The sequence below is a fragment of the Ambystoma mexicanum genome, chromosome 3q, assembly GCF_040938575.1.
Source record: "Ambystoma mexicanum isolate Mex_15411 chromosome 3q, UKY_AmexF1_1, whole genome shotgun sequence".
Taxonomy (NCBI): Eukaryota; Metazoa; Chordata; class Amphibia; order Caudata; family Ambystomatidae; genus Ambystoma; species Ambystoma mexicanum.
The window spans coordinates 830032849-830321206 of record NC_090926.1 but is presented as its reverse complement, the minus strand read 5'-3'; positions in this window follow the sequence as shown (position 1 = coordinate 830321206).

Here is a 288358-nt window from a genome sequence, read left to right as displayed (position 1 = left end):
AGCTTTACAAAAGCCAAGTTAAAAAGCCAATTCTTCCAAAGTCAAGAATGAACTCGAAACCTCTAGAGAGTATCAAGCCATAGCACAAAGGCACTTGGGGAATAACATGAGCGCTACTTGAAGAGAACGTAACAAACAGCCAAAACAGAGAAAGATAGTAATACAGGAAAAGAGACTATGAGGTGTTTGTGAGAACAGAGACTGTGAGAAAGATCTTAAGAACTTGAGAGAATAACTTTAAGAGGATTACCTGAATTATCCAGTGGCGGTACCTGAAATAGTTATAAGCCGAGGTCGACAAAAGAGTTAAAGACGTATCCTTTTATCTCTAAACCAAGAGAAGTAAAGTTAATAAAAAGTGTGTTTGAAATAGAATAACTTCTACTTCCGGCCTCAGTGTCATTATTACAGAACTTGCAAAGTGCCGTCTTACAGTGATATAGTCCAGATTAAATTACTGTTTGGTGTGCAAAAAAGTTGAAACAAAATGTAGTGGTCCAATTAAAGATCCGGTGTGATTATTTGGAATGGATGATGGTGGAGTTTGAGTAGCATAGCAGACATTATTGCCATACATAATATTGACTTCCTAGCCATCACAGAATCATGGCTCCATGCGGCAGTGGGCCCGCCCCTTGCCCTAGTTCTGCCAGACAACTACACTACCCGTAGAATGGACAGACCCTCGGCGAAAGGAGGAGGCTTTGCCATCATAGTAAAAAACACCTTTAACACAAGAGAGCTACCAAACACCTCTCTCCACTCAGGGGAATTACTCTCAGTAAAAAATTACATTATTGCCTTCTGCCACCTTTAATATCCACTTGATCTACAGACCCCTGGGGCCTGTAGATATTTCTTTGGCTGGGGCCTCCCTCTGGAACAGCCTCCCTGCCTCCCTGAAACTTGAGGAGAATCATCTCCGGTTCTGGCAGCACCTCAAAACCTTTCTCTTTGCTTCTGGTTTTTCTCCTCCTCTCCCCTGCTAACCTCCTGGCTGAAACTGAAACTGCCCTGGTTACCTCGCCATCCTCTGATTCCGGGCCTAGATCCCTCTCACGCCAGTCACATACACCTGCACTGCCTTCCTGGCAACCCCCACACTTGGGGACTGTTTTCTGTATCCTACAGTCCCACTACCAGCACTTGACACCTGATGTCTGCAATTACCCTTGCACTTGCCACCTGCTGGCCGTACTTGTACTTATTGTTATTTATTTTTTATCCCATGTACTGCACTGTCCCCCTCCCCCTTTATCCCTGCACGTTCCCCCTTCCCTCTTCCCATGTACTTGCGTGATCTGAATGACACCTGGCCTAGTGGATCGTTGTCTGTCTTCCCTCTGTACCCCCTCCCTTGCCTCGTCGCGCCTTGAAACACTTGTGTACAAGTGCGTTATAAATGCCATATCATATCATGCTCTCTTTTGAGAATGATGTAGCCCACATCCTTTCCACTAAAACTAAGCCTAATTCCCAGACCATTATCCCGGGTGACTTCAACTTAGGTTTCAGCGACCCACTAGACAAACAAGCACTCTCCCTAGCCAACACCATGTCAGCACTTGGCTTCTCACGCCGAATCCAAAATCCCACACATGCTAAAGGTCGCACCCTTGACTGGCTTGCGGACCTTAACTGCCAGTCTACCATCACCCCGAATTCCGCCTGCCCCTGGTCTGACCACCAACTCATTTCAACAAAAAAGGAGGTGGGGGAAAACAATCTTTATACTGTTCGACCAAACTGGCCCCCCGACTTAGGTAATCCTATAAGCAACATACATCAGGTTTGGAGAACAGTGAATAAGTCACAGGTGGGAGGGTTAACTACTACTGCAGAAGGCCAAAATAAAAGAAAACAACAGGCTTTAATGTTGATTGCTCAATATGTTAGGTGATGCAACTGTTTAGATTCACGACTGAGCCATACACAATAAACAGAATATTGGCATATACATTTTATTATTATACATTTTACAATACTTAGTACTCACTAGTTAAAAAATCACAACTAGGCACCTTCAAACTATCTTACAATTCATCAAAAGGTTGCAATGAAAATTGTAAACAAAAAGAAAATGTGCAGACTTTATAATTAGTCTGTGGAGCTCAAAGTAGCTCAAGATTCACGCATCACGCTAGCTCACTGGTACAAGTAGCTCATATTAGGAAAGGTAAGTTTTATCAAAAAGATCTACGTGGTAAAGCACCATTGCTCATCCCGCTCATTCAAGGGGCCCTCGGTAAAGATTTCTCACTTACAGAGGCAAATTCGATATTGTCACCCTAATCTAATGCTATCTATTACGTAAACACTTTTGAACTTGTCGCAGAACAAACACGCAAACAAAACAACCCACAGATTGCCATTATTACACTAGGTCTACTTTCCTAGATGGGTTGCATGCACCACCTCATCATGTTTAACATTGCAACTAAGCTTGGCCCTACCAACCTCCCACAGCTGGCCCTGGCTGTCTTTTCAAGAAACAACCAAAACATTACGAGCAACAATCTACTACCCTCGCTACAATCTATTTTAGCACCTCAAGACAATGATTAGAATAATCCTACTATCATGGTAAAACAGTATAATAAAACTGTTCTCGCAGCCATAGAAAAATTAGCACCTCTATCCATGCGCAAAGCTAAACCACACGTACACCATGCACACGTAAAGACATGGTTTACACCTTCCTTAAAAGTCTTAAGAAACTCGAAGAGAAAAGCCGAATCTAATTGGAAAAAATGTCAAAATGTACTAAATGAAGCAGAATTCGCCAAAGCTACCCCTGAGTACATACAAGATGTCCTTCTTACAAAAAGTACCTTATACAATGAAAGAATCACAAAGGCTAACTCAAAAACAAAGGAACTCTTTGCCCTTCTCAGAGAATTAGAATCTCGTGCACCCCCAGTAGAAGGTTGCAACAAGGATGCAAGTTGGTGCTCTGACATCCAGAAAGCCATTTCTGACAAAATCACATTACTTCAGTCTAAAATTGAAGCAAAAAAAAACCTTAGTCCAATCCTCCTCACCTGCTAATAAGATCTCTACCAACTACAGTCTCCAATACAGAAGTCCTCAAAATTATCACTAGCCTTAAAACCCAAAGGTGCCAAGGCAACCCATGCCCTGCAGCGGTCATGAAAGACTGTGCTCCTCAACCTACCCCTTTCATCACAAGCCTTATCAATGCCTCGTTTGAGAACAACTGTGTCCCAACCAATCCCAAAAATGCCTGGGTGCTACCATTACTAAAAAAAAAACAATGCTTGACCCAAACATTCCTAATAATTATTGTCCAATCACGACAGTGTCCTTCCTGCATAAAAGTCTAGACAGGGTAGCATACTTACAAATTCAAAACTACCTAGGCACTAATAACCTCCTCGGATTATGACAGACTGGATTCTGCCCGAGACATGGGACAGAAACAGCTCTCTTGGATTTAAAAATCCAAATGGACGAGCTAAAAGACAATGAGAAACTAGCACTGCTACTCCCCCTCAACCTCTCTGCCTCATTTCATCTTGTGGACTATAACATTCTGTGCAAACACCTAGCCTCAGCAGCACATTTCTCCCCGAATGCCACTCAATGGAAACAATCTTTCTTGACAGACAGAACAATGAGGGTTTTCTCACCCAAAGCGAACGCACTTACAACAGCTGTCACATGTGGAGTACCCCAAGGTTTGTGCGTCTCCCCTACGTTATACAATATCTTTACGAAACCTCCATTTGACCGATTGGACAAATTGGGCCTCATTACGACCCAGGCGGTAAGTTACCGCCTGGGTCGTACCTTTACCACCATGGCGTAAACTATGTTTACGCCATGGTGGTTGGCGGACTTACCGCCCCATTCCGACCTTGGCGGGGCGGTAAGTCCCCATTTACCCATTTACCCTTCCCCATTCCCATTTTGCCCCATAGGGCATAATGGGAGTGGGGAAGGCGTTAATTACGCCAACGTAAATTACGGTGGCGTAATTAACTCCATGGTCCCTTAGCGCCATGGATCTTAACGGCTGCAAAAAGCAGCCGTTAAGATCTCCGTGGCGCTAAGGGACCTCGTACTCAGGCGGTAAGGGTCGGCGCTGTTTACGGCACCGTAAACCCCTTACCGCCTGAGTTGTAATGAGGCCCATTGTGTGTCACCTACACTAACTATGTAGATGACACCGAAATCCTCATTCCCATCACTGGAGACCATGCCACCGATTCTGCCCCCCTATATGTCATCTATCTAACTATACAAGTCTGGATGGCTCACCATGGTCCGTGCCTGAACGATGAAATGATGGAGTTGCTCCTCGTATGATCACAACTCCGACTCTCCAAACTAAATGACGCCTTCAAAACATTTAACATCGACGGTAACACAATTAAAGTATCCAATGGTTTTTACCTGGGCTCGTCATTCACTCTAACGAAACAAGTAAATGCTACTGCATCTGCAACAGCATACACTTGCAGACTCATTATGGCCTGCAGACCATTCTTGTTATCGGACAGTTGCATTACTCTAGCTAGAGCTCTCATTCTGACTATATTGGATTACTGCAATGCACTTTATGCGGGCACTAAAATGCACAATGTCAGAAAACTACAGGTTCTTCAAATCAACTCTTTAAGAGCCGCCCTTAACATTCCCAGAACTACACACATCTCTACAACCAGACAGAATGCACACTAGCTGCTGGTGCAAGAACGGATTATGTTAAAAACACTCACACGGACACACAAATGCCTACACCAGTTGGCCCCCACATACTTGGCAGACAAAATATCTAGATCCCAATTCCGCAGGCCGACTAGAGCAGCCTGCATGCGCCTACTTGCCACGCCTAGATACAAACTCCAAAAATCAGGTGGCAGCAGCTTCCCTACAATAGCCAGCAAACAATGGGACGCCATGTCAGTCACTCCGAGAGGGGACCTTCTGCAAACAATTAAAAACCCACCTTTTACTCAGGGCTGGGGTAACTAAGCCTTCTACTCAAAACTATGTAAACAATTGCGTAGTCACAAGCTTAAATGGGAAATTCCTATGAAACGTGTTAATCTCTATTACCCTGTAAACTTCGGGACTGTTAGCATTCCAAACCCATCTACCATCTTATGACTATGTAAATAACGGTGTTCCGCCTTGCCCATTCGGGGCATCGTATGTAACCATGTACATTTAAAAAAAAAATAATTTTATTGGTTTTTAACAAAGAAAAAACTTTTAAAATAACAATACACTGTACAAAACAATACAACACAACACGACACACATCTCCTTCCTACGCAGAACCTCCAGTCACTGCTTATTTGGCCTTTCTAGTCGTGATCTCCACATGATGCATAGCAGTTCATTTAACCCGGTTCCAATTTGAACCGATTCTCTATTTCAGATAGCAGAACAGTTAATGGAATTACCAATTTCATGTCCATTCCACCATGCATTTTTAGTCACCAATCATCTGCACACAGACACGGGTGATTTATTGACCAGGAGCCCAAATGTATTGTCCTCACCTCTCTCAATGCATTGCAAAACAGAATCAAGTGTTTAAATGTTTCCTTATCTTTTTTGCACAGTCTACACACACTGTCTTTATGCACATTCTCTGGCCATGTGCAAAGCCGTTCTTTAGTCTTAAATGCGTTCAGCCGAAACAACATAAAGAACCTACTTGTATCCGAGTCAGGTAGCCGGGCAATGTACTGCTGGATGTTATTAAAGCCCCTTGCTTCAGCCGGTACATCTACCATCGCCTTTGAGGCCGCTCTCTGGCTCGACGTCAAGTCCCAATCAGCTCGCCAGATCTTAAGCCTTGCCGCCGTAGGGTTCCCATGTAGTTGATCTGGATTGATGTCTTACTCTGTCAGCAAGTTTTCGCAGCGTTTTACCCACAATGCAGGGATGTCATGTCCAGTTGCTGTTACATTATGAAATAGATCAAATTGAGTAATTTGCTCTCTCACTCTGGTTTTTCGGAATAAGGACAGTAGCTTCCAAATTATTCTTGCATGCATTGAAATCAAAGAGAGTTTGTATCTCATACAGGATGTTGAGATTCCCTTCGGCAGACCCAAGACTTTCGACCAGTAGATGTTCTCAAGGGTAGGCCACAAGTCATGGGAACATCCAAGTGCATTTACGGCCCCGTATGTTAATACAGGTATTAACTTCTGTTGGTAAAAAGTCAGTGCCGGTTTAGAGAAAATTTGCCAAATGTTCTGTTTAGCACACGTGCCTGGCATGCGAGTTGTTTGCATTTCCTTTTAATTTCTATGATCCACAGACCGTCATATATACTTGCATTTAATACCATTCCTAGCTATTTTACACAACTCAAGACGTTCAAAGGTTCTTGTGTCAAATGCCAAGTGAATGTCTTTTTGCCAATACTGTTTTTGTGGTTTACAAATTTTTAAACACAAGAATCTCAGATTTTTTTGTGTTGATCTTCAGATGGTTGGAATTCACATATTCTTTTACAGCTTCAAGTTTTTGTTGTAATCCAATCGGTGTCACATCCATCAAAATCAAATCATCTGCATTTTACAACTAACTGAGATGGGCTTTGCGTAGTTTCGGTGGAAACGATTTCACTGCATCAATACTGTCACCAATGTCAGATATGCAAAGGCAAGAAATTGCTGCAGCTAAGGGACAGCCCTGTTACACACCCTTGAATGTTTTAATCTCAGCAGACAATGCCCCGGACTGATCTAACCGTATTTGAATCGAAGATCCAGTATGGAGCTCACAAATGGCAGCCAACAGATCTTCTGGACAGCCCCACCCCTGTATCTATCTCCATAACAACTCGCGGTCAATGGTGTCAAATGCATAAGACAGATCAATAAAAGCCAAATAAACTTGTGTATGTGTTCTCAGGGCATCCATTTTGATTAGATTTAAAATCAACAGATTTAGAGAGCAACCTACATTTTTAACAAAACCTGATTGCCTCTTGTCCACTCGCTGGGATTTTGAAGCCCACTCGACTAGTTTATGCTGTAATAGAGTAGCGTACATTTTTCCCATTACATAAAGTAACACTACAGGCCGATAATTTTTTGGACTAGTGCAATCGCCCTTCTTAAATATAGGCACTATCACAGCTGTTTTCCAGGATCTCGGGGTTTGTTGTTAAAGCCATCAGGGCCAGGTGCTCTGGAATTATTTGCCTTTTGAATGATCGTCTCAATGTCTTCTTTTGCAAAAGAAAGTACCCACCCATTATTCTTTTTCTCCAAAGGTACGGCTGGTTCATTATTGGATTTGTAGAGCTCTGAGAAATGCAAGATCCACTCCGCCTCAGACACCAGACAGGTTTGAAGAGCCCTTTGGGGTGCTTGAGTGTTATTAATTAGGCTACACATGTCTTGTGTGTTTTTATTGCTAAGGCTCTCCATCATTTTCTCTGCATCTTTTTGCAGCATTTGATGATGTTTAGGTTTCTTGTTTGTAGTTCCAGATATCGGTTTTGAGGAATCTCAGCTCTCATCGTACGATTCCGTTTCAATATGTCCATGCTGAAACTATGTTTATGATTGAAGTTCAAGTGTCTTAAACCTGTGTTTTTCGTCTTAAATTGGAATAACAGATCGTCGTATTCAACAGATTTGGCTCTTAGCCCGAACTGTGAAAAAATCTGAGAAACTTCAGCTAAATCAAGTCTGAGACGGATTCTATTGGCTTGCACCAACACCTTATAGGGCCAGGGATCTTTTGACTGCGATTTAGCTACAAAGAGCTCCAGGTGTAGCATATCATGGTCAATGTACTGTGTTTGTAGTACTTCCAAAGATTTCACTTTTACATGAAGCCTCTCATAAACAAACATATAATCGATCGTTGATGTTTGTTCAGCATGCCGCAATGTAGGTGCCGGTGGTATGTCTCCATGAAAACAGCCGTTCAGCATATAGATCTTTCTAGCTTCCATATAAATTACTGTACCGCCATGTAAATAACTAATAATTTAAGTAACCTGATTTTGTACTTTTGTAACCTGATTTTGTACTTTTGCAACTAAGATGATACATGTACTGCCAACATGTAAGAAAAGCACCCAGATGTCCAAGTGTTAGGCGCACTATACAAATAACACATACAAAAATAAATAAATAAATAAATAGCTCAATTAAAGGGGTTGTAGTTCAATGTTTGGGTCTATTTGAAAGGAGGACAATTTGTTGTGTTTACTAGACTGGTTGTGGAATGCATGGAATGTAGTCAGCTATCACAGAGGTTGTTCTACAAGGATAGAGAGTGAAAGAGAGAAAGAAAGAGAGGAGGAGAGCTGTGGTCCTCTACAGAAGTATCTTGATTTACATGGAATAATAACAACAAAGAATAAATATACTCACTGCCCCCTTGGCTTATTTGAAGGAATGGAACACATAAAGTAACATAATCATTGTCATTAATTTAGTGCATACATGTATAGTACTGCTGTCCACTGTCGACAGACACACTAGTACCTAAAATGTGCATTGGCACACTTTTAGAAAAAGGAGTATCAAAGAAGAGAAGCCAAAATAATATCAAACCGACACATAAACTCCACATTGCATGTCACCAGAGGGTTCCTCTGGAGAGATGAGATGCAAGAAAGGAATATCCACATGGCTAATGGTCACATCCAGGGGGATATTCCAGCTAAAGCCTCCTGGAAAAGAGTAGAACAACAAATCCGTGATTACTTATTTGAATCTGAGACCCTGTTTGAGCACCTACTAGAACTTTCATTTGAGCCATTAGACAAGAGTGATCGTGAGACCCTTACAACATCATTTGGCAACTGGTCCTATGAAGTACAGAACTTTAGATCCATATGTCCATCCGGAGAAAAATAGACTTAGCATTCCCTAAAGAAAAGGTATTAACAAACAAGAGAGTTGCAAGCTGGAGGCCTTCAAAGAAGTGAATGGGAACCAAACAAAGTATGGTTTCAAGAAGGATCATGTTTTTGACATTGGAGTCAAGAAGAAAAAAAAAGGCTCTGATGTGTAAGTTGACTATAGCCAGAAAAGAGGGCTGTGACCAGACCGTTATAAAAAAACCTGAAACTACGATATAACAAATGGGTGAAAAATCATAATTGGCTTCTACATCAAAGGGACGCAGACGGGATGCTACGACAAATTGGTACCAAAAACCCCTCAGGAATCTGGAAGATTTAAAATAATCTGAATACGCCACAAAACTCTTTGATGGCTAACAGAGTACCAGCAGAAAACTGGAAGAAGCATTGTGAAGCTCTCTTCAAGTCTAACAAAGAAGCAAGGGAAGAACCTTTTCCATTTAACACTGTCTGGTCATTCTCTATGGAAAAAACAGATATCAAAGCTCTGATCTTGTCAGCAAGCAATTCGGGGGCCCCAGGACCTGACGGTTTGGCAAATTGCAATTTGAAGGAGGATCCAGACGGTTGGACGGAGGTGAGGTATAAGCTGTTTGAGGATATCTAAAGAACAAATATGATACCTGCTTCATGGAGTACTTCGATCGTAGTACCCATATTCGATATGCGATAATTCTGACCCATCCAACTATAGACCTATCGCCCTTCTTGATATAATGGGTAAGATCTTTGGCACTCTGATCCTGAGAGCTATTAACAAATGGAGGTACACAACTGGTCAATATGAAGAATCTCAAGCCGGGTTTGAGAAGGCTATAGGGACAGCGCTAAAGCTCTTCCTGATCAACTACATCAAAGCCACCATTAAATTGAATCCAACGAAGAGGGTATACTTGGCATCAATAGATCTTGCCCAACCCTTTGATGTAATTGAAAGACCCAAACTATGGGAAAAGTTAAAAGAATTGAATAGCCCGACAGCCATACGAGAAGCCCTTATGAATCTGCATGCAAATACTAGTATGCGGGTCAGGTAGGACAGAGAAGGAAACTACACCAACCCTATACTAACTACAAAAGGATTGAAACAGGGATGTAGATTGGCTCTGATTATTTTCAACCAGTTTATATTGGACTTGCCCTTGGCATTTGAAAAAATTAGATAATGTCCCCCTAGATTTGCAGGCACTGCTGTGGGTCATCTACTATATGCATATGATCTAATTTCGCTTGACCAAACAAAAGTGGGACTGCAACAACAGCTGGATGCTGTCTCAAAGTACTTGGACGAAAATGATTTAAAGGTCAATGTTTCTAAGTCAAATATTCTGACCTTGGTCGCGAAAATTGCACTAAAAATCCAGGAAGAAAAAGGTGGTTCTTTAAGGGTGAAGTTATCCCTGAAGTTACGAGTCTTGTTTATTTAGGGATCTTGCTTAGCAACAGTAAAGCAGAGGCCCCACAGGAGCATAGATTAAGATCCAAGATGAGAAGTCTCGCTTGGCAGGGAAGAATTATCGCCAGAAAATATTGCAACTTCACACTACAACCAGTAACTTTTGCCACACGAAGATTCTTCCCATTATAACCTACGGTCCAGAAACCACCTTTCTACTCTCAAAGGAGTTTGGCCTAAGTTAGAGGGGTTGTACTGGTGAAAGATACTGGCTCTTCCTTCGTGTACTCCCATTCACCTTATACTTAAAGAGTTGGGTTTGAACTTTTTACTTGCAATTGTACAATGGAAAACACTTGCATTTTTCCAGAAATGTCTTTTAGATAACTTCAAGAGAGGTTTCAAATGATTGAACCAAGCATTATGTTATGAATCAGAACATAACTTAAAGACCTGGAAAAATGATTGTTTGAACATTCTAGCTGAATTCAGTACCTCAGTAGATGTTCTAAAGAATAACCCAGCCAAAATTAAATAAAACCTTTTAGACTCAGATTGGATCTACACAAAAGAAAATGTAAGTTCACTAAGGTTGTACGGACAGAAAGTCTCTAAGAGAAAGAGGTAACCCTCAACTATACCTGAAAAAATGTTGTTGAAGATTACGGAGAACTGAATATATGAGACTCTGGATGAACCTAATGCCCACAAAAGAAGTTATGGGAGCCAGGAAACCTAAAGGTCTGAGAGACTACACTTGCAGGTGTTGCAGAGAGCAAAAGGAGACCCTGCGCCACCTAATTATCCTTGGCCCTCGTCTGAACAATTAGAAAAACAGATGGATGGGCAGACATCTTGGGAAATTTGTAACAAGACCATCAGATCACCGGTGGTCTGCTATTCTACAAGGAGAAAGCACTGCGTTGGTTCTGTATGTGCTTGGCTTTTTAAAATAAGTTTTCTCCATGACCGATTAGGTGGCAGAGCCCACTCGGATAAGCTCAACATCTTAGTAGCCTTTTCCTCTCTGCTCTGAATAATCGGGGGCCACCTTTGTGACCTGCTTGCTATAATTTATTTTACACTATGACCTTTTGGAGCTTTTCAAAGTGGAGTGAGGAAGATAATGATGTTTTATTTTTTATATTTGAGTGTATCAATTGAAGCTCCGTTTTCTTTTATATTTTTTCTTTTATTCTTTTTGTTACATTTGTATAGTTTAAGATTTTTAATTTTAAAACCAAATGCTTAATAAAACAAAAAGTATCACGTGCTTCAAGCGAGCAGGGTAGTGGATTCGCATATGGAGACCCTTTTAAAATCTAATTTGGCACCAACGGAACAGCTTCGGACAATGCAGTTGTCTATTTTGCACATCTTACTCTATAACATAGCCTATACATTAAGGCAATGTAATGGGATGAGTCTTACAGGTTCTACCAAAACTAAATCCCTTTTCGCTGCAGTTTGGTTCTCTTTTAAAAGATACTGCACCAGCTAAAGCATGGGCCTCTTCAAAGGCATCCTGTAAATCGGAGACTATCTAGCAAGCTGTACATTATAGTAAAGTACTACCCTACCAAATATGGGTAGCATGGTATAAAGAGCACTGAAGTCATTGCTCATTTCTGATGTTGGCCATTACTCTAAGCCTCACTGACCCCTGTAACCCCCTCACACAAAGGCCTCACTTAGACAAAGGGTGCAGGCATGCCTCCATGCAGTGCCCACCCGGTCTGCCTCTGGACAGATGGCAGTGTCCTCATGTGCTGCTACCTTTTCCTGGGACTCAGGGCGCATTCAGCAGTATTCTCTCGTTTGCCACACCTGGTAGATGTGAACAGGTATTCTTCCTCATCTTTTCTCCGTCTCCTTCATGACCTCGGGCTGCCTCAGGCCACGCCCCTCCAGCTCTTGCTGCTCTTTCTCTCTCCTTTCCTGTTTACGGCCTAGGGGTCTGCAACCTTTGGCTCTCCAGATGTTGTGGACTACAATTCCCATCAGTCCTAGCCAGCATAGCTAATGGTGAGGGATCATGGAATGTGTAGTCCAAAACATCTGGATAGCCAAAGGTTGCAGACCCCTGTCAGGATTTCTTTCTTGCGTTAGCCCACCGAAGGCAGTCCACTGTTCTAGTCACCTGAGGGGTGACCTGTACATCCAAGGTTCTGGGTGCCCCCTGTGCAGCCTGGTACAATCCTATTGCAGCAGAGTTATTACTGTATTACAGCAATAAGCACATACAATAAAATAAAAATAAACAGTGTTTTGACAACGACACGTGTGTTTATCTCGCTTCCTCACAGGTGTTAGGTGTGTAACCCACGATTTTCACTGAGAAAACATAATCTAGGTTGAGGTGCTTGTATTAAAAAATCAGTTACTCCTCTAGATTACCAGCACTCCATGTTTTGCATACCTTTGCTATAATTAGGAAACCAGAAATCCAACTGTTTTCACGCATGCTAGTTTTGTCAAGTCAAAATACTTTGTTTCCAGGGCAAATCGAAAAAAAGTGCCAGTGCAAAAATTGTACAAGGCATAAGAACTTGAAAGCACAATGCAATCAATCAGCATTTTATCCACAGCAAACAGAAGGAACATTGGATAAAACACGATTTAAAATGATAAGAAACATTTGAAGTATGCTTGGCGAAATAGGATGGGCAACTAGCAATAAACCAGTGCTGAGTGGTTAGACCTTGACCGCCATACTTTTGATAAAAAAAACTAGATACAATATGAAATATGTTGAGATACAGAAAACTAGAGCATCACAAAGATAGGTTATTTCAAGAGGCAGGGTGGGGTCCACGTGCTCCATATTAGTGAGTGTTTGAGGCACTCCAGGAGAACGTGTATAGCAGTTTCCTTACGTTGACGCTTAATGGGCAATATTTAGAGGAGTTTTGTCCTCAGTTTAGGAGGCACATCCATGACTGTGTAGCTTGTACCCACATTTTATATCTTTGTGGACTGGTATCACGAGTATTGTTTGATGAGGTTCTTAATCTCTTTTGAAACACGTGCAGCATTTTATGGATATGCCATGTAGAAAGAAGGCCGACGACGGTGTTGAAACGCTTGTGTATAGGTGCGTTATAAATGCCATACCACGTCATAACGGCTGTTTCAGTCTTACCGACTTCATATGTACCTCTTAGAAATCTCGTTAGGTTTCTAGAGAGGTGCAGTTATCCATACTGCTTTGCAGAGGAAGACTCAGTACAACGATAGTATATACAAATAAACCAAACACAACTAGAGTCATGGTGTAAGTGGAGTTCTGTAACAATGAAGACACATATTAAGCAGCCCTTTATACGAATTATTGATTTTATGACAACAAAGTGATAGACACATTTCTTAATGGGCGAAAATGAACACACAAAAAATAAACTGAAAACAAAGATTTGCTATATCACATACCCTCAGAGCCTGATTTTGTTTTACTTCACTTTCTTACTGTTTTTGTGTAACACTCGAAAAGTGTGATCGCTAGATTCAGAAGGATATTTTTTTTCATGAAGTCAGAGTTGTGCGGTACAGCATTAAAGGATTAACAGACTCTTTTAGTGTACGAAACAGTGCACCAACAGTTGCAGTGTTCATGTGGGTGTTCTGTAATAGCGGAATGATTCTCACTACACAACGTTTTGGATGAGAGAGTACACACAATTATAAGATGACCTCAATATGCACAGCAATGTCATCTGTACAAAAACACAGTAAGCGTGCCTTTTTTCAAGGGAAATACAATTGCAGTCAGGCACAGTCCATGCCGTGCACATGCACATTGTGGTTTTCCTAATGTTCTGTCTATAAATACCCAAAGATGTTTGAGCATATCCGAAAAATGACGTTTCTTATAAAGACCATATTCTGAATATTTGGATAGATATTTTTATATCTCAAAAGTTGTTCTATTGTGGCAATATGCCCCTCGACTGCGGGCCATTACCACATCAGGTAATGCCCCCGGGGCCCATAGTTACAGGCCTAAGGATAGTGAGGGCCTTAACAAAGGCCCTGGGCATTACCTATGCGGTAGTGGGCCACAGTATAGGGGCATATTGCTATTAGTACCCCAGCCCGTAAAACCAGGGTACTAATGTTTTTTCCTGGCTGCGAGATGCATTGCGTTTTGCTGCTGAAAACAAAAGTAAAAAAAGTATTTTAAAAAAATGGCCGCTGCATTTCCTCTTAGTCCATTTCTCGTAGTCCATTTTCTCTTTTCACGGCAGCCTTACTAAACAACGAAAATGGCCGCCTTGTAAGGGGTGAAGGGACTACACCTAGTCCCTCCTCCTTTTCCATGGCGGCCATTCACATACATTAAAAAAAAGTAAACATAAAAAATGTCCACCATGTAACAGGGAGAAGGGACTTACGTGTGGTCCATTCTACCTTTCCAGGGTGCCCTGAAAAAAAAAAAAAGAATAAGAAGATCGTCACGAGGGACGCACGAGGGACATGCAAAGACGTGAGAGGGCCAGTGGTCAAAGTGAGCAGGAGTGGTCGGGAGCGGCGCTCCTGTACTTTTTTAAATTACCTTTTACAGCTCCTATACTTTTATTTTAAAAAGAAACCGTTCCGGAATGGTTTCGTCTTAAAATAAAAGTTTAGGAAGAAGTTGAAACTTGCACTTTCAGTGCACTGAACTGAACGTTCCCTTAAATAGCAGGTTCAAGTGTTTGTGGGGAGTGGGTGACAAGAACAATGAATCATATCTTTAATGCACTAGGAATCAAGTAATGAACACAGAAAGAATGCAGCAAAGGACAGAATACTTTGGGGTTGGTTTGGAACAGATAGCACTATGGTTAGGGGTTCCCCCTGCAACACCCCTCAACTCACCATTAGGCAATTTAAGTAGATGTGAGGAGAGAGCAGGTATTCAGGAATAATGCAGACCAAACAAAATATCACTCCCACCTTCCCCCTTTAAACACAAGAGAAAAACGAATTAGACTTTTCAACTGTCAGCATGGCTTTGAAATTGGCTGAGCAAAAACACAAAATATGTTTAAAAATGCTTAAATTCTTATACATTCCTTTGGGAGCCATTTTGCACAGATGCAAGCAAGCAAAAGCAATGATTTAATCAAAAAGAAAACAATTGGAATCTCAAAGTGGGAAATAATTTAAAGCTATTCACATGTCTAAAACATTTGCTAAAGGTGAATTTGTGGCAAACTTTTACTTATGCGATTTTTGATATAACGGGTCAACCGCACTGTTTCACACTGTGGTTTTGAGTTGTGAATGTAACTGAAGATGTTAGGTACATCTCAAAAACTGAGGGAGTTATGGAGGTTTTAGTGAGAGGTGTTTTTTGAAAATAAAGACACAAATTTGAACAAGGACTTCAGTTTAGAATCAGAAAAGATGGCTTATGCTTTTACTCAAGGCTAGAGTGTTCATGCTAGGCATCCAAGTCAGGACAAAGTAAGCTCTGAGACTGATTCATGACTTCAGTAACAGATCCTCATCACCTTCCCCGGCGGCACCAGTCCAAAGACTCAAAGTGAGATTTATGGATCAGAGTTACACAAATAAAGATGACTATGAAAATGGCACTTTAGCAACTAGACAGAATCGGATAACACTAATGATTTTAACACTGTTACTGGTTATGAAAGTAGGATAGTTCAGAGATTAGAGTGGAAAAAGATAATGCACGGTATACAATAGTTCTCTAGCGTCCTATTAATACTCACAATCCACTGGTATTTAAGATTTTTGGACAGTCACAGTTCTGGTCAATGTATTAGTTCTATCAAGGAAAGACACCACATCAGGCGTGCGACTGGATCAGCTAGGCCGGCCACCGGATCTGCACAGGATCTGCCCTTTTTGTTTCTGGGTAGTTCAAATCAGCGGAATTGCGAGTTCCTCAGGCAAGCTTTATGGTAGCAAGCCAGATAGTTTCAGGATGCTAGTTTCAGGATGCTTTCTCACACCACATCGCTTCACTGGGTTGTAAGAATATAAGTTTGAGGATTGAGGCCTTGCTGGTTCAGCTACTGCTTGGCCTGGTCCTTGGCATCTGGATCTGGGAGGATGTTGAATGCTGGATCAGAGTGCTTCGCTGGAATCAGAAGAGTGAGTCCCTATGTGTTGTCAGCTGTCTCTATTTATCCTTTCAAATGACAACACAAAAATGGGTGTATAGGCCAGCTTAACTAAACTCGCCCCTGTGGACCGGGATTGGATCAGAGCCTCATCTCCGCCTTGCATTCGAGTAATTGGATCCAAGACAGATGTCACATTTATGGTTTGGCTTTTACAATCCCTAGAAACCTCCCGTAGCCACTATTATCAAAATCGAATTTTGTCCTAAATACATATTTCTACATTTGTAACCTCTGTGAAATTTACATACAAGGATTCCACATTTTATGGAGTATCTGTTCATCAAAATCCCGCAGCTGAGGGATCTTGTTTTGCCTTTCTGCAGCATTTTGTCAATTTCTGCATGAAAACATTTTCCAAACGTTCTCCAAATTTCCACAAATGTGTATGTTTACCATAGGGATGTGTGTGTAAAGTTTAACAATTCTAGCATTAATAAAGTTCCCATAAAACCACATATATTGCCATTCCTGTTCCGACTATGCTACACAGCTCCATCACATCTTGAAAAGTAGTGCCAAAAAATAGGCTAACAAATCTACCCTTTTTAGATTTTTCACCATTTCTGATAACAAGTTAGGAGTCTCTAAAAATGTGTTTATTACATGTTCTTAGCAGCAATTGGTCTGCCTTTTGTCTCTCCCTGGAGCTCAAGGAGTAGTCCCCACCTTTGGGAACCTTCTGCAAGCCAAGTTTAGGACCTCTTCACACGTCCATTTCCTGGCCTGGAAAATCTGCCATTGTTCAGTCTCTGGCTGCAGACAAAAGTCTTTCTTACCCCACAATTATCATATGTCAGTGAGTATTCGCTGAGAAGAAGGCCCTCCCCTTGGGCTGTTTTTCCACTTCTTGCAGCCCAGCCAGGCCAATTTATTCTTAGTTTCCTCACTTACAATCCAGCAGAAAACAAACTTGTTGCATCAGATGACCTAAATAAATTACATTCTTAGATTTAAACCTGTGGAATCAAAAATAACTGAGACCTGTGTTTCTTTAATCAACAATCCTTTTATTTTTGCTAATCATGCAGGCTTTTAGTTTAGATAACTTTAAAGTCTAATCAGGAGAGCCCAGTGTGCTGCACTCAGATTTTTGACAGGAACTGTCATTCACAGGTATCCCAGAGTACTGCACACAGATTTTTGACAGGAAATGTATTTCACAGGCAATCCAATTTTGCTGGAAAATGTTTTGCTTTTAACCTTTCAGGACTTTGTACTTTCACAATGCTTCCTTAGGTTAGATGAATTTTAGCGCCAAGCCAGATTTTGAATGTTGAGAAATGTTATGTACAGGCATTTTGGATGTTTAGCAGCAAAGTAAATGTCATTATAGGCACATTTTGGAGTTTTACTTGCAAAGTGCTGCTGCTCTGCTCCCTCTGCACTCTATGTTTGCTTGTCATGGAGCCCACTGCCACTTTTCTGCGGCGTGTGCTCTATTCCACCACACATGCACCATGGTTGTGCAGCCATCTTTTTGTGTGTTAAAAACACGGTTTTGGAGGTTTTGGCGCCACAAGAGTTTTCAGGCAATTTTTGCTGTTTCTTGCACCATAGATAGCAGAGTGATGCCGCATAGTATGCAGAGTGGGTCAATACATCCCACAACTCCCCCCTCACAACTTCATTTTTACTTCCAGTCGGGAGGGAGTCGGGCGATTGGGATGTTCTTTCCTGTCCATGTGGAGAGATTCAGTTGCTTCTCCCGTCAGTGATTGAGGCGACACACTCTTCTCGCAGGACTCGGTTGGGATGGGATGATACTCCGGATTCCTTGGGTTTTTCCTGCCGGTCGCTGTCTGGTCCTCCTTGGTGATTCTTGGGATGATTCTTAGTTCAAATGCTAGAAAACAGAACATAGCATGGTTATGGAAATGTTCCGACTACTGTGACCACACATCTTCGGGGGATGTCAGCAGTGGGAAAGACACTTGCATTCCTAAACAATTAGCCATATTCCGCATCGATTATTCAGTGATCATTTACGCATTATCTTAGGTGTAATCAATTAATATTTCATAATTTTCCTAGGTGTCCGGAATATCCCCCTCTTGGTTTCTGGTAAGCCCTTCTATCTGCCACAAAGTATGCCTGGGGTGGCAACTCTTGAGCTGGTTTATGTGGACCCACTTGTCTTCCCCCTCTGTCAGACTGTCCTTGGGATGCAGATTCTGTAGGCGACTGGTGAGATTCTGTCCACAATTCAAAAGGACCCCGCCAAGTTGGGAGGAATTTTGGCTTGGTTCCTTTGGAAATTGAACAAGTAGACCCAGCATCCGACTTGATATTCCTTTTTAGTTGTCTTAAGGTCATAGCGTGTCTTCATACTGTCTGCAGATCTGAGTATAGGCAAACGCATGTTGAAGGTGTTTTCTCAGATTCAAAACATACTCATGAGTTGTGGAGGCATTTATCAAGGTCTGCTCTTGAGTTCTGTAGAGCAGATGCTGGGGTAGCACTATCCTTTGAAGTGGGAGAATGGAAGACCAGGCTCCCGTCCTTCACCTCTCGCGCTTGGCCTAGAGGGTCACGGCCCAGACACCTGCCGCGAGAAGAGTTTGTCCATTTACCAGACGACCAGGTACCCTGGTACAGGAACATACGGATGTGTCCATCTGCCTGCCCAACAGCCCGCACTGGCCATGCCGACACCTGCGGTTCGGATCAGCTAGACTAAAATCCACACGTCGTTAGAGATGCCATGACGACCTAGACAACGGGAAGCACTTCTGTACAAGTATACACACTGAACATTTCCACACCAATCTACACGAAGAACATACTCAGTGCTCTGACGTAGGCGACAGGCATATTCACGGACGTGCATCTTTATTATTTTTACATAGGCTTTCAGAATGCAGAAACGCAAGACGCATCATGAACTCATCTATAACGCTTGCTCACGCTTCTCTTGAAACCCATTACCACCATAGAGGTATAATGGAAACACGATACTGGTCATGGAAATATATGCTATTATAACCTAAAAGCACCTATGCACCAAACGGACTAATTATGCACCAGGCCCAAGTAGGCCTCAACCAAGAGCTCCCGTGGACATTAACAAAGCACGAGTCAGGTTGCTGATCCTGCAGAAAGAGCCCGGTGGAGCAACCAGCCAAGGTCGTAATGTTGCAAACTCACATTCCAAGAACAAATCATCAAAGGCACGATGTTGCAACCTCGCACTCCGCGCCCCAACGATAAAGTCACGCCGGCAAATTAAACCAGACGCCCAGTAGAAAAAGCAATATTAATTGTGCAGAATTTTGCCTCTTTCACGGTCCCTCCCCACGTGACCAATCCGAATCTGACGAGATGCCAAAGCCCAGGAGAAAAAAGGCGTCTGGGTCCCTCGCTACGAGACACAGGCCGATACACTTGAAAGGCTCAATGGACATCTGCTACAGTGGGAGCGGTCAGCCTTCCACCTATGAATAAATCCTCACATTGTCTGCACGTACCCATATTGAAACATTGTTGCAATCACAGGTACACCGAGAGCTGGGAACAACGGTGGTCCCAGGCTGGGAAGCTCACGGGTGCACCAATCAGAACATGGGGCTCTTATCTCAGACGTCAGTAATATTAGCCAATCCTCAGGAGTCTTCATGTAACAATTCTTATGTATCTAATTGTAGGGACAACCCAGATATACCACCTGACTACACCTTGTCCACTAATATCATTCTCTATATGTGTACTATACTAACCCTACCACTCGAGCAACCAATTAAGAGTGGCGATAGGTTTTTTGTTAACTTTCTGAAGTGACGCAAGTAGCGCGTCATAATGCAGTAAAAAGGGCCTGCGAGCCCCACGATTGTGTGTGTGTCAGGACGAACGCGTACGCTCCTTGACCCATCCCTGCCGTTTTGTATAAATAAACAGCAGAGTCACCTTGCTCCTTGTGTGTGTCTCATACTCTATCTCATCTGGGATATACGGGAGGAGTTGGGGCCTCCCTGCCCGGAGGTCTGCGGACGGCCCGGCCGACCCCGGCAGAATTTCCCCGCGACAAGTTGGAGGCACTGCTGAGATCTGTTTAAGATCGACTTTTATTTTTAATTTTTCCAGGCACTCCCGTTGCGAGGAGGCCCGGCGGCGCGGCCCCCTCTGCCGTTGCCCCCTTCTGAGGACTACAGGACCATCGCGGAGCTGCGAGAGGACCGGACAGCGCAATCCGGATATTGGCCCTCGGGAGCCGGTTGAGAAGTATCCCGCCCGCGGTCGGCGAGTGTCCAGACGTGGTCCAGACGAGGGGAGGTGGCGAGCCGCTTGGAGGGGTGCACGCAGTCGAGCGGCCCTGCATCGAGAGAACTTGGTGAGCATGACACGCACAACAAGCAATGCGAAATTGTGAGGGAGGGGGAGGAAGTAAATAAGGGAGGAGGGAGGTGTTGTACAGATGCGCGGCGAAGGTTTAACAACTTAGTGTTGCTAATGGAATGAATGGTAGCGAAACGAGTGCGAGAGCAATCGGCTACGTCACGGGAAAGAGGGGGGCGGAGCACGAAAACATCACATGCGGCCGCTCGTAAGACACTGATTGGCCTAAGTCGCGACTACGTGTGAGGGTGGGTGTGTGTGGTTTCCTACGATTTGACATTTATTGATCAATGAGTAGATGAGGTTCCCTATTGTTCGAGCAAGAAACTAGATAGGTAGATGACGTTTCCCTGTGGGCGGTAGCTAGTTACATAGTTGCCCAAAACAGAAGATAATTGGCTGGTTAAGCCCTCCTGTTGAGGGGCGTATCACACGCGAGGCGACGCAGCGTGCGCAGTCCGGTTATATTATTGATGAGATTACCTTGTTCCAGGAGAGACAGGAAGACAGCTGTAGGGTTAGCGGGGTAGATTGCAAGTGTATTTTGAACTTAAAGAACATAACAAGAATGTACCAGTAGCTCGAAGAAATCGGTGACGTCACCAGTAGGGATTTAATAGGATATCGCGAGCACAAGGAACTTTGGGTTTGAGAGTGGTGGGGAAGAGAAACATGATAAAGGAGCTGATACGGAGATAAACTATAAACCAGTGGATCGAAAGAGGAGAAGGGGAAAGGGGCGTGGCTGCGCACGGAGAACGCCGGCCACGGCAAGTGTAAAAGGGGGAGGAGAACGGAGAAACAGGACGACTGTATAAGATCGTCGTAAGGGGTACGCAGCCGCAGGGGGCTGCGTGCGCTTCGGCCGCAGGGGGCCGTAGGGGAAGGAATATAATATAACATCATATTTATTATTATTGCATAATTTGTCAAAGGATTGTCGTAAGTCCCCACACTTGCGGGGCGAGGTAAGCAATACAAGGTTGTATATTGTAAACTGCTAGTAAGGGGAAGGGTAACAAGGGGAGTGCCACTATGTCATACGGGAGAGGGTCGGGAGGGTGGGGGAACACCCTCACTACCCCACTACAACACATATGCACCACACTGCCACCACATAGGGAGAAGTTAATTAAGTACAGCATAGAGTGGACCCAGGGGACAGACAACAAAATGTTAACACCATGGCCGCCTAATGGTAGTTTCGATCCATATGCCCAACATTCACTACTAAACCATCTGCACAATACATACAAGGGGAAGAAGTTGGCAAACCATGTGGAGGTGTTTAACTTATGGAGGATGTTCCAGGGGTCTCGACCAGGACCAAATGGAATGTTCACTATGGGGGAAACACCGGAAGAAAAGGAGATTAAGAAAGAAGGAACGGATGGGGAAAAGGAGTGCGAAAGCACAAAGAATACGGGGAACGGAAGACAGGGAGGAGAAAAGATTGATAAATCAGACGGCATAAAAAAGGAAAAGACCAATGAGATACCCATAACACCGGGAGTGAAAACAGAGGGAGGAGGGTTGTACCCTTTAAGAGAATTAGGAGAAATAGAAGGACAGTTCAGGGCGGCTGAAGGATACTCAAACCCGGCATACAGCCCTCCACCATATGTGGCTCATGGGAAGATACCAATGGGGGAAGGGAGGATTAGAGAAGAGCAGACTGTAGAGATAGGAAACGATGAGTGGGTAGCTGCACAGATATTATTGAAATTACGAGGCTCACTAACTGGAGAAGAAAGGGAGGCGGTAAAGAGAACAAACGAGGATAGTGCCAGAGAGAGTGAAATGAGGGGAGAGGAGCTACTACGGCAGAAGGAAGAGATTTTGGAGGAAAGATTAGCAAAACTAAGGGATGAGCAGAATGAACTGATCAAACAACTTGAGAGGGAGGAAAGAGAGAGAGTGAGGAAAAGGAAAGAAGGTAAGGACGAATTGGAAAAATTAAGGGAACGAAGTGAGGAGCAAAAGAGAGAAGCTGAAAGGGTAAAAGCAGCAGCAGATAGGGTATCAAGAGTAGTGTTGAGAGAGAAGGAGAAGGAAGAAGAAGAAAAGGAGAAGGAAATGGAAATATGGAGGAGGAGGATAATATCAGAGACAGCTAAGAAATATGAAGAGGGGAAGGTAATAGAGAGTATAGTAGAAAGAGAAAGGGTGAAATGGGAAAGGAAGAAAGAGGATGAAAGGATATTGGAACAGATGAGCAACGAAGTAATGGAGGAATTGAAAAGGAAAAGGGAGGAAAATAGTAGGGAAATGGAGGAGAGAAGTGAAGGAGGAAGAGAAGGGAGGAGTAGGGAGAGTGAAGGATGGGGAGATGTATATAAAAGTAGGGAGGTAGCAACAACATCAGCACTAGGGGGAACAGTTGGTAACAACAAAAGGGGAGAAAGAGACCTAATAGACTTAAAAACAGTAACAATAAAAGGAAAAAAGGCAGAGTGGGGGGTGCCATTTATGAATGATTTTTGCAGTGAGGAGGAAGGAGGAGTGGAGAAGGATGGAAGAAAGAGTGAAAGGGAAAGCTTAGATAAACTATACCTCACTAGAACAAACATAGATTCGCCCTGGATGAGTAGAAGATGGGAGGAGCTGGAGAGAAGTAAGGAGGAAGTGAAAAGAATAGGGGAAACACAAACCAATGAAACCACGCCACCCACATCCCCATCACGCCCTCCCACGTCACACCCTACATGTTCAACCACCGCACGCTCTCTGCACAGAATAAAGCTCGCGCCCTTCATGAACGAACTTACACCTTATGCATGTCGGCTTAGGGACCTCCCTAGTCGCAGGCAAGACAGACAAATAAACATACCCATATTGAACACAGGAAATGATGAAAAAAGGGGAAAGGAAGAAGAGGGAGGTAGGAGCAGAGGTAGTAAGGAAGAATTTGAAGTAGTAAAAGAAATGGGGGAAGAGGAGGGGTGTGAAGACTCAATATTATGGAGCGTAAGGGGTGACAAAAGACAGAATTTAATGCCACTGCTGGAGAGAGGAGGGGTTAGACCACAGTATGTACCTTGGAAACATACGGATAAGGAAAATATAAAATGTAGGCTCCCATCACTAAGTGGAGGTGCGGGTAAGTGGATATATGAAATGGAAAAACACACCGCAGGACAGAAACTAGCAGTAGGAGATGTGAAGGGCCTGTTAATATCAATATTAGGGGATAGAGCGGATGACATTTGGAAAAGAGCGGGATTCCATGGGGTAACAATAACGAACACATCGCATGATGGGGCACCATTTGCAAACTGCAGACATGCGCTATGGCAGGCACTGAGAGTGCAGTACCCAGACACATCAGACATAGGAGCCATTACTTCCCGTAAGATGGGTGAAAATGAGGATCCTGTTGATTATATCCAGGATATTCAAGAGAAGTGGCGCATGGAAACTAGAGAACAATGGGACAAAACACCAGCCATATTTTATCATATACTAGTACAAGGGCTCCCAGAAGGAGTTCAGAAACAACTAAAGAAAGTAGTGGGGATGGAAGCAAAACCATGGCCAGAAATACAACTGACTATAGTGCATCACTGCAGGACATGGCAAGGAAAAATGAAACAAAAGGAGGAGGACAGGAAAACAGAAGAGGCCAAATTAGTACAGAAAAAACTTACTAAATACACAATGGAAGGGGCACTAATAACTATGCCCACACCAATGGCCCAAAGCCCAACGCAAGTAGTGGCTGCACAAGATCGCGCTCAAATAGCGCCTCCACAAGGTGTAATACAGCAAGTGCCGCCTCTGCAATTACACGCACCAAACATGGGAGGAGGGTACCCAATGCAAGGAACTGGGTATTATAGTTATAACAGAGGGAGAGGAGGGTTTATGAGGGGGAGAGGATATGGATATAATACCCAACAACAGGCTGGGGGACTTAGAAATTACTACCCCACAGGGCAACCCGTATACCAGGACAACACAGGGAGCTTCCCATGGCAAAGCAGGGAACCACCCGTGTGTTGGAGCTGCGGACTATTAGGACACATGTCACGTACATGTAGGGTCAGGCCAGGAACACCAGCATGGAATGAACAAGCACAACCTAGGACCTCACAAGAACAGCAGGGCATACAACAACAGCAGATGTCACAACAAGGGAGTGACCAACAACAACAAACACAACAGCCACAAACCTATTCACTGCCACAACAACAAATAACACAGCAACTGACGCCGCCACAACAACAAGTGGCGTTAATACAACCACCACCCCAAACTCAACAAACACAATTGGGTGGGGTGACGGTGTTGGGACACAACCCTTACACAGGGAATGGCCAATCATTGTACCCCCAATAGGTCAGCCCACAGACGGCCTTGGTGTGTCCCATCCTGTCAGTAACACCTAATAGTGCGGAGGAACCACGCATAGAGGTAACGATAGGTGACAAAAAATTATCATTCCTTGTTGACACCGGGGCAACCCGGTCTTGCATAAGGGAAGGTAAATTTAAGATGTCAGGCGAAGCCATGAACACCCAAGGATTTTCTGGGGCTAAGGGGTTGGTTCCATTTACTGATAACGTTCCCTTATCTATTGGAGATTATGATCTGTCAGTACCACTTTTGTATTATAGTGCCTCACCAGTAAATATACTGGGGAGAGACATAATGAACAGGTTGAATATGACAATCTCCTTTACAGAGGATGGCATAATTTGCTCTACTCCAGGGATTAACATGCTCGCAGCACGACAGATTTTGCAAGCATACTGTGGACAGATAGCGATTAGGGCGGAGCCAGTAGATGGCGAGCTATTCCAGTATGGCACAGACATGGCATATGCATGGATGCCAGGGATAGAAGGGAAAATATGGAGGAGGCCAGCAGCCTATCTGTTCCGACCAGAAACACCAGTTAATGAACTGGAAGGGAAGGTGTTTGTAATGGACATTGAGAGCATTATTGCAACAGCTGATTATGTTGCTGTGCACGCCCAAGATAAAGAAGGGAGAGCATGGAGGGCAGTGATAGCACTAGCAGAAGGATGTAGGCTGACCCAGGTGTCAGATGAAGAGCTGTTTTCAGAAGAAAAGGAGGAAGGTGAAATGGTGTTCATGATGAGTGTAGAAATATGGCTAAGAGTGGCTCACAAACAAGTAGCACAGAAAATTGCAATGGCACTTGAGGCACCCGCAGGCACCCCAGTCCCATTTTTTAAGGAAGATATGTCAAAGGTGCCCAAATCATTATGGACTGTTAGCCCTTATGACGTGGGATGTATAAAAAGCATAGGGGGTGTAAGGATAAAATTGAAAAAAGGTGCCATACTACCAAGAGTGAAACAGTACCCATTGTCAAAAGAGGCAGATGAGGGCATATATGAAACCATAACGGCCCTTATAAACAATGGCATATTGGTCCCCTCAGAATCACCATGTAACACAGCTGTGTACCCGGTGCGCAAGGCTAAAGGGGGGTCTTGGCGCTTCATACAGGACCTCAGACCCTTGAACAACATAGTAGAAGCAGAGTATCCAGTAACAGCAAACCCGGCCACAATATTGTGTGGCATTCCAGCAGAGGCATCACGATTTACAGTGATTGACCTTAAAAATGCTTTTTTCTCAATACCATTACACCCAGACTCACAAGATTTGACAAGCTTCACTTACCGAAATACAAAGTGGAAACATACCAGATTACCACAGGGGTATTGTGAATCACCCTCAATTTTCAATAGAGTAATACAGATGGATTTGGGTAACGTTGAGGTGGAAAGCACAGTGTTACAGTATGTGGATGACATAATAATTTGCAGTACAAACGAAAGGAAATGTAGAGAGGACTCCTTAAAAATGTTGACGATACTGGCTGAAAAGGGGTACAAGGTAGACATGGAAAAGATACAATACTGTCAGGAACAGGTACTTTACATTGGCCAACTGATATCCCAGCATGGAAGAAGGATTGCACCACAGAGAGCACAGGCCATCTCAAGCACTCCCGTGCCACAGACTGTGAGAGAACTGCAGCAATTTCTGGGGCTGTGCAACTACTGTAGAGCATGGGTATTTGATTACAGCTCATACATAGGACCACTGCTTGAGGGTTTGAAGGAAGCAAATAAAGGGGAGAAAAAGTTGGGGTGGACTATGGAAATGAGGGAGGCATTTGACGAATTGAAAGACGCGATATCAACTGCTCCAGTACTGGCATCCCCAGACTATGAGCGGCGCTTTTTTATATTTTCACATTGCGACTCAGCAGTGATGAAAGCAGTGTTGGCCCAAAAAACTAGCATGGGCTATAAACCAGTAGCATTTTACAGCGGTCACTTAGACCCTGTAATGTTAGGCCACTTCCCTTGTGAACAAGGTCTTGCTGCAGCTGCTTTTGCAGTAGAAAAAGCATCAGCAATAACTATGGGGTGTCCAACTACACTGTTTGTGGAACATGCACTATTTGCGATATTGAATAAACCTAAGTCCACACTAACTACACAGAGGGCATCAGGTTATGAGATTATTTTGTCTAAAGCTGAACTAGCAATTGTTAGATGTAGCACGGTTAACCCTGCAAGATTCCTAGCAGAAGTAATTGAAGAGGGAGATTACGCCAACGACTGCACCCAAATAACTAAGATGTACTCATGTACTAGGAAAGTTGAAGAAAACGCACTAGAGGGAGGTGAGCTTTTGTTTATTGATGGGTCATCAACTATTGATCAAGGAGATGGGATACGAAGGACTGGGGCAGCAGTAGTAAAAATGATGGAGGCGCCGGTGTGTGTGGCTATGAAGTGTGTACAATTACCACAGCATTACTCTGCTCAAGCGGCGGAACTGGTTGCACTAATATTGGCATTAAAGGAAAGTTTTAATAAAAGAGTAACTATATATTCCGACAGTGCATATGTTACATCCACTGTCCACTCAGGGCTATCAAAATGGAGAAGAAGAGGGTTTAGGAGAGCTGATGGCACTCCAGTACAACATGCCCTCTTGTTGGCTGAACTAATTGAAGTAATAAACGACCCCCAAGAACTAGCCCTAGTCAAATGCACCGCACACACCAATGGAGAAGACTACGTCTCAAAAGGAAATGCAGCAGCAGACGCACATGCGAAATATGCTGCATATTTTGGTGAGATATGGAACCCCACAGACTCACAGAGAGGGAGAGGGAGGGGAATAGCTAGGGAGATGTTAACAAGAGAAGGGTACACCCATCTCCCAGCCACACAGATTATGGAGCTACAAGCGGCTGCACCAATGGCCGAAAAAGAAGTATGGGTGAAAAGAGGATGTACAATGTCACCAACCGACGCACTATGGCGCCAGGGTGGCACTGGGAAAGTTGTAATACCGTTGGCACTGTTAAATACCACCCTGAGCCAATTACATCACCCTGCCCATACAGGCAAGGAAATAATCGCAGCACGAATTAGAGAAGATTGGTTTTGTCCCGAGTTAACCTCTCATGTGTCAAATTTTATCAGCAATTGCCTCACATGTCAACAGTTTACGGCCGGTCATACTTTAAAAGTGATAAGAGGTACCATACCCCGGCCAGAAGGACCTTTTCGGCACCTTCACATTGACTATGTTGATATGATCAACATATGTCAAGGTAATAGGTATATGATTGTAGTAGTATGCCCATTTTCTAGGTGGATTGAAGCAGGGCCCTGTTCACACCCTGATGCGTTTAGAGCAGCCAAATTCATAGTAAGGGAGGTCTTCCCCAGGTGGGGAGTGTGCGAGGTGTTAAGATCAGACAACGGCCCACATTTCGCAAACGAAATGTTCCAACATATCACATCCCTGCTGAACATTAAACACAAATTTGCATGTGCATACCACCCACAGGCTAATGGTGTATGTGAACGCCTGAATGGCTTATTGAAGGAGGCAATTGCTAAAATACAACAAACAACAAAGAAAAGTTGGTTGTATTGCCTTCCGTTAGCATTGTTTGAACTTAGAAATAGGCCAGGGTCCGACCACCACCTCACCCCTCACGAAGTGGTTACTGGACGTCAAATGCGCCTTCCCCTAACACCAACGTCAAGGGCATTCACCGACCACGAAAGTTCAGCGAGTGTGTTAGGTGATGAAATGTATCAATATGTGTCTTCTTTGATTACTAGTGTCGTGTTTGTGTCTCAACAGCTCGAGCGCACACGGGGCGGGTCTACCAGCAATCAAGAAAAAGACGAAAGTACAGAATTGGGAAAGGAGAACTCGTGCAAACTTGCCAAAGGTGACCACGTACTACTTCGCAATTTCAATAGAAAGTGGAACGAGAAGAGGTTCACTGGCCCCCATCTGGTGGAGGACGTATCAACAAGAGCAGTAAAACTAAAGGATAAGCGTGCCTGGAACCACCTACATGACGTAAAGATCTACAAACTGCAGACCCGCCCCAGCGCCAACGACAGGTCCATTGGAAGGACAGCAACAACATCCCCGACAGCGGAAGAAAGTTTCATCACAGACAACGACCCAATTGTTCCCTCGGAGACGATAACTGACGAAGAAAGGGGTGATCCCCATACTGCCCACCCTATGGTCACACGCTCAAAGAGTAAAAATACTTCCGCCATCTGAGCACAAACCCCCCCCCATTGACTGCTAAGTACAGTTGTAACTAAAACTGAAGGACATTGCTTGCACCAATACACATGTAAACACGTGAATGTTCTCTTTTTTCTCTCGCACATACAGGAACTGCGTGATATTGTATTGTTAAGAAAAGCTAATTAACAAGTTCAGTGTACAGGCGTAGATGGTGCTGCCAGACGATAACTACCCAGAAGAATTGTCACACCAATTTGTATACGAAATAAAAAGGCCAACATACCTAAAAAGGAGAAGGGTACGTGTCTACTACACAGCCTTCCTCCTGGCCATAGAAAATTACATGCCCCACCTCCGCCCATACTTGCCGGTCCTAAGAGACCGATCACTTAGAGTAGCGTGGGAGCAGCTCTTCGCCTGGGCACTGAATGACTACTTGATAGGGAGAGCTTAAAGGAAACAAAACTAACATTTAATAACGAGCACTTTTGAGAATTTTTAGGCGGGCAACTTTAACGTCACAAGAATACGCTGCCAGGACTGCAGCAAGGTAAGAGCAAAATGCCGGTGAGATTAGCATATGTAATAAAAATAATAGGGATTTTTATGATCACCGGGTTCTTGGCTGCCTCTGTCTGGCAGTACAGCTATGCTATCAATTTTATTGCTGCACCCAAACCTAATATACCCCCGTTCCCTGCTGCAACAGGTGTTACGTCAGGTGGTAATAGTAACATTGCACCCAAGCAAAATAGAGTTAAACGCAGCACATACTCAGACAATAAAGGTATTGATAATTATGTACAAGATTCAGCACACGTCACAAACAACATATGGTACCAGCACATGACCCGCATTGGTAAGCAGACAACTGAGGATAGCTGTTACGTTTGCTCATTAATACCATACGCCATGAGCGCTTCACAAACATTTGTTGCCACTGAAATAGATGAAAAGACAGCACAGTGCATAATATATTTGGCCCTGTTCCAAACGAAAGGAAGATTTCAAGGAACAGTAGTGCACATGACATGGAAAACACGAGACTCATACCCATATGAAAACAACTTCCTCAAGACCTATCTGAGTTATCACAAGACCAGTTTACATGCTGAAGCATTCAAATACATAACAAGTGGCCCTGCAAAAGGAGAAACAAAGAAGGTAACACTGCAGTATCTACCATGTGATTGGTACGCCACTGAAGTTCCGGGTAAACAAGGATGCTGGGAGAGGCCGCTACTGACGATAACAGGAAAGGTGTATCTGGACAACAGCTGGGAGATAGGAGTAATTGGCAGCAACATGGTAACAAAAGAAACTATCTCAACCATCGAGACACACAATCATCGATGTTGGACGACGTGGATCAAGTACGTACCAATGCTCACGTGGGTAGAAGAAGATGAAGACCCCATAACAATACTACCATTGACTGCGCCCAAAGTATGCTACCAGCATAAAGGAGAGGTGGACGTAGGATATAACACCAATTGTGCAAGCGTGATGGAGTTACCTGAGGGGGGAGCGGGAACAGCAGTAATAATGGACCATTATTGGGCCTGTGGAGAAAAGGCATATCATACACTGCCTCCCCTGTGGAATGGTGTGTGCACAATGGTACACGTCAATGTACCATCACTAGTGGTACCTAAGAAGCATGTCAATGTGGCGAAATTTCCTAAAATGGATGAAGGGGATAAGAGAAGAAAGAGATCTGCACCACTTCAGAAGGAGCAAGAGAACAAGACCAACAGCGAGGATACTGTCCTAAATAGGAGAAAACGACAAGGAGAGCCACTGACAGGAAATTACCTGTGGGGAAGGTCGGAAACGGAACTAACATCAATACCGCCAGAACACAGACTATTCAGCAGAGCAGCAATGTTCTTCTCCTCAATAATACATCCGGGACTGCAGGCATACGCAAACGCAAAATGGCTCCAAATAACCAGATGGGAACTAATGATGACCATCAATTCAACAGTAAATGGGTTCAACGCAATTAAAGAGGAGCTGCGAGCTGTAAGGATGGTAGCACTCCAGAACAGATATGTATTGGACCTTCTCACAGCAATGGAAGGAGGAGTTTGTGCAAAAATAGGACAATCTTGCTGCACGTTCATACCTGCCAACGATGCTGACAATGGTACACTGACAGAAGCAGTCTCACAATTGGCCCAGATGCACTCCAAAATGATGGATGAAAGTAACGGTGTAGACAAGGATAAGAGCTGGTTTTCACTATTATGGTCATGGATGCCATCTTGGCTGTCTGATGGACTGAAAATAATAGTGGGGTGTACTATTTTGGCTGGAGCTACTCTGATCATAATTAGATTTTGGAAGGCCCGGAAGGCACGCACGACTGACGAGTTGCTGGAAATGGTGGGAATGCACCCCTTAATGCCAGCAGATGACGGCCAGCATACAGGGGTGATAATACAAGAGAGGGAGAAGTTGCGCACCCAAATCATCACCAACCATCTAGACCCACCATCAGTGAAGATCGAGAACCCAAGGAACCCCAGGAGCTACATAGGAAGATGGGTATACTGTACTCCTGGAGGAACATGTGAATATATGTATTGGTCATTTGAAGATCATGTAAACCATTATGGACATCTCGGAGGGATAACTAAGATATGGAGGGTAAGAGGAGATAACGAGAAGGATATGTTTGTGGTCGACAAGTCGACCAGAGGGGGGACTGAAGTGGGAGAATGGAAGACCAGGCTCCCGTCCTTCACCTCTCGCGCTTGGCCTAGAGGGTCACGGCCCAGACACCCGCCGCGAGAAGAGTTTGTCCATTTACCAGACGACCAGGTACCCTGGTACAGGAACATACGGATGTGTCCATCTGCCTGCCCAACAGCCCGCACTGGCCATGCCGACACCTGCGGTTCGGATCAGCTAGACTAAAATCCACACGTCGTTAGAGATGCCATGACGACCTAGACAACGGGAAGCACTTCTGTACAAGTATACACACTGAACATTTCCACACCAATCTACACGAAGAACATACTCAGTGCTCTGACGTAGGCGACAGGCATATTCACGGACGTGCATCTTTATTATTTTTACATAGGCTTTCAGAATGCAGAAACGCAAGACGCATCATGAACTCATCTATAACGCTTGCTCACGCTTCTCTTGAAACCCATTACCACCATAGAGGTATAATGGAAACACGATACTGGTCATGGAAATATATGCTATTATAACCTAAAAGCACCTATGCACCAAACGGACTAATTATGCACCAGGCCCAAGTAGGCCTCAACCAAGAGCTCCCGTGGACATTAACAAAGCACGAGTCAGGTTGCTGATCCTGCAGAAAGAGCCCGGTGGAGCAACCAGCCAAGGTCGTAATGTTGCAAACTCACATTCCAAGAACAAATCATCAAAGGCACGATGTTGCAACCTCGCACTCCGCGCCCCAACGATAAAGTCACGCCGGCAAATTAAACCAGACGCGCAGTAGAAAAAGCAATATTAATTGTGCAGAATTCTGCCTCTTTCACGGTCCCTCCCCACGTGACCAATCCGAATCTGACGAGATGCCAAAGCCCAGGAGAAAAAAGGCGTCTGGGTCCCTCGCTACGAGACACAGGCCGATACACTTGAAAGGCTCAATGGACATCTGCTACAGTGGGAGCGGTCAGCCTTCCACCTATGAATAAATCCTCACATTGTCTGCACGTACCCATATTGAAACATTGTTGCAATCACAGGTACACCGAGAGCTGGGAACAACGGTGGTCCCAGGCTGGGAAGCTCACGGGTGCACCAATCAGAACATGGGGCTCTTATCTCAGACGTCAGTAATATTAGCCAATCCTCAGGAGTCTTCATGTAACAATTATTATGTATCTAATTGTAGGGACAACCCAGATATACCACCTGACTACACCTTGTCCACTAATATCATTCTCTATATGTGTACTATACTAACCCTACCACTCGAGCAACCAATTAAGAGTGGCGATAGGTTTTTTGTTAACTTTCTGAAGAGACGCAAGTAGCGCGTCATAATGCAGTAAAAAGGGCCTGCGAGCCCCACGATTGTGTGTGTGTCAGGACGAACGCGTACGCTCCTTGACCCATCCCTGCCGTTTTGTATAAATAAACAGCAGAGTCACCTTGCTCCTTGTGTGTGTCTCATACTCTATCTCATCTGGGATATACGGGAGGAGTTGGGGCCTCCCTGCCCGGAGGTCTGCGGACGGCCCGGCCGACCCCGGCAGAATTTCCCCCCGACACCTTCGTCCAGTCATCAGCTCAAATTGAGACATTTTTGTTGCAGAAGAAGGGGCAGATCTGATGGCCATCAGGACAAGGGGTAATCAAATGTCCCAACTTGGCCCTGAATCTGCCACAAACTTTTTTAATATGCTCACAATAGTTTTATTGTACCTCTCAACTCCACTACTAGATGGCCGCCGATAGGCAATGTGTAGTTTCCTTTTGACCCCAAGTATCTTCTTTTTCATCACTTCGCTAGTGAAGTGGCTACCTCGGTTTGAGTCAATCCTTTGGGGTAGTCCAAAACGCGAGAAGATCAGATTTATCATCAGAGCAGCTGCTGTTTCTGCCTTGCAGTTTGTGGCTGGGAGACATTCCACCCATTTAGTAAACAAGCATGTTACGGTCAACATGTACTTGTTCCCCCTAGAGGAGCGAATCACGGGCCCGGTAAAAGTGACTTGCAAATCTGACCAAGACAGTGTCATCCCCCTCTTTTGGAGGGGGGCACGGTGTGTGAGTGATGTTGGCTGAAATTGTGCACACACAAGACACCCCTTCAAGTATTGGTCGAGGTGCTGTCCCATGTGTGGCCAATATGTAACCTCTCGTAAGATTTCTAATGTTGTATGAAACCCCCGATGACCGGCTGTGGCCACAACATGGGCATGACTTAGCATCAGGCTTCAGAAGGAGATAGGGATCACCCACTGGTCATGGCCAGATATGGATCTCCTCAACAACAAACCGTCTTGGATTCGGAACATTTCTGGACATTTCATCAACACCTGGAGGTCCTCTTTCCCAATGTAATCGGCCTCCGTCAGGGGAAAGTTCTCAATGTGTTGATAAAACTTAACAATTAATGGATCCCCTTTTTGAGCTATAATCAAATCAGCATCTGGAGTTTCCTTACTCCATTGGGCAGTTGAGAGTTCATTGTGAGCATTTGTCTGGGACCTAGTGATAGCAGTGACCAGGATTTCCCCCAATAGGGACTAGATCTCAAGTAGATCCCCTTGGATGTCTCTGTTTTTGGCCAGCTAGCAAAACTGGCAATAAAATGCATGTCCTACGCTGATGACCTGATCATAGTGGACAAAACTCCCTTCTGTCTTCAGAAACCTTTGGTAGCCGTTGCTTCCAATGCTGGAAAAAAACATGATTTGATTATTAATATTAACAAATAATGCATTTTAAAAAGAGGGCTATGACACCCTATGGTTATACTTAGAGCATCAAGGGAGTCAGCTGTCTCTGGTAAAATACATCTCCCAATGAAGGTATTGGTAAGGATAGAATGAAAGCTAGCCAATTTGCCAGATGCGAAAAATCATATATGAAATACTGTTTGTTCACTATTTGCCCTCTTTTGATTTTTATGAATTAAAACTCATTCCAGCACTTCTTTATGGTATGGAGGTGCAACCGCAAGTAAGATCACTGGACTAGGATCTCATAGAGGGTCTTAGATGAAAAAAAACATTAGGACTTCCCCTTGGTGTTCCCATATCGGTAGTAAGGTGCAAATTAGGCTTGTCATCTATGAAGTGCTGGTATAAGTGGAAGGTATTCTTTTTGTTTTATAATACATTGACAGCAACACCAAATACCTTGTATGATGACTTGAAAAAAGTATGTTGGTGAGTCTATCGAAAGCACTTACTGGTTTTAAAAGCTTTGGAGATGTTATTCCGGGTGAAGTGTATTCTGACAGTGTGAAGTTGATTACCTTCTTCCCGCTTAGTAAAATAATTATGTTTGAATATGTTTGGATTGCCACTGTTGATAGGATGCATGGGTATGCATTATATCAAAGCCAGTCAATGGTGGATAAACCAGTAGGTGTAATTCCAAACTATTTAAGAACATTTAAAAATAGGTATTGGCGATATCTGTTTTTTCATTTTGTGTAAATATTATTCCAATATCGGAATTCCTGGCGAAAAGATCCACTCAAGATGATGGCACACATCGGATTTGTAATGTCTGTAAAATTGAGGGAAATAGCCAATCAATGTAATGTATTACAAGAATTAAGAGTTAGAATGTTTGATTATTTTCTATCACATGCAGATTGGTTGAATAAGGAATATTTTTGGAATCAAATTTCTAGTGGTCAGGAGACTGCAGTAACAATAAGGCTAATTCAATTCTCAGATGAAATTAAATTGGTGAATTTAAAATAGTAATTGTATAGCAATTTTATAGCAATATTAATATGAAATGTATTATGATTTATGGTTAATATATTAGAACATTTTGATATCAATCTGATTTTCTTATATTTGAATTGAATTTTATGATTGTATTGAAAATGTTATATTTCTCTTGATTGTTGTTATGTTTATGTTCAGGGGTCACATCTGCTCGCTTGACAGGTCATAGTTTTTCAAGCCACATCAATTTGATATTACACCTGTGTCAACCCTGTGAGCCCAGTTCATCTCTGGAAAAGTTATGTGCATTTCTCTCAGGCAGGCAGGACTGTAGCCTGGGGAATGCTCACCTTGTTGTTTTTTTTTTGTAAGAGTAGGTAACACCCTCCCCAGAATGGCAGCTTGCTGGGAACAGGAATCAAAGTGCACACCCATCCACACACGGCTTGGCCTCACACTAGGGTGCTGAATATCTAAAGAAGGGAATGGGACCAGGTTTGGGTAACCAGGGGGAGCTCTATACATCTGCAAAATGGTTCCATCATCGTGTTTCTCTCTCCCTCTCTCTTTTCCTCCTGCCCCCACCACTTCCTGTAGTACAAAGCACTTTTGTTGTGATATCGAAGGCAATGTCCAATTGTTCCTAGAACAAGGATTGAACCCTTAAATCAGGCTAGCTTTAGTCCAATCACCTGGGATCTTTTGCCTTTAAAAGAAGGGGTCTCTCTGCACTTCTTTAAATCTTTAATTGGACTCTAGCCCTCATGAAGTTTTCATTGGACCCTGTTAGGAGAGCAGCCCTTTTCTAAGTCCTCTAGGTGTGATATGAAGACAAGTGTTTTATGAAAGAAGCAGGCTCTGTCCACTAACCATGCCCAGGGACCATGGAGCTGAAACTGCTACTCAACCAAGACCTTAAACTCACCCAGTCACACTGCTGCAGAACCTCACCATGCTGAAGGACCACTGGATGGTGTGTGCCATCCTCCCCTATGTTTGGAAGCACTGATCTTGTCTCTGAGACCCTGGAGTGGAACACACCGCTCCTGAAAGCTAAGACAGTCTTCTGCCATTTCACTGTCAAACTGCTGCAAACTGTGATTCAAGTGTGTGCGACCAAGTTTGGACTGCCAGGAACCTTGGGAACTGCCGTTGTCACTCATCGCTTTTCGAAGCACAGCCCGCCCATTTGAAAAAGTTTGCCACCTCAACGCCCCAGCTGTATCTCATTGTTGCCCCTGCTGAAACAAAGGAAGTGCCATTGCATCGGTATCCGGTCATTGCATCGACAACCAATGCATCAACAGCCAAACCATCTAAAAAAAGCATCTAAAAAAAACACCTAATTCATTTGTTTAGATGGTAAATGGTTTAGTTTAATAAAAATCAGTTTTAAAGGTTAAAAAAAGGGGATTGGGGGGAACCCCATTAAAAAAACAAAAATGTAAAAAAATGCATTAGATGATTTTTTTTAGATGGTATGGCATTAGATGCTTTGGCTGTTGATGGAATAACTATAAACCTATTGCATCTGTATTGCTTGAACCACTGCTCGCACCACTGGCCTCCCTCTTCATCACTGCTCGAGTCAACGAATGAACCGCAGCTGGTGTTATTCCTGAACCACATACCTCAAGCTGGATCGAACTACATCACCTGTACATCCTGTCATCAGCCTATCCACCGTTGAACCTCGACTGTCGAACCAAACATGGTGACCTTCATGATCTGCATCACTCAAACCAATCTGAGCCACAGCATTCTTGGGGTTTGACCCCCTTAAACCACTGCTCGATACTGGAGGACCGCGACTGCTGCATTTTGAGCTGACTTGTACTACTGAACAGTGCTGAAAAGCCGGGTTCACCTTTGTCAAAATGCCAAGATACTGCAAAAGGTATTACTGCTTATTCACTTATTCAGGTCCATTTTGTGCCCTAGAGACTGGCTTTGCCACCTTAATCCAACATAACGATGCACAGACCTCACAGTACTGCGCTATTGTTAAATGATGGCAGACCAAATGCAGGATACCCACACTCTGTATGTACAGCATTCCGTTCTTCTCACGCTAGGTCCGCTCTTTAAACAGATAAACAATGAAATCCCTTTTTACAACACAAGAACAGATCCTTTTGAACATTGTGGTTTTGTTGCCTTTTCTCCTCGTTTCATTACCTAGAGTGCTGCATCTGCTATCTTGCTTATTCTGTGTTCTTTATACAGGGGTGGGTTTATTGTATTGTAGGTTTTTAATGTTATTTTTGCACAATGGTGTGTTTGATTAAAGTATATATCACTGGTCTAACGGGCCAGAGTACTAATGGCAATAAGCTCCTCGAATGTGGGCCACTACTGCATAAAGTAATGCCCCCGGGGCCTTTGTTAAGGCCTGATTTGAAATGACAATTCATTGTATACAGGACTACTGGTTTTTTGAAGGAACTGGTTTTAGAGATTTTAGAGATTTTTTTTTACATACAATGTTAATATTTCTTAATGAACAATGGTTGTACTTTTAGTGATATATGTGTTACCATATCCTTTTATGGCTGACAAGCTGAAATAAAGTATGATGACAATGAAATGCAGCCTGGGCAAAAGTTTGTCTTACTCTCCCTCTTTACTTTTCTCTCGCTGTCACTTTTTCCATCTTTCTCCAGCTCTCTCTCTCTCTCTCTCTCCCTCTCTCGCTCTCTCTCTGCTCCCCACTCTCCATGTTGTATTAGGTGTGAAGCCTCTGTGCTCCAGTTGTTTTTGTCTTTGCATTATGATACATGATCTTTTTGAACCAACATGATGTCAGTGTCAGAAGCTGCTCTGTGACAAGTGCAGCTTTATGCCTGCAACTCCAATTTCCAGTCGGCATAATCTAAAGCCAACGTGCTAGCGGAGACAATCGCATGAAATCAGTGGTCCGGCTCGATCCGGCCAATTTAGCAGTGCTCCCATCCACCGATCCTGATTGTGACCCTTGTCTTGAGGTTCCTAATGCCCTTGAGGCTGAAAAATTAGAAACTCAGGTGAGGCGAGGGGAGGCTGGGTTCCTGGAGGCTGCGTAGTACAGCACTCATCTGCTGCTCGGTGTACATTGAAGCATTGTTTGCCTGTTTGTCTGCTTGCCTGCCCAGAACGTGAACCTAGTCTGGCTTGATGTTGTAAACCCGAGGCACATGATGAGTGGCACCTAGGGGCATTCGTCAATATAGAGGTTCTGGCATTCCCGTCTTAGTTGTGGTGGCATTGTGGTGGCACTGTGACAGCACAGCAGTAGTGAAGTAAGTCTCCATATTCAGCACATTTAATTTAATCCAGGTCTGCAGGGGGTATAGTACTTGTGTTTGGGCTATTCTCTCTTTGCTGGCTACCTGGTTAGCTGCTACCTTATCTGGATTGCAGTGTTCTGTGGTGAGTACATTCTGCACCCCATGCTTACATGACAATGGTATCTAAACGTAAACAAGCACAGAAGATGAAATCGAAGAAAGGTCACACACCTGACAATAAGGGAGCTAATCAACTGGCTCCCCTCAAACCCTGTAAAACAAGTGGATTTACGCAGTCAATGATAAGATGGGCACTTCATAGTCAGAAGAATCAATCTTGCAACTTGAATGAGGCATTGCCGGAGGCATTGTCGAATACCCCCCATTGGAAGTTTACCCAGGGGTTGCAGTACTAACATGGATACTGTCTCCGGCCGCTTAGCCAAATCAGGCTCTGATTCCACTCCTGTGATTTATTAAGGACGTTACAGTCAAGGATACCACCAAGGGCAGAGCAAGGTTAGCTCTGCACCCCAGGATAATCAAAACATTGATAACTCCATGATAGATCACTCAGCAACTATGCAGCCCATTGGTGATGAACCTACAGCTGGTAACACTGATAAAGAAGGCAGCCTGAATATTGCCGTACCATCTAACAGAGCTATCCATGAGGCTTTAGAACTGTTGATTGACTGCTTATATGCTGAAGACTGCCACGAGGGTGTCTTAATGAGAGAATTTATTCCAGCCCCTTCGAATCTCCTTGCTATCCCAGATCCTGTTGAAGTTCCAGGTGAGAACATGTTATCAAAGGAGGTGGAATATAAGAACCCAACGTACCACAATTCACCTCAAACGGCTCGCCCCCCACCTTTCATCTTGGAGTTATCTGAGAAAATCTGTCCACAGAGCATAGTGAGGCAGCACCTTACATAATATCTCTATATGTTCAACCCCGCAGCTTTCTGAGTGCTCTACAAAAGGGGATGTTAGTATGCACTGCAGCAAGTGGGAAATTATGTCTCTGTATTGTTCTCACCGATCTCTGTTCATGGGGTAACCTCAAGACATCTGTAAAGGGTAATAGCGGCAATTAATGCACAGTCGCTTGCAAGAAATAACGATCTGGCTTAACTGTACAAGTGCATCAATATTGTGGAATGGCAGATTTTGTGGCTGCCAATCAGACAATCAGATCATCAAATAGCACCACGAAGGACAATGGATAAAGATTGCCAAACGGTTGCACAGGGAACAGTCATTATCGGTGCCTTTTGCAATAACCTTCTGAACAAGGCAGAAATAAATAAGCCGAAGGTTGGCTCTCTTTAAGAGACACAAAGGCCACCTGGACAGCCATGCTCTCTGTAGTGAGTCCAAGGAAAGTATTTCCGAGCTGTCAACCTGTCAGTCTGTGCCCCCGACAGCAGGAGTAAAAGAAACGGCACCTTACGTCTATGTCCTGCTCGTGCCTTTACCAGGACTCTGTAGCCTGTTTCGGAGCCCTCTACTATACTCATATGTGGAGGCCCTTCTACTGGATGGAGCCATCTCATGGTACTTCTCGTTTAATCTTAGATCAATTGTGTCCTACTAGAACATCATCTGGAAGTATGAAAATGCATGGCACACAGGAGAACTTGCAAGCTGGTGAAGCCAGTCTTCTTCGCCAGTAGCAAGGGGTCATTAATGCGATCCAAGCCCATTGTGGGCTGGTGCCAGCTGAATGTAATTTGCACTTTTAAAGGTTGGACACATGGCAATAAGAACACGCATAAAGGACTTCTGATAAAAGCAATGGCTGAAATCTTGGGGGTGGATGACCTTTCTTTTCGGATGTTTACTGCTTGTTGCATACTTTCAGACTGTATGTACTGCAGGGGCTGTAGTCTTCTATTTGGTTTTGAAAATACATATATCAGACAGTGCGTATTTAATTGCCAAGAACCACTTGCCGATAGACGATACAAGTTCACTCATATTCGAATTTTAACATATGCTTCCAGAACGACTCTTGACTGGAATCCAGCGTCACTCTGTCTGTGTCCTTTTGCCAGGCCAGTCTAGGCGCTCTTAAAGGTTCAAAATGTAGTAGGTATAGGCAATACGAATGGGTGCATCCGCGTGCTGCTTATCAACATGTCTCCTGTGTAACCCCACAGCACTTAGAACGTAAGGGATGAGGGAAATTGTTCTCACATCACAACTGCGGCCCCTGCAGGCCTCTTATAAAGATTGTAAACTGGAATGTTGCTGACGTAAAAAATACATTGGATGATGTTGATTGGATACAGTGCCTTAGCAAGTGTGATATGATCTGTCTATAGGAAACATGGTTGGCAGACGTGATGTGCCTAAAAAATATTTTCCCAATTTTAACACTTATGCTGTAAAAAGTGGAACAATCAAAAATGGGGAGCCTGGCCACAAAATGTCTTATAACTCGTTCCTAGCTGGCTGCATTTCTGAAAACCCTCTTTTGCATGCAATATTAATCTGTGGGAATAAATATCCCAATAATCAGAATTTAACAGTGATACATGTTTATGTACCTCCTAAATGTAAGCAGATTGGTAATCTTAAGGAGGAGTTTTTTCATCACATTGATTTACAGGGCACTGCCTTAGAAAATGTGTTTCTGATTGGTGAATGTAATACAAAGTTTGGACAGAACCGGGGAACAATGCAAGATAACCTCAGGGTAGGTAGGGCAAGTCTGCGGAATACCAATGGGATATATAAGTGGAGTTTGCCAGGCTATGGGTTGGTTAATGGACCTACTTATGGACACATATGTGTTTGTGGAACTGAATGGTAGATTAATGGGTGATGTACCACCAAAGCCAACTTATAAGGCAGGCTCGAGGAAAACTATTATTGATTATTGCATGGTGCCTGTTTCTCATTCTGCAAAGGATTCAAAATATATTATAGGGTGGAGAGTGACTATAATCCACTGGTTGTTGAATGGGTGTCAGCACGTCCCCCAGATACAAGTATTGTCCTAGTGAGGATATGATTCAGGTACTCCCAATGCAGAGAACTGAGAGCTTGGATATGCCATCTCTTCTCCAATATAGAGCTATTAGTATAATCAGAGAGATACTTTTAGAAGCTCTGGACCAGCATGAGGTGATTGCGCTCATTGAACTTTTACCCCATATTTTGTCTTACGGAATGTCTAGTTGGCCATCAAGAGCTGATGCCTTCTGCTTCGATGGAGAATGCAGACACACTAAATGGGCAATCTATCAAGCGTCACAGCGGTCTTTAATGTCTGCAGGTCATCTTTATTCCCTCAAAAAATCCTATAAGAACCTCTTCAAATATAAGGAGTGCCAATTCATATAGGCCCAATAGGATCTCTTCGGAAGAACAGTCCGGGGAAACCAATCAGACATTATTTTGGAGGCTAGTGGCTAAGGGGTTCAGATAGTTAATGAAGGAGAAGCGGCACTAGTTACCCCAGAATGCTGGATCTCTCATTTTATAGAATTTTTTTTTTACCCAGATGGTGAGGTATCACCCCCGCATTTTCTTTTTTAAACTTGATTTTTTAATGCTTGACAATACATCGGAAAAACCAGAAGTATACAATGCTTGACAGTCATAGATCTCACGACTACAGTTGGAGTATAAGGTGAGTCGGGTATCATATGTAAAGCGGTAATCACTGTATCAGTTCAATTAGAGACATGGGTGGGAGCAGATGATACAGAGGAGAACATTTGTTGAGGGGGAGGCAACATAGGAACGGAACAGAGACCAGACATTCTTTGGCTTGGACTGTATTGGTTGCTGACCAGACCAGGCTTCTCGGTGTCCGAGGCCAGTTCACGGCCCTGAGCCATTGTGCATGTGTTGGCACTCCTGGGTGGAGCCCATGTAGCAAGATACAGCGTACTGCGAGTACCATGCAAAGCACCAACAGTTTTTTAGAGTCTCGCCCAACCCAAGAAAGTCATGAAAAAGGCACAGCAGGGGAGACGGGGTAACAGCAATATCAAGAATCTCAGATACAGTAGTACAGATTTCCTCCCAGATCTGGGTCAAGTGTTCGCAAGAGCAAATCATATGAAAGTATGTTTGCGCTTTCAGACCCACACTGTGGGCATCTAGAGGAGTGGTCTTGTGAAATGCGGTGTGACCTGATTGGAGTGTAGTGGAACCTATGAAGTACTTTAAATTGAATCAACTTAAAGCGAGAATTAAATGACACATCATGAGTACGTGCACACAAATACGATTCTAGCACTGGACTGACATCTCCACCCCCAGATCTTCTGCCCAAGAATGTTTGAGTTTATCAAACCGAGGAGTGGCTTTGTCTTGCAATGTAGCATATAGTCTAGATACTGCATTCTTGGTGAGGGACTGTTTGTGATGACACCTGCTGCAATACCTACGCGCCCCGTTAAATTAAATTAAAAGGGTTTGTCCATGAGAGTTGAGGTGATGTTAAAGACCTTGCGTCGCACCAGGTTTAGCTACTAGCCACAGGACGCTCGTACATACGGAGGACTTCTTTGTATCAGGTGGGATTCATCCCTGTGAACTTCAGCACCTTTATGCATTATGCAGTGACTTATGAGCTATCTATATAGCCTGGATTCGATAAAGGCAGCTCTGCCGAAACACGTGTCATCCACAAAGGCTCTAACATCACAAAAATAAACAGGAATTGATTAATCATCACTACTTGCCATTCCATTATTTTTCGGCGCACTATCAAGGGATAGCTCAACACAACCATTATATATAGTCTAGATACCTTCCCTTTGGTGGAGTTGACGTTCAAAATTTCAGCTAGTATAGAGTCATCAAGGGGTATAGTAGGGAAATAAGGGGATCTTAGCTTAAGAAATCTTCGGAGACCAGAGTATTGGAGCCAAACGGAGGGTACCCGCCATAAGGCCTCCGGCAGGTCCGGCCACTCAAGGAAGTTGCTTTGATCAAAGATGTCCTGAATAGTTTCATAACCCGCTGCAGCCCAGTAACGTACTATAGACAAGGGAATAGAGGGAGCATCTGGGAGGAAGTTCCAGAGAGGCAAGTTGCCATGAAAGAGAAAAGAGAGTCCAGTTAATTTCCATATTTTGAAGAATGCCAGGGAAGTGCTGCCGACAGGGTCCTGTGAGTCATGCCCAATGTTTAGGGGGAGAGAACCAAGGATCTAATGTCACGTCCCTGGACTGCTCGGTGTTTAAGTCTGACATGTGGGGGAGGGTCAGCGGTGTCGAACCAGTACAACGGGAACTGGGCTTGGGCGACCATCCAATATCTGGGAAAATCGGGGGCACCAAAACCACCGCTTCCCATAGGAGTAGTCAATGTGCCTAATTTAAGTCGGACTGTGCCAGAGTGCCATAGAAATGTGTAGACTGTGCTGGTCAGTGCTCGGAAAAAACCATTGCCGTGCCACAGAGGTAAGTAGAGGAAACAATATAAAAGTTGAGGAAGCACAATCATCTTCAGAACACTGACTCTGCCCGTGAGGAAAATTGGAAGCCTCGACCAGCCCAGACATTTCCTAGTAAGTCCTAGTCTGGATTGTGACTATGTGAATCCCATAAGGTCAGGTGGGGAACAGTGATTTCATTAAGTGGCAATAGAGTCAATTTAGTGCTGTTTACCCTGAGACCAGAGATTTGTCGAAAGTGAACAACGTCTTCTAGAATAGGGGCAAGGTTTTCAGCTGGGGAGCGAATATAGAGTAGGGCATCGTTAGCATATGAGAAAATAATGTCTGATTGACCCGCCAATCAACCTCCTTCATGCATGGACCTGACGCATCATATCTGCAAATGGTTCTATAACTATGGCAAAGATTAAGGGGGAGAAAGGGCAGCCCTGTCTCGTGCCTCTGGCTACCCGGAAAAGGGCTGAGCATATGTCTTCAGTACAGACTCTGGCCATCGGATCAGAGTGAAGCAGCTTACCCAGGGTTCCAATGGGGTCCAAAGTTGCATTTCTCTAGGACTGGCCCGAGGTAATTCCCGAGGTAATTTTACGAGACAGAATCGAAGGCCTTTTGCATATCTAGGGTAGCAGCCAATGCTTGGATATTTGGATCAACTCGACTAATTATATTGAATAGTCATCTCAAATTAAGGGAAGTGGAGCGGGCAGGGATCAATCCCGCTTGGTCTGGATGAATAATATGAGACATATAGGGGGCCAATCGCAAGGCCAGTATTTTAGAATACATTTTAACATATCAATTGATGAGAGAGAGGGGCGGTATGAACGGCATTGAGTGGGGGATTTGCCCGGTTTCAGCAACACCAATATTATTGCTTCACGTAGCGAAAGAGGTAGTGTGCCCACCTCACAGGCCTCCTCTCATAAGGCTAGCAACTGAGGAACCAGGCGGGATTTATATTACTTGTAAAATTCGACTGGGAGGCCATCCGATCCTGAGGCCTTGCCCGACGCCAGCAAGTCGATGGCCTTCGATATCTCTTCAGTCTTTATTGGCTCATCCAGGCAGCCACTGGTCTCATCCGAGAGAACGGAGAGGGGAAGACCGTCTAAGTATGCATCAACCTTAGATGTAGGGACGCAATCTACATTCGAATAAAGGGATTCATAGAATGAGTGAAATTCCGTGTTAATGTCCTGTGGCGATAGGGCTAAGGTGCCGTCAGGTCTCTCTATAGCCGGGAGGTTTGGAGATTCGGTTTCATGGCGGATTAATCTAGCCAATACACTGCCAGGCCACTCACCCTCCCCGTATCTCTGAGCAAAATGGGGGCTGTCAATAAATTTCCTCTCATGCTCAGCATGTTCCCGAAATGAATCCAGTTCCGTACTGATATTAGCCAACATTTCAGGGGTCTGCATTAGGGCGTTTTGAGACTCTAGGGAGGAAAGTGCTGTTTCACTCTTTTGGATATCTCTCCGAATTACACCAAGTATCCCATTCTTTTTGGAAATAGCTATGCTTCTAATATAGGCCTTAAAAGATTCCCAAAGGGTGGCTTGTGTTTGGACAGAGCCCGTATTTAGAGCAAAGTAGTCATCTATGGCGGTCTCTAGTTCAGCCTTGAAAGCTGTATCAAGGCGGGAGTGCAGTTTCATTTTCCATGTTCATGTTTTTCAGTAATCTGGACCCTAGCTTAGGGATCTGGTCACAGGGTAGTGATCAGAGTGAGTTGTTGGGAAAATTGACATATGAGTGACATTGAAATAAGTATATCTGAGACTAACCATCTATCAATCCTTGAGTGAGAGTCATGTACTGAGGAGGAAAAGGAATATGTAGGGGAATCAGGATATATAATTCTCCAAGCGTCAGAGACCGCTATCTGGGGCTGAATTTCAAGGATAGTCTTGGCCGCTTTGGAGAATTGGTGGGACTTGGAGCCTGATCTGTCGAAACTCACATAAAGTATGATATTAAAATCACCCCCCAAGAGGATCTGCACAAGTGGGAAGCCAGTGAGGAGAGAAGCCAGGTGCATGTAAAATTAAAATTCAGGGTCGTCTAGTTGGGACCGTATATGTTTAGAAACACAACCTCTGTGTTCTGGAAAATTCCATAAAGTAAAACATATCTGCCCACAGGGTCTACATGAGATACCTTGTGTTGAAAGTTTATGCTCTTGTGAATAAGGATCATGATCCCACGGTTTTGGGTAGAGTAGCCCATGTAGTACCTCTGGGATCCCCACACCATAGCAAATATTTTGCAGCTCTCGGCCCTAGCGTGTGTCTCTTGTAAAAAGAGAATTATTGTGCCAAGACATTCTGCATATAGTTGCAGACACCTCATTTTTCCGTAATTACCTAAGATTCCAACTCATGCACACGAGATTGTTATCAGCCATTGAGGTAGGTAAAGAACATGATTGTTGTCAGATGTTTCATTGATTGCCCATGAGCAGGAGTCCAAGTCCAGCGGTCCCGCATCTCATCAGACTGAACCAACCATAGCGCAACCTTGCACTCTACAACTTCCATGCATGTCAAGCATTTTTGAACATGACTCCCTACCCCTCCCACTCCCACCCACACCCCTCTCCCAACCAGAGGAATGAAACCCCACATTACAATCAACAAAACCCAAACCATTGGCATCAACGCCTGGAGGCCTGCTTTCTGGCCTGGTGGCAATGCTCCAAACCGTGGGCAACTTAAAGATTTTCATTGCACATAATACAAGTGATAATTGAAACAGGTAGATTAACTTAACGAAGGAAAATTGTTACAGCTGGACAAAAATGAGCAATCGGTGCAGGTCAGATTCAAAGGGCCCCCCTGTAACAGAGCCTGGCGACAGCTGGATCAGGCACAAACCATTCAACCAGATACTTTTTAAGAACATAGTGGCGTAGGCAGGAGTTATCAACCAGGGAAGTGTTCATCAATACATTTGGAGGCTTCCTCAGGTATCGTAAAGAAGAAAATCCGATTAGAATGTTCAATTCTGAGCTTGGCAGATCTTCTCTGTCATCGAATTTTGGATATTCGGACCCACAGCAAGGCTTCACCGGGAGGTTCAGTCGTGGCAGAGGTCCTCTTCTGTTAGCTTCTCTTCGGTTCTCTCGATCCAGTGGCGACTCTGCCTTCTCAGTCCCAGAGACCTGCTTATTATGCAGTTTTCCCCCATTCACACAGCCTGGCTGTCAATCACAGAGCAGGGTGGCTGTCCTGGCGGGACAGTCACCTAGCCAATCAAACAGGAGTGTGACTTGGGTTACCAAGGGAACCCATGGCAGGGGTCCTAAAACCCCTCCCTCACATCCTGCCTACCCAGACTTTCAGGCGCCTAAGGAGGGCTTCTGTGCATAAGCATGCCAAAGGTCAGCGAACAAAGGGACCAAACCTGGTTTGGCGCGCAGATTAAAACATGAGAAAGACCTTTACAAAAAGAAATGGCGAATAAACCCAGCCAGAACCGTGTAAAAATGTATATGGTCCGGCAGGTTTAAATTCAAGGCTACCGAGATTGGCTAAAACAATGCCAATGCTAAATAAAATAACCGCAGTAGAAAAAATAGGGTAGATACCACTTCCACCAGCCAAGTCTTAATGAAAAGGGAACACAACAATGTTCCATGAGAGAAAGAAACAAAGGGATAACTATTAACTCTTTCCAGTACTCTATGTAAGATAGTTTGTACTGGGTCTGTGGCTTTAAAAAGACTAATAAAGTCAATGGCAACTTTACAAGTTCAGGGAGACAGTAGTCAGTCCCAGAAAATTGAGTCTTAGTTGGGAAGTCTAAAAAGACAACCCTGTGTCACTGCACTGAAGGGGCTGTGTAAAACACAGTAAAAAAAGATGATGCCTATGGAGTAGGTGAGGCTCCACAGTCTATGAACACAAAAATGTTAAACACACACAGCAAAACACATGTAAGAGTGGGAAAAAAGGCTCACACTCTTACCAGGTGAAAAATAAAATCCTAGAAATCCAGCAAAGCTACTGAGGGACTCAATAAGTAAGGGAAATTAGTCATTCTGGAGAATTCTCCCTAACACTCGCCCCCTCCCAGACTAAGGGACAGAAGGATTTAATCCACTCCTGGATGACTCTCTTCACTCTAGTCGGTCAAAAACATCCTAGAGAGACCATCAGCATTTTGGTGGTGACATCCTGCTCTGTGCTCAATGGTGAAATCCAACCCTTGCAAGCAGATTGACCATCTTAGAAGTTTTGGGTTTTCCCTTTCATTTGCATTAACCATCTCACATTCACGCTCTGTGGTTGCCCATCTTGTTTCTAGTTCCTTCAGTTTCCTACTGATGAAGCAAAAGGGGTGCTCCCTACCTTTCTCATCATCCAGTGACTAAGGACTGCACCTATACCTGTATTGGATGCATCTGTCTGCACAATAAAAGGTTGGTGATAATCAGGAGCTCTTTGGGCTGGAGCTTGACAAAGGGCTTTCTTCAGGATTTCAAAGGCTTGAGTGCACTCCTCATTCCATCTAACCTTTTAGGGAATTTTGGAGAGGAGATTACATTCAACGGATAATGGTCCCATAGTTCTCTATGAAATTCCTGTAGTACCCAGTGAGACCTAGGAAGGCTCTCACTTGGGTTTGAGTAGTAGGGGTGGCCCAGTTTTGTACAGCTTTGACTTTGCTAGGTAATGGCCTTATTTCACCTCCTCCTACGTCATGACCAAGGTAGACCACTTTGCTCTGACCAATTTGACATTTGCTTGCCTTTATGGTCAGATGGGCCCGCTCAAGAGCCTGCAAAACATATCCTAAGTCATCAACATGTTCTTTCCAAGTAGGGCTGAACACTGCAATGCCATCCAAGTATGCCATGCAGAAGTCCTCCATCCCATTCAGAACTTGATTGACCATCCTTTGGAATGTAGCAGGTGCATTCTTTAATCCAAAAGACATAACCTGAAACTGGTAGAGGCCTGCTGGGGTTGAGAATGCAGTGTTCTCCTTGGCATGGTCTGCCAGGTTATTTGCCAATATCCTGACGTTAGATCAAATGTACTGAGGTATTTGGCTGAACCAAGTCTATCCACCAATTCATCTGTCTTTGACAAAGGGTGGGCATCAGTCTTAGTGACTGCATTTAGAGCTCTATAGTCCACGCAGAATCTCAACTACTTGGATCCTGCCTTTGGTACTAGAACAACTGGACTAGACCATGGACTTGTAGAGGGCTCTATAACCCCAAGATCAAGCATCTTGTTGACCTCTCCTTTGATATGGGATCTCACATGTTCTGACATTCTGTGCCCTCTGCTTTTCACAGGTAGACAGTCACCAGTGCGAATATCATGCTGGCCCAAGGGGTCAAGCCTGGTGAAAGTGAAAACAGGGCGGCAAACTTATTTAACAGAACTTTGCACTCCTCCTGTTGTTCAGATGTCACTTGAGAAGAGAGATTGACTCCTTCTATGTTCCCCTCTAAAGGTTGGCCCCTGGGCAGGTCAGGTAGAGGTTAACTCTCCTCCTCCTCTTGAGCTGAAGCTAGAAGCAAAGCTCCTACTTCTGGTCTCGAGACATATGCCTTCAAACGGTTGGTGTGAAAGACTCTGGGAGCCTCCTTAGGTCTGCCTAAGTCCACCAAATAGTTCACCTCTCCAAGTTTGCCCACAACTTTGAAGGGTCCTATCCATTTGTCCAGCAAGACCCTCTGCCTTGTTGGCATTATAACTAATACAAGCTGGTCTTGAGTAAACTCAAAAATGCTGGCCTTCTGGTCATGCCAATGTTTGACCAGAGCCTGACCTGCTTTTAAGTTATCACTAGCTTCTGCCATTATATGTGACATTCTCCTCCGGAGAACTATCACATAGTCAGTCACTCTGACTGACTTGGGGGAAGTAGCACTCTCCAACCCCTCCTTCATCAGGGCCAATGGACCTCTGACTGGATGGGCATAGAGAAGTTAGAAGGGACTGTAACCAACTCCCTCCTGAGGGACTTCTCTGTAAGCAAAGAGAAGGCATGGCAGAAGAAGGTCCCACTTCCTTTTAAGGGGTTCCTCTAAAGCACCTATCATGCTCTTCATAGTAAGGTTAGACATCTCTACCAGTCCATTTGTCTGTGGATGGTAGGCTGTAGAGAACTTGTAAGTGACACCACAGTTTTTCCACATGGCTTGCATGTAGTGGGACATAAAATTGAATCCCCTGTCGGATATGACTTACTTAGGAAACCCTACTCTGGTAAAAATACCAAGTAGAGCCTTAGCCACAGCCTGAGCCGTAACAGTCCTCATAGGTATTGCTTCAGCGTACATAGTAGCATGATCTCCTACAACCAGGATAAACCTGGTTCCTGAAGATGTGGGAGGGTCAAGGGGACCAACAATGTCGATGGCCACCCTCTCAAAGGGAACTCCCACCACTGGGAGAGGCACCAGGGGTGCCACATTCATGGCTCCACTCTTGCCAGAGGTTTGGCAAGTGTGACAGCTCCTACAGAATTTGTCAACTTCTGAACCCATCTTAGGCCAGTAGAAGTATAAGGAGAGCCTTACCTTGCCTTGATCTTTTTGAAACTCAAATGACCAGCCAAAGGAATCTCATGGGCCAACCGTAGGAACTGGAGTCTGTTTGCTAGGGGCATTACAATTGTTTTGCAGTTGCCAGGGATAGACTCAGTTGGGTCACTGTATAAGAGGCCATCTTCTCAGCTCAAACTATGCTTTTCAACTTCTTGCCCATCAAGTTGAGAAGCAGCCTGTTGTCGAAGACCTTCGAGAGTAGGACACTCTATTTGCCCTTTGCTGAAGTCTGTACTGTTGGGTCCACCTTCTGCCAATAAAGACTGCAGCTCAGTATGGTCAACAGGGTCAAGATCTCCAAACAAAACAGTGTCTTCCTCCAATCTGACTCTTCAGAAACTGGATCAACCACACAGGGTTATACCTCACACTCTGCCTCAGCAGGTGGAGGAGTCATAAGTGTGACCTTGGACAATCTTGGGGATGTCCTTGTTGGTAGCACAGGGGTGCCATCTGTCTTCTTCTTGGAGGTCTTGGGTTTCCCCTTTGCCTCTTTCATTCCAGAAATAGCAGTGAGCAACTCCTGTGGAGTGGGAGTGATAGTATCCTCTATTATTTCCTCGCAGAGCCTCTCAAGGTCCGCTCCCTTGCAGGCCCAGGGAGCTCCTGTTTCCTTTTACTGGGAGGCCTGGGATACTTGACACAACTCCAAGAGTTTTCAGGTCATTATCCAACAGGACTCTCCCAGGCACTTCTCTCTGCACACTAACAGGTATGTTGACAGTCATATCATTACACTGGATGAGAGCTGGTAACTGGGGAAGCATTTGCACAGGGCCTCCAGCTAACTTGGTGAGGCGTTTGGGTGCCTTAGCAATATCCTACACCTTGAAAAATGATTCATCCACCACAGTTATGCTGTCGCCAGTGTCTCTGATGGCAGGAGTCTCCTGGGCATTCACAAGAACACTAGCTTTATAATACTCTTTAGTATTATCTGGGATGGAATTATAGACATCTAAAATCTGTTGTTCCCACAAGCCCAGGGACACTAAAGAAACACTAGCTGAGACTCTCATGGGTTCATCAGCCAGTAGGTGAAAGTTTACACTTGCCATATGTACTTCTTCCTTTGGGGAGAAGGCTAAGGAGACAGTGTGGACCCCTGAACATTTGCCCTTACATCTGTAATCCCCTTTCACATGGTCAGTTGACCCACAAACGTAACATTTCCCAAATGTCTTGATGAATGGGGGTTTGTTCTGGCCTCCATCTGGTTTGGATCCAGATGGTGCACTAGCATGATTCGGTTTCCCACGTGGTTTACCCTTATGTTGCTGTTTGTGGCCCTCTTCTGGATTGGAGGTGTTTGAATTCTCCTTGTTATCTTTCTTTGACTGCTTTCCGTCATCCTTCTTCTGAGTTGCCCCAGAATCTTTGTGAGTAGCCCTGTTGGCAACCCACAAGTCAGCAGCCTTAGCTAACTTCTTTGGATCTATCTCCTTCGAATCAGCCAAGTGCTGTTTGAGCTTCAGAGAGCAGGCATCATAAATTGACTTCAACATAACAAGATTTCTCATACCTTCCTAAGTGTTTACTCTGTAGCCTTTAACCCAACCATCTAATTTTTTCAAACAGTCACATGACCAGGTAGCCCAGGGAGTGCCATCATGCTTTTTGAGGGTCCTAATCCTCTTAACGTACTGGTAAGGGGACTTCCCAAATCTAGCAATTAAAGCTAGCTTCACACACTCATAATGCATCCTATTCACCTCCCCCAACTCCATCACAACAAGGAAGCAACTGATTCCCGGTAATGTCTTGAATCCCATGGTTATAATCAAACATTGCCAACCAATCCAACATAGCAAGCTTAACCACATACATATCTACAATTTCTTTAGGCATACAGGTGCTCTTAGGACTGGAAGACCTAGAAGACTCTGGGAGAGAAGCATTTTCAATAGACAACTTTTTAATTCCTAAGGCATGGTTCATCCCCATTTCTCTGAGCTCAAGTTCTTGATGCTTTTGTTCAGTTTGAGCATTCAAACGTTTAGATTACAATTCAAGCCTCATCTTTTCTAGAGCAATGGATTCAGGACTGAGTGTAGGACCTCTAGAGGTCCCAGTGGACAAGGGTTGAGGTTCCCGAGCAGGTAAAGGAGCAGTGAGGCCTACATTGTGGGACACACCTGTTTCATTTAACTCATCAATAATAGACACATTATCATCCTCATCATTTTCCACATTTGCTGAGCGGTTAGGTATTTCAGACCCACTTTCCAGACTTTGTTTCTCTAACAACCTTTCAATCAATTCAGACATTTTGCCTTTAACAGAGAGATTCCTTTCTCTACACAGATTTTTCAGATAATCTACAGTGTAACTAAGGATGGTCTCCTGACGGTAGCTTTCCATATCAGACATGATTAAGATTGTCTTTTTGTGATGTTTAGCCTTGTGGTTAGTTGATCCAAGCTAATAGCAGCACTCTAAGTGTAATCACTATACTTGATCCTCACTGATGTACACCAGTGTCAGGCAGAATTATATGCAGTATCCTTTGGGAACACCACCCACAATTAGGACTACAAGTGACAGTACAAATTCACCTTTGGTACAAGCTGTACTACACAGTGAAGTGGTAGCGATGGCTGAGCAGCCGGACTTATCTCAAGAGTAAAGTGAGCAGTATCAATAGTTACACAAAGGACAGCAATTACTATGATTCAAATAAACGCTGACTCAAGGTTTCTGAGTAAAAGAATATACATTTATTTACACATCAGTTATTAAACATTTCACTATTATCAAGCAGTTGAAAAATCACGTTTCTAATACATTACACCACACCCAATAGATTCTGGACAATTTAGGATCGAAATGAAGTGTGAGCAAAATGGCACTCCAGTAATAAAAAGGGAGGGAAAGACAAAGTTAGACAGAAGTTGAGCAGCACCAACAAGTAAGTCAGCAGGGCAATCTAGAAAAGGGAACTGCAGTGAGGAAATCAAATCAAGAGGCCAGGGCCAAAGTCAATGGAGCAAAGTCTTTGCAGAGGATCACACAGTTCAGGGTAGTTCACGGTTAAATCTTTGCCAAGAGTTCAGAACAAAGTTGGTCAGATGAAATGTTACTTTAAAGAATAGAGAAGGACATGCCCTCGGATTGGCAAAAGATTTCGCACACTTTAACCACGGCTGGATGAAACAAACAACCGTTTTAGCACAGTACCTTTAGAGCAGAAGAATGCTTTAGCTGAGGCAGATGTTCCTGGCAGGTCCTGCAGGCTCACGGTTCCTGAAGCGACTGTCGGACTGACAAGAAGGAGGAAGACTGGAGGGTCCTGCACTGGCCAGGGAAGAAACCAGCAGTGGAGCAAAACAACAAATAAAAGGTGCGATCCTTAAAACGTAAGCAGGGTCTGTTCCTCCTGGCTATCCGGTTCACTGTAGCTCTGCACAGCAAATTCGACCGGAGGAGGGAGGCCTGGCTAGTAGTTTGGCAAACTGGTTGTTCCCACCAGCTCAACGGGAGAAGATTCCTTGCAGATCTTCCCTGTCGTCGAAGTTTGGAGATTCGGACCCGCAGCAGGGCTTCACCGGGAGGTTCAGTCGTGGCAGATGTCCTCTTCTGTTAGCTTCTCTTTGGTTCTCTCGATCCAGTGGCACTCTGCCTTCTCAGTCCCAGACACCTGCTTTCTATGCAGTTTTCCCACATTCACACAGCCTGGCTGTCAATCACACAGCAGGGTGGCAGGCGGGACAGTCACTTAGCCAATCAAACAGGAATGCAACTTGGGTTACCAAGGGAACCCATGGCAGGGGTCCTACAACCCCTCCCTCACATCCTGCCTACCCAGACATACATGTGCCTAAGGAGGGCTTCTGTTCAGAAGCCTGCCAAAGGTCGGCTAACAAAGGGACCAAACCTGGTTTGGCATGCAGATTAAAACATGAGAAAGACCTTTACAAAAAGAAATGGCGAATAAACCCAGCCAGAACCGTATAAAAATGTATATGGTCTGGCGGGTTTAAATTCGAGGCTACCAAGATTGCCTAAAACAATGCCAATGCTAAATAAAATAACCGCAGTAGAAAAAATAGGGTAGATACCACTTCCACCAGCCAAGTCTTAATGAAAACGGAACACAACAATGTTCCATGAGAGAAAGAAAAAAAGGGATAAGTATTAACCCTTTCCAGTACTCTATGTAAGATAGTTTGTACTGGGTCTGTGGCTTTAAAAAGACTAATACAGTCAATGGCAACTTTACATGTTCAGGGAGACAGTAGTCAGTCCCAGAAAATGGAGTCTTAGTTGGGAAGTCTAAAATGGCAACCCTCTGTCACTGCACTGAAGGTGCTGTGTAACACACAGTAAGAAAAGATGATGCCTATGGAGTAGGTGAGGCTCCACAGCCTATGAACACAAAAATGTTAAACTAACACAGCAAAACTCATGTAAGATTGGGAAAACAGACTCACCCTCTTACCAGGTGAAAACATAAATCCTAGAAATCCAGCAAAGCTGCTGAGGGACTCAGTAGGTAAGGGAAACGAGCCATTCTGGAGAATTCTCCGTAACACTAGGTAATATAAGACCCTTGCTATGATGGGTCATGGGGGCGCGCCAGGTTTCGGTTTTGAAAATTGTGGCCATAGTTTAGGGGAGTCCAACAATGTAAGAAGGGTGCGTTCAATGAAGTCTTCAATGGGTCCCTCGATTCTGTCCTCAGGAATCCCAATAATGCGCAGGTTGTTGCGTCTATAACGCGATTCAAGATCCTCCATTTTGTTTTTGGTACCCTCCAGTACTTGTCTGGACAGTGTGGAGACCTCTGCTCGGATGGCAACCAGGTCATCCGCTGCAGCGCCCACCCTCGTTTCAACCTCTGCAACCTGGCCGTCAGTTTTCTCCATGTGGGCATTAATGGATGAAATGGTTCCGTTGATATCATCCGGCTTGGAGTGCAGTGTGGTGAACCCTCGCCCATGAATTCCATCATCTTTTGTGACTCTGCAGGACTCTGTGATGTGTTTAGTTCCGGCTCTGCAGCAATGTTGGCTGGCCTAGGTGGGGCTTTCGCAAACATATTGATGGAACTCTGTTTTTTGCTGGTTCCTTTAGTCATGGCCACAGTGGGGCTGTCCTTTGGTAACTGGTCAGTGCAAGAGGATCGTGGATTCACCACTAGGCTAGCCTCTTGTCTAAACCAGGCGGAGTGCCTGTTCACGTGAGTGTTTGAGTGTATGCGTTGAGAGGTCAGCGGACATTAGTTGTTATGGTTGAAGACAGCTAGGTTATGGTGTGGAATTGTGAACACGGCACTGTAGTATATTCCAATTGGTAATTCAGCCAAGAATTCAAGCACAGTAGTTACTCAGGACACAGACCAAGGGCATCATGGCACTGGAGCTACAGAGGTAAGGTCAACCAGGTTGCCAGAGGATTTAAAAATGAAGGTTTTTTAAAGCTCTATGGAAAGGCAGGTGGCCCTCAATGGTGCGTAAAGAGAGAGGAAGAATATTCCAAGCCTCCGCTGCCGCCACCGAAAAGGCATGAACACCCAGCCGTGCAACCCCAGGCCCAGGGGGCTGAATGATCTTCAAATCTTGCGAACAAAGTGACCTGGCGGGCATGTAGATGCAGAACTTTGCTTGAAGGAATATTGCTCCAGCTTTATAGAAAACTTTGTGAACCAGACACAAGAATTTGAATTTTTTTTTATACGTTGCTCAACAGGGAGCCAGTTAAGTTGGCGCAGAAACTGTCATTTCAGCACCAAAAGGAGGATGAAGAACTGCTCTAGCTGCCATATTCTGCAGTAGCTGAAGATTATTTGGAATGATATAAAATCTCAAATCTCATTAAACCGAACAGGGGTTGCAGTGGTGTCCCCCTGTCCCTGTGTTCATTATACTGGTTTCAGGGATAGCAGGGGTGTTCCCTGCTTCCAATGCGAGGATTGTGGCACCAGAAAACAAAAAGAAAGGAAAAAAGGGACCTTGCAATGGAGGTCCCTACCCACATTAGTGGAAGAAGACTTACATTGCATGGGGACAGTGAGGAGGCAAAGGTAAGTAGGGAGCAGGGGTCGCAGGTCGGTGAAAGCAGTACAGTGCTTTCCATGTGGTCACAGTGCGCCGCCGTTTTCAAATTCAATATGATTGGGTATAACGGGATGCACAATGATCACACAGATCCCCGTTAGTCTTTGTCATTCCGAAATGCATTCATGGCCCAATTCCAGCAGCCTTTCTTTTTACTCCTAATGGCAGAACCAAGCATCCTGCCTTACACAGAAATGCCCCTTCCAAACTAACCTCATCTTTAACCCGTTGAAGGTCACCCAACCTGTCTTCACTGGTCTACCCTGCCCAATTATTCAAAACCCAATCCTTCACAGCCTTAAGTTCAACATCCACATGTTCTCATTACATCCAGTCCTGCTCACTAATCACCTTCTCAGCATCCTCCCTTGCCTGCTCACTACCATCACTACTTGCTGCCCTGGACAAAAAATATGCCAAAATGTTTTATTACTAGGAATATTCTCCAAAATAAACTGATGACCCTGCGATGATGTTACCCACCTAACTATCCTCCTTGAAACCCAATCCAGTCACATGGAAATGTATACCCCTACGTGTAGCTTATGATCTGGGAACACTTCGCACATCACACTCAATGTTTTTTTTTGTATCACCAAGTAACGTTTCTCAGCTCCTCACAATACTTGTGACGCAAATGCCATAACTCTCTCCAAACTACCTTGCCCTTGTAGCAGAACTGTAAGCCAGATCAGTTTCACTTACATCTGTCATGACATACGTATCACACCTTGTATCAAAATTACTCAATGCAGGGTCAGTCACTGTAGTCTTTCTCACTTCATCAAACTCATTCTGACATTCTTTTGACCATAGAAACGGAACACCCTTTTTACACACCCTAATGTGCGCAGGGCAGTCTGCAAATCTCCTTACAAATTGCATAGTACTGAGCCACACCCAGAAATGACATGATCGTCTGCTTATCTTTCAGAGGGTCCAGCCCTAATATGGCCAACACTAACTCATCCTTCAAGCCCCATCTTTTTAAGCCTGGGTCCTAAATAATCAGTTTTCTTTATGCAGAGTGTGTCTAACACTGAGGAACACCTACAACGCATGAGCCAAACTCTTATCATGCCTCTTATCGTGCTCTTCCACATTGTTCCCCGTAACAAGTATGTCATCCTGAAAAAACAGCACCCCTTGAATCTCTTTCAATATACTGTGCATAGCCCTCTGAAAGAACAATGCTGCTGACACAAGTACAAACAGCATCCACCTGAGCCCGTGCGTGCCCTTGTGCATAACAAATGAGGTTGCATTACCGTCTGAAGATATACTGAACTAAATCCAGTGTGCTAAAGACTTTAGCCCCACATCCTTGCTAACAAACTCTCCAATATTAGGTAAACACAATTTTCCTACCACAACACATCTTTTCACAGCCCTAATATATACACACAAACATTGGCGTTCCTCAAAACTACCACTGGCGAAACCCACTCTGATGCCTCCACAACTTCAATTATTCTTTCGCACTGCAGCCATTTGATTTCTTTTGACACTCTGGGCATGAGTCACAGAGCATTTTCCAGTGGGATTGCACCATTATAAAATGCTTCTGTGAATCAGGCCCTTCCGCTCTTAATGTTAATGGAACACTCCTTACTCTTACCACCACAGGCAAAGCACCTGCCTTCACCTTGATCTTGCAGTGAAATCTTTTAAGGCAGCCCAGACTTTCCTTGAATACTTTACCAAACCCTTCCTCAGGCATGACCTTGGAATTGTCAATGGTTGCCACATGCCCCGGATCAATTAGTATTCCCATTACAGTCTGTTTGTACGATCCCAACAAACTTCCCTCTTTCTTGGAAATAAAAACTTGAGATTTAGTTCTCGTACCCTCACACTGCAACTCAGCCACAAAGAAACACACAATCTCAATCCGCAGCTCCCTGTATGCACTGGCCTTCACATTAGGAGAACAAAGACCCATCCCACTAAAACACCTCAACCACACCTTAACATTTATCATGGTATAATTTCACCCTGCATCCGTGAGCATGTTTATTCCTACTCACAGCAATGACAACATGCAGTTTGTCACCTTTGCTACCTCTCAACCCTACTTGGCTCAATGACCAACACACACATTTACTTTCAGAACCAATGTTGTCACGCACGCAACCTCTTCCTCTTCTATATTGATTTTCTTAATACCTCTGTGTGAAATCTGTTCACAGCACTTTAGAAGTGTCATCTCCTGCCACAGTTAAGACATTCTGCCTTAAACCATGGGAAGCTACCATTGTTTGCAAAGTGGAACCTGCTCCCACACCGAAAACATGTCTCAATTTTGATACCCACACATTGCTTATGACCATCAGAGCTTCTAGTATCATTGACCCTGTTGTCCATATATGTATTCCCCACTTTCTTGTGTTGTATGGGAGCCCTGTGTACGGCTTTAGAACCATTTTTCTTTTTATCACTGACAGCAACTGATACTCCATCTCCAATCCCAAACATGTCCTCTTTCTTCTCGAACTCTCTCACACACACGCTATTATTTGCTCGATTTGCTTTAGCAATATCGAATACTTCATCCAAGCTCGGATCACCTTTTATCCAGATCTCTCATATATTGATTCTTTTTACCTTTTACAATAATTGTTCTCTTAACCTTTCGTTATAAGTTGCACAAAGTTACACTTGTTAGCTAAGTTCTTCAGGCCTGTACTAAAGTATTATATTGGCTCTCTTCTCCTGTGATCCCTTATACCAAAGAAATATCTTTCTAATATAATACTAAATTCTTTTCTCAAAATGTTTGTCCATTTTACAGAACATTTTTTCATAAGCATATGGAAAGTTTCCAGTCACACATTCATCTGTCCCATTGCCACCTCCACTCAATTCTAATTCAGGTAAGTTTTAAAGAATTTGCTGACACACAAATCCCAGGCAATGCATTAACAGTGCCCTATGCCACTCTTTACTTTAAGAAGAACTGTGTATTGCCAAGACATAGGGCGTCGTTATGAGTATGCCGGTTTAACGGCAGTAATACCGGTTCGTCAGTGTTACCATTACTGGTGGGTTGACTGGCGGAAGTACTGCTGTATCATGACCATGCATGGACACATGCACTACCCCGCCATTAACGGTAATACAGCCAAACCAGTATTACAGGCAACAACCCATATTTGCCGGTAACACCGCCAATTAAAACAGCAGTATCACCGATACCAGCGACACATCTGCTGATATCATCATTGCTGGTAGCAATGGTAACACCATTGCCGGTAATACTGTCAGTGGAAATAATGCTGCTGCCAGAACAGGAAGTGCTGCAGTGGCCATGTTTAAAAACTCTATCCATTCGGAATCCCCCATTTCCTTTTGCCATTCAGTACCAATACCAATGGCACCATGAGGGCACAACAGAAAAAGGCACACCTCCTCGAACTGCGGTTACAGAAGACAAAGTTTACTGAGCCAGAGCTCTCTGCACTTGCTGATGCAGTCATGGAGAATTGGCTTTCCATCCACAGCCTAATTGTTTTATTATTGTTGCTGCAACACTGCAGATGGTTCCTTGAGCAGATGGACATACACATTGCAATTCTGGTTACACAGCGTATGTGAATACATTTGCTTTGCATTTCTGTCATTATGGTGTTTGGAATTGTTCATTTATGGCTTTGCAATATTTGTGTTATTCTGCAGGCGTCACAGTACAATTTTGTTCTATAGTTTGAGTCAGTCTTTGTATTCTTCATATTCTTTGTCATTTTGGTGTGTCGAATTTTTCATGGATTTTTCATTTTGCTTTCTTGTGATATTTTTGCTTGTGTTCTATCATAATTTTGCTCTACATTCTGAGTCGGTCTTTGTATCATTTGTATTATTTACATTGTCTGGAGCAATGTAGATTGAATTGAGAATTTACCTTGGACCTCCATAGTGCGTTCATAGTAATTATCTAAATGTAGATTTGAAGCTGATTTATAAGATTAAAGATTTACAAGATTAAAGGTAAACAACACTGAGTCCACTCTTGTTGTTCACACAGGTACAATTATATTGACTGTGATGAAGGAGGCCATATACAGGAGGCGTTGCAGAAACTAGTAGTTTCTTTGTGTCAAGAGCCTGAACGTCGGCAGCACATCCTTGAATATCTCTACAGTCTCTACAGTCTTAAAAGAGCCAGAATGTTTACAGACGTTTTATATGTATTATACTTGGTGGTGGTTTAAAATGTGTACAGATTGGTGACAAAAGATGTATTGAGCTACGTAGCACATCATGAAATGTGAAGACCTTTAAATAATTATGTAGATTAAATGTAGTCGGCTACACTGACTGTGTTCAGATTTCCACGTCTGTGCGATTATATGAGATATAGCGACCTATCTATAGGCACTGTGATCAATTGTGATTGTTTGTTCTACCATTTTTCCCTAGAGTATCATTTCTTGAGCAGAGGAGCTATTTGGGTGCAGACAGCGCAAGACCTCTACATAGAGAAAGACACAATTTGGGTTGAGATCATGTCAAGTGTGCCAGCAGTGGGCACTGTACCCTGCACTGTCAGGTGCTGCCATAAGTTGTAGGATGATTTAAAGGCGAGGGTGCACAGCCTTCAATCCAGATACAGGAGGGAGAGTGCTGCCACAGGTGGTGGCATGGTCGAACCCCTCAAACCCATGCCATTGGAGGAGATGGTCAGCTCCATCTTCCACAGGGAAGACGTTGAGGGGATTGGCAGTGCAGAGGCCAGAGCTGCATCCCACGGTGATGCAGGTGAATCCATCTGACCCCATGTACATGTGAGTGCTGTGACCATTAGCATGCGTCCCCCAGCATTAACATAATACATGGGCCAGGGAATGGGTCACCACATGGTCATCACAGCAAATGCACATTGAGGACACTCATGTGCCAGAGGAGGCAAGAAAACATAGCCATGTACATGCACTGTAGGTGAAACTTGCATGCCAAATTAAGGACACGTTAGAAGCACCAATGTGCGCCATGTAAGTCCATAACGCCAAGTGATGCCACACCACTCACACAACATGCCGCCTTGGCAGGCCAACAGACAGTGAGCACAAGCATGCACTGTGCACACACTCAGCAGACAATACCACCATGTATATTGGCAACACCCATTGCACCAATACCAACCATGCCAATCATGTGAAATGTGAGTCCCTGGAACACACACAATGTTGTATGAGTGTCCTGCAAGCCCACAAACAAATACACAAGATGGCTGACAACATGTAATTCTATTTACAACAGGAACACAGTCTATGGACAGCAACAAGTCAGTACCCTCCACTGCAGGCACATCCGCTGCCACCACCCCAGTAAAGGTCAGACCCCTTGCCAGTGGGGGCAAGTAGCAAAGGAGGGCTACAAGACCATCACCATCAAGACCTCCTGCACCTCCATCTCCAGCCAACACTACAGTGGAAACACCAGTTACCAGTGAGGGTGACACTATCGCTACAGTGATGCACAGTGCCCCCCCACCAGCCAGGTAGTTGACACAGCTGTCATTGCAGCCACCACTACCATGCCACAGACACCACCTGTTATGGCACACACTTATGCCATCCAAGCAATGGTGCACAGCCATCAGGTTTCCAGCACACCCTCATATCCAGCACGTGCATTACAGCCACTGGCATATAGTGAGGAAGAAGTGAAGGAGGATGAGGAACAAATCGGGCGAGGCTGGATGTTATTGAGTGCCAACCAAGGACACACTTGTGGGCTAGCAGCTGCATGAAATGCAGGCCATGCATTACTGTAGCGATGTACATGCAGGATTGCCCAGTCACTCAGCCACCACCGCCATGGTCGCACTGGCACAGAGAATGCAGGAGCATACAGAGTCATCCTCAGCCTCTGCTGAGTCACTCAACCAAGCCATCCAACTCACCCTGCAGTTCATGCGGGCCCAGTAGTCAGAGCCCTCAACAGAGGTAACCCAAGGTGCTGCTCACAGCACCGCCTTACTGTCAAGGAGCTGGTGAAGAGCCCCATGGCAAAGATGCAGAGAAGGGACAGTTGGACACTGCCAGGGTGTTTTTGAGGGTGGGTTTTTGTGGAGGGGTCGTTACACATTGTATGTTCTGACATATGTTTTAACTTAAAGCAATGCTAGGACATTCCTTAATGTGTGTGAGAATTGACAAAGGTACAAGGCAAGTGCTATGAGATGGTGTTCAGAATAAATTGTCTATCAGTTCCTGGTGAGCCAGGCCCCCTACCTGGCCTCTACCCACTCAGTGCGTGTGTGCACAGCACTCACAGGCACTGTGCCCTCCTCCTCAGGGGTGGCATGTCCTCATCTGAGGGAAGGGGAATGTTGTGCCATATGCAGATGTTGTGCCAAATTGCACATGAAAGGGCAATCTGTCCCACCCTATCAGGATTTTACATAAGGGCCCCTCCAGAGTGGTGTAAACAGTAGATGCAAGCCTTCAGCAGGTGAAAGGTGTGATCGACACACACCCCAGTCAGCACATGTGACTAGTTGTATGTGACCTCCTGTGGCGTCTGTGGATTCCTCAGTGAAGTCATTAGCCACGGAAGCTGGGGGTATCTAGAGTCACCTGCAAGGGCTAGGGACATATGTGTCAATCATAATTATCTGTGGATACATTGCCTGCAACAGCATATCGATACACAGTCTGTGCATGCATGTCACATGTTGTGTAACACAACACAATTACACAATCCAGTTCTTGCATGTGGATTCAACTACTCAGGGGGCGTGTGTAGTCTGTCATGGTACGCCTTGCACACTGCTCATAGTGAACACTTGTTGCTTTCATGGACTGTGATTGACAGGCAGCATGCCATGGTGAATGGGTAGGGTTACATGTGCAGGCTGTCTGTGTGGAGTCCATTATGGATTCATATACATGGTGACCTGAGTACATGACATGTCAACTGCCAGCGTTAGGTCCCTAAAATGAACTTTAGCAGAATGTCATTCCAGTTATGCTAGTGGTCTTCACACCTTTACATGACAGACACCCCATGAGCTCGAATGGTGTTTGTGGGCCATGCACCTAGTCATTTGCCACCCCAGGCTATTCAGAATTTCAGGGAGTTGTTTGGGCTACTTCTCCCTTTGTGTGACATTGTACTGTTTGGTTTTACTTTGATTTTACAGTAATATTGGTCATTGATAATTTTGCAAACTGTCCTCTTTGCCCTTTTTCTCAGGCGCTTTGGACCCCTGGACTTATTTTGGCCATGCCTCAGTGGGCCAGCTCCCTGTTTCCAGCCTATAGACTTTGTGGGATGCATTGTGGTACCTGCAGTCCATTGTGTGTAGCGTGCCCTGTTGAGGTGAAATGGCTTGGCCATGTCCTACTCCTGTGGGCTGCAGTCTATCATGTGTGAGCAGGTCCTGCATGGACAGGGCCTTTTCAGGGTATCAGCAGCACCTGAAATACTGGCAATGGTATTGCTGCTGAATCGTTATTCACGGGAATGGTAAATGGGGTGGTAAACTAAATTATTGCCACTTTTACTGTATACCAGCATACTCGTAATTAACCCCAAACTCCAGGAAGTCCTCTTTCCAGGTATTCCACTTCACTGTTGGACCCCTGGTGAAGATAGGAACTGTGGAGGTAAGATCCCCATTACAAGTCACTGTCTCCATCAGTTGCAAATGCCTGTTTTCGGTTAGTGAGAGTGTTAACAATAGTACAGCTTCCTTGAACCAGCTGAAGCCCACCCTAAACCCAGACGCAGTACTGGTAGGCTGCATCCCACTCCCAACACAGTGGCAGTAAATTCAGGCTGTGTCTGATTCAAGTTGCATCTTTAAAGAGCACATGGATCCCTGTATTACCGTTTCCCTTACTCTAGTCGTAATCACCCCAGCTAGAGTAAGGGCTCTGACCTTAAATGAGGGCAACACTCAGTTTAGCTAAGGTCTAGCGCTCTGTTATGTGACAGGGAAGCTATGTGCCACTGATTTAGAAGCCAGAGGACATCTCCCCTTGTCTTATCTTCAGTGTCGATTCGTGCTTTCGCTAAAATGATTTACAATTGGGTTTGAGGGGCTAAAAGTGTATTTCCCTTCCCAACTCACTCTCACGTCTCTATTTATGAAACATCCCTCAAACCGGACATACTAAGTGGTTCTGCAACATGTCCACGACCGGTCCTGTGGCTCCTAGTGCCTATAGATAGGGATAGAGAGTTGACAAAACAAAAGGAGTTCAGGTAAAGAGGCAGAATCCATCACAAAAACACATGGGCCTTATTACAAGTATGGTGGTAAGGCAACAACGGCACCGGTATCACTACCGGCACCATTGCTACTGGACCACCATATTAGGAGACTGCTTGAGCGTTCCCTTGCAGCCACCATGTCTTACCTGGTGGCCGTACCGGCACCCGTGAGCAGAACATCATGGTAGCACCGGTACCATTATTAACGGTACCAGTGTCTCTACCCTCCCCATTCCCATTGAGCCCTATTGGGCTCAAATGGGATGGGGATGTACCGGGCCCGGCACCCGCGAAAGGGCAATTGCCGGGTCCGGCTGGGCTAGAATAGCCCGGTAATTGCCCATTTGCGGATGCCGGACCCGGATGCAAGTTTGGAGGTAGCCTTGCGGGTAAACCGGCAAGGCTACCTCTAACCTCGTAATGATTCATGGAACGTTTTCCTATGGAATTGTGCCATTATAAATCACTTCAATGAATCATGCCCATTGTAGTTAGTTAGCATTTCATCGTACAAATGTATCAGAGTCAGTAATGACCAACGTTGTATAAAAAAGCATTTATTAACATATACAAAAATTAACATATAAAAACCCTAATCACATTCTCACTAGGACAACACATTTATCTTCCAATTTCACATTGAATACAAACACATGTGTTTGATATGTAACAAGTCATATATCTGTAATCAAAAGCAATCTACATCCATGCAATTATCATGAGGCATAAATCATATTTCCATTGACAAACAAACCTTATCCTTTCTGCTTAAGAAAATTCAGAGTAAAAATACACTGCAAAGGCTTAGCTCAATAAAATAATTATTGGATTTCAATACATGTCATCACAATGTACAGTGCAAAGTACAACTTCACTGCCTCAATTATAAAAAAAGGCCAGAATTGGAGCACATTATTCAGTCAAGCAAACCCATAGCAAAATGACTCTAAGGTGCACCTTAAAAGCATGCAGCTTAAAAGCATGCACCCCCAGTCATATCTGACAGGATCTCAGCATAACACCATCACAGGAAGTCTGCCAGCAATTGTATAGTTGCTAGCATGGTCTTCCAGCTTGAAAATCCCCTACTATAAAAATGCTGTCATTCGGTGAGCAGAACTTCAGTTTGTGATGTACATAAACAATATGATCTATAGCTCCTCTTTAGCATCTTGCTAATTCTGATACTGTATTATCAGAGTTTAGCTATTTGCTCTGAAGCATCTTGCTAATTTATACATTTTTAGCAATCTGCTCTGGAGCAGCTTGCCGAAATATGTATGTAGAACCTAAGTCGAGGACACATTTGGCCTCATTACAAATCCGGTGGTAGCCATGCCGGTAACACCGACAGGCTGGCGCCAGAGTTGTGATTTATTCTGGCGCCTGGCTCCGCGGAAACACCTGTTACGCTCACCTGGTACCCACAGGGGCGTCGGTCGGATCCGGACGGCTGCGGTCTCCACCAACGTGATGCGTAGTGCAGAGATGACTGACTGGACTGGCCCTCATAATCTTGTCTGCTTGACCCGTACAAGTATTCTCCTGTAAGTGGAGAGATGGATTTAGCCAACCATGGAGTCAAGTGATGGCACCCCCCACAGTCCTCCCAACTAATCACCTCCGAAGTACCCTCTCAGCAATCTCACCTTATATTCTTGAAAGATGAGCTCTCCATCCTTCATGGATTGCAGGGGCGCGTTGATGCCAGTTACTTCACTGGTTTGAAGGCGTGGGAGAGTTCCGGAGAGTATTGACTCTGAGGTTCCTGGTAAGGTCTAGTAAGTATCAAGTTCATAGAGTTCAATATGTCCGATGTGTCACTCTTGTGCCCCCTTCCTTCCTTGTCTTGCAGCTGAGATCATGAGAAGATGCTCTCGTGGCAGCTGGTGGCGCTCAGGTAAGAGTCTGTATTACCCAACGCTGTCCGGTAAATGTTGCACGTGTTTAACGTGTTGTTTTCTCTCTCTTTGCAGGTGCGGCACATGAAGATGTGGAGAGTTATAGAATCATGCCTCCGGTGATAAATCAGGTAAGTCTATGGTGATAAGAGTTATGTTTGTTGGTTTTCTCGGCTCACCTTGTTCTTTTCTTTTGTCCCCCAGGTGCCGAGTTCGGCGAAGAAATGATGGAGGCAGCGCCGAATCGAAAGATGCTGCGAGGACTGGTGAGTATGGCGCGGCGCTGCAGCTGGAGATGAGACGCGTACAGAAATGGTGTTCTTTCCAGGTCTGGAGACGAGATGGATCCGGAATCAGGAGAGGAATTCGAAAATAGTGTGTTTTCTAACCTTGTCCTTTTCTTTCCTCTTTGTTTTAGGAGCTCCAGATTCGAGGCGGGCGTGGCAGAAGACTGGATGCAGACTGCAGGCACGGTGAGCATTACGCTGCTGGATGCAGAATAACGTGAAGCGTGTGCTGTTGTTCGGGCGTGGTTTAAATAGCCTCCAAAGTAGTTCCAGGTAAGAAGTTCCCTAGAACCATGCCCGAGTAAAAAATAGTCCCTGTAATAAAATAGTCCCATCCAGGCCTCACGTTGGCTTGGACTCACTAGCAGCATGGCCTGCATCAGGTAAGTAAAGTCAGGACTGATTTCTATGATGAGCCTGGCACCTAGGGTGCCAGGACTGAACCCAAACAGCCCCCATCCGGGGCTGTGGGGTTTTTAATAAGTATTTGGATGCCTGCTCCCGGAGCTGATGGGCTTCGGGGTAGGCATCATGACAACACCAAGGGATTATGACCCTGGTGTTTCTGGAAGGCAGGCGCCAGAAAAATGTAAATCCCCATTCCCATTTGGGTCCCATTGGATTCAATGGGAACCGGGATGACGTAAGCACCGGCACCTATAATAACGGTGCCAGTGCTTCCCGGAAAGTCTGCGGGTGGGTGCCATCCTGCCGGCCAGGTCAGACCTGGCAGGCGGGACGGCAGCCGCCCACAGACTCGGAGTGTGCCGGTCCGGTATCAATGGTGCAAGTAGGCTTACCTGCACCATTGTTACCAGACCGGCATGCTCGTAATGAGGCCCATTGTTTTGTACTAGCTTAAGCACATCGTCGCTTCTCCCTTAACATGGAAAATGAAATAGAATCGCCTTCACAGTCTATAGGATGTATGCATTTGGGGTTCATGCTGTGTCCTGCTCAAAACTACATATAAAGATATGGGTGCATGCATGCATGTATGAATGAATAAGCTATTTTAAATGGCTAAGCTCATTTCTTGCTGTGTATCTACATTTTGCAATGCAAGGCTAATGCAGGCCTCTAGGAGCATAGAGCACTCTGAGTACACTTTGTGATGCTTTATAGTACAACTATTGTATAGACTGCCCTTTCTTCAAGGTGCTACATTCAAGTCAATATTGTTGTACTATTATGAGGGGAATTCTGACATGAAATGGTATCTTATGTGTTGCTCCTAGCCCGAAAGCCAGAATGGGTGAAATCCCATGACATTAGGAGACAACACAGCAAAACGTCTTCCAATGTATAAAGTTCCTTTTCTTTAACAATGAGCTTCTCCGAGAAGCATCTGCATCTCGGAGCACCCAGTCACAGCAACACTCAGTGAATCTCCATTCCATGCTACAACGCTAACTGCAAGCCCGGTGCAGGTATGATTCCGGTAGGCCACTGAACGTTCACCGCTGTTTGCATTGGATCTCTGCTGCTGCTACCAACAGGGCTGCAACCAGAAGGGGCAGACTGAAAGTGGTAAGTGTAGATCCTAAGTCCTGGGATCAGTGTAGATGCTAATTCACCAACAGCGACTGTGCATTCTTACGGCGTCCACCAAGTCTATGAACACTCTTGCACAGCATGGTACACCGCACTCCTGCTCTGCACGCATGGGTCAGAATCCCATCCTCGTCGCCAAAAATGTAATGATACATGGCACTTTGGGGTAGCATTTGATTCCACAAATTGATTCCAGTCACCGTGATGTGAGAGGGCAGGAGCCCAGTCCTTCTGCACACTGCCGGAGCAGTTCATTATCCTATCTCTCTGCCGGTGAGAAGACGGGCCTGCTGGGTCACTTATAGCAATTAGCTGCGTCTTGAAAGCATTTTCCGAAATTCTGGTCACACCCCGCAATATTGCCCCGGTGCTAGGCATGGAAACGGCTACTTTGCTTAAAGCCCTACCCTAAGAATACAGCATTGATCAGTTCTTTAAGTCCACCCACCTGGCTGAATTTGAATCTTCTATATTACCTTCAACCCCTTACAAAATGGCGGATTCATTCAATCCAGAAGAAAGGGTCTTTGGTCCAACCCGCCTCCAAGATGCTGCATGCTGATTGCCCCAGCCACCTTATTTTGGCCCAATCACAGCACCGGCAGGCGTAAGCCGGTCCATCACCTCGAAGACCCTACTCTCAAAGGCTGCTGCCTGTGCCTATATTTGAAATTGATTCCACTCACTGTGATGTGAGAGGGCAGGAGCCCAGTCCTTCTGCGCTCTGCAGGAGCAGTGCGTGATCCTATCTCCCCGCTCGTAAACCAACAAGCCTGCTCGGCCACAATTTGCTGTGGCTTGAAAGCATTTTCCAAAATTGTGGTTGCACCCCGCAATATTGACCTGGTGCTAAGGCACAAAAAACGCTACTTCGCTTAAAATCCTAGCCTAAGAATACAGGATTGATCTGTTCTTTAATTCTGCCCACCTGCCTGAATTCGAATCTCCCATATTACCTGAAAACCCTTACAAAATGGCGGATTTGTTCAATCCAGAAGAGAAGGCCTTCGGTCCGACCTGCTTCTGAGATGCTGCATGCTGATTGGCCCAGCCACCTTATTTTGGCCCATTCACAGCACTGGCAGGTGTAAGCCGGGCCATCGCCTCGAAGGCCCAGCTCTCTAAGGCCCCTGCCTGTGCCTGGCTGTGCCGACAGTGCTGCAGCTGCCACTACATTTTTGCGAGGAGGAACCTTTGCAGCTTCAACTTTACGGCACTCCTCAGGTCCCTGCAGATTCCCCTAACCTTGCATCCAAGTCTTCACAAGCATGGAACATTTGAACTTCTGCAAGTTCACTTACGGAAAGAGACAGTGAGTGCAACATTAGTGAGTGCAAGTGCTAACTTAACAAGTTTGTTAATCGCTGCTTATATTTGACCATATTGTCTACCCTGTTCTTTCCTGTATTCAATGAGAATAATTACGACCCACCTACCGAGAATAGTAATCATTTATGGCATTGTGCCTTAGGCTGTTAATCTGTTTACTAGGGTTAAAACAGTCACACAATTTGTTTGTTTTTGTTTATTGCTGCTCTACGCCATGAGATATTGCGCGCACCAGCATTACCAATAACATTGCCCTTTGCAGTGGCAGCACATTCAACCTAAATCTTGCTGTGAGGAATAGCATGATGCACAATATGAGCTTTACACCTCTATTATTGCTGGCTCACCACTGGGCTGCGGTACCCTAGCGCTGCCCACCCAATGTTAACGTGATATTATTATGCAATGCTGCCCGCGATATGGTATTACCCGCATTTCCATAGGCAGTCGTAATACTATGCAATGTTAGCTGTATCAGCTGTATCAGTATATTACCTATGCTTTGATATGTATCCTCGATTACAGCCTCAACTGTACCGACAGTGTGCTAATACACTGCAAATACAGCTTGCAACACCAACGAGGGTCTTGCAGAGATACTAGCCACTAACCTAAATAACTCACACTATTACAATAGCCCCATCCAGGTGATCTTACTCCTGGGGGAGGCAGCAGTAGGAGATGGAGAGCCCAAGCTTCAAACCTTATGCTAGTACCCACCGACATCACTACACGGCTAATACCCATATTGTATCACTAACCATGTCTACATCACTGCCACCAACACATTCCGTAATGCCCACTAAATTGTTCCCTGCACTTCAGTATGCCAATACCACAACTAACATAAAACAAGCAACTATACTGAATACCCATTTCCCTCTAACTCCCAACCAATGGATTCTGCAATATGCCACTCGGCGTAAACCTAATCAACCATGCCCAGTAAATAGACTAGGATCTCAACTAAATAATGGGCAGTTACAACTGACCTATTGCATAATAAGATCAAGTACACTCCCACTATGGCAAAAAGGGACGACCACAACACTTACAAAGAGAGCAGTAACTCACCTATTCCCACTAGTAATTCTCTACTTACAGACACTCCCAACCTGGATGTCCCATTAATCAAGGGTGCACTTATTAATGCAAGATTTCCACAGGCAAATGTGTTAGACATTGCAGACCTTATCGTGACAAACAACTCTTAGCAATTTCTGAAACCTGGCTCCACACAGCAGCAGGACCAGCTCTCGTTAGCCAAACCTAAAAATTACACCATTCTCAGATGGGACAGAAAAGCCTCCAGAGGCAGAGGAGTAGCATTCATTGCAAAAATCAGATTGGTTTAAGAGAACTCCCAAACCAATGGTTCCCTTCAGGAGAACTTCTGTCCATCCAATTACCTCTTACAGCCTCCCGTACTCTGACAATCCACCTTATGTATAGACCTCCAGGCCCAATATCCTCCTTTGAGGAAGCTATCACACAATTCCTCACATGGAACAACAAACCAGGCTCCCAAATTGTGCTGCTGGGAAATTTAAATCTAGGCCTCAACGATGCAAACAATGATAATGCCTTAGCCTTAGCTAACACTATTGGGCTTTTCACACTGCATCACCAACCCTACTCATAGTAAAGGTAGAACTCTGGGTTGGCTAGCAGACCTAAATTGTGACACTAGGATTCTTTCTAACACACCTTGCGCCTGGTCCGACCAACACGTTATCCCCTTCACCATTCAGGACAACCCTCTCCTAGACTCTGGCGTTATACAAGCACCATCAGCACATACTAGAAATAAACACAACATTACAGTTGAGAGATTACTGCCATTATTACACCCCAACTACACTAGAATGGACCCATCGTCACTGGTAGAGTTGTACAATCACACCCTACTTCAGTCTGTAGATAAAGTAGCACCTCTAAAAATGTGCAAAGCTAAGCCTCTTGCACACTTAAACATGTGGCTCACGTCCAACCTTAAAACTACATGTAGTACCAAAAGAAAAGTAGAAGCAAACTTGAAAAAAGAAAACTGGTCATGAACAAAGAGAAGGTCACTACTGCCTCCAACAACTATAAAGTTGCCATTCTCCAAACCAAATGTGACACTTACAACAATAGAATTACGATTGCCAATTCTGGTACCAATGAGTTGTTTACCATCCATTGAGAACTAAAATCTCCTGTACCTCCTCAAGCATCTTGTACTAAAGACTTGAACTGGTGTACAAACATTCAAAAAGTGCGGCTGTACAAAACCTCACTTCTACAAATGAAAATCGAAGCACAAAGCGTAGCTTGCCATTTTATTTGTCTGATAAATATAGATTGAATAGGACTGCCGCCAGGTTGCAGCCTTGCTTGACACCAATTGCCGTTGGAATAGGCTCGGTCAGGCGACCTTTACTTGATATACGTACTCTAAAAGACGTGTTGTGATGTAGCAACGCAATGAGTGCTACTAAGGAAAGCGGGAATTTAAGTTTTATCATTTTATCCCAAAGTCCACTGCGAATTACGCAGTCAAATGCGGAGGATAAGTCTAAAGACGCTATAAAAATCGGTCCATGGTGAGGGCCGTGCGCTTCTGCATTTAAATGCATCAGAATCGTGGCATTTAGTTGTGTCCCCATATTTTTTCGAAAGCCCGTCTGGACTTTGTTTAAAATGCGATTTTAAATCAAACCATGAAGTAGAGTCTATGGCTGATTCCAGAGGAGACATGGAGCTTTTGTTCGATGCCCTAAGTAATTTCCATATATCTCGAATATTATGCTTACAGATCAGGCGTACCATGTTTTGGTTACGTATTAGATGAAACGAGGTTCGGGCAGCTTTTATACTATTTTTATGTTTTCGTACAAGAAGTTTTTCAGCTGCCAAGAAGCTAATACAATCGCTAGAACAAAACTTTTGCTTAAGGGTTCTTAATTCGCTATTTCTTTCGGATTTTAGTTTAGGAAGTATATTTGCTAAAAGGAAGGTCGAGGAGTTAGGGTTTGGCTGTAACTGATGACCTTGAATCATCTGCAGATTCCACTCGAAAACAGCCTGAGAGAGTTTATCCTCGAGATAGGAATCAGGCCACCAATCCCGATTGACTAAGAATGTCAATCGTCGGCAAGTTGACGTATTCCAGCGAATTCACAAAAGCTGTCGATCACTCTGAACTAAGGCCAGTGCCTGCATCCTGTCAAAGGATTTAGTTTCTACAATCATAGTACCCGAGAGTATGGCATGGTCGCCATAAGATGGAAAGTGGGAATTGATAAGAGAAATGATACCAGAGAGATATTGGGAGGCAACTATGTAATCAATGGAAGAGCATGAGTTTCCTCTACGCCAAGTGAGAAAGGCCTGAGGGCGCTGAGGTTGAATCACCACAAGATCCCAGCAAGAAAACAACTGTGTCCATTTTACACCATTTGCATGGGCAGTTTTAAAGTGGTATGAAGATTCATGTGGCGGGGGCACATTTAAAGAAAAAATTTGCATTAAAGTCACCACAGATCAGGACTTCTGCAGAGGGATAATTATAGAATATTTCCATTAACGCTTAATTTAAGATATGAATGGCTTCTTCAATACCAAGGGTAGTGGGATTCCAATAAATGGATATCAGGACCACTTTTTTCGGCCCTAAATTGTTAATGTCAATATCAATCAATAAAATCAATTGATTGGACACATTGGAATTTATTACAAAGGAGAGGTCATTGTTGAGTAAAATAGAATTCCCCCCGACTGGACGACCAGACCAAGGCTGAGCCGCGGCATTATGAACGGCAGTAAACCTATCAAGATGAAATTCATTACAACACATGGTTTCTTGCAACAAAAAAAATAGATGGAAGGTCATTCCTACTCCTATTTGCGAACCATGTTAAAAGATTATTAAATCTGCAACAGTTCCAAAACTGAATAATGAGCTTGTTGCATTATGAGGTCGTCGTAGTAGAGGGGTTCGTAATTGCTAGATTTGAGGGGACTTTTGCCAAAGCCAAGATCCCCAAGATACCATTCAATGCAGAGGGGTAAGAGAGGCCAGTTGCACTAATATTTTTTCATTCTCCAATGGAGCAGGAACAGAATTATTTGCAGCAGTACAATTTTTTAGAATCGAAGGAGGTGTGAATTCCAAAAATTGTATTGCCTTTTCAAAGGATAAAAATGCTTGTAATTCAAGTCCCAGAAAGAGCAAATCAGTTTTGTACTCCCAAATTAATTTTGCAATGATAGGCGATATTACTTTGCACAGCATGCGATTATTGTTAATAAAAGGTAACTTTACCCACTCTATATCTTGCGAAATTAAATTGCGCAAAGAAGGAATTTTGTAAAGAGTGTTCATCAAAAATGTGCGATTGATAGGAACCACACCGTTAATTTCTTGGTTGCTGGACCATCCAATTAGAGTTTGCGTTTCATCAGGGATTTCATTAAATGACAGTAAGTATCGGTTAATAATGATAAGAGGGGCAGAAGGTGCGTCTGTGGAAGTGGACTCCACATGCATGTTTTTTGATTCCACGATGCAAGGTGCAACAGGTACTTGAACAGACGCTACAGGAGGGAAGATGTTCAAAGAGTCGACAGCTTGTTCTACTGGTTCAACTCTTGGTAAATTAGAAACATGTGACACTTTGCCTAGGGATGGCACCTGAGGTGCTATATTCTGCACGATGGATACTTGGGGTTCTAGCCAAAGTGGCGCAGACAGAGGATGATGAATCAATGCCTGAACAACCACAGGAGCTAGGCCCTCAGATCCAGGTACCCCTTTGTTTGAATTACTAGTAGCACCACAACATGATGATTTTTTATTTTTGACAAGAGGAAAAAATGTATTCAAGTTAGCTTGTATTAAGACACTGGAGGTGTAATGCCTTCACAACCAGCAGCTGTTCCAGCAATGATTTGATCTTCACGTACATTCTCATCAATAGGTTTGAGAGAAGAAGAACACATACCTTTCTTCGCTCTTTTTTGTGCTTTTTTAGACGATTTCAATTGAAGTGCCATTAAACTCTCTTTGTTCAATTGACTAGAATTGAACTGAAAATCTTTATTTCCCATTTGAGATATATTCAGCCTTGCATCTACGTTATCACGGTTTTTGGCTGAGCAATGTAAGGAGGCAGCTGCATTGCTAACATTAGAGATAGAGGCACCATTCCTCTTGGATTTGTTTCTCCGTTTCAATGCTCTCTGATAGGATTTTTTCATTCTACGCGATGGATGGTAAATATTTTTAGACATGTCGATTGATTCTAAGGAGGTGGACTCCTCAAGTAGATTTGTGATTGCTGATGGACTATCAGGAGAGGGCTCCACAGAAGCAGAAGCCGGAGCAGTTGTATTATTTTGGAGAAGTTCGGCCGAAAACAACTGTGATTGAAACAGAATCTGTTCAATTTGTAAAATTCTCTCATGTTGAAGTTTCGACACTTCTACTACGTCAATCACTGGAGGATTTGATATTGAGGTCTCCAGTGAGTTGGGTTTAGCAATGGCATTAGCAAATGATGTTGGTATGCCATTTAGCAGAAATGTGGCTTTGCAATGTTTGAGTGCTTTGCAATGTCAAAGCCTGCATAGAAAAATTAGCGGGCAGACTCCTCTTTACAAGCTCAGCTGTTCGTTCTGGACAGGTTATATGAAAATTGTGACAAGCTTCCTGAGCTAACATGAACCCTAACCCTTCGATTTTAGAGAGTTCGATAGAGTTAGTTAAGATTGCGTCTTTTAGTAGCACATGAGTAAATTCATGTCATTTATCGAGTAAGTTTTGAATGCGAGTGAGGACCGTAAAAGAATGTAGTTCTTGCTCTAACAGATGGGAAGAGTTTTCATTAGGGGGAATTGGAGACAATGGCGAATGAGGAGAGAGCGGGACAGATATAAGCTCCTGTGGCACATGTTTATTAGAAGAATCATGAAATAAAGGATCATCTAACTGTAGTTTCATTTGGGAATGAGATTCAGGAGTAGGCGAGCTTCCCATTTTGCTAGGCGCAAAAAGATCCCTCGAGTGGTTTCTAGATATTGTAGGATGATTGATCGGAGCTAAAGTGGGAAAGGATGTCGGATGAAAGTACACTTGTTCCCGCAGTCCACAGGACGTGACCACAGGGGTAGAAGGACCTAACGAGAGGCTAATTCGCCTCTCTAGGGCAGCAATTACACCCGGTGCAAGCATAGAGGTGTCAGAGATAGGGATGTGAACATTGTCATTCGCCTCCAAGACAGCGTCTGACTTGATGTCCATGTCGTTGGCAGTTTGTAATGTAAAGGGTATATTCTCTTTTACCTCTGATGCGGAAGCAGCCCGCTCTGTGTCCGTGTGTTGATCATTAGGAATCTGAAGAGACACCTGCTCTACAGAATTGGACAAGGGAGCTCCTTGTATGGAAACAGATAGAAAAGATTGCTGACCTGTTGCTATAGCATATGGCCCTTCCATTTTCACTTTTGGGAACATCTTGTGCCCAGGATTTTTAACAGATTCCCTCAGACGCTTACCGTTCCTTAGAGTCAGTCGAGTGGAATCCATAAAGTTAAGCTCCAGTAGTTATAAAGAATCAGAAAGAATAACGTCTCAACAATAAATTGTCTACAGGTGGCCTGTGGCGTTTTAAATCATGCAAAAGAATGCCTGAATATAACTACAAGTGCTGCTTACGGCGTCAAAATCAGGCTAATGATAAACTAAACAGGTTTTACCAAAAAGCCACAGATCTTACCAAAAAGAAAGCCAGACACCACGCACTGCGCACTGCAAACAGCAAACAGTCCTTTGCAGTGGTTCGCGGTGCGCAGCGCGGGTGCACTGGAGCAGGGTGATTTTATGGTAACAGGAAGGGCGTTACACAGTGAGTGGGAAGCGTGACCAAATCCAAAACACCTTCAAGAAAATGCAAGAGAAAATAAATATTAGAAATTGCTTAAGTAACGTTCACCGTCCATTTTTCATTGTATGTCGTTCATTGTCCATTACGCATCAAGCCTCAAGAGGAGAGGAGGAGACACTCTTTAATTCACCTGTTTCCTGCTCTGACGCAGGTCAGGCACCAAGCGGTGTTGCTCCGAAAGACTTCCTCCTCGATCAGCACGGCAGCTCGGAAGAATAGAGTGCCAAAGTCCATGAAGCCAAATCAACAAGAAAGGCGGACAGCTACGACGGACTCCTCGAGACAAGTCCACAGCACAGCAAACAGTCCTTTGCAGTCCTTTGCAAAGCTTGCCATTTGATACCCAATTCCCAGAGCCAATGGACTCCTCGACTAAGCCATTCACTCCATTTGAGTTTCCACCTGTCTCTGTAGTGGAAGTAAAAAAAATAATCGCTAGTCTCACTCTCAATCCGTCCAGATGTCAAGGTGACATATGCCCATCTATAGTCATTAAAGAGGGGGTGGAGGAGCTTGCTCCATTCATCACCTCCTCAATAAATACCTCCTTTGAAACTAGCACTGTCTAAAAATGCTTGGGTCTTACTGCTACTCAAAAAAACTACCCTTGACCCTAACATCCCTACTAATTATCGGCCTATAACAACTGTACCATTGTTACTCAAAATGTTGGACAGGGCGGCATAACCAAAATTCAAAACCATTTAGAATCCATTAATCTCCTGGGCCTTTGCCAATCAGGCTTTAGACCTGGTCACGGTACTGAATCAGCTCTTATAGATTTAAAAATCCAAATGGATGTACTAAAAGTTAAAGGTAATCAAGGACTCCTCCTCCTACTTGACCTATCAGCGGCCTTTGACTTGGTCAACCATAAAGTCCTCTGCACACATCTAACCTCTGTGGCCCACTTTCCCTCTGAAGCCTCTCTATGGACGCAGTCCTTCCTCTCCAACAGAACAATGAGGGTATTCATACTGACAGCATCTGCTGAGCCTGCCCAAGTCTCTTGTGGAGTACCACAGGCTCTTGTGATTTCCCACACATTGTGCAACATTTTTACAAAAGCCATTTTTTGACCACTTGGATGACTTGGGTGTCACCTACACAAGCTATGCGGATGGCAGCCACATCCACAATCCCATCACAGGCTCCTACAACGTGGACTCCAAACTACTTAATGAAATATGCCAAACTATACCGGTGTGGATGGCTATCTATGGCCTCTGTCTTAATGACAATGAAACTGAGTTACTCCTTGCAGAATCGACTAAACAAGCTTGATGACCAATTTAAATCCTTTAATATTGACAGCATCTCTATTAAAGGCTCCAAAGAAGTGAAAACTTTAGGCATATATCTTGACTCAACCCTCACACTAACAAGAGAAGTTAATGCAACAGACTCAGCGACGGCCTACACATTTAGACTTATAATGCCTGCAGACCTTCCCTGTCTCCTGACAGTTGCATTACCGTGGCTAGAGCCCTCATATTATCGAGACTACACTACAGGTGTTACAAAATAATGCATTAAGAGCGGCACTCAATATCCCGAGAGCCTACCACATTACCTCAGTAAGACGAAATGTCCACTGGCTTCGAGTTCAGGATAGAATCGTCCTTCAAAACACTATCACTAACACATTAGTCAAACACAGCCCCAAAATATCCTGTGAACAAATTCACAAGAAATCAATCTAACAGACCTACTAGGTCCACACATGTTCATCTTCTAAAGATTCCTAGATTTAAGCTACAAAAAGCAGGGGGCATCAGCTTCCCGGTACTAGCCGCTAAACTTTGGAATTCCATGCCCATATCTCTAAGAGCAGCACCGTCCTTCTGGACTTTTAGAACAAATTTGAAAACCTGGATCTTTGCACATGAGCGGTAATGTCACTTCTTGACGCACAATTGTATCCTTTTTGTCTTGAAATGTCTCCTGATATTTGTACCACCATTGCAATGAACTGTCACTACTTTGTAACATTACTGAATCTTAAGGAATGGGCCCTGATACCCTTGGGTTAGGTGCGCTCTACAAATGAACAAATACATACATACATAAATAAATAAATTTGTATCTCTTTATTGTACATAGACAGAATTAGTGCAATGGTATGAGGCCCCCTTCGGGAACATTCTATCTTGCACTCTTCCAACAGTAACTGCTTCTCACTCACCAAAGAAACAGTTCTGAACCAACATTCTGGAACAGAACCAACACAGCAGATCAACCATATACATATTTGGCCACGCCATGCTGAATTGGTAATCATGGTACCCAGGTCCAAATATATATAGGTATACATATAACACACCTCCTCCCTTATATGCATCAGGACAAGACAAAAACCCATAACACAGTTCGTATTTGAAAGTTGGATAGTTTGTTATTTGCATTGGAGGGAGCGAAGCCTGAAAGCCTGAAAGAAAGACTCCAGCACTTACCTTAAGTCATTAGGTAGGAGATGCACTTAGGCTGGCTTACGAGTCTCCCAGGGTGCTCCTGCCAGGAACAATCCCCCATTCTGGAAAGTATGGCATGGGTCCTGGCATCTTAGTTGATACGATAACAACAATGGTGTATACCACTATATTGAATAAGCAAGCTATTCTCTCTGGTGTGATGGAAGGTAAATGTATTGCGCTAGTGTTGGCTCGTTACCGATGTTGTATTGATCTCACTGCTGCGATACCGATACAAATCTGTTGAATAGATGCAATACGTCATGAGTAGCACTTTATGGAATGCATATTATAACTATCTTGTGTGAGTTGAGTTTGTATATGTGGGGAACGTTTTAATGTCAATACATGTGAGTAGTTGCTGGATTATTGTTTTAAACCAATTGTTGTATTTGATTGTTATGAGAATGTTATAGATGAATGAGATATATGTATGATTTGTATGAATGATTGTATTTATTTTCAAATTTGTTTATTGGCATTTTCGTTATAGTTACATATTTCAAGGTGACCGATTGGCCAGCGACATTCAGCCTTTGTGGTCAAACAACAAACTTTACATAACCTGAACATAAACAATAGAAACATTAACTATCTCCGATTCAAGGGTGAGTGATGACTGATGAGGTTGTAAGCGGGGAGGAAGCGGCCGGGCAACATGGGCACGGGTATGGGCTTTCCGAGAATGTTAATGCTGGAGGGGCTTGGTTTCGAATGTCTTAGGCAATCATTCAGGTCCTGTGCTAGGGCCGGTAGGTGGTTCAGGGGGGCTTATCATCCGAGGAGTGAAACAGTCTAGACATGGTGTCTTTCCAAGCAGCAAGGGCCATGCTTGACTCGTCCGTAGATCTAGCCACGCTGTCCTCCCAAGCTCTTGTTTCGGCAGTCGCCCATCTTTCGAATTCTTTGCGCCATGCCCTTTGATTTGGTCCTGCCGGCCGTTTCCATGCCATGGCGATAGTTCTTTTGGCTGTTATGCATAGCAAGTCCATCAGCTTAACCGCATACTTGAGTTTGGCCAGTCTGGGGTAGCAGCCTAGGAGGCATTCTGCTGGGGTCCATTTATATCTGGTGACTTCTGCCTCTTCGCAGGTTTTTTTTACCGTCAACCAGAGGCTACGGGTTTTGGTACAGTTCCATAACATATGGATTAAGTCTGCTCCCTCTATCCCACACCAGGTGCACTGTGTCTGGGCGGTTTTGTTGAACTTAGCGATTCTGCTCGGGGTTAAGTAGGTACGATAGAGTACATTTAACTGGATTAGCCGAAATCTCTGGTTTCTAGAGACCTCTTTCGGGAAGGACAGCGCTCTGCTCCACTCCTCTTCGGACAGCTCCAGTCCCATGTCTGATTCCCAGCGGGTCTTTAGTATATCACTGCAGGGATTGGGGATGTCAACAAGGAGTTTATATATCTGAGATATTGCTTTCCCCTCTTCACTCAGGGTGTACATCAAGGCCAAGAGGGGAGTGTTCTCTGGTTCTTCTGGCCAGGTGTCCCATTTTATGCGTGCTATCTTGCGGATCTTTTGATACCACAGGAATTGGCCAGCGTGAATGCCCTCTTCCTCCTGCAACTCAGCGAACTCCCTGAATGTGCCTCCGGAGTATAGATCACCCCAGGTGTACACTCCTTTTTCCTCCCAGTGCCTAATGGTGTGGAGGGTGGTGACAGATTTGTCGAGTCCCGAGAGTATTGGCACTTCTTGGAAGTATGGTTGCTTCAGGTGTAACACCGTCTTGGTTCTGCACCATATTTTCCTGCCTAGGATTGTTAGAAAAGGCTGATCGTGTAGCAGAGTTTGAGGGGCCCAGAGCAATTCCCTCAGGTGAATTGAGGAGATCATGGCCTGCAGGAGGGGGTTCTCCGAAGTGGTCCCGTCTGCTAGCCATTTGGTTACATGGCTTAGCTGAGCTGCAAGGTAGTATTTCTCTAGACTAGGTAACTGGATCCCTCCTTGGCTGTGCGGTAATACTAAGGTAGACAGTGCCACCCGATGTCTGCCCTTACCCCATAGAAACTCCTTAATTATTGTGTCGAGAAGCCGAAAGAAGGGCTTGGTGATATAGAAGTGCACATTCTGGAACCCATATAGGAATCTAGGGAGAATGATCATCTTGGTTATTGAGGCCCTGCCCAGCATGGATAATGGAAGCTTAGACCAGAAACTTATGGATTTGCGCAATTTGGGTATCGCAGCCATCGTGTTTCGTGTATGCATTTGTTCTGGGGTGTGCATTATCTGGATCCCAAGGTAACGGAAAGATTCGGTCTCCCACTTTATGCCCACTGAGGGAAGCTCTTCTGCAGATTTATTTTTCAGGGATGCTAATGGAAACATGCAGGATTTCGTTTTGCTAAATTGTATGCCCGAGACTTTGGCGTAGTTATCAAGGACCTCCAGTATTGTCGGGACATTGAGATGAGGGTCGTTAACATATATTAGGACATCGTCTGCATATAGTGAAACAATATGGTCAGTCCCGCCCAGCCTAATTCCTGCATCGAAAAATTGCTGCCTAAGGAAGATTGCAATGGGTTCTAGACCCAGGATGTAGAGCATGGGAGAGAGTGGGCAGCCCTGCCTAGTGCCCCTGCGAATTTCCCATGTGTCTGATACATATCTCCCGGATTTTATCCTGGCCCTAGGTTCAGTATATAGGATCACTACCCATCTGATAAATCGTTGACCGAGCCCAAAACCTTCCAGGACCGCTATCAGCCACTCCCAATAAATGGAATCAAATGCTTTAATAGCATCCAGGGAGAGTAGTGCGAGTTGTTTTCCGCTTGTATTGGTTTCAGCTATAATGTGCTGTAGCCTGCGTAAGTTTAGGGACGTGTTACGTCCAGGTATAAAGCCGTTTTGGTCTTCATGTACTATGTCACCAATCACTTTGGACAGACGTCTCGCTAGTATTGTCGTCAGTATTTTCACATCATAATTAAGCATGGCGAGCGGGCGGTAGGAGTCGCATTTATCGGAGGGTTTATTGGGTTTGAGCATCGGGACCAGTAAGGTTTCCCTCATACTGTCAGGTAGGATACCAGTTTCGAATGTCTCAGAAAAGACCTGGTGTAACAGGGGCGTCAGGGTGGGTTCGTATTCCTTGTAGAATTCTGGGGGGAGTCCATCGCATCCTGGGGTCTTACAAGTAGCGAGGGACCTAATAGCTTCTGTTATGTCTTCCGGTGTGATGTCGGAGTCTAGGGCTTCGGACTGCATTGGTGACAATTTGGGTAGGCCAATTTCCTCTAGGGTGTCCAATATCTGGTCCTGTGGGACCTTGTGTGTGTGGGAGTATAATTGTGCATAGAATCGTTGGAAGGTATTGTTTATGTCTTGTTGGGTCCTGTGTTCTATGCCTTGTTCGTCTTGTAGTGCTGTAGTAGTATGCCTAGGGTGTTCTTTTTTGCAGAGCCACGCTAGTAGCCTACCTGGTCTATCGGCCTCTGCATGTGCTCTATTAGTTCTGACGCTAAAGTCGAACTTAGCCAACCTGTCCCATGCCCTGGAGCAGTCCTCCCTAAGAGAACTCAGTTCTTCCTCCCTTCCCAACGTGCCAGTAGGGGTGGACTCTAGTTGTTGGACTGTCAACTCTTTCTGGTTCAGTTCCTCCCGTAGTAGTTTCCTGATGCCTCCTGCTTTTGCAATTGTTTCTCCCCGTATTACCACCTTTAGGGCATCCCATAGCGTACCTATTTGGTCCACACTGCCTGTGTTTACCGCTATATAGTTTTCTAAGGACTCCTGGAGCTCATCCCTGAAGGTCGGGTCTTTCAGAGCCTCAGCAGGCATTCTCCACATTGGGATGGGCGGTCTAGGGCTGTTGTGTTGCCAGTCTAATAGGAGTGGGGAGTGGTCGGAGATGGTCCTTCCTAAGTATTGTGCGTTAGCCGTCTGAGGCGTGTGTTCTCTACTTATGAAAAAATAATCTAACCTCGTGTGTAGTTTGTGTGGGGATGAGTAATATGAGTATGTCCTTTCGTTTGGGTGGAGGTCCCGCCAAGCATCTATCAGATCGAATTCGTTGAGCGTTGCATTTAGGGATGAGGTGGCAGCGGGGAAGCCGCTTGCCGGTGGATAAGACCTATCTAGTTCGGGATTGTGAACGCAATTAAAATCACCACCCCACAAAAAGAGACCATCCCGATACTGTGACATCTGGGCGCTAAGTGTTTTTAAGTGAGCTGGGATATTATTGTTGGGGAAGTATGAGTTTACTATACATATTTCTCTTTGTTCCACTGTTCCCCATATGATCAGATATCTACCTTCAGGGTCCCTCACCAACCTGCGTAGGAGAAACGGTACCTGGGGGTTGAACCAGATGAACACCCCTCTGGCGAATTTGGAGTAGGGGGCTCCGTAGCCTTGTCCCCCCCAGTGTTCTCTGAGCTTCTCATCCGCCTCAGCGGTGCAGTGAGTCTCCTGTAGGAGAGCAATGTCCACTCTCTTCCTCTGTAGGTAGGATTTTATCCTGTTCCTGCGGGGGTAGGTGCCCAGGCCCCTTACATTCCAGGTCAATAGTCTAATGTGTGTGGCCATCTTGTTTCCGTAAAACAACAAGAGAGCCCCCACTTCCACCCGTGAAGCAGATGATGGCGACCGGCATCGCCGGTTCGGCACTGTTTAGTGCGGTCCTGCCCATCCCGGCCCTCCAGCCAGTTCCCCCACCCGTCAGTTGTACTTTTGCCTTCGGAGATCTATCAACATTAACAACCTCCTTCCCGTAGGATGGATCAACAGAAAAGAACAACAGTAAACTGCCCCCAGCAGTTGTTATGAACTCACAACGCTCGGGGGCTCCCGGGCCTTCCGGTCCTCTCCAGGTCTTCCAGCCCGGGTGATGTGTAGGTATTTTACCTGCACCGCTTCGGTTGGGGTGGGTCGTCAGTGTTTTTGCACAAGAGCCTCCGAGCTCCTGCCCGATTGCGTCGCCTTCTTGGTGTGGCGATGCGATTTATTCCGAAATAGTAACCGTAGTTGATGTGTCCTTCAGCTTCTCGCGTGATCTTTGTCGTTGCCCTGGTGTTTATTGTTTCTCGCTGTACCCTCCGCATCTTCAGCCAGATTGTTGTGCTCAAGCCATAGATTTGCCGCCGCTGGGGTTTCAAGGAAGATTGCCTTCCCGTTGTGGAGCACTTTGAGTCTCGCTGGATATAGCAGCATATATTTAAGGTTGAGTTTCCTTAGAGTGGCCTTCACTGGTATAAAAGAGTTTCTCGCCCGTTGTACTACTGGGGTGTAATCAGGATACATGACTATTGACGCCGCGCCTCTTTTGATCTCTCCGCCTTCTCTCGAGAACCTCAGAATGGCCTCCCGATCCCTGAAATTTAGGATTTTAGCTATTATGGGTCTCGGATGTGAGCCGGGGGGAGGTCGCTTTTGAAGGGATCGGTGAGCTCGCTCCACAGAGAAACCCTGGGTGAGTTTGCCAGCCCCGATTTCCTGCAGGAACAGCGTTTCAATGTATTCGGTGGGGTCGGGGCCCTCTGAATCCTCCGGTATCCCCAGTATTCGGACATTGTAGCGGCGGGCTCGGCCCTCCGCATCCTCTGAGCGCGTTTCTAGCCGGGCTACTGTGGATTCCAGCTCTTTGACTTTCGCCCTGAGTTCCTGTGTGGTCTCCGTTGTTTCCCGCAAAGAGTCTTCAGCAGTGACCATTCTGTCGGTTAGGTTTCGCGCGTCTTGTCTCATCAGTTGAATGTCTGATTTTATTTCGCCGATCTTGTCTTCCATGGATGTTCGCAGTGCTGCTATCGCTTGTAGGATTTGGGAGTCTCTAGGATCTGTTGCCTGAGTCGGAGATCCTTGAACAGCGCTCATCTCCTGTGGAATCTGTTGTTTTGGTCGGACTGAGGTGAAGGCATCCATTGTGACAAGTTTGGGTTTGTGCTTTGGAGGTGGCATTCCTTCTAGAGAGGGCTTTGATGAGGTGCTATATGATGTTTGCTTCAGGTTCGTCCACCAGGGCTCTTAGGAGAGTGTTCCGAGAGGTATGCGCAGTGTCCTCGCTGCCTGCAGTGGCAGCGTATCTGTTGAGTCGTTTATGCAACTGATGCCCTCGCTTCTCGTTGTTGTTGGGCCAGACCGTGTTCACATGTTTTAGGGCAGGTTCGCACAGTGTTATGACCCCTCTCAATGGCCTGGTTCTCGCGGTGTTACTTTTATCGGGACCACTGGTTGTCGGGAATATGGGGCCGTCGTGGTTCGGTGAGCTTGTGGCCCTGTGGCTCCTCAGGTCGTTTTCAGTGAGGGAGGGTGCCAGTCATTGGTTTGTTGTGGACGCTGTCTTCCTGCATGCAGCAAGGTGCTCCCTTTCACTCGTCTCGTTGCTTTAGGTTAATGATCAGGTGGTTGCCAGCGGGTCGTTCCTCCTCTTGGGGGTTGCGGGGGTTATGGTGCTTTGCTAGTTTCCCCAGCCATGGGTGTGTCCCTGGGCAGAAGGTGGGGGAGTGTCCGCTGGGGCGAGGCCGCTCCCGGTCGCCGGTGCGGGACGTTCCTTATGCTGGGGCCCGGCACCTCAGCGTTGTGTGTAGCTATCAGTCCGCGTTATACGGCTGGGCCGTGTGATGGCCCTCACCGCGGGGCTCACAGGGCCTCGTTGTGGCCTGGGTGCTTCTTTGGTGTCTTGAGTGGCCCGTATCATGTGCGCAGGCCAAGTGGTAGTCGCCCGCAGGGCCCCCACCTGTCGGGTCCAAAGAAGGGCTGGAAGGCCCAGTCTGCCCCTCCGCGCGGTGTTCCTCGTCTGTTTAGGGGCCCGTGTCGGCCCGGGCCACCCGCCCCGGCCTTCACCTCCTCTCTTGCAGCAGCGGTGTGTGGCGGTGTGCGCCCCGCGGCGGTCTCAGCGCAGGGATGAGAGGTGCAGTGGTCCGCTCACCGTCTGTGGCACAGATGACCAGTAGATCATCACCATCCGGAGCCTCAGGTGCCGCCTCCTTCAGTTCCCGGGCTCTCCTCGTCTGCGGGCTTCGGACGAAGTCGCGGCCGCCATTTTGGATTCTCGGGGACCGAAGCGCGGAGGTCGCGTTTTCGGTTTTGCCGGCTCCGTTTTCGTTCGGATTTTTTCTCGGGCGAAGCAGGCTCGGATGAGACAGCTGGAGGTATGCTTATTTCCGTCCTCGGTTCGGGCTGGGAGTTCCTGCGAGGATCGGTCTCAGGATCAGGGCAGGAGCTCAGGAGAAGTACGTCCTCAGTCCATGAATCTAGACCACGCCATGAATGATTGTATATATGTGAAAGGTTTAAATGTGAAAACCAAATCACAATGAAAAAAAGAGAAAACTATGTTGCTGGTTGAAGGGGAGCATTATACTCCATGGAGAGGCGGTTGGCCATATGGTGAAAGAAGCAGAAAAGGGGTGCCCATCAGGGGAGGTTGCTGAATCATAAGTAAGTACTGGGCTGAGGAATTTCAGGATTAGGAGTAATCAAGATTACCAGTAAGTAATCAGATCGTTTCCCTCTCACCAGCAAACAACAGACTGTTCTTGACTTTTGTGGACAGCCATTGAGTAGACTACCGTTTAAAGTTCCACGCACGTAGCATTGTATTTAGCAGTGTGCGTCAGTCCAGTGTTAAGCAAATACTCGGATGCATTTGTATTATTATGCAGTCAGCTTGTGACTCTAGTTCATTTACTCTTGCACTGAAGTATGCATGCACATTCGTGGTATCTAGTAAAATTAGCCTTTCGTTTTCAACATCAACCAGCTGCTTTTATAGCGTTATTATATGTTTGTTTTTAATCTTGTGTTTGCGTCTTGTTGCTGTATGTTTTCTTCCCAATGTATTTCCTGTTATGTTTTACCCTTGGGCGTCGACATAAACACAGAGCACCTTACATTTACTTTCATTGTTAGTTCAATATGTTTTGTGTGGCATATTATGGGTATTCTTTGTAGAGTTATCTGCTGCGAAATCTCAAACCTGATTTTCTTTTCGGTTGTTTTAAGTCTCACAATTTAGCACAGCAACGTTATCACAATTCTGAACAAAATGAAGGTTAATTTTACAACGATTTGAAGAAAAAAAATACATGTTGTGGATTTGGAAATGCATTCTCTGCTGTGTTTTATTAGTAACATATCTATTAATCAAAACCAGAAAAAGGGCTCCATAATCATAGAACGAAATTCTAAATTTCTACAAATGAGAACCGTGGAAGAAGCCTTGCCTAGCCGTGGGCTCTCTTGCTCTCCAGTGCTCTAGGAATACAGGAGGAATGAGACCACAGAAACGCTGATGGGATGCCTGATTTTCCCTATTGGTAACTCGTCCAATGTGAAAACGTCCCCTTTTTCAATCTTCAGCAAAACAGGCACGACTTGGAACAAGAGCTGAATATTAACACATATGACACAACATGCAGCACAACAGCTCAAGTGCTCGCAGAATGAGCCAACATTTGCAGACAGTCTGCACAAATGTGTGCTCGGCAGGATGGCTTAAAATAAACTCGGCCATCTAGCAAAAGTGTTGTATTCTTTTTTTTAAAAAACATCTATTTATCAGCATGTCAACAAATACAAATCACATAAATATAATACAAGAGGTTTTTTTAGATTTTAGCAGAAGCATAAACACATTGTTTAACTACATTCCAATAAGTATATAATGCAAAGCAAACATTACAATCCAACTTAGCCACACTAAATCACTTTCAGTGTATGTAAACAACAACAGTCTAAAAAAATATAACCACCCCTCCTATCAGAAGACATACATAGACACAAGACTCCACGTAGACCAACACCAAACCAATACACTAAGAAAGAGAGCAAAGAAGAAAGATAATAAACAATAGAAAGAAAAGAGAAAGAGGGAAGAGGAGAGAGAAGAAAAGAGGAAAGAAAAAAAAAAAAAAACAATTCCCACTCCTCAATATCATCCATACCTTAGATATTTAGCCATATAAGGCATTGAATGCCCCCCACATTGAAATGTATTCCTCCTCCTTCTCTCTCGCTTCGAATGACATTTTATCATAAGCAGACAGGGTCTGCAACTCCATTAACCAGTCCTCCACTGATGGCTTCTTCCTGGTTTTCCAAACTCGAAGAATCAGTCGCATCGCAACTAACAAAGCTTTATCAATCCAACTGTTATATTTCATAGAATAAAAACATCTACCACTATGTAGAAGAAGGATTATATTAACTGCTGATCTCTGCAAAATTACTTTTAGCGTCAATTCAACTCTATCAATCACTTCATTCCAAAAGCTACGAACTCTCGGACAACTCCAAAAAAGGTGTACCAATGTACCCCTGTCTGTCCCACACCCCCAGCATAAATCATATGTCTGTAAGTTCAATGTATACATCTTAACCGGCGTCCAGTATACTCTTCCTATTTTTTTCTGTCTGATCATACGTAGATTTAAGTCCGCTCCTAGACTGACACCTACTCTTAATATGATATGATATGATATGATATGGTATTTGTAACGCGTGTTTCAAGGCGCGACGAGGCAGGGAGGGGGAACAAAGGGAAGACAGACAATGATCCTACTAGGCCAGGTGTCATTCAGATCGCACAAGTGCATGGGTAGAGGGGAAGGGAAAAGTGCAAGGGGAAAGGGAGAGGGGAAAGTGCAGCACAGGGGTAGTAGAATAACAATATAAATAATAAGGGCCAGCTGGTGACAAGTGCAAGGTAAATGCAGACAAGTGCTGGGAAGGGGGGGCTGTAGGGATACAGAGACAGTCCCGCAGTTCAGGGGTTGCCATGTAGGCAGGACCGAGATCGGTGAGAGTGGCCCAATTGCAGATTCAGTGCAATATATCTCTCCAATCCCTATCCGTAAAGTCCATATTCATATCCACTGATCATATCTCTCTCAATTTTTCCCAAGCTTCCACATGCCCAATTTCCAATTGCATAAAGTTCATATATGTATGAGCAGTATACTTGTGTCCCAAAAGTAGCTGTATTCTAACATCAGCCCTGCCACTATGAAAAGACCTGCAATGCCACGTTTTGACCTACAATAAGATTATTCTCACTCTTTCGTAAATCAGTGGTGGCTGGTTTTCTGACCCCTACCAAAGAGTTCTCAAAAGTCTCTTCTATCACAGGCCCTGGTAGTTCCAACAAACACATGTGGTTGTAGACCCCCATGAGTGGAAGATATTCCATAGGACAGGGTATTTGATCCATGCCCATTTTCAGGAGAGGGGCTCCTGCACTCCTTAGCAACTTTGTAAAACCTGGGATTATACCCTACGGTAACTCAGGATAATCAAGAAATGGACCCTTTGCTCACTGGGTCTTAGCGAGGCTTAGCTTCACCTCACTGATGAGGCGCGACTAGGCCGAAACACGTGTCTGGGGTTGTTGATGGTACCCTTGTTCAGAGGATATTTGCCTAGCATTTCGGTGCTGGACTGCCCTTGTGGATGGGACAAAGACTGATATGCAAATGGGTATTTCGCCTCTGTATGGCTGCATGAGCTGGTGTTTATTTTCTCGCCGGCCTATTCTTCCCTGTTCTATTGATATACAGGTGTATTTAGGACCCTCCCTGGAATGCAGAGAAAGATTCAATTTGCTCTGGGTTTCACAAAAAGGCGGCAACAAATATAGGTCAGAAAACAAGCCATCCATAATTACCCTGTTCAGTTGCCATGTAACCACCAAATGCTTAGGACTTTGCAGTGAGTGAGGTAAAATGGAAAACATACTTTTTATAAATTATAATTGATTATAATTGTTCTTTTATAACATGCTAATTACCCAAATTTGGTTTCTAAGTGTGGGACCAGGATTCAAACCTGTGTTGCGCTGCTTTGTCTTGATTCCAAGTCAAATGTTTTGCCCCTGAGCTATCCCCCCTCACCGGGGCATTCCTTGTACCCAGATGGGGTCACCCCGCGGGATCCCACTGGTCTTGTCCCCTAGGGAGGTTATTGCATAGCAGATTCACCTCTCTAGTCCAAAAAGGGGCGGCTCCCTTATGGGGAGAAGTAACAACACTCAGAGGAACGTAAATTCCTGCAGCTTCATGTGCAGTGCCATAGGTGATCTGGATCTAACATGCCTATTTCTCCTCAAAAGATTTCAGCTCTTATATCCATACCTGAATGAGTTGAACAGGGAATCAAATTTGCAAAAGGAATTTGTTTTTTGTAAGTATACTGACACTGCCCTATGGATGCACAGCAAGTGAAGAGGATGTTCTTCAACTCCTTCTTTGACTCAATTTGCACTTTTAAGAATAGAATAATTTGTGGGACAACTATTGGGAATGCAGTCCATTCCAAAGTCCCCCAGTTGTGATGTGAAGATAGAAGGGTTTCAAGGTAGAGGAAAACTCTGGCCCCTAGTCATCCCCAGGGAATATTGAGGGTGAATTGTATTTGGACCAAATCCTGAACTCTGCCAACTGCCCTGGCACCAGGGTCCTCCCTGGAAGGGAAGGATCCTGCAGGTTCCAGTTACATTCCTTGTGAGCGGAGAGAAAAAAGACTCATCCCAGAGTCTCTAGATTGGGAACCGCAGTACTCTGAGAAGCCCAAAGAAGCTCAACTCCTGTTTTCTACACTTTGAATCAGCCTCAACTGGGTTTGACTCGGTTAGATGAATTTGAACCATGCAGTATCCATGGGCTGATTTGCACACATTCATTGAATTCCAAACTGCTGCTTGTATCTGTCGATTCATTTTGACAATGCATTGCGCTTATTGCCAATTTGGCTCGAACAGAAGCTCACAACTGCAGAAGTCTTCAAACGGCTGGGTCTTTGAACCACACATTGCAACACCAGGATCATTCCATTGAACCAACCTGGTCCTTAACTGTAACCGCTGGAAACACTGTTTCACTTGCCAATTATATCCACTGGTGCCCATAGTCTCATACCAATTTGACCATTGATCCAACTTTGTGGACTCACTGTTCTGACACTGCATCGAACCACACAGACTTTTAATTCAAACCCGGATTCACACAGACACGCCACCTACATCATGGAAAAATAACCAGACTAATACCTGTCTCATTCTTCAAGAACAGCACAGTCTGATGCTGCCACACCACCAACAACCAAACAAGGCTGATCTGCATGATCAGGCAGAGAAAAACTCTCAGTGGGAAGCTCATCAGATGTTCATGTGATACTGGAAGAATGGTCTCCTATACAGTGGACCTAAGAATTCAGAGGGAGGGGCTAGCCAGAGGTTTGTTGTGCCCCAATGTCACAAGAGGTTCCACCCGGACCTGGCTTATGGCATTCCTTTGGCAGATTACTTAGGGGTGACCAAGACAGCTGCCCATTTTTACTTGCCTAAAATGGGTGTGCAATTAAAAGAGCTTATAAGGTCCTGTCATACTTGCCAAGCATCCGGTAAGTCTACTGGGTCAACGGAGGCCCCCGTAATTCCACTACCAGTAATTGGCTGTTTTTTATAGAGAATAGCCAACACATGTTGGGTCCTTTGGATCCTCAGACCACCTCAGGGGACCAGTGCATCCTTGTCATTCTGCTACTCATGGACTTGGACATGAGAAAGAAACACCTTCCATAGATCTGAACAAAAAAGCGCCCAAATTAATTCCAGGTTCTGCATTGGCCATACATCAGACATCTTGATACTGATTAACTATCCACATTTCCTCAACACAAGAAACACATGATGCATGTGTTTCATTACTTGTTGTTTTGCAGGGGCATGTGACAAACAGTTGTCTAGGCATTGAGGCACCTGAATTCAATGGGCATGGATGCATTTTACCAGAGGGATTAGAGACTATGTGATTGTGTGAGAAGTTGATGCTAGATCAAAGTGAAATGCAGTAAATTGTAAATGAAGGGCCATAATCTGAAAACCTGGGAATATCTGGTGTAGTGGCAGAATTGGGACATAAAGTTATTCATCTTCCATACCCATGACATACACCTAGTTGCCTGGCATGACCGTTGCAATAATGATTGTTAAGTACTTGCCTATAAAGAATTGATAACTGTAATTGAACATGTATTTGTTGAGTCATTGAAATCGCAACCACGACTATTATTGAGTACATGGCAGGCCTGTCTCATGAGAATGAGACAGAGTCACTGCAATGTTTTTCAGGAGCGACAGGGTATCCATTAACATTGTCTGACTTTGTTCAGTGTCTCTGGGGACATGTGCTAAATGGGCTATCATCTAAAGGAACAGAGGATAATACCATAGTTTAAACACAACACATGATGTCCACTACCCAAATACATGAAATGCAGGCCTGAAATGGCAGGAGAATATATTAAAAATGGTATCCCACTTGCACCTTCACCCCTCACTTTGGGGTGGTTGGTGAGGTTTTAGAAGTGGGGCATCAGTGTGAGGCCTTGGGGACTCTTGTCAACACCATTCTGCCTCTTGGCCTGCAATGAAAGAACTGTTGGGCTGGCTGAACTGGACAGGACATACATGAAACCTCAGGAAAGAGATCTATGCCTTCCCAAAAAAGATGCAGCATCTTTCCTGTGATCAAATGCCTTTTGGGGAAATCACCCATTTGTTGACCAGAGAACTTGCCATCAAGTAAAGAAAGGTGCAGGAGACCATTTTCCCTAGCAACCTATGTTTTCCTGGGATATATGCATAGAACCTGTCATCCCATAATTGCTTACATTGTAACTGCTGCTATATCATGCAGACCATCAAAGATAACATGAGATAACCCAATACAGTTGCCAAAGAGAGAGCACAGACTTCTCTGAATTGTGAATGAACAGTATAGGGTTTTATTTGCCCAAGTGGAATAATTACCAGCTGCAAAAATCATTTTAAACGCAGAATATGTTCTTTCTGTAAAATGTGCCAACAGGCACCGATTCTTCCAATGAATTTGCTTGAGGACCTGCTAGCATGGTATAGAAATTTCCACCAAGACTTCTAATGGAAACTCTCACCTGCACATACATTACATATTTTCGACTGTTCTTTACATCCAGGACCAAACTCTGCATGATTTGTTTTGACTGGTAGGACAAGAGGAGAACTCCTGAGACCATCATTGAGTCCAAAGCTGCCACTATTTATGCACAACTAGCAATTGTACTTGTGCTTCGCACAGTAATTCATACTGCAGTCCTAGTTTGAAGTTTATTTAATGAAATCAACCAATGCTTCTTTCTAGACAATATTGCTAGTCTTTCCTGTAGGAGCTAGTGTGAACAAATTGTCTTTGTTTTCAACTATAGAGCTAGCAACATAAAGCTGACCATGAGAAAAACATGACTCCTGTAAATTGGTTCCAGCTATTTTGAGTTGGAGCATTGAGATTGTGCAGCAACATTATTGGCATTCCCATCTACAGCCGATGCACTAGCGACCTCATAATAAGTGCTAGTGTGTAGGGATGAAATGTGTAAGCTTTAAGTGCAGTACCCGTACGTGTACGGCTGAAATATATAAGCTCCGTACTATTGAGATGGGGTACATTCAATTTCCGTCGGAAAGTTTTTGTAATGTTCAGGAGAGATTTGCCAGGATGTGACAGACAATGTCATTGCGGACGCTGTTGAAGAGACATGCAGCGTTTCCTGTCACTCGCATCACTACAAAAGCACCGTATTGTTTCCCCTGCATGACTTCAAAAGTGAGTGCTGCTAATGTCAGCTAGAATGCTGATACTGAAGAAAATGTAGAAACAATGAACTGCTGAAGTTTTCATGAACTGCTGAACTTTAGGAACAATGAACGTAGAACTGATGCAGAACTACGGTGTGAAGATGCATATGTTAGGAATAAGCATTGCGGACCGATTGAAAAGAAAATCTGAAAAATTATATTTAATATTTGTTACATTATCTACACCATGGAACCTACCCATATGCAACATTTCGGATTTGCAGCATGTTGGAAAGTATGCTGAAAATTTCGAGCACACACACACACATATCCAGCAATTTAATTTTATATATATATAGAGAGATTATTATTATTATTATTTATTTTTTGTTTCATTTCACATGCCTGTAGGCCTCAGCATGCACACGAATATATTAATAGTGTTCTTCTGCGAGGCAGACAGATGAACATGCAGATAAGGGCAGAAGGGAGCACAAATATGTGGCTCAGCCTGCTGATGTATTCCTGGCCATCAGGACACCAAAACAGCTTAATTAACAAAATCTAGGTGTAGCTGGGTTTCACAAATGGTAAAAGAGCAAGCAGCCTTTTAATGAATGATAGATTACTCTGAAGAAACAATATCAAGGCTAACCTTGAGGCCACCAGAGATAAGGAAACATAGGTGGGGAATATATTCAGTCTGGGCCTTATGGAATTGGGGTCAGGGTTTATGTGTAGATTTGTTTTGGCTTCTTGAGATGCTGTCTCCCACATGCAGTTTCCTCTAACTATTCCCTCTTTCTATTAGGACTGGAACAAGGAGGTTAGGTAGATTGGTTTTCTACAGAAAATGTGGAAAACATGGTAAATGTTCCCCCTTTATATAGATCTTATTACACTATGAAGAATTCTAGTATTGTCAGTCTAGCTCCTTTCATTACCACACTCATAAATTCATCATTCAGCTCTGGGATCATCCCTGACAACCTAAAGGATGCCTGGGTCATCCCCTTCTCAAAAAACCCACCTTGGATGCTAACATACCCACTAACTACAGACCCATTACCACAGTCCCCTTCCTCTTAAAAATTATTGATCGTGCAGCATACTTGCAGGTCCGGAAACTAATAATCTCCTGGAACTGAGACAATCAGGTTTCCGCCATCGGTGTGGTACGGAAACTTCCCTCTTAGATCTTAAAACTCAGATCGAAGACCTAAAAGATAAGGGCAAGCTTGCCCTATTACTCCTTTTAGATCTTTCTGCAGCCTTCGATTTAGTAAATCACCAAATCCTCTGCCGTCACCTTAAAAGTGTCTTTTCCCCGTCTGCCACTGCTGATCCCGCGTAAGTCACCTGCAGGGTTCCACAAGGATCATTTGTTTCCCCCACACTTTATAATGTGTTTACAAAACCACTATTTGACATTCTGGACTATCTGGGTGTCACATATACCAATTACACGGATGACACCCAGATACTCATCCCTATCACAGGTGACCACAAAACTGACACTCTAGCCATCAACTCCTTTTACCTAGTCATCCAGGATTGGATGGTGCAGCATGAACTGTGTTTGAACGATGAAAAGATGGAGATTCTCATCCTAGGCTCTCACCAAAGACTTAGCAAGTTAGACCCGTCCTTCAAATCCTTCATAATTGAATGCAATACCATCAAAGTGGCCAAAGACACAAAAACACTTGGTATCTATCGCAACGCCACCCTATCACTCTCTAGACAAATTGACGCTGTCTTCTCTGCTGTATCATATACATGCAAGCCTCTCCATCCCCCGCTTCACCTCCAGAGATCAGGCGGGGGCAGCTTCCCAGTCATGGCTGCGAAACTATGGAACTCTTTACCCAATCCACTCAGAGGGGAATCGTCCTTCCTGGCCTTCAAGAGCAAAGCCAAAGCCTGGCTATCAGCCCAAGACCAGCCTGATTCCTAGCGCCCACTGTCACTCCGCTACACCTGCGCCAACCTGCTAGTTGCACCTCCAGATTGTTAATATGTATAGTACCTGTATTTTATCCTAAAATGCACTATTAACCTAAATTGCCTTTATACCCTTCAGTATGTATTATGTTGTATGTACCCTGTATCATGCCTGTAACATAAATGATGTGCCCGGGCCTGGTGCGCTATACAAATAAATAAAATACAAAATACACATTTTTATCACCTAGTCATTCTTATAAATTCACATGTGTTCTCTAGACTAACTCATGCTCAACCTTTGCTATCACTTTTTTCTATACTGTTCTCCATTTCTTTCCTGCATTCCCCCTATGTCCACTATGCTTTCCTCTCTGCTCTTCTTGTGTTCCCATTCTTGCAATTTACATCATCTTTCCTATCCTCCCCTCTTTTCTGGCAACCATCCATCTGTTTTCATTAGTGTGTGGAACATCTATTCCCTTTGCAATAATTCCCTTGATGTTCTTGATCGCTACATAATACTAAATCTGCACTTAATTTGCATTACAAAGACATGGGGCCTCATTACTGGACTGGCGGTAACATTGCGGTAACATTGCCGGTACACTCACCAGACCTGTAATAATTTACCAGTGCCTACTTCCCGGTGCCACCGGGCTATTACATGTCCGGTGGCCGGGAAGTCAGGAGCCCGTACATTTGTTAATCCCCATTCCATAGAGTCTTAAGGGACTCTATGGGAGTGGGAACACGTGAGCACCAGCAACGTTACCAACGGTGTTGGTGCTTCCTTGACAAGTCTGACTACCGGGCCACTGCGCCTGGCATTGTCATACCTGCTGAGCACAGCGGCTCCGGCAGGCAGACTTGTAGTTTGCCAGTCCGGAAACAAGGTTGCCAGTGAGTTTACCGGCAACCTTGTTTCATAACCGGCAGGGTCATAATGAGGCCCATGGATTCCCCCTCAACTGCTATTACCCTTTCCTCTCTTTCTCTTGTACTCGATTCTCTCACACCTCCTGTGTTTACAGCATGGCAGTGTGGTAGGTGACCTGCATCATGTTCTCGTGTCTCCTTCCCCTTTGCCCACTAACCTCCCTTTTTTTACATGTTTGAATTTCCCTTGGCCTCCTTCTGCAAGCCTTTTTACCTTGTTTTTCCTATCAAATATAGACCCCTATGACTTCTTTCTTCATTCTGTAAAGACCCAACTTCCTCCCCCCACTCCTCCTTAACTCCCCTTTCTTTCTTCTTTGTGATGTTAATCTTCACCTAAATCTACCCACATTTCTTCTATCTTCCGCTCCATTCTTGACTCTCATCATCTTATTTAATGTGCTGTTTCTGCTCCCAATGCTTTTGGCTTCTCGTTGATTACATCTTTTCTTCTTTTCTTTCCCCACTGTTTCCATTATTTCTTCTGTCTCTATCTATTGCCCCTGCAACCACTTCCTTCTATTGCCATGATTTACATTATTAAATGCCACAAAATGTGCTCATCTCTATCCTTATTTCTTCCTTCTTTCCCCAACTTTTCTCTTCTCTCCCTTGGTCATGCTGGCACCTTATTCGACTCTGGACTTCTTTCCAGTCTATGATTGACTCTAAAAAACACATACCATCCTGTCATTCCCTCCCAGAAGCATCACTCTATACTGCTCTTCTCGATCTCTGCACTTAACTTCGCATTGTAGAAAGACAATGGAAAAACACTCTTTTTCCTCTGATCTTGTTACTCTCTTCCCTCTATTCTTTTTATGATTGTTCCCTGCTTGTTATTAAAAGGCATTCTTTTTTTGCCATCACTCTTTCTCATTCTTCGGGCCCTAAGAGCTAGTTTCAATGCTTCTCCTTTGCCTGATTCCCTCACTATCATCTCCTATATCTTCCTCTGATTTTTATAACAGCTTCACCTCTTCAGTCTCCCTTTTATGCTCCTTCTTCCCTTTCTCTAGAATGTGCTTCAGCATGTGGCCTACTCACAGGTATCTTCCTTCTTAGACCAGCACACGCCTCAACCCCTTTTTCAATCAGGCTACTGAAACGTCTCTCAAATTCCCTGCCTTCTGACTGTCACACTAAACTATCATCTATACGGCTTTCACTTGACTTGTTGACTGTTTTGACACTGTGGATATTGCAATCTCCTGTCCTCACTTTTTTACCTTGGGTTTTCTGGCTCTGTCCTGCATTGGTTTTGCACCTTTTCTTACAACTGTGCCTAATCTGTCTCTTGCGGTGGCAAACATTCTCCTTCTCTCTTTCTTTACTGTGGCAGCCCTCAGGTCTCTGCGTTTGGCCCTCTTCTCTACTCTCTTCAAATCCATCTTTCAACTGGTATTGCCACTTTGATCTCTTCTGCCATTTCTAGCCTGACAATTTTCTTATCTTTTTTCATTGTCCATTTTGGACTCCCATCACGCAATTCTGTGTAACATCCTACTCGCTATCCAGGGCTATCTTTGCCATTCTTGATGTCTGAACAGAATCTTGGTGTCACTTTTGATTCTACAATTTTTTTCTCATTCCATTTCTGTAATACGGCGTACACTATCCACCATAATATGTAAAGTATTGCTAAAGCTCACTCCTTACTTTCCATTAATGCCACTAATCTTCTTGTCTTATCTCCTATGTTCTCCCCTCTGATCTGTCTGTAACACTTGTGTTTGTCTTCTTTTCTTACTCCCTCGATGTTCCTCCATCACTCCCTATTTCCTCTTAATCTCTCAGTTCTCCTTCCACTTATGCCTCCTCTTCCATTTTCTATGTGTTGTCTATAAATGTACTCACATCCCCTCTCTGCCTTATCTTTCCCCTCTCATTTCCATATACACCTACTTAATTACCAGTCACACTTCCTTCTCTCATACAGATTCTTCCCTATGGTGAATCCCATTGCCACTATTTCCCCCTCCTTGCTCTCTAATTCTGGAAGCAACTGCCTCTTACTGTCCAGTACTTCCTTTCCCGTGACATTTTCTGTACATGTCTGAAATCTCACTTTGTCTCAATCCTATCTAATCTTTAACATCTGTCCTCTTTGATCACTAGCTGTATATTGACTAATCAGAACTTTGCATAGTTCTCATGTATTGTGCAGTGCTTTGGCTAGAGCTGTATATAAATTCCAATAAATAAAATACACATACTTCTTTGATTAGTCATCTCGGAAACATATCAGTTCACTGGGAACATAAACTATCTCATAACGTGTCTGTGGCTGTTGTGTGTTCACTACCTCATTTCCCGGTGCCGACATTCGCAAAAGACTCACATCAGCACAAGGTCCTTGTTCACACGAACTGTGCTTTCTCTGCTGCCACTGTTTGTGCACATTTGCTAAGTTTACCTTAATTTAAATGTATTAGGCTCTAAAAACTATTTCAAATAGATCTGCATATGTAAAGAATGTAATTTTTGTAAATGCTATTACTTTTAGTCCTCCTTTTAATGTTGTGACCCTGTATTTTTAACTGTATTAGTAGTCGAGAGGGCTTTCCCTCTAAAGTCTATTTCCCGACGTGCTTGTGGCCGCCGCATGTTCGTTACCTCATTTCCCTGCGGCGACGGGCACAAAAGACTTGCGTTCTTTTTTGTGGCTGTTCGAGCAGTTTGACGGTCAGCACAGTATCCTGCATGACCTGCACCTCCGTTTTCCTTCTAATCTTAAATCGAATAGGTTGGCCTGCCTATATTATACACCTGGTTTAATGGTATTTAAATGTGTTTATTTATATTTCTGTTGCTGAAGTTTCACTCCATTGAAGTCTCAATATACAAAATATAAACTCCTGCATATTAATAAATAGCATTGCTCTTTCAGCCTACACCTCCTAATAAACTTATATACCTGTGTATCTATAATACCAGAGATGCCTCTGATCTTCCACACACTATGACATCTTATAATAAACGTTTGTTTATACGTGCTGCACTGGTCAGTACTAGATATGCTATTATTGAGTCCTTAAAACTTGATATGCTTTTAATAACTGAAACATGGTTTACCACTAGCTCCACACACAATTTCATTTGCTGGTAGCTGAACATGTCCATATTTAATGAAGGGGGGTTTGGCATTATTCCATTATTGCCAAGTCTTCTTTGAAATTGACTACCCCCGCACTTTGAATTGGTACAATACTCCCAAATTTCTACATACACTCTCGCTCTATACCCAAAAGATTCTTATCATATAGTCCTTTGTCATAGACCCCCCCGGTTCTACTGCCACATTTCTAGATCATTTTGAAGCTTTTTTCTGCAAGCACACATGCATAATTCTAAGGTGATTAGCCATGGAGGTTTAGTGCGATATCCCCAAGGATCCAGATTGTACTAAACTCAATGAAACTAGAGTCTCATGATCTTTCGCTGCTTACAGTCTCTTTTTCCCATACAGGTGGCCATTGCCTAGACTTAGTAACGTCTAAGGGTAAAACCATACTCCATCTGGAAAATATCCCAGTCGTATGGTCTGATCATTTTGTTGTAACTTTTTCCATCCTGATAGATCATGTAGGCTCTCACAAAGTTTCCTAAATTATTGCCATGCTTTCAGGTAGTGAAAAGGACCTCAACACAATTACTAGGGCCAAATGATCCATGGGATTTCTCCCACTTCCTCCTTATTTGAACTGTACAAATTTGTATCGGCCCAATACGGGTAACCAATGGCATACTGAGTCATTAAAGACCCTCAAGATGTAATAATGCAAAAAGGAAAATACCTGGTTAAAGTCCAGAGATCCTAACTACCGCCAGGCTGTAAAAATAGCACTGAAAATATACACAAAATTCATTTTATCCGCTAAATCCTTGTTCCTTCAGAAGCAGAATGATCTCACTGATAATAGACCTAAACAAATGTTTAACAGACATAAAAATCTAGAAAATCTGTCATGAAATTCCTGCAGTCTTTCCCCCTTGCCCAAGCTGATTAATATATTGTAATGATTTCTTCATAAATTAATTATCAAGCTTCTATGTCATATATTGACTCTGTAACATCTCCTGTAGAAATGTCATCTACTTTTAATTTTACACCTGTCACTTCAGAGAACATTTGTAAACAGAATCTCAAATTGACAGTGACCAATCATAATTATGATCCAATCCCATCCTGTTTAACTAGACAACATGGCCCCCTTTTAAGCAATTATGTTACTGCTGTATTTTAAGTCTCTCTAGCTCAATCTTGCATGCCACCTGACCTAGAAATATCCTACCTAACTCCCTTACTCAAAAAGCCATTTCTCAATCAAAATCAGTGGTCCAACTACCAAACAATTGGAGGCCTGTTATGGGTCTCTAAAATTCTTGAGAAGGTGATATTGCTACAACTTCAAAACATTCTTGAAGATCAAGCAATTCTTGATTCATTTCAATCAGGGTACAGGCCTGCCCATGGCACTGAAAACACTCTTGTGACAGTCTGGGACAGTTCTCTGAGGGCTGCTGACAAAGGGGACTTCACCATGCTAGTCATGCATAATATATCAGCAGCTTTCGACACTGTTGATTTTGACATCCTTATCTCAAGGCTTACTAAAATTGCATAGGTATCCGAGGAAGCCTTGAAAATGTTGTATCTAATTTTGATCAAATCCGATCTAAAAAGTCAAAATGGAAGCCAGTTATTCTGATTCCCGGCCTGTGCTGTGTGGTGCACCACAGTGGTCCTTCCTTTTCCCACCATATTTATATTTGGCTGCTATTGAATATTTAAGTTTTCACTCTTACACTGACGACAATCAGATCTGTACTAGACCAAAAATCCCCACCGGAAGCAATACATTGAGTGTTAGCCCTTCTAAAACTGAGTTTATTGTGTTCGGCTCTAAAAATCATCTGACCCGTGTCCCTTGTCCACTTCCCTTTGGAGGAGTTCCAACAATTTCTGCTTAACAATCCTGGTTGCATTTGGCAGGCAAACTTAAATTGCAATTTGCATGTCAGTGAGACTGGCAAGTCTGTCTATTTCCAACTCAAACTCCTGAAGCCTTTTTTGCCTCTTATTATTGAAAAAGCTCGGCCATTTGTTGTTGAGACTCTTGTCAATCCTGAACTGGATTACTGTAATGCCCTTCTTATGGGCATTCCAATTAGTTATTTGCATCGCCTTAATGTTGCCCAGCAAGCAGCGACTTCTGTATAGTCTCCCTAGGTCTGCTTCTGTTTCCCAGCTTTGCAGAAGCCTCCATAGGCTCCAAGTACAGCAAAGGTTCTTATTTAAGACCCTTTGTCTGGTTTTATAAGTGTCTTCATGATTGTAGTAGGATCAGGAAAACATTCAGCATTGTCATAAAAAGTGCTGTTGTACTTGCAATTCTGAAATGTGTATGGCTTTCCTATTTTTTTAGGAAGAATGGGTTGTTGTTCCATAAGGTTGTGCTGTTGACTGTTTGAGATTGACCAATATAACTATTGTTGGGATGTATGTACAGCGTCCCAGCCGGCCAAATTGTTAAGGCTCATAAAAACCTATTAGTGTGGACCACAGTTTGAACAGGAGTAGTTTGACGCAGCAGAATGCGCACACATCACTTCTTAGTTTTGACACATATTAGATAACCATATATAGCAACACAGAAGGAGCAATACATATTTTAATGTTGCATTTAAAGAGGTTGTAGATAGGTGTTAGGGAAAATTCTCGAGAATGGCTAATTTCCCTTACCTACTGAGTCCCTCAGCAGCTTTGCTGGATTTCTAGGATTTTATTTTTTTCCACCTGGTTAGAGTGTGAGCCTTTTTTCCCACTCTTACATGTGTTGTGCTGTGTGTGTTTAACATTTTCTTGTGTTCATAGACTGTGGAGCCTCACCTACTCCATCGGCACCATCTTTTTACTGTGTGTTACACAGCACCTTCAGTGCAGTGACACAGGGTTGTTTTTTTCAGACTTCCCAACTCCGACTCCATTTTCTGGGACTGACTACTGTCTCCCAGAACATGTAAAGTTTCCATTGACTTTATTAGTTTTTTTAAACTCACACACCCAGTACAAACTATCTTACATAGAGTTCTGGAAAGGGTTAATACTTATCCCTTTTTGTGTGTTTTTCATGGAACATTGTTTCGTTCCCATTTCACTAAGATTTGGCTGGTGGCAGTGCTAACTACCCTATTTTTCCTACCGAGGTTATATTAAATAGCCTTGGTATTGTTTTAGTCTATCTTAGTAGCCACAAACTTAAACCCGCCGGACCATGCACGTTTTTATACGATTCAGGCTGGGTTTATTTACCATTTCTTTTTGTAAAAGTCTTTCTTGTGTTTTACTCTGCATGCCAAACCAGGTTCGATTGCTTTGTTCGCCGACCTTTGGCAGGCTTCTGCACAGAAGCCCTCCTTACGTACCTAAATGTCTGAGGGGGACTGGATGTGAGGGAGGGGTTTGGAGACCCATTTCACACTCTGGTATGATTGGCTGAGGTGACTGTCCCAGCGGGACAGCCACCCTGCTGTGTGATTGACAGCCAGGCTGTATGAATGGGGGAAAACTGCATAAAAAGCAGGTCTCTGGGACTGAGAAGGCAGAGTCACCACTGGATCGAGAGAACCGACAAGAAGCTGACAGAAGAGGACCTCTACCAAGACTGAAGCCCTGCTGCGGGTCCGAATCTCCAAACTTCAATGACAGGGAAGATCTGCAAGGAATCTTCTCCCCTTGAGCTGGTGGATGAACAGACCCTGCTTGGGTTTTAAGGAGCGCACCTTTTATTCATCGCTTTGCTCTCCTGGTGGTTTCTTTGCTGCGCAGTGCAGGGCCCTCCAGTATTCCTCCGTCTTGTCATTCCGACAGTGGCTTCAGGAACCGTGAGCCTGCAGGACCTGCCAGGAATGTCCGCCTCAGCTATAGCATTCTTCTGCTCTAAAGGTACTGTGCTAACCCAGTTGTTTGTTTCGTCCAGCCACGGTGAAAGTGCGTAAAATCTTTCACCAACCCGAGGGCTTGTCCTTCTTTATTCTTTAAAGTAACTTTTAGTCCGACCAATTTCATTCTGAACTCTTGGCAAAGACTTAACCACGAACTACCCTGAAATGTGTGATCCTCTGCAAAGACTTTGGTCCATTGACTTTGGCCCTGGCCTCTTGATTTGATTTCCTCACTGTAGTTCATTTTTCTAGATTGCCCTGTCTACTTACTTGTTGGTGCTGCTCAACTTTGGTCTAACTTTGTCTTTCCCTCCATTTTTATTACTGGATTTCCATTTTGCTCACACTTCATTTTGAGCCTAACTTGTCCAGAATCTATTGGATGTGGTGTAGTGTATTTGGATCGTGATTTTTCAACTGCTTAATAATAGTGAAATATTTAACAACTGATGTGTAAATAAATGTCTGTTCTTTTACTCAGAAACCTTGAGTCAGTGTTTGTTTGAATCATAGTAATTGCTGTCCTTTCTGGAACTATTGATACTGCTCACTTTACTGTTGAAAGAAGTCTGGCTGCTCAGCCATCGCTACCACTTTACTGTGTAGTACAGGCTTGTACCAGAGGTGAATTTGCACTGTCACTTGTAGTCCGAATTGTGTGTGGTGTTCCCATAGGGTACTGCATATATTCCTGCCTAATATGCAGTGACACAGGGTTGTCTTTTTCAGACTTCCCACTTTAAACTCCATTTTCTGTGACTAACCACTGTCTGCCAGAACATGTAAAGTTGCCATTGACTTTATTAGCCTTTTTAAAAATTCACAGACCCAGTACAAACTATCTTACATAGAGTACTGGAAAGAGTTAATAGTTATCCATTTGTGTCTGCCTCTCATGGAACATTATTTCGTTCCCCTATCTTTAAGATTTGGCTAGTGGCAGTGGTATTTACCATATTATTCCTACCGCTGTCTATGAAGATAGCCCTGGTACTGTTTTAGGCTATGTTAGTAGCCTCTACTAAATACACTGGTTCCCATTTACTTTTATTTGGTTCCAGCTGAGTTTATTTACCATTTCTTTTTCTAACAGTCTTTCTCGTGTTTTACTCTGCGCGACAAACCAGGTTTGGTTCCTTTGTTCGCCATTCTTTGGAGGGCTTCTGCACAGAAGCTCTCCTTAGGCGCCTGAGAGTCTAGGTAGACATGATGTGAGGGAGGATTTTTAGGCCCCCTGCACAGGGTCTCCTTGGAGAGTCAAGTTGCACTCTAGTTTGATTGCTAGGTGACTGTCCTAACAGGACAGCCACCCTGCTGTGTGATTGCCAACCAGGATGTGTGAATGGGGGAAAACTGCATAAAAAGCAGGTCTCTGGGACTTGGAAGGCAGAGTCGCCACTGGATTGAGAAAACTGGAGAGAAGCTGAAGGAAGAGGACTGCTGCAACTACTGAACCTCCCAGTGAAGCCTTGCTGCGGGTCCGAATCACCTAAACTTGGACGACAGAGAAGATCTGCAAGGAATCTTCTTCACTTGAGCTGGTGGGACCAACCAGTTCACCAAACTTCAAGCAAGGCCTCCCTCCCCTGGTCAAATTTGCTGTGCACCGGTGCAGTGAACCGGATAGCCAGGAGGACCAGACCCTGTTTGGGTTTTAAGGAGCACACCTTTTGTATGTTTCTTTGCTCTGCTGCTGGTTTCTTTCCTGGGCAGTGCAGGACCCTCCAGTCTTCTTCCTTCGTGTCAGTCCGACAGTCACTTCAGGAACTGTAAGCCTGCAGGCCCTGCCAGGAACTTCTCCCTCAGCTACAGCATTCTTCTTCTTCTAAGGTACTGTTCAAACCCGGTTGTTCTTTCCGTCCGACCATGGTGAAAGTGTTTTAAATCTTTCGCCAATCCAAGTGCTTGTCCTTCTCTACTCTTTTAAGTTACTTTTCTTCCGACCAACTTCGTTTCAAACTCTTGGCAAAGACTTAACCGCAAACTACTCTGAACTGTGTGATCCTCTGCAAAGACTCTGAACCATTAACATTGGCCGAGGCCTATTGATTTGAATCCTCATTGTAGTAAACCTTTTCTAGATTGCCCTGCCTACTTACTTGATGGTGCAGCTTAATTTTGTATAACCTTGTCTTTCCCTCCCTTTTTAAATTGTTTGAGTGACATTTTGCTCACACTTCATTTTGAGCTTAACTTGTCCAGAATTGATTGGGTGATGTGTAGTATATTAAGACTGTGATTTTTCTGCTGCTTGATAATAGTGAATTGTTTTATAACTGATGGTGTAAATAAATGTGTATTCTTTTACTCAGAAACCTTGAGTCAGTGTTTGTTTGAACCATAGCAATTGCTGTCATTTGTGTAACTTCTGATACTGCTACCTTTACTCTTGAGATAAGTCTGGCTGCTCAGCCTTCGCTACAACTTTACTGTGTAATACAGGCTTGTACCAAAGGTGAATTTGTACTTGCACCTGTAGTCTTAATTGTTTGTGGTGTTCCCAAAGGGTACTGCATATGATTCTGCCTAACAATAGAGCAGTGTTTAGGCCCCTGGTTAGTAGTTGTATACAAAATTATGTTTGTCCGTGAGGTGCGAGAAAAGAGCTGAAGTAGCTGGAAGATGGAGTCAGAAAGGTAGTGTGGTAGGAACACGGTCAGTGTGTGACATGGCAGCACCTGACATATTTGATTTTAAGGCCTAGTACACAATGAACAGAATAGAACGCAGGCCTTAATGTGGAGCTGCTGCTCCATTTAGCTCAGTTCCAAGACAAATCCCTTTTTCCGCCCCCCGAGAGAGAAGCCGAGGTCAGAGGCACCTGAGATGCACGAAAAAACGCTAATTGTATTCGGCTGCAGGCCTGAGCATGGTGGACATTGAATGTTAACTGTGGGAAGAACAGGTAGGGATGCGCCCTTTGAAGGACAAATTCATGAGAATAGGGAATGAGGTTTTGGGATGCCAAGAGGCCAGGCAAAGATTTAGAGCACTACTGACCTCCTCAATGAGTGGTCATTCCATTTGAATTACAGGTAGGTGCACAACCAAATCAAATACATCCCTGAAACTCAGCCTCAATAGTTGTGCCCTGGTCACATAATTACCAGGCACCTGCGGTTTGAAGGAGATAAGAGGGAAGCAGTGACTGAAATGTTCTGTCATTTGAGATAGGAGGAGCAGAGGTGATGCCAATAAATTTAGTACAAATTCGGGGGTGCAGCTTGTGTCCACTATAATGAGAAGGCCTATTGTCTTAGCAAAGCAGAGTTGGGCTTGCCAGTTCACTTTGATTGTGTCTGGATCAGAGGGGTGCACATCACGTGGCGGTCACTATTTTTAGTAACTAATGGCATATTGTGATTCAATAGTGACGATGTAGTGGGTCACATGTTTAGGGGGATGGGTTTAGATAAGATGTAGCCAATGAGTTTAGGGACTATAAGAGGTATTAGCATGTTCTAAAGGTGGTATCCAATGAGGGTGGTGGGATAACATTCTAACCTATATATTTTGATTTTGCGCTTGTCCTGTGACAAGCACTGTGTCAGTTTGGTTCTACGAGACCTTCTGAGACCTTTTGGCATGTAATAAACCTTGTTTTCCCTTGCAAATTGGTGCAGTGATCTTTTGGTCTCTTGGATTATTTGTATTGTTTGGGTTTTGGGTTCTTAATCTCTTTACAAATTGGTAACACCAACGTGATCCTAGACTCTCTGTGAGGTTGGGGTGTCGTGGCCGCACAATCTTGGGTGTGGCACCCATCTACAGTGACCAGAATCCCTGTAGATGGCTTGAAGGGTCTTGCAGGTGCTGTGTTGCCAAAAGGCCTACCTGCTACTTGGAGCGGGGTGAAGCGCCCAGTTCTGCAGGCCGTTCACGGGACCCTGTATCAGAGTTGCTCTGGGGAACACATAAATGTAAGAGCACCTTTGCGGGAGAAAATAACAAGAGGAGAGTGTGAGTGGAGTGAGTTGATTTGGAGTGTGTGGACTGTATAAGACCACTTTTACAATCCACACACTCCACCACTGCCAAGAGGAAAGGTGATGTCATGATAATAAAGAGTGAGAAAAAGAGAAGCGAGAGGAAACGGGATTTCCTCCATTGTGGAGGAAAGGCAGTGCTACAAGCAGAGGTCCAGAGTATGAAGGACCTGGAATCCTTTCTCTCTGCAAAAGGGAGAATGAGGAGGGTAAATTCCCTCATCCCGAGGAAAGGGGGAAGATGAAGCGTCTAAACCGTGGTGAAAATAAGTGTGATTTTGTTTTGTAGATCCAGTGTATAAGGGATCTGGCATCCTTTTGTCTGGCATAAGGGGACTTAAGGATGAAAATGCCCTTGTCTTGAAGAGGAGACTGAGGAAGGGTCTAAACCAAATATAATTATGTTTTATTGATTTATGATTTCATGGGATTTTGGAATTGTTTTAGTGTGCAGTGGTGGTTTTTGAATTGTGTTAAAAAAGGTGTGGTGTAATAAGTGTGTTGGGTGTGGGGCTAAGAGAAAGAGGAGGGGCATGGGGAGAGTGGTGCAGCTGGATCGGTGTTCAGGAAACTTGTTATGAGTGTAGAATTAGATGTAATAATGTGTTACCTTACCCCACTTGAATACATGTGTATTGCACTCCTGCTATACCTGGAGAAAATAATGAAGTACCACAGCGGATGGTTCGTTGATATGAGAGGAGGGATGTACGAACCCTGCCCCGAATATGAAACAAATTAAGAAGAGGTTCTGGGCCATATGTATACCTATTTAGTGCAAAATATAAGGGTAAGAAGTTGAAGAATGGAAAGGGTAATCCTGAGATTTGGAAGATGTCCCTCGGGACCCTACAAGGGGAAAAATTGTAATACTAGCACCCTGTGTTACCCTTGTACCTTGTGTAACCCTCGCGTCCTTTTATATACCTGCAACCCCACAGCCCTGCCACCCCATAGGCGTGTTACCCTATGCAAGCAGCCGCTGGGTATACTAACCCAGAGTATGTGCCCAATGCTGCCCTGTGACAGAGAGCTCCCAGCACCTATGACAATGTCCCACAGCCCTCTGCAGTAAATGCCACATGTGACCCATTAGTGATGGAGACAGAGAACATGGCACAGAGAGATTTAGAAACAATGCTCTGAAGGACAGAGACAGAGCTTGCATGAGTAATGCAAGGACAGAGACAGCTTGCACGAGTAATGCAACGGCGGGGAGAAGAGGAAACAGCGCCAATAGATACTAATGAGAGGAGAGTGGCTGATGTTTTATTTCAAATTGATAGTACCCCCATTAGGGAAGTACATGTTGAAATGAAGGACGATGGCGGTAAGAATGAGAGGGGTAGTGAGGAACTGCTACGTGTGGACAGTTTAGATTATGAATCAATCAGATCAGATGTAGATGGAGGGGTAGCAGACAAAGAGGAATGAGGAGCAGACAAGGAAGAGGGAGATGAGATGCCACCCAGGGTGACATCAAGAGTAGAAAGTTTGTGGGGTCCAAGACTGAGAGCACAACCAGGCCACATGGCGGTGGTGAAGGGGAAGAGAGGGGGAAGAAAGTTATTGGCTAAGCAAGTAAAACACAGTGATCGCTCGTGGGCAAGTGTGTAAATACACTTGAAAAACAGGTGGCATGCATTACATTAGCGGTAGGAGATAGAAAAAGCTTGTTTGCTGCATTGTTAGGAGATCAAGTGGATGATATTTGGAAAAAAGTGGGTTACCCAGGGTTACGAATGGGTGATAACACCATGATGGAGCACATTTTAATGATTGTCAGGTTAAAGTGTGAGCTGCCTTAAGGCCAGCCTATCCCGACACACTGGACATACATTCAATTATGGCACGAACTATGAAAGAAAACAAAGATGTGGCCCAAAATGTACTCCACATATAGGAAATGTGGAGGGCAGAGACAGGGGAACCATTGGATATGACTATAGCAATATTCTTTCACATGTTAAGGAAAGGACTTCCAAAAGAGGTTCTGAAAGATTTGAATACGATAGTGGAGATCGAGGCTAAGGGATGGGCAGAGATTCAGGCAATTGTAGTACATCATTGCAGGCGACAGCAGGAGAAAGCAAAGGAAGTGTTGGATAACGCACAAAAGGCTGAAGCGAAGTTAGTACAGAAGAAATTAGTGAAGGTGAGCATAGAAGGAGCCCACCTGCAGGGCATGTAGAGCCAAGAATGGCACCTTTGGAAATGAGAATAGTACTGGAGTGGACAGAAGGATATCAATGCTATCCACATAACCAAGGTTGTCATGGAGGTTATCAGGGAAGTTATCCATGAGGGGGAGGAAGATGTCAGGGAGAACGAGGGCGTAGAGGAGGAAGATTTGGAGGGATGAGGCTGACATTTGGTGGACCAGGACCGTGTTGGTCATGTGGGAGAATGGGACATTTCTCACAAGAGTGTAGGAGCAGGCAAGCATATGTGTGTGATCACAGTGCATATCCCAGCAGACCAGCGACCCTGATTACATATCAACAGCAGTGTGGAATGATGCCTCCAAGCACCCCGTATGGCACAGCCCTCTCGCCGATGCCCCAGCAAGGGAAACAGCCCCAATATCAAAATCAGCCACCCTTACCACAGCAGGAGAAATCCCTACCGCTGAATAGCATACCAGTGTATGTGCAGCAACAATCACAATCTCCAGCATCACAGCTATGGGACCAACATGCTTATCGTGTGGCACAGTGATGTGGTATCACGGGGTGATGCTGTTGTTTGGTAACCGCTTCTGATACCCAGGGTTGAATATATATACAGATTAGGACATTCCACAGAGTTCCCTGATGAGCCCAGTGCTGTCATTCACTGCTGGCCCGGAAGAGAAACCCCTGATAGGTGTGAAGATAGGCAAAACATTATTTGTTTTCATGGTTGGCACAGGTGCAACAACATCAAGTATAAACGAAGGGTGCTTCCCCTTATTGGGAAAATAAATGGACACCAGGGGTTGTCTGAAGCAATATAATTGTTTCCATTTACAGAAGATTTACTGATCAAGGTAGGCAATAAAGAGGTGTTAGCTCCGCTATTGTTTTAATCTGCATCACCAGTGAACTTGTTAGGCAGGAACCTGCAAAGTAATTTAAATATGGCCATCTCATTTATGGAAGGAGAGGAGGGGTGGTGTGCAATAAACTAGGAATTTGTTATGCTAGGGTCCTGGCAATAACATTAGCATTGTACAGTGTTGGCGCTACTAGAGGAATACCTTTGCACGCAGATTTGCTTACATATGGAGCAACCATGTTGTTGAGTTGGGTTCCGGTCATTAGAAACAAACCATCTATGCATCTGCCCTGAACAAGACACGCAAGGCACCTCCAGAACATCCCAGTGCCTAGAGTTGCAGGTTGCCACTGTTTCTACAATATGTGATGCCAAAACAGTAAGCCCTGCTGGGCTATTTCGCTATTTGCAGTAGCATTAGCTCCATTTGGAAATGGCCACCACCCTCCTCACCTGAACCTGTGCTCCACTGTTGGCAAACTATCTTATGCTTCTTCAATGTAAAAAATATTTCTGGTTGATTCTTGTGTACAATATAAATCCCTCAACACGTGTTTCCCTATCTTTGTCTGGAGGTTCATTAGGAGGTTATAATAACTTGATCTAAATAATAAACAAACAGAGAATGACTTTAGCTTAGTCATACTATATGTGCGAATTGGATACATAAATAATGGATATACAGGTTTCATGCACAGCTTCAAATGTGGTTTTATACTCATGTCAAATGTCTGTTTCACAATAGCTTAGTCTATGCCAATTAATTGTCTAAATTAAGAGAATATTAACCATTCAGTTTTCTCTATATATTCTTATTAGGTGAGGAGTGTAAAGGTAAAAAGTGGATGCATGAAGCTGAAAATGGTTAGGTTGACACATTATAAACATGAATGCATAGAGAAATGACAGACATTAAGGTTGCATCATCACAAATAATGGCTCATCTCCGTATTAAAGTTGAGTGCCAGCATTACCAGCCTACCTACGAGATTCCACTCAAACACTGGAGATTTTACATCAGTTAAAATGGTGCCCCAATTATCTTCTAGCCACGTTTGATGTTAAAGCATTCTACACATCGATACAGCATCGATTAGCTCTTCAAACCATTGATTACACTTTTCTCAACCACTTAGCATCACACAGTCAACATGTTTACATGATCAAAGATTTCTTGCATTTCACGTTAGCACATAACCAGTTTTTGTTTAACAATCAATATTATTTACAGACGAAAGGAGTAGCCATGGGTGCGAAATATGCCCCTTCTTTGGCTAACTTATTCATGGGTTTTTTTGAGGACAAACACATATACACAGACCACCCATATAAACAGAATCTCATAGTATGGAGACGCTACATAGATGACGTCCTGGTCATTTGGAATGGGACGTCTTCGTCCTTTGTTGGTTTTTCTGAATATCTTAATCGTAATAATTTTGGCATAGAATTTTCTGGACATGTGAGCTCTCAGTCTATGGAATTCCTTGATCTTCAGATAAACATTGTGAATGGTGAACTACAAACTCAAACCTTTCGGAAACCCACCGCAGTTAATGCTATGTTGCATGCCTCCAGCTGCCATAAAAAATCTGTCATTTCTAACATCCCATTTGGAGAATTTTATCGTGCGAGACGTAATTGCAGTACTGACATGGCTTTTCAACATGAGTGTCGCATGATTAGGCGGAGGTTCTATGAACGTGGATATAGTAGTCAATGCATTAAGCTAGGGTTTAATCGTATCAACACATTCACTCAGGATCAGACGTTGGTTACGAATACAGAATCTACCAGACCAAGTCTGGAGTATGTACAGTTCATAACGAAATATTCAGAAGACCATTGTATGCTTTATCGCCTGTTAAGCAAACATTGGCATTTGTTGAGACTTGACCCAGAGCTTCTGCCTTATGTCTCGGCTACAACCAAACTCATCTTTACTCGTAATAAAACATTGCGCAACAAACTCTGCCCTTCGTTTTTACAACCAAAGCCTACTCATGCACAGCCTCTGACTTGGCTTCAACCCAAACCTGTTGGTTTTTTCAAATGTGGTCTATGCAATTTTTGCCAATATGCTCTTATTCAAAATACATTTAGTTGCCACCATGGTTTGTCAATTCACATTTCTGATTTTATTAATTGTAAATCGAAATTTGTGGTGTATGCTATTTTATGCGTATGCCGCAAAGTATATGTTGGTTCTACTATAAGAGAACTGCGAGTTCACATTCGAGAACATTTTGCACACCTGAAGAGTCAAGATCCGAAGCTGCCTCTTGCACTTCATTGGCAACAGAATCATCAAATGGATTCAGTAAAAGATCTTAAGTTCATTGGGCTCATTCAAGCGCATTCCCACCCAAGAGGCGGGGACCGTCAATTACTTTTACGCCAGCTTGAGGCACGCACCATCGCCAAACTTTGTTGTACCAGTCTTGGTCTCAACACGGACACGGAACTAAATGTATTTTTGTAATGCTTTACATAAATGCTGGTGCACATTTCCTATACTTGCAGTAACTGCATTTTCATTATTCCCTGTTTGTTTTTATGTATTCACTTTTAGTCAAATTTAAACAACCCAGATCGTCAGGAATCGCTGCCAGTTTCTAATTGCTCATCCGTCCACTGCTGTCATTGAATATTCCAGAGATTTTTGATTTTTTCAATTTTTTTTTTTTTTTTTTAATTTCAATTAAAATATTTTTATTATTTCTATTTGCATGCACACTGCCATTACAGCTTATTATGCATTAGACTTTTATTTAATATTTATTAGTTGTGCTAACAGATGTAGACATTCTCTAGGGCACATATAAAATGCAAGCGCTTGCCTTATTTAATACAAGGACTACCATTACAACAATTCCATGCACTAAATTTAACCACATGACTGAGTCATGTGACACATTTTTAGGTTCTTTTCTCTAAACACATGGAAGGAATGAACTGCACAACACTGATTTCGTGAAGCGTTTGGACTTTGGCCACAGTGGGGAACCAGCCCCTGAACTCACAGGTATGGACTTGACAGTACCTTCAGAGTATCTCACTGTTAGAACGATTTTCACAAATATTCATGTTATTTGACCCATCTGCGGAATTGGGTTTTGATGCATTGTCTTTCCTTGGCAGTTGCAACGTTTGAACAAACTCCCATGTTCTGGGAATGTACCACACTGTATCAGTAACAGAGACTGCTTCAGGTATTGCTGTCCATTATTTTTACGCATTTGGATTTTTTTGACAACCCATTCAAGTCATAAGTCGATCTCTTGTCAAGGCAACTCATGCCTTGGGCTTCTTTGTTTATGTATTTTTCAGTTATTTGCCGCTTATTTTCTTGAGGAGAATCAACTACTTTAGAATTGGCCCATATATCTGCCCCCCCAGGAGGGCTTTGGGTTTTCCAACGCAGTTTGAATAACATACGGTAAAACATTTATTCATTCTAACATTTATATCACACACGGGTGACAATGTAACAATACATTTTACCACCATGAGGCGCATGAGGGATGAGCATTTTGATCCTTGGCACAATAGTTTGTTACCTTTGCACTATGCGTGTACATGGGATTAACTAATTGTAAAAATGTACCAGTTGTTTATTCATTTAGGATTCAGGCTTATGATGTTCCTTTTTTATTTTTTTTTATTTTTTTTTTTTCTTCTCTCTTTTTTATATATTATTTTGTTCTCATCATATGGACATTCACATATTGGCACTTCGACCGCGATTTTTGGTTCGACAATATATGGTAATAAATCAAATGTTTTTTATTTACTCCTTATTTACTTGGAATATGTTTCACATTGAAATGGTTGCTTTGCTCTTTGACATGATGTAATGTTCATATGGGCTTTTTTCTTTCTTGTTTGCATTTCTCTTCTTTAACCCTGGCCTCCTCTTCTTCCTCTGCTGGTTAATTTTGTTTAAATTTCAAATGTTCTTATCTTTATGGCATGATTACATAATATATTGCTGTATTTGAATGCATATGAATCATACTAACACCACAATCTTGCCTTGAAAAGGACCCGTTGTTCTGGGTCGAAACACGTGTCGGCAGTCTTGTTTTTGCATTATTTCATAAAATCTGTTTCAACAGCGTATTTTGACTGAAGAATCTACTTGCTTTGGACTCTTTGTTTCACCGTATCTGTTGTCCAGTTACACACTCAATTTGAATAGGACATTTACCATTTGCTCAGGGCTGCACAATCATTTAGAGGTGACAATTTCAAGTGTTAGTTTAAATAATGTCCTTATCTATATAGAGCTCCAGATCTAGGAAGCTGATTCTTGTAGTGTTGTCTTGTAATGTGAATTTAAGATTGTAAATATTGTTGTTCAAATAGTAGAAATGATCTTTAAGAGATTCTTGATTGCCATTCCAGAAGATTAATATGTTGTCAATATAATGACCCCAGTAGACAATTTGGTTTACAGTTGTAAAGGATGGGTGTTGCCAAGCAAATTCCAGTTCAAAGTGTCCCATGTATAAGTTGGCATGGGGGGCAAATATTGCAGCGATGGCACTGCCCTGCTACTGTCAGCAAATTTGGTTGTCAAATATGAAGATGTTATTATTGATTGCAAAGTTTAACATTTCTGTAATCATAAAGCTCTGTTGATAGTAGGATATTGATCTGGATTTGACAAAATGAATGGTTTCAATTCCCTTGTTGTGAAGAATGCTAGTGTAAAGTGAGATGACATCTTGAGTAACTAGTCTGTAATTTGGTTCCCAGGTTATGGATTCAAGTTGTTGAATGACTTGTTTGGTGTCTTGGATATAAGATGCCAGACCTGAAGCAAGCGGTTGCAAATGTTGATCTATGTATTGAGAAATTGGTTCAGTTGGAGATCCTATACCGTTTGTAATGGGTCTGCAGGTTGGAAAGGTTTGAAAGTGTTTATGACATTTCGGAATGAAGTAGATGGTTGCCAGTATTGGGAAAGGAATATGCATGAAATTATGTTCATCCTCCGATAGTAACCCTTGATCCAGCCAGTGGATACTCATTGTATGCCATTCTTGTACTAATGATTTCAGGGGGTTAGTGTTGAGCTTTTCATAGCAGTGTATGTCACTTAGGTGTTGTAATGGTGATGCAACATAGTTTTCTGTCTTCATGATCACAATGTTCCCCCCTTTCACTGCAACTTTCGTGATTACTGAAGTGTTCTTGCTGAATGCTTGTAATGCTGATCTTTCTTTATATGATAAGTTGTGATGAATTGTTGGTTTCTTACCCAAAATATACATTTCTCTTAGATCCTGTGTTGCTGCTTTGCTTTTGTGTAGGTCAATCACATTTTCTGTAGCTAGATGGGGGATAAAATGTGACTTTGGTTTTAGCAAAGTTTCTTCAGACAACCCTATATCCATTCAATTCCACAACTTCAGTACCACACCTGTAGATCCTTGTCATGGAAGTAATGGCTCGACTGGATCCCAGTGAGGACAGGAAATCTAACCTAGCAATGGACATATAGAACTGTGCTTGAGTTACAGATTTCATGGGCATCAGATCTTCTCATCACATCCCAGGACAGAAGACACCATATCATTTGCCTGCAGGTCACCATGTGTATGAAATATTTTGACAGCAGAATCTAATAGAGGAGTTAATCTCTGGGAGAATGTAAGGGAGGGTGTGGCACATTGGCTCACTCCTCATGGTTTACAAGTGAACTTTGTGACAATTGATGATGGGTCTCATGATGTACCTGCTCCAAGGGTATGCAAAACCAAGTGTAGGCCCTGGTTTGACCTTGATCTCCATAGTGTGGAAGCCACTTCCTAAGTCAGTACCCACCACTAGAAGACCTTGTGTGATCCAGAAGCTCGGCTCCTACCTTTATCCACTGCTATATTGCAATAATATGGTATGTAAACTGCTGTCACACCACCAGCTCGCATACAAATAAATCAAAACTGCAATGACGACTCAATTCAAAATTCAACCCTCCAATGGTTAGGTTATGTAAGCAGATAAGGTCAGATAAGGGGCTAAGGTAGCAGTTGAATATTAGGGGAATAGGGAGCCCCCATGAGACACCCCATTGGAGACAGGCCTAGGAGCAGAGGAGTATGGGGCAACCAATGGTGATTTGTGAATGGTTACTGGGGAAAGAGGAGATCCATTTGAATGTAGAGTCCCTAATGCCTAGAGAGTGGAGTCTGTCTGTAAGAATGCTGTGGTCGATAGTGTCAAAGGCTGCAGATAGGTCAAGGAGGATAAGTGCAGCACAGCCTTCTTAGTCAGTGGGTTTTTTCAGGGCTTCCAAATTGTAGACAAGGGATGTTTCAGTTCCTCAGAGGGGTCTGAATTCTAACATGGTCGAGCAGGGAATTAGATTCAGTAAAGTGGCAGGGCTGTGAGTATGCCATGCAGTTAATGAGTTTGACAATGGAGCGGTTGTTTGATAGTGGGCAGAAGTTGGAAGGAAGGAGGGGGTCAAGGGAGATTTTATTTAGTGAGGGTTTGACGTGCATGGTCTTGAATGCGGCTGGAAAAATGGGGTCAGTGAATTGTTAATTGTCGATCTTCAGATGCTGCCTGCACAGGTTGAGGAGAGTATGTTCTTTAGGAGGAAGGGGGAGCATGAGTTTCCTGGGAATCCAGAAGCGCGGCTAATGGCTAGTAGCTTGAGCAATTCTGGATTTGAGATGGCAGAGAAGGAAGAGAGGAGAGGTCATGCAGGGGGGACGAGAGATGAGTCAGGAGAGGGAGGAGATATGAAGGGGGAACGCTGCTAGCTTATTACGAATGGTGTGGTTTCTTTCAATAGTTGTAAAAGTGGTCGCACAGGGCATCGCAGAGTATTTGGGAGAGGGCCAAGTGGGGAAGTAGCAGAGTGGGGATTTGAACTCTGCAATGATCTGGTGGGGTTCCCTGCTTGTTTTATGGGTGTTGGCACTTAAGTTTTCATAGGAGGATCTTTTGGCTTTCCTAATTTCTGCCCTATAGGCCTTGATCTGATTCTGCCTGGCATAAGTGGCTCTGTTCTGGGGGAGGGTTTGGCACACCATTTGTGCTCCAGGAAGTGGTTAAGAGTTTTGAAGGAAGATGTGAACCACTTAGGGCTAGGGCCTTGTCTGTATGTAGCATATCTGGTCCGTCTGAGGGTGAGAAGGAAGAGTGCATTGGAGAACTGTTAAATAGAGGGTAGTCCTCCTTGAGATAGAGGTATGGAAGAGAGAATGCAGTGAGTTAGCAAAGTCAGGGTTTTCATGACCTTGTTCCACAGGAGGATGGTTTGGTGCTGGTGAGGTGGAGGGGGGGCCGTCCTAAGTGAGAAAAAGAAGTCTGTGCGACAGTCCATATTAGTGGTCAGACAAGGAGTGTGGAGATTAGGTTGGTGGAGCTGAATATTACAACCAGGGTGTGTCCTGTTATATGAGTGGGGCTTCAGATTTGTTGGGTCATGCTCAGTGCTTCCCTGATGTCAATGAGTAGACAGGTCATAGGGTTGGTAAGGGTATCAAACCAAATGTTGAAATCCCCTAGCATGGTGAGGGAGGGGTGAGAGATCGGGATGGCCATTATTAAGTCACTAAGGGTGTCTGTGAAGTTTCTTTCGTAGCTCAGAGGTCTGCAAACAAGTGGGAAGCTGTGAGTGAAGGAGGGAGTGATTTGCATTTTAACTAACAAAGATGTCCATTCTGTGTTGCAGGGTTGTTTCTCGGAATGTAAGGCTGTGAGGTGTGGTTTGTGGAGGATGGCTAACCCCCTTGCTCTTTGGGTTTTGTTCTGCATGAGCAGGGAGTAGCCAGAGCGGGATGCTTTGTGCGCGATGGGTTGGAAGTTGGAGAACGAGGTTTCTATGATGAATAGGATGTCTGGGCTTTCAGAGGATTAAAGGTTGAATATGTTGTACCAGTTTTTGGCGACTGATCTGGCATTAACTTGACAGAGAGAGTGGGTAGGGTGGGTGGGTTGGTTGGGCCTCAGAGAGTAGGGAGGAGGAGGATCAGCGGAGGGAGAGAGTGCATGACGGGTAGGCTAACTCCTAGGTGGAATTCCAGTTAGGTGGGTCAGAGTCAGAGTGCAATGGGTGGGGGAAAGGGAAAGAGAGGGCAGAGAGGGGGGTATAGAGGGTAGGAGAGGGCGTGAGGGAAGGGGGACTGTTTCTCTGTAAGGGGTTGGACTGGATGCCAGTGGTGTTCAGATTGAGTGGGAAGATTGTTCGTGAAGGATGCTTACTTGGAGGGAGTCAGGAGTGGAGGGAGGGGGGACTATCCGTGGCGGGATGAAGAGTACCCTACAGTAGGTTACTGTGGCTGAGGGGATGGTGGAGTGGCTGGTGAAGTGGTGGGGCATGGTTGTCAGGAGGAGAGAAAGGTTAAGTTGATGCAGAGTGGTGGATGGAGCTGGGCGTTGGTGTACAGAGGGGAGTTGGGTGGGCTGAGAGGAGGCACAGCTGGGAGAGTTGGCAGGGGAGGTGAAGAGAGAATTAACTGGGTTGGGAGAGGGATGGAATGCCCTGATGGTATAGGAAGAGGTGCAGATTGACAGAAGTAATTTTGTCACAAGAAGCCTCTTCTGTCCTTTTCTGTAATTGTTTGTCGAACATAGTTGTATGTATAAATAACAGTCTCTCACCTAATACTGATCAAATGAAAGTGAGGGTTCTTGGGGTCAAGTATGCAGTGACATCTTTTGGCCTACACACATGTGAGCATGCCTCAAACTGAATTCTGTACTTAAAGGTTTGGGACTCAAATATGATTGTGAGCTCATATTCGAAGCCCACATCAATTAAGTGATTTCCTCTTGCTTCACGCAGCATGTGTTTTGCTAGCTGCAGAACTAATTCAGTCTCATCTGGACTATGTCAACTCTCTATTGGTTGGTGTGACATACTACAGTATATTGGTGAAAATGCCAGCCTATGGTGGTTTTGCCTTCAGTGTTTTGAAGGGTGTGAGGGTATTAGAGTCATATGTGTGAGTTTTGGTGGGGCTGCCGAGGGGGGTATTTGCCAGGCAGCATTAACTGTGGTTAGGGAAGGGTAGGGTGTGCGAATGAGGGGGCAGGGAAGGAGGGTGTATGAGGTAGAGAGAGGTTGTGCTGGGAAGGTTAGGGGCAATGACTGTGAGGGGTGTGTGGGATGATGAGACCTGATGAGTTGGAGGGTTGATAGAGGGGGAGCCCCACTCGAAGCTGGCTATGAGGGAAAAGAGTGGGAGAAAGGAGGGGAGGAGGGCAGGGATATTGGCTCTCTGTGTTCTGAAGGCTAGAGTCATGACTAGGGGCTTTAGGTCCTGTGTGTCTAGTAAGGCCAACTAGAGCGACAGAGATAGCACGGGTTCAAAGTGGGTGAAGGCAGGGACAAAGGCTGGGGATGATTTCAGAGAGGTGTGTGTCGGTGTGATGTAGGCAGTTGCGATGCTGTAATTATACTTGAATGCCACTAAAGTCTAAGACAATTACAATATGCAGATTGCAACTAGATCTAAAACATAAGCTACACTTAAATTGCAACTAGATTCGGATCATATGTTCCACTCAAATTGCAAATAGATTCAGAATATTATGTTATACTTAGAATTGAATCTAGATTCAAAACATTAGCTACTCACGATTGCAACTAGATTCAAAGCATGTCTTACATTCAGATTGCAACTAGATTCAAAGCATAAACTGTGCTCAGAATTGCAACTAGGTTAAAACACATTTGCTACAGGTAGTATTGTAGGCCAGTTCAGAGTATATTGGTTTACTCAAGAAGTACCTGGGGCGGTACAGAGGCCGTACTAAGTGGGTATCTAGGGTCCATGAGTGCACCATATGTTAAATGTCAACTCTTGTTTACTGTGCTAATTTAATAAGACATTTGCTGCTCAAATTAGAAATTCAAGGAATGGCACACCCTATTTGTCAACAAGCCACTGCATGCCTAAATCACCTAGATAATGTGAATCCAACAGAGCTGAATTAGAAAAACTATTAACTCTCTGCCTGAACTGGATAATAATTTTAAAACGCAATATTCAAATAGACTAAGGTATAGTTATTGGAGCAATGGGAACATTTTTTGATTTACAATTTATCCAAATTAAAATAAATCCAATTCGTCCTTATCAAGTTTTACACATTTGAAGAAATGATTACAATTCCTTGCATTATAGCACATCTACTTCATTTCTGTATGCGGGGTACAATTATGTTGGTGTCTTGGATATGCTGTAACATTTCACAAGTCACAAGGTCTAAATCTCGACCATACACTTGTATACCTTGGCAATACAGTATTTAAAGAAGATATGAGTTATTTCACAGTTTTACATATTCATGCAGTCACAAGTCTACTTTTACTGATTTTCAATGTAAAGTCAAAGCTCATATCCCCTGAATACTCTCTTGAATATAACAGACTTATTACATTATACACTCCACACTTGTAGTTGAACTCTGTACCTGAAAAAAAAAAATCTTCAAAAAGAAAAGTAGTAAACAATGAAATTCCATAGTCTTCCCTTCCCTCAAAAAAAAAAAAATCACACAGACCTTAAACCATCACATTCTGCATAAATGTATCTTTTGACATTTCCGAACATTACGTGAGTCAATTGTTATGCAAATGGAGCAATCAATTTGCTGTTCCAATTGTCACCTCTTGTAAACAATTTTTACTTGCATGACTCAGAAAATTCCAAAAGCAATTCTGATACAATTTACTCCGTATCAGGCGGAAAGACAGGTAATGAAACGATTGTGCAAGAATTGTAAAATGCCCCACAAATATAAAAGCAGATCCCAAAGAATTCTCATGTTCTAGAGAGATATCACTTCACTTTAAATTACATCCTGTAGATGCACTTGGAAACAAGAATGCAGTCTCTGCAACCATGTTTTACAAGACCATGTCCCAATGAAAAATGTGTGTACGTACATATACCAAATTGTGATAGTATACCATTTCAACAACTTCTAAATAATTCTAATAATAGCATATTCTTTCATCCATACAAATAGATACATATGGCCGATATGTCGTACACATGCTTATAAGATACAGCGCTGATGGAACAAAAAACAACTGTAAACTCACCAACTTCATGTATGGGCAAGCCGTTCTTGGTAGAAAAAACATTCACCACAGTAGGCATAATATACCAAACAGGTGCCACAAGGTCAGGCCACTATACTTCACATGTAAAAACAGACAAGTGGATAGTTTGAATGTAACAACAGTTGTGTTACTCAAAAACCAACTTTACAGGCAAACCTAAGGAATGCCCACTTAATATTCCTTAACTAAATTGTATATGAAATACATATACTGCCCACATCCTGCTCACCCTTATTGGATGTTTGCAGATTCATAACATCCAGGTCTCGGGAGCCAGAAGGCGATGCTGGCCACCTCCCAAGGCCCACTAATATGGCCAAGCGTGAAGTTCCCTGTCTGGCCGTGTGGCTCCTCTAGCCACGTTCAGGAGTACCTTCATCCTGCAATTATCACAGTGACAATGAGCCTTGCTGCTGAAACACTGAACGGTCCTGCCTTATTACCACTCAAGGTAAGCCAATATTGACTTTTGCTAACAGCCCATAGCAATGACCAGAAGTTACAAATTTATCAGAATTAGCTATTTAAAACTGCTAAAATGGATCAAGTGTGCCGTTTAAAAATCTGCTTTGCTTGCACCATCTGATAGCATTGCATCTGCTATGGAGGACTGCCTGACTCCTGCTAACCCTGATTGGATGTTTGCAGATTCACAACATCCAGGCCCCAGGAGCCGGGAGGCAACGCTATCCATCTGCCAAGGCCCACTCGTAAGGTCAAACGTGAAGTTCCCTGCCTGGCCGTGTCCGGCCATAGTGGGTCATTGGAGGGACACCCACGAAAGGTACAGTCTGTCACCTCCTTTAGATTTTGCAATTATGATTACTGAAGCCCTTATACTTCTGCCACATCACACAATCAGACCCACTTCATGCCTCCTGCCCTGTGTCTATTCTGCCACCAGGATGCTCTGCTGCCAGCTTCCTTCACTTGCACCCACAATGCAGTTCTCGACACCCAAAATCCTACTGGGCAGACATAGCCGCTGTTCTCTTTCTGTGCGGCCTCTGACCCTCACTTTAGGTGTGTGCTGCCCAGGAAACTGCTTCCATTGATGTGCTTCTATTTCAATGTCAAACCATGTTTCAATGTTGTACACAACAGTAGCCTGCCTATGACCAGTAACACCCCTATCTCCTGCACCTCCACACGCGCAAACACTACCTTACAGATTCAATACAAACAGAGCAATCTGCTACTTAACTCCTCCAACAAAAGTACAGCTAGACCATGCCTAGTTCCTCACAGACTTGCTTACCTCTCTGGATGCACACTCCCATACACTTGGACCTATACCTCCAACAAACATGCCAATCATATCCTCTATGACTCCTCACCCTGCCTGAGCCTCGCAACATTTTAGATACTAGCTGCATGCACTGCCACTGGCCAGATGATACATGCAGCTGCACCCTTTATGTAGAATTCCCTGAAGACCTCAAGTAGCTCCCGGGATCTATATTCATCATAATCCCCTGACCATGCTCCAGCAATATCACACCACACCACACAGCTGACCTGAGACTTCCACCAGCCAATACCTCACAGCAGCCACCTGCAAGCACCTACACAGCAGCTGTGACAGTGACGCACATGACAAACCCCATCTGCATCACTACAGCGCACTCTACCCTCACACTACCTTGCTCACTCTCACTTACACAACCCACCACAACTCTTAAAGCTGCCATGGTGAACACCAGATCCATTCCCGTTCACCCCCTAGACATTTCATTTTTTTTTCCATTTATTTGCATTTTTTATAGAGCGCTCACACAGCCTGCGGGCATCGAGGCACTGTTACAGGAATTCTTTGTTTTTAGTTGTGTAGTTGTTTGTTTTAGTTGCGTATTTATAACGCGCTTAAATACACAGAGGTTTCTAAGCGCAGACCCGGGGATCGAACCTGTGTTGCTTTGTGTCCTCTTGCTTCCAAGGCGAGCACGTTGCAGCTGAGCTATCCTCTGTTCTAATAGCTGGCCTCATACAAAACAATGACCTCGATCTGTTAGCTACAGATGAGATTGTGTTGTGAGACTGTAGTGAACCCGATGGAGGGAGGTTGATATGTGAGAAGGGTCTGAGCCCGGAAGAGGGGGAGCTAGGGGTGAAAAACCATCACCCAACGACATGTGAATAAGACAACTGAACTATTTTGAATATATCAGGCCCTCAGAAGCAAGAGATTTAAACACTGAAGGTCCCAATATCGCAAGGAGCTTTTTGTGGATGTGAGCCCGGAAGAGGGGGATCCCACAGTGAGAAATCATCACCCAGCAAGCATATGGAAAGGAACTCTTTGTTTGTTATTTTGGGTACATCAGGTCCTTGGAGGCAAGAGACTTTTTGTAGAAAAGAGACTTAACCACCGAAGGCCCTGATAGCTGAGAGCAGAACTGTTGTCTCATGCTGGGAAAGCTCAGGCATGTGCTGTGCTCTGGGAATCCCACCTTGTCCTGTGCTCAAAATGTGGGGAAGGTGAGACCCTGGCTACCACATCCTGACTTATCATTTGTTAGCATTTCTTTTCTTTCTTGTGAGCATTATCCCACACTCTTTTGTATTCAGTGTAAGGATTGACAATAGTTTTTCTTTTCTTAGTATTGTAAAGGCTCACTCCCCGATTTACACATGCAAGTTAATAAAAATGCAACAGCCCCCAGTGGGGAATGAGATTAGGAGAACAGGTTTCAAGATTTAGTAAGTTTATATAAAGTTGGCATCCAGAGAACTCTGCTGCCTCGAGAGCTCTCTGGCAAACATTGCAGTTACACAAAATTATAAATAGAAACAGCGTCATAGATGACACAACTAACATAGGGTGCTACAACAATGCAGGATTGTCTGGAAGGCGAAGACACATATATCTGTGTAGGCGCTGCTTCTTCTGGATTGGTTACCCAGATGGTGGGATGGTGAGCATCATGAGATCCAGCTGCATGTGTCCGGGAGGGGTGAGAGTTAGGTCACGGCGAGATAGAGTTGACACTAACTAAGCTGGCATGAGAAACTGCCATTCTACATATAATAAACAACATCCATTAGTATATATTTGAATAAATCTAGAAAACCTATAAATTGCATGCATGAGGTTACAACATCTTTCATTGGGACTTTCATGGGGTCCAAGGTGTAGAGGGCTTGTCCTTTGTGATAACCTAGGGGCGATTGGGCGGTTCTTAGTACATCAAGGCAAGCGTGGGGTGTAATGACATATGTTAGTTTTAGGGCACAATATACTATGACAGATGTCTGGGTTTATTGGGGGCACTATGAGGTGGGCTGCACAGCAGGGTCACACTTCTCAACTTAATACAATATATATATTCTGATACATTTTTGCTTTGAATGTACATTGTGTAGCACCAACCAGGTCATTTGTTTCTACACTCTAATGTGGTGAGCTACATGCTACCCCTTTTTAGTTTAGAAAACTTGATCCAGCTAAAGGCAGACGCCCCACCTGATCAACACAATGTCCACCAAACCTTTTGTATTTCTGTGAAGGGTTTTTTCCCTTAGTTTGGATGCTTGTTTGGTGAAGCAGTTTAAATACCCCGTTCTCCTACCTCTCTTAGTGTTAGTTGGTCACACTTCTGGTACATCAAGAGAATACCTTAGGCAGGCACAGGGTTACATTGCCAGTAATTTTCCAACACCAGGGGCAAGGGAGCAGGGGCAGGTTTGTGGTGATGGATGAGCTACAAGGCATGGTTCGAGCCGGTTCAGAAACAGGACAGTGATCACAGAGAATGAGTTAGATGATACATTATGTTATTTGTTTCAATTATGCCCGGCACATCCGTGAGAAAGGGAGTTGTGAAGCTTTCAGACAGGGAGAAAATGGTGGGGGCGCTGCAGAGGGGAGAGAAGCCTTTTCGTACTATCGAAGTGAGGCCTAGTCCAAAGATGGAGTCGAGTGAACACAAAATGGAAGCCAAGTGTATCCCAATATAATCCCACTAATGCTAATGTTAGCATACGGGCAATGGAGGCGTCCCCCGCTATTGCACGAGCATGTGTTCCATAAAGTGCAGAATGTGCGAAGGGGGACCAAACGACCCCTCATACCCACACATTCCCCCCTTTCGTTACATCTAAAGTAACAAACTAATCCTTCCGGTTATTATCGTTTCGATAGTACTCTGCTTCTTGCACTGCTTCATCCCATGCAGTTGTCCCTTTAATTGGCATCCATGCCCTGCAAACACTTGTAAGCTTTACCTTGCTTGGCGTAGTTATCAGGTGTGCAGGTCATATATATTCCCCCATCCCCATCCAGGTCCACCCACACCTCCCTGTACCATTGTAATTCACGTGGCTCTTTGATGGTCGTATGGTACCCCCGGAGCACCAGGCCAGGCCCCGCACCCCCGGTAGCAGGCATCATGCCCCTGGGTAAAAGCCCAGCGGCCCCTTTAGGGGCTCTTTGGACTCTGTCCTGGCACCTTTGGCGCCAGGCTCATGTTGGACATCAGTCTCATAAAGGAAAGTGTTTGGTGCACTTACCTGATGCAGACCATGCTGCATACTCACCTGATGCAGACCATGCTGCAAGAAGACCCAAGCCAAATGAGGCTTAGGAGGGACTATTTTACTGAAGGGACTATTTTGTTACTTGGGTGGGGCTGTGGAAGAATACTTACCTAGGACTTCTTCCAAGGCTATTTAAGCCACGCCCGGACAGCTACACGTGCTTCGCGTTGTTCTGCATCCCAGCAGCTGAACGCTCACCGTGTCTGCTCCTGCACCTGGACTCCAGCCACGCCCGCCTCGAACCGGGAACACCTGTAAGGAAAGAAGAGAAGAGAAAGGTGAAAACCAAGAACTTATTCAAACTTCTTACCTGCATCCGGAATCTTCACGGCAGCATTCTTGAAGAACGACTTCCATTTAAAATCATTGCGTTGCTCGCTGCAGCACCGCGCTTCACTCACCTGTCCTCGAGACATCTCCCGGCTCCATCGCGGCTGTCAGCACTGGTCGCCACATCTCTGCACCTAGGGGAAAGAAGAAGAGACAAAAGGTGAGCAGAGGGAACACAGGTGGAAAGCCGAATTCCCAGCCATAATACTTACCGGCTTTTCTTGGTGAACCATTCCACATTTCGGGTCGGAGTCGCTTCGTTGGCAGGTACCGCACCCCGGCCCCTATGGGGAAAGGACAAAAGACATTACTGGGGAATTATGAAGACATTTAGAGGGGTCGCCCTCTTCACTAACTCACCTGATTTTACCATCGGCAATTTAACCCCTCAACGCATCGCCTTCGCTCTTCACCTGAAATAAAGGACAGATCACAGGTTAGGAAGACAACATAAAAAGAGGCTCACACATGAACTTTTGAATCTTCATACGGCGTATCGCTCAGAAAAGTCAAGTGGATTTTGCCAGCGCCATTCTGAAAACCAGTGAAGTAACTGGACGAACGCGCGCCCCTGCACCAGAAGCAGGATGGAGAGTTCATCCTTCCAAACCATAAGGTGAGCTTAAACCGGGGGTTTTGGAGGAAGTCAGAGAAGAACGAAGGGGGAAAGGGGGGAGCAAGCACACTATTCTGCAGACAGTTAATCCCCTTTCTCATCTGCAGAAGGATATTCCTACGGGCCAGACAAGCAAGATTTGGGGGTCCTGTTCAATCGGTGGTCCGAGTTCTGCACATCATGCTTGAAGAGGCCACAGCAACCCAGACTAGACCAGCGCCTCCGTGGGAGCCAGGTGAGCGTTACAGGTATAAATTGTCCATCTTGTCCCCATGCTGATGATATACTGCTGTTAGGGGATTCTTGGGGGGGATTTGACTCTCCTGTTTGTATTTGAGAATCTTTAACATTTGTTACCATTGTCGGTTTGCCCATTGTTACCATCATCATTGCTGAACTAGGCATTGATTTTTCACAACATCGAATGCCAACCCGGCACACACAGAAAAATAGCAGAACAAAAACGATGAACGGGACACACATTTTCATTTTCACACTGAGCCAGGACGGTATCCAATTGAAGATGTCATCAAACCAGTAGCACGGCTCTATTCCTCCTTCCTTCCACATTCTCTCCCCCAAACTATGCATGGCCAAGATGACGTGGGAGAGGGTCCCATTGTCTACGTCTTCAGAAGATACGAATGTGCAGCAGGCACTCCCAATTTTTTGGCAAACACCACCGTCCATTGCTGTGAGGAGGTCCAGGACATACCGGTTCTGCATTGTCATTAAGCGCAAGGAGCGAAGTTCCACTTTTATAACATTTACCCTTCTTCAATGTCATTGGCCAGTTGGATCAGCTCCCAGCACACTATTTTCAGCCATTTGCCGTTTGTTCGCGCCTGAAGTCCTGGCAATAGGAGGGAGGCAAAAAATGATTCAGCCGAGTTGAAAAGCTTGTATTTATCTGGAATCTCAGCCAAGATGTCTGATGACGTGCTGGAGATATAGTTGGAGGACCGTCGTATGTGAGAAACCCTGTCTTGTAATTCGTTTTCAGACAGGATGTCGTATGTGGAAGGCTCTGTTGTTGTTGGCTGGGGTGCTGCCGATATGTCAGCCGAATTTTCCCCCCTTGGATATGGCTTTCTGGAATCACCATTAGCGCTGAATGCAGTGTGGGCAGGGCACATGTACCCCTCCATAATGGAGGGAGATGCAGGTATGCTTGCTTGCTACATACCCAATACGTATCCATGCTGCTGTGCCTTTTTTCATGTCTGGATAATGATCGTCCTGTTGCATTTTTTGTTTGTGCCCATCCACAGTGGAAACAAAGTTCATGTTTAATTTCTTTCTGTGTCTTGATGGGTTTCTCGAGGGCTGTAACCCATGTGAGCTTTGCGATGTGTTGGGACCAGACCGGAATGCATGTCTCTTTAACCCATTGAAAGTTCTCTTCAGTAAGTCCTCTCAACGCCTCTGCTTTGCACGTGATTGTCTCATCCTGCCATTTGTTTTCTGTGAACCGTGTCCCTCTGATAACAACAAAAAAAAATTCTTTGATGCAAATGACTCCTTGCGGCTTACTTGTGCAGGTTTTTTCATTCTGCAGCATTTGTATTGTAACTGTGTGTGACTGGAAGGTACCTCGAATCCTAAACAATACGAGATGAACTAAACACTGGGCATCCGACAAGGGCACTTCTTGAGGTATAAGGACTTTAGGTGTGCCGGAGGCATGAGGAATAAGGGAGCAGACATAACAGCTCTCATTCATTGCGTGTTTAGCTGTTGCACTCATGTCCGAGTACCATTAGTTTGATTGATCCAGGTGGCGGGGGTCTTCAATCTCATCTAATCCCAGGCCACGGTATGCGTCATAGCTTTTCCCTCCCGCCCCCCTTTTCCACCTCCACCTCCCCCCTTCACTATTATATATCATTTTCACTCTCCGGTAATTTATGGGAAAGACAGCTGCCCAAGTTGCATCACTAGCGGCTTGCCAAAACTGTGGTACTGGAGGGACTTGGGTACTTGGGGTAGCAGGGTTAAAGTGCATTACAGTGTCATGTGAGGTAGGTTCTGTGGTTGCATGTGCATTTGTGTATGCCAGGTCAGGCTCCACGAACCAGGAATAATCACCATCATATTTTTTAGTTTCATTTATCTTTGTCGAAACCCATAGCAGCAAGTGAAAAAACAGGGGTTTTGACAGTTCGAATTTTATATAACGTGGTGAGATTATCATTTCCAGAGCCATTATGCTTAAAAATTGTTTTGACTCCAGCCCATATGAGGCTTGCGCTTTCCCATATCAGGTTTACCCCACTCCCCCCCTCTTTCATATCCCCAATTATGAAAGTAAATGTCCAGTACAGGCCAACAAAAAATAACATCACGGAAAATACTATTGCTGCAAATGCTAATCCACATTCGTAATTATACCATTTATTTATTTTATTATCTACTCTTTCACTATCTATATTGAATCCTTGTTAGTGAGGGCCCTCCTCTCTGTCATATTTCCACCTGAAGGGGGCAATATAAAGGGGTTAAACTCATTTGCAAAACAATTTTTATACTTCTCTACATTTTATTTCCACACATTATCGCAGAATATCTTATTTTTCAGCTATTCATTTTTTCTTTCATTTTTATTAAACTTCATGAATGTTCTTTGAAAAGATAACCTTAGTTAGAACCAGTAGTAAGTGACAGAGGGATGGAGGAGAGAGAGAGAGAAAGAGAGAGAGAGTGAGAGAGAGAGAGAGAGAGAGACAGAGAGATAGAGAAGCATGCTGTAAACTTTTTAATGCACTTCTTTACACGTTATTTCATCACACACATTTCTTTGTTGCACACTTGATAGATCTCTTTACTTATTTTATTTCATGCTTTATACCTCTTTTTTAACCACTTGGAATTTCTTGGCTCTGTTGTTGCTCACTCTGAGGAGTTGTACTATTGTGTGCTCTTCTCACATCTGAGAGATCCACCCAATATTTCTACCCCTTAACCTTTACTGCAGTGGACGTGCATTATACAACTTCGTAAGGGCCATGGAATCGTGGGGAGTTCCATCTCCGTACGAAACTATGCACATACACATGTTCTCCGGGTATTAACTGTCCCATGGGACTGTTTTGTGCAGGTGTGGTTGCATCTGTTTCATTATTCCGTGTGAATGCAGGTGCTATTTGCCTTCTATACTCCGTACTGCACGTGTCAGCTGTGTAAGGTATTCCTTAAATTCCACCCCTAGCACTGTGGCAGCTCTGTGAGCATTGGATGCTCGTCTTACTGGTGACAATGGCGTATGTATGTACCGTCAAGTCACTATTTTGTGTGGGCTCAAATGATGGTCCTTACTTCGTTGTGTTCTGAGTTGAAACATTGCTAGGGGGAGGCAATACACTCAGTTCTTTTTAAGGGTGTTATACAACTTGGACGATTTGCTTTTCAGCAGGCCGTTGATTTTTTCTACCACCTGTTAGCCTGTGGGAGATAAATCGAACATAATTTGTGCTTAACACCTAACAAGGTTGTCACCTCCTTGAAGAGATCGTTCACAAAATGGGTGCCGTTATCTGATCTGATCACTTCACATATACCCCACAGCGAGAAATCCTCTCATACTAAAAACTTTGCTGCGCACTTTGCATCTTGGTGCGGACATGGCCCAGCTTCCACCCACTGTGAGAAGGGACAAACTGATACAATGGGATATCCTGCCCCATTACACCTTTCTCCCATGTCTGCATAGTGTATGTGGAGCTCTCTAAAAGGCCCCACAGGATGTGGTAGTGTTCCTCGTAGAGTTCTGAGAGTCATTCCTGAATTATATGTCTGACATGTAGTGCATTCAATTGTTAATTTGGATAGATGTTCTTGCAAATTGGGGACGAACCATTCTTCCTGTATCTCTGCTGCAATGTTTTGTTTTGTTACATGTGTTGGGAAGTGGAGCGGTTGAAATGCTATCCTTAACAACTCTACTGGCATCACTACCTTCCCTGTCAGTTCTTGCCGCCATATTAAATCTGTTGGTGATTGTTTACATCCTCGTTTTTCCCATAATTCCTGTTCTTCTAATGGTGCACATTTTTGCAATTCTATAATTTGTAGAATGGGTGTGCAGTTGTATTCTTCCTCCTGTACTTCTGAACTTGTTTTTACAATGAACTCTAGTGGTTGGGGGACTTTGAAGTATGCTGCTTATTCTGCGGCAGCATCCGCTGCCGCGTTCCTGAGCGAGATCGCGTCTGTGTTATTGGTGTGTGCTTGGCACTTTAGCAATGCAACCACTGACGGATCTGCTAGTGCTTCAATCTGGTTATTTAATAATGCTGCATGCTGTAATGGTGACCCATCTGCCCTCCTGAACCGTCTTCGTCACCATTGTAACAACCCTGAATGCACTGTCATTGTCACATATGCCAAGTCAGAATATAATGTCTCTGCACATCCTTTTGCTGTATGTAGCACTTCAATTAGTGCAATTAAATCTGCTGCTTGTGCTGAGTAGTGTGATGGGAGGCGTTTCTGCACTATAACTTTGTACTCATCCCCTTCTATTCTCACCACTGCTGCTCCGACGTGTTTTTCTTCAGTCTCAATGTCAATCGATGCTGACCCATCCGCAAAGTAAATTTCCCCTTCCCCCAGTGCATTTTCTCTCGCTTTTGGGATGTTATCTCCCTGCCCCTCGTACGTGGCACAATCGTGTTCTTGCATATCTTCTACAGTACAGGGCTCAGTAATGAAGGTTGCAGGGTTTACACTTTTATATCTAACCACATGGACATTTGGGCTGGATATTATTATTTCGTAAGTTGTTGCTCCCTGGGTTGTGAATGTTGGCCTTTGTTTTTTCTAGGATGGCAAACAAGGAATGCTCTGCATACAACGTTACTGAGCATCCCATTTTAATTGTGCCAATTTTTTTTGTATTCGTGAAGGCGCTGCTGCGAGAGCTTGTTCAGACGCAAAGTGGCCCTGCGTCTTATGTGCCACTGTAGTAGGCCAATGACTTGTGGGCGAGGCATGTTTTCTGTGTTACTGTCATCAGTATTCCATTGCAATGTGAAAAAAGGTAGAACTCCCGGTCATAATCGGGGTTCGCTAAAACTGGAGCGTGTTTGATAAAATCTTTCAATTTGAAGTATTGTGTCATCATTTCTTGAGTCCATTTTATTGGGGCACTACTCTTGTGTGCTTCTTTTAATGCTTGCAGTAATGGACGCGTATATGCTGCATAGTCTAAAATCCATGCACCACAATAGTTACATATGCCGATAAACTTCTGCATGTCCTTAACTGTTTCTGGCATCATTACTGCTGCTCTGTCAGGTATTATTCTTTTCCAATCTTTTGAAATTAACTGTCCCAGGTACAATACTTCTGCTAGGCAGTATTGGAGCTTGCCCTTGTCTACACTGTACGCCATTATAGCTAGTACGTTTAGCAATGTAATGGAGTCTGCCCTGCACTGCTCCTCACTCTTACTGCAGATGAGGAGATCATCCACATATTGAATTATCGTGCTCTCTACATCCACATTACCAAGCTCTTTGTGCAAAATTCTATTGAAAATGCTGGGGCTCTCACAGTACCCGTGTGGCAATCTGCAATGATCATATCTGTTTCCCCCCAGTGTGGATGCTATGAGATACTGGCAACAACTGTGAAAGAGGTTGCCTCCTTTACTACACAAAATGGATGTTGGGTTAGGTACTAGAGGGAATTCCTTCTGTATGATGTCATTAAGTGGGCGTAGATCCTGTATCATCCTCCAAGCCCCACCCCTCATTTTTTTAATCAGGAAAATCACTGTGTTACATGGTGAATGTGATGGCACTATTATACCTTGTTGTAATAATATATTTATAGTCTCTATACAAAAATGTTTTCGCGCCTTGAAACACGTTTGTATAGGCGCGTTACAAATGCCATATCATATTATATCATTTTATTCCCTCCTCTGCTTCTCTTGACAATTGGTATTGTTTTACTCTAGGTGGGATTGGGCCTGGTTTCAATTTTATTATTATGGGAGTGACCTTTTGCAATAGCCCTACTTCATGTGGGCCAGTAGTCTATAATTCTGACAGTACCTTTTGCATATCTTCATCAAATATAGTGGGTGGTGCACTAACACTAGCCATGAGAGGGTTATGTATTTCTCTATGCTGGATCATTATGTCACACAGCACACTTATTTCCATTATAATTTCCCCATCTGTATCATTGTCAGTGAACAATTCCTCATCAGTCAAGTCATGTAACGCTATGTTTGGGTCTATACACAGCACTGTTCTCCATTCACATCCATGCCTGTCCAGTCCTATCACTGTAATATGTTTACTTGAAACTTGCACTGCTTCCAAATCAATGGACATAATTGTCCCAGGCACAACATCAGAGTATACAATGGGGCGGAACACAAAGTCAGATGGCACTCTCCATTCTTTCTGTGTTATCTCTGGTACTGCTTTGGCAAATACCCGGATCCCATAAATTAACATATCAATATCAATGGGTACCCCTCGTACTGCAATTTCATTGGTCATAGTGCTGATCATTAACATGGCTCTCAATGGACATACCCCCGTTCTGTAAAGGAAATTGTTATATTCAATTTGCTCAAGAGGTCCCTTCCCAACAAATTTATTGGAGAGTCTTCATGGTACAGTAGGGGTGCTTGCACCGTCTTCCCTCCCACCATTATGTCTAAGTCTTTTGTGTAAGGACCTTTTAAAATAGCCCCAGAGAACCCCTGTGTTTCCACATTTTTTCCCGAGAGCAGGAACTGGCCATCCATGAGGCATGATTTTTCAGCTCCCGAGTCCACCATAAAGATGAACTATTTGTTGCCTATCTCCGCCCCCACCTAGTGGTTCCTTTTCTGCACGTAGGGTAGTTGATAGGACTGGACATGCAAGTGTTTTCTGTGGGCTGTCCTAATCCGCATATGTTTTGTTCCTGGGACAGAAAAGACATTATCCCCCACCACAGCTACGCTGCTGAAAGGTGCAGGTGTGCTGTTTGCGGTTGTTGCAAAAATGTTAGTGTTTGCGTTTCCCATTGTGTTCTGGTGTGCTACCTGCTTTTGCATCCCTTGCTGTTGGGGTTGCTGTCTAAATGGCATTTGCTGTACCCTCTGCTGTTGTTCATTATAACATTGTTCGTTCTGCCCACTCCCACCCATTGGTAACCCGTAAGGACTGCCTGGGTTTGGGTGACCACACTGTTGTTCGTTCCCTATGGGGGGCTGCCCTTGGTAATAACCCATTGGTCACATTCTACATTCTCTAGAAAAATTTCCCCACCTCCCACAATTCCAACATGATCCCTGTGATCCTCCCCTCATCCCAACCCCACCTCCTGTAACTAATTCACATTCTTGAAACAACGCTGCAATGCCTCCGAGCTGCCAGGCGCTTTGCAAATATAAAAATAAATAAATAAATCCCTTGTCCTCCAAATTCTCTATTTCCCAATATCCCCAAATCCTCCTCTCTGCCCCCGGTACCCACCTTGTCCTCTTGCGGGTCTGCCCTTCCATTGGGGCCCTTTGTACTGCTCCTCTCCTGCCCATTGCTCTTGTCTGTTTGCAGACCAAGTTGCTGCCCTCCTTGCTGGTGTGTTTCCTGACCCCTCCTCTCCTTCCCCCTGCCTGTCAGTGGGTAGTGCCGAATTCATTGCCGTGACCTTCACTAATTTATTTTGAACCAATTTAGCTTTGTCTGCCAACCTTCTCTGTGCTATCTCTTTTTTCTTTCTTTGATCCTCCTACAATGGTGTACAGATATGCTCTGAATCTCCGGCCAGCCTTTAGCTTCTATCCCAGCTATTTTATCCAAGCCCTTCTGCATCTCCTTCCGGAGCCCTTTTTTAATTATGAAGTAAAACACGGCGGTGGATGGGTCTCATGCCGCGCCTGTTTCTGATCTCCACAGGTCCTGCACCCGGAGAATGAATTGCGTAGGCTCTTCCTCATCTCCCATAGTGCACTGCATCACTAAATGTAAGTCTAGGGTATCTGGGAAGGTTCTCCGCAATGCATTCCATACTTGTGCTCTTATATTGTTAAATGATGACCCGTCATGGTGGTCGCTATTCATTGTTACTCCCGGGAAACCGGCCTTCACCCACACTCCGTCTGCTTGATCACCGACGGCAGACACGAGTAACGGCCAAGGGTACCCCTGCTGTGTTCTTTTCAAATGCATGTGTCCTCTTCCCCGCCCCACCCAAAAGTGGAGAGAGGAGTTTCAACAGGTTGTTTTTGTCATCTGTGCCCAGGGTATGTAGTGTGGTCACCCTGCTCCTTTATGTACCAAAGGCATCTGTAATTTGGCCTTACTTCCTTTTTTACTTACCGTTCCCTTCTTTGTTTTACTTACCAACATGTTTCCTACTCTTTGCCTCAACCTCCCTTGCCACCTGGGGAGCCCTCCCCCATCCTCTGGATCCATTGCTAATGGGAGATGGAATCCTGTCGCTGCCACCCCATCTTCGTATTCATCTAAATCACTCCATACTTCGTCTAACCTCTTCTTCCTCTCTTTCTCCCTGTCGATCTCCTTCTTGGTCGCCTGCTTGTATTATTTTTATTGGTTTGTTATTTAAATGGAAGAAAATTCTCTTGATTGCCACTCGTTTTCCTGACCCTTTGACATATTGCCCTGCGGCAGTGGCAATGGTGAAGACCCCCCTGCTATACTTGGTGGAGGTGTCAAATCACTCGCTACACTTCTCCTCCCCCTGGCAACATTCGTCCCCTATCCCACAGGGATCTTCACTGTGTTATTTGCATTTGGTCATGAGCAAGCTGTCTATCTAAATCTCCAGTTACCCGAGCTAGATCCACTACAAGGCGCACTAGTTGGTCCAAACAGTCATCTTGTTTCCTATGGTGGCTGGGCTGTGGCAACTGCGACTTTCGGGGTACTCGGTGCCGGCACATACCTGGGCTCACTGTATCCCACTGTTGACCTTGTCATTAACAGGTAAAGTTTATTGAGGTCATGTTCTCCTGTTTTTACTGTACACTCATCCCCCGTTACTCCCTCTCCCTCCGTTGGGGCAGCTTGCCCTTCTGAGGGCCTCTCCTTATTTGCCTCACTGCTTGGGGCTGCTTCCTCAAACATTTGCCACAAATCTAGTACTTTGTCGGGGGGGATTCTGCCGGGGTCGGCCGGGCCGTCCGCAGACCTCCGGGCAGGGAGGCCCCAACTCCTCCCGTGTATATCTCGGATCGAGACAGAGTATGCGGCACACACAAGGAGCAAGGCAACTTCTGTCGTTTATTATGCAAACGGCAGGGATGGGTCAAGGAGCGTACGCGTTCGTCCTGACACACACACAATAGTGGGGCTCGCAGGCCCTTTTTACTACATTATGACGCGCTACTTGCGTCATTCCAAAAAGTTACCAAAAGAACCTATCGCCACTCTTGATTGGTTGCTCGAGTGGTGGGGTTAGTATAGTACGCCTATAGAGAATGATATTAGTGGTTAAGGTGTAGTCAGGTGGTATATCTGGGTTGTCCCTACAATTAGATACATAAGAATTGTTACATGAAGACCCCTGAGGATTGGCTAACGTTACTGACGTCTGAGATAAGAACCTCATGTTCTGATTGGTGCATCCGTGAGCTCCCCAGCCTGGGACCACCGTTGTTCCCAGCACACGGTGCACCTGTGGTTGCAACAGTGTTTCAATATGGGTACGTGCAGGCAATGTGAGGATTTATTCATAGGTGGGAGACTGACCGTTCCCACCGTAGCAGGTGTCCATTGAGCCTTTCAAGTGTGTCGGCCTGCGTCTCGTAGCGAGGTACCCAGACGCCTTTTCTCTCCTGGGTTTTGGCATCTCGTCAGGTTCGGCTTGGTCACGTGGGGAGGGACCGTGTTTGAGGCATAATTCTGCACAATTAATATTGTTTTTCCACTGTATGTCTGGTTTAATTTGCAGATATGATTTTAACATTGGTACGTGGAGTGCGAGGTTGCAACATCGTGCCTTTGAAGATTTGTTTCTTGACTGTGGGTTTGCAACATTACGACCTTGGCTGGTTGCTCCACTGGGTTCTTTCTGCAGGCTCAGCAACCTGACTTTTGCTTTGTTAATGTCCACGGGAACTCTTGCTTGAGGCCTACTTGGGCCTGGTGCACGAGTAATCCATTTAGTGCATGGATGCTTTAGGTTATAGTGGCATACAGTTTCATGGCCAGTATCGTGTTTCCATTATATCTCTCATGATGGTAACGGGTTTCAAGAGAAGCGTGAGCAAGCGTTATAAATGAGCTCATGGTGCGTCTTGCGTTTCTGCATTCTGAAAGCCTATGTAAAAATAATAAAGATGCACGTCCGTGAATAAGCCTGTCGCCTACGTCAGAGCACTGAGTATGTTCTTCGTGTAGATTGGTGTGGAAATGTTCAGTGTGTATAATAGTTCAGCGGTGCTTCCCGTTATCTAGGTCGTCATGGCATCTCTAACGATGTGTAGATTTCAGTCTAGTTGGTCCGTGCCGCAGGTGTCGGCATGGCCAGTGCGGGCTGTTGGGCAGGCAGATGGACACATCCGTATGTTTCTGTACCAGGGTATTTGGTCATCTGGTAAATGGGCAAACTCTTCTCGTGGCGGGTGTCTGGGCCGCGACCCTCTAGGCCAAGCGCGAGAGGTGAAGGACGGGAGTCTGGTTTTCCATTCTCCCACTTCAGTCCCCCCTCTGGTCGACTTGTCGACCACAAACATATCCTTCTCGTTATCTCCTCTTACTCTCCATATCTTGGTTATCCCTCCGAGATGTCCATAATGGTTTACGTGATCTTCAAATGACCAATACATGTATTCGCATGTTCCTCCAGGAGTACAGTACACCCATCTTCCTATGTAGCTCCTAGGGTTCCTTGGGTTCTCGATCTTCACTGATGGTGGGTCTAGATGATTGGCGATGATTTGGGTGCGCAACTTCTCCCTTTCGTGTATTATCACACCTGTGTGCTGGCCGTCATCCGCTGGCATCAAGGGGTGCATTCCCACCATTTCCAGCAACTCATCAGTTGAGCGCGCCTTCCGGGCTTTCCAAAATCTAATTATTATCAGTGCAGCTCCAGCCAAAATAGCACATCCCACTATTATTTTCAGTCCATCTGACAGCCAAGATGGCATCCATGACCATAATAGTGAAAACCAGCTTTTATCCTTGTTTACGCCGTTACTTTCGTCCATCATTTTGGAGTGCATCTGGGCCAATTGTGAAACTGCTTCTGTTAGTGTACCATTGTCGGCATCGTTGGCAGGTATGAACGTGCAGCATGATTGTCCTATCTTTGCACAAACTCCTCCTTCCATTGCTGTGAGAAGGTCCAATACATATCTGTTCTGTAGTGCTACCATCCTTACAGCTCGCAGCTCCTCTTTAATTGCGTTAAACCCATTTACTGTCGAATTTATGGTCATCATTAGTTCCCATCTGGTTATTTGCAGCCATTTTGCGTTTGCGTATGCCTGCAGTCCCGGATGTATTATTGAGGAGAAGAACATTGCTGCTCTGCTGAATAGTCTGTGTTCTGGCGGTATTGATGTTAGTTCCGTTTCCGACCTTCCCCACAGATAATTTCCTGTTAATGGCTCTCCTTGTCTTTTTCTCCTGTTTAGGACAGTATCATTGCTGTTGGTCCTGTTTTCTTGCTCCTTCTGGAGTGGTGCAGATCTCTTTCTTCTCCTGTCTCCTTCATCCATTTTCGGAAATTTCGCCACATCGACATGCTTCTTAGGTACCACTAGTGATGGTACATTGACGTGTACCATTGTGCACACACCACTCCACAGGGGAGGCAGTGTATGATATGCCTTTTCTCCGCAGGCCCAATAATGGTCCATTATTACTGCTGTTCCCGCTCCCCCCTCAGGTAACTCCATCACACTTGCACAATTGGTGTTATATCCCACGTCCACCTCTCCTTTATGCTGGTAACATACTTTGGGCGCAGTCAATGGTAATATAGTTATCGGGTCTTCATCTTCTTCTACCCACGTGAGCATTGGTACATACTTGATCCATGTCGTCCAACATCGATGATTGTGTGTCTCGATGGTTGAGATAGTTTCTTTTGTTACCATGTTGCTGCCAACCACTCCTATCTCCCAGCTGGTACCCAGGAACACCTTTCCTGTTATCGTCAGTAATGGCCTCTCCCAGCATCCTTGTTTACCCGGAACTTCCGTGGCGTACCAATCACATGGTAGATACTGCAGTGTTACCTTCTTTGTTTCTCCTTTTTCAGGGCCACTTGTTATGTATCTGAATGCTTCAGCATGTAAACTGGTCTTGTGATAACTCAGATAGGTCTTGAGGAAGTTGTTTTCATATGGGTATGAGTCTCGTGTTTTCCATGTCATGTGCACTACTGTTCCTTGGAATCTTCCTTTCGTTTGGAACAGGGCCAAATATATTATGCACTGTGCTGTTTTTTCATCTATTTCTGTGGCAACAAATGTTCGTGAAGCGCTCATGGCGTATGGTATTAATGAGCAAACGTAACAGCTATCCTCAGTTGTCTGCTTACCAATGCGGGTCATGTGCTGGTACCATATGTTGTTTGTGACGTGTGCTGAATCTTGTACATAATTATCAATACCTTTATTGTCTGAGTATGTGCTGCGTTTAACTTTATTTCGCTTTTGTTCATTGTTACTGTTACCACCTGACGTAACACCTGTTGCAGCAGGGAGGTGGGGTACATTAGGTTTGGGTGCAGCAAAAAAACTCATAGCATAGCTGTACTGCCATACAGAGGCAGCCAAAACTCCGGTGATCATAAAAATCCCTATTATTTTTATTACATATGCTAACCTCACCGACATTTTTGCTCTTACCTTGCTGCAGTCCTGGCAGCGTATTCTTGCGACGTTAAAGTTGCCCGCCTAAAAATTCTCAAAAAGTGCTTGTTATTAAATGTTAGTTTTGTTTCATTAAGCTCTCCCTATCAAATAGTCATTCAGTGCCCAGGTGAAGAGTTGCTCCCACGCTACTCTAAGTGATCGGTCTCTCAAGACCGGCAAGTATGGGCGGAGGTGGGGCATGTAATTTTCTATGGCCAGGAGGAAGGCCGTGTAGTATACACGTACCCTTTTCTTTTTTAAGTATGTTGGCCTTTTTATTTCGTATACAAATTGGTGTGACAATTCTTCTGGGTAACTATCGTCTGGCAGCACCATCTACGCCTGCACACTGAATTTGTTAGATAACTTTTCTTAACAATACAATATTACGCAGCTCCTGTATGTGCGAGAGAAAAAGAGAACATTCACGTGTTTACATGTGTATTGGTGCAAGCGAAGTCCTTAGTTTTTATTACAATTGTATTTAGTAGTCAATGGGGGGGGGTTTGCTCAGATGGTGGGAGCAGTTTTACTCTTTGAACGTGTGACCATGGGGTGGGCAGTGTGGGGATCACCCCCTTCTTCGTCCGTTATTCTCTCCGAGGGGACAATTGGGTCGTTGTCTGTGGTTGTGTTTTCTTCCGCTGCCGGGGATGTTGTTGGCGTTTTTCCAATGGACCTGTCGTTGGCGCTGGGGCGGGTCTGCAGTTTGTAGATTTTTACATCATGCAGGTGGTTCCACGCACGCTTATCCTTTAGTTTTACTGCTCTTGTTGATACGTCCTCTACTAAATGGGGGCCAGTGAACCTCTGCTGGTTCCACCTTCTATTAAAATTTCGAAGTAGTACGTGGTCACCTTTGGCAAGTTGGCACAAGTTCTCCTTTCCCAATTCTGTATTTTCGTCTATTTCTTGGTTGCTGGTGGACCCGCCCCGTGTGCGCTCGAGCTGTTGAGACACAAACACAACGCTAGTAATCAAAGAAGACACATATTGATACATTTCATCACCTAACACATTCGCAGAACTTTCTTGGTCGGTGAATGCCCTTGACGTTGGTGTTAGGGGAAGGCGCATTTGGCGTCCAGTAACCACCTCGTGTGGGGTGAGGTGGTGGTCGGACCCTGGCCTGTTTCTAAGTTCGAACAGTGCTAACGGAAGGCAATACAACCAACTTTTCTTTGTTGTTTGCTGTATTTTAGCAATTGCCTCCTTCAATAGGCCATTCAGGCGTTCACATACACCATTGGCCTGTGGGTGGTACGCACATGCAAATTTGTGTTTAATGTTCAGTAGGGATGTGATATGCTGGAACATTTCATTTGCGAAATGGGGTCCGTTGTCTGATCTTAACACCTCGCACACTCCCCACCTGGGGAATACCTCCCTTACTATAAATTTGGCTGCTCTAAACGCATCAGGGTGTGAACAGGGCCCTGCTTCGATCCACCTAGAAAATGGGCATACTACTACTATCATGTATCTATTGCCTTGACAAATGTTGATCATATCAACATAGTCAATGTGGAGGTGCCGAAAAGGTCCTTCTGGTCGGGGTATGGTACCTCTTATCACCTTTAAAGTATGACCGGCCGTGAACTGTTGACATGTAAGGCAATTGCTGATAAAATTTGACACATGGGATGTTAACTCGGGACAAAACCAATCTTCTCTAATTCGTGCTGCTATTATTTCTTTACCTGTATGGGCAGGGTGATGTAATTGGTTCAAGGCGGTATTTAACAATGCCAATGGTATTACAACTTTCCCAGTGCCACCCTGGCGCCATAGTGCGTCGGTTGGTGACATTGTGCATCCTCTTTTCACCCATACTTCTTTTTCGGCCATTGGTGCAGCCGCTTGTAACTCCATAATCTGGGTGGCTGGGAGATGGGTGTACCCTTCTTTTATTAACATCTCCCTCGCTATTCCCCTCCCTCTCCCTCTCTGTGAGTCTGTGGGGTTCCATATCTCACCAAAATATGCAGCATATTTTGCATGTGCGTCTGCTGCTGCATTTCCTTTTGATATATAGTCTTCTCCATTGGTGTGTGCTGTGCATTTTACTAGGGCTAGTTCTTGGGGATCGTTTATTACTTCAATTAGTTCAGCCAACAAGAGGGCATGTTGTACTGGAGTGCCGTCAGCTCTCCTAAACCCTCTTCTTCTCCACTTTGATAGCCCTGAGTGGACAGTGGATGTAACATATGCACTGTCGGAATATATAGTAACTTTTTTATCAAAACTTTCCTTTAGTGCCAATATGAGTGCAACCAGTTCCGCCGCTTGAGCAGAGTAATGCTGTGGTAATTGTACACACTTAATAGCCACACACACTGGCGCTTCCATCATTTGTACTACTGCTGCCCCAGTCCTCCTTATCCCGTCTCCTTGATCAATAGTTGATGACCCATCAATAAACAAAAGCTCACCTCCCTCTAGTGCGTTTTCTTCAACTTTCCTAGTACATGAGTACATCTCAGTTACTTGGGTGCAGTCGTGGGCGTAATCTCCCTCTTCAATTACTTCTGCTAGGAACCTTGCAGGGTTAACCGTGCTACATCTAACAATTGCCAGTTCAGCTTTGGACAAAATAATCTCATAACCTGTTGCCCTCTGTGTCGTCAGTGTGGACTTAGGTTTATTCAATATCGCAAATAGTGCATGTTCTACAAATAGTGTAGTTGGACACCCCATAGTTATTGATGATGCTTTTTCTACTGCAAATGCAGCTGCAGCAAGACCTTGTTCGCAAGAGAATTGTCCTAACATTATTGGATCTAAGTGACCGCTGTAAAATGCTACTGGTTTATAGCCCATGCTAGTCTTTTGGGCCAATACTGCTTTCATTACTGCTGAGTCGCAATGTGAAAATATAAAAAATCGTCGCTCATAGTCTGGGGATGCTAGTACTGGAGCAGTTGATATTGCTTCTTTTAATTCATCAAATGCCTCCTTCATTTCCATAGTCCATCCCAACTTTTTCTCCCCTTTATTTGCTTCCTTCAAACCCTCAAGCAGGGGTCCTATGTAAGAGCTGTAATCAAATACCCATGCTCTACAGTAGTTGCACAGTCCCAGAAATTGCTGCAGTTCTCTTACAGTCTGTGGCACGGGAGTGCCTGATATTGCCTGTGCTCTTTGTGGTGCAATCCTTCTTCCATATTGTGATATCAGTTGGCCAATGTAAAGTACCTGTTCCTGACAGTATTGTATCTTTTCCATGTCTACCTTGTACCCCTTTTCAGCCAATATCGTCAACATTTTTAATGAGTCCTCTCTACATTTATCTTCATTTGTACTGCAAATTATTATGTCATCCACATACTGTAACACTGTGCTTTCCAACTCAACGTTACCCAAATCCATCTGTATTACCCTATTGAAAATTGAAGGTGATTCACAATATCCCTGTGGTAATCTGGTATGTTTCCACTTCCTATTTCGGTAAGTGAAGCTTGTCAAGTCTTGTGAGTCTGGGTGTAATGGTATTGAGAAAAAAGCATTTTTAAGGTCAATCACTGTAAACCGTGATGCTTCTGCTGGAATGCCACACAAAATTGTGGCCGGGTTTGCTGTTACTGGATACTCTGCTTCTACTATGTTGTTCAACGGTCTGAGGTCCTGTATGAACCGCCAAGACCCTCCTTTAGCCTTGCGCACCGGGTACACAGCTGTGTTGCATGGGGATTCTGAGGGGACCAATATGCCATTGTTTATAAGGGCTGTTATGGTTTCGTATATGCCCTCATCTGCCTCTCTTGACAATGGGTATTGTTTCACTCTTGGTAGTATGGCACCCTTTTTTAATTTTATCTTTACACCCCCTATGCTTTTAATGCATCCTACATCATAAGGGCTAATAGTCCATAATGATTTTGGCACCTTTGACATATCTTCTTTAAAAAATGGGACTGGTGTGCCAGCGGGTGCCTCAAGTGCCATTACAATTTTCTGTGCCACTTGTTTGTGAGCCACTGTTAGCCACATTTCTACACTCATCATGAACACCATTTCATTTTCCTCCTTTTCTTCTGAAAACAACTCTTCATCTGACACCTGGGTCAGCCTACATCCTTCTGCTAGTGCTATCACCGCCCTCCATGCTCTCCCTTCTTTATCTTGGGCGTGCACAGCAACATAATCAGCTGTTGCAATAATGCTCTCAATGTCCACTGCAATGACCTTCCCTTCCAGTTCATTAGCTGGTGTTTCTGGTCGGAATAGATAGGCTGCTGGTCTCCTCCATATTTTCCCTCCTATCCCTGGCATCCATGCAAATGCCATGTCTGTTCCGTACTGGAATAGCTCGCCGTCTACCGGCTCCGCCCTGATCGCTATCTGTCCACAGTATGCTTGCAAAATCTGTCGTGCTGCAAGCATGTTAATCCCTGGAGTAGAGCAAATTATGCCATCCTCTGTAAAGGAGATCGTCATATTTAATCTGTTCATTATGTCCCTCCCCAGTATGTTTACTGGTGAGGCACTATAATACAAAAGTGGTACTGACAGATCGTAATCTCCAATAGATAGCGGAACGTTATCAGTAAATGGAACCAACCCTTTAGCCCCAGAAAACCCTTGTGTGTTCATGGCTTCGCCTGACATCTTAAACTTACCTTCCCTTATGCAAGACCGGGTCGCCCCGGTGTCAACAAGGAATGATAATTTTTTGTCACCTATCGTTACCTCTATGCGTGGCTCCTCCGCACTATTAGGTGTTACTGACAGGATGGGACACACCAAGGCCGTCTGTGGGCTGTCCTATTGGGGGTACAATGACTGGCCATTCCCTGTGTAAGGGTTGTGCCCCAACACCGTCACCCCACCCAATTGCGTTCGTTCAGGTTGTGGTGGTGGTTGTATTAACGCTGCACCAGTTACTTGTGGCAGGTATTGTTTTATTTGTTGTTGTGGTAGGGAATAGTGTTGGTCACTCCCTTGTGGTGACATCTGCTGTGGTTGTATGCCCTGCTGTTCTTGTGATGTCCTATGTTGTGCTTGTTCGTTCCATGCTGGTGTTCCTGGCCTGACCCTGCATGTACGTGACATGTGTCCTAATAGTCCGCAGCTCCAACACACGGGTGGTTCCCTGTTTTGCCATGGGAAGTTCCCTGTGTTGTCCTGGTATACTGGTTGCCCTGTCTGGTAATTATTTCTGAGTCCCCCAGCCTGTTGTTGGGTATTATATCCGTATCCTCTTCCCCTCATAAACCCTCCTCTCCCTCTATTATAATTATAATACCCAGCTCCTTGCATTGGGTACCCTCCTCCCATGTTCTGTGCGTGTGATTGCAGAGGCAGCACTTGCTCTATTACCTCTTGTGGAGGCGCTATTTGAGCTGGATTTTGTGCAGCCACTACTTGCGTTGGGCTTTGGGCCATTGGTGTTGGCGCAGTTATTAGTGCCCCTTCCATGGTATATTTAGTAAGTTTTTTCTGTACTAATTTGGCCTCTTCTGTTTTCCTGTCCTCTTCCTTTTGTTTCATTTTTCCTTGCCATGTTCTACAGTGATGTACTATAGTCAGTTGTATTTCCGGCCATGGTTTTGCTTCCATCCCCACTACTTTCTTTAATTGTCTCTGAACTCCTTCTGGGAGCCCTTGTACTAGTATATGATAAAATATGGCTGGTGTTTTGTCCCATTGTTCTCTAGTTTCCATGCGCCACTTCTCTTGAATATCCTGGATATAATCAACAGGATCCTCGTTCTCACCCATCTTACGGGAAGTAATGGCTCCTATGTCTGATGTGTCTGGGTACTGCACTCTTAGTGCCTGCCATAGCGCATGTCTGCAGTTTGCAAATGGTGCCCCATCATGCGATGTGTTTGTTATTGTTACCCCATGGAATCCCGCTCTTTTCCAAATGTCATCCGCTCTATCCCCTAATATTGATATTAACAGGCCCTTAACATCTCCCACTGCTAGTTTCTGTCCTGCGGTGTGTTTTTCCATTTCATATATCCATTTACCCGCACCTCCACTTAATGATGGGAGCCTACATTTTATGTTTTCCTTATCCGTATGTTTCCAAGGTACATATTGTGGTCTAACCCCTCCTCTCTCCAGCAGTGGCATTACATTCTGTCTTGTGTCATCCTTTATGCTCCATGATGTTAACTCTTCACACCCCTCCTCTTCCCCCATTCCTTTTACTACTTCAAATCCTTCCTTACTACCTCTTCTCCTACCTCCCTCTTCTTCCTTTCCCCTTTTTTCATCCTTTCCTGTGTTCAATATTGTCACGTCTGTTTGCCTGTCTTGCCTGCGACTAGGGAGGTCCCTAAGCCGACATGCATAAGGTGTAACTTCGTCCATGAAGGGTGCGAGCTTTATTCTGTGCAGAGAGCGTGCAGTTGTTGAACATGTGGGGTGTGGCGTTAGAGAGCGTGATGGTGATGTGGGCGGCGTGTGTTGGTTGGTGAGCGTCGGTGGCGTGTGTTCGTTAGTTTGTGTTTCTCCCATTCTTTTCACTTCCTCCTTACTTCTCTCCAGCTCCTCCCATCTTCTACTCACCCATGGCGAATCTATGTTTGTTCTAGTGAGGTATAGCTTATCTAAGCTTTCCCTTTCACTCTTCCTTCCATCCTCACTACAAAAATCATTCATAAATTGCGCCCCCCACTCTGCCTTTTTTCCTTTTATTGTTACAGTTTTTAAGTCTATTAGGTCTCCCTCTTCCTTTCCGTTGTTACCACCTGTTCCCCCTAGTGCTGACGTTGTTGCTACCTCTCTATTTTTATATACTTCTCCCCATCTTTCACTCTCCCTCTTACTCTCCTCTCTCTCCCCTTCACTCCTCTCCTCCATCTCCCTACTATTTTCCTCTCTTTTCCTTTTTAATTCCTCCATTACTTCGTTGCTCATCTCTTCCAATATCCTTTCATCCTCTCTCCTCCTTTCCCATTTCACCCTTTCTCTTTCTACTATACTCTCTATTACCTTCCCCTCTTCATATTTTTTAGCTGTCTCTGATATTATCCTCCTCCTCCATATTTCCATTTCCTTTTCATTTTCTTCTTCTTCCTTCTTCTTCTCCCTCATCACTACTCTTGATACCCTTTCTGCTGCTGCTTTTACCCTTACAGCTTCCCTCTTTCTCTCCTCACTTTGCTCCCTTAATTTTTCCAATTCGTCCTTATCTTCTTTCCTTTTCCTCACTCTCTCTCTTTCCTCCCCCTCAAGTTGTTTTATCAGTTCATTCTGCTCATCCCTTAGTTTAGCTAATCTTTCCTCCAAAATCTCTTCCTTCTGCCGTAGCAGCTCCTCTCCCCTCATTTCACTCTCTCTTTCACTATCCTCGTTTGTTCTCTTTACCGCCTCCCTTTCCTCTCCAGTTAGTGATCCTCGTAATTTCAACAATATCTGTGCAGCTACCCACTCATCGTTTCCTATCTCTACAGTCTGCTCTTCTCTCCTCCCGTCCCCCATTGGTATCTTTCCATGAGCCACATATGGTGGAGGGCTGTATGCCGGGTTTGAGTATCCTTCAGCCGCCCTTAACTGTCCTTTTATTTCTCCTAATTCTCTTAAAGGGTACAACCCTCCCCCCTCTGTTTTCACTCCCGGTGTTAAGGGTATCTCATTGCTCGGTTCCTGTTTTATGTCAGCTAATTTATCAACCTTTCCTCCACCCAGTTTTTCATTCCCCATATTCTTTGTTCCTTCACTCTCCTTTTCCCCATCCGTTCCTTCTTTCTTAATCTCCTTTTCTTCCGGTGTTTCCCCCATAGTGAACATTCCATTTGGTCCTGGTCTAGACCCCTGGAACATCCTCCATAAGTTAAACACCTCCACATGGTTTGCCAACTTCTTCCCCTTGTATGTATTGTGCAGATGGTTTAATAGTGAATGTTGGGCATATGGGTCAAAGCTACCATTAGGCGGCCATGGTGTCAACATTTTGTTGTCCGTCCCCTGGGTCCACTCTATGCTGTACTTAATTAACTTCTCCCTATGTGGTGGCAGTGTGGTGCATATATGTTGTAGTGGGGTAGTGAGGGTATTCCCCCACCCTCCCAACCCTCTCCCGTATGACATACTAGCGCACCCTTTCTTACCCTTCCCCTTGCTACCAGTTTGCAACATACAACCTTTTATTGCTTACCTTGCCCCGCAAGTGTGGGGACTTACGGCAATCCTTTGACAATTTATGCAATGATAATAATCACAAAAAAAAAAAATTATAAAACAAATATATTTATGATGTTATATTATATTCCTTCCCCTACGGCCCCCTGCGGCCGAAGCGCACGCAGCCCCCTGCAGCTGCGTACCCCTTACGACGATCTTACACAGTCGTCCTTTTTCCCCGTTCTCCTCCCACCTTTACACTTGCCGTGGCCGGCGTTCTCCGTGCGCAGCCACGCCCCCTTCCCCTTCTCCTCTTTGATCCACTCGTTTATCGTTTATCTCCGTGTCCGCTCCTTTATCATGTTTCTCTTCCCCACCAATGTCAAACCCAAAGCTTCTTGTGTTCACGATATCTTACTAAATCCCTACTGGTGACGTCACCTATTTCTTCGAACTACTGGTATATTCGTGTTATGTTCTTTAAATTCAAAATACACTTGCAATCTACCCCGCTAACCCTACAGCTGTCTTCCTGTCTCTCCTGGAACAAGGTAATCTCATCAATACTATAACCGGACTGCGCACGCTGCGTCGCCTCGCGTGTGATACGCCCCTCAACAGGAGGGCTTAACCAGCCAATTATCTTCCGTTTTGGGCAACTACGTAACTAGCCACCGCCCACAGGGAAACGTCATCTACCTATCGAGTTTCTTGCTCGAACAATAGGGAACCTCATCTACCTATCGAGTTTCTTGCTCGAACAATAGGGAACCTCATCTACTCATTGAATGATAAATGTCAAATCGTAGGAAACCACACACACCCACCCTCACACGTAGTCGCGATTTAGGCCAATCAGTGTCTTTCGAGCGGCTGCACGTGATGTTTTCGTGCCCCGCCCCCCTCTTTCGCGTAACGTTAGCTTTTTGTTGCGAGCGTCTGCACGTGTTGTTATCGTGCCCTGCCCCCCTCTTTCGCGTAACGTTAGCCGCCTTCTCTCGCACTCAATTCACTACCATTCATTCCATTATCATCACTCAATTAAACCTTCACCCCACCTTTTTACAATACCTCCCTCCTCCCTTATTTACTTCCGCCCCCTCCCTCACAATTTCGCATTGCTTGTTGTGCGTGTCATGCTCACCAAGTTCCCTCGATGCAGGGCCGCTCGACTGCGTGCACCCCTCCAAGCGGCTCGCCACCTCCCCTCGTCTGGACCACGTCTGGACACTCGCCGACCGCGGGCGGGATACTTCTCAACCGGCTCCCGAGGGCCAATATCCGGATTGCGCTGTCCGGTCCTCTCGCAGCTCCGCGATGGTCCTGTAGTCCTCAGAAGGGGGCAACGGCAGAGGGGGCCGCGCCGCCGGGCCTCCCCGCAACGGGAGTGCCTGGAAAAATAAAAATAAAAGTCGATCTTAAACAGATCTCAGCAGTGCCTCCAACTTGTCGGGGGGGATTCTGCCGGGGTCGGCCGGGCCGTCCGCAGACCTCCGGGCAGGGAGGCCCCAACTCCTCCCGTGTATATCTCGGATCGAGACAGAGTATGCGGCACACACAAGGAGCAAGGCAACTTCTGTCGTTTATTATGCAAACGGCAGGGATGGGTCAAGGAGCGTACGCGTTCGTCCTGACACACACACAATAGTGGGGCTCGCAGGCCCTTTTTACTACATTATGACGCGCTACTTGCGTCATTCCAAAAAGTTACCAAAAGAACCTATCGCCACTCTTGATTGGTTGCTCGAGTGGTGGGGTTAGTATAGTACGCCTATAGAGAATGATATTAGTGGTTAAGGTGTAGTCAGGTGGTATATCTGGGTTGTCCCTACAATTAGATACATAAGAATTGTTACATGAAGACCCCTGAGGATTGGCTAACGTTACTGACGTCTGAGATAAGAACCTCATGTTCTGATTGGTGCATCCGTGAGCTCCCCAGCCTGGGACCACCGTTGTTCCCAGCACACGGTGCACCTGTGGTTGCAACAGTGTTTCAATATGGGTACGTGCAGGCAATGTGAGGATTTATTCATAGGTGGGAGACTGACCGTTCCCACCGTAGCAGGTGTCCATTGAGCCTTTCAAGTGTGTCGGCCTGCGTCTCGTAGCGAGGTACCCAGACGCCTTTTCTCTCCTGGGTTTTGGCATCTCGTCAGGTTCGGCTTGGTCACGTGGGGAGGGACCGTGTTTGAGGCATAATTCTGCACAATTAATATTGTTTTTCCACTGTATGTCTGGTTTAATTTGCAGATATGATTTTAACATTGGTACGTGGAGTGCGAGGTTGCAACATCGTGCCTTTGAAGATTTGTTTCTTGACTGTGGGTTTGCAACATTACGACCTTGGCTGGTTGCTCCACTGGGTTCTTTCTGCAGGCTCAGCAACCTGACTTTTGCTTTGTTAATGTCCACGGGAACTCTTGCTTGAGGCCTACTTGGGCCTGGTGCACGAGTAATCCATTTAGTGCATGGATGCTTTAGGTTATAGTGGCATACAGTTTCATGGCCAGTATCGTGTTTCCATTATATCTCTCATGATGGTAACGGGTTTCAAGAGAAGCGTGAGCAAGCGTTATAAATGAGCTCATGGTGCGTCTTGCGTTTCTGCATTCTGAAAGCCTATGTAAAAATAATAAAGATGCACGTCCGTGAATAAGCCTGTCGCCTACGTCAGAGCACTGAGTATGTTCTTCGTGTAGATTGGTGTGGAAATGTTCAGTGTGTATAATAGTTCAGCGGTGCTTCCCGTTATCTAGGTCGTCATGGCATCTCTAACGATGTGTAGATTTCAGTCTAGTTGGTCCGTGCCGCAGGTGTCGGCATGGCCAGTGCGGGCTGTTGGGCAGGCAGATGGACACATCCGTATGTTTCTGTACCAGGGTATTTGGTCATCTGGTAAATGGGCAAACTCTTCTCGTGGCGGGTGTCTGGGCCGCGACCCTCTAGGCCAAGCGCGAGAGGTGAAGGACGGGAGTCTGGTTTTCCATTCTCCCACTTCAACTTCATGCCTGTTTTGCAGTTGCTTAACTCAATACTTTGCTAACAGATGAGTTGCTACGAGATCTAACACTCTTTTCTCAAGGACCCTCCCTCTGGCCATATTTGTAACAAGCCAGCTCCTTTTATTTCTGTAAGCCATTGCTCATGATATTTCTGTATTTTTTCACTGTACATGGGGAGATGTTGACAAATATGCGGTAACGGTGTGTCTCCCCACATAATGTCTTCCTTCACTCCTTTGTATGTCTCACTCTTATACTTGGGATGTTACACAATGTGATCAGAAAACCTTTTCCAGTGTTATTATCAGTATTTGTTCACCCCCCAGCACGTTAAACATCAACAACCTTATTTACATATACCTTAACTCCTGCAATCATATAACACCTTTTTCAGCAATACTCCTTTTATGAACATCATAATATGCACATATTTTATCGACAGAAAAAAACAAGTGGCTTCAACAACATGAAAAATGTAACATGTACTACCGTCTAATATTAATGACCCCTTATCTTACCTCTCTTCTCTTCTTCTCTAATTACTAATTCTTTTAATTCACTCCCCACCTCTGAGCCTTCTTGGCTACCTTCTAAAAGATGTCTGATGACGTGCTGGAGATATAGTTGGAGGACCGTCGTATGTGAGAAACCCTGTCTTGTAATTCGTTTTCAGACAGGATGTCGTATGTGGAAGGCTCTGTTGTTGTTGGCTGGGGTGCTGCCGATATGTCAGCCGAATTTTCCCCCCTTGGATATGGCTTTCTGGAATCACCATTAGCGCTGAATGCAGTGTGGTCAGGGCACATGTACCCCTCCATAATGGAGGGAGATGCAGGTATGCTTGCTTGCTACATACCCAATACGTATCCATGCTGCTGTGCCTTTTTTCATGTCTGGATAATGATCGTCCTGTTGCATTTTTTGTTTGTGCCCATCCACAGTGGAAACAAAGTTCATGTTTAATTTCTTTCTGTGTCTTGATGGGTTTCTCGAGGGCTGTAACCCATGTGAGCTTTGCGATGTGTTGGGACCAGACCGGAATGCATGTCTCTTTAACCCATTGAAAGTTCTCTTCAGTAAGTCCTCTCAACGCCTCTGCTTTGCACGTGATTGTCTCATCCTGCCATTTGTTTTCTGTGAACCGTGTCCCTCTGATAACAACAAAAAAAAATTCTTTGATGCAAATGACTCCTTGCGGCTTACTTGTGCAGGTTTTTTCATTCTGCAGCATTTGTATTGTAACTGTGTGTGACTGGAAGGTACCTCGAATCCTAAACAATACGAGATGAACTAAACACTGGGCATCCGACAAGGGCACTTCTTGAGGTATAAGGACTTTAGGTGTGCCGGAGGCATGAGGAATAAGAGAGCAGACATAACAGCTCTCATTCATTGCGTGTTTAGCTGTTGCACTCATGTCCGAGTACCATTAGTTTGATTGATCCAGGTGGCGGGGGTCTTCAATCTCATATAATCCCAGGCCACGGTATGCGTCATAGCTTTTCCCTCCCGCCCCCCTTTTCCACCTCCACCTCCCCCCTTCACTATTATATATCATTTTCACTCTCCAGTAATTTATGGGAAAGACAGCTGCCCAAGTTGCATCACTAGCGGCTTGCCAAAACTGTGGTACTGGAGGGACTTGGGTACTTGGGGTAGCAGGGTTAAAGTGCATTACAGTGTCATGTGAGGTAGGTTCTGTGGTTGCATGTGCATTTGTGTATGCCAGGTCAGGCTCCACGAACCAGGAATAATCACCATCATATTTTTTAGTTTCATTTATCTTTGTCGAAACCCATAGCAGCAAGTGAAAAAACAGGGGTTTTGACAGTTCGAATTTTATATAACGTGGTGAGATTATCATTTCCAGAGCCATTATGCTTAAAAATTGTTTTGACTCCAGCCCATATGAGGCTTGGGCTTTCCCATATCAGGTTTACCCCACTCCCCCCCTCTTTCATATCCCCAATTATGAAAGTAAATGTCCAGTACAGGCCAACAAAAAATAACATCACGGAAAATACTATTGCTGCAAATGCTAATCCACATTCGTAATTATACCATTTATTTATTTTATTATCTACTCTTTCACTATCTATATTGAATCCTTGTTAGTGAGGGCCCTCCTCTCTGTCATATTTCCACCTGAAGGGGGCAATATAAAGGGGTTAAGCTCATTTGCAAAACAATTTTTATACTTCTCTACATTTTATTTCCACACATTATCGCAGAATATCTTATTTTTCAGCTATTCATTTTTTCTTTCATTTTTATTAAACTTCATGAATGTTCTTTGAAAAGATAACCTTAGTTAGAACCAGTAGTAAGTGACAGAGGGATGGAGGAGAGAGAGAGAGAAAGAGAGAGAGAGTGAGAGAGAGAGAGAGAGAGACAGAGAGATAGAGAAGCATGCTGTAAACGTTTTAATGCACTTCTTTACACGTTATTTCATCACACACATTTCTTTGTTGCACACTTGATAGATCTCTTTACTTATTTTATTTCATGCTTTATACCTCTTTTTTAACCACTTGGAATTTCTTGGCTCTGTTGTTGATCACTCTGAGGAGTTGTACTATTGTGTGCTCTTCTCACATCTGAGAGATCCACCCAATATTTCTACCCCTTAACCTTTACTGCAGTGGACGTGCATTATACAACTTCGTAAGGGCCATGGAATCGTGGGGAGTTCCATCTCCGTACAAAACTATGCACATACACATGTTCTCCGGGTATTAACTGTCCCATGGGACTGTTTTGTGCAGGTGTGGTTGCATCTGTTTCATTATTCCGTGTGAATGCAGGTGCTATTTGCCTTCTATACTCCGTACTGCACGTGTCAGCTGTGTAAGGTATTCCTTAAATTCCACCCCTAGCACTGTGGCAGCTCTGTGAGCATTGGATGCTCGTCTTACTGGTGACAATGGCGTATGTATGTACCGTCAAGTCACTATTTTGTGTGGGCTCAAATGATGGTCCTTACTTGGTTGTGTTCTGAGTTGAAACATTGCTAGGGGGAGGCAATACACTCAGTTCTTTTTAAGGGTGTTATACAACTTGGACGATTTGCTTTTCAGCAGGCCGTTGATTTTTTCTACCACCTGTTAGCCTGTGGGAGATAAATCGAACATAATTTGTGCTTAACACCTAACAAGGTTGTCACCTCCTTGAAGAGATCGTTCACAAAATGGGTGCCGTTATCTGATCTGATCACTTCACATATACCCCACAGCGAGAAATCCTCTCATACTAAAAACTTTGCTGCGCACTTTGCATCTTGGTGCGGACATGGCCCAGCTTCCACCCACTGTGAGAAGGGACAAACTGATACAATGGGATATCCTGCCCCATTACACCTTTCTCCCATGTCTGCATAGTGTATGTGGAGCTCTCTAAAAGTCCCCACAGGATGTGGTAGTGTTCCTCGTAGAGTTCTGAGAGTCATTCCTGAATTATATGTCTGACATGTAGTGCATTCAATTGTTAATTTGGATAGATGTTCTTGCAAATTGGGGACGAACCATTCTTCCTGTATCTCTGCTGCAATGTTTTGTTTTGTTACATGTGTTGGGAAGTGGAGCGGTTGAAATGCTATCCTTAACAACTCTACTGGCATCACTACCTTCCCTGTCAGTTCTTGCCGCCATATTAAATCTGTTGGTGATTGTTTACATCCTCGTTTTTCCCATAATTCCTGTTCTTCTAATGGTGCACATTTTTGCAATTCTATAATTTGTAGAATGGGTGTGCAGTTGTATTCTTCCTCCTGTACTTCTGAACTTGTTTTTACAATGAACTCTAGTGGTTGGGGGACTTTGAAGTATGCTGCTTATTCTGCGGCAGCATCCGCTGCCGCGTTCCTGAGCGAGATCGCGTCTGTGTTATTGGTGTGTGCTTGGCACTTTAGCAATGCAACCACTGACGGATCTGCTAGTGCTTCAATCTGGTTATTTAATAATGCTGCATGCTGTAATGGTGACCCATCTGCCCTCCTGAACTGTCTTCGTCACCATTGTAACAACCCTGAATGCACTGTCATTGTCACATATGCCAAGTCAGAATATAATGTCTCTGCACATCCTTTTGCTGTATGTAGCACTTCAATTAGTGCAATTAAATCTGCTGCTTGTGCTGAGTAGTGTGATGGGAGGCGTTTCTGCACTATAACTTTGTACTCATCCCCTTCTATTCTCACCACTGCTGCTCCGACGTGTTTTTCTTCAGTCTCAATGTCAATCGATGCTGACCCATCCGCAAAGTAAATTTCCCCTTCCCCCAGTGCATTTTCTCCCGCTTTTGGGATGTTATCTCCCTGCCCCTCGTACGTGGCACAATCGTGTTCTTGCATATCTTCTACAGTACAGGGCTCAGTAATGAAGGTTGCAGGGTTTACACTTTTATATCTAACCACATGGACATTTGGGCTGGATATTATTATTTCGTAAGTTGTTGCTCCCTGGGTTGTGAATGTTGGCCTTTGTTTTTTCTAGGATGGCAAACAAGGAATGCTCTGCATACAACGTTACTGAGCATCCCATTTTAATTGTGCCAATTTTTTTTGTATTCGTGAAGGCGCTGCTGCGAGAGCTTGTTCAGACGCAAAGTGGCCCTGCGTCTTATGTGCCACTGTAGTAGGCCAATGACTTGTGGGCGAGGCATGTTTTCTGTGTTACTGTCATCAGTATTCCATTGCAATGTGAAAAAAGGTAGAACTCCCGGTCATAATCGGGGTTCGCTAAAACTGGAGCGTGTTTGATAAAATCTTTCAATTTGAAGTATTGTGTCATCATTTCTTGAGTCCATTTTATTGGGGCACTACTCTTGTGTGCTTCTTTTAATGCTTGCAGTAATGGACGCGTATATGCTGCATAGTCTAAAATCCATGCACCACAATAGTTACATATGCCGATAAACTTCTGCATGTCCTTAACTGTTTCTGGCATCATTACTGCTGCTCTGTCAGGTATTATTCTTTTCCAATCTTTTGAAATTAACTGTCCCAGGTACAATACTTCTGCTAGGCAGTATTGGAGCTTGCCCTTGTCTACACTGTACGCCATTATAGCTAGTAAGTTTAGCAATGTAATGGAGTCTGCCCTGCACTGCTCCTCACTCTTACTGCAGATGAGGAGATCATCCACATATTGAATTATCGTGCTCTCTACATCCACATTACCAAGCTCTTTGTGCAAAATTCTATTGAAAATGCTGGGGCTCTCACAGTACCCGTGTGGCAATCTGCAATGATCATATCTGTTTCCCCCCAGTGTGGATGCTATGAGATACTGGCAACAACTGTGAAAGAGGTTGCCTCCTTTACTACACAAAATGGATGTTGGGTTAGGTACTAGAGGGAATTCCTTCTGTATGATGTCATTAAGTGGGCGTAGATCCTGTATCATCCTCCAAGCCCCATCCCTCATTTTTTTAATCAGGAAAATCACTGTGTTACATGGTGAATGTGATGGCACTATTATACCTTGTTGTAATAATATATTTATAGTCTCTATACAAAAATGTTTTCGCGCCTTGAAACACGTTTGTATAGGCGCGTTACAAATGCCATATCATATCATATCATTTTATTCCCTCCTCTGCTTCTCTTGACAATTGGTATTGTTTTACTCTAGGTGGGATTGGGCCTGGTTTCAATTTTATTATTATGGGAGTGACCTTTTGCAATAGCCCTACTTCATGTGGGCCAGTAGTCTATAATTCTGACAGTACCTTTTGCATATCTTCATCAAATATAGTGGGTGGTGCACTAACACTAGCCATGAGAGGGTTATGTATTTCTCTATGCTGGATCATTATGTCACACAGCACACTTATTTCCATTATAATTTCCCCATCTGTATCATTGTCAGTGAACAATTCCTCATAAGTCAAGTCATGTAACGCTATGTTTGGGTCTATACACAGCACTGTTCTCCATTCACATCCATGCCTGTCCAGTCCTATCACTGTAATATGTTTACTTGAAACTTGCACTGCTTCCAAATCAATGGACATAATTGTCCCAGGCACAACATCAGAGTATACAATGGGGCGGAACACAAAGTCAGATGGCACTCTCCATTCTTTCTGTGTTATCTCTGGTACTGCTTTGGCAAATACCCGGATCCCATAAATTAACATATCAATATCAATGGGTACCCCTCGTACTGCAATTTCATTGGTCATAGTGCTGATCATTAACATGGCTCTCAATGGACATACCCCCGTTCTGTAAAGGAAATTGTTATATTCAATTTGCTCAAGAGGTCCCTTCCCAACAAATTTATTGGAGAGTCTTCATGGTACAGTAGGGGTGCTTGCACCGTCTTCCCTCCCACCATTATGTCTAAGTCTTTTGTGTAAGGACCTTTTAAAATAGCCCCAGAGAACCCCTGTGTTTCCACATTTTTTCCCGAGAGCAGGAACTGGCCATCCATGAGGCATGATTTTTCAGCTCCCGAGTCCACCATAAAGATGAACTATTTGTTGCCTATCTCTGCCCCCACCTAGTGGTTCCTTTTCTGCACGTAGGGTAGTTGATAGGACTGGACATGCAAGTGTTTTCTGTGGGCTGTCCTAATCCGCATATGTTTTGTTCCTGGGACAGAAAAGACATTATCCCCCACCACAGCTACGCTGCTGAAAGGTGCAGGTGTGCTGTTTGCGGTTGTTGCAAAAATGTTAGTGTTTGCGTTTCCCATTGTGTTCTGGTGTGCTACCTGCTTTTGCATCCCTTGCTGTTGGGGTTGCTGTCTAAATGGCATTTGCTGTACCCTCTGCTGTTGTTCATTATAACATTGTTCGTTCTGCCCACTCCCACCCATTGGTAACCCGTAAGGACTGCCTGGGTTTGGGTGACCACACTGTTGTTCGTTCCCTATGGGGGGCTGCCCTTGGTAATAACCCATTGGTCACATTCTACATTCTCTAGAAAAATTTCCCCACCTCCCACAATTCCAACATGATCCCTGTGATCCTCCCCTCATCCCAACCCCACCTCCTGTAACTAATTCACATTCTTGAAACAACGCTGCAATGCCTCCGAGCTGCCAGGCGCTTTGCAAATATAAAAATAAATAAATAAATCCCTTGTCCTCCAAATTCTCTATTTCCCAATATCCCCAAATCCTCCTCTCTGCCCCCGGTACCCACCTTGTCCTCTTGCGGGTCTGCCCTTCCATTGGGGCCCTTTGTACTGCTCCTCTCCTGCCCATTGCTCTTGTCTGTTTGCAGACCAAGTTGCTGCCCTCCTTGCTGGTGTGTTTCCTGACCCCTCCTCTCCTTCCCCCTGCCTGTCAGTGGGTAGTGCCGAATTCATTGCCGTGACCTTCACTAATTTATTTTGAACCAATTTAGCTTTGTCTGCCAACCTTCTCTGTGCTATCTCTTTTTTCTTTCTTTGATCCTCCTACAATGGTGTACAGATATGCTCTGAATCTCCGGCCAGCCTTTAGCTTCTATCCCAGCTATTTTATCCAAGCCCTTCTGCATCTCCTTCCGGAGCCCTTTTTTAATTATGAAGTAAAACACGGCGGTGGATGGGTCTCATGCCGCGCCTGTTTCTGATCTCCACAGGTCCTGCACCCGGAGAATGAATTGCGTAGGCTCTTCCTCATCTCCCATAGTGCACTGCATCACTAAATGTAAGTCTAGGGTATCTGGGAAGGTTCTCCGCAATGCATTCCATACTTGTGCTCTTATATTGTTAAATGATGACCCGTCATGGTGGTCGCTATTCATTGTTACTCCCGGGAAACCGGCCTTCACCCACACTCCGTCTGCTTGATCACCGACGGCAGACACGAGTAACTTTTTACATCCCCTCCGGCCAAGGGTACCCCTGCTGTGTTCTTTTCAAATGCATGTGTCCTCTTCCCCGCCCCACCCAAAAGTGGAGAGAGGAGTTTCAACAGGTTGTTTTTGTCATCTGTGCCCAGGGTATGTAGTGTGGTCACCCTGCTCCTTTATGTACCAAAGGCATCTGTAATTTGGCCTTACTTCCTTTTTTACTTACCGTTCCCTTCTTTGTTTTACTTACCAACATGTTTCCTACTCTTTGCCTCAACCTCCCTTGCCACCTGGGGAGCCCTCCCCCATCCTCTGGATCCATTGCTAATGGGAGATGGAATCCTGTCGCTGCCACCCCATCTTCGTATTCATCTAAATCACTCCATACTTCGTCTAACCTCTTCTTCCTCTCTTTCTCCCTGTCGATCTCCTTCTTGGTCGCCTGCTTGTATTATTTTTATTGGTTTGTTATTTAAATGGAAGAAAATTCTCTTGATTGCCACTCGTTTTCCTGACCCTTTGACATATTGCCCTGCGGCAGTGGCAATGGTGAAGACCCCCCTGCTATACTTGGTGGAGGTGTCAAATCACTCGCTACACTTCTCCTCCCCCTGGCAACATTCGTCCCCTATCCCACAGGGATCTTCACTGTGTTATTTGCATTTGGTCATGAGCAAGCTGTCTATCTAAATCTCCAGTTACCCGAGCTAGATCCACTACAAGGCGCACTAGTTGGTCCATACAGTCATCTTGTTTCCTATGGTGGCTGGGCTGTGGCAACTGCGACTTTCGGGGTACTCGGTGCCGGCACATACCTGGGCTCACTGTATCCCACTGTTGACCTTGTCATTAACAGGTAAAGTTTATTGAGGTCATGTTCTCCTGTTTTTACTGTACACTCATCCCCCGTTACTCCCTCTCCCTCCGTTGGGGCAGCTTGCCCTTCTGAGGGCCTCTCCTTATTTGCCTCACTGCTTGGGGCTGCTTCCTCAAACATTTGCCACAAATCTAGTACTTCATGCCTGTTTTGCAGTTGCTTAACTCAATACTTTGCTAACAGATGAGTTGCTACGAGATCTAACACTCTTTTCTCAAGGACCCTCCCTCTGGCCATATTTGTAACAAGCCAGCTCCTTTTATTTCTGTAAGCCATTGCTCATGATATTTCTGTATTTTTTCACTGTACATGGGGAGATGTTGACAAATATGCGGTAACGGTGTGTCTCCCCACATAATGTCTTCCTTCACTCCTTTGTATGTCTCACTCTTATACTTGGGATGTTACACAATGTGATCAGAAAACCTTTTCCAGTGTTATTATCAGTATTTGTTCACCCCCAGCACGTTAAACATCAACAACCTTATTTACATATACCTTAACTCCTGCAATCATATAACACCTTTTTCAGCAATACTCCTTTTATGAACATCATAATATGCACATATTTTATCGACAGAAAAAAACAAGTGGCTTCAACAACATGAAAAATGTAACATGTACTACCGTCTAATATTAATGACCCCTTATCTTACCTCTCTTCTCTTCTTCTCTAATTACTAATTCTTTTAATTCACTCCCCACCTCTGAGCCTTCTTGGCTACCTTCTAAAAGATGTCTGATGACGTGCTGGAGATATAGTTGGAGGACCGTCGTATGTGAGAAACCCTGTCTTGTAATTCGTTTTCAGACAGGATGTCGTATGTGGAAGGCTCTGTTGTTGTTGGCTGGGGTGCTGCCGATATGTCAGCCGAATTTTCCCCCCTTGGATATGGCTTTCTGGAATCACCATTAGCGCTGAATGCAGTGTGGTCAGGGCACATGTACCCCTCCATAATGGAGGGAGATGCAGGTATGCTTGCTTGCTACATACCCAATACGTATCCATGCTGCTGTGCCTTTTTTCATGTCTGGATAATGATCGTCCTGTTGCATTTTTTGTTTGTGCCCATCCACAGTGGAAACAAAGTTCATGTTTAATTTCTTTCTGTGTCTTGATGGGTTTCTCGAGGGCTGTAACCCATGTGAGCTTTGCGATGTGTTGGGACCAGACCGGAATGCATGTCTCTTTAACCCATTGAAAGTTCTCTTCAGTAAGTCCTCTCAACGCCTCTGCTTTGCACGTGATTGTCTCATCCTGCCATTTGTTTTCTGTGAACCGTGTCCCTCTGATAACAACAAAAAAAAATTCTTTGATGCAAATGACTCCTTGCGGCTTACTTGTGCAGGTTTTTTCATTCTGCAGCATTTGTATTGTAACTGTGTGTGACTGGAAGGTACCTCGAATCCTAAACAATACGAGATGAACTAAACACTGGGCATCCGACAAGGGCACTTCTTGAGGTATAAGGACTTTAGGTGTGCCGGAGGCATGAGGAATAAGAGAGCAGACATAACAGCTCTCATTCATTGCGTGTTTAGCTGTTGCACTCATGTCCGAGTACCATTAGTTTGATTGATCCAGGTGGCGGGGGTCTTCAATCTCATCTAATCCCAGGCCACGGTATGCGTCATAGCTTTTCCCTCCCGCCCCCCTTTTCCACCTCCACCTCCCCCCTTCACTATTATATATCATTTTCACTCTCCAGTAATTTATGGGAAAGACAGCTGCCCAAGTTGCATCACTAGCGGCTTGCCAAAACTGTGGTACTGGAGGGACTTGGGTACTTGGGGTAGCAGGGTTAAAGTGCATTACAGTGTCATGTGAGGTAGGTTCTGTGGTTGCATGTGCATTTGTGTATGCCAGGTCAGGCTCCACGAACCAGGAATAATCACCATCATATTTTTTAGTTTCATTTATCTTTGTCGAAACCCATAGCAGCAAGTGAAAAAACAGGGGTTTTGACAGTTCGAATTTTATATAACGTGGTGAGATTATCATTTCCAGAGCCATTATGCTTAAAAATTGTTTTGACTCCAGCCCATATGAGGCTTGCGCTTTCCCATATCAGGTTTACCCCACTCCCCCCCTCTTTCATATCCCCAATTATGAAAGTAAATGTCCAGTACAGGCCAACAAAAAATAACATCACGGAAAATACTATTGCTGCAAATGCTAATCCACATTCGTAATTATACCATTTATTTATTTTATTATCTACTCTTTCACTATCTATATTGAATCCTTGTTAGTGAGGGCCCTCCTCTCTGTCATATTTCCACCTGAAGGGGGCAATATAAAGGGGTTAAGCTCATTTGCAAAACAATTTTTATACTTCTCTACATTTTATTTCCACACATTATCGCAGAATATCTTATTTTTCAGCTATTCATTTTTTCTTTCATTTTTATTAAACTTCATGAATGTTCTTTGAAAAGATAACCTTAGTTAGAACCAGTAGTAAGTGACAGAGGGATGGAGGAGAGAGAGAGAGAAAGAGAGAGAGAGTGAGAGAGAGAGAGAGAGAGAGAGACAGAGAGATAGAGAAGCATGCTGTAAACTTTTTAATGCACTTCTTTACACGTTATTTCATCACACACATTTCTTTGTTGCACACTTGATAGATCTCTTTACTTATTTTATTTCATGCTTTATACCTCTTTTTTAACCACTTGGAATTTCTTGGCTCTGTTGTTGATCACTCTGAGGAGTTGTACTATTGTGTGCTCTTCTCACATCTGAGAGATCCACCCAATATTTCTACCCCTTAACCTTTACTGCAGTGGACGTGCATTATACAACTTCGTAAGGGCCATGGAATCGTGGGGAGTTCCATCTCCGTACAAAACTATGCACATACACATGTTCTCCGGGTATTAACTGTCCCATGGGACTGTTTTGTGCAGGTGTGGTTGCATCTGTTTCATTATTCCGTGTGAATGCAGGTGCTATTTGCCTTCTATACTCCGTACTGCACGTGTCAGCTGTGTAAGGTATTCCTTAAATTCCACCCCTAGCACTGTGGCAGCTCTGTGAGCATTGGATGCTCGTCTTACTGGTGACAATGGCGTATGTATGTACCGTCAAGTCACTATTTTGTGTGGGCTCAAATGATGGTCCTTACTTCGTTGTGTTCTGAGTTGAAACATTGCTAGGGGGAGGCAATACACTCAGTTCTTTTTAAGGGTGTTATACAACTTGGACGATTTGCTTTTCAGCAGGCCGTTGATTTTTTCTACCACCTGTTAGCCTGTGGGAGATAAATCGAACATAATTTGTGCTTAACACCTAACAAGGTTGTCACCTCCTTGAAGAGATCGTTCACAAAATGGGTGCCGTTATCTGATCTGATCACTTCACATATACCCCACAGCGAGAAATCCTCTCATACTAAAAACTTTGCTGCGCACTTTGCATCTTGGTGCGGACATGGCCCAGCTTCCACCCACTGTGAGAAGGGACAAACTGATACAATGGGATATCCTGCCCCATTACACCTTTCTCCCATGTCTGCATAGTGTATGTGGAGCTCTCTAAAAGTCCCCACAGGATGTGGTAGTGTTCCTCGTAGAGTTCTGAGAGTCATTCCTGAATTATATGTCTGACATGTAGTGCATTCAATTGTTAATTTGGATAGATGTTCTTGCAAATTGGGGACGAACCATTCTTCCTGTATCTCTGCTGCAATGTTTTGTTTTGTTACATGTGTTGGGAAGTGGAGCGGTTGAAATGCTATCCTTAACAACTCTACTGGCATCACTACCTTCCCTGTCAGTTCTTGCCGCCATATTAAATCTGTTGGTGATTGTTTACATCCTCGTTTTTCCCATAATTCCTGTTCTTCTAATGGTGCACATTTTTGCAATTCTATAATTTGTAGAATGGGTGTGCAGTTGTATTCTTCCTCCTGTACTTCTGAACTTGTTTTTACAATGAACTCTAGTGGTTGGGGGACTTTGAAGTATGCTGCTTATTCTGCGGCAGCATCCGCTGCCGCGTTCCTGAGCGAGATCGCGTCTGTGTTATTGGTGTGTGCTTGGCACTTTAGCAATGCAACCACTGACGGATCTGCTAGTGCTTCAATCTGGTTATTTAATAATGCTGCATGCTGTAATGGTGACCCATCTGCCCTCCTGAACTGTCTTCGTCACCATTGTAACAACCCTGAATGCACTGTCATTGTCACATATGCCAAGTCAGAATATAATGTCTCTGCACATCCTTTTGCTGTATGTAGCACTTCAATTAGTGCAATTAAATCTGCTGCTTGTGCTGAGTAGTGTGATGGGAGGCGTTTCTGCACTATAACTTTGTACTCATCCCCTTCTATTCTCACCACTGCTGCTCCGACGTGTTTTTCTTCAGTCTCAATGTCAATCGATGCTGACCCATCCGCAAAGTAAATTTCCCCTTCCCCCAGTGCATTTTCTCCCGCTTTTGGGATGTTATCTCCCTGCCCCTCGTACGTGGCACAATCGTGTTCTTGCATATCTTCTACAGTACAGGGCTCAGTAATGAAGGTTGCAGGGTTTACACTTTTATATCTAACCACATGGACATTTGGGCTGGATATTATTATTTCGTAAGTTGTTGCTCCCTGGGTTGTGAATGTTGGCCTTTGTTTTTTCTAGGATGGCAAACAAGGAATGCTCTGCATACAACGTTACTGAGCATCCCATTTTAATTGTGCCAATTTTTTTTGTATTCGTGAAGGCGCTGCTGCGAGAGCTTGTTCAGACGCAAAGTGGCCCTGCGTCTTATGTGCCACTGTAGTAGGCCAATGACTTGTGGGCGAGGCATGTTTTCTGTGTTACTGTCATCAGTATTCCATTGCAATGTGAAAAAAGGTAGAACTCCCGGTCATAATCGGGGTTCGCTAAAACTGGAGCGTGTTTGATAAAATCTTTCAATTTGAAGTATTGTGTCATCATTTCTTGAGTCCATTTTATTGGGGCACTACTCTTGTGTGCTTCTTTTAATGCTTGCAGTAATGGACGCGTATATGCTGCATAGTCTAAAATCCATGCACCACAATAGTTACATATGCCGATAAACTTCTGCATGTCCTTAACTGTTTCTGGCATCATTACTGCTGCTCTGTCAGGTATTATTCTTTTCCAATCTTTTGAAATTAACTGTCCCAGGTACAATACTTCTGCTAGGCAGTATTGGAGCTTGCCCTTGTCTACACTGTACGCCATTATAGCTAGTAAGTTTAGCAATGTAATGGAGTCTGCCCTGCACTGCTCCTCACTCTTACTGCAGATGAGGAGATCATCCACATATTGAATTATCGTGCTCTCTACATCCACATTACCAAGCTCTTTGTGCAAAATTCTATTGAAAATGCTGGGGCTCTCACAGTACCCGTGTGGCAATCTGCAATGATCATATCTGTTTCCCCCGAGTGTGGATGCTATGAGATACTGGCAACAACTGTGAAAGAGGTTGCCTCCTTTACTACACAAAATGGATGTTGGGTTAGGTACTAGAGGGAATTCCTTCTGTATGATGTCATTAAGTGGGCGTAGATCCTGTATCATCCTCCAAGCCCCATCCCTCATTTTTTTAATCAGGAAAATCACTGTGTTACATGGTGAATGTGATGGCACTATTATACCTTGTTGTAATAATATATTTATAGTCTCTATACAAAAATGTTTTCGCGCCTTGAAACACGTTTGTATAGGCGCGTTACAAATGCCATATCATATCATATCATTTTATTCCCTCCTCTGCTTCTCTTGACAATTGGTATTGTTTTACTCTAGGTGGGATTGGGCCTGGTTTCAATTTTATTATTATGGGAGTGACCTTTTGCAATAGCCCTACTTCATGTGGGCCAGTAGTCTTTAATTCTGACAGTACCTTTTGCATATCTTCATCAAATATAGTGGGTGGTGCACTAACACTAGCCATGAGAGGGTTATGTATTTCTCTATGCTGGATCATTATGTCACACAGCACACTTATTTCCATTATAATTTCCCCATCTGTATCATTGTCAGTGAACAATTCCTCATCAGTCAAGTCATGTAACGCTATGTTTGGGTCTATACACAGCACTGTTCTCCATTCACATCCATGCCTGTCCAGTCCTATCACTGTAATATGTTTACTTGAAACTTGCACTGCTTCCAAATCAATGGACATAATTGTCCCAGGCACAACATCAGAGTATACAATGGGGCGGAACACAAAGTCAGATGGCACTCTCCATTCTTTCTGTGTTATCTCTGGTACTGCTTTGGCAAATACCCGGATCCCATAAATTAACATATCAATATCAATGGGTACCCCTCGTACTGCAATTTCATTGGTCATAGTGCTGATCATTAACATGGCTCTCAATGGACATACCCCCGTTCTGTAAAGGAAATTGTTATATTCAATTTGCTCAAGAGGTCCCTTCCCAACAAATTTATTGGAGAGTCTTCATGGTACAGTAGGGGTGCTTGCACCGTCTTCCCTCCCACCATTATGTCTAAGTCTTTTGTGTAAGGACCTTTTAAAATAGCCCCAGAGAACCCCTGTGTTTCCACATTTTTTCCCGAGAGCAGGAACTGGCCATCCATGAGGCATGATTTTTCAGCTCCCGAGTCCACCATAAAGATGAACTATTTGTTGCCTATCTCCGCCCCCACCTAGTGGTTCCTTTTCTGCACGTAGGGTAGTTGATAGGACTGGACATGCAAGTGTTTTCTGTGGGCTGTCCTAATCCGCATATGTTTTGTTCCTGGGACAGAAAAGACATTATCCCCCACCACAGCTACGCTGCTGAAAGGTGCAGGTGTGCTGTTTGCGGTTGTTGCAAAAATGTTAGTGTTTGCGTTTCCCATTGTGTTCTGGTGTGCTACCTGCTTTTGCATCCCTTGCTGTTGGGGTTGCTGTCTAAATGGCATTTGCTGTACCCTCTGCTGTTGTTCATTATAACATTGTTCGTTCTGCCCACTCCCACCCATTGGTAACCCGTAAGGACTGCCTGGGTTTGGGTGACCACACTGTTGTTCGTTCCCTATGGGGGGCTGCCCTTGGTAATAACCCATTGGTCACATTCTACATTCTCTAGAAAAATTTCCCCACCTCCCACAATTCCAACATGATCCCTGTGATCCTCCCCTCATCCCAACCCCACCTCCTGTAACTAATTCACATTCTTGAAACAACGCTGCAATGCCTCCGAGCTGCCAGGCGCTTTGCAAATATAAAAATAAATAAATAAATCCCTTGTCCTCCAAATTCTCTATTTCCCAATATCCCCAAATCCTCCTCTCTGCCCCCGGTACCCACCTTGTCCTCTTGCGGGTCTGCCCTTCCATTGGGGCCCTTTGTACTGCTCCTCTCCTGCCCATTGCTCTTGTCTGTTTGCAGACCAAGTTGCTGCCCTCCTTGCTGGTGTGTTTCCTGACCCCTCCTCTCCTTCCCCCTGCCTGTCAGTGGGTAGTGCCGAATTCATTGCCGTGACCTTCACTAATTTATTTTGAACCAATTTAGCTTTGTCTGCCAACCTTCTCTGTGCTATCTCTTTTTTCTTTCTTTGATCCTCCTACAATGGTGTACAGATATGCTCTGAATCTCCGGCCAGCCTTTAGCTTCTATCCCAGCTATTTTATCCAAGCCCTTCTGCATCTCCTTCCGGAGCCCTTTTTTAATTATGAAGTAAAACACGGCGGTGGATGGGTCTCATGCCGCGCCTGTTTCTGATCTCCACAGGTCCTGCACCCGGAGAATGAATTGCGTAGGCTCTTCCTCATCTCCCATAGTGCACTGCATCACTAAATGTAAGTCTAGGGTATCTGGGAAGGTTCTCCGCAATGCATTCCATACTTGTGCTCTTATATTGTTAAATGATGACCCGTCATGGTGGTCGCTATTCATTGTTACTCCCGGGAAACCGGCCTTCACCCACACTCCGTCTGCTTGATCACCGACGGCAGACACGAGTAACTTTTTACATCCCCTCCGGCCAAGGGTACCCCTGCTGTGTTCTTTTCAAATGCATGTGTCCTCTTCCCCGCCCCACCCAAAAGTGGAGAGAGGAGTTTCAACAGGTTGTTTTTGTCATCTGTGCCCAGGGTATGTAGTGTGGTCACCCTGCTCCTTTATGTACCAAAGGCATCTGTAATTTGGCCTTACTTCCTTTTTTACTTACCGTTCCCTTCTTTGTTTTACTTACCAACATGTTTCCTACTCTTTGCCTCAACCTCCCTTGCCACCTGGGGAGCCCTCCCCCATCCTCTGGATCCATTGCTAATGGGAGATGGAATCCTGTCGCTGCCACCCCATCTTCGTATTCATCTAAATCACTCCATACTTCGTCTAACCTCTTCTTCCTCTCTTTCTCCCTGTCGATCTCCTTCTTGGTCGCCTGCTTGTATTATTTTTATTGGTTTGTTATTTAAATGGAAGAAAATTCTCTTGATTGCCACTCGTTTTCCTGACCCTTTGACATATTGCCCTGCGGCAGTGGCAATGGTGAAGACCCCCCTGCTATACTTGGTGAAGGTGTCAAATCACTCGCTACACTTCTCCTCCCCCTGGCAACATTCGTCCCCTATCCCACAGGGATCTTCACTGTGTTATTTGCATTTGGTCATGAGCAAGCTGTCTATCTAAATCTCCAGTTACCCGAGCTAGATCCACTACAAGGCGCACTAGTTGGTCCATACAGTCATCTTGTTTCCTATGGTGGCTGGGCTGTGGCAACTGCGACTTTCGGGGTACTCGGTGCCGGCACATACCTGGGCTCACTGTATCCCACTGTTGACCTTGTCATTAACAGGTAAAGTTTATTGAGGTCATTTTCTCCTGTTTTTACTGTACACTCATCCCCCGTTACTCCCTCTCCCTCCGTTGGGGCAGCTTGCCCTTCTGAGGGCCTCTCCTTATTTGCCTCACTGCTTGGGGCTGCTTCCTCAAACATTTGCCACAAATCTAGTACTTCATGCCTGTTTTGCAGTTGCTTAACTCAATACTTTGCTAACAGATGAGTTGCTACGAGATCTAACACTCTTTTCTCAAGGACCCTCCCTCTGGCCATATTTGTAACAAGCCAGCTCCTTTTATTTCTGTAAGCCATTGCTCATGATATTTCTGTATTTTTTCACTGTACATGGGGAGATGTTGACAAATATGCGGTAACGGTGTGTCTCCCCACATAATGTCTTCCTTCACTCCTTTGTATGTCTCACTCTTATACTTGGGATGTTACACAATGTGATCAGAAAACCTTTTCCAGTGTTATTATCAGTATTTGTTCACCCCCCAACACGTTAAACATCAACAACCTTATTTACATATACCTTAACTCCTGCAATCATATAACACCTTTTTCAGCAATACTCCTTTTATGAACATCATAATATGCACATATTTTATCGACAGAAAAAAACAAGTGGCTTCAACAACATGAAAAATGTAACATGTACTACCGTCTAATATTAATGACCCCTTATCTTACCTCTCTTCTCTTCTTCTCTAATTACTAATTCTTTTAATTCACTCCCCACCTCTGAGCCTTCTTGGCTACCTTCTAAAAGAAGTCTTACTCACACGGAAAAAGAATATTCTAAATTACTACTCTGAGTCTTTCAAATACATAAGACTCCTACTTTTTCTCTTTTTTTCCACTTTTACCTTGCGCTGGTCAAGACAATGCTATGCGGTACCGCTTTCTACCCCACTTCGGAGCTAGGATCCCGTATTCCTTTTTATCTCTTTTTTACAAAACAACCTAACGGCCATATAAAAGATAGATCAGAAAAAGCCTAATAGTCCCACTCACACAGACCCTAAGTTCACCTTTTAATTCCCACTCTTTCATTACCTTTATCTCTTACATTATTATCACTCAATCTTTTCCCCTCCCTTCCTATGCGAATCTCACAACCAGTACTCACATGTTCAGCAAGGTGGTCCGAGAGCCTCCGTTCACGGTCTATCCACAATCGGGGCTGCACCCCAACCATGCCGAGACCCGACTCGGCGAGCAGTTAGTTGGGTATTTGCAAAGATGACAGGGACCCTTGGAACCTTTCTTTTTTGTGCGCACACTGGACAACCGCGGAGGCGATGGTTTTGCTGGGGGTGTCCTGGATCTCGCCACACGGCACGGGGGCTCAGCACACCTGTCTCGATCACATTGCGGGGGTCACCCAGTAGACCCTTTTATTTGACATGCTGCCACTAGGACTGCCTTCTTATTATTTGATGGTCGAAGCTTGCTCCCATCTTAGATTTAGGTTTAGATTAGGCGTTTTCCCAACCTACTTATACAGTTTAATAAACACTCTTGAATTGTGATCACTTGTGTCTGTCTTTACTGGTGCTAATATGAGATTCATTACACACCCCTCTCCTACCTTCTATTGCCACACGGAGCTCTTGTAACATCACCTATGCCAGCATCCTGCCTCTATTGGAAGAGTTTATTACACAATAACACAAGGGGGCCCAGTGAAACACTTGTGTACGAGAGCGATATAAGTAAAATATAATTTCATTTCAGTATAACAGTAAATAGGGTTTGCCCTGCCAAGTCACATTTTAACACACAAAAAGGCACAACACCTCTGGCACAACATACTTCTTAATCACTTCTCAATGGTCATAGGAAGGACTCACAATACAATCTGTAGGAAAGGCACAAGGATAGGGTGATTTTCTATCTAAACCTACCTAGTGATGAACTAATACTAGGAAGTACTGGTGTGCCGTCTATCTAAAAGCAGATAGAACAAGAAAGAAAAATACCTCAACAACTTGTCAACTAGATATCTGTAATCTCACTGGAAAGGTAAGAGATTACCAGCCATTCCCTCCTAGACCATTCTCTTTACTTTGTATTTAAAAAAGAGAGAACATCTATGTTGTTGAGTCAGCAGTCTATTTGTAGGTGAAAACAGGTTATTATGGTATCTCTACAAAATATCCCCACCAAAACTATTGCCATACATATGGCCGTTTGTCTCGCCATAGGTGATATTTTTGGGGAGGATATTTTGTGAAGTGGGGTTACGGGGGTGTCCCCCGACATTTAAAAATAATGCAGGGTTGCAGGGGTATCCCCCACAGGGTCCATGGGTCAATATCGCCACAAAAATATGGCAACATTTTTTTATCGCAATATTTTTGAGGGGATATTAACACATGGAACCGTTATTATCCTATTGACTCACTGAATTTTTCTTAGGGTCTCTATCGTTAATAATTAAAGATTCTACTTCAACAACAGCCACAATTAGCTAGAAATGAAGACACTTGCTCTCAATTTACTACAACTGAGTTCTATTAATCGGCAGGAAGTTGATAGTAAAAGCTTCTAGGGCTAGATACAAATATTCCTGCCTCTTAAATGCAGCAACTACTGTCTACCGGTTTCAATGTATAATGTGATTGGGAACACTTTCTTCAGGACAGTCTTCACGGTATAACCAGTGATACATTGACTGGAAAATGAGGGGGGTGATGGTTGGAAGATAACTGACCACACTGCCCTCTGTCGCCATGTGCGAGAAGCTCAAAGCGGAAACCTGCAAAACACAAAATAATGCAGGTTCACAGCCCTAAATCAATTAGTAAAGGAACATGCACATCAACTAAGCATTTTCTGAGAGCACAACACATTAAAAACACACATCAAAAATTCACACCATCCAGTGCCAGTTCAGCTAGTTTGGTCATTCTAAATTTACAAAGTTAATTCTATTGCATTAGTTCAAGCATTGTAGGCTGACCTGAGTGGGTTCCGTGTAGGGGACCATGAGTTCAGGGTAAAACTGATGGTAGGTAAAGTTCTATAAGTGCGACGGATCATCTCTCCGTTCTCGCCATCTAGATGACACAAAATATATGGCAGGGAGGGAGAGAGAACGAACTGTGTTTAGATATGGGCAGTTTGCATACTGAAACTATTTTGTCAGTGGTTATTAGTATCTCTATACAGTATGGACCATGTGTGCGGGTCAGTGAAAACAATGTAAGTATCCACACATCTGGGTGTGTATATAAATCAATGAATGAATAAGTCATCCCTCGTGCTCATTCAACTTACTGTAAATAGGATCATTCTTGAATTTCTTTGGCCACCATAGCGTTCATATTCTGACAGTGAATCCAAATGTAAGTAGAGCCACTTTGTCTTCTGTGTATGAATAAGGTAACGTGGTTAGATTTAAAAGAGTAGCAAACATGTGACTACCGAATCGCATCAGCGTTACGTCGTTGGGCCAGGCAAGACAGGCATTGCAGGTATTCCATATTTACTGTGATACTAATACATACATACACACCATATTTAGCCGTTAGATAGTCGTAAGATTCGTGTTACGCCCATGAGTACAAAAATGAACAAAACCACCCTGTTTTATGGTTATGGGCAGGGTCACGTGGTTGGATTTTCAATGGTGGTGATCACTTGACTGGCATGTTGCACCAGTCTATTGTCAAACAGGCAGGTCTGGTATTGCTTGTATGCCGTATTTACTATAATCCAGATCCATCTGTGCACCGCCCAGTGTGGTCGCATTGGTCGTATGCACAATAATGAATGTTAACATAGTCCAAGCATTAACAAATTACTCTATATGTCATATCTGTCATATGCAATGTACGCATATCGCACCTAGTATGGGCCATCCAATGTAGGCCACTAAGGTGTAAATATACACCTTCTCCCACCACATGCATTTTTCGGGAGTCTGAAAAATAAAGGAGGGGCATGTCTCCTTGGTGCTTAGTCAGGTAAGGGGAAAGAAAGGAAATGTATGTGTTACGCGAATAAGGGTCAGAGACTTCTCAATACATGATTGCGCATTGAGGTTTAATGTAGCACAGCTAATGTCCCTCTGCTATAAAAAAACAGCCTCAATCCCACTATCCCGACCAACTATCGACCCTTTACCACTGTCCCTTTTTTCTCAAAATCTTGGACCGTGCAGCCTATCTGCAGATCCAAAACAAGGGGGTTCTCTGAGTCCCTCTACCAGCACGAACATGGCCCATTGACCTGTTCTTGGGTGGATGACCCCCAGGAGAGTCCCAACCAAGTATTTAGCTCACTGTCCCTTTCACAAACATAGCATATACAATGCACTATATATTAGGGTCTACAACTAATTAAGTTTTTTCATTTTTATAGACATACTGAAAATTATATTTCCATATCACCATTATCAATGCAAGACAGCACTGAGACTACAACTACAATTGTAACATCATCGGTGTCCTAAAATAGTGAACCTTTTAACCAAGAACTTCACACTTGCTCTAAACCTACACCAACAACAGTACCAGAGAAATGAGGCCCCTGCACCTGCCCCAAACACTTCTCCCCAAATCAACTATTTGTTGGCCCTGATAACACAACAACACTCATCAAAAACAAGAGCACAGAAAATAGGCCCAATGTATTTTGAAGCTTCAATGGGTTCATTTACACTTTCATATCCCTTGCTATTTGCTTGTCCAGTCATAACCTGTAACTATTAGCCAATACCAGGGAAAAGCTAATAGCATTAACATACACATTACAGAGACACCACATTACAATGAATCACATATACAGACCACCTTTTAAAGTCATGCATTATATATGGGAGACATGGTATCACAAGCAAAGACTGACACAATGGGTACAGTTTGTAAAACCTTTATTTAAATGGTTGGCATTGGAAAAACTCCTATTCTGCCCTATAACTAGGATGGGAGTAGTCTCGATCATCAAATAATAAATAACGCAGTCCTAGCGGAGTCCGCAAAATCAAAATGGCCTATGCTTAATAACCCAATGCCTGCCCTATCCCTTGTAAAAAAAGCATGAAAAGGAGAAATATGTACAAAAGGAAAACTCAGTGTTCAAATGATAATGTGGTTGAACCAGCTCTCCTCCCCACATGCCTCACATAGTAACACAATCCTTGTAGGCCGGATGACACACTCTGGCTCAGCTTTCAACACAATATACACAGTTCACAAAGGCGTTGATTGAGGCCCGTATGACCTTCCACTCTTGCAACTCTTTATCTTTCTTCCAAAATAATGTCTTTTCAAAAAACTTTCCCAAATGATCGCCCACAGCTATGGGCATCCCAGGTTCCAGCCCACCTAGGCATATATTTTCATTTTCAAATGTTAATTCAAAATAAGTATTAAATCAACAAGACCAGTAAAATAAAGAGCCGGCCCTGGACCTAATTCTGAGAAAAAACCCACAAAACAACAAAACCAAATAGAAAAATACACCAGCCTCCTCTACAGCTGGGCTCCAAACCCTCTTTTCATTAGCCTTCATTATAACAAACACCACAACATAAACAAACTCACAGAAAAAGTCGAATCATACATCATAGCTACACAGTGATCTTTTGTACTTTAAAATCCTCTGTTCTCTGCTTCACCTATCACAATCTACATCTATTGAATAGAAGGGCTAATAGTATCCACATATTACCTACAACTACACCACCCTACTACAAATAAAAGTTGCACATTTCCATTATAAGTCAGGTACTGGCTGTTCTGCTTAAGCAGACAGAGCATTCTCAGCACCTAATAGTTTTAACAGAACCACTAATGTATTGGCACATGCTACTCGTATTAGATTGCCGGAAATGCAGCATAACCCCTTCTCAAGTCACCAGAGCAGTTAAAGAGCATGTCCTCTCATGTGTTAAACAAGGTAATGCCACAACACACTTAAAATAAATAACCAATATACATGAATGAAATCATCACGGGCAGAATATCATATTGCCACTGTAGTGCAGTAATGTCTGCCGATGCAAAACATAGCCCCCGGATTAGTCAGGTTTGAGCGAATGAGAAAGAGAGTCTGCAAACAACATAGAACAAATAAAGTTGGTTTTCTGTTATTTACAGCCTATATTCAGTGCCTCCTCCCCACCCCTCAACTCCCGAGGTATTCTAACAAAGGCAATTCAAGTATAAGTGTGCGTTTTTTAGACATTTTCCTGCTGCATTGTCTGCAAAACACAGGCACTGATTGCATTCCCAATAAGGCGCGTTTTTCAAAATATGTGACGTACCTCACTTTTCTCATTGATCAATCAGTGTCTTTGTACAATGTAAATAAAATCAAGCAGATCCTTAATTGGTCCAGAAGCCTCTGTGGACACCAAATCAGAAAGTGAGTCTGCAGAAAAGACAGAAATATCACACATTTTGTAAGGCCTATTTTTACAAAATCTTCTGGCTGGATTAACAGTTACAAAATCGCGCTTTTGGACAAGGTCACCACTACTCATGCATGTTTGGTGCAAATCTGTCCAGCGGTTGGGGCTGTAGCTGCAAGCAACATTTCTTTCTAGTTCAAGTGTATGAAAATGTAGGGCCCTCTTTAACTTTGCCCATCTCTGGATGAAACCACACCAAACATTTAAAAGGAATTTAGAGTTGGGTATATATTTGCTTTGCAAAGTTTAGTGTTGATTTGTAAAATAACGTTGAAGTTATAAGCTGGCCAAATCATGATAATTCTATGAAAACGCCAACTTCACCGTAACTTCAGGGTCGCTACCATAGAACCTGACATATTACAGGGAGATGCAACCATTCTATGTCTAATAAATTTTGAGCCACAGGACAGATCAACACAAATTGTTTTAAACAAGATGTCTGGACCAGGCCCTTAAAACTGCTGAACGGAATCAGACCAAATGAGAAACAACTTAGGCACAAAGCGTTGACTCTATTTCCAGGACAGGTTTGGAGTAAATCCATCCAGGAGGTTTTTGCTAATACATTTTGCCTTGCTGGATGGATTTGTATGACATTTTAAAAACAAAGCGTTTTCCAAGCCCCTTCCCCCAAACTGCAGACTTTGGGAACAATACATTATAAAATGAAAAATGTATAAAGAAAACAAAACACCACCATTTTTCAGCCCCTTCATTTTCCCATTGAGAGAAAGTGCAACTTTTGAACAGCTGTAGCACAAAAACAGCTGGGCAGAATTTTACCAAATAAGAAACAACTTGGCCACAAAGCATTGATGTCGTTTCCTTGATTGATTTGGGGTATATCGATCCAGTAGTTTAGAAAATATTTGACAGAGAAAGCAGTGCTCCTTGCTCCTTAAAACCTTTATATCAGTCTTGATTCTTTGCAGCAGAGAGGCTGATAGAGGCTAATGACCTTTGACATACTGGATGGATTTGGATCAAATTGTCTACACAAAAGTTTTGTCAAGGCCCCTTACCTCAAACTGGAAATGTTGGCACCCATTTGGTAAAAAATGAAACAGTTATTAAGAAAACATATAAACACAGTTTTCAGCCTACTCTCATTCATGTTCGCATAGAGAAAAAGTGCAGTTTTTGAACAGACATAGCTAATGGCCAAATAAGAAACAATTTGGGCACAAACCATAGACCTAAATTCCTTTACTAGTTTTGGGTATATCCATCCAGTAGTTTTTAAGATATTTGACAGAGACATGTGGGTGCTCTATGTTCCTTAAAGCCTTTATATGTATTGGCCTTGGTGCTTTGCAAAGCAGAGTCCTTGAGACTTTTCAGAAAGGAAAAACGACCATTTCTTCTTTACTCAATGGGAGTGATTCCTGCGATATTGCCAGGAGAAGCAGCGCAGGAACAAACTCGGATGCTATTTGGAGGAGGAAAAAGGATGCCATCAAACTTTGGAATGAACTCCACCACAACCTTACAAAGTCTTATAACATTCTCGACATCAGAAAGAGACTAAAAACTATTCTATTTATGTATTCATTCCCGTTAGGCGGAAACCTGTGCAGTTCCCTCTGGGACCACTGCAAAAGATTTAGGACTGCAGGTGTTTGGCAGTAAACCCACTTGGTAGCAGTCTGTACCAAACAGATTCACTTGGTAGCTGTGGCTGAGCAGTCAGACTTCTCTCAAGAAGAGTTAGGCAGTATGTGGAGTATACAAAATAGGGCAATTTACACAGTAGAACAAGGCTTCGGTGTAAAGATATATGGTTATTTATTTCTAAAAACACATCTATGGAAAACACTCTGGCACTAATACGGCAAACAACTTCAATCACAATTACTATAAGTAAATCAATCCCCCTAACAATAGTTCGACAAGTCTAGGTTCAACGGCACCACTTATTTGCAGACAGAGGTGAATGCTTTAACCTAGATGGCACTCTAGTATTCGTTAGGACGGGAGAGAAAAGGCAGGGTATAAAATCAACTCGGTACCAACTCTTTTACGAACAAATGCAAGGCAAGTAAGGCAGGGTCTACTGTAGATCACAAAGTTCAGAGACCTGGCCCACTCGGAGAGAGGCAAGGCGATATGTCCCAAAAAGTATCACAGTGGAAATGCATTTCGAGTCTTTGTCGCAAATTGTTATAGAAAGATTGGACCAGTTCAGAACAGAAAGTTAAGAAGGCTTGGAGGCAACCCAATGGAGAGGGGAGGATTCAGACACCTCATGCTAACCGACAAAAGGGAAGCCAGGCGGACACGGTACCTTGTTTGTGGAGAGACAGCTCCGACGGGGGCAGTTGTTCCTGGTGGTGGATGCAAGTTGGGGCTTTGGCAAGAGTAGAGATGATCTCGTCGTCGAAGGAAAGTTGAAGATCGTTGCACCACCAGGGAAGAGACCAGCTGCGGAGTGCTCTGTCACAAGGCACCACCTTTTGGTCGCGGTACAGGGGTTAGTGGCTATCCGGTTGCCGTGGTGCTGTGCACGAGCAATTCGACCAATGCGTCCTGGAACGAAGAAAAAGCAAAGGGGACTGGTTGTTCCCACCAGTCAGGGGAAGAGACTCTCCGGCGGGGAGATCTCCTCTGTCGTCGGGAAGTGGTGAGTCGGTTCAGCAGGGCTCCACCGGAGGTGTCGTCGTTGCAGGTCGGCTCAGCTTTACCCTCGTCGGATTCTTAGGTCCTGTGGCGACTTCTGAAGATCCAGTCCCAAAAGCCTGCTTTTATGCAGAAAACCCCCATTCATTCAGCCTAGCTGTCAATCAAAACACGCTAAGTGGTGAGCGGGGTGGCTCACCACTTGGGTCAATCACACCAGAGTGCGACTTGAGTTGGCAAGGCAACTCAGTCCAGTGTGCCTAAACCCCCTCCCACACCCCATGTGGTACCCAGACAGAATGGCACCACTTTGGAGGGCCTCTGTGCAGAAGCCCGCCAAAAGTGGAACAAAGGGCTCAACCTTTGGTTTAGCAGTCACAGAGACGAACACAGACACCATTTTAAAAACCGAGTTCTGGCAGAAAATACCAACCGATAGATTTATTTAAAATAAATAAACCGGTGGTATGTTAGAGATTAACGAGAAAAAGTATTAACCTCCAACAATGGGAAGAATCCCATAGGGTTATATTCAGGGTCGAATATAACAAGTAGTTTCCACTGCCACCAGCCAAAACTCGACGAGGGGGGACGGGACAGTGCCCCCTCGAATAACAGACCCAGGAGTAATCGAATTACCCCTACTAGTACGTCCACAATAGGATGGTTTGTTCTAGTTCTGTTAGTAAATTTAGGTCTAGTAAAGCCAATGGTGACTTTACATGCCCGGGGAGACAGTAGTCAGTCCCCGGGTATGGAGTCTATGGTGGGGATCCTCTAGGACGCCCCGGCGTTACGGCACGGAGGGTGCGTTGTAACACACATAGCAAAGAATATGAGACCCTATGGAGTAAAAGACCCCATAGCCCATAGAACACATTGATATTCAAAGGAATTAACCACATTCATGTCCAAGAGTGGGGGAAAAAGAGTCTCACTCTTGGCAGGATGGAAAAAACAAACTCCAGAAATCCAGCAAAGCTGCTGGGGGACTCACTAGGTTAGGAAATTCAGCCTAAACAGAGAATTCTCCCTAACACTCGCCCCCCCCCCAGACTAAGGGACAGGAGGATTTAATCCACTCCTGGATGAATCTCATACCTCTAGTCGATGACATTTATCCTAGAGAGACCATCAGCATTTTGGTGGTGACACCCTGACCTGTGCTCAATGGTGAAATCAAACCCTTGCAGGCAGATCGACCATCTCAGTAGTTTTGGGTTTTCCCCTTTCATTTGCATTAACCATCTCAAGGGTTGGTGGTCAGTCTGAATGACAAAAGTAGAACCATACAAGTATGGCCTAAAGTTCTTCAGAGCCCACACGATAGCAAAGCATTCTCTTTCGATTGTTGCCCACCTTGTTTTAGGATCCTTCAGCTTGCGGCTGATGAAGCAAACGGGGTGCTCCCTACCTTTCCCATCCCGTTGACTGAGTAGGGCACCTATTCCTACATTTGAAGCATCTGTCTGCACAATGAAAGTTTGGCGGTAATCAGGAGCTCTGAGTACTGGGGCTTGGCAAAGAGCCTTTTTCAGGTTTTCAAAAGCTTGATTGCACTCCTCGTTCCATCTAACCTTTTTAGGAAATGTGGGCGAGGAGATGACATTCAGTGGAGAAGCTATGGTCCCATAGTTCTCAATGAAATTCCTGTAATACCCAGTGAGGCCTAGGAAGGCTCTCACTTGGGTCTGAGTAGTAGTTGTTGTCCAATTTTGCACACTTCAATCTTACTGAGCAAAGGCCTTATTTCTCCACCTCCTACCTCATGTCCAAGATAGACTACCTTACTCTGTCCAATTGGGCATTTACTCGCCTTTATGGTCAGATTGGCTTGTCCAAGAGCCTGCAAAACATCTCTCAGGTGGGTTACATGTTCTTCCCAGGAATTGCTGAACACTGCTATGTCATCCAAGTATGCCATGCAGAAGTTCTCCGTCAAATTCAGAACCTGGTTTACCATCCGTTGAAATGTTGCAGGTGCATTCTTCAATCCGAAAGGCATTACCTTAAACTGGTATAAGCCAACGGGGGTAGAAAATGCAGTTTTCTCCTTGGCATGGTCTGTCAGGGCTATTTGCCAATAGCCTGACGTCAAGTCAAATGTGCTGAGGAACTTGGCTGCGCCAAGTTTGTCCACCAACTCATCTGTTCTTGGCAAAGGGTGGGCATCAGTCTTGGTGACTGCATTAAGAGCTCTATAATCCACGCAGAATCTAAGTTCTTTAGATCCGGCCTTTGGTACTAACACAACAGGGCTAGACCATGGACTAGTAGAGGGCTCTATTACCCCGAGATCAAGCATCTTGCTGACCTCACCTTTGATGTGGGTTCGTACGTTTTCTGACAACCGGTATCCTCTGCTTTTGACTGGCAGACAGTCACCAGTGAGTATGTCATGCTGGCCCCAAGGGGTCAAGCCTGGTGAAAGCGAGAACAGAGAGGCACACTGATTCAACATAGATTTGCACTCTTCTTGTTGCTCAGGTGTCAGATTTGAAGAGAGATTTACTCCTTCAATTTTTTTGTCTAAAGGTAAGCCTCTGAGGAGATCCGGAAGAGCTTTACTCTCTTCTTCTTCCTCGGATGATGCTAGAAGCAACGCTCCTACATCAGGTCTTGAGACATATGCTTTGAGTCGGTTGGTGTGGAAGACTGTCGGAGCCTCCTTGGGATTGCCCAAGTCCACCAGATAGTTGACATCTCCGAGTTTACCCACAACTCTGAAGAGTCCCATCCATTTGTCTTGCAAGGCCCTATGCCTTGTTGGGATCATAACGAGAACGAGCTGGTCTTGAGCGAACCCCACCATTTTAGCCTTTTGATCATGCCAGTGCTTGACCAATGCTTGTCCAGCTTTCAAGTTATCGCCTGCTTCTGTCATCATGTGCGACAGTCTCCTCCGGAGACCTATCACGTAGTCAGTCACTCTGACTGGCTTGGGGGAAGGAGCACTCTCCAACCCCTCCTTAATCAGGGCCAATGGACCTCTGACGGGATGACCATAGAGAAGTTCAAAGGGAGAATAACCTACTCCCTCCTGAGGGACTCCTCTATAAACAAATAGAAGGCATGGCAGTAGAAGGTCCCACTTAAGCTTAAGGGGTTCCTCTAAAGCACCTATCATGCTCTTCATGGTTCGTTTGAACTGTTCTACCAACCCATTGGTTTGTGGGTGGTACGCCGTTGAGAACTTGTAAGTAACTCCAAAGGTTTTCCACATGGCTTTCATGTAGTGGGACATAAAGTTTGACCCCCTGTCAGAGATTACTTCCGTAGGAAACCCGACCCTGGTAAAAATACCAAGGAGGGCCATAGCCACAGCCGGAGCTGTAACAGTCCTCATAGGAATTGCCTCAGGATACCTCGTAGCATGGTCTACTACAACAAGTATAAACCTGTTGCCTGAGGAGGTTGGAGGATCAAGGGGACCAACAATGTCAATCCTTATTCTCTCAAATGGGACACCCACAACTGGGAGAGGCACTAAAGATGCCACATTCTTGGAGCCAACCTTACCAGAGGTCTGGCAGGTGTGGCAGCTCCTGCAGTGTTTTTCTACTTCAGCCCCCATCTTTGGCCAATAAAAGTAGAGAGAGAGCCTTTCCTTAGTATTCTTGAAACTCAAGTGACCATCCAAAAGAATCTCGTGGGCTAACTGCAAGAACTGTGGTCTGTTCTCTTGGGGTACTACAAGTCGTTTGTAGTCTCCAGGTGAAGACTCGGTCGGTTCACTGTAGAAGAGGCCATCTTCCCAGTGCAACCTGTATTTCCCAGGCTCTTTCCATTCAGCCTGAACTTCTGCCTGGTGGCGAAGACCTTCCAGAGTTGGACATTCTCTCTGTCCCTTACTGAAGTCTGCCCTGCTGGGTCCACCTTCTGCCAGTAAAGACTGCAGCTCAGGATGGTCAACAGGATCCAGATCTCCAATTAGTTCCTGGCCTTCCATTAGCTCTTCTTCAGAGTCTAATTCTACCACACAGGGTTGTACCTCCCTCTCAGCCTCAGCTGGAGGTGGAGTTACTGGTGTATCTTTCGACAACCGCGGGGAAGTCCTTGTTGGCTGCACTGAAATGCTGGCTGCTGGTTTCGGGGTAGAAGTCTTAGGTTTCCCTTTCGCTTCTGATTTCTTTGAGACAGCAGCGGACAATTCCAGTGGAGCAGGAGTGATTTCTTTCTTCATCACCTCCTGGGGAGTACCGCGCATGGTTCTCTCCATTGCAGGTCTGGTTAGCTCCTGTAACCGTTTACTAGGAGGTCTGGGGGTTTGTGATACAACTCCGAGAGTTTTCAAATCGTAACCCAACAGAACGCGTCCTGGTACCTCACTCTGTATGCTGACAGGTATCTTCACAGTCATGTCGTTACACTGGATGAGAACTGGTAATTGGGGAAGCATCTGCACAGGCCCTCCAGCTAACTTGGTGAGGCGTTTGGGTGCCTTAGCAACATCCTCAGCCTGAAAAAACGATTTCTCCACCACAGTTATGCTGGCCCCAGTGTCCCTAATGGCAGGAGTCTCCTGACTATTCACCTGGACACTGTCCTTATAATACTCTTTAGTATTATCGGGGATAGAATTATAGACGTCTAGATTCTGTTGTTCCCACAACCCCAGAGACACTAAAGAAACGCTGGCTGAGACTCCAATGGGTTCATCAGCCAGCAGTAGAAAGTTTCCACTTGCCATTTGGACTTCCACCTCTGGAGCGAAGGCTAAGGAGACAAGCTGGACCCCTGAAGGTTTACCCTTACATCTGGGATCTCCTTTCACGTGGTCAGTCGAGCCACAAACAAAGCATTTACCGAATGCTTTCTGGAATGGTGGCTTGTTCTGGCCTCCTTACGGTTTGGCACCAGAAGACACACTATTCTGCTGCGGTTTTCCTTGTGGCTTACCCTTCTGGTTTTGTTTGGGGCCCTCTTTGGAATTTGAGTTATTCGAATTCTCTTTTGAGTCTTTCTTAGGCTGTTTTCCCTCATCCTTTTTCTGAGTTGCCCCAGAATCCTTATGAGTAGCCCTGTTGGCAACCCACAAGTCAGCAGCCTAAGGTAGCTTCCTGGAATCCAATTCCTGCGAATCAGCCAAGTGCTGTCTGAGCTCAGGAGAACAGGCATCATAAATAGACTCCAACATAAAAAGATTCTTCATACCCTCATAAGTGTTCACTTTGTAACCCTTAATCCATCCCTCTAAGTTTTTCAACCCTTCACTCACCCAGGTAGCCCAAGAGGTACCATCATGCTTTTGGGGGTTCTAAACCTCTTAAGATACTGGGAAGGGGTCTTCCCGAATCTAGCTATCAAAGCTAGTTTCACACTTTCGTAATCCTTCTTATCCGCCTCCCCCAACTCCATTACCACATCAGTCGCAACAGGGTGGAGCCTAGAGAACAACCAGGGAAGCAAATCATTCCCGGTGATGTCCTGGAGCCCATGATTGTACTCAAACAGTTTTAACCAATCCAAAACATCCAATCTCGGTTCATACATACCCACTAATTCCTTCGGCATCTGGGGTCTTTTGGGACTGGAGCTTCTAGAGGAACCAGAGGAGAGAGAAGCATTTTCCACAGACAACTTTTTCATCTCTAACTCGTGATTAAGTTCTATTTCTCTGAGTCTTAACTCAGCTTGCTTCTGCTCAGCCTGGGCATTCATCCGTCTGAACTCGAGCTCTTGGTTTCTTTCAGATTGAGCCAAGAACCGTCTGTATTCTAATTCGAGCTTCATTTTTTCAAGTTCAAAATAAGCAGGGTTACATGTGGGACCTGGTATGGGCCCCGTAGGTACAGTAGGTAAGGCAGACAGAGGCTCAGATTGGCTAACTTCATTAGGTTCACTTTCCTCTTCTGACTCATTATCAAGACTTTGATTCAGATCAATACCATTACTGTTTTCTACATTCGCTGGAGACGTTAGTTCCTCTGAACCAGTACCCAGACTTTGGTTTTCCAGCAATCTCGCTATCAGTTCTACTTTCTTGCCTCTTACAGAAAGATTCTCTTGTCTACAGAGGGCTCGTAAACTCTCAGTATTTCCACCTGACAAGGATTCTTGACTGTAAACTTCCATAGTAGACATGTTTTTGAAAGTTGCTTTTAGTGCTAAGCTTTGTGGTTAGTTATCCTAAAGTGTTGAAAAGCACTCTAAACTGTATACTCGATACAAATCCCACCGCTGTACACCAGTGTTAGGCGGAAACCTGTGCAGTTCCCTCTGGGACCACTGCAAAAGATTTAGGACTACAGGTGTTTGGCAGTAAACCCACTTGGTAGCAGTCTGTACCACACAGATTCACTTGGTAGCTGTGGCTGAGCAGTCAGACTTCCCTCAAGAAGAGTTAGGCAGTATGTGGAGTATACAAAATAGGGCAATTTACACAGTAGAACAAGCAAACACGGAACAAGGCTTCGGTGTAAAGATATATGGTTATTTATTTCTAAAAACACATCTATGGAAAACACTCTGGCACTAATACGGCAAACAACTTCAATCACAATTACTATAAGTAAATCAATCCCCCTAACAATAGTTCGACAAGTCTAGGTTCAACGGCACCACTTATTTGCAGACAGAGGTGAATGCTTTAACCTAGATGGCACTCTAGTATTCGTTAGGACGGGAGAGAAAAGGCAGGGTATAAAATCAACTCGGTACCAACTCTTTTACGAACAAATGCAAGGCAAGTAAGGCAGGGTCTACTGTAGATCACAAAGTTCAGAGACCAGGCCCACTCGGAGAGAGGCAAGGCGATATATCCCAAAAAGTATCACAGTGGAAATGCATTTCGAGTCTTTGTCGCAAATTGTTATAGAAAGATTGGACCAGTTCAGAACAGACAGTTAAGAAGGCTTGGAGGCAACCCAATGGAAAGGGGAGGATTCAGACACCTCATGCTAACAGACAAAAGGGAAGCCAGGCGGACACGGTACCTTGTTTGTGGAGAGACAGCTCCGACGGGGGCAGTTGTTCCTGGTGGTGGATGCAAGTTGGGGCTTTGGCAAGAGTAGAGATGATCTCGTCGTCGAAGGAAAGTTGAAGATCGTTGCACCACCAGGGAAGAGACCAGCTGCGGAGTGCTCTGTCACAAGGCACCACCTTTTGGTCGCGGTACAGGGGTTAGTGGCTATCCGGTTGCCGTGGTGCTGTGCACGAGCAATTCGACCAATGCGTCCTGGAACGAAGAAAAAGCAAAGGGGACTGGTTGTTCCCACCAGTCAGGGGAAGAGACTCTCCGGCGGGGAGATCTCCTCTGTCGTCGGGAAGTGGTGAGTCGGTTCAGCAGGGCTCCACCGGAGGTGTTGTCGTTGCAGGTCGGCTCAGCTTTACCCCCGTCGGATTCTTAGGTCCTGTGGCGACTTCTGAAGATCCAGTCCCAAAAGCCTGCTTTTATGCAGAAAACCCCCATTCATTCAGCCTAGCTGTCAATCAAAACACGCTAAGTGGTGAGCGGGGTGGCTCACCACTTGGGCCAATCACACCAGAGTGCGACTTGAGTTGGCAAGGCAACTCAGTCCAGGGTGCCTAAACCCCCTCCCACACCCCATGTGGTACCCAGACAGAATGGCACCACTTTGGAGGGCCTCTGTGCAGAAGCCCGCCAAAAGTGGAACAAAGGGCTCAACCTTTGGTTTAGGAGTCACAGAGACGAACACAGACACCATTTTAAAAACCGAGTTCTGGCAGAAAATACCAACCGATAGATTTATTTAAAATAAATAAACCGGTGGTATGTTAGAGATTAACGAGAAAAAGTATTAACCTCCAACAATGGGAAGAATCACATAGGGTTATATTCGGGGTCGAATATAACAAGTAGTTTCCACTGCCACCAGCCAAAACTCGACGAGGGGGGACGGGACAGTGCCCCCTCGAATAACAGACCCAGGAGTAATCGAATTACCCCTACTAGTACGTCCACAATAGGATGATTTGTTCTAGTTCTGTTAGTAAATTTAGGTCTAGTAAAGCCAATGGTGACTTTACATGCCCGGGGAGACAGTAGTCAGTCCCCGGGTATGGAGTCTATGGTGGGGATCCTCTAGGACGCCCCGGCGTTACGGCACGGAGGGTGCGTTGTAACACACATAGCAAAGAATATGAGACCCTATGGAGTAAAAGACCCCATAGCCCATAGAACACATTGACATTCAAAGGAATTAACCACATTCATGTCCAAGAGTGGGGGAAAAAGAGTCTCACTCTTGGCAGGATGGAAAAAACAAACTCCAGAAATCCAGCAAAGCTGCTGGGGGACTCACTAGGTTAGGAAATTCAGCCTAAACAGAGAATTCTCCCTAACACTCGCCCCGCCCCCAGACTAAGGGACAGGAGGATTTAATCCACTCCTGGATGAATCTCATACCTCTAGTCAATGACATTTATCCTAGAGAGACCATCAGCATTTTGGTGGTGACACCCTGACCTGTGCTCAATGGTGAAATCAAACCCTTGCAGGCAGATCGACCATCTCAGTAGTTTTGGGTTTTCCCCTTTCATTTGCATTAACCATCTCAAGGGTTGGTGGTCAGTCTGAATGACAAAAGTAGAACCATACAAGTATGGCCTAAAGTTCTTCAGAGCCCACACGATAGCAAAGCATTCTCTTTCGATTGTTGCCCACCTTGTTTTAGGATCCTTCAGCTTGCGGCTGATGAAGCAAACGGGGTGCTCCCTACCTTTCCCATCCCGTTGACTGAGTAGGGCACCTATTCCTACATTTGAAGCATCTGTCTGCACAATGAAAGTTTGGCGGTAATCAGGAGCTCTGAGTACTGGGGCTTGGCAAAGAGCCTTTTTCAGGTTTTCAAAAGCTTGATTGCACTCCTCGTTCCATCTAACCTTTTTAGGAAATGTGGGCGAGGAGATGACATTCAGTGGAGAAGCTATGGTCCCATAGTTCTCAATGAAATTCCTGTAATACCCAGTGAGGCCTAGGAAGGCTCTCACTTGGGTCTGAGTAGTAGTTGTTGTCCAATTTTGCACATTTCAATCTTACTGAGCAAAGGCCTTATTTCTCCACCTCCTACCTCATGTCCAAGATAGACTACCTTACTCTGTCCAATTGGGCATGTACTCGCCTTTATGGTCAGATTGGCTTGTCCAAGAGCCTGCAAAACATCTCTCAGGTGGGTTACATGTTCTTCCCAGGAATTGCTGAACACTGCTATGTCATCCAAGTATGCCATGCAGAAGTTCTCCGTCCCATTCAGAACCTGGTTTACCATCCGTTGAAATGTAACAGGTGCATTCTTCAATCCGAAAGGCATTACCTTAAACTGGTATAAGCCAACAGGGGTAGAAAATGCAGTTTTCTCCTTGGCATGGTCTGTCAGGGCTATTTGCCAATAGCCTGACGTCAAGTCAAATGTGCTGAGGAACTTGGCTGCGCCAAGTTTGTCCACCAACTCATCTGTTCTTGGCAAAGGGTGGGCATCAGTCTTGGTGACTGCATTAAGAGCTCTATAATCCACGCAGAATCTAAGTTCTTTAGATCCGGCCTTTGGTACTAACACAACAGGGCTAGACCATGGACTAGTAGAGGGCTCTATTACCCCGAGATCAAGCATCTTGCTGACCTCACCTTTGATGTGGGTTCGTACGTTTTCTGACATTCGGTATCCTCTGCTTTTGACTGGCAGACAGTCACCAGTGAGTATGTCATGCTGGCCCCAAGGGGTCAAGCATGGTGAAAGCGAGAACAGAGAGGCACACTGATTCAACATAGATTTGCACTCTTCTTGTTGCTCAGGTGTCAGATTTGAAGAGAGATTTACTCCTTCAATTTTTTCGTCTAAAGGTAAGCCTCTGAGGAGATCCGGAAGAGCTTTACTCTCTTCTTCTTCCTCGGATGATGCTAGAAGCAACGCTCCTACATCAGGTCTTGAGACATACGCTTTGAGTCGGTTGGTGTGGAATACTGTCTGAGCCTCCTTGGGATTGCCCAAGTCCACCAGATAGTTGACCTCTCCGAGTTTACCCACAACTCTGAAGAGTCCCATCCATTTGTCTTGCAAGGCCCTATGCCTTGTTGGGATCATAACGAGAACAAGCTGGTCTTGAGCGAACTCAACCATTTTAGCCTTTTGATCATGCCAGTGCTTGACCAATGCTTGTCCAGCTTTCAAGTTATCGCCTGCTTCTGTCATCATGTGCGGCATTCTCCTCCGGAGACCTATCACGTAGTCAGTCACTCTGACTGGCTTGGGGGAAGGAGCACTCTCCAACCCCTCCTTAATCAGGGCCAATGGACCTCTGACGGGATGACCATAGAGAAGTTCAAAGGGAGAATAACCTACTCCCTCCTGAGGGACTCCTCTATAAGCAAATAGAAGGCATGGCAGTAGAAGGTCCCACTTACGCTTAAGGGGTTCCTCTAAAGCACCTATCATGCTCTTCATGGTTCGTTTGAACTGTTCTACCAACCCATTGGTTTGTGGGTGGTACGCCGTTGAGAACTTGTAAGTAACTCCAAAGGTTTTCCACATGGCTTTCATGTAGTGGGACATAAAGTTTGACCCCCTGTCAGAGATTACTTCCTTAGGAAACCCGACCCTGGTAAAAATACCAAGGAGGGCCATAGCCACAGCCGGAGCTGTAACAGTCCTCATAGGAATTGCCTCAGGATACCTCGTAGCATGGTCTACTACAACAAGTATAAACCTGTTGCCTGAGGAGGTTGGAGGATCAAGGGGACCAACAATGTCAATCCCTATTCTCTCAAATGGGACACCCACAACTGGGAGAGGCACTAAAGGTGCCACATTCTTGGAGCCAACCTTACCAGAGGTCTGGCAGGTGTGGCAGCTCCTGCAGTGTTTTTCTACTTCAGCCCCCATCTTTGGCCAATAAAAGTAGGGAGAGAGCCTTTCCTTAGTATTCTTGAAACTCAAGTGACCATCCAAAAGAATCTCGTGGGCTAACTGCAAGAACTGTGGTCTGTTCTCTTGGGGTACTACAAGTCGTTTGTAGTCTCCAGGTGAAGACTCGGTCGGTTCACTGTAGAAGAGGCCATCTTCCCAGTGCAACCTGTATTTCCCAGGCTCTTGCCATTCAGCCTGAACTTCTGCCTGGTGGCGAAGACCTTCCAGAGTTGGACATTCTCTCTGTCCCTTACTGAAGTCTGCCCTGCTGGGTCCACCTTCTGCCAGTAAAGACTGCAGCTCAGGATGGTCAACAGGATCCAGATCTCCAATTAGTTCCTGGCCTTCCATTAGCTCTTCTTCAGAGTCTAATTCTACCACACAGGGTTGTACCTCCCTCTCAGCCTCAGCTGGAGGTGGAGTTAATGGTGTATCTTTCGACAACCGCGGGGAAGTCCTTGTTGGCTGCACTGAAATGCTGGCTGCTGGTTTCGGGGTAGAATTCTTAGGTTTCTCTTTCGCTTCTGATTTCTTTGAGACAGCAGCGGACAATTCCAGTGGAGCAGGAGTGATTTCTTTCTTCATCACCTCCTGGGGAGTACCGCGCATGGTTCTCTCCATTGCAGGTCTGGTTAGCTCCTGTAACCGTTTACTAGGAGGTCTGGGGGTTTGTGATACAACTCCGAGAGTTTTCAAATCGTAACCCAACAGAACGCGTCCTGGTACCTCACTCTGTATGCTGACAGGTATCTTCACAGTCATGTCGTTACACTGGATGAGAACTGGTAATTGGGGAAGCATCTGCACAGGCCCTCCAGCTAACTTGGTGAGGCGTTTGGGTGCCTTAGCAACATCCTCAGCCTGAAAAAACGATTTCTCCACCACAGTTATGCTGGCCCCAGTGTCCCTAATGGCAGGAGTCTCCTGACCATTCACCTGGACACTGTCCTTATAATACTCTTTAGTATTATCGGGGATAGAATTATAGACGTCTAGATTCTGTTGTTCCCACAACCCCAGAGACACTAAAGAAACGCTGGCTGAGACTCCAATGGGTTCATCAGCCAGCAGTAGAAAGTTTCCACTTGCCATTTGGACTTCCACCTCTGGAGCGAAGGCTAAGGAGACAAGCTGGACCCCTGAAGGTTTACCCTTACATCTGGGATCTCCTTTCACGTGGTCAGTCGAGCCACAAACAAAGCATTTACCGAATGCTTTCTGGAATGGTGGCTTGTTCTGGCCTCCTTACGGTTTGGCACCAGAAGACACACTATTCTGCTGCGGTTTTCCTTGTGGCTTACCCTTCTGGTTTTGTTTGGGGCCCTCTTTGGAATTTGAGTTATTCGAATTCTCTTTTGAGTCTTTCTTAGGCTGTTTTCCCTCATCCTTTTTCTGAGTTGCCCCAGAATCCTTATAAGTAGCCCTGTTGGCAACCCACAAGTCAGCAGCCTAAGGTAGCTTCCTGGAATCCAATTCCTGCGAATCAGCCAAGTGCTGTCTGAGCTCAGGAGAACAGGCATCATAAATAGACTCCAACATAAAAAGATTCTTCATACCCTCATAAGTGTTCACTTTGTAACCCTTAATCCATCCCTCTAAGTTTTTCAACCCTTCACTCACCCAGGTAGCCCAAGAGGTACCATCATGCTTTTGGGGGTTCTAAACCTCTGAAGATACTGGGAAGGGGTCTTCCCGAATCTAGCTATCAAAGCTAGTTTCACACTTTAGTAATCCTTCTTATCCGCCTCCCCCAACTCTATTACCACATCAGTCGCAACAGGGTGGAGCCTAGAGAACAACCAGGGAAGCAAATCATTCCCGGTGATGTCCTGGAGCCCATGATTGTACTCAAACAGTTTTAACCAATCCAAAACATCCAATCTCGGTTCATACATACCCACTAATTCCTTCGGCATCTGGGGTCTTTTGGGACTGGAGCTTCTAGAGGAACCAGAGGAGAGAGAAGCATTTTCCACGGACAACTTTTTCATCTCTAACTCGTGATTAAGTTCTATTTCTCTGAGTCTTAACTCAGCTTGCTTCTGCTCAGCCTGGGCATTCATCCGTCTGAACTCGAGCTCTTGGTTTCTTTCAGATTGAGCCAAGAACCGTCTGTATTCTAATTCGAGCTTCATTTTTTCAAGTTCAAAATAAGCAGGGTTACATGTGGGACCTGGTATGGGCCCCGTAGGTACAGTAGGTAAGGCAGACAGAGGCTCAGATTGGCTAACTTCATTAGGTTCACTTTCCTCTTCTGACTCATTATCAAGACTTTGATTCAGATCAATACCATTACTGTTTTCTACATTCGCTGGAGACGTTAGTTCCTCTGAACCAGTACCCAGACTTTGGTTTTCCAGCAATCTCGCTATCAGTTCTACTTTCTTGCCTCTTACAGAAAGATTCTCTTGTCTACAGAGGGCTCGTAAACTCTCAGTATTTCCACCTGACAAGGATTCTTGACTGTAAACGTCCATAGTAGACATGTTTTTGAAAGTTGCTTTTAGTGCTAAGCTTTGTGGTTAGTTATCCTAAAGTGTTGAAAAGCACTCTAAACTGTATACTCGATACAAATCCCACCGCTGTACACCAGTGTTAGGCGGAAATCTGTGCAGTTCCCTCTGGGACCACTGCAAAAGATTTAGGACTACAGGTGTTTGGCAGTAAACCCACTTGGTAGCAGTCTGTACCACACAGATTCACTTGGTAGCTGTGGATGAGCAGTCAGACTTCCCTCAAGAAGAGTTAGGCAGTATGTGGAGTATACAAAATAGGGCAATTTACACAGTAGAACAAGCAAACACGGAACAAGGCTTCGGTGTAAAGATATATGGTTATTTATTTCTAAAAACACATCTATGGAAAACACTCTGGCACTAATACGGCAAACAACTTCAATCACAATTACTATAAGTAAATCAATCCCCCTAACAATAGTTCGACAAGTCTAGGTTCAACGGCACCACTTATTTGCAGACAGAGGTGAATGCTTTAACCTAGATGGCACTCTAGTATTCGTTAGGACGGGAGAGAAAAGGCAGGGTATAAAATCAACTCGGTACCAACTCTTTTACGAACAAATGCAAGGCAAGTAAGGCAGGGTCTACTGTAGATCACAAAGTTCAGAGACCAGGCCCACTCGGAGAGAGGCAAGGCGATATGTCCCAAAAAGTATCACAGTGGAAATGCATTTCGAGTCTTTGTCGCAAATTGTTATAGAAAGATTGGACCAGTTCAGAACAGAAAGTTAAGAAGGCTTGGAGGCAACCCAATGGAGAGGGGAGGATTCAGACACCTCATGCTAACCGACAAAAGGGAAGCCAGGCGGACACGGTACCTTGTTTGTGGAGAGACAGCTCCAACGGGGGCAGTTGTTCCTGGTGGTGGATGCAAGTTGGGGCTTTGGCAAGAGTAGAGATGATCTCGTCGTCGAAGGAAAGTTGAAGATCGTTGCACCACCAGGGAAGAGACCAGCTGCGGAGTGCTCTGTCACAAGGCACCACCTTTTGGTCGCGGTACAGGGGTTAGTGGCTATCCGGTTGCCGTGGTGCTGTGCACGAGCAATTCGACCAATGCGTCCTGGAACGAAGAAAAAGCAAAGGGGACTGGTTGTTCCCACCAGTCAGGGGAAGAGACTCTCCGGCGGGGAGATCTCCTCTGTCGTCGGGAAGTGGTGAGTCGGTTCAGCAGGGCTCCACCGGAGGTGTCGTCGTTGCAGGTCGGCTCAGCTTTACCCTCGTCGGATTCTTAGGTCCTGTGGCGACTTCTGAAGATCCAGTCCCAAAAGCCTGCTTTTATGCAGAAAACCCCCATTCATTCAGCCTAGCTGTCAATCAAAACACGCTAAGTGGTGAGCGGGGTGGCTCACCACTTGGGCCAATCACACCAGAGTGCGACTTGAGTTGGCAAGGCAACTCAGTCCAGGGTGCCTAAACCCCCTCCTACACCCCATGTGGTACCCAGACAGAATGGCACCACTTTGGAGGGCCTCTGTGCAGAAGCCCGCCAAAAGTGGAACAAAGGGCTCAACCTTTGGTTTAGGAGTCACAGAGACGAACACAGACACCATTTTAAAAACCGAGTTCTGGCAGAAAATACCAACCGATAGATTTATTTAAAATAAATAAACCGGTGGTATGTTAGAGATTAACGAGAAAAAGTATTAACCTCCAACAATGGGAAGAATCACATAGGGTTATATTCGGGGTCGAATATAACAAGTAGTTTCCACTGCCACCAGCCAAAACTCGACGAGGGGGGACGGGACAGTGCCCCCTCGAATAACAGACCCAGGAGTAATCGAATTACCCCTACTAGTACGTCCACAATAGGATGATTTGTTCTAGTTCTGTTAGTAAATTTAGGTCTAGTAAAGCCAATGGTGACTTTACATGCCGGGGAGACAGTAGTCAGTCCCCGGGTATGGAGTCTATGGTGGGGATCCTCTAGGACGCCCCGGCGTTACGGCACGGAGGGTGCGTTGTAACACACATAGCAATGAATATGAGACCCTATGGAGTAAAAGACCCCATAGCCCATAGAACACATTGACATTCAAAGGAATTAACCACATTCATGTCCAAGAGTGGGGGAAAAAGAGTCTCACTCTTGGCAGGATGGAAAAAACAAACTCCAGAAATCCAGCAAAGCTGCTGGGGGACTCACTAGGTTAGGAAATTCAGCCTAAACAGAGAATTCTCCCTAACACTCGCCCCCCCCCCCCAGACTAAGGGACAGGAGGATTTAATCCACTCCTGGATGAATCTCATACCTCTAGTCGATGACATTTATCCTAGAGAGACCATCAGCATTTTGGTGGTGACACCCTGACCTGTGCTCAATGGTGAAATCAAACCCTTGCAGGCAGATCGACCATCTCAGTAGTTTTGGGTTTTCCCCTTTCATTTGCATTAACCATCTCAAGGGTTGGTGGTCAGTCTGAATGACAAAAGTAGAACCATACAAGTATGGCCTAAAGTTCTTCAGAGCCCACACGATAGCAAAGCATTCTCTTTCGATTGTTGCCCACCTTGTTTTAGGATCCTTCAGCTTGCGGCTGATGAAGCAAACGGGGTGCTCCCTACCTTTCCCATCCCGTTGACTGAGTAGGGCACCTATTCCTACATTTGAAGCATCTGTCTGCACAATGAAAGTTTGGCGGTAATCAGGAGCTCTGAGTACTGGGGCTTGGCAAAGAGCCTTTTTCAGGTTTTCAAAAGCTTGATTGCACTCCTCGTTCTATCTAACCTTTTTAGGAAATGTGGGCGAGGAGATGACATTCATTGGAGAAGCTATGGTCCCATAGTTCTCAATGAAATTCCTGTAATACCCAGTGAGGCCTAGGAAGGCTCTCACTTGGGTCTGAGTAGTAGTTGTTGTCCAATTTTGCACACTTCAATCTTACTGAGCAAAGGCCTTATTTCTCCACCTCCTACCTCATGTCCAAGATAGACTACCTTACTCTGTCCAATTGGGCATTTACTCGCCTTTATGGTCAGATTGGCTTGTCCAAGAGCCTGCAAAACATCTCTCAGGTGGGTTACATGTTCTTCCCAGGAATTGCTGAACACTGCTATGTCATCCAAGTATGCCATGCAGAAGTTCTCCGTCCCATTCAGAACCTGGTTTACCATCCGTTGAAATGTAGCAGGTGCATTCTTCAATCCGAAAGGCATTACCTTAAACTGGTATAAGCCAACGGGGGTAGAAAATGCAGTTTTCTCCTTGGCAAGGTCTGTCAGGGCTATTTGCCAATAGCCTGACGTCAAGTCAAATGTGCTGAGGAACTTGGCTGCGCCAAGTTTGTCCACCAACTCATCTGTTCTTGGCAAAGGGTGGGCATCAGTCTTGGTGACTGCATTAAGAGCTCTATAATCCACGCAGAATCTAAGTTCTTTAGATCCGGCCTTTGGTACTAACACAACAGGGCTAGACCATGGACTAGTAGAGGGCTCTATTACCCCGAGATCAAGCATCTTGCTGACCTCACCTTTGATGTGGGTTCGTACGTTTTCTGACATTCGGTATCCTCTGCTTTTGACTGGCAGACAGTCACCAGTGAGTATGTCATGCTGGCCCCAAGGGGTCAAGCATGGTGAAAGCGAGAACAGAGAGGCACACTGATTCAACATAGATTTGCACTCTTCTTGTTGCTCAGGTGTCATATTTGAAGAGAGATTTACTCCTTCAATTTTTTCGTCTAAAGGTAAGCCTCTGAGGAGATCCGGAAGAGCTTTACTCTCTTCTTCTTCCTCGGATGATGCTAGAAGCAACGCTCCTACATCAGGTCTTGAGACATACGCTTTGAGTCGGTTGGTGTGGAAGACTGTCGGAGCCTCCTTGGGATTGCCCAAGTCCACCAGATAGTTGACCTCTCCGAGTTTACCCACAACTCTGAAGAGTCCCATCCATTTGTCTTGCAAGGCCCTATGCCTTGTTGGGATCATAACAAGAACGAGCTGGTCTTGAGCGAACTCAACCATTTTAGCCTTTTGATCATGCCAGTGCTTGACCAATGCTTGTCCAGCTTTCAAGTTATCGCCTGCTTCTGTCATCATGTGTGACATTCTCCTCCGGAGACCTATCACGTAGTCAGTCACTCTGACTGGCTTGGGGGAAGGAGCACTCTCCAACCCCTCCTTAATCAGGGCCAATGGACCTCTGACGGGATGACCATAGAGAAGTTCAAAGGGAGAATAACCTACTCCCTCCTGAGGGACTCCTCTATAAGCAAATAGAAGGCATGGCAGTAGAAGGTCCCACTTACGCTTAAGGGGTTCCTCTAAAGCACCTATCATGCTCTTCATGGTTCGTTTGAACTGTTCTACCAACCCATTGGTTTGTGGGTGGTACGCCGTTGAGAACTTGTAAGTAACTCCAAAGGTTTTCCACATGGCTTTCATGTAGTGGGACATAAAGTTTGACCCCCTGTCAGAGATTACTTCCTTAGGAAACCCGACCCTGGTAAAAATACCAAGGAGGGCCATAGCCACAGACGGAGCTGTAACAGTCCTCATAGGAATTGCCTCAGGATACCTCGTAGCATGATCTACTGCAACAAGTATAAACCTGTTGCCTGAGGAGGTTGGAGGATCAAGGGGACCAACAATGTCAATCCCTATTCTCTCAAATGGGACACCCACAACTGGGAGAGGCACTAAAGGTGCCACATTCTTGGAGCCAACCTTACCAGAGGTCTGGCAGGTGTGGCAGCTCCTGCAGTGTTTTTCTACTTCAGCCCCCATCTTAGGCCAATACAAGTAGAGAGAGAGCCTTTCCTTAGTATTCTTGAAACTCAAGTGACCATCCAAAAGAATCTCGTGGGCTAACTGCAAGAACTGTGGTCTGTTCTCTTGGGGTACTACAAGTCGTTTGTAGTCTCCAGGTGAAGACTCGGTCGGTTCACTGTAGAAGAGGCCATCTTCCCAGTGCAACCTGTATTTCCCAGGCTCTTGCCATTCAGCCTGAACTTCTGCCTGGTGGCGAAGACCTTCCAGAGTTGGACATTCTCTCTGTCCCTTACTGAAGTCTGCCCTGCTGGGTCCACCTTCTGCCAGTAAAGACTGCAGCTCAGGATGGTCAACAGGATCCAGATCTCCAATTAGTTCCTGGCCTTCCATTAGCTCTTCTTCAGAGTCTAATTCTATCACACAGGGTTGTACCTCCCTCTCAGCCTCAGCTGGAGGTGGAGTTACTGGTGTATCTTTCGACAACCGCGGGGAAGTCCTTGTTGGCTGCACTGAAATGCTGTCTGCTGGTTTCGGGGTAGAAGTCTTAGCTTTCCCTTTCGCTTCTGATTTCTTTGAGACAGCAGCGGACAATTCCAGTGGAGCAGGAGTGATTTCTTTCTTCATCACCTCCTGGGGAGTACCGCGCATGGTTCTCTCCATTGCAGGTCTGGTTAGCTCCTGTAACCGTTTACTAGGAGGTCTGGGGGTTTGTGATACAACTCCGAGAGTTTTCAAATCGTAACCCAACAGAACGCGTCCTGGTACCTCACTCTGTATGCTGACAGGTATCTTCACAGTCATGTCGTTACACTGGATGAGAACTGGTAATTGGGGAAGCATCTGCACAGGCCCTCCAGCTAACTTGGTGAGGCGTTTGGGTGCCTTAGCAACATCCTCAGCCTGAAAAAACGATTTCTCCACCACAGTTATGCTGGCCCCAGTGTCCCTAATGGCAGGAGTCTCCTGACCATTCACCTGGACACTGTCCTTATAATACTCTTTAGTATTATCGGGGATAGAATTATAGACGTCTAGATTCTGTTGTTCCCACAACCCCAGAGACACTAAAGAAACGCTGGCTGAGACTCCAATGGGTTCATCAGCCAGCAGTAGAAAGTTTGCACTTGCCATTTGGACTTCCACCTCTGGAGCGAAGGCTAAGGAGACAAGCTGGACCCCTGAAGGTTTACCCTTACATCTGGGATCTCCTTTCACGTGGTCAGTCGAGCCACAAACAAAGCATTTACCGAATGCTTTCTGGAATGGTGGCTTGTTCTGGCCTCCTTACGGTTTGGCACCAGAAGACACACTATTCTGCTGCGGTTTTCCTTGTGGCTTACCCTTCTGGTTTTGTTTGGGGCCCTCTTTGGAATTTGAGTTATTCGAATTCTCTTTTGAGTCTTTCTTAGGCTGTTTTCCCTCATCCTTTTTCTGAGTTGCCCCAGAATCCTTATGAGTAGCCCTGTTGGCAACCCACAAGTCAGCAGCCTAAGGTAGCTTCCTGGAATCCAATTCCTGCGAATCAGCCAAGTGCTGTCTGAGCTCAGGAGAACAGGCATCATAAATAGACTCCAACATAAAAAGATTCTTCATACCCTCATAAGTGTTCACTTTGTAACCCTTAATCCATCCCTCTAAGTTTTTCAACCCTTCACTCACCCAGGTAGCCCAAGAGGTACCATCATGCTTTTGGGGGTTCTAAACCTCTTAAGATACTGGGAAGGGCTCTTCCCGAATCTAGCTATCAAAGCTAGTTTCACACTTTCGTAATCCTTCTTATCCGCCTCCCCCAACTCCATTACCACATCAGTCGCAACAGGGTGGAGCCTAGAGGACAACCAGGGAAGCAAATCATTCCCGGTGATGTCCTGGAGCCCATGATTGTACTCAAACAGTTTTAACCAATCCAAAACATCCAATCTCGGTTCATACATACCCACTAATTCCTTCGGCATCTGGGGTCTTTTGGGACTGGAGCTTCTAGAGGAACCAGAGGAGAGAGAAGCATTTTCCACAGACAACTTTTTCATCTCTAACTCGTGATTAAGTTCTATTTCTCTGAGTCTTAACTCAGCTTGCTTCTGCTCAGCCTGGGCATTCATCCGTCTGAACTCGAGCTCTTGGTTTCTTTCAGATTGAGCCAAGAACCCTTTGTATTCTAATTCGAGCTTAATTTTTTCAAGTTCAAAATAAGCAGGGTTACATGTGGGACCTGGTATGGGCCCCGTAGGTACAGTAGGTAAGGCAGACAGAGGCTCAGAGTGGCTAACTTCATTAGGTTCACTTTCCTCTTCTGACTCATTATCAAGACTTTGATTCAGATCAATACCATTACTGTTTTCTACATTCGCTGGAGACGTTGGTTCCTCTGAACCAGTACCCAGACTTTGGTTTTCCAGCAATCTCGCTATCAGTTCTACTTTCTTGCCTCTTACAGAAAGATTCTCTTGTCTACAGAGGGCTTGTAAACTCTCCGTATTTCCACCTGACAAGGATTCTTGACTGTAAACTTCCATAGTAGACATGTTTTTTAAAGTTGATTTTAGTGCTAAGCTTTGTGGTTAGTTATCCTAAAGTGTTGAAAAGCACTCTAAACTGTATACTCGATACAAATCCCACCGCTGTACACCAGTGTTAGGCAGAAACCTGTGCAGTTCCCTCTGGGACCACTGCAAAAGATTTAGGACTGCAGGTGTTTGGCAGTAAACCCACTTGGTAGCAGTCTGTACCACACAGATTCACTTGGTAGCTGTGGCTGAGCAGTCAGACTTCCCTCAAGAAGAGTTAGGCAGTATGTGGAGTATACAAAATAGGGCAATTTACACAGTAGAACAAGCAAACACGGAACAAGGCTTCGGTGTAAAGATATATGGTTATTTATTTCTAAAAACACATCTATGGAAAACACTCTGGCACTAATACGGCAAACAACTTCAATCACAATTACTATAAGTAAATCAATCCCCCTAACAATAGTTCGACAAGTCTAGGTTCAACGGCACCACTTATTTGCAGACAGAGGTGAATGCTTTAACCTAGATGGCACTCTAGTATTCATTAGGACGGGAGAGAAAAGGCAGGGTATAAAATCAACTCGGTACCAACTGTTTTACGAAGAAATGCAAGGCAAGTAAGGCAGGGTCTACTGTAGATCGCAAAGTTCAGAGGCCAGGCCCACTCGGAGAGAGGCAAGGCGATATGTCCCAAAAAGTATCACAGTGGAAATGCACTTCGAGTCTTTGTCGCAAATTGTTATAGAAAGATTGGACCAGTTCAGAACAGAAAGTTAAGAAGGCTTGGAGGCAACCCAATGGAGAGGGGAGGATTCAGACACCTCATGCTAACCGACACAAGGGAAGCCAGGCGGACACGGTACCTTGTTTGTGGAGAGACAGCTCCGGCGGGTGCAGTTGTTCCTGGTGGTGGATGCACGTCGGGGCTTTGCCAAGAGAAGAGATGATCTCGTCGTCGAAGGAAAGTTGAAGATCATTGCACCACCAGGGAAGAGACCAGCCGCGGAGTGCTCCGTCACAAGGCACCACCTTTTGGTCACGGTACAGGGGTTAGTGGCTATCCGGTTGCTGGGGTGCTCTGCACGGGTAATTCGACCACTGCATCCTGGAACGAAGAAAAAGCAAAGGGGACTGGTTGTTCCCACCAGTCAGGGGAAGAGACTCTCCGGCGGGGAGATCTCCTCTGTCGTCGGGAAGTGGTGAGTCGGTTCAGCAGGGCTCCACCGGAGGTGTCGTCGTTGCAGGTCGGCTCAGCTTTACCCTCGTCGGATTCTTAGGTCCTGTGGGGACTTCTGAAGATCCAGTCCCAAAAGCCCTGCTTTTATGCAGAAAGCCCCCATTCATTCAGCCTAGCTGTCAATCAAAACACGCTAAGTGGTGAGCGGGGTGGCTCACCACTTGGGCCAATCACACCAGAGTGCGACTTGAGTTGGCAAGGCAACTCAGTCCAGGGTGCCTAAACCCCCTCCCACACCCCCTGTGGTACCCAGACAGAATGGCACCACTTTGGAGGGCCTCTGTGCAGAAGCCCGCCAAAAGTGGAACAAAGGGCTCAACCTTTGGTTTAGGAGTCACAGAGACGAACACAGACGCCATTTTAAAAACCGAGTTCTGGCAGAAAATACCAACCGATAGATTTATTTAAAATAAATAAACCGGTGGTATGTTAGAGATTAACGAGAAAAGGTATTAACCTCCAACAATGGTAAGAATCCCATAGGGTTATATTCGGGGTCGAATATAACAAGTAGTTTCCACTGCCACTAGCCAAAACACGACGAGGGGGGACGGGACAGTGCCCCCTCGAATAACAGACCCAGGAGTAATCAAATTACCCCTACTAGTACGTCCACAATAGGATGGTTTGTACTAGTTCTGTTAGTAAATTTAGGTCTAGTAAAGCCAATGGTGACTTTACATGCCCGGGGAGACAGTAGTCAGTCCCCGGGTATGGAGTCTATGGTGGGGATCATCTAGGACGCCCCGGCGTTACGGCACGGAGGGTGCGTTGTACCACACATAGCAAAACATATGAGACCCTATGGAGTAAAAGACCCCATAGCCCATAGAACACAATGACATTCAAAGGAATTAACCACATTCATGTCCAAGAGTGGGAGAAAAAGAGTCTCACTCTTGGCAGGATGGAAAAAACAAACTCCAGAAATCCAGCAAAGCTGCTGGGGGACTCACTAGGTTAGGAAATTCAGCCTAAGCAGAGAATTCTCCCTAACAATTCCTAATGCAACACTGATATTTTTTTGAGTGACAGCGCTTAGATGGCTTGGCTGTATATGCTATATAAATACCAATAGCAATAGCAATCACAACAGACTAGTGATTGATAGTGGGAAAGAAGATACCATGAGAAGTTGGGGATTTGGAGGTGGGTTAAGGAGCCAGTTGTGGGTAGAACATTTTCTGTGTATCATGACAAAACCATGTGAATCTGACGAGACTACAGCGGCAAAGCCGCAAGACGTGCTCAGAAAAAATGAGTGATGAGTGATATGGGGTAATTTCAGAGAGTTAGGGAGGGAAAAAACAATTGAGTGAAGGGAGGGCTCCTGGGAAAAAGAAAAGGGACTTTTTAATTCTGAGCAATTTTTCCTGATTTTGCGTGAATCGGCGACCCGCTACTCCATGTGAGTAATTTCTGTTATTGGAAATCGATACTTTGACATTATCGAGGGAATAATGAGTTAGCAAAACAAGTTGTAACATCTGCAGAGCATACGTCTACTGGGCAGGGAGCAATGGGTGTTTGGTAACACATTAATGGTGTGACTGGGCCAGTGGCCATTGCTAGTTCGCCCAAAAGAATATGCGTGGACCACTTACAGAAGCCATGGCCAAAGGCCATAGCTAATGAAACGTCAAGAAACTATGCAGCATATTCAGATGTGGCCGCCAGCCATGACATTAAGCTATTGGTGTAACACGTATAGTGCCTTCGGCAGAAGTCCATGACTAGTGGGCCCTGATGAAACTAAGGTACAGAAAAACCATTGAAAGTCAGTGAAAAACCATTTGTTAAGAAAGAGTTAAGGTGATCAGATTTAACGCAACATACCCCCCATGAAATTCAGCACTCGCATTTCAATTAAGTCCACCTCTGAGAAGAAAATGCATCACATGAACCAAACAGTGATAGGGGGTAATGACCAGGAGAGGGCCAGGGAGGAAATACATTATTGGGGAGAATGGGGGGACCATGGAAGAGGAGGGGGCGCTTATGAGTGCCTATAAGGACAGGGAAGAGTTTTGGATTTTGAAGCATTATCGGGTGAATACCGGGGGCATCATGGGGATATGGGTAGTACAATGCTGCTGTATGTGTAGTTAATTGCCATTATCAGGGCAACCCCACGGGAATGTGGTGAGAGTGAAAAAAAGATAATTTTACACCTGCTGTGATCACATCTCCTAGGCATGGGGTAATGGTCTCTGTGCCCAAGGTCATGACTAATGGGCCCCAAGGATCCTCTTGGTGCAACATGTACAGTGGCCATGGCAATGCCATGGCGAGATGGACCCCAAAAAAACCTACTGGTGCAACATACACAGAGGCCACAGGCAAATTATCCTATATTTACATTTTTCCATTTCAGTTGACGTTTTATTTTTTCATTCTGTCATAACTTCATTGTTGTTTTGGTGAGAAAGAGAGAGAGAGAGAGAGAGAGAGAGAGAGAGAGAGAGAGAAAGAGAGAGAGACTTTGACTGTGCTGTAGTAGCAGACACAGAATTATCGCACGGATTATAGCATTCCGTAAGGCTCCGAGTCATGCTTTAGCTCTGTTTCTACTTCCGCAAAAGGTCGTGCTGAGAATTAGTAGGGCACTTTCTGCTTCCGCGCTGCACTATGTTTTCTGTTTCTAAAAATAAAACAAATGGTTTCTTTGTTAGCCAGAGAAAAAAGATCAATACTACTGGCATGCATTTGCATTCGTTTCCCCATGCATCCCTTTCACTGGGCAGGGCACATGAGAATACGCCAGCGGCACCAAAGGATCATCGAGTGCATTCTTGATCATTTGGGGTTGCTTCTTTTGAGACATTTCTTTTCCAAACTTATTTTTTCTTTCTTTTAGACCATTGTATGTGGTGTCGAATTGCTTAACAGAGCAAGACGGGATATTTTAAGAAACATTTGGTTGCATGTGACATGCACGTTAGAAAGGGGCCACTGCATGTACAAGGATCAAAGTGCACGCGTCTACTATTCTGTTTGCAAGATGAAACAAGCGTCCCCACCTACCGTCCTTAATGATACACAGCATGGAATCCCCGTTTTCCATGGCCCACCACGTCCCCCCTTAAACTTTGCCATGCGCTTGTTCTTTATATAATAGATTACGCAGAAAGAATGAACACTGTTTCTCCTTTCCTGCCAGTGAAAATACCCATGTATCGAAAGGGAAGGTCAGGGCTCCCTTTCATTTCGGCTTCATGATGCACGATGACGTGCAGTCTCTCAAGACATTAGGGTGCACATAGAATATATGAGTCACAGAATACCCTTGCGATCAGGTTCATTATTTATTTAAAGAGATTATCACGGCGCACCGAGCACAACAACTAATACATTTCTCATTTTAAAACTGCTTAGAGCTCAACTGTTCTTTCATCTAATCCATAATGCATCTGGTTAGCATTACAGCGCTGATAAGCTTCCTTGCCGAGGGGTAATATACCCACTTGGCTCGTTGTGCTGATACTATGAGAAAAATGTGATCAGAACCATTAGCTGCAATGCCAACACATATAGCAGATCGAAATGGAAAGTTGGTCTTCTGAAAATGGGTCAGCAAAACATGAACCTTTATCAAATTCCGTATGACTAAGGGTTCAGCAAAAACGGTGACACATTGACAGCCCAGCAAACAATATATGTATATTACTAATAAAGAAATGGGCCTCATTCCGAGTATGGCGGTAAGGGATAGCGGCCACCGCTAACGAGAGCGGTGGCGGTAATCCCTTACCGCCATACTCCGAGTTCCCTTTGCGCCATGGTGGTTTTAACACCTGCTTTTAGCAGGTGTTAAAAACCATGGCGCTAAGGGACCTTGATGTTAATTACGCCACCGTAATTTACGGTGGCGTAATTGACGCCTTCCCCACTCCCATTATGCCCTATGGGGCAAGAATGGGAATGGGGAAGGGTAAATGGGGATTGGGGAATTACCGCCCCGCCAACCTTGGAATGGGGCGGTAATTCCGCCATCCACCAAGGCGCTGCCGGTCCGGGTACGGCGTCAACCAAGGCGTTAATAGCGCCATTGGTTAGCGCCGTACTCGGAATGAGGCCCATTATATTTTCTGAAAATTAGTACTTTTTTTAAAAAAAGCACACCTTTGAAATGTTGCAAAGAATTATACAGGCATATTTATGTGGTATTCAGGCTATTCGGCTGATGTACTCTTGTTCAGAAGAGAATTGCTTGCCATTTCGGTGCTGGACTGCCCTTGGGCAGGACAAAGACTGATATGTAGTAGACATTTCTCTTCTGTGAAGGGATGGTGAGATAAAGACTCTGGTTGAGACTTTAGCCCACGATATAGGCCGGTAGAGTGATACTCCCAGAACCCCCCTTTCTTGTTGGGGGTCAGGGGGATAAGTGCAAGACTCCCACAGCCAAAACAACTGTTGAGAGGGAGAGTCATTAGGAGATGGCTCAGGAAGAGTCTGAGGGCCTGATTCACAGCGCTTGTTTTTATGGGATCGCACCTTTATAAAAGGCTTCTGTGAATCAGGTTGTTAAAGTAGGGCAGACAGACCAAATCCCAGTAAGTAGCTCAAAGGGTTGAGTGCTTGCTGCTGCATTGTGTCTGTGTGTGAACTATAGGTTGCAGGTTTGAATCCTGGCAAGGCCATCTCTGCCTTTCATCTTTCCACGGTCGATAAATGAGTACCAACATTGGTTGGGTGATAATTTTATGTAAATGTTCTACGCACAGCGCTTTGGCAAAAGAGCAATAAATATTAAAACAAAATCAACATCGTATAACAAAACAAGAGTCTGCTACAGTCACATGGGGGCTGAGGAGGAGGAGTAGGTACAGAAAGAGTTGAGTCAATGCTGACAATTGAGGGTTGTCACTTTTACAAAGGGATGATAGGGAAGTTGGATACACAGGGCCTGGGCAGGCATTCCTTGTAGTGGTGGAAACAACTGACAAGGAGTACAAGGACTGGTTGGCAATACTTGACTGGATGTACAAGGAGATAATTTTATCTGCAGAAACACTACAGTGTTTTTGGTCAAAGAATACATTGGCTTGGCGTTAGAGTTACAGCTCAGCAAGGAGGTGATGCAGCAGACTTGTGGAGCACCCAGAAGAGGGGTAGGGTCTGTTGATGATGCTGAAGAAAATGGAAGAACAAACAGGTGGGGGAGACTGAGCTTCAACCCCAGCAGATGGAACAGAAGAAGATACTGGGGCACCTGCAACTGTGATTGCCCTTACACAGGGGGAAGGCAGCCACTTGCATCCACTGTCAAAGTTCAGATGGGCCAGATTTTGGATTGGATAGTGCCCCCTCATCCTGGGCATGGCAGAACATTAGCTTCCCCTAGAAAATGTCTCTGCGTGGGGGGAGTTCTGATATGCAATGTGTGCAAGCTACTATTGAAGCAGGGTATATCATAGAAAGGTTTCTCCCTAGGGAACACGGCAATGCAGAAGCACATGAAATAGAGACAACACCCTCCTAGTCCTAATGCACACATAATCAGCTTCCCGTGGTCCCTCTTCCACAGCACCCTCAACACGTGGGCATTGTTATAATGCAATGTCTTTGGGTTCCTCACAGGGGCACCCTTCTAGTGATTGGCCATGCTGACAAAAACAGCCCTCATCCTCTCAACCCTCTAAGTCTGCAAAGCACCTCTACCTTTTGCTGACACTGTGCCTGCTGCACCAGCCACACTATGGACCTTGTTGCAACCACCACAGCCTGTTAGTGATAGCCTTGTAGCTGTACTATTGTAGCAGGAATGGAGGGACAGACTGATGAGTCATTTTGGCATGTACTGCCTGCCTTACCAGATGAGCATCATTTAGGGGTAACAACACAAAGCAGAGGACTATGCCAGCACGAATTATATGTTTCACGACAACCCTGTGGCCTTATAGGTGAATGAATAACCATTCAGAAATAGGATAGGAAAAGAGACTGTGTAATGACCACTTTCAGACTCAGAGCTCAGGGGATAGTCCTCAAATATTGCAAGAGTTTCTCTCCAATTGTGTGACAATTATTTGTAATACTGAACTGACACCTTATTGTTCTGGAGAAAAATTCAGAAATGAGTAAATGAATTAATTTACATTACATGAAATAATGTGGAATCAAATTAATGGAAAAAATGCTTGCTTGGGATAACATAAAATTAAGAATGTGTGACTTGCAATGCATTCAAACATTCCCCAAGTCATACATCAAATATTTTTATTCGTTACACATTTGCAGTTTTAATCTGCAGCAAAATAAAAATAAAAAACACTGCCGGTTAATAATGGTACTCTTGAGTTAATAAATGTTCTGTGAAAGATAGAAAAACACAAATAGGCCCCATTCCGAATACGGCAGTAACAGTAAAACGTACAGTAACAGACTTGCTTCCACTTTTAATGCTCTGCTGAATTACAGGAAAGTGAAATACGCTGTAATTGTCCCTGGTGCTTATTCTGCTGGAGGACTTGTTGCCAGAGGAATTACTGACACGAACCAGTGATAATTCCTCTGGTGCTATGCTCACTACCAGATTAACTACAGAAAAATAAAAATGTATAAAATACTGTATTGCAACGTGAAATACTACCAAAATCCCACCAAACACAGGCAGTAAATTCACCAAAAACACAAGCGGTGGAGATACATGTATCCATGTGATGAAAATTAACACCCAGTTGCACCCGATATGTCCTTAAATGGAATGTATTTCCTGCGCCCACCCCAAACACGCTACCAAACATAAGGCAGCCACTAGCGGTAGCTAACTTTGAGCACACAAACATACTGCTGTCTATTGAAATGCAGTGGCATTGGCTGAATGTGACCTTATACAACCTACACACATGTGGAGGAGACACTGTGTGTAAGAAGAGCCCCCAATCTCCAGGTCAGGCCATCACCCTGGGCACTCACTAGTGGGAAGCTAATTACACTGTACCACCTGAGCAGGGAGAGTATAGCTGAGCTACTCACCTTAATAAAGACATAGGGAGATGGATCAACATAAGAACAGCCATCTCACCACTGCTGAAGATGGAGCTGGCACTGCACTTTTTGCAAAGCGAAAGATGTGATGGATGGAAGGTTTAGAATGAATCTAACCTTTGGCATTACTCTGGGCAACCCTATAGACCATTGTTCTTACCCTGCCAGTCCATTACAGAAAGGGGAAAGACCATATGCTAATTAGGCTTCTTCCCAACCCAAAAGGGGCAGTCCAACCCAAACTGCTTGATGACATCCCTTCTGCACGAAACAACAATCTTCCCCAGCCATGGTTCGGCCTCGTTGGGACTCATCCGTGAGTAGTAACTTGGGTCTCTGGGCCCAGTACACAGGCAACCCATGTCTGGACATACCCATCCCACTAGGGGTGACTACCGCAAAATGGAAAAAAGGTGATGACTGTCAAATTTAGAATTAATCGTAACCTCTGGCATTGCTCTGGGCAACCCTCCAGACTATTGTGAAGCCCAAACTGCTTGCTCACATCCCCTTTCTCCACGAGACCACAAGCATCTTCGCACATGTTTTGGCCTTCATAGGCCTCATCATTGAGGAATAGTTGAATCATTAGGCTAGGCAGGCACAAGACCCACGTCTGGGCATACCTGTCCCACTTGGGGTGACTACAGCAAAACGAAAAAAGTGATCGATGGATGGTTTAGAATTAATCTTAACCTATGGGCAACCCTCCAGACCATTGTTCTTCGCCTGACAAACCATTACTGAAAGGGGAAAGACCATATGCAAATCAGGCTTGGCCCCACCCGAAAATGGGCTGACCAGCCTGAACTGTTTGGTCACATCCCTTCTGCATGAGACCACAAGCATCCCCAGAAATATTGCACCCTCGTTGGACCTCAACAGTGAGGAGTAGCTTGGCTCTCTAGGCCCAGCAGGCACGGGAACCACGTCTGGCCATACCAGTCCCACTGTCCCACTCATGGTAGCTACAGCAAAGTGAAAGAGGTGATGGTTGGAAGGTTTAGAATTAATCTCAACCTCTGGCATTGCTCCGGGCAACCCTCGGGACCATCATTCATCGCCTGCCAAGCCATTACAGAAAGGACAAAGACCACATGCAAATCAGGTTTGGTCCCACTTCAAAAGGGGCAGTCCAGCCCGAACTGCTTGGTCACATCCCTTCTGCATGATACTGCAAGCCTCCCCAGACATGTTTTGGCCTCGTTGGACCTCATCAGTGAGGAGTAGCTTGGGTCTCTAGGCCCAGCAGGCACAAAACCCACATCAGGGCATACCTCTCCCACTTGGGGTGACTGCAGATAAACAAAAGAGGTGATGGATGGAAGGTTTAGAAATAATCTTATCCTCTGGCATTGCTCTGGGGACATTTTGCCACAGAGCACACTATGGACTTGCTGCAAGGCATGCAGATCCAACGTTTTCCATAGCAGTTGGTGAGATCATAGTTTCACTCTTGGGACATACAGCCCAGTACATCTCCATCCCTACCTCACAGCAGAGGTAAATGAGACAAAGACTACAATCTCTGCAGCTGCTCACTTCCCAAACATTGTAGCACCTACGGACTGAATGCATGTCACCTCAGTGACCTCCAGGTGTTGGAAGAGGTGTATTGGAACCAGAAAGAACTGCATTCCCTAAACATACAGGTCACCTGTGATTCTGACAAGACCCTGAGTCATTGCCGTGGCCATTTCCCAGGTTCCACAGATGATGCCATGGTCCAGAGGAACAGTACACTTCCTGCATATATGGAGACCTACAGAAGAACATATACATGAATGTTGGCTAGAGAAGAAGTACTAGCAATCAAATTCTACAGGGATCACAAGTGGGAAGGGATGGAATCACTACGAGTGGTGTTCACATGTGTAATAACCTTGCATATGTGATGCAAGCTCTGCCACATTGCTGTGCATGGGAAATATGCCCATTAGAAGCGCTAGACCACCATGGATGCCCTTGAATGACAACATAAGTCAATGACACAACTGCATATTCCCACATGTACAAAGATTGGAATTCAAGCATCATAATGCAAATGAACACTGTTCAGAAACAGGCCATTGCAAAGATCTCAAGTGGAAGATGAGAGTGGAGCAGATACAGGTAGTATCGTTAGGAATGCAGCATCCCATAAGTGCAATTTCCAAAGTGCATTGTCACTATCACAAATTGTACATGCACATCAGAAAGCATAACAGAGCAAATGCATGAGTGCCACGTTTAGAATACTGACGTCTGATGGGTTAGTGATGTTGGAATTGGGGGGATTCCCCTAATGACATTCAGAATGTTGCCCCTGATATCCTAAAACACATCATTACTGAGGCACACAGAGCCAAATGGTTTGATTTACAATGCCGCCATGCATGGACCCAAATTTGGCCCTTCCTGCCATAACTGTTGATTACTCCCACTGATTGTATCACACACAACTGACCTCTCCTTTTTTTCTAGCTAGCTCCAGCTCCAGCTCCCATGGCTGATGACACCTGTCAAGAAACCACAGACGACACAGGAAGTGGTAAATAATGAATACACTTTATATAGAGCATTCATTGGCATTCTGAATGGAGGTTTCCAGTGAATTCATCAGAGAAGAGGAGCCCAAATGTACAGGCAAGAAAAAAGTAATCAATGGGCCTCATTCCGACTCAGGCGTTAAGGGGTTTACGGCGCTGTAAACGGCGCCTACCCCTAATGCCTGATTACAAGGTTCCCTTTGCGGGATGGCTGTTTAACGGCTGCCTTTTGCAGCCGTTAAAAGCCATGCGGCAAAGAGACCTTGGCGATAATTACGGCACCGTAATTTACGGTGCCGTAATTATCGCCTTTCCCCATTCCCATTATGCCCTATGGTGCAAAAATGGGAATGGGGAAGGGGCCATTGGTGAATGGGGAATTACCGCCCCACTCACCTTGGAATGGGGCGGTAATTCCGCCATCCACCATGGCGGAATTGCAACCTTAGCGGCATGGACTATGCTATTAGCACCATGGTCCTCCGCCAAGGTTGTAATGAGGGCCAATATATTTGTTCTGTGTGCTATGCTGCTTAACAGGTGAATTAGAAGACATGTCCCTATGCACATGGGTATCATGATGCCAACCCCAGTGAGGAATGAACACATACATGCTTTGGGCCAGATGCTGCCACAAATTGGCTGTGTGGAAGGCAGGGATAGATATCTCATGCATAAGAAACTCAGAAAAAACCTTTTCTGTGGACTAATGATCAACCGAAATCCCCTTGATTACTACATTGTCACATAGTAAATATTTCTGACCCATTGAAACATGACTTTGCACTTCTTCCAACCTGATCCCCAACACTCTTGCTCCCATCCACCCTCATCCCACCATGATTGTCCATCAAAAATATGTACAATGGGCATGATTATTTTAGAATGCAGATTGCACCTCTTGTGAGTGTGTTTAGTATTGAGATCAGTGGTGGGGGCCCCTACCCATGTGCCTTTATTGGGGATGACAGGAGTTCAAATATTAGTATTCTTCCCCTGGATACGATGCATGGGTAGGAGCAGTGCCCTCTGATTTGTCTCTGTGTCTGATATTGATTCAGCCAGTCCAATAACCCTTTAACACATCACTTCTTTTGATGCTGTTTCATCTTTGTTGGATCAGCACAGCATGTGCATTGCCCTAATCATCTTTCAGGATCCCTATTGAACTGCAATATTTTCAATGTGCTCCTGCAACTGGTGGATGGCATTCAAACTGATCCATATCACTTCAAGGATGTACTGGTGCACATTTCTAAGGATGTGAACACAGATGTGGATGTCAGGCACATACCTTTTCCCCAGTCACTGACATCCACAGATCTGATGGCATCATCATCATTAGTCCCTGTGTCAGTATCGTGATGCTGGTGCTGCTGGATAGGTAGAGCTGAATAGGTGAGGAGGGTATTGCGCATTGATTTAATTGTGAGGAGGGCTGGTGGTTGGGCAAATGATGGAGTAGCTGATGGCTCCCTAATCTCCACATGTGCCAGCATGATGGTGTTGGTGGTAGCTGGAGCTGCTGCATCGGGTATATTTGTGCAGTGGTGGTGGTGCCCTGCAGGTGCTGGTGGGTGCAGATGTTTTTTGCCTGGTGTATTCTTGCAGATGCCAATGGCTGCAGGGATAACGGGTGTTGCGGTTGGCTCCACAATCGTTTCAGTGGCAGATTGTGTTTTCCAAGAATTATAGGCTTCCTTTGCCTGCATGGCCTGTTCACCTTTTATTTATGGTCAGTCATCATGGTAACTAATATAGCTCTGTCCTCAAGTATCATGGTCGGCGTAACTCAATATGTGTCCCACCTTAAGCACTGGCATGATTGGACAAGGCCATTGAGAAATCATGAAATGGCCTGCCATTTGTGCCAATGCTAAATTGAAGATGCATTGCTCATATGTTACTTGCATGGATCTGTACATAGGAAACCATTTTTAAATAATTTACCTCAATACCTCACAGCTATAGAAAAACAACATGTGTTTGCTCTAGAAAACTATCCTATACCTATACCAAAGAGGCCGGGTGAGCCCAAATTGGTCATGGTCTTATAAATTCATGCATCCTGGGAGGTCAGTGCTCAACGGCATGTATTAGCTCTAGAAGTACCACAGAAGTACCAGAGATATCTAAATAATAATTGGAGTGATCAAAGGAAGCATGACCGATTTAATGAGCCATTCCGTTTCTTTGTTCCGGTCATGTGTATGTGGAATTCTACATGCACGGCTTAATCTTTGAGACAAGCATATGCTACTGACATTTTGAGATGTCTCTTAAAGAGTAGCTTCTTAATTCAATGGGAAGGGCATTCCATTTGAAGGGAGCAGCCACCCAGAAAGCACCATTTTTTACTAATGCAAGGTTGGCTTCAGGTATTTGAAGCAGTTTAAGATTGCTTGATCACAGTGTGCGTGATTCTAGTTTATTTTTAAGTCTGCAGGCTATGTCTGGAGGGAAGAGCCCTGTGAAAGAGTTATAGGTAACCATCAGTAGCCTAAAATCTGTCCTGGCTACTATGGGCAGTCAATGCAGACTTCTCAGCACCTCCGATACATGCTCACACTTCTTCATCCCCATAATCACTCTAATGGTGCTGTTTTGCACTACTTGGAGCTTAAACAGTTCTCCTTTACCCACTAATAGGAAACTTCAATAGTCAATTTTGGATGAAATAATGGCCCGGTCAACTATTTTGCAGCCCTTTTGGGAGAGAAATGGGCAGATATGCGAGAGAAACCTTATATAATAAGCTGAAGCTGAGACAAGGCTGCTCACCTATGCTGTCATGCTTAGTGTCTGATCAAAACGATGATCCCTGCTGGCCTGCACCCACTCCCCACAAGCCTCATCACCACATCCCCTCCCACACACAATACATACCTCCAAACACTTTCACCTGCTGTTTAAGGGAACGTTCAGTACAGTGCACTAAAAGTGCAAGTTTCAACTTCTTCCTACACTTTTATTTTAAAACGAAACCATTCCGGAATTGAGAAGGGTTGCTTCTTAGTCCTTTTTAAAACTGTAATTGTTGCTAAGCATTTCCACATATTTGTAATATCACGATCGTATAGATCGCAGGAAGTATTTCCTCCCTTGCTGTCCTTACGCCACACCTCCTATTAGCACCTAGCACATTTGGGGAGGCAGGAGCGCACGTGTATCGAAACACTGGTGAGGCTGCTGTAGGCACTTCACACTTATATTGGAATCATCATTTTTATTGAATTTGAATTGTAGTGCTGGAAATAGTACTTGTTCGCAGCTTGTAACTTTTTCGTTAATTTGTTGAAATGGGGAAGAGTTGCTCCTTTTTCGTAAACATTTTTTATTTAGCAAACCATTTACAAATGAATACTTTCAGTTAAACAGATCTAAAAAATGAATGACCAAAAACCAGACCAATAAAAGACAAGAACAGTAAAAAAATACATTTACATAGTCGATTTCTTAGAGTATTCATTCAGATATTTCCCAATAAAATATGAAAACAAAATGTTCTACATTACTCCTTCCTTGTTGTTATTCCTAGTGTCTATGTCCTGAAAGATTGCTTTAGCAAATTTCAACAAGGCGAGGGTCAGAGCAATCCTCTTGCCCTGCATTAACTATGCCCACATTTCATTCAGAGAGAAGAGTAGTCATTAAAGAATGTACCCATTAGCTTTGATCTCTTGTCCCTTAACTCAGGGCATTGCATGACTAAATGACACAGCGTCTCTGGCATCTTGTTACAAAGTCTACAGGAGAAAACTCGTTGTTTTTTCTTTCCTTACTTCCAGTCTTTCTTTTGGAAGCATCAAGTTCAGACGTATTTTCAGCAACTGCTTACGTAGGGCATCTGACGGAAATTTCCCCAAATAGCCTCAAAATTCTGCCACGCCTTCTCATGGCGATAGAGCTCTTACCATAGATATTGTACCTGTTGAACTCTTCCAATGTGTCAATCCAATCCTGGTCAAGTAGTTTCCGTTTCACATAGTCCGGATTTGTCAGGAGTTAGTCATCTGACATACTTATGTTTTCCAGTATTTCAATGCACATTGTTTTCCAATCCACAAGGGTCCTTTCTCTTCCTAGTTCCAAATCCGCTTTCAAAACCCAAAAGCCCCCTTAAGATGGGGGTTGGAGGCACTTGTGGTAAAACGAAAGAATCTTCCATACTGTAACTGCATACATGGAAGTTAAGCCCAATTCTTTCCTTATTATTGATATCGGGATAGTTTTAGGCAAGGGAAGTAAACTCCTCCAAAAGGACCATTCTACTTGAGACCACACAGTCCAAGATAGTGAAAAGGAACATTCCAAACCATATTACAGTATAGGTAGGACTTTCATTTTGTAAAAATCCAACACTGGAATAGGGGAACATTTTCAGTCTCTGAATCATATCCTTCTAGCCTGCGTTGCAAGATTTATCATAAGTCATTGCTACTATCATTGATAGACATACTAAACTGTAATTGTTTGTTGGTTTGTTTGTTTATTTATTTATAGCGCGCACCAGACCCGAAGGTATCGGGGCGCGTGTGCAAGAATACTTTAAGCTTACAAGTTACAGTTGCACATTTCACGTAGATACAGGATACTTTGACAACAAGATAATGATTACCCTACAAGTTTGTACACAGAGTTATATACAGAGTTATATACACAGGTATGTGTATACAATTGTTGATAAGCATTTCCTCCAGTTGTAATATCACGATCGTACAGCTCGCAGGAAGTCTTTTCTCCCTTGCTGTCCTTGCGCCACGTCCCCCATTAACACCTAGCACATATGTGGAGGCAGGAGCAGACGCGTACCGCAAACACTGGTGAGGCTGCCATAGGCACTTCACGTTTATTTTGGAAAAATTCGAATTGAATTTGAATTGCATTGCTAGAAATAGTATTTGCATGCTGCTTGAAACTTTTATATTAATTTATTGAAATCAGGAAGGGTTACTTCTTAGTCCTTTTTAAAACTGTAATTGTTGCTAAGCATTTCTTCCTATTTGTAATATCACGATCGGACAGATTGCAGGAAGTCTTCCCTCCCTTTCTGTCCTTGTGCCACACCTCCTATTAGTTCTCCTTTACCCACTAATAGGAAACATCAATAGTCAATTTTGGATGAAATAATAGTCCGGTCAACTATTTTGCAGCCCTTTTGGGAGAGAAATGGGCAGATATGCGAGAGAAACCTTATATAATAAGCTGAAGCTGAGACAAGGCTCCTCACCTATGCTGTCATGCTTAGTGTCTGATCAAAACGATGATCCCTGCTGGCCTGCACCCACTCCCCACAAACCCCATCACCACGTCCCCTCCCACACACAATACATACCTCCAAACACTTTCACCTGCTGTTTAAGGGAACGTTCAGTACAGTGCACTAAAAGTGCAAGTTTCAACTTCTTCCTACACTTTTATTTTAAAACGAAACCATTCCGGAATTGAGAAGGGTTGCTTCTTAGTCCTTTTTAAAACTGTAATTGTTGCTAAGCATTTCCTCCTATTTGTAATATCACGATCGTATAGATCGCAGGAAGTATTTCCTCCCTTGCTGTCCTTATGCCACACCTCCTATTAGCACCTAGCACATTTGTGGAGGCAGGAGCGCACGTGTATCGAAACACTGGTGAGGCTGCTGTAGGCACTTCACACTTATATTGGAATCATCATTTTTATTGAATTTGAATTGTAGTGCTGGAAATAGTACTTGTTCGCAGCTTGTAACTTTTTCGTTAATTTGTTGAAATGGGGAAGAGTTGCTCCTTTTTCGTAAACATTTTTTATTTAGCAAACCATTTACAAATGAATACTTTCAGTTAAACAGATCTAAAAAATGAATGACCAAAAACCAGACCATTAAAAGACAAGAACAGTAAAAAAATACATTTACATAGTCGATTTCTTAGAGTATTCATTCAGATATTTCCCAATAAAATATGAAAACAAAATGTTCTACATTACTCCTTCCTTGTTGGTATTCCTAGTGTGTATGTCCTGAAAGATTGCTTTAGCAAATTTCAACAAGGCGAGGGTCAGAGCAATCCTCTTGCCCTGCATTAACTATGCCCACATTTCATTCAGAGAGAGAGAGAAGAGTAGTCATTAAAGAATGTACCCATTAGCTTTGATCTCTTGTCCCTTAACTCAGGGCATTACATGACTAAATGACACAGCGTCTCTGGCATCTTGTTACAAAGTCTACAGGAGAAAACTTGTTGTTTTTTCTTTCCTTACTTCCAGTCTTTCTTTTGTAAGCATCAAGTTCAGACGTATTTTCAGCAACTGCTTACGTAGGGCATCTGACGGAAATTTCCCCAAATAGCCTCAAAATTCTGCCACGCCTTCTCATGGCGATAGAGCTCTTACCATAGATATTGTACCTGTTGAACTCTTCCAATGTGTCAATCCAATCCTGGTCAAGTAGTTTCCGTTTCACATAGTCCGGATTTGTCAGGAGTTAGTCATCTGACATACTTATGTTCTCCAGTATTTCAATGCACATTGTTTTCCAATCCACAAGGGTCCTTTCTCTTCCTAGTTCCAAATCCGCTTTCAAAACCCAAAATCCCCCTTAAGATGGGGGTTGGAGGCACTTGTGGTAAAACGAAAGAATCTTCCATACCGTAACTGCATACATGGAAGTTAAGCCCAATTCTTTCCTTATTATTGATATCGGGATAGTTTTAGGCAAGGGAAGTAAACTCCTCCAAAAGGACCATTCTACTTGAGACCACACAGTCCAAGATAGTGAAAAGGAACATTCCAAACCATATTACAGTATAGGTAGGACTTTCATTTTGTAAAAATCCAACACTGGAATAGGGGAACATTTTCAGTCTCTGAATCATATCCTTCTAGCCTGCGTTGCAAGATTTATCATAAGTCATTGCTACTATCATTGATAGATATACTAAACTGTAATTGTTTGTTGGTTTGTTTGTTTGTTTATTTATTTATAGCGCGCACCAGACCCGAAGGTATCGGGGCGCGTGTGCAAGAATACTTTAAGCTTACAAGTTACAGTTGCACATTTCACGTAGATACAGGATATTTTGACAACAAGATAATGATTACCCTACAAGTTTGTACACAGAGTTATATACAGAGTTATATACACAGGTATGTGTATACAATTGTTGATAAGCATTTCCTCCAGTTGTAATATCACGATGGTACAGCTCACAGGAAGTCTTTTCTCCCTTGCTGTCCTTGCGCCACGTGCCCCATTAACACCTAGCACATATGTGGAGGCAGGAGCAGACGCGTACCGCAAACACTGGTGAGGCTGCCATAGGCACTTCACGTTTATTTTGGAAAAATTCGAATTGAATTTGAATTGCATTGCTAGAAATAGTATTTGCATGCTGCTTGAAACTTTTATATTAATTTATTGAAATCAGGAAGGGTTGCTTCTTAGTCCTTTTTAAAACTGTAATTGTTGCTAAGCATTTCTTCCTATTTGTAATATCACGATCGGACAGATTGCAGGAAGTCTTCCCTCCCTTTCTGTCCTTGTGCCACACCTCCTATTAGTTCTCCTTTACCCACTAATAGGAAACATCAATAGTCAATTTTGGATGAAATAATGGCCAGGTCAACTATTTTGCAGCCCTTTTGGAGAGAAATGGGCAGATATGCGAGAGAAACCTTATATAATAAGCTGAAGATGAGAGAAGGCTCCTCACCTATGCCGTCATGCTTAGTGTCTGATCAAAACGATGATCCCTGCTGGCCTGCACCCACTCCCCACAAACCCCATCACCACGTCCCCTCCCACACACAATACATACCTCCAAACACTTTCACCTGCTGTTTAAGGGAACGTTCAGTACAGTGCACTAAAAGTGCAAGTTTCAACTTCTTCCTACACTTTTATTTTAAAACGAAACCATTCCGGAATTGAGAAGGGTTGCTTCTTAGTCCTTTTTAAAACTGTAATTGTTGCTAAGCATTTCCTCCTATTTGTAATATCACGATCGTATAGATCGCAGGAAGTATTTCCTCCCTTGCTGTCCTTACGCCACACCTCCTATTAGCACCTAGCACATTTGTGGAGGCAGGAGCGCACGTGTATCGAAACACTGGTGAGGCTGCTGTAGGCACTTCACACTTATATTGGAATCATCATTTTTATTGAATTTGAATTGTAGTGCTGGAAATAGTACTTGTTTGCAGCTTGTAACTTTTTCGTTAATTTGTTGAAATGGGAAAGAGTTGCTCCTTTTTCGTAAACATTTTTTATTTAGCAAACCATTTACAAATGAATACTTTCAGTTAAACAGATCTAAAAAATGAATGACCAAAAACCAGACCCTTGAAAGACAAGAACAGTAAAAAAATACATTTACATAGTCGATTTCTTAGAGTATTCATTCAGATATTTCCCAAAAAAATATGAAAACAAAATGTTCTACATTACTCCTTCCTTGTTGGTATTCCTAGTGTGTATTTCCTGAAAGATTGCTTTAGCAAATTTCAACAAGGCGAGTGTCAGAGCAATCCTCTTGCCCTGCATTAACTATGGCCACATTTCATTCAGAGAGAGAGAGATGAGTAGTCATTAAAGAATGTACCCATTAGCTTTGATCTCTTGTCCCTTAACTCAGGGCATTGCATGACTAAATGACACAGCGTCTCTGGCATCTTGTTACAAAGTCTACAGGAGAAAACTTGTTGTTTTTTTTTTCCTTACTTCCAGTCTTTCTTTTGTAAGCATCAAGTTCAGACATATTTTCAGCAACTGCTTACGTAGGGCATCTGACGGAAATTTCCCCAAATAGCCTCAAAATTCTGCCACGCCTTCTCATGGCGATAGAGCTCTTACCATAAATATTGTACCTGTTGAACTCTTCCAATGTGTCAATCCAATCCTGGTCAAGTAGTTTCCGTTTCACATAGTCCGGATTTGTCAGGAGTTAGTCATCTGACATACTTATGTTCTCCAGTATTTCAATGCACATTGTTTTCCAATCCACAAGGGTCCTTTCTCTTCCTAGTTCCAAATCCGCTTTCAAAACCCAAAAGCCCCCTTAAGATGGGGGTTGGAGGCACTTGTGGTAAAACGAAAGACTCTTCCATACCGTAACTGCATACATGGAAGTTAAGCCCAATTCTTTCCTTATTATTGATATCGGGATAGTTTTAGGCAAGGAAAGTAAACTCCTCCAAAAGGACCATTCTACTTGAGAACACACAGTCCAAGATAGTGAAAAGGAACATTCAAACCATATTACAGTATAGGTAGGACTTTCATTTTGTAAAAATCCAACACGGGAATAGGGGAACATTTTCAGTCTTTGAATCATATCCTTCTAGCCTGCGTTGCAAGATTTATCATAAGTCATTGCTACTATCATTGATAGACATACTAAACTGTAATTGTTTGTTGGTTTGTTTGTTTGTTTATTTATTTATAGCGCGCACCAGACCCGAAGGTATCGGGGCGCATGTGCAAGAATACTTTAAGCTTACAAGTTACAGTTGCACATTTCACGTAGATACAGGATACGTTGACAACAAGATAATGATTACCCTACAAGTTTGTACACAGAGTTATATACAGAGTTATATACACAGGTATGTGTATACAATTGTTGCTAAGCATTTCCTCCAGTTGTAATATCACGATCGTACAGCTCGCAGGAAGTCTTTTCTCCCATGCTGTCCTTGCGCCACGTCCCCCATTAACACCTCGCACATATGTGGAGGCAGGAGCAGACGCGTACCGCAAACACTGGTGAGGCTGCCATAGGCACTTCACGTTTATTTTGGAAAAATTCGAATTGAATTTGAATTGCATTGCTAGAAATAGTATTTGCATGCTGCTTGAAACTTTTATATTAATGTATTGAAATCAGGAAGGGTTGCTTCTTAGCTCTTTTTAAAACTGTAATTGTTGCTAAGCATTTCTTCCTATTTGTAATATCACGATCGGACAGATTGCAGGAAGTCTTCCCTCCCTTTCTGTCCTTGTGCCACACCTCCTATTAGCGCCTAGCACATATGTGGAGGCAGGAGCGGACGCATACCGAAACACTGGTGAGGTTGCTGTAGGCACTTCACTCTTATTTTAGAATTATTTGAAGTGAATTTGAATTGTAGTGCTAGAAATAGCACTTGTAAGCTGCATGAAATGTTTACATTAATTTGTTGAAATCGGAAGAATTGCTTCTTAGATCTTTTTAAAACTAATTGTTGCCAAGCCTTTCCTACATTTGTGATATCACGATCAAACAGATCGCAGGAAGTCTTTCCTCCCTTGCTGTCCTTGCGCCTTGCCCCCTATTAATGCCTAGAACATAAGTGCAGGCCGGAGCAGACACGCAGTGGACGCACCCAGCTGGCAAGCTGAGAGCACGGCATAGGCGATCGAAATGCAAGTGTGTGGGTGCATCCGTGCAAAAAAGGGCCATTAGCCTTTACTCTGTGCCAGATCAAGGATTTCCAACATCCTCACTTCACATGGCATAACAAAATAATCAGGAATAATCAGAAAGATTAACTTGCAAGATGAGCTTATCTCTTTAGCCCCTGCCAATACTTATTTTCCTCTAGAAACATTAAAAGACCTGCTTTCAAGTTGTTTTAAGCACAGTAAATTGAGAGCTGTGGGGAACCAGAAGCATGCTAAAGGTACTTTAAATAATAAAAGTCTGGTCATAGACAGCACCCCTGTTCTTGCAGGATTTTTAAATATCTCAAGATCAGCAGAGGCTCACTGGGCCACCATGTATACAATGTCATAAGAAAATACCCCAGACCTGCTCGGTTTTACAGAGGCTTGTTTTCTCCATACCTATGTTGCAGGACGCTCACAAATTGTTGCATCTAGAGAGAGCCCAACCCTCTAGAGGGTGCCAGAGGCCTTGGCTTAATTCATTAGGCTTACCCTGTGACCTTGTATTAATTAAAGTCCAGCTGACACCTAATACCTCCATTCACATATTAATTGTATACTGGTCACAAGCTCAAGGTCTAGCCAACTTTGTAAGATTATTTCCACTATTAACTGAGGATTTGGCCATCACCTATTCTAACCATGTAGTTATGGGGGATTTTAATACTCACCCAAATTAGCCGAAAGGCTTGCATGCCATAAATATGGTAGCAAGTCTAGAATACTTCTCTTTGTCACTGCATAATTATCTCCCTTACCATTCCAGTGGCATCACGCTTGATCTGATTTTTTCTGAGAAAGTACTGACTGCCCCTTTCAGGCGCCTTCCAGTGATATGGTCTGACCATGTTCTTTTACCTTATATTATTGCCCTGCCTGCCTGTTCCTCTCTGTAAACCTTCCAATTGCCTACAGACCCAGCACTTCTGAAATAGGGTAGAACCCCATTTATTGGTAGACTCGGTACTTGCTAGTACTAACCATCTTATAGAAGTTGACGGTCTGGAGCAGTGCAGCACCTTAATCAGTGCTCTTGCAGATGAAGCATATGTCTTTGCTCCTATTAGACATGGTTTGAGCATTGCAAACCGTCGTCCCCATGGCTTACCCCCAGTCTGCGAGACTGTAAACAGAACTGCTGCCGCATTGAACACACGTGGCGTTCTAATTATGATCAAGAGGCTAGAGATCATTTGGAAATGATTCACTACCATACAGCAATCACAGCAGCAATCCCTCTTCTATGCCATGCACATCAGATCTGCAGCTTGTTCTGCACGTGAACTATTTAAAGTTGCAAAATATCTTTAGTCTACCCACTTCTGGAGGCTGATGCTTCCTGTCCTCAAACTCAATGTGACGCTATGAGCGACCTTTTTTACTGAGAAGATCTGTCTGATTTGTCTGTCAATAACTAATGAGAGCAAGTTTTATGTTAACCCTGATCAGAATGAGGAGGTTCTTAATACATATTTCACTGAAGCCTTTCAAATTGAGCCAATTGATGATGCTATGGTATTTAAGGCATTGAGTAAGCTCAGATCATAATCCCCTATTGATGCAGTGCCCCTGCACATTCTTCAGGCACTCTCTTTGAGTGACATGTGTGTATTTACAGTGGCTCTTTGCCATTCATTCTCATCTGGAGTTATCCACACTCTGACAAAACATGTGCAGGTCACTCCCCTTTTTACAAAATCAAACCTTAATCCAGCAGAGGTGACTATCACCCTATATCTTTGCTTTCACTGCTTTCACTGCTTATGAAGCCTATGGAAGTGATCATAACCCCTACTGCTTCCCGTTTTTGAAAACAAACAATTATTTTCATCCATTTCAATCAGGTTTCGACCTCTGATGGGCACAGAATCTGTTATGACTTCACTCCTGGATGACTTATCTATGTTCCAAGATTGCAGGGTGCCAGGTTGTTGATTCTCCTTGACCTCTCTGCAACTTTCAATACTGTGGACAACAACACTCTTCTGCGCTGCCTAGAACAAGCAAGGATTTCTGGTATCCAGTTGGCTTGGTTTGCATCCTTTCTTACAGAGCGATTTCAGACCATCTCTTTTCGCTCCTGCTGTGCTGCTCCTTCCGCACTTTCCTGTGGTGTGCCTCAGGACTCTGCTCTCTCTCCTATGCTATTTAATCTATACTTGCGTCCTCTGGCAGACCTGATTTTTAAACATGGGGTCCTTTTCTACACGTATGCAGATGACGCACAGCTTGTATTTAATCTGGACACACCTTTAACAGCGCCTCCACATAAACTTAGAGACTGTCCTTTGGCTATCGGGATATAGATGTCACGCAACTGGCTCAAGATGAATGGCTTGAAGAACAAGGTTTTGGTAGTTGGTTCTCAGACACTGAATGCCAGCTGGAATGTTGAGTATTGGCCAGACTCTCTAGGACCCTACCGGCCACCAGTAAATCAGTTAAAAGCCTCAGTGTGAAGCTTCTTTTATCAAGGTCAAGAGAAGCACATGTGACTACAGACTGTAACAGCGGTTTTGCTCAGCTTAAAGTGCTCAAGAAAGTACTTCCCTTCCTTCGAAGCGGATTGTCGGGTCATGGTGGTCACGTCATCAATGATGGGGTCAATTGATTTCTGTAATGGGATCTACTTAGGCCAGCCAGCCTTTCAGATCCATAGCCTGCAGGTTCTTCAAAATTCTGCAGCACGATTGGCCTTAGTGGCAACGTGACTCACTCCCTCTTTTCCTCTGTTATGGCAGCTCCACTGGCTTCCTGTTAAACCTTGTACTGAGATTAAGTGCCAGCGTCTCTGTATTACTCATTGAGTGATTCATACTACGGGTGCTGCCTATCGCCAAGCCAATCTTGTGTGATACTTGCCCACTAGGTGCATGCGTTCAGAATCCAAACGCTGTTGAAAATCCCTCGCTTTCAGAAGCTCAGATGGGGGGCTGTCATATTCGGTCCTAGCCGCCACTCTTTGGAATGCTTTGCATTTTTCCTAACCGTGAGTACAGTGTATCTCCAGTTTGAAAACGCTTTAAAAACACACTTCTTTTAAGCAAGCTGACAGTCTTTGAGATCCCCATTGTTTTGCCGAGCACCTAGATGCCCTTGGGCCTTAATCTGCACTTTATAAATCCTGTACAGTACATATCAATCCTGTGGAGTGTGGGGGGGCACATGAGCAGGCCATCCTGCTGTCCACTTGCAAGACAGTTGAGGTTTTGTTGTCGGCCAAGCTCCCTGCTGCTCGGAAAGGCAGGCCTTTTGAAGAGGGGCTGGCACTACTGTCACATCTTGTGGAGAACAGCCCTTAGCCAGCTTGTGGGGGGCAGCGGTCTAACCATAGAGCCCGAGTGGGACATCGAGAACCAAGTGCGGAGCAGACAGGACCCATACACCCTGTCTACAGGAATCTGGGGGAAGATGACTACCTTTTCTTGTAATCTGTGTAGACTGGGTTACAGGAGAGGTTTGGGAAGAAGTGTCAAGCCTCCTTATAGGCCCAACTGGAGAAAGATTTCAAATTGGAGTCCATCCGAAATTCCAGAGCATGACGGCTATCTGGACCTCGCATTCATTCCTTCACCACCAAATGGCTGCGCTCGGAGATCGCTTATCTGGTAGTGCCATGCATTCCAATGGACCTGAGTGGGAAGGCCCACTGGCCACCTAGAAAAGAGCTGGCAGGCCCCCATCTGTCCAGGGATGCAACACGCAGAAGGCTGGCCCCAGAAAGGTAGGCTGCGTGCAGGCCAGCAAGGTCCCCCCCAGCAGTTGGGCATTGGGGCGCAGGGGTTTTGAAGCAGTGCACTGGTGGGACAGCGAGACCTAAGTAGAGCATGGACTGAACCTGTAGATGCTGTTTACACTAATCCAGGGGAAGATGACAAACCTTTTGTAATCTGTGTGCCCTGGATACTCTGCTCCTTGCATTCATTCCTATGGGCAACTACCAGTTGCCGGACTCAGAGAGTGACAATCTGGTAGTGCCATGCATTCCAATGGGCCTGGGCAGGAAGGGCCCGTGACACCTTGGCATAGGACTGGCAGGCCTCCAGTGCCCCAGGGAGGTAACACCAAGGAGGTTCTCTGCGCTGATGGGCCCCCTGAGTGGGTCAGGCACTCTCCCAACGTTTTAGAGCTTTGCAGGGATGGAGACCCTCCTGGGGTGCGCAAAGGATGCTGCTAGATAAGGTGGTGGGGTGGCAGCCACACATTAGCGGCTGACATCCAAGGGCAGGGGCAGCACCCTTGGCCATCCTGGAGCTTTGCCGAGGGTGTGCTAGAGATTTTCCCTCTGGGGAGGGCCAGGACTCCTGTCACTGTGCACTGAGACATGTGTTGGGAAGGGACGGCCTACCAATTTAGGAGGCAGGTGCCAAAGTCAGTCTTTAGTTGAGGGGCATCCGTTACAGTAACCTAATGGAAGGTATGCCTGCTGTGGATGCATTGATAATGAAGCATACAATCATGTGCTACCAGGTGTTTTGCCACAATTTGTGGCAGAGGGCCTGTGTGACATCATTAATCCAAGATGGCCCTTATTACAGAGACTCATTTCATTTTTGACTTGAGTTTTTGATTTGTAACTGCTTTTAGGGTGGTTCTTACATGCTAAATATGTTTTTGCTAAACATGATCAAAGGAATAGAAAGGTTCATATAAGGAATTTCTTTTATATCTTTTACCATTTCCAAGGTATAGCCTCATATATTATTGCTACTTCATTGCAAACCTTCAAATGTATGCTCACTAAATTAGAAAGTTTGAAAAAATGTGCCACTTTCTCATTGAAATATACTATTTATTAAAACTACAATAGCTATTAACATTTGAAGAGAGAAATTACTGTTTTACAGGTCATCTTCCCAGAGTTCATTTTTGTCATCTACAAAATCATTGTTATCACAGAGCACTTCGTCGCCACCACACTTACACAGTTCTGTGCGCCTTGATGACCGAGCTCAGCATTTGCAATGCACAACACACCATCCTTTAATGCATGGACACCGTGCCATCTGAATGATTGCTTGAGGTGCACATGGAAGCTTACACATAGTAGAACAATATTGATTATCTGTCTTCTCCCACCTGAATTGTGATGGCTCTGCAAGATGTGGGTGTTGTTGATCAGTGCTTTGCCACTCCATCACCTGGTAATGAGTCCTTAAGATGCATGGTATTAGCTAGAATGTTATTGTTGACAGATTATCATATTCCATCTCTTTTTTTGTGAACATCTTCCAACTCAGTTGAACAATGTCCGACATCTTTGTTCCAGGCAAGTAAACTTGACCAATTAATCGCTCTCTCAATCTTTCATCTTCTTTCATACATTTATCTAGAAATTCAAGTCTTCCCAAAGCTTCAAGGATTTCTTTTTCTGAAGTCTTGAAAACTTTCTAGAAAGATAGTTTTATGTTCTTCGTAAATCATTTGGTAACATGCCACCCAGAAAGAGAATGAAGGCCTAGTAACACGTGCACTTTGGTAGGCCCGAAGCAGATTTGAGATCTATAATCTTCTATTAGTTCCAACTCCTGTGACAAACATGCTGTCAGATGGGAAGAACAGTGACCGCAACACTGAAAGGACAAAAACATTGGTATCAGGTGAATAATTGTGGAGGGCAGTAGAATGACAACGTGATATATAAAGGAAGTGAAGAATTATTTGTGCGTCTGACTCGTTGTGTTCTTTCAATGTCTCCAACAGCATCTCCATCTGATGTGTTGGCTTCATTTCTCCAACTGGCGACCAGGCTGCTATTTATCCTCTATGCATGCATAATTAAATGTTTTGAGAGGTAAGCTGCTATCTCATCTTTAGTTTTAGTATGCAGTTGGATGGTTGTCATGAACATTTGCTCAATATTTGTAGAGTCTGTGATGTTGTACTCAACAGGTGTTGCTTTTCCTGTTGATTTCCTTTGCATGGAGTTCTTGAGTGCATTTCCTAGGTAGGTATCAAATACTAAATGAGTTTGATGAAACTTGAGCAGATATGGGTCTATTTTCTTGTTGAATTCTATTGCAAGTTCACGGCATGTCTTCTCATGTGACAGTTTCTTCAGTGCTTGCAATTATGCCATTCTGTCAAGGACAGCTGCTGAATATGTTTGCTCTGGTATATATAATCTGTCCTGAGTAACAAATGAGGAGAGCTATGTCATGTTTTTTTAGAAATCTCTGTATGTTGTTCCTCTTCTACTGTCTTCATCAGCTTGCTTTTGTTTGCAGCTAAAATCATTGTATCATATATCTTGAACATTGAAAGTGGTACTGCAAGAAATTTGTAATTACTGAAGCATTCCTGTAGATCAATGCCAGTTTGGCTTCATGAAGCAATCAGCAAACATGTGAACAAAGAACGATCTGTCTTCAACTGCACTATGGTGTCTGATATTTTTGTCTTAACATCTTTGTGTGCACTTTTACACAGCTGAAGGTTCTATTTCTTCATTGGTGCCCACAGGTTACAACTGTCTGATTCAATCCAGTCTTCTTTAAAGCTGCTGTATATTTGGCAACCTTTTTCTGTCATTCTTGATCTGTCTTTCTGCCTTTGTGGAGATGTTCATGAGCTCTTTTCTATCATAATTCACAGGGTTAGTCAATGTCATGATCGAGTTGCAGATCTGTTGAACATCTTCATTTTGGTGTGTTGCTTTAGTTGCTGTTAGGTGGTGATGTTTTGATGTTTTGACAGTTCCTAATTTGTGATGCCTACAATTCTTGTTGCATCTTTAGACAGCCATGACATCTCTGGAGAGGCTAAAAAGAATGTTGCTAGAGCCAGTTTCTTTTGAATTATACTAACCATACCACCAAGTAATTTAATTTCCCTTTTTTGATGTTTAGAGCTTCCTCTGAACCTAAAGCACAAAAGAGGACATTAGTCTTGCTTACTACCAGTGGGCTTTATGTCACTCAATCCAAAATTCTGGGTGTTTGCTTTCAAGCTGTTTCATTTTTTTAATTACCATGCTATCATGCCTGCATAGTTTAGTAAATTGAGGGTGAAAAAGTACTTATTAACTCTTCAAGTGATGCAAGCTGTCAAGTCGAGTTTGCAGTTTCGATGGATCTGATAAATGAAAGCATTGTTTCCACCATATGAATGTACTGAAGAGCAACTCTGAGTGCTGGTTTTTATTGAGAGTCTTTAGCCTCAAATTTTTCAATTTTGGCTGTCAATCATATTCAAGTTTGTCAGAACTGTCACAATGTAATTATGGATGGATTTTGTTTCTTTGGAATCATGCATAAACTTGTAAGTAACGTTTTAAGCTCAGGTTCCGTCCTTTCCTTGATTTCAACATGCTCTTTTTAGAATGTATTGATCAATGGGTCTCCAACCCAGGCCTCCCTATCGCTGACACCTACACTAATGCCTCCTCCAAGGAAACTCTCACTGACATCCTCTTTTTTGTGCCTTCCCCTGACCTATGGAACCTTCATATGGTCTCTGTGCTCTCTCCCTTCCCTCTTCTCCCATTAATGGTGGCACCCGTTGGGATTTCCTCTTGGCCCCCTTCCGCTCCTCTAAGGCCATCATTAATGTCTATGCTAATGGGACCGTCTTGGTCCATGGCCCTCAGGCCAACCTCCACCTCTTTGATAGACACTTCCCGCACCTCATAAACTTCCTTTCCTCTCCTGCTGTCCCCTCTTCTCTGTCCTTGGCTTCCTTGCCTCCACCCTCTCACCCTGCACTCTCTCGGGCTCCTTCTTCACCTCCACAGGGCGTACCTCTGATCTGTACCCCTCCCCGGAAGTCCTTCAAGGTTGGCAACTCTCGCTCTGCCGTCAAAAATTCCTCTGATATCTGTCGCCTTCTTGAGGAACTGGACCTTGACATCCTCAGTCTCACTGAGACATGGTTCACGGCCAGTTCTGTCACCAGCTTTGACACACTCCTACCTGACGGTTACAAGATCCTCTCCTTGCCCAGGCCCAACCGTGCTGGGTGGGTGTGGCCCTTATCTTCCCTGAGTGGATTCCTGCCACTGTCACTCCTACGCAGACCTACTCCTCCTTTGAATGCCTTGTCTGCCGACTCTCTCTCTCCTAGCCATTCCCTTACGGTGGCTACTATCTATCAGCCACCTGGTCAAATTTCCTCCTTCCTCTCTGAGTTGGCTGACCTCTCCTCCTCACTCCTGTCCTCAACCTCTCAACTCCTCTTTCTTGGAGACTTCAACATCCACTTTGATGCCTCCTGTCCTCCCTCTGGACTCTTTTGCGACCTCTGCAACTCTCTCTCACTCTCTTTCTCTCGTCTGGGCCAACCTATTCTGCAGGGCACACTCTTGATGCTCTGATCTCTTCTGACCTTCCCCTCTCTGTCCCTCTCTCCACTCCTCTCTCCTGGAGTGATCACTTTCTCCTATCCTCCCACCTCAACTTCCCTACCTCACAGGCAAAGCCGCTCTCATCACTGCCACCCACCTTCGCGGTCATCCGACCCATGAAGCGCGTGTTAGTTGAGGCTTTCTCTACCACCTTCTCACCCTCCCCTCCCCCTTCGGCTGACTCCCAACCTGACACAGCCCTCTCCACTCTCCACTCTGCTATATCTGATACTCTTGATATCCTTGCCCCTGTCATGAGAATCCACCTGAAGCCCAAAGCCAAATGTAATTCCTGGTATGACTCGGATCTCATCACCCTTAAATGCAAGTGCAGGGTGGCAGAGAGGAAATGGCGTGCTTCATGTTCATCCTCTGACAAACTGGCCTTCCGCCTGTTCAAAAGGCAATACCGGCTCTCTGTTCTCACCAAGAAGAGACCCCCTATCCAAGCCTGCATCTCTGCAGCATCCAACAATTCGGCCGAACTTTTTAAAATCTGCACGGAGCTGGCCAACCCTGTTGCAGTCTCTACCTCTCCTGTCCCCTCCCAGGCCCTCTGCGCGGCAATGGCCTCTCACTTCATTCAAAAAACTCAGGACATCCTGTCCTCACTCTCCTCCTATCACCTCCCCCCTCTATTCCCTACTCTTCCTCTGGCCCTTCTGCAGCCACCCCTCCTCCCTCCTTCTCTGCCTTCCCCTTTTTTCTGCCGACGAGGTTTCGAGACAAGTCCGATCTATGAAAGTCTCGTCAAAACAGGTCCACCCCTGTTCCTCCCAAACTATCAAGGACCACATCAACTCCTTGGCTCCTGCCCTGGCTGACTTCTGCAATCACTCCTTCGCCTCTGGAGTCTTCCCATCCCCCCTCAAGCACTCCCTTGTGCACACCCTTCTTAAGAAACCCTCTTCCAACCCCTCCTGCCCAGCCAACTATCGCCCAATCTCTATCACTCCCTTCCTGGGAAAGCTCCTGGAGAAACTGGCCATCTCCCAGCTTAATCTCCATGCTGAATCTGTTGGTAGTTTTCATGACCATCAGTCTGGCTTCAGAGCTGCCAGAAGCATGGAAACTGCTCTCCTGAACATCCGTGATGACCTACTCTCAAACCTTGACTCTAATACCACTTGTGTTCTCATTTTACTCGATCTCTCTTCTGCCACACCATCCTGCTCAACCGTCTCCGTGATAACCTGGGTATCACTGGTCAGGCTCTGGCGTGGCTGACCTCCTTCCACTCCAATCGACCCTCCCAGGTAAAACTGGGGTCCTTCCTCTCTGACATCTTTTTCTCTACCTGTGGTGTCCCCCAGGGATCTAACCTCTCCCCCTGGCTTGTTCAACCAGTATCTGGCACTTCTTGCTCACCGCATCGCCGCTCTCTGTCCCAACTTTCAGTGCTATGCGGATGATACCCAGCTCATTTTCAGGCTACCCTCGGCCTCCTATTCCCCTTCCCTCATCTCTGACTGTCTTTCTGCTATCCATGAAAGGTGTGCCACCAACGACCTCTGCCTCAATGCCAGTAAAACCGAGATTCTACTCATCGGCATACCCACTCCCTCCTTACCTTGCCCCTCTGGCCGGCCTCCCTTGGCCCTCTTCCTGCTCCTACCTGCAAGGCAAAAAACCTTGGGGTCATCTTCGACTCCACACTCTCTTTCTCTCCTCACATATCTGACGTCTCTAAAAAGTCACACTACCAGCTACACCTCCTCAGAGGTATCCTTCCTTTCCTCTCCTTCCCCCAGAAGCTCACTGTCTCTAGAGCCCTGGTTCTCTCGAAGCTGGACTATTGTAACAGCCTCTATCTAAATCTTCCTGTATCTACTCTCCGCCCTTTTCAACTCATCCAGAACAGGACTGTGAGACTTGTCCTTGGCCTCAAGCCCAGGGACCGTATCTTACCAGGACTGAAATCACTACACTGGCTCCCACTGGCTGCGAGGATTAAGTTCAAAACCCTCTGCATTGTCCAGAAGGCCTTCTCGGGCCTTGGGCCAAAATACCTTCAACTCTCTCTTCCTAAATATCTTCCTTCTCGAGCTCTTCGCTCATCCACCTCCAAATCCCTCAGGGTCAGCCGCTTCTCCAAGCAACGAGCTGGGGGTAGATCTCTCTCCGCAGCAGGGGCCTCCCTCTGGAACAGCCTTCCTGCCTCCCTGAAACTTGAGGAGAACCATCTCCGGTTCTGGAAGCACCTTAAAACCTACCTCTTTTCCTCCGCTTTTCTCCATCTCTCCCCTGCTAAACTCACTGAACTTGACCTGAATCTGCAACTGGGCCACTCACTGATCTAGGTCCTTGGCCCAGCCACTCTTCCCTGCACTGCCTACCTGCACTACGGGACTGTCTCTGTATAGTACAGCCCCTCCTCTCGGCACTTACCTTGCACTTGCCACCAGCTGGCCCTATTATTTATCTTGTATTCTACTAACCATGTACTGCACTTTCCCCTCTCCCCTTCCCCTTGCACTTTTCCCTTCCCCTCTACCCTTGCACTTGCGCGATCTGAATGACACCTGGCCTAGTAGGATCTTTGTCCGTCTCCCCTTGTCCCCCCCCTTGCCTCGTTGCGGCTTGAAACACTTGTGTATAGGCGCGTTACAAATGCCATATCATATCATATCATATCATATCAATGATGCATTTAAAAAGTGCAAGTCTTAGTGGCATTGTGCTTCAACTGCTTTCCTTACGCACTTCCCTGGTAGAATCTTCAACAAAACATTTGCATTGAGAAGTACAGTTGCGGAGGCCTCAATGCCTGTCCCACACAAGAAAGAACCAATAGCCCGAAGCATCAACATTATTATTTGTAGCTCACCTGGTCTAAGCATCCAGTTCTTTGACAAGTCTTTTTGAGCCATAGATAATTTTAAAACAAACAGGATTGTAAAGGCCTACATCCAATGCTACAGCTGTTTTTATTTCTGGGGTGACAACAGATGTTATCTTCTTAAACTTCTTCATGAATGTGAACTGTGTTTGCGTCGGAGTACACAGACTCTAGTTTCTTTAGTTGGAGGATCACTTATAATGGAATTGTAAGCTGACCAAATTGGAACTTTAGTGAGTGGTTCTGACTCTGTGTTACATTCATCAGTCTCATTTTCTTCAATGTGATAATGTATATCCAGCAACTCTTCATCGAAACATTCTTGGAAATCACTCAATGGCAAGACTCCTGCCATCATCCAAAGTAGGTAATCAAGCCTGTTGGAATCGCGAATAACCGTACTCCTCTCTGTATAATCAGTGATTTGACTGCTTACATGATTCTGTGGTCCACACCCTCTGGGACTATAGCAAGACATGACCTCAGACAGGGACTGACGAATCTTAAAGAGTGAACAAAGTGATGATAGTCCTGATATTTCAATTGTGCCTAGGGCATCTGACTACTCCTTCTCCTGATAAACCACCGTAAATTTACCATGCAAAGTTCCTTTACCATACAGAGTATCCACAAGGAAGTTGATGTCAGCAGCAATATAGACAAATCTGCCTCTGACTTACTCTGAGGGAATGTAAGATCCCCTACACTCATCCATGCATTTTAATACATCTGCAGCTATCTGTGTCTCAAACTGAAGGACTCTGCCGTAATCAATAGAAGCGCCTATGCTGTGTGCATTGTGAGCCTACTGCCACATGAAAGGGGATTTCGTGGGTATGCCGGTTGGTAGAGGTGCTCACGTAGGAAGCTCATCATGGTGTTAGCATTTCATATTTGTAAGCATCTGTGGCAATATATGTGCCCTGTTCTTGCTGGTATCTGCTTTTCTGAATTACTTTTCATATCCATCTGTCCTTGACAGCCCCACTTGTAACAAAGAACAACTTCCTTTGGAACAACATCTGCCAAATTCACTTCTTCAAAACTTCCAGTGAATTTCTATTTTTCACGTTAGTACAGCTCTCAATTAAATCGTAACTGCTTCAGGAAGGATTCTCATATTGTTCTCAATATCCTCAAATTCTTCTTTTGCATGAGGTAGTGCAACATCTGCTGTTACTTTCAGTGAGACTCGTTGTGGTTTATTTACACTTTTGTGATTACTAAAAATAATGCCAACAAATTCAAGCTCTTCTTCTATGACACTTTTGATTTGTTTTGATCTGTCCTTGTTTTCATCTGTCCTTTTAAAACACTATTGGCTGCAATTTTCCTGCAAAGCATTTCATTTTCTCCCATTGTTGTTACGTTGCCTTCAAGGAGAAAATCACTGATTGAAATACAAATTCAACAGTTGTTGCTTCATAAAATAGTGAATTTGGCAGCATCTTTCTGCTTAGTGTAGGCTTGCATCATGAGACATTTACTTGATGTGTATTGCAACATAGCTTGTGATGTGCAATTTCTCTTACGTGAGGGTCTCCAGGATCTGTACAATAGCGAATACGAATCTTCAATGTGTCATTGTTAGACAGTTCTACTGCTCTCTTCAAACGAATGCCTGCTGAATCAGTTGCTACCAAATGTAATGTATTTCTTCGTTTTCCTTCTTATTGACAAATAATAATTTATTTCTGTTGTACATATGTTCTTTTAATCTTGTAGTGTAGCTTTGTTCTACTTCTTCCTCTTCTTCATGGTTGGAGATAGGCAGCTTTGGCTCACATAACTGTTCTCCATGCAATCTTTTGCTTTGATCAATGTTTGCCTTTTGAGTGCATTGCTTATTCCATTTCAAATGCAATGATGCGTTTTCATTTTTCAGTTCTTCAGGTGTTAAGTTGCCTAATCGTAAACTTATGTTCAAGTATTATTTATTGCTACAAAAGGCTCTCTTCTTAATGCACTCTAAAACCTTATCATAACATTTTGGATTAACTAGGGGTGATTTATTTGTTGACACAAGATACACAAGGAAAAGTTTGTTATCCATTTTCTTTTTTTGGCTTATGGTGGGTGTCCTACTTTTAAATAACTTTTGATATTTGGAGGTATCAACATTTTGGAATAATGGATTTTACTGGAAGACAGAATCAAATTTCATGCTGCCAATTACTAGAACCTGAAATAAATTAGTAGGAAAAAGATATTAGAAATCATGAAAAACAAACTGCAAACTGAAAAGTCTAAACAATAAGAGATATCAAATTATTTCAAGGACCTTCTTAATTCAATTCTGATGATAAATTGTAGAAGCGTGCATCTTGGTTAATGATGTCACACAGGCCCTCTGCCACACATTCAGATGAAACACCTAGAAATACATGATTTTATGCTTCATTTGCAATTCACCCCCGGTCTTCATAACTTCCCTTCACTCAAGATCCAACAGAATTACATATGCCCCTCAACTACTTTGTGTGACAAAGTGATTTATTGAATAAGGTGCGTAGAAAAAACTGATGAACTTTGATTAGGATTGATATTAAACAAGTCAAACATTATTGTGACTCTCTTATAGTAATTATGTTTCAAATTCCATACCACAGTTCAAGATCTCATGATCTTAGAATCACTGGGAACCACAGAGCAGTGTCTTAACCTCAGGCTTGAACATGGACAAGTCTCATGCATTCAAGGGTGAACACCTGAATCTGGCATTCATTGACTTGTATACAGATTACAACGACGTTGACAGATGTATTTTATGAGACATTCTGGTAAAAATGGTGATTAATGAAGAAATGTAAATCCTGCTGCTGCAGCTTTATCCAAATATTGAGGTGTGCGTGTTACCTACAAGAAAGAATGGCAACAAAAGTAAGCATGGCAGGTAGTGTTTAGAATTAATTCCTGTGGAGTCTGCTTACTCAATGCTCATATAAAAAGTCTGAGTGCCACATAAGAATGCACAGCATTTATGCCAGCATGAAAATGCATGCTGGTGCATTTGTATGGTGTAGAGGATGGGAGCAGCAGATTTGAAAGTTCTGATCCCCTCTAAACAAATTCATGAAAATTAGCCATGATGTGAATGAAAGGTGTACACGCCTTGAGCAAGGCTTTTACACCTATGATTTATGTTACATGGTCATTGAAAATGAGCTCTGAGGACATAAACAATGGCCATTTTTGGTGAATTGTTTGGAGAAATTGTATTGTATTTCCACTTACAAGGAAATTATGTTTTTTCCTTGTTCTTTAGATGTGGACATAGGGAGACTTTCCCTCCTTTGAGAGAAAACATTCTGGGTGATTCAGATACTTGTGTATGTTATGACTTGGAGATTCAGATACATGCATAAGTGATCACAGTGAACACTTTTGAAGTAAGTGCTTAAGGCTCCCCCCTCCCCTTTTTCATCTTCTTAAAAACTTTTTTCATCTTTTAAAAAAATGTTTATATGACAGATAAAAATTGGTGATTCAAAACCTACATACTCAGTATGGTTTCGCTCCCCCTGTCTCTTCCTTCCTCTCTCTTAGTTTCTCAATGGTGCACCACACCTTTACCATTTCTTTGAGGGTCACGTGAGGGCATTGTAGAAATGTGGATAAACATTACCAATAATTTAGGAGTAAGAGGGTCCCCAATGGGGATATAGTAGTCCTGATAGTCCTTAACAGCCTCAAGATAGTTCTGTTTGTCTCTGTTTTTTGTAGAATAGAAGAAAAGTTTGGAGTGATATTCCATTTGTTGGTGTTTTCAGATTGTGGAAATCCTTTCCATACTCCATAAGGTATGTAAGAATAGAACATATCTAGTCCCCTATGTGGATGAGAGCTCTTTACTAAGGTCAAATGATAAGATCAAAAAGAAAATAGGGAAATTCTAACAGTTTGTCTTTAACCCACAGGTTCCGTATTACTGAATACACATGGCGGACAAGAAGTGATAGGAAAGAAGACCTATCACTATTAAAAACAAAAGCAATATGATACCCCTGATGAATGTCCTACATTTGTCTGTGTTCTAGGGACAGAAACTTGTGCAAGTTGGATTTAGAAAATAACAACATTTCGAAATAATAAAAATAATTCCAGTGTGAAGCATCACACAAAATTTCGATTTAGACATTGGAAAAATCAGCCCACATTTTGTGTACCTCTTGTGTTCTGCGAGATATATGTTTTACATGTTTTTTATATAGTTTTATGTAATGTGATCATTTTATGAGTGTTTACATACTATATTTTTATTAAAATTATCAATGTTCATGTATGAAATTTGGGTATTAGAGATACCATCTGTCATTTCACTTTTGGGTTTAGACACCTGTTAATACATCTTCTTTTTGTTGAAAATATATCTTATCCATGTGGTAAGAAGTGTATGATCCCCATAGCATGGTAGATGCCATTTGAGAATAGTGTGGTTGTTCCACTCCATGTTTACCTTTACTTAAGTGGATGGCCCACAAACAGCTGAAAGGTGTATTTCTTGTCTGGCCTATGCTGATGATGTCGTACTTCTAGGGTGCACTCCAGCTACCACACAAACTCAATTTACAGGTTATATTAATTTGAGAGATTAGAGATTCCTGATCAATGTCTGTTAATCTAACAAAATCCAAAATGATGATCTACAACCTTAAACACATGAGGAATGATGTATTCTGTACACTGATTAACCATTTAAAGTAGTTTATACTTTTGATTATTTAGGAGTGAAGTTTCACACAACCATAATGGGTCACGTCGTACTGAGAAACCTTCCATTCAAACGAAACAACGTGGTATAGCAGTTGACCCTGCACTGAAAGTGTATTAAGCTAAATTCTGTGGGATGGCATGGTATGCGATCTGTGTCTGTGCGCTGTCATCTCTTTCACTTTTTAATGAAATAAAAAGCTAATTTGGTAGGTATTTACCGGGAATATGGACTTTAATAGCAAAATATCTCTTGTATTTAGAGGCCCACGTGCCAGTCTATCTGTGGTGTTCAAAATGGATTAGCAAGAAAGCCATTTTGAATCAAGAGATCTAGACAAACTTAGTTTCAATGGATAATTGTAATGGCATAGACGGCTTAGAACTGTTTTGAAAAGTTCTTGACTGTATGAACATTTATTTGAATCACTCTTTAATAAATTCTCAGCTCAGAAATACTGTGAAAACATGATATGCTGAGATATTTAATGATTCTCTCATGGCAATCAGTCAGACAATGATGGCAGGGAGGTCATTTTTCCCCACTCTTAAGGAGAATTTTGATTAACTATTTGTGATATGTTTGTGATATGTTTCTTACCCAATCTCAAGTAGGTGTATCACATTGTATCGCTTTAATCAAATTCCTTTGGTATCAAGTACTGTGCAATGGTGTCTGGGGACGGGAGCACCAGTCTTGTCACTGCAATGTGTTAGAGGAAGAGAATATTTAGCACTTAATGTTCTTCTATCAGCCATACACAGGTCTAATTTTCTTAACCCACCACTCAGAATGCGTATGTTTACACAGTGCCATGTTTCTCTATCATGTATAACTTGTTGGAAGACATCAGGTGTGCTAGAGTCTTGAGCCCTACTTGACATTTGAACTGAGGATAAGCAAGAAGTTTGAAAGTCCAGATGATGACATTTTATGGTAGTTATTGGTCATTCTCTTAACTTAAACTACAAATGTGTAACTTTATTGATGGCATATATTTCACCCTATTTTATTCTTTTTTGTTTTAGTCTTCCTCCCCTGTTGTTAGGATCCCACACCTTTGTCTGTCCCTCTCACCATGTTCTTCTGCCTGTGATTTTAAAGAACTCTTTTGTTTCTCAAAGCTAGTTCAGCACTCAACAAATTGCCTAATGATGATGATAATAATACTACTAATAATAATAATAATAATAATAATAATAATAATAATAATAATAATAATAATAATAATAATAATAATAATAATAATAGCAGTAATAATTATGATAATAATAAAGCATTTCACTTTACTGGCTGTTCTCTTATTCTATAAAGTATGTTTTGTAATTATTTTTTTTAGCATTTGTAGAAGTGCGCTTAACCCATGGGAGGCTAGGCGCTAGCTGCATATAGAGGGGAGAGAGGGACAGAAAGAAAACAGTTTTTACTTGCTTCCTGGCAGCATTGTGGGATGGTTCAACGAGTAGTGCAAGAGGGAGCGAGTTTCACAATGTGGTGGCGGTGATGGTGATGCTGGACCCACCAGCTTTGGAATGCATGATCCTGGGAACTGTGAGACGATGGCTATAGACTGATTGAGTGTATCTGGTGGTGACAGGTTTTGTGACAGGTTTTGTCAGTTGATGGGACAGGTAACTTGGTGCTGTGTTTGTGAGGCATCGATGCGTGATGGCAAGGATTTTGAATTTGATCCTTTCCCTGATGGGGAGCCAGTGGACTTTTCTGCTTGCCTCAGATACATGGTCGTGTGTGCGTAGGACCCGTTGACCTTCACTTGTCATGACATGTTCAGGGTGGCGTCTAGGTGGATGTTTAGCATTTTCACAGAAGGGGAGACAGGGATGGTGTGGCCATCAATGATGAATGATTAATAGGTTGGGTCAAATTTAGCAAGGCAGGCTGGGTTGTCACCAAGTAAGTCTTGTCATTGTTTATACAGAGGAGATTAGCCACCATCCAAGATTGACAGGGTAATTCATAGAATTTCGCACAAAAGTGGCGCACGCGGCTGGCGCACAGTGTGCGCGTGCGCCAGCTGCGTGCGCTAAAATTGATTTCTGCGCACAGCGTATTCATGGATTTTAGCCTCCAAAATCAGCCGTGGCGCTGCGACCCTGCAGCAGCGCCAGTTACGTCCCCAAGAACGCCCTCGCGCAAGGAAAAGCCATCAAAATTCCCAATTCAGCGCGAAGGGCTGCGCTAACCCTGGACCAGTTTACAGGGCTGCCAAACAGCAAACGGCAAGAGCGGAACGTGTATAACTGGGGTGCATGTATCACTGGGGTTCGCGGGAAGTTTCACATGCGATTTCAGCAGGGTACGTGTATTACAGGGTTTGCGGGAACTTACACACGCGAAAGGGCCTGTGCGAGTGGGGTACGTGTATTTCAGGGGTGCGCGATGGAAGTTTCACACACGATTGGGCTGGGAACGTTTATTTCAGGGGTGCGTGGGAAGTTTCACACATGATTGGGCTTGGTAGTGTATTTCAGGGGTGCGTGGGAAGTTTCACACGCGATTGGCCTGGGTACGTGTATTTCGGGCGTACGCGCAAAGTTTCACATGCGATTGGCCTGGGTACGTGTATTTCATGGGTGCGCAGGAAGTTTCACATGCGATTGGGCTGGGTACGTGTATTTCAGGGGTGCGCGGGAAGTTTCACACGTGATTGACCTGGGTATGTGTATTTCAGGGGTGCGCAGGAAGTTTCACACGCGAATGGCCTGGGTAAGTGTATTTCAGGGGAGCGCGGGAAGTTTCACACGCGATTGGCCTGGGTACGCGTATTTCAGGGGTGCGCGGTTAGTTTCAAACGCGATTGGCCTGGGTACGTGTATTCCAGGGGTGCGCGGGAAGTTTCACACGCGATTGGGCTGGGTACGTGTATTTCAGTGGTACGTGGGAAGTTTCACATGCGATTGGCATGGGTACGTGTATTTCAGGGGTGCGCGGGAAGTATCACACGCGATTGGCCTGGGCACGTGTATTTCAGGGGTGTGCGGGAAGTTTCACACGCGATTGGCCTGGGTACGTGTATTTCAGGGGTGCGTGGGAAGTTTCACATGCGATTGGGCTGGGTACATGTATTTCAGGGGTGCGCGGGAAGTTTCACACGCGATTGGCCTGGGTAAGTGTATTTCAGGGGTGTGCGGGAAGTTTCACATGCAATTGGCCTGGGTTTGTGTATTTTGGGGGTGCGCAGGAAGTTTCACATGCGATTGGGCTTGGTACGTGTATTTCAGGGGTGCGCCGGAAGTTTCACACGCGATTGGGCTTGGTACGTGTATTTCAGGGGTGCGCGCGAAGTTTCACACGCGATTGGGCTGGGTACGTGTATTTCAGGGGTGCACGGGAAGTTTCACACGCGATTGGCCTGGGTACGTGTTGTCACGCTCACCTGATTCCCACAGAGGCGCAGGTCTGGCTTCGAGTGCTGATGCTTCTTCAATGGTGAAGCGCAGGACTCTGATGATGGACAGGAAGGGCCCCTCTACTCTGGCTTTTCTGGCTCGCAGAAATATTGCCCTGTGCGTGAAAAGGGAGTATTACCTACTGACGGAATAATGCTGAAGCCTCCCACTCCCTTCCAACCCTCCTCGATACCCTTCCACGATTCCCCGTGAAGTCTCACCTTAGGGTCTGGAAGGATGAGTTCTCCATCCTGCTTCTGATGCAGGGGCGCGTTGAAACCCAGTTACTTCACTGGATTGAGGTTTGATGGGAGTTCAAAATAAGCTTGACTATTCAGGTGAGGCGCTGTAAGAGTTCTGTTGCAAGTTCAAAAGTTCAAGCTTAATAATAATGTTCATTGTCTTATTGCAGCAAGCGCTAATGCTTATGTCTTTTTCCCCTTAGGGGCCGGGGTTTGGATTGCCGGAGATATGGCGCCGACCCGAAGTGTAAGTTCTGGATGAGCGTTCAGGTAATGTCTTTGCATTCGCTCATTCAATGTCTTTGTCTTTTTTCCCCATTGGGGCCGGGGTCCGGAATGCCAGGAAGCGGCAGGACCCGAAATGAAATGGGAATGACCCAACAGGTAAGTCTTAGAAGGAAACTGAGCTTTTCCTATTTCCCTTCCTCCTCTCACCTTGTTTTCTTGTCTTTTCTCTCTAGGCTCTGGGAAGTGGGTGCGGATCTGGATGATCGCTGCTGAAGATGGAGGCGCCCAGGAAAGGTGAGTGAAATGCAGCGCTGCAGTGATCGAAGCGAAATGCTTTTAAAATGATGTCTTCCCTTTCAGGATCGTCGGTGTGATGTCCCCGTGATGCAGCTTTAGCAGGTAAGGTCTTCTTTCTCTCTCCAATTCTCTCTTATCTCCCTTTGCAGGCAACCCAGGATGCTGACAGGCGTGACTGAAGTCCAGATGCAGGAGCTCACACGGTGAGCGTCCAGCTGCGAGGAGCAGAACAACGCGAAGCGTGAGTTGCTGATCGGGCGTGGTTTAAATAGCTTTGGAGAGAAGTGGGGGGAATGATGCCTGCCTCTGGGGTTGCTGGGTCGGACCTGGCTCCTTGGAGGTAGGCATCATGACACGTGTATTTCAGGGGTGCATGGGAAGTTTCACATGCGATTGGCCTGGGTACGTATATTTCAGGGGTGCGCGGGAAGTTTCCCACACGATTGGCCCGGGTACGTGTATTTCAGGGGTGTGCGGGAAGTTTCCCATGCGATTGGCCTGGGTACGTGTATTTCAGGGGTGCGTGGGAAGTTTCACACGCGATTGAAGTAGGGTACGTGTATTACTGGGCTGCGCATGACGTTTCACACGCGATTTTGCTGTCAGAGCGGGGAACGGGTATTTCGGAGGTGCGCCGGGAGTCCTACACATGAATTGGCAGTGTGGGTCCTCCCAAGTGTCCCCTCTACCCCCTCCACGGCCCCTGCAGGCAGCCCACACCACAGGGGACTACCCTGCACTCCTGGTCATGTCCCGCAGGCAGCCCATCCACCATGGGCATGCCCCCTAGCCAAGCCACATGTCACATTGCAATATCATCACCAACTCATGTCTCCCAGCACCCCCACCCCCAGAAGTGCAAGGCACCTGCCAGCAGGCCCCCACACATGTCCCCCAGCACCCCCACCCCCAGCAGTCAGGGGCACCTGCCAGCAGGCCCCCACACATGTCCCCCAGCACGCCCACCCCCCGGCAGTCAGGGGCACCTGCCAGCAGGCCCCCACACATGTCCCACACATGTGCCCCTGCACCCCCACCCCCCAGCAGTCAGGGGCACCTGCCAGCAGGCCCCCACACATGTCCCACACATGTCACCCCGCCCCCCCCCCCCAGCAGTCAGGGGCACCTGCCAGCAGGCTCCCACTCATGTCCCACACATGTCCCCCTGCACTCCCACCCCCCAGCAGTCAGGGGCACCTGCCAGCAGGCCCCCACTCATGTCCCATACATGTCCCCCTGCACCCACACCCCCCAGCAGTGCAGAGCACCTACCAGCAGGCCCCCACACATGTCCCCCAGCACCCCCACCCCCCAGCAGTCAGGGGAACCTGCCAGCAGGCCCCCACACATGTCCCCCAGCACCTCCATCCCCCAGCAGTCAGGGGCACCTGCCAGCAGGCCCCGACACATGTCCCACACTTGTCCCCCTGCACTCCCAACCCCCAGCAGTCAGGGGCACCTGCCAGCAGGCCCCCACACATGTCCCCCAGCACCCCCACCCCCCAGCAGTCAGGGGCACCTGCCAGCAGTCCCCCACTCATGTCCCACACATGTCCCCCTGCACCCCTACCCCCCAGCAGTCAGGGCCATCTGCCAGCAGGCCCCCACTCATGTCCCACACATGTCCCCCTGCACCCCCACCCCCCAGCAGTCCAGGGCACCTGCCAGCAGGCCCCCACACATGTCCCACACATGTCCCCCTGCACCCCCACCCCCCCATCATTGACAGGCACCTGCCAGCAGGCCCTGACACATGTCCTCCAGCCAACACGTCATCACAATCCAGATCCCTGGCTCTTATGGCCACACACATCCCACCCCACAGCACCCCAGTCCAAACACCCAACCAAGCTTTGCATCCACTCCAAATTGAAATCCCCATTACATGATAGATCACAAATAAGCAGTATGCGCATGAGTACAAGTCTGTCCGACCCACACAATGGCAACACATGACTGAGAAAACCCACATTGTGACATGCATGAAACCAATGAGAGAAGACCACACATTAAAGTAAGAAACAAAAATGTAATCAAGTCAAAATGAAGGGAATGAAATAAAAACACACAATAATGCCAATAATAATGAAAATGCAGCATGTCCCAAAAAATGATAAATAAAAAAAATGAGAATCCAAATTAATCCAAATGAAAATGTGTCCAAAGTCACCGTCTAAGCAAATCCAAAGGGAAAGAAAAGCGTAATATCCATTGCTCCATGGTGAAGAAAAATAAAGATGAAGGAGATACAAATAGCAAATCCAGGGTCCATGTGCCCAACGACATAAATGAAACCTACAATCAAACCTACCTAATTACTAACTATATACAAAAATGTGGGGCATAGTCCATGCGCCGCAAATGAAAGAAAAAAGAAATTAAACTTAACACTAATGAACTATATACAATGGCGGCGGGCAAGTCCAACGGCTCACTTGTTGATGTCATGGGCCAGGGCATCATCGAACTCCTGTTCAATGTCTTGGAGGCGGGCCTGGTCTCTGGCCCCGAGGTCTCACAGGGATAACTATTTATAAAGGGAGGAAACCCGGTATACTATTGACTAAGGAGGAGTTAGCAGTGTATACTATGTCTGTATGCGGGAGGATAATGATCAATATATAGGAAGACAAAGTTAAGATACAGATGCTAGAGGTACCGGACCACAAAGGTTCAGAAGGAGTTCAAAAGGAGTTCAAAATGGGGACCAGTCACTGTTAAAAAGGTGAATACCCAATTTTAATTGAAACGCCTGTAAGGACTGCTAGGACATTTGTGTAATACTGTGAGCAAGGTCAACAAGTATATGAAGTATATGAAGTCATTCTATTTGATCAGAAAGGTTGTATCTCACTTCATCTTCAGATATCGTTCTGTTTTCAAGGCAACCAATTTAGCTGTCTACTACTACCTACTATTGACAGTAGAGACCCCCACGAGCACCATTGTAGATGCTACGAAACTTTTGTTATGACTGCTATTGTTCTAATTGTAACTAGGCTACGTTATTAATACTTTTCCTCCTGATGAATGTTCCATAATAGTATCTTGTTGAACAGAAACATGTCGAGACAACTCTATGGACTGTAAACAGAGATCTTAATCTATGACACATTTATTTTACCTCAAGAGGGTACTATACTATTTGTTTGATTAGTACCATTTGTGCCTGTTTTTTCTGAGACACCGTTTTAACTTGCTATCTTAACTTGCTACGTATTCCTTGTTGTTGTTTTACACATTGGATGTTTAAGTGTTGTACTGTGGACCCTTACATTTAATTATATGTTTTAATCAATTTTTTCACGTGCCAAATCACTCTGTATCAAGCTGGCCACGCGAAAACACACGGAAGACCACGCTCCTGCCCGGAAGGCCATTTTCCTGCCACCAAGAGCCCCGAGCACGCTCCCACCTGAAATCTGCTGCTGCCTGCCTGCTGCCCACGTGCCCTGCTATTTGCTGCCTGCACATCAGCCATCTGCAGGGGTGCAGTTGCTGTGACCACCCCTGCTGGAACTGAAGACTCCCGACTGGGATACCATCGCTCCACAGCCCAGCCCCAGGACCTAGTTGCCCACCCACGCCTGCCTCTGGGGTTGCCATGACGGGCACACCACCATCTGAGACCACTGGTAACCCCCAGCCAGAGAGGCAGAGGGCCACCAGCTTCACTGCCACCGAAGTTGGTGTCCTGGTGGAGCAAGTCCTGGGGCAGTATGATGCCCTCTTCGGAAGTTTGCGCGCCGGTGAGGAAGGACGGACCAGGGTCTGGATGGACATCGTGACTGCCATCAACGCGGAGGGGGTGGCAGTCAGAAGATTCCAACATGTCAAGAAGCGCTGGGAGGACTTCAGGTCCAGGACCCTCAACAAGGCCCGGCGCCTCTTGAAGGCAGCGGATGCTAAGGGGCGCCGGGGCCACCTGTCGGAACATCAAATGAGGGTCCTGGAACGCATATCCCCAGCGTTCCACGTCCAGGTCCTTGAGAGGCAGACCCATCTGGAGTCGAGCGGTAAGTGTACATGCATACTGATTTTAAGCTGTGTGTGGTGGTGTGCCAGCAGTGTGCAGGTTGCACATGTGGTTTTGTAGGTCCATGTATGGATGTGTATGTACAGGGCCGTGAGGCTAACACATGCGAGTCCTCTCATGTGTGAGACACATGGATGGTGCATGTGTGTGTAAACTTGCATGCCAAATGTAGATGTGTGAGCACACATGCTTGAATGACTGTGTATGTAAGTTGGCATGGTTGTAGTGTGACACATGGATGTCGGTTCCAGCGGCATGTATATGCACTGTGTACATGTGCATGTGTGTGTATTTCACAAGGGTGCAACAGTGTTGCAACATGGATGCTTGGGACACTGATATGTAGAAGACTGATTGCCAGATGTGACATGGTTGCCAATCTCATCACTGTGACAGTTGGTGGAGGTGTACACATGCATGTAAGTGTGGTGGCGTGTGTGCATGTCTAGTGCACTCCCTGTGTTTCATGTGATGTCTGGCTCACCTTTGGCTGCTCATGCTGTTGTATGTGTATGGATGGTGCTGGCTGTTGCCATATGGCTGTGGAATTGCTCAGGGGTGTGAGTTGACATGCCATGTGTGTTGGGGATTGTGATGCCATGTCTGAAGTTTGACACTGCCACTCATGTGCAACTGGCATGTGTGTGTCAGTCCATTGTACAGTGTCCTGATGCCTGTCTCCTATCTCTCCCTGTCTGCAGCGTCAACTGATGAAGAGGGCGGAGAGGGTGCTGTGGAGCAAAGCGGCGGGGATCACACCACCAGCCGGAGATGCAAGGCCCGGCTCCCCTCCCAGGTTGTGATCTCGTCAGGGAGTGAGGAGTCCGGTGCCACGTCCCAGGCTGCAGCTGCCGAGGGTAGGTCCAAAAGGCAGAGGTCGGATTTGGACTCCTCGGCAGCAGAAGGGGCAGCTGAGACCCCACAGGGTCCGACGAAGGAAGATGGCACAGAGTCATCCAGGTTGGTGGGGGGTTTGGTGGAGGAGGAGGCCGCGCAAGGGACAGAGATGGAATCTGGAGGTGGGGATTCCACTGGTGCCAGTGGTGCAGTGCAGGGACAGGGACAGGAGGCATCACAGGCCGCCGCGGAGATGCCTGTGTGTAATCCTGTCCCCGATCCTGTTACTGCATCAACCCGCACCAGCAGGGATGCCTACGTCCAGACCCATTTTCAGGGAGGGGATCCGCTTACAACAACTGGCCTTCCTTTCCCTGCGGACGTGGCTTTCCGGGACCGGGTTGAGTCTGTCCTTGGTGGGGTGGCGTTGTGTCAACGGGACATGCGAGGTGACCTGCAGTCTTTTCATGGGGAGACTGCACGTCATCTGCAATGGCTCGTTGACCACGTCAGCCTACTGGGACAGGTCACCTAGGCCGGATTCCTCCTTTTGCTGAACCTTGCTTCGACCCCCTCCTCACCTGAACCTCCTATGCGCCAGTCGTCCTCCGTGCCATCTTCCCACCCATGTATCACCTGGGTACCATGTGGAGCTGCCTCTGACCGTGCGGCCAGGCTGGTGGAGGACACATCCCTGCCAGAGTCGGGAGTCGGATGTCCACCAGGGGTGGCCACCTCAACAACTGCACCCCAGCCGGAGGAGGATGTGCAGGCAGCAGGAGCCGGGGCACGGGCACAGGCACAGCAGCAGCAGCAACAAGGTGGGAGCCATGATGGCTCGGGGCCTTCGACATTGGAGGGGCAGGCATCGGCTGGAAGGGCAGGAGGACCCAGGACGGGAAGTGTCTTCCGTGTGGCAGTGGTTAGGCCATGCTATAAATGCGGAGCGGCAGCGGACGGAAGAGGTACGGCTCACGATGGTCAGGGCGGAGAACTCCATGCAAAGGGCTCTGAGGTGGGCCGAGTGCATCAAGGCAATTCGCAGGGACCTGGAGGTCCAGATGTCATCGTCCCTGCGAACCCTCGGGCCTTAGAAGAGGACCGCCTCCAGGACATCGAGCAGGAGTTCAATGATGCCCTGACCCGGGAAATCAGGAAGTAAGCCGTCGGACTAGCCCGCTGCCATTGTATATAGTTAATTAGTCTTAGGTTTCCTTTTGGTTTTCATTTCATTTGGGGCGCTTGGACAATGCCCCACCTTTTTGTATATAGTTGTTCATTAGGTAGGGTTTTTGTAGGCTTCCTTTCAATGGTTTGGGCTCATGGACCCTGGATTTGTACTTTGTGTATAATTCTACACTGGATTTCACTTCATTTAAATTTCTTTTTTACCATGGATCAATGGATGTGTCTTATTTTTACACTTTGGATTTGGTTGGACGGACAGACTCTTTGGACCCATTTGCTTTTGGATTGATTTGGATTCTGGTTTCACATATTTTTTTGGAATATTTTGAACATGCAGCTTTTTCTTCATTTTTTCCATTATTGTGTGATTTTTTTTTATTCATTTGGTTAATTATTGAATACACATTTATTATATACTTTACTGATGTGGTCTTATCTCATTTGTTTTGTGCATATCACAATGTTGATCTTTTCACAGTCATGTGTCACCATTGCGTGGGTCTGAGGGACATTGATTCATGGCCATGCTGGTTATGTATTTTCTATCATGACTTTGGGAATTCAATGTGGGGTGTTTGGACTGGGGTGGGATTTGGGTGGCCATGATGGGCATGGGTCTGTAGTGTGATGACCTGTCGGGGGGGACATGTGTGGGGGCCTGGTGGCAGGTGCCCCTGACTGCTCGGGGGTGTGGGTGCTGGGGGACATGAGTGGGACATGAGTGGGGGCCTGCTGGCAGGTGCCCTGCACTGCTGGGGGGTGGGGGTGCTGGGGACATGAGTGGGACATGAGTGGGGGCCTGCTGGCAGGTGCCCTGCACTGCTGGGGGGTGGGGGTGCAGGGGGACATGTGTGGGACATGAGTGGGGGCCTGCTGGCAGGTGCCCCTGAGTGTTGGGGGTGGGGGTGCTGGGGGACATGAGTGGGACATGAGTGGGGGCCTGCTGGCAGGTGCCCCTGAGTGCTGGGGGGTGGGGTGCTGGGGGACATGTGTGGGGGCCTGCTGGCAGGTGCCCCTCACTGCTGGAGGGTGGGGGTGCAGGGGCACATGTGTGGGGGCCTGCTGGCAGGTGCCCCTGACTGCTATGGGGTGGGGGTGCAGGGGGACATGTGTTGGGGTCTTCTGGCAGGTGCCCCTGACTGCTGGGGGGTGGGGGTGCTGGGGGACATGAGTGGGACATGAGTGGGGGCCTGCTGGCAGGTGCCCTGCACTGCTGGGGGGTGGGGCTGCTGGGGGACATGTGGGGGGGCCTGCTGGCAGGTGCCCCTGACTGCTGGGGGGTGGGGGTGCTGGGGGACATGAGTGGGACATGAGTGGGGGCCTGCTGGCAGGTGCCCTGCACTGCTGGGGGGTGGGGGTGCAGTGGTACATGTGTGGGACATGAGTGGGGGCCTGCTGGCAGGTGCCCCTGAGTGTTGGGGTGGGGGTGCTGGGGGACATGAGTGGGACATGAGTGGGGGCCTGCTGGCAGGTGCTCTGCACTGCTGGGGGGTGGGGGTGCTGGGGGACATGTGTGGGGGCCTGCTGGCAGGTGCCCCTGACTGCTCGGGGGTGGGGGTGCTGGGGGACATGAGTGGGACATGAGTGGGGGCCTGCTGGCAGGTGCCCTGCACTGCTGGGGGGTGGGGGTGCTGGGGGACATGTGTGGGGGCCTGCTGGCAGGTGCCCCTGCCTGCTGGGGGGTGGGGGTGCACAGGGGCATGTGTGGGACATGTTTGGGGGCCTGCTGGCAGGTGCCCCTGACTGCTGGGTGGTGTGGGTGCAGATGGTCATGTGTGGGACATGTGTGGGGGCCTGCTGGCAGGTGCCCCTGACTGCTGGGGGGTGGGGGTGCAGGGGGACATGTGTGGGACATGAGTGGGGGCCTGCTGGCAGGTGCCCCTGACTGCTGGGGGGTGGGGGTGCAGGGTCGACATGTGTGGGACATGAGTGGGGGCCTGCTGGCAGGTGCCCCTGACTGCTGGGGGGTGGTGGTGCAGGGTCGACATGTGTGGGACATGTGTGGGGGCCTGCTGGCAGGTGCCCTGCACTGCTGGGGTGTGGGGGTTCAGGGGGACATGTGTGGGACATGAGTGGGGGCCTGCTGGCAGGTTCCCCTGACTGCTGGGGGGTGGGGGTGAGGGGGACATGTGTGGGACATGAGTGGGGGCCTGCTGGCAGGTGCCCCTGACTGCTGGGGGGTGGGGGTGCAGGGGGACATGTGTGGGGGCCTGCTGGCAGGTGCCCCTGACTGCCGGGGGTGGGGTTGCTTGGGGACATGAGTGAAACATGATTGGGGGCCTGCTGGCAGGTGCCCTGCACTGCTGGGGGGGTGGGGGTGCTGGGGACATGAGTGGGACATGAGTGGGGGCCTGCTGGCAGGTGCCCTGCACTGCTGGGGGGTGGGGGTGCAGGTGGACATGTGTGGGACATGAGTGGGGGCCTGCTGGCAGGTACCCCTGAGTGTTGGGGTGGGGGTGCTGGGGGACATGAGTGGGACATGAGTGGGGGCCTGCTGGCTGGTGCCCCTGAGTGCTGGGGGGTGGGGTGCTGGGGGACATGTGTGGGGGCCTGCTGGCAGGTGCCCCTCACTGCTGGGGGGTGGGGGTGCAGGGGCACATGTGTGGGGGCCTGCTGGCAGGTGCCCCTGACTGCTATGGGGTGGGGGTGCAGGGGGACATGTGTGGGGGCCTTCTGGCAGGTGCCCCTGACTGCTGGGGGGTGGGGGTGCTGGGGGACATGAGTGGGACATGATTGGGGGCCTGCTGGCAGGTGCCCTGCACTGCTGGGGGGTGGGGCTGCTGGGGGACATGTGGGGGGGCCTGCTGGCAGGTGCCCCTGACTGCTGGGGGGTGGGGGTCCTGGGGGACATGAGTGGGACATGAGTGGGGGCCTGCTGGCAGGTGCCCTGCACTGCTGGGGGGTGGAGGTGCAGGGGGACATGTGTGGGGGCCTGCTTGCAGGTGCCCCTGACTGCTGGGGGGTGGGGGTGCAGGGGGACATGTGTGGGGGCCTGCTGGCAGGTGCCCTGCACTGCTGGGGGATGGGGCTGCTGGGGGACATGTGTGGGGGCCTGCTGGCAGGTGCCCCTGACTGCTGGGGGGTGGGGGTGCTGGGGGACATGAGTGGGACATATGTGGGGGCCTGCTGGCAGGTGCCCCTGACTGCTGGGGGGTGGGGGTGCTGGGGGACATGAGTGGGACATGAGTGGGGGCCTGCTGGCAGGTGCCCCTGACTGCTGGGGGGGTGGGGGTGCAGGGGGGCTTGTTTGGGACATGTGTGGGGGCCTGCTGGCAGGTGCCCCTGACTGGTAGGGGGTGGGGGTGCTGGGGACAGGTGTGGGGGCCTGCTGGCAGGTGCCCCTGACTGCAAGGCGTTGGGGGTGCAGGGGGACATGTGTGGGGGCCTGCTGGCAGGTGCCCCTGACTGCTGGGGTTGGGAGTGCAGGGGGACGTGTGGGGGCCTGCTGGCAGGTGCCCCTGACTGCTGGGGGGTGGGGGTGCAGGGGGACATGTGTGGGGGCCTGCTGGCAGGTGCCCCTGACTGATGGGGGGTGGGGTTGCTGGGGGACATGTGTGGGGGCCTGCTATCAGGTGCCCTGCACTGCTGGGGGTGGGGGTGCAGGTAGACATGTGTGGGACATGAGTGGGGGCATGCTGGCAGGTGCCCTTGACTGCTGGGGTTTGGGGGAGCAGGGGGACATGAGTGGGACATGAGTGGGGGCCTGCTTGCAGGTGCCCCTGACTGCTGGGGGGTGGGGGTGCAGGGGGACATGAGTGGGACATGTGTGGGGGCCTGCTGGCAGGTGCCCTGCACTGCTGGGGGGTGGCGTGCAGGGGGTCATGCTTGTTGCTCAGTAGTGCAAGGTGACATGTGGCTTGGCAGGGGGGCATGCCCATGGTGGAGGGGCTGCCTGCGGGACATGACCAAGTGTGCAGGGTAGTCCCCTGTGGTGTGGGCTGCCTACAGGTGCCGTGGAGGGTTTAGAGGGAAAACCTGGGAGGACCCATACTGCCAATTCACGTGTAGGACTCCCTGGCACCCCTGAAATACACATACCCTGCTGAAATTGCATTTGAGATTTCCCTGAACCCCAGGAATACACGTACCCCACTCGCACAGGCCCTTTCGCGTGTGAAACTTCCCACGCACCCCAGACATACACATACCCGGATCCAATCGCGCTTGAAACTCCACGCGAACCCCAGTTATACACGTACCCCACTCGCCCAAGGCCTATCGCGTGTGAAACTTCCCGCGCACCCCCGAAATACACGCACACGCTATTTTTCACACAGCGGGTGTCCGTGTTTGTCACGTACCCCTTTGCACGTCATTTGTCCTAGAGGGACACAGTATGGGACATTCATCATAGCTGTATGTACGTGATTTTTGTTAGCGCAAATTTTTTTCATGCGCAGGGACGCTACCGCCTTCCTTCGTGTGGTGGACGTGTTTAGGCCTGTGCGTGTCTTTCCCCGTGCGCTGGGTTGCCCTATCGATTCCATGAATACGTGTTGTAGGCGAGCGTGTGGGCGTTCCGCACACTTGCCTCCTGTACTTCCCCCGTGACGCCCACATTTTCACAAGTTGTTCCCCATTCCGCGTGTCACGCCCCCTGTTCCTCCTACTTTTGTTGTGTGTGCCGCTCTATGAGCGATTTCGCTGTGCGCTTAGCGCATGCTGTTTGGAGACATGTGCGCCAGCGTGCGCCACGCAGAATTTTGGTGCACATCCGGGAATTTCCTCGCGCACGGACTTCCATGAATCGCTGTGCGTGGGTTTTGCGGTGATTTCACACTGGCACCGCGATTCGCACGCTTTCGCACGCTTGCGCTGAAAATTTCAGTGCACATTAATTCCATGAATCGGCTCCCGAATGGTTTCATAGATGGAGTTGACTTTTTGTGGGTCCAGATGGTGGTTGCCAAAGAGCGGGATGAGGATCTGGGTATCATCAGCATAGTCAGTATATGTGATGCCCAGTGAGTCAAGGTGGTCAAAAAGGGGTTTGGTGTAGACTTTGTAGAGAGTAGGCGATGCGTAAGATCCTTGGAGCATACTGCAAGACTTAGTGGTTGGGGTGGCTGAGGAATTGCTGGCGAAGACTCTGGAAGTGCGATCAGATAGGACAAAGGCAATCCATTTCGTTTTATTTGGGGGAGAAGAAAGCAGAGGTGGCAAGTTGGAGGCAGAGGGTGGGGTAGTCTGCCAGGTCAAAGGGGCGGAGTGATTTAGGAGCATGAGGAGGGTGATGTGAGTGTAGTCTCTGGAATCATCAAGTTGGTTCTTGAGATCTAGAAGGGCTGTTTCCGTACCGTACCGTACCCAGGGCAGATGCCAGATTGATGCGGGTTTAGAATGTGGTGTTGTTCAAGGTGTTACTAAATATGGACCTTTGCGGCCAGGTCAGTGATTTTTAGCAGGAAAGGGACTTTGGTGATGGAAAGGTAATTGGTAGGCGCGGATGGATCGAGTGAGGGTTTCTTGAGTAGGAGTGAGATCCAAGAGTCTTTGAGGGCTGCAGGAACAGTGCAAGAGGCAATAGAGGCATTGATAATCACGGAGGTCTGCACAATCTTTGATGAGAGGTGCTGGGAAAATGTCCCCTTTACTTCAGGATGGTTTAATGGTCTTTCAGGGTAAGCACAACATCAGTTTCTGATATTGGGTCGAATTCGAAGAATGGGGTCTGGTGAGGCAGGATGGAATGGTTGGTTGATGGGTGTGGTTAGGAGCTATTGGTGGTTTTTTTGGCTTGGATGTATTGTAATAACAGGATTTTGCCTAGAAGAGCGATCTGTACTTAACCACAGCAAGTGTCATTTTTGGTGATCGCGGATGGTGCAGGGGGGTGTTACAGGTGATTCTAACTCAAGCAGGATTGCGAAGTGTTCTCCAGAGTAGGAGTTAGATGCAGAAATTCTATCTTTGTAGGCAGTGGTTTTGACCACTTTGATAGCGTGCTTGTATTCTCTGGACATGTTTGTGAATTGAGATGTATTCACAGCCGCAGTGGATTTACGTCAATCAGCTTTATAGTGATTTTAAATGTAATTGCATGCATAAATATATTTTTTTCAACTATTGATTGACTGCCTGACAGAAGGATGTAGTCCTTCTTCTACATTTATGTCCAGGATACCAAGAGAAGTAAACTTGGCTGAAGGCAGGGGCGTGGGGGGCGTTTTGTTTATACAATTAATGCACCTCCCAAGACAGGGCTTATTAAGAAAAGAAAAACCTGAAGTCCACAAATATTCATGGAAATGACTGAATTTTGTTGCACAATCCCAGGAATATTTGTGGATGCCATTGCTGGAGATTTATCCAGGCTTACTACTGAATGAAAATATCAACTGAAGATGGGAAGGAGTCGCCTCAATTAAAGAATGTTTCAAAGATGTTGGGCTGTAATAGCATTATCTGCGGTGTTAATATTAAACGCGAACAGTAGTAATCTCTGAACATACTGACGGTGAAATACAGGTCGTGCAATTCATGGCAGTGCGCGTGCTCCCTGGAATCCTTTCTATTTATAAAATGGCAATGCATTGTGAATGTTTAATGTGAAGTCTCCCCTCTGTTGTGATTAATTATTTCCATAGGAGCGATTCCTGATACAATGTGGGTCTCCACATGCAGGACTAGCCATCCCTCAAAGTCCTTTGCTGACAAGGGATTTTGTAGATGCGTCGGTTTAATAATCTTACTCAATCGTTGTAAGGACACGTCTGCATGTGTTTAGCAAAAAATAATATTAAGCACCCGAAACTATCACCTCACAAGCTCAACCACTAGCTCAAGCGCAATGAAGCGAAGTCATGTATGTTTTCCTGCTGTAGTTTGGTGGTCTTCGCAGCTGCATTGCGTCCTGAGACTGGGTTTTATTCAGGTGTCTAGTAGTTCACTGAACCTCAGTTACATCCATTACAGTTGTCTGGCTCTTAGGAGCTGGCACTTTCTATTGCAAGCTCTACTCAATTAACACGATTAATGTGCTTGTCAGTTTTGAATCTAAGCAGCAGAGATATGCGCTCCTATCTGCTGCTCCAGCGCCAGTGAGGGGTGACAGGCGAGGAACAGGATGCCTTGTTTGCTGCCTGCGTTCCAGGGGACAACACATCTAACAACACTATGCTTATGGTGAACTGTTTCAAAAATAGTATTGCTGTCAACCTCTGATGAAGTGCATGCAGTGTCATATTATATTGGAAACCTGTGGCGTTTCGATAGTAACATACGAAGATACAGGCTCATGAAAGGATGGCTACTTTTCAGGAAGTTTTGCCGGCTAATGCTGTTGAATTCACACATCCCTGTGTTGACCCATCCTTAGAAAGCTGTGCATTCTTCTCTTAGGTCGCCCACAGTCATTTTCTTTCACAATGCACTGATGTTATTAAGCTAACACAAAGCATATCTATGCTCTAGCCATTCATGAGTTACCGTTTCACAAAATCATAGCACAAACAGTCCCTCCATGTAGAATTCAGAGCAGCTTATAGTTCTATTTTATATCTGAGGATACATTAGTCTTTCCAGCTCCCCTTTTTCTCCTTCAGAACTCTTTCTTTTAACCCCTTTTCTCGCTCTACTTCTTGATGTCCCATCTCTCCTTACTTCTCACCCCCTCTGCCTATTTTTTCCAGCATCTAATGTTCCTCATTCCTTCCTCATCTGCCATCTCTCTTCTCGCCTACTTCCTCTCCTCTCATCCCAGCCTCATTCTCTCCCCTTTTCGAACTGCCTCTCCTGTCGTCTCAGCCTTCTCCTCTTATGTAGTCTAATCAAACTCCTCACCTCTCCTTTAATCCTCCACCTCTCCAGTCTTATCCTTTCTCTCCACTTTTCTCACCTACCTCTGCCCTAAGTATTTCCTGCCCCCTCCTTTCACACTTCATCTCTGTCTGCCACCCATCTCCAGACCTATGTTTGTTCCTTCTCCAAACACCCACAAACGTAGGCTTCCTGATTTTCCACAAGACCTTTTAGTGGAGATAGTCTGGACATTGGGGAAAGCCCCACCTCTATGTGATTCAGGGAAAAGTATTTTTAGTGTGGAACTCGGTATTTGGCAATACCTCCCAGTAGGTGGTTGTCTTTTTGTTCCCATGGCTCTGGACAGGCCCCCTTTTAGTGTCGTAGGACTGTGCCTTCCAAAGACCATCTGCCATCTTGGGTCATCAAATTGAGATTGAGTGGGAAAATCGTGCCACAATGTTGTCCGATTCACTCCATTGTTTGCTGCAAGCAGGGGGCCTCTCTGTCTTTCTCTCTCTCTCTCTCTCTCTGTTTCTTTCTTTCTCTCTCTCACTCCGTCACTCTTTCCAAGCTTGGCAATAGATTACTTCACATGCTTCCCCTTAGTGTAAATTGTGTTCCTATCTCTAACGGTTTGTCTTGCGGAATCTCAGGGGTACAGAGCATATGGTCACATATGGACCTTTAAATAACATGGCTCCCTTAGTGGGAGAGTGTTCCCCATTGTCTCAATGTGGTGAGCCCCTTGCCCCTTGTGTGGCATGGTGTGGACATGCAGGGTGCCCTCCCCAAACTGTCCGCAGGCCCAGCATTAGTCAGCTTGACCACACTATCTACATATATGGCCAGGCACGGGAGTTCACCAAAGGACACAGCTACTTTATAGCTCCTCCTAGAGCATCATGTACAGACATTTCATCTTTAACATACTTTTGAATCTCTCAGCTCAGTATTTTAATTTAGTTTACTTGTTATTCAATGTTTACTTCAACTTTATATTAAGCTTATATTCAGTCTTAAACCAATCTAACCTGATTCATTAGGGTTCCAACTGGTTCAAACAAGTTTGTGTTGATTTGTGATAAATTCCAACTGTCCCCAGTGATGTCATACATAATGTCAGCAGTGGTGTTATGGTATTATTATTATTATTATTATTATTATTATTATTATTATTATTATTATTATTATTATTATAACTTCGAGAAGCAACAGAGCTCTTTTGCAGAGGTATTCACCAATACAGATGCATAATGAAGCACTTTTCAGTGGTAACAGAACAGATATACAGCGGGGGTAGCATATAGACGAGGACAGAGGAGGGGTACAGCTGTACAGTTTGGCAGAGAGGAGAGGGGAGGGTGCTATCTAGCGAGTCAGGTGGCGAAGGGCGACGTGATGGCCTAGAGACGTGAGGAGGAGAGATTCCTTGAAGAGGTGGGTGTTGAGTTCTTTTCCACATTGTAGCAGCCTGGGGGCGGGTCTGATGCCGATGGGGAGGAGATTCCATAGTCTTGTGATGTAGGCAGAGAAGGCAGAGAGGCTTGTTTTACTGGTCCTTTTTTTGTGCAGATTTCAAGTCTGCACGTGTCCTGGCTTTCGTGGTGCACTGTCTACCAGGGGTATCTGGGTAACCTGAAGGCGGCTGCCTTATAGATGATGCAGACAGACTTGACAGTGATTTGTGCATGCAGTGGGAACCAGTGAAGGTCGATGAGGCCTGAGTGATGTGGTTGTATCTACATAGACTCTTGATGAGGCATGCAGCTGCGTGAAGGATACTTCTCAGGAGCGCTAGGGAGGATGATGGGAGGATTTCGAGGAGTGCATTGCCCCGGTGAATCTAGGAAGCGCATGACTTTTTGCAGGAGGGACAGCTGATACCAAGTTGTCTGAGTTTTCTTAGCTATGTGTGTCTTGAAGGAGAGGTTTTTGTCTATGTGGTACCCAAGGGACCTGCCGCCGGAGGTGAGCTCAGGTGTAAAGCCCTCAGAGTTCACGGTTGATAGCCAGGTCTGTATGTCTGGGTGTTCGATGTTGTTGGTGACAAGAAGGAATTCGGTTTTGGAGGGGTTGAGCTTCAAGGTGACCTTTACATCGAAGACTGGATCAGCGAGAGGCAGGTTTTGAGCAAATGGATGTCCTTGATCGAGTCGGTCTTGAGGTATAGCTGGATGACAACACCTGGGATGTCATCTGTGTTGTAAGGTGACCACTGTCTATTGCCATTTGACAATGGTTACTTTCCCTGGAGCATGGCCTTTTGTCATGCCCCCACCCTGTCACCATACATTGCCTCATGGATTGCCAAGGGGCAGCAATATGCCCTTTAGAAAGATTAACCCGTGCAGGCAGGATTTGGGACCAGGGCTCCAGTTCAGGTACTCCGGTTCAGATGCATAGATTTCACACAAATAAAACATGCTTTATGCCCTTTTGCAAGCATATTGCACCCCTTTGTGTCCTCTCTTTTTTCTGGATCTGGAGTAGTGCAGGGTGCTGCAGTATGCCACGTTTTCAATGTTTTATAGTGCATGATAGTTTGGGTACCTGTGTTAAAGTTTGGTGACTGTGCAAAAAAGGGAATTTTGTCTGCCTTTTAGGGGCACATCTAGGATCCCCACTCCCCTTGCCTAGAGTTTGGGGTGATTCAGGGGGCTGCAATGTTCCCAGTCATAACGGTTTTGCAAAGCAAATGTTTGGTACTCTGAAAAGCTTTACCATTTCAAGAATCTCATGTTTTGCAAGCTACCCAACTGTTTGTCTGAAATGGTCCATGAATTCAGACACTCAGAAGTAAGTTCACATATTCGGCCTAATTCATAGAAGAGTCCAGCTATCACCAATCCATATATGCTTGTTATTTAAAATAAAACAGTTGACCGTTGCACCAAATTTGCTAAATCATACTAATGATATTCTTTAGCAGAATGTATCACCATAGAATACTGTGGATCACCTCTACAGATTTCCCTCACATGTTCTTGAACTATAAACTTAAGGGACCTTATTCATGTTGTAATGAAAAATTAATTTATACTCCACAAATATACTGTTGCAATTTATAAATTGTTAAATCATCCATTACATGGTACAAGCCAATGTGATAAAACATATACTGCTGCGCAGGAAAATGAGAATGAGTAATGACTATACTGCATATTCAGCCCTCACACTTCTACAAAACAACAATTATCCCGATCAGAAAGATGAAACAGGCACAGCCAAGAGATGCACCATCTTTGCCGTTTGTCATAACGTGGGCAGAGGGCAGGCTATATTCTTAAGAGGTGTGTGAACATGATGTCAGTAGCAAAGCGAACAGCAGTAATACACACTCCAAAATAATAGACCATTGACCGATCAGATTTCACACATGACCTATAACCACATCAGAACATGTGCTGCTGTAATGTGGTGACACATGGCTCATAGCCACGTGCATAAACCGTACTGCATGATTGGTTGATGGGCATAGCTGTGAATATTTACCACACCCAAAGACAACTACTTTACGTTTCCTCATTGCTATTTTTTCCCGAGTACTAAGCAGCTTGTAAATCGTAGGAAGGTTTTGCCATCCTTCATTGCCCTCTTTTATCCATTTACCTCTTTCCTTTGTTCTGTCATTTGTCTTGTTTGTCAATTCATTATTTTAGTTAATTATTATTATTTTTTAAACATCTTTATTTTTAGTGGCATATTTTTGTCATATCTTTTTTTCATTTTATAACATTTTTCTCCCAACTCCATCCTATCCCCACAAAAAAGAGAGAGAACAGGTACAGTGCAGAATCGGCAAGAAAAGGCTATGCCGTAACCATCGAATGTACCATCACAGAGATGTGGACATATGTCCTCATTCAACACTTGGTCGGAGTCCACTGGGATGATGTTGATGAAGACTACCGAAAGGCCCATTAGGAACACAAAATGCGGCAAATGGGCTGAACTCTGTGCTTCGAACAGCTGCCCTGCCATCACCTTCTACAGCAGCAACCACCACAGCAACCTCTGCACCATCCACCTCCACCACCATACCTTCCATGACCTCCACTGGGACCCAACTTCCCCTACTGCTGCCCAAAACGGATCTGAAGCAGTGTAAAGTTTTGTGCTGCAAATGTCACAGTTGCATCACGGTGGGAGATGTAATTTTCTTCCAGAGAAAATGTGGGTCAAGTTCAGGAAAATAAACCTTTAACCTCAAAGGAAATCATTATTTTTGTAAATTATTTTCTTTAAAAAAATGTTTTCATATCTCATGTCCTTTTCAATTTATTTTACATTTTCTTCCAAGGTCAAAACTGCAGACAGCTGGAGGTATTTCATGATGGAGTTTCAGTGAAAGTTTAAGACAAGGACACACAAATAAACCTTTAACCTTGGTAAGCTGTGCAGAACAAGGAAATAATGTGAAGATAATGCTGTTCTTTTGAAAATGTATTTCTTTAGCAGTAGTTTAGTGGAACTTAAAAACTGGATAGCTGGATTAGGAGCCAACCCTATGTGTACCTTATTCACAACTAAAGACAAATCAATTGCAAATGATTTTTGTAATACTGGTAAGTGGAACTTGGTGACAGAAGGTGTACTATGTTGGCACTACAGGCCTCATTTAGGGATAGCATCCATACAAAATACTGCTAATGCATAGGTGTATGACACTGATGGCTATATTTAATAGCATCCCAGTAAAACACTGACAATGCATAGCTGTATGAAAAGCACTAAACTGTTTCTTGAAATTCTATACATGTAAGAAGAATGCACTTTCTAAACACTTGTATGGTACAATTTACTGCCACTTGATGTGAGCAGGTGTAACATAGTGGCAATATATGCCATCTGATAGCAGTGGTTAATATAGCTGACACATGCAACACTGCAAATAAACCTTTAAATATGTAAATATTTACTGACGCTTTCAAATCAGCCACACACTCAGCATGTGCACAGTATGAGTTCTGTAATCAAAATAAGAAAAGTGTACAAAATGGTAGCTTTTATACTTTCCAAAATCAATAGCAGAAAAAGAGGAGTGTATAGTAAGCAAAGTACTAAAATGGGCGACACATTTTCACTGCATCCTATTGCAGGCAAGTACACAGTATCACCAACCAATTGCAGCTGAAACACATACAAATCTTTTGTCAAACTTTAAAAGTTCAAATGAGACAAGGGTATAGGTGAGGACATGGAATCAGAAATACATATACAATTGTGTTGTTTTTTTCTTTTTAATTTTATTATAAAACTTCAGTTCAATATATAATATCAAACTTTTGTTACATTAATTCAACACCCTCAATCGATATTGGATTCCAAAACAATTTAATCAACTCAAAGCAAAAAGAATCTCAGAACAATCTCAAAGAAGGAAGAAGAAAAAGCAAAAAGAAAAAAAAAAACATTTCCCAAAATGTCCAAAAATATCATTCTTCCATGAGATTAATCAAGTCTCTTCATATAGGAATCCAAAACGAAATTTTCCAAGATCATAAATATAATAAGGGTCAACTCAAAATGGATCATCCTTCAAAATCATGTCAAAAAAGTTAATTAAACTGCATGAAAGATTTATATTTCGGCCGGCAACAACAAGATCCCACCGGTCATTCGCATTATAGAAAGAGGGCTTGAATTTATACAGGTGGAGTTCTCGTTGAGAAATCAACATGGGACATTCGGTTACAAGATGTTTTAAGGACTCGACCACCTGTGTGTCACAAAACCGACATTTGTTGTCCCTAATTTCTTTATAATGCCGTATCCATTGCATTTATTTAGTGCATAGTGCATTTAGACGGAATCTTAAGAACTGGCTCCTATGGTGGCGTGACGGGCAGTTCGTAAGATACTGTGGTTGATGATGCAATTTCACTATGCTTCGAGAAAGGGGCAAAGTTGATTTGAGAGATGACGACATTTGTGTGAAACGATCCGGTCCCATATCTCAAGCTTTTTTTTGGCATGTTGCAGACGAGACAGGAGCTCAGCCTCACTGATATTTGCTTCAACCATTATCGCTTTTAATTTATTCACCCATGATGTTAAAAGTGAAGGATGTAGGCAATCATTTTCGATGGTGAAGATTTTATACACAGGTATTTCGGATGCAAGAGACATTTTTCGCAAGATGGATAGCGATTTCCTAACGATTGTCCTATATAAAGAATTTAATGCTAATTCATATTTCAGGGCAATAATTGAGATGTAGTTTGGGAGGCCCAATACGCGTCTCCAAAACTTTCCTTCAAGTCTATGTTAAAGTTTGTGATTCAGATTCCAACCTACTTCTCAGCCAAAAGTGAGTGTAGGTATTACTTTCTGCAGATAGAACATAGTTATAGGAGCAATTGAACAGTTTCCATATTCTTTATTTATTTTGGCTACTTGTAAGCTTAGAATGTTAGTTCTGTCTATTAAATTGCAGGACCAACCGGCTTCAATATTTAAGCACTTGTTTTCAATGACCCATCTGAATTTTTTATCCTTTCTTGAAGTGGTACGCCCAATACACATGATCTTCGTTTTTTCAGTATTTAAGGACAGGTCATTTACAATCAGATGTTCATTTATCCTCTGGATAAGACGTTGTAGCCCAATCTGTGTCTGGTCAATTAAGACAATATCGTCAGCATAGACCAGACATTTCAATTGGGTTCCGTTGATCTTTGTCGGAAAACTATGAGCTGCATCTAACCATTCTGGCAGATCAGCAAGGAATAATTTGAAAAGATCCGCTGCAAGTGGGCATCCCTGTTTTACCCCTTTATGTGTCTTTATTGATGGAGTAAGATCGCCCTGAGAATTCAATCTTATTTGAATTGTTGTGTTGGTATGTAAGGCGATAATTGGGTCTAAAAGCTGTTCTGGGCAATTCCATGATCGTAGTTTAGCCCATAATTTCTGACGATTAATTGCATCAAATGCTTGTCGTAGATCGACGAAAGCAAAGAAAACTTTTTTCTTAGACTCAAAGGCTGTTAATTTCAAGATTGTTAGTAGGATAAGATTTACATCCACGTCTACTTGGGGTGTGAACCCAGTTTGACAACAGTCAGAATTTCCGGCCTTGAGTGCCCAGTAAACCAGCCTTTGACGCAAAAGGGAACCAAATATTTTCCCTATTGTATCAAGAAGGGCAATAGGGCGATAGTTAGCAGGATCAGCTCTACTGCCCTTCTTGTAAATTGGGACCACTATTGCTTTAGACCATGAGGTAGGTGTTTTTTTGCTAGTCGAGATCTTCAGGAATATTCCTTGAATAAATGTGTCCCAATGGACTTTGTGTTTTTTTAACATTAAGTTCGAAATTTGGTCCGGACCAGAGGCTCTCGAATTCTTGAGCTTTCCAATGGCGAATTCGAGGTCTTGGGATGAAGGGGTAATATCCCAAGCAATTACTGAAAGCGCTGGGTGGACATTCAGTATAACCTTAGGCTTTTCATGGATTGTTGTAAAATATTCACACCATGTATCGCAACAGATTTCATTTGAAATAGGACGTATGGAATTTGTGTTGCCTTTATTCAAAATCGCCCAGATTTCATGTGTGTTTTTGGAAATTAATAATTTAAGCATGGTTTCTGCATGGTTTTGATCGAATAAAATCAAGTGAGATCTCAACCAATTGCTGTAAAGCTGTCGACGTTCTTTGATTTTCATTAGTTTGACAACTTGGTCGATCCATTGTTTCTTGATCGTGCGTAAATGTTGTCTTAGTTTCTTTTTTGCCGTAGCTAATTCATGACAATATAAGTGTTTTGGAATGTGTCGTACTGTTCGCGAATTTACCACTTTCAGGGTAAAGTCAACCAGCAATGGTGTGTATTCCACATTCTGTGTTTCAAGAAGTCTATAAGATAGGGTTGCGATTAAAGGACAAGTTGTTGAAAGCCTGTTGCCTGAAGCGTTTATTGCCAGATTAGGAGCATATTTTTCAGGCAAGTCACATCCTTCTTGTGACCAAACAAGCCGTAACATGTCATGATCACTGTAATTCATCTGCATCACATTGAGGGAAACCAGTTTTATAAAAAGGTTATCCGATGCCCAGATGTAATCAAGAGTGTTATATCTTTGCATACCATGCCACGTCGGTCTAGAGGGTTGATGACCTTTTATGGATCCATTGACCATCTGACAGCGTCGTTGAGAAAGTGCATAGGACCAGGCATGGCCTCTTGGCACAACTGCATTATCTAACAACCGTACATTTGTCTTCAGATGTAAATCATATTTGAACCAGCTACAGTTGAAGTCACCACATATCATAATAGATAAATTATTGTAGTTGAGAAAAGTATCATCAATTAGGGTTGTTACAGTGTCGATAAACGACGTTGCAGAGATCATAACAGGATCCCAATATCCGTTGATTATAAGTAAGTTAGACTTATTTTTTGACAATGTTATTTGAATCAAAGTACTTTCAACAAACGGATTTGGATTAGTGGAGGCAATAGTGTCCACCAATTGTGGATCTTCAGAAGCGTTATTAAGCCTGCAAAAGGACGTTGCTTAGTATTTTTTCTGGCTGGATTTATAAGAGTAATATACCCATCACGTGCGGGAGAGTCACGGAGCCAGGTTTCCTGCAGACAGATTACAACTACATCCTCAAGAGGTTCAGTAAAGTTGTTAAACAAGTGAGTGAATCATCGAGTGTTCCATGAGAGCAAAATTAGCTCACATTGTGGGATAGTCACTCATTGTTATTTTCGGGAACCATTTACTGATTTGCTCACATGACCACTTCTTCCATTGCTCGCCTGATGTTTTGAATTCTGATTACTTGCCTGCAGAAGTGATAGAGATTTGTGCAAGGCAGATCGCCGGTCGACACTTCGGGAATCATTGCCATTTGAGAATTTCAATGAGTTTGTAGCATAGGACTCGGTGTCAGGTTCTACAGTAAGATCAAAACCATACAACAGAAGATCTTCTGTTGCTTGAAGTAAGAGCTTTTTCACAGCAACAGATGGTATGTGAAGTAAAACTTGATCGGAGGTCAATTCAGTGGTATACTCCACGATCTTAATATCGTCTGTTGATATTGACCGGAGTTGAGGGATGCAGGCAAATAGTTTTAGGACATTTCCTCTGTTTAAATGGACCTCACTCTCATCTGAATGGATATTTTGTAGCCGAAGTTTCCAAGGACAGCTATTTTATTGAAGATTTAGATTCCCATGTGCTCGGGTTGAGTAATGGAGACCGTGTTTCCTCTGATTCAGTGTTTGTTTTGGATTTAACCTGGAGGAGAAAGTCAAAACTTTGGCCTTCATAGCATTTGCGCTTTTTGACTTTACTACACTCCCAGGTTGACTGATTCTTACGTCAGCGTTTACAGAAGTGAATTTCACTTCAGAAAAGTTGGGCGAGTCAACTTCTTTAGCCACGGAAGACCCATCTGCGAAGTCATCAGTCTTAATTGAGTATGTTGACAGATTACATAGATCATCAGAATTAGAGCTGGAAATACTGTCAGCACTGGAGTCGACTCGTTGATGTTTTGCTGGTTTCTTAGAAGTCTGCATTTCAGTTTCTGCATCTCGCCCTGGCATTGGAGCAGCAGGAATTGCAGATTGTGTGAGATTGGACTTCCGTTCAAAAAGGCTTGTTTTTTTAGGCGTTGTTATATTTCTTGTACATTTTTTCACATTCTGTCGAACATTTTTTTGGAGTTTGATCTTTTATATTTCTTACGTTCGCACGTGTCGCTTTCTTGTGATCGCTCGTTATGATGGTTTTAGCAGAACCATTAAAAAAGTTAAAAGTATTTGCCAAGGAGCTAACTTGGTTATATACTTTCTCAGGCATCAAAGGAGGTTGCGGTAATAAAGAGGTCATTTGTACAAAGGGAGCATCATTGCTCAAATGACTTCGAACTCCGTCAGCACTTTCTGCTAAATTCGCAAGAGAAAGAGAAAGAGAAAGTGGAGCCGAGATATTGTCTTGGGCTGATCCCACAAGAGGGGCCAAGGTATTTGAAGAGAAATCTCCATTTATTTGAATGACTTTGTTAGGTTGATTTCTTTGGTCATTGGTGGTGTTCTTACGCATCCATTTTACCGCTTCTAGTAGACCTTCAATTAAAGAATCATTTTGACATTGGTGCTGAGCAGCCAAATCGCTAAGCCTGTCTTGCCACCTTAATGATTTTCTGCATCCTTCTCCATCTGATCTTGTAGGAAGCCAGTGAAGCGATCTAGTTTATCCAACTTCATCGCCAGGTTTGATAACACCACTCCTTGGTCAGATATTGTCCCATTTAATGATTCAAGCAATTTTGTAAAGGTAGCAAGATCGACCGCAGAAGCAGCTAAAACGTTGTTATGAATCTGAGAGAGCACTTCGACAGAGATGCTCAGGGGAGGCAATCCTGGCACGTGTCCCATCAACGAAGAATGTGAGCTATCCAAATTGAAGTGAGAATTTGTAAAAGAAGAGTTTCTCATGAGAGTTATAGAGTAGCCTCATCACATGGGTGAATAGGTTTTGGATGAGGCATACTTGCCTTCGGGATTATTTTATCATTCACCGTTGTTGTTGGTGCACTAGCTTTAGATTTAAGCTTGTCTATACGTTAAAGCCGGCGTGCCCGTGCAATGGAACTTAAGTCAAGATTATTTTGTGTGGAGTGCAGACTGAGAAAACTAGCAGGGTCACCCACAGGCATGGAATTATTCATGAGCTGTCCAGAAGAGACTTTAGGACGGGGGTCATGTCCCTCAGGTGCTTGACAAGCAAAAGAGCTGTCATTCCCAGATTTGATATACTCAGGGACACATTCCGTCACGTATCCGCCGCGAACAGGCTTTACTGAACAACAATTGTGTTGTCTAACATCCACTGAATAATATAATTATTGCACACAAATATATGGCTTAATACCCACGGATATTTACATAGCCGCGTGTATAAGAGCAACCAATCAACTGACGTGATACATGAATGTGCCTAAGTATGCACGGCTGCATGCTGTATACCCATGTCTACAGCAACACTCAATTAAGTTGTTTGATTCGTAGCCATGGCTGTCTGAAAGAACAATGAAAACAATGTTTTCCAGTACTCCCAAACCCTCGCCAAGTGCCCCACACATCTATGCCACCTCCTCTAACTCCCCTGATGTCCGCCTCACCTCCCCTGCCCTCTCCCATTCCCCCTATAGCATTTGTGTCTGTAACACAGTTTTGGTCAAAATGTTGAGTAGCCGTGGGTATGAAATCAAGAAAAATACACAACGTACCATTGGACTGTATAGATCTGAGATTAGACGGGCCCCTCAGAATAGCCGTGACTATGCATTCTGCACAGTGATTTCCATGTTTGTAACTGTGTCTACACTCCCCAGTCGTTGCTGCCAATATGCGTGTGTGCGTTTCCCTCAATCACATCGATGTTACGTACCTGCGGCTATTATTTTATTATTATTATTTTTTATTAATTACATATTCATACATGTGCGTATTCAGTACTCCATTGTAGTTGTATTCTGAGATATACACAGTGTAAGAGAAAATGGGAGAATGGTACAGAAGCATGAATAGATTCTGCAGTGGTAGAGTTGGTGGGTACTGGTCAAGAGGGTGGGCGTAGGCTGGGTAATGGTAGAGAAGGTCTGGGTAGAGTGTATGGATGGCGAAAGACATGGTGGAGTTACAATGGTACAATGGTGGTATAAAAGATGTTAGTAGGGTCAGAAGGTGGGGGAATCAGCGTTAGTTAAAGTGGTAGAGAATAAAGAGAGAGGGAGTATGCTAGGGGTTCGGTGCAGAGAGGGTTGTGAGAGACTGGGTGGATGTAGAGAAAGTGGGATACATTAGGTAATATATGCACAGTGATTAAGTCATAATTTGCACTTTTCAGACTGTAAAAAAGATATATATATAATTAGTTATGGAAACAAAATTGCAATGTGAGACACATGCTTCTGGTCTTGTGGGTAAGTGTCTGCACTGGGAACATGACAACCTGAGGAAAATCCTGGCACCCAAATACTTGAGCAAGATTGCCAAACTAAAAAAAAAAAAGACAAGGCGTTGTATCCGCCTACTGTCCAGCCACACCTGTAGCATTACTGCCCCATCTTCACTAGAAGACTAAACATACCATAGTGCAATTCAGCAAAAGACATGATTTTCTCTCAGTGAGCACTAGCAACAGAGAAAATCTGTAAACCATATTGAGGCATGATTTATATATATATATATGTTCAATGAAAACATGTTGTTAAATTGATGTTATGGTTACACGTAAATCCAGAAAACCTCAGAAATTCACCTTTATGGAAAGCTAAGCAACCACAACTCCGCCATCGCTCTCCACTGCTAAGACTAACACCCAGGCCATCAAAGATAATATCAAAAATGTCATTGATGCCATCACTGATGACATAACATATCTGGGACACTTGTTTTTGTTCATTGACATATCGAGGCCAGGTGGTTTTGTTCACTGACAGTCAGAATATTAAAATTCAAAAGGTGCTATATATCTAGACGTTAACCTTGTTGTATGTTCCTAAGTACTTTCCTTTGGGTTTGGTCTCAGTTCATGGTGCACATACATGTGGCAATAAGTAGGCCTCAAACACACAATTTATTTGTATACACGAAGATAAACTATAATGTTATTAACATTTTCTGGTGATGTTGTTTCTTTCTACCTTACTTTAGTTTCCCTGTATGTGCCTCTGATTTGTATGCATTGTGGGTCTTCATATGCATTGTTTGTACTAGCACAAATGTGTAGTAGTCTTGAATGGCTAGCTAGTAATTACATGTTTAACATTACTCACAATTCTGATAAGGTAGCATTTATTATTTTACTATCCAAAATTACAAGATTATAAATATTGTACTTCAATGCTGCATGCTGCAGCCATTGCCTATGTATGATTAGGTTCCTGTGTTAACAACAACACTCCAATATAGTGTTTTGTTTAGATGAGTACAGTAGTTCATGATAGGTCTCACAAACACCCATGACGTTGTGTTACCAACATTATAAACACAACCCCTTGTAGGGACTTTATCAAAATGAACTTGTCTTCGGTGATGTCATCAATGACATTTGTGATGTCATATTTGATGTCCTGGGTGTTAGTATTAGCAGTGCACGGTGATGGCACACCTTATGGTTGCTTAGCTTACCATAACTGGCAAATTTCTGAGGTTTTTCGGTTTTACTTGTAACCATAATGTCCCTTTAACCAAGTTTTTTCATTGAATTACATAGGTTGTATTAGTGCAACTTAACCATAACGTCTCTTTAACAAGGTTTTTTCAGTGAATTTCATGTTTTTTACGAGTGCATGCTAATTTCCTACAATTTGCTAATATCATACTAATCTCCAATATAGCAACATTTCTGTCCACTTTACAAGTTTCACCAAACATCATTTCACTCCTTCCAGTATCATTTTTAACACTTCTATACACTTTTTTCAACTTTTTTCCAATGTTTTTGCATCTGTCTACATTCGCGAAGTCTGACTTCCTTGCAGACTTTCTGGACAGTGTCACATGACAACGCGCTCGCGCACAGCATGATCATGTGTTAGGGAACACGGTTGCACTTCGCGGTCAGACACGTGCTCATGGACAGTTCGTAGCTGCATTTTCTACTGATCTAGGAACATTGAAGCTCAGTTTTCCACTTGCACAGCTCCTATACCTATTCTTACTTATTATCCATTAACAATATAGTACCACATACTTCGAAGAATATAAGCAAAACTGCTATTTATCTTAAAAATGACATCAGCTATTGTCGTGCCTCCTCCCCAAGATCCACCACCAGCTGAAGGACCTACACAACAGAAAAAGCACAGTATTTCCAAAGACAATGAAGAGGACCAAGAAGATGAGATAGAGGAAGTGCCTACCTCTATCACTGTAGTGCATGTGCAAAAATGAGGTAAACAACACGGTGCCAGTGCACAACCATTTTCGACATTCAATCCCAAACCGCAATTAAAGTCTACATTGCTGCAAGCTCAGTAAGGAGGCATACAAGATTTCTTCAGCGGTTGCAATATTTTAGCATGAAGTAAATGAGTTCACTGTGTAGGATAGTTTGTGCACTGTTCGCTGAAGGACATGCTGAGAGGGCAGTCAGAGATGTTCAGGTGCATGATAAGGGGTGCTGGGAACAAGAGCACGGAGGACGAGCTGGGCTTTTCCACTGTCTGGTTTTTTCCACTCTTGCCTAGAGGTATCCCAATGCAAGAAAGATAATTGGAACACCAAGTGAGAAAGTGTCACTGAGAGGGAGGGCACTCTGCTCCAGATCCCGTTAGTTGAGGCGTTGCCATGGCTGAGATGAAGCTTTGTCCTGCAACTGCCTTAACCGTGATATATACTTGTTGTGATTTTTCTTGTTTCTGTGTCTTTGTATAACCATTTGCATTTATCTTATAGTTTTATGTATGCTTAGAACGTGTGAAATAAAGGGCCTGTAACAAGCCAATTACTTTCTAATTGTTGGTCTAAGTGTACGTTATTGCCTTCTTGAGTCCAAGAACTTTTGGGGGAGTCAGGGGGGAGTTGAGAATGTGGAATATTTCTCCTTCTGTCCATGTGAAGAAATCCGGTTGCTTCTGCATCAGCGATTGATGCGACTCACTCAACTCGCCAGTTCTGGTTGGAGCAACACTCCAGATCTCTTGGAGTTTTCCCCCCGGTCCCCGAGGAGGTCCTCTTTGATGATTTGAAGGATGGATTTTAATTCCAGTACTGGAAAACAAAACATAGCACAGTTATGGAAATTTCCCCACTACTGTTCCCCGAGGGGTGTAGTGGGGCGGATGCATGCATTTAATTGCAATTGACAATATTCCCCACCTATGTTTAATAATGGTCTTAACCATATTCCAAGATGGCGGCCGGGGCTGGGAAACGTACGAGAGGCACTCTCCCGAGGTGCCGCTACAACGAAGCACTGCAATTCAAGACAGGATGCTCAAAATAATAAAGCAAAACCACACCAACATCCGACACTTCCAGAGAATAGAGCATGAATCTGCCGATCCTACAAGCGTGGACCCGATGGGACAGTGGAGTGGACAAGCACGGACCACCCCTGCCCCTCTGAGGAACATCGAGGGAACCTGCCGGCTGCAGAGTGTAGCTGCCGAGGTGGGCAACGGGTGGTATCGGAGAGCCTAGTTCCGAGGAACAGCGCGGCAGGCTACGAGAGTGGCAGAGCGCCCCCCACGCTGCAGAGAGGACACTTCCAAGGTGGGGACACAGTGCCACGCAGCCAAGTGAGAGGAGAAAGGGCGCGGATGCAGCGTATGAGGAAACAGAAGACCCTATTCCATGGAGAGCAGCGATCCAGAGCCATGACTGGAGCGGCAGCGGGACCACATGCCAGACGGCATAGAAGGTGAGGCCCTCCCCCATTCCTCCGCTAAGAAGGCAAGAGGCCTCGTCCTGCTCAATATACCTCTCCCCCGCAATAACACCCTCGGCCGGGCTGCCCACACCACCCACAACCCAGACTCACAGAGCGGGGGCCAGGCCTACGTGGTTCATCAAGGGAGGTTCCCCCTCTGCCCCTATCACAGGCTGGGGAAGCGACATACCGCAGTGTCCCGCCCACGGCAACCGGTAGCAGGGGAACTTAGGATCACCACTTCCAAGGGGCATACAAATCAATGCCACTATCTCCATCAAAGGGCCCCTCCTTCCCCCAAGAGGAGGGCAACAGGCAGAAGGCAGAGACATGAGGATTCCCGAAGGCGCCCAAACCAACAGTGGTACTATCCCGAATGGGTCATGTCTAAAGCAAAGGGGAAAGGGGGCTTGACTCTAATGGGCTCCCAAACCACCAAACAAGATGTCAACCTAATACAAATGTGGTCATCAGACACCCCAGCACATACCAGAGGAAGGGCGCAGGAGGACCCCTCCGGTGAGTAAAACCTTCCCACCCTTCATCAACCACCACCCTCTAGGGATGACATGCACTCATGGTTCATGGAACTTCAAGATAAGTTTATGGTAACGATGAGGAATTAAAAGAAGCAGGTAGTCCAAGAACTGAAGATGGATGTGGCCAAATTGGAAGAGAGGACGGGTAGGCTCTAGAGAATGGAGAGGATCCTCCAGAACACAGAAGAACAGATGCAGGAACACCTGGTGAGGTTAACCCACAACCTAGAGATACAATGTGAAGACCTCGAAAATCACTCTCGAAGATCCAACATTCGCATTAAAAATATGGCGGAGACAGTACAAGATAAGCAGCTCAAAATGGCAGTCCAGGAGGTGTTCAGAGACATTCTGGAGGCACAAGCGGCAGAAATCATTGGCACAGGGTGGGCCCAAGGAGAACGGGTGCTCCAGGGGAGAGGCCAAGAGATGTGCTAGTTGCCCTCTCCTCATACCCCCAAAATGAACAAATCTTGAGGAGGGCGAGGGGCTTTGACCACATAAGAATTAATGGGGTAGACATTCAGCTGTACCAAGACTTGGCCCAGGTGACTCTGCCAAAAAAGAGAGATGACCCCACTAGTCAAGGAACTGGTGGCAAGGGAAATCAGCTACAAATGGACTTTCCCATTTGGTTTGCTGTTCACATGGGAAGGCAAACACCGAAGAGTGACCACATGGGACAAATAACTCCACATAATGGACATAAAAGCAGATGGGGCTGATGAAAGGGACAAAAAAGCAAGGGGAGAGAACCAGCGGAGGCCAAGAAGATGCGAAACGGTCTGGCAAAGGAAGAAGTAAATTGGAAGTGGGAACCGCAGATAGACAAATAGGCCCCCAGATGAGTAGAGGTGAAATCTAGGATTTGACCTACACGCAGGTGGCATAGGTAAACAGCAGGAGGAAAGAGAGGTAAACTGTTGATGATGTCCAGAGAACAAGCAACACAGTGGCCCAGTGAAGGGCCTCGGAACTGGAACCCTGTAAGGACAGAAGTAGATGCAGGATATAGGAACCCCCGTGAAGTTCATCCCGAGTTTATTGAGGGCCGGGAGGAATAGGCTCAATGCTCTACCATCCTTAGGTACCCGGGCTCTCCTCAGGACAATTGTTGGTTCAAAGTTTTTTGTTGGGTTGAGAGTTAAAGGGATTGGGGGGAGAGGTGGGTGGGGACTTCCGGAAGATGTAAGGGTGCTCAGCAACTGGGAACTCAAGATACTCACTATGGGCTAAGACACCATGGGGAAACTCAAAATTCTAACGTATAAAATAAGGGGCCTTAACTCCCCAATGAAGAGGAAAAAGGTTGAGGGCATGCTGAGGAGGGAAAAGGCGAGCATTCTACTACTACAAGAAACCCACATAAGAGCCCAGGACAAACAGAAAGTGCACCTTAGAGGGTACAAGATATGGATTCAATCCAATGCCACAGATAAAAGAGCAGGCGTGATGATAGCGGTAAAATATGGAGGTGATTCCAGGCTAATAGATATGTTAACTGATAGGAACTGGAGGTTTGCGTTTGCTAACACCATGATAGATAGATACTGCTTCACCCTGGCATCGATATACACAACCAGCACGGGGCAGGATGGTTTCCTGCTGGACACATTGGGGAAGCTTGAAGACTTTGCAAAGGGAGAGGTGTTACTGGGGGGAGATCTGAATCAGGCATGGCACCCACAAACAGACAGGAGCACCGGGGGGCACCAGGGCCAGAGTGCACTGTCTAAATACCTTCGGCAAACGATGGACCATATGGCTATGGCATTATGCGACGTATGGAGGGCGCTCAAGGGCCAAAAGAGGGGATACACATACTTCTCGCAGGTCTATAACTCAATGTCGAGAATAGACTACTTCTAGGCATCGGTGGGACTGATGGGCAAAATACAAGGAATGGAAATTGGGTCAATATCGCTGTCAGATCATGCCCCGTTATGGATGGAGATAGAGGTCCCAGGGAAGGGGGGAGGGCTATGGCGATGGAGGCTCCCACAGGACCTACTCCAGGACCAGATAATGGGAGATTTGATAAGGGACAAGATTATAGAATATTTTGCACAAAACGACACCTGAGAGGTCCCACTAGGAACAGTCTGGGAGGCATTCAAAGCGGTACTCGGCTGCCAAATGATAGCTTTGAAAGCCAACCAGAGGCATAGTTGGGAAAGAGAACTAGAAAGGAAAATAGCGGACATACAAGAGAAACTATTGAGCCACCCCACCCGGAGTCTAAAGAAGGCTCTGAGACAAGTGCATGGGCAATTGTAAATGATGCGCACCAAAAAAGCAGAGAAAAAACTCTTATATCTCAGGCAACGATACTACATAAAAGCCATTAAGGCAGATAGACACCTGGCTAGACAACTCCGCGAGAAACAAAAGGCAATGACGATATTGAATATCCGAAATACACGCAGAAAGTTACAAATGTGCACACAAGACATGGGGAGGCTTTCAGGGAATTCTACCAGACAATGTATGCAACAGAACTTCTGATGGAAGCGACCAAGATGCGTACTTAGAAACCCTCGCCATTCCACAAATTGCAAGGGGGATAGAGTTGCCCTCGAGCGCCTGATTAGGGAAGAAGAAGTGAAAAAGGCAATAGCAGATCTCCCTACTAATAAAGCACCCGGCCGAGATGGCTTCACAGCCCCATTCTATAAAAATATGCGGACATAATAACCCCATTTCTAACTAGACTCCTAAACACCTTCAAAAAATGCGGAAATGTAACCCCATCAATGAATGAAGCCAAGGTACTAGTCTTCCATAAAGCAGAAAAAGATATGGGATTTGGAGAGCAATACATGAACATGATAAGAGCCAATTACAGCAATCCATCAATTAGTATGGCTATAAATGGAGAGGTCACAGATAGGGTTGAGATATCAAGGGGCACCAAACAGGGATGTCCACTATCCCCCCTTTTATATGCCATATTCCTGGAACCATTGTTAAGTAGAATCAGAGAATACCGCCTTATAAAAGGGATTGAGATGGCAGGCTGACAACATAAAGTTATTGCTTACGCAGATGTAATGCTGATAGCCTTAGTGGACCGGGGAATGACACTCGCAGTAGCAATAAAAGAATTAGAAACTTTCGGGGCAATCTCCGGTCTAACAATTAACAGGAAAAAGTCTGAGATACTAATTTTGGCAGGTGTGAGAAGGGGAATAGAAAGGAAGTCAGCAGCATTAGATCTAAAAATAGCAGAAAAGGGGATCAAATACCTGATACAATGGAAACTATCCCCCACTCCTGGAGTGACTAAAGAGGGATCTGGAGCTCTGGAACCCACTAATGATCTCATGGTGGGGCAGACACAGTCGGTAAAGATTAATATTCTCCCCATGCTGTTATATTATTTTCAGGCTCTCCCAGTTACGGTCCCCACATACTTCTTCAAATCACTATCAAAGGCAATATCGACCTACATATGGAAAAAGAAACCTCCAAAGGTGGCCAGAGCAGTCCTCACAGCTCCAATTTCAGCAGGGGGAATGGCCCTCCCTCACTTTCAAAAATACAATCACGCTGCACAACTGAGGGTACTGAAGGAATGGCTGGGTGAAGACCAAAAAACAATATGGGTGAAACAGGATAGGGCAGTAGCCAGATCCCCACTGGCAGAAACACTATGGAAAGCAAAACCACATAGGCACCCCAACCTCTGCATCAGTGAAGTCATGAAGGCAACTCTGGAAGCCTGGGACGAACAAACGCAAAGGAGCACAATGACCTCAGTACAAGCGCCCTTCACACCCATTTGTCGGAACCCCCAATTCCTGCCGGGAATGGAACGTGGGGTCTTCGAGAAATGGGAGACAGCAGGGTGCACAAAAATTGAGGAAATGTTCCAAGACAAAGAAATTTGGTCGTTTGAGGCATGTAAAGCACTGCTAAACCTAACAGAGGCGGACAGGTATAAAAACGACCAGCTCAGGCACTGGCTGGCGACACCCGAAGTCAAACAAGCGGCCTCAAGGGACTTTACAGCATTTCAAAACTACTTACTAGTGGACTCGGGGTCCAGGAAGTTAGTCTTGTCACTTTATACCTTTATTAACTCCAAGAAGAAGAAGTTAAGTGGGCCTATACGATTAAATGGGGGAATTCACTGGGGGAAGATATCCCAAAGCAACAGTGGGTAGATTTGTGGAACAGCGTTCCAAAAATGACTCGATCAGTTTAAATGAGGGACATGTGGGGAAAAATTGTAACCCAATGGCACTATACACCAGAGAGACTGCATTCAATGTACCCGCCAACACCCAATCTTTGCTGGAGAGGCTGCGCAGAGGTGGGCAAGGGGAGGCATATTTGTGGGGACTGCCCGGGGGTCGAGGGTTTCTGATCAGAAGTAAAGACAGAGATGAAATCAATGTTCCGAGATGTTGAGCAGTTGGGGGAGAAAGTGTGGTTATGCGGGATGAAAGATCTGGCCGCTAGAAAATATACAAAATCACAATGGAGGAGCTTCATCGGGTTAGTTATAGCGGCATGGGCGACAATAGCCCAAAACTGGAAGAAACAAGACCCATCACATTTGTACACATGGCTACAGAAGGTCTGGACACAGATGACAATGGAAAAGATAACACATACCATCCAGGTATCAAACGGATCCTTCACAAAGGAATGGGGAATGGTATGGTCCTGGACTATTTGCAATCATACTATATGGAATAATGGTGCCCACATAAAATCAGAATAACTGACATTTTCAGTTCATAAGATATTCCCAAACTGAGAGACACCAAGAAGATCTTCCGGGGGGAAGGGAGTAGAGGGATGATTTTCAGTTATATGTTTGTATTTGAAAACAATAAAATATAATTTAAAAAAAATAATGGTCTTAACATTCTTTCCTCGTACGTACTCAATGGACATTTAATAATTATTTTTAGATCTCCGGATTTTCCCCGTCTGGGTTTCAGGTAGGCTCTTCTATGTGCCGCAAAGTGTGCCTGGGATGGCAACTCTTAAACTGGTTTATGTGGACCCACTTGTCTTCCCCTTCTTTCAAATTGCCCTTGGGGATGCGGATTCTGTAGGCGACTGGTGAGATTCTGTCCATAATTTCAAAAGGGCCCTACCAACTTGGGAGGAATTTGCGCTCTTTGGCTGGGTTCCTTTGGAAATTGTACAAGTAGACCCAGTCTCCTAATTGATATTCATTTTAGTTGTCTTAAGGTCATAGTGTGTCTTCATACTGTCTGCAGATCTTTCTAGATTCTGCTGAACATACGCAAAAGCATGTTGAAGGTGTTTTCTCAAAAGGTAGGCATTGTGCAGTTTCTTTTTACCCCAAGTATCTCCCACATCTTAGTCATCACTTCGCTGGTGAAGTGACTACCTCGGTCTGACTCAATCCTTTGGGGTAGTCCAAAACACAAGAAGATGTGATTGATCATCAGGGCAGCTGCTGTTTCTGCCTTGCAATTTGAGGCTGGGAGACATTCCACCCATTTAGTAAACAAGCATGTTACGGTCAACATGTACTTGTTCCCCCTAGAGGAATCATGATCAGCTAGGTCATTTCCAGTTTTTTCTGGTCCCTCTACTTCAGAATGACCCTTGATCTTTTTACAGTAGATGGTCATCCCAATATAGGTGACCAGATCATCAATATTCTGTATTAATTTTCCATGTTCTAGTGGTTTATTGTTTACACATAGCATGCCTCTGTGTAACGCTCACCTGATTCCCGCAGAGGCGCCGGTCTTGACTGGGTGAATGCCGTATCTTCAAAGGTGATGTGTACAACACGGTTGGCTCTTTGGGCTGGACCTCTGTGCACTGTATGTCTGACTCGAAGAGTAAGATGTCTTAGGTAAGTGAACGCCGAGCTCTCCATCTGCCTCGGGGCAGGGTGCCGTAACCAGTTTCTTCACTGGATAAGGGTGCAGGCCTCTTCACCTCAGAGGACTGCTGTCCGTCGTTAACTGCACGAACGGTAAGTTCTGGGCACTTCAAATGTCTTAAAAGTCTTTTGTAATGATATCTCTTGTTTTGCAGGGTTCCGGCGATGGCGGATGGTGGGCTGATGAGAGTTGAGGATCGAACCCGCGTGAGGAATAGAAGCGCCTGGAAGCACGTAAGTAAGCGCTTGTAGCCTGCTTCACGATGCGCACTAACTGTCCCTTTTTATCTTGCCGGTACAAGTTCGGAGCTTTAGAGAAGCTGAAGGGTGCTGGAATACCCACTTGATTCGGTGTGGGAAGGAGTAAGGGCACGTGAGTAATAAAGTTGCCCAATGTCTTTAAACGCACCTTCTTTTGTCTTTCAGATGCGGGATGCAGCTCAGATGCGGGATGCAGCGCCGAAGGCTTCCGGAGCGTGCGAAGAGCTGGTAAGCTTTTGTCTTTCAGATGCCGGAATGCAGTGCGAAGACCTCCGGAGCATGCGAAGAGTAGGTAAGCCTTTGTCTTTCAGATGCCGAAATGCAGCGCGAGGCGTTGGTGACAGCCGATGGACCAGGTAAGAGATGCGCTGCCACTGAAGACCGTAGTGCTAACCTGTTCTTTCTTTGTCTTTACAGGTGCTGCTGAAGACTGGATTCCAGGATGGTAAGCCTTTGTTCCATTAGGCCCAGGATCAGAAGCAGAAGACACGATGAGCGTTCTGCTGCAGAGAATGCAGAATAACGCAAAGCAAGATTCATCCATCGGGTGTGGTTTAAATAGCCTCCTGTAGTGCTTAGGTGTCTCCTTCCACAGCCTCGCCTAGGTAAGAAAAGAGTTCCTGCTTTCCAGAAGAGTTCCAGTATTCTGAACCTAGGGAGTGGCTCCTGCCCCACCCAACAGGAAAAGTAGTCCCAAACAGAAGAGGATCAGGGGCTCAACTGGCAGGTAAGTAAGCAGCATGGTCTGCTGCAGGTAAGTCCACCCAAGCATTATGAGCCTGGCGCTTCCAGCGCTGGGACTGGGCATCTTTATGAGCCTGGTGCCACTGGCGCCAGGACAGGGTCCAAAAGGTCCCAATTGGGACTGGCTGGCACTCGGAACCGGGGTTATGGGTCTGCTTCCAAGGGAGTTGGGCAAGTCCTGATCTTTTGGAAGCAGAGATCATGACACTCTGGTTTTCCAATTAACCTGTTCCGTACATAATCTGAATCAGTGATTATGACCAGTTCATGGAGTTGGTGTTGGACAGCAGTGAGGATGGCTTGATGTACAACCATCAGCTCTGCCACTTGACTACTACGGGGACCGATTTTGTACCCAGCGGAGGGTTCTGGGGCATCATTCACCCATGCATTCCCCACGCCGGCCACAAGTTCCTTTTCCCCGTTGTTGTCAACATGCTAGGAGCACCCATCCTCATAGACTTTGTGTGGGGAATTGAAGTATGCCTCCATGTCGTCCTTGGATTTGAAGACTTTCCTCCTCGAGACATTTTTCTCTGGCACAATCATGCAAGTCAGCCAGACCTTGCGCGAGTGGACTCTTCTTGTTTTGGCCATATCTGACATTCACAGGAAAGCCTTGCATTGACAGAATGTAAACAAAAAGGGGCGGCCCAATATCGGGAATGACTGAAAGGGCTATAGGAACACTGTGACGGGGGTAGTCATACCCTATATAGTAAAATATTTGCAAAATTATTTCCATGCAAACTTTATTGGAACCCTTGTAGGAACACCTTTAGCATAGAATCCCATAAGTAAGTTACAAGTGAAAAACACACATGATTATTCAAGTTATGGGTAATCAGCTTTTTATTATTTAGCTGATACGCTACCTGTTTTGACCCCCCTGTCACAGAGTTGCATTGACAGAATGCAGGAAGTAATTCGGGAATTACTCACATTTCCGGCCTGGATTCTGTCACTTTGAAGCTATTGCAGAGGCTGGTGTGGAGTCTCCACTATGATGTGTTCACCCTGAATGAACGGGTTGTAATTCTTCAATGCCCACACCGTTGCCAGGAGTGCCTTCTCACAATAGCTGCCTTTTTCCTCCACAGAGGATAAAGTATTACTTGCATAGGAGATCACTTTATTGACCTCGTCATGATTTTGTTATAATACTGCAGTCAAGCATGTATTTGAGAACCCTGTCCCCAAGAGTAACTCCTTGTTTTGACAGGGTAGGCTAGGCAAGGCACTTGTGAGAGGCTTCTTTTGAGTTGTCTTAATGCCTCGGCATGTTCTGGAACCCAATCCCACTTGACCCCCCATTCAACAGATGGATCAGGGGTCTTGTGATCTCTGCGTAATCCTCAATGAACTTTCTGCTGTAAGTAGTCAGTCCAAGGAGGCTCCTTAGCTCCCGCAGAGTTGTGGGGTCTTTCAGTTTCTAGAGGGCTTCTACTTTCTTTTCCTGGGGACAGAGACCCTCAGGAGTTATCTCATGCCCCAGGAAGTTGACACGGGTCCTGCACCACTATGCCTTTTGGAAATATATTTTCGCTCCGGCAGCCCTCAACTGTGTCAGAATATAACGGATCTTCGCTATGTGTTCCTCCACAGTTGAGCTTTTGATTAGGACATAATCTACATAGGCTAGGTTACCCCTTTCACCCAAGTAGGGCATGGCCTTATGCAAAAATTAATTGCCGGAGTTAATGTATCCGAAGGGAGTCCTGGTCCAAGTGTACTGCTGCCCCCCGAAGGTAAAGGCCATCTTGTATTGGTCCTCCCTACTGACAGGTACAGTCCAGTACCCTATTGGTCAGGTCAATGGCAGTGTATACCTTTGACCCCTGGATCTGGGCCAGCCAATGGTCAATATAGGGAAGAGGCCATCGGGAAGCGTAGACCCATTTGTTTAGCTCCCTCAGGTCAGCACAGAGTCTCCACTGGCCGTTTGGTTTAAAAATCCCCAGCACCGGATTATTGAAGGTGCTGTGGACTCGACAAATTATCCGTGGGACTCAAGGTTCTTAATTATTTCTATAGGGGACTCCATGGATGTGAGAGGTAAGCGGTATTGCTTCACAAACGCTGGAGTCATGCCAGGGTCAATGGGAATTGTTATTGTATTGATTTCGGTGCAACCACAGTCATATGAGTCCACTGCAAAGAGATCCTGAAAATCTAAGAAAACTTGTTTCAATTTTTGCTTTTGCTACAGAGTCTCAAAGGCATCAGCTAGGTTGACTCTCTCTTCAACCATCTGCCTGAAGCCCGGAAAGATTTCTGGTTTGGCTATCTCATTAGCCTCCTCCAGCTGGTTGGAGAAGTCCCTGATTTGGACTGATGGCTTCAGGTGGGGAAGGCAGTCCTGGTGGACTTGAAAGATCACCTCATCCCTCCTGAAGTCACAGGTCACCTCTTCCTTACCATAAGGGCAGGAAGAGTACACCAGGATATTCCCCCCATTCCGGGTGAAGATCCTGTCTGGTGTTGTGTCATTGTTACTATCACTGTCAAAACAGTCATTGGGGATTGGTCCTATCAGTTCATTACCTAAATCTATGGAAAAATGTTGGTCATCAACCGCCATTCCAATAATGGTGCATGCACACAGAGTGATACTCCTAAGGTTGCTGTAATCCACCACTATTGGAATTGTGTTGTGTTCTGTATTGACTAATGGTGTTGGGTTTAACCCCAAACCTTGCTGTTGGAAATGGACATTGAGGTGAACATTTGCGTCAGGATTTTGCAGTTTCTGTCCTCTTTTAATTTTTACTTCAAGTGGGAATTGTCGGGTCCATTCTGGGATGGTGGCTTCCTCTCCAATCTGAACTTCAACTGCATATGGCAGCAGTTGAGCAGACCAAAATGCTTTCTCTGGATCATCAAAGTCCATGGGATTACCCGCTAATCGGGACCAGGCTTTGAAGTTTATTAGGTCCAAACTAATGGCAAACTGATTGAGAATGTCACTGCCTAAATAAAATGCAGCAAGGATATCTCGCACGACCCAACAATTATGAACTATGCAGGAGATGTTTGGAATTGGGTGTTTCCAGGTCAATTTCCCATTTGTCTATCAATTTAAAGGTGGGAATGGCTGGATCTTTTGGAAGTTTTCGGAACATTTTTCGCTGGTGAAGTTCTTACCATTGTTCACGCACACTCGGGCGAGAACAGAGTCCTTCACCCCATTTAACTGAATAGGATGAACAACTGTTCTCAAATTTTCTGAATATCAATTAAGCTTTGAGCTGGTTTCTCATCATTTTGGACTATAGAAATGGAATTTTCTGATTGTGAATTTGTATAGAATTTCAGAGTATTTCCTTCCAGTGTGGAATGGCACTTGAAACTGGAAGGAAGGTTGATTTTCAAAAATAGAGAGGACTTCCCATTTGCATACTGCAATTACTGTCACATCAGGGTTTTGGTTGTTTTGAAAATGGAATTCAATTTGGTCAGGTTTTTGTTCAACCATGTGGCATGTGCCATTTAGACTAACATGGTAGGCGCTATGTTTTAATTTTATTGGTCGGTTAGTCTGGATCCAGGGGACCTTGTTTACACAATCTGTTATGGGGGACAATCTACGCAGGATGTCATTCCCCAGTAAACATGGTGTGCCCTCTGGAGTCACAACTCTGACCGGGTGTTTCACCTAGTGTCGTTCAATTTTAATGTCTTCATTCGCAGTCCCCTCGACAGGAATTTCATTCCCATTGAAGTTCTGAAGTTCTCCAGGAAAAGGGGTGAGAGAGATCTGGTATCTCTCCCCCTTTCTGAATTCAGCTGATCAAAGGCCCTTTTTGACAGAGGAGTGGCTTGGGATCCAGTGTCCACCAGTGCCAAAAATGTGCATTGCCCCTGTATTTGAAACAGGGCATACAATCTTACCTCCTTCTCCTCAAGGGTGCAAAGATAATGTGCATTTTGGGCCAATTGGTGGGTTAATTTCTTTACTCTCGATTCTAACAGAGGGGTAGTTTGGGCAGGATTCTGTTTGGGAGCTTGGGAATCTGTAAGGAAAAGGTGACAGTTGGATATTGGGGAAGTTTTGGGCTCCCCTGGTTCTGATTCTGGGCTGCCCCCCCCTTTTGGAGCCAGAATTGGTTTGGGCAAGGTGATTTCCTGGCTGGTCATTCTGGGGTACAATGATGGGTGGTTTTAACTCAGTCCCCACATTTACCCAGTCTTGATTAGGATCTCTCGGGACCCATTTTTTTGTGGGAGTGTTCCCCCATCTGTGTAGGAAAAGATCCTTTTCCCAGAGTCCTCTGAGGACCCCTCTCCTTCAAATTGGAACCTCCTCTACAAAATGGGTCTTTTTAGGCCATTTATTTATCCTACCCGCCCTCTGTTCCTTAGGTTGCAGACTTTCGTGGGCAGGAGATTTTAGTTTCGGTTCCTGGGTTTCCAGGGGCTTTTCACAAGAGGGGAAGGAAGCTCACTCTAAGGCTTTACATCGCCCTTCCCCCTGTGCCTCCTCCCTTGGAACCGGTGGGTTGTCATGGTTCTCTCCCCATCATTGCTCTGGAGTACCAGACCGTTGGTTTGAGGGGTTCTGGGCCGTCATGTTCATCTGAGGGTTCTGTTGAGCCCTCAACATGCAATCCAGATCCTGTGACACGTTCTGAACCTGCCGCTCCAGTTGGGACACCTGCTCTGGCTGATACGCGGGTCTCTTGTCCATCCTAGGTGGATCACGGGAAGGGTAATTGTCCCTTCTCCCATAATACCCTTAGTTGGGATAGTTCTGGTAACCCTCCATCTTTGGCCTCCACTCTCCTGGATTGGGCTATCTGGGCTCAGGAAAGTGGGGAAAGCAAGGAGGGTTATTTTGGGGGTTAAAGTTTGGCGGGTACCGGGGAAAGAAGCTCAACCTGGTATTTGGGGGGTTATTGCCCTCCTGGGGAGAGTTAGGAGGGAAGTTTCCTGGGTTAGTAGCCACCTGGTTGGATCCCCCCCTTCGGCTGGGGGAGTCCACACATAGCCAAGGATGGGTCGGTTGCCCTTGTAGTGGGGGTTAATATAATCAGGGGAGTTAGGGTTCCCATTTGTGGGGTTACCTCCCTGACTACCTGTTTGGGACTGGCCCGAGGGTCTTCTGGGTCTTTGGTTAGGAGGATTTTGCACTGGAATATTTTTAGGCCCCCCATCTCCAGATCTAAAATGGGGGCAACCTTCACCACCGCCACCTTAGCAGCAGGGGTGTTAGCTGGTTTGGGATTTTTATTTGTATTTTTATTCTCTACCGGTTTCTACACTTCATAAATACGAGTCACCTGTTCAATGACCCAGTCTAGTGATCTCTTCTCGTGAAAGTCCCTCACCAGCTGGGTCATGATGTATTTAGGGAGTGCATGAAAGAAAGTATTAATGAACTCCCTACTGTCTGTGTGCACCCTACTGGTTGTCTGCGCAAAGGCACATTTTAATTCTTGCACAAATTCTTGTGGGTCCTGGTCTTCCCCACATTGCAGGTTGTAGGCCGGCATGCTGGCCTCTTGGGGGTTCCTATGTACAGAAAAATGTTTTAAGATGGCCGCTCTATAGGTGGACCATCTTGAATGGTTCTGATCCTCCAGCCCCACAAAGAAGCTGGAGTATTCAGGGGAAGATGTCCATTTGACATAATGAATGCAACTCTGACTATCTTTCAAATGGAAAGTATCCATCATTTGCTCGTATAACTCGAGGTGCTCCCAAACTAAATACTTGGCATTTTTACGATAGGGAGTTATGACGATCCTAATTGCCTTGATCTGTTTCAGGGGATCTTTAAGGAGAGCCTTCTTAATGTTGTTGGCTTTTTAGTCTTAGTCACCCAGGTCCACTCATCCTCTGACTCGGAAGCACTGCTACAGGAGGTGGCTCTCTGATCATCTAGGCAAAAAGTGATTCTGCGAGCTTGGGAATGGCTTGCAGAGTGTGGGGTCCTAGTTTCTTGAGACCTGTTGCGCTCAGAATAGTCTTCTGACTCTCCCTTGCTCCCAGGATTGGTGCCCCCACTGCCCTAGCTGGGAAGAGGTCTTTAAGATACTCTTTGTGGGCCTACTTTCACAGAGTTCCCCACCAAATTTTACAGACTGATCCTTTGGTAGGTGGTATTTTTGAGGATCCAGTTCCCTGATTTTCCACTCACTGGAGTCTTCCTGATCAGAGAGGCTAGCCCTAACATTTGAGAATCTGTACAAAGTTGCCCGCCCATCCATTTCTGGGAGGCGCTGATCAGTCAGTCCCATGTTTCCCTTTCTGCTGAAGTCTACCATCCCCATGGCTCTTGGATCATATGAGCCAGTGGACATGATGGTGGCAGAGTCCATGGTACTAAAGTAATTCGAGTCCCTGATTACAGGGGCCCTGATGTTATGTTCAGGGGTCTCTCTGTCCCTTCCTACCTCTTCTCTTTCAGCCCCTATTCCCTTGTGACATGCCGAAATCTGACCATTTTGCTCCTCTATTAAGGCCTTACTGGTCTCAATGATTTGCTCTTGCATGGCTATATGTTTGTGGAGCCTATAATTCTTTTCACAGAGAGCCTCATTGTCTCTCTGTGCTTCCTGGCTGGATTGGAAATACTGGGCCAATTTTTGCTGCAGGAGACTCACCTCTTGAGTTTTGTCATTATTGGTCTGAGTGTTCTTTTCCAGAGCATCCTCCACCCGCCTGGTGTACTCTAGTAGCTTCTCATAGTCAGTTTTAACTTCACTAAACTCCTGAAGGGCCAGCTTTCTTTTCTCTAACTCTGTTTTTTAAATGCACTGGACTTCTAGCGCTCCTCATTAAATTCCTCTTGAGAGTGGATATCTTTAATAATTCATTTATTATGTTCCTCTTTCAAGGATTCTATGTGGTTCTGTAATGTGACTATCTATTCTGCGTAGACTCTATTATAATTTAATTGATGCGCCAGTTTCTCTTGACTCTGTTTTAATCCCTGTTTTAAAGAGTCAACCCTTTCCTGATTCTCATCTTGCAGTGTTTGTAATTTGGTATCTTGCTCTGCATTCTTTTGCTGTAAGAGAGCCAGATCTTCTTTTAATTTGGTAATATACTGCCTAGCCTCTGATTCTGATTCTTGGCTCTTCTGGAGCCTTTGCTCTGCAGAGTCCAGATTAGTTTGGATTTTCTGCAGTGTTTCTCCTTGCTTCTTTGCCAGAACTATAATGTCTGCATGCTTTTCTTGTATTATTCCTATGTGGAGGTACAGGTAGGCCGCTATTTTGGCATTTTACACTTCTCCTCTTTTATTTTTGGGGCCATGTACAGTTCGCTAAGTGCTTGGTGCAGTGAACCCTTGTCCTGCCATGTATTTAGGTCTATGGCAGTGCCTTGTTCTTTTATTTCCAGTAACCATACCTTTTCATCCTGTTCGGGCCAATCAACCTGACAAACAGTTTGTGCAGGGTGTGTTCCCTAGAAATATTAATCTCTACTGGTATTGCCATTTTAGAAATATCAATTTCCTTCTGACTTTTTGGAGTATTTCTTTTGAGAGGTGATTGTACAGTGTAGCACAGTATGCCAAGCCAGCAAGGCGTCTGTACCCTGCAGGCTAGTATGCTGTGCATGACTGTCACGGGTGGTATCTCAAATTCAGAGTCACGGCACAAGTCCCCAAGCTGTTAGGGATTTCAATCAGGCACACACCCAGGTCTCGCCTAGCATGTAGTGCGCAATGAAACCCTTATTTGATTTGTGCCTATAAGTTCAATATTCTGAATGATATACCCCTCATATCATACCCATCTCAAAATACCCCCTCCCCCCAGGTCACACTGAACCAGGAATCAGGCTAATTTGTAAAGGTACATATTTATTTTTGAACGGATAGCGTTTAGGTTAATAGTCCCCCCTGCAAAGTACTAAAGTACAAATGAGCAATCCTACACAAATGTGAGTAATCAGCAGGTATTCAGGAATGAAAGACAATGTCTAGAGTTTAAATTTAGTCTTCCCTCCCCGAAACAAGAGAGAAAACTGTTTTTGGAAAATGACACTTTTAAATTGACAGATGACAATTGCTTTGTAAAATAATGCAAAAGGGTGCACAAATTCTTAAATGGGTGAGGATTCTAAGGAAAGCAACACTAAACCGGTCCTAACACGCATGAGCTATAATATATACAACAGCACACACTTTAGATCAGGATGGGATGGAAGAAGCACTTTGAAATGGGAAAAAGACACTTGTAAACTTTTGAAACTGCACATTTGCGGCAAACTTTTACTATGCGATACTGGAGAAAAACGGGTCAAATGCACTGTACCAGGATGTAGCTAAGGGTCTTAGGTATCAGTGAGAGTTGAAATTTCTTTTCTATCTTTAAAATTGATAATGGGCCTCATTACAACTCAGGCGGTAAGGGGTTTACGGTGGCGTAAACAGCGCCGACCCTTACCGCCTGAGTACGAGGTCCCTTAGCGCCATGGCGGATTTAACACCTGCTTTTAGCAGGTGTTAAAATCCATGGCGCTAAGGGACCATGGAGTTAATTACGCCACCGTAATTTACGGTGGCGTAATTAACACCTTCCCCACTCCCATTATGCCCTATGGGGCAAAAATGGGAATGGGGAAGGGTAAATGGGGATTGGGGACTTACCGCCCCGCCAACCTCGGAATGGGGCGGTAAGTCCGCCAACCACCATGGCGTAAACGTAGTTTACGTCATGGTGGTAAAGTCACGGCCCAGGCGGTAACTTACCGCCTGGGTCGTAATGAGGCCCAATGTTATGGAGGTTTTAGTAAGAGGCGTTTTTGTAAAATAGGCACAAAATGAAGCAGAAGTTCGGTTTTAAAAATGACAGATCAGTTTTATTACATTGTATTAATGACTATGAAAAAGAGGAGGCCACACATGAATCTTCACAGTTACATGGCCAGATCAACCATTCACGTGGTGGATACTCAATTTCTTTCTGGGATTTACTTTAGTTGCTCAAAATCACCAAGGAATTATGGTTTTGCAACACAGATGAGAAAAATCAGCGCAAGAAGGATTCTAATAATACTAGGGTTCTGAATTTAAAGATGGGATGGATTGAGATTGGGATAATACAATGCAGATATACTATGGGTCACTGTTATTCCTATTAATTCTTACAGTCCTTTGTAATTAAATTGGAATGTCCGGTTCTGGTCATTGGATCTATTCAGGTCTACCAGTAACAGGGCCCTTCTGGAGGGATTGGGTCAGCAGCGCGGTTCTGGTCAATTTTGGACTGCACCTCAGACTGGATTTGGATGGGCCCTTCTGGTCACTGGACACGGCAGATTACAGGATGCTAGTTTCAGCGGGCAAGCCTTAATGGTAGCAAGTCAAGCTGAATCAGAATTATTCTTTTAAGTTTTGGATGTTTTTAAATTGGGTCTAGCTGGCAAGAGTACAGGAATGCTAAAATCTAGATTCTGCAAGGAAATCTGGATCTTCAAAGAAGTGTGGAGTCAGCTACAAGATGTAGAATTCTGGAACAAGGTGCTGCACGGAAATCTGGAAGGGTTCTGGAAGCAGTGTGTACCTATGTGTTGTGAAGTTCCTATATTTATACTATCAAATGCCATCCCCAAGTTTATGGTGTGGGTAGAATTACAAAATACGCCCCCACATCTGTGTGTGTCTGCAGGCACATGCTTTGTCCTGGTTGGTGGTCTGAACAGAGCTGTCATCTTTATGATGCGATTTAGGAACTCCCACATTGATTTTGACTACAATTTATCTTTCCCATAAATACACATTTTTACAATTATGCCCTTTACTAAAATCAGACACATGCAGTACATTTTTCGTGGTTTATCCTGGCGTCCAATTCCCATCTCGGTGAGAGCTGTCTTTCTCATTCTATGGGATTTCATCATTTTAAATCATAACAGTTTGGATTCATAATTTCTAATTTGGTACACCTCTGGGCGCTTATCAGTGGATCATGTACATACAATGTTAGGCTTGCAACATTAATAGTTCTGCTACCATAAGGATTTTTTCATAACTTTGGTTCCTTAAGTGGTACAGATTTATCAATGTGTTAAAAGCATTGGCCTAACATTAGGTTAACATCTACCAATTTTTAGATGTATACTCCTACAGGTTGCACAGTTATATAGTTTCAAACTTAATCACAAATACAAATTTAAACACCAAGAAGTTCAGAGTTTTTTTTCTCCTTTCAACAAACAACAGCTGTCAGATCTCTTTAATCAGGGTGGGGTGTTGAGGGAAACATCATGTTCCTCCCCTGCAGAGCCTGTCTTTTGTTCTTGGCTGATCCACAAGACGATTGTCTGATGCAGTCTTATTGTGTTCCTTGTTGTCATTATGAGGGATCCATTAGCATCACTTAAGCCTTCCTATATCAGTTGAGTGTCAAGCTGAAATGTGAATCTTTCCCAGGCTGGGCTCTCACTTCAGAATTAAATAGTTGATTATCTCCAGACTGGGTTCCTTTAAATTAAAGTCTTTTCATTTCACACATATAAAATATAAGCACAGTTTATAAGGGATTTGGGCATTTAAAATATTTAGTCCTTCGCAAACATGCTTTAAATAGGTGAATTTTGCCATTTTAATCAGGAAACAGAAACACTTTTAAACTGGGTTTGACAGCTAATTTTCTGATGCAGCTGTTAGTCGGTTAGGCCTGGATTCCTCTGACTGCGCTGGAGAATCTATGATTTCAGCACACTTTTCTTTTTAATAATTCACTGGGAAAATGACTGAATTTAGCGCTAAAAAAGCACTTTGAAGGTTGCCATTGATTTGGAACCTGTATTTAAGGGCATTTTCGGATTTTAGCCCACTTTTGTGGCCTTGGTTCATGTGACAGGTAACAACACCCACTGGCATTCTCTCGCAGGGAGTTCTTGCTTTGACATCAACTTTGCCTGTGTGTGGCAGGGTGTGCAGCTCTTTTGTGGTTTATGAGCCATGTGCAGTTTTGCAGAGTTGGCGCACACAGGGTTATCACCTCCATTTTGGCAGTTTTCTTTCCCCCATTGGCAAAGGGATGTGGTGTGGCGCATTGGCATGTGTTGAAATATCCCACAGCATGCTATGGAGGAGATCAGACTTGATCAGACTTGAACCAAGAGGAGTCAGTGTTGTTAACACAGGAATTCATAAAAATCCATCTGAACATATGGGATTGATTGCCCCTAGATCTGGGTTAGCATTGAGAGGGATCCAGGTATTGGAAGGGATTATCAGGGTGAAATAAAGTTAATTCTTATCAGTAGTGTAGAGAAAATGTCACCAATACATAAAGGGGATCAAGTGGCACAACTGATTATCATCCCTGTAAAATTATCCATGGTAAAAAAAAAAGGAGAGCCGCCTACAGTGGTAACTACACGTGGGGACAAAGGTTTTGGCTCATCAGACAAAATGGTTCTGGGAGAAAAAGTTTGGATTGAGAAACCTAGTGGCCTGCTAGTTCCTGCTGATGTAATTGCCACAGGAGAGAATCAGGTAATTCTAGTGATGGAACCGGGATAGAGGAAATGGAGCCACATTCCCATTGACAAATGTTATTTATGTGAGTGATATCTTGTTTTTATTTTGTAATTTCTTTTTCCCAGACCCTGTTTGTGATGTGTGCACTTGCGGATTTGTATGGAATCCATTCGGAAGGGTCCAGGGACATGCAAGAAGATGTGGCAAATGTCTCCATTGTACAAATGACTCCAATGATCCGAATGACAAATGACGACTTAGATGTTGCCACGTTGCCTAACACTGATTTTGCTGCACTGTCCCGTGGTTTGTCGAGAAGACATCGTGACCATGTGCGT